Here is a 273,088-nt window from a genome sequence, read left to right on the forward strand (position 1 = left end):
CAGATGGTCCTCTGGACAGTGGCTGCACTGACCACAGCTGAAATGAATGCAGCTGCATAAAACAGCATTCTCCTTTGATGTTCAGCATTCCAGTTGTCCAAAACAGTTTCTTCTCCATTTCAAAAAGCAATCAAATGTCCCTGCAATAGTGAACATTTATGGATGGCTACCATCTTTTTTTTCTTGTTTTTGTTTTTTGATTGCTGTTTTGGACCAGTGCAAACAAGAGGAGGGTGTAACATGGAAGAAGAACAAGAACAAGAAGCTAGACAGAACCATAGGATCTCGATGTGGACACTGGAGACACATAGTAATATCACGGGTATATATAATCACGTTAAATCATATCTTGACACAATGTGAACATGAAATGTCTTAATGGTGTAAAGGGGATATCAATAAACACAAGTGAACAGTTTCAGTTCTGATCAGTTCACAAAGCATTCTGTACACTTCTCAAAGTTGTCTTGACCTAGCTAAACAGGTTGTATCACCGTTATACTGACAAATTCAGACAATTAGCCAGCTGATGGTGGACTTATGAATCAGTTGTGCTTAAAATCACGACCAGTTTTCAGCTTACTTAGCTGTCCAGCCCACAACTTGTTTTGGTCCACTCTCACTGCTGCCACAGTGTTGATTTTGCTATAGGAGGCACGCTGCTGTTTTCTCAGGCAAATCCACTGTGCACTGCCCACTCAGGCAGACAGCAGGCTGACAAAGTTGGCAATCTAGCTGGTAAACATAGTCAGGAGTTGGTGGAGACCAAAAACAGAGCTAAAAGAGAGTGAATATTGGGGCTCCACTGACCAGGTGTACTCAAAAATGACTCCAAATAAGTGATGATGTCCGTAACAGCTGGCTGCAAATAAATTGTTCGCTAACCCGCCGACCATATCAGCTATATAAAGTGATAATATGTCATTGTTATCTTTATGATTGTTGTGCTGTCTCCATTTGTCCCCAAAACCAAAAGACCATTTAAATCTCCACCTTTCACTTTGTGTTTAAGATTAGGAAATATTATATAGCACACTCTTTGAAGTGCTTCCTCTTTGCTGAGAAATAACATTTTCGATTAACGAAACTCTGTAATTTGGAATAGACACAAATGAAGATAAATTATAGCATACGAGCAAGGCGAGGAGTATACACACAGATAAACACGTGAACACGTAAATAGATACAGAAATTTAAGTCATACATAAATAGTCATTTAATGCATCTGATACAGAGAGTTTTGAACACACACAAACACAAAGAAGACATACTCCGTTTATCTGTCGACACCGTTAGTCACTGGGTGAACACGCACACTCGCCGTCTGATTACAGTAACACAGTGTGTCATCGCTCTGATCGTACAGACATGTTGAACTCTGACAGCTTGATGAGTTTTGGGGCCTCAGAGTCACAAACGTACAATTATGCAGCCACTCAAATCAAAGCTTTCCTCTTCTGCCGACTCACTGAGGTATGTCGCACATGAAACGCAGCAGCAGCAGCAGCAGCAGCATCATGCTCAATCTTGAACGACCCTGAGGAACCTGTTGCTGTTTGCTAATTGAAGATTATAGATCTTAAATGTTTTTGGTTTAAAGATGTCTCTGCTGAAGAGTTGGTGTCTATTTGTCCTCCCTCCCCATTAAACTACAGTACCTTGTGACCTTGTCTTAAGGTAACTGACTGACTCCTTCTGTCTTTTTTTCCATATCATAAATGCTGTTCTTCCACATTTAGCTCATTCATGTTATTGTTGATATACTCTATGGTTTCTACTGTAGATGAAGAAGACAGCTGCATTAGCCAAAGATGTGGTGTTGATTTACTCAGGACACTGGGTGGTTGGTGTGTGCGCATGTGTACATGAATGAGTGTACTGTATGTGTGTGTGTGCATGCGTGTGCATGTGTGTGTGACCCTGAGTGATTTGGTGTTTTGTGGATTAAAGGACGAATAAAGCAGCATGAGACATGTCTGGGATGAATGTGTCAGGACATGCTGGATAGTTTTCTCTCTCTATTTTCATCCAGTGACAGAATCTTCTGTTTATCTGGTGTCTGAGATCGTTTCTCGTCTTGTGCTTATGTTTCTGACTCCTAATGTTTTATGTCCCTTGTTACAGATGGGATTATTTAAAATGCATTGTCTATATAGCATACTAATACTACAAAGTATGCACTGTGTACTAAAATAGTTGATACACCACATAGCATCATGTATACAGTATTTATTCATTCAAATTGTCATCAATTGAAATGATACCAGTTGTGCACCAAATCAAGTGATGAAGCACAAAGTGTGTTAATATTTTAAAACAATTAAGTATATCAGTACACCAAAATAACACATTGCCTGTGTAGTCAAAGTCTGATAGCTCTGATTAGTCTCCGCCAGAGACCTGCATTGATGTCCAAAAACAAAAACATCAGTGAGCCACACTGCTGCATTGGGTGACTATGAACACACACACACACACACACACACACACACACACACACACACACACACACACACACACACACACACACACACTGCAGTGTATTTTGACTCAATTATCCCACACACACATTATCCTGCTGCCATAAATACTCACTAGAGAACTTATTTAATTTTAATTTATTCTTTATTAATCCGCCGCTGGAAATAACAAATGCACGATTGTTTGAGTAACATTTGTGGAAAAACTGTGCCCAGCTGTTTTCAGAAACTACTGAACATTTTTAAAAGAAGAAATTTTATATTTTTGAGCAATATTTTTAAAGAAACCAATGTGCTGTGGGCTGAATTCCACATTGTTGGCAATTGGTTCTGGCAGTTGTATACTGTCAGCACTGATTTATAGTAAATCTATTATAAATCTATTTATAGTATTTTTTTCTGTTTGTTTGTTTCATTTAATTTTAAAATCAAATAATTTTGGTCTGCAAGCTAGTCAGGCCAAACTGCTTCATCCTTCCAGTGTGAATGTTCCACATGCTAACAATACAGAATTAGGATGTGCGTCTTTTTGTGTGGATGTGCTTGTGTGTTGGGGTCATAAATCATCAGAATTCAGCCAAACTGTCCCAATGATGGGACAAAATGAAATGTCCCAGACTCTTGGCAGCATTCTTTATTTGTATATGATTTCTGTTGCCAGGTGTGGCTCAGGTTAGGTCGTGTGTGGACAGCTGAATAGGTGAGAATAGTGAACTGTGATGTGAACTACTGAAGAAATCATAAAGAACAAACCAGTGACACCAAATGGCCCGAGGAAGAAGAAAGTGTCAACTAAGACAAACCGCTGCAGCGACAATGTAAGAAAAAAAGCAGTAAAAACATCAAAGGTGATCACTGGAGGACGGACTGGTCTGGAACACTGAGTCTCCTGTAAGGCCTCCCACAGTTTCCAACGTCAGGAACAAAAACAAATGTGAGTGGTGTGAAACCGTTTATTTGGAAAAACACAAAAGTGTCGTTTCATAGTTCAATAAAATTGTCCCCAAAAAAGAACCAAAGAACTAAAAACAGATTGAGTGGACTAATATTTATGCTGAGGAGGTTTTTTTTAACCCACGTCTCATCCTCTGTGTGTGTGTGTGTGTGTGTGTGTGTGTGTGTGTGTGTGTGTGTGTGTGTGTGTGCGTGCATGCGTGTGTGTGTGTGCGCGTATGTCAAGTATGACTGTCTCAGTGTGTTACATGCATGTGTTCATTTGTGGGTTTATCTCAGTGTGTGTTTTCTCTTTTTTGTGCCTTTTTGTCTCCATGTGCTCATGTTAGTGCATTCTTCATATATGTGTGTGTATTTAAATAAATGATTTACACTCAGTCACCTTCTAGCGTTCACCTTCTAACCTTCTTCACGATATCGTATCGTGATGCGTATCGTATCGTGAGGTCCTTGTCTATACCCACCCCTACTGTAAATGGTAAAACACTGTTCATTAGTCATGCAAGTAAAGAATATTCTGTAATTTATGGCAAGGTGGTGGATTGAGCTTGTATCCATAAAATCATCATTCTAATAATAATTATTATTATTAAGTGGTATTGGTATTTAAATTAAAAAAATTATGACAATTTTGTCTGATACACCACACACACACATTAAATGCATGGTGTCAGGTAGACAATATACGATGAGCTGAGGAAAGTCATCCTGTGATCTCACAATAAATAGAATTGTTTTTTTTTTAGTATTGCCAGATGATATTAGCTTTTGCAAAACTACATGGCATGGGGGTGGGAAGGGAGGTGAAGAGCTCTGTCAACAAACAAATCTACATGACCAGTGGGACCAGTGGGACATGAATATTGTCCACTTGACATGCACGAAAGAGAGAGTAATGGGCTTCATCCTGAAATAAGTTTAGTCAAATGAACCCCCTTCTGTCTGTCTGTTTTTCTCCTCGCTGGTTTCTTAACTGATGCTTGAATGAAAAAGTTCTGAAGTTCTCTGTACACTACATGCTCAGCACCAAACAGCAGACAGACACAGGTAGAAACCATCTGGTAAACATAGTGGAGCATTCAGCTGATAAAGAGTCAGATAACTGAGGAGTTGGTGGAGACCAAAAATGAATACTGGACTTACATTCATCAGCTGGACACAAACAGCACTTCAAATGAATGATGATTGCTTTGGACCTGCTGGATGTGTAAATAAGCAACTGTTTCAGCAACTGTTTCTGCCAGCTTAACATAAAAGGCATGTCAGTGTTGAGTTGAGCAAAATCAGTTATTGCAGGTATCAGGATCAATTAGATAAGTCAGTCTAAAGATGGTTAAAACAGGTATGTTCTGGTCCTGGCAGTGGAGTTCTGTACAGTCAATGCATTTTTGGTTAAGATAAATGAAGATGCTGTTGCGACAATATAAGAAGTGATGTAGTGCGAGGCGATCAAAGAATATATAATGTTCCTGTGCGTTGAACAGCACTGGATAAGTTCCATAATGTGATGTTTAAAATCTGAACTACTAAGCAGATCATCCATATCCATTGAACATTGTGCATGTTTCTTTTTGCTTCCTTGTTAGGAAACAAACACACATTTTCAGGCTTCTCAATACTGCCTGACTTCAAACAATGTCTTTCTCAACTCACATGAAATTAACTGGGGAGACATAGATTGATTTAGTTCAGTTTTGAGGACAATACAGGGATGAATATTAAGTTCCTGGAGATTTAGCCAAACCCTAATCTTAACCTAACGTAACCCTAACACACTCACATGCATATATACTTACACACGATGAAGCTGATGTCATTGGTCATTTTCAACTTGCAGCCTTTTGTTGAATGCATCTGAGGGGCCTCGATCTCTCTGGTCGCCTCAGTGTGGAAATATTAATTTTTAATAGCGACCTCAGGATATTTGTGTGTTCATACAAATTGCTGCGTTAATCTTTAATAGAACATTAGTCCATCAAGTTCTGTTATCATAAAAAATATATATGAGTGTTAATGGATGCTGGGAGAGATCAGATGTGGTCTGGCTGCTTGTGGAGACGGAACAACGCGCTGTGGACTTTCCACACACTCATACATACACACACTCCAAGACATGTACATATACAATGCATGCAAGCACACAGACACATGCACACACTCTCCAGCCTATAAATGTGGTGGAACACTGGCTGGCAGACAGTGGAACAAGACATAAATGAGAAGAGTGTGAAACCCGCTATGATAAGGACTTTCCCAGACTGTGTATGTGGGCATGTGGTGCAATTATAAGCGCATGTTTTTGTATTTCTGTGAGGACAAAGCTAGAAAGATGAGATTCAATCTGACATCTTCTTGCTGCATTTTGCCGCTTTGACTTCTAGCTGTCACGCAGTCCGTTGCACTGCATTTTCTCAAGCATAGAGTGCACTGTATTACGCCACAGGATGAAGCACTCAGCAATTTGTGAAAGAGACAACAAATACAAGAACGTTAAAATGAGTGATTGTGAGAGCAACAACAACATACCATTCAATGTGGCAACGAGAGGGTACCTTTATGAATCACAACCAGAAGAACTTCTGCAGATGGAGGCTGAAACTGAGAGAGGAGGAACTTCGGTGGAAACTGAATTTCTTGACTAAATATAGAGTTCACCTAAACTGATTTTGATTATCTTATGTGGGCTTTGTTGGTGGATAAAATACATTTTGCTGCTAAAAAGCAGTTCATTGCTTATCTTCTGCAGCAGTATTTCCTGTCTGTTACTCCAAACTGACCCAGTTTACTGTAGGTAATACACTGACCATGCATAAGTACCTCACACAACCCCAATTCAAAAAACCCAAACTAGCCCTTTGCAGGATAGGTTCACATTTTGCAGGAGGACTGCACTAATAAGACCGTCTTGGCCTTACATTGCATAGTTGTCATGGGAATGACTGTGGTGATCACATGACTAAATTCATTTTTACCTTTTGATGATATAGCTGCAAACATGGATTACCACACTACCAGACAGAATACTGCATACAAAGATGGCATTGAGATTAGCTAATTAAAAATGGCCCATAAACTCCGATGAAAGTTGCTGCTGCTGCTCCTTTGTAATGATTGGGAAAATGCTTACTGTTGCAACACGAGTGTGGCTAAAATAACCTCACAGCCGAGCATTGTTCCTGAGAGCTTGGATGGTATGCCTAGCGGTGAGAGGAGGGCAGGTAGTGCACAGGTCAAAGCTGAAAAAAGCATCCCACTTTACCCACCTGGATTGTACATTAAGATTCGATCACAATGTGGGCACAACCGAAGTAACAAAAGTCCTGAGAAGGAAGGATAACGTAGCCAGATTTTAGGTTGAAATTAGGTATAAGTGAGGTCTGCATGATGTGTAACAGTAATAAAAGAGCAGACTGGAAAGAGACAAGCAGAAAGAGGAGAAGACAATGAGAGACAGAGAAACCAGCAGAAAGTGAAATCAAGAGAAAGTAAGAGAGAAAAGAAGCAGACCCACAGTAACAGTCCCACACAAGACACAAGCCTCCTCCTTCAGTTTTCACAGAACATAATCAAGTGAAAATCAAGCTCTCACAGATCTTTTCAGTCACAAAACGAGTGCTTTAAAACTAATTGGTTTCTGTTTTACTGACTGGGCTAAAGTGATGGTGAAACTGGCCACAGTTTGGATCTTTTCTGCTGGAATTTTGCATCTTCCATAAACAAAGTCTGGATAAGCCGCGGTTGTTGAGGCAGGAAATAAATAGATTGTGAAACAGAAAAGACTTTGGCTTTATGTGGCTGGGGTTGCCTATCCGCCGCGTATAACAGCCCACTGTTGGAGCTCTGCAACACAAACACGGGGCTCAGTAAGAATAATACAGTTAATCTGATGGAAAGCTCTTAAATAAAAACAGTCGCCGCTCTGAGACCGGCTCCAGAGCTGAGCAGGACGAGGACCAAACCTGGCAACCCAAGAAACAATTCATCTGCGATGTTGTTGCTCGTTTTACAGCAGACATTGTTTTCATGTTTTAAATGAAATATAAAATAACCAGTAAGAGTGAGAGAGGAACAGACAGCTTGAAGTCAAATGTGTTTTTGAAAAACAGAAAAATAAAATTGTTCTTTCAGACTTTTATCACTTCCTGATGTGATTCTTTTCTTGCAGACCACAGGTTCTCTCTCTCACACACACATGCGTGTACACAGGTTTGCAGTATTCTTAGCTTCCACCCCCAATTTCCACCATGACTGGGTGACCATTCACTTCCTGTATCTGGTTTGGCCGCAGTGTCTCACTTCCTGGAACCAGCAGCAAGTTTCCATGGAATGACATGGCTTTCATTGTGTGCGTGTGTGTGTGCGCGTGTTTTATGTACAGTACGTGTGCACGCACAGAAACACATTTTATGATGTCATGTCAACACATATTGTCACAAGATCATTTGAAAACACAGCATCTAAAGTTTTTCCAGATGTCCAAGAATAATAATTTATATATATCATTAATGATTCAAAACAGTTCTGCTTTTTCTAGCATTTTTTTTAATAGTTGTTGTTTTTGGCCACAATTAATTAGAACAGTCAAATGTTGAAATAGTGGTTCATGGCACGATTTATCAACTAGGTACTACTTTTAGTTGCATAGGTTTTTCATAAAGTAATTTTCACTTGAGTAACTTTTTATGGAAGTAACTGTACTTTTACTTGAGTATAGATTTTCTACCCACCATTGAGTACAGATGTCAATGAGGTGTAATCAGAGCAGCGCTGTACTGTGACAGTTAGATGTTAAAAACCATACTTCTAAAGCAAAGCAGTCCATGACTAATACGAGAGGCTGTTATGTAACATTCACTGAGATATGAGACATAATTATAGTCTAAAGTGGTGTTACACTGCCAGTTGTGATAACAGAAGACTGTAGACAGAGACCTTCAGAAAGACCCTGAGGCAGCCATCAAAGAGTTTTCTTGATTTTTGTAAATGAGAGCTTTTGTTGTCAGTGAGGTGAGATATTTCTTCTTATTTCCAGAGCAGGCGACATGATGGAAGTAGCTTTGTGAATTAATAAACACAGAGGACAAGGAAAGGACAATCGATGCAGCAAAAATGTTCCCTGGTTCACACACTGCTGTTTATGCCACAGTCAAGTCACACTGATCATATTCTCACACAATTGATTTGACCTCTGCTTTGGTTTCTTGAGCTGAGAATGATGACAAATTCTGATGAAAGACATCACTTTGATGGATAAAATGTGAGAGATGTGTGGTGGAAAAACTACAAGGAAAAACTTCACACAAGTGTTGGAGGAGCATGAGGTTGATATGCAACAGCTAACAAGCTAAATCTTCCCTGGAACAAAGACATTTAGAGTGATTCTTCAGAAATGATTCCAGGCAACACAGAGGCTTAAGTACAGAGAAACAGAGAGGTGGCAAAGTTTTCACGGAACAAACAGGCAGTCATACACAGGAGGCCAATCTGAATTAGGCAAACAAATCCAGGCAGGGAGCCAGCCAAACTCCAGCAACCAGTAAACAAAACTGAGCTTAAAAACCATAGGACCAAACACAAGGAAGAAGGGTGGAAAACAATGACCACGCAAGGATGAGCAGAGATGAACTTGCAGAGGAACAGGGCAATCAGAGGAGTTTATATACAGGACTGGCTGATGGCAAGAAGAGGGACAGGTGAGTAACTGTGAGCACGTGTGGATAATCACGGAGGTGGAACATACACGAGGGCAAAACAGTAGATGGTAGACTTTAAAAATAAAACAGGAAATATAGCACAGATTAGCTCAAATGCAACATGCTTAACCCAAATGATGTTACACAAAGTTGGATTCAGATTTGTTTTGGATGACATGTCACCCAACTATGTCCAATGAAGACTCTACTTGCGCATCATGTGACCTCGGTTTACAAGTGCTGGTTTGGTTGTAGATGGGCACTGTGAACCAAAACAGACTAACTATGGCAACAGTAATAAAGTCAACGTTGGTTCAGACCAAAGAAAATAAACTTTAGTGGTGACAAGCTTCGGCTAAATGGCAGTGGTTGTGCACATGCTGGTTTGGTGAGGGATGCTGTATTGTCCTTCAGTTTGTCAGCAGTGGTGCAGGCTGATTGTCATGTGAGGAAAGGCGACTGGTGTTTAACGGGTTTTTAATCAGAGGTAATTACAGGCTCTTGGTTTCCTCCCCGAGTTTACAGTTTAAAACTGCAGATCCTGATCAGAGAACACAATGACATGATTGAGATGGAGAGTCACGGTTAGTTTCATAATTTCATTCATTCACAACTTCATCTGAGACATTTTGTCTTTCATATTCCAGTGAAAATACCTGTGTTTACTACTGCTGTGGTGAGAAGCCGTCATGTCTTTTCACTATGACTCATTGATTTTACACAAACCACCAGAACCAAAAAAATAACACTTTTTTTGATTAAAGCCATATATATAGTATCAAAAATAAATAAAATAAATAACTATTTTGTATTTATGAAGGACTTAGAGTAGACCTTGTTTTAATTCAGGTACACCAAAGGAAAATAACAGAACAAGAATCCTACAGAGTAGCAGCAGAGCTAAGATAATATAGATGGTATTTTTACCAACCTGTGATCAATACAACCCAACTCAAGAGCAATCAAAATGTTACAGCTGGATTTAGAGTTGTGTGTTAAGGTGTTACAGCATTCCTTTGCAATGTGCTGCAATATGCCCAGAGTGTATGTGCATCTTCTTCAAAAATTTAACTACACCGATTATACTATGGTGATACCATATGGAGACTGCATGACCTGTGATTGGTCATCTTTGACCACTTTCTCTTGCTTCTATGTGCTTTTGGTAAGGACTGTTGATAAGAAAAGCACAGCCATGGTAGTGGCTCTGTGAGGCTGTCCTTAGGCACAACAGTGCTTAATGTGTTAATTGCTAACATCAGCATTGTAAAATGTTCACCATGACAATGCTGACATCAGTTTAGCAGGTATGATGTTCAACAAGTTCAAGATCTCAGTTGAACGTGTTAACATAATCACACTTGCTAATTAGCACTGAATAGTACAGCTGATGCTAATTCTGGTGTCAGTCATTTGCAGGTATTTGATCATGAAGTATTGCACAAATTAGAGTTTTGTCTTGATTATGGTTGAGATGAAAAGTCAGAGGATTATCAAAGGTATTACAATAATCCCAAGGAGGAAATAAACATTTCCGTGAAATCTCATGGCAATCAATGTAACAGTTGTCCAGAAATTTCCCTCAAAACTGTAAATGTGAATCTCAAGGTGGTGCTAAGTCCAGGTATCACCGAAGTCAGTAGGATTCAGTGACTGGGGACTATGAACAGCTCTACAAAACTCAGCGACAAACTATTCAAAAGTTGTTGTAGACCAAAATAGGAGGAGCAATGACAGTCCAACACTTCCCTCCGTGCCACATCACTAGCATGGCTGACAACATGGAGCAAGTTGAAGAAAGAGCCATCAGATATCAGACATACAGGTTCTTGTGATGAAGAACCTTCATTCCAAGACAGCTTAAAGAAGACCAGGTGTAGCTTATTTGAGACTTTAAGTGCAAGGCAAATCTGAAGGGACTTGATGGAGCAACGTAATGCACAAGATTTAGGTGATAATTTACATTTAGAACAATTGGAAACCAAGTAGTTACATTACTCCAAAATTCTAAAGCAAGAGGTCAAGGTCTGTTTTTCCAGTTCACTGTTGAGATAGAGAAATTCCTTTCCAGTTTTTTGTTTGTGTTTCTGTTGAGTAATTATATTATATAACTATATATATTATTTTTACATGCAGATTGAGCTATAGTTTGGTTCTCAACTGCTGTAACTACTGTATAATCACCTCAATCTTTGCTGTTCCAGAGTGTGGTTTTTCATCACTTTTAGATTCACTCTGACATTACGGCAGGTTGTCTGTCACTAATTACAGATGGTCTTTATTCTCCAGTAGTCTGGCACTGAAACCAGGCCACTGAGTCTCCAACCAATCCCAATTGTACAGTCTGTATATAGACCAGTACAGCTGTGTGCATGCTGTGTAAAGCGATGATACATTTCTGTGTTACGTGTTAATATGAGAGTCAGTCCTGCAGGCATTTATTCTCTTGCAGGATCGACACCTTGGGAGATGTTAAGGTCACATGTGAGTGACCAAGACAACGTGGGAATGAAAACATGTTGGTTTTGGTAATTCTCTACAGTCTGAAAAAGAAAAAGTTACTCCCTGTCTTCCATCTCAGACTCAAAACTCATCCCGTCATCACCTTATTGAATCATAACCAGTTTCAAATCTTCCAACAGCTCCAATTTCTTCCACTTCTCTTACATTTATTTCTCTGAGGAGAGTACTACCCCGACTTTTGTTGTCCTTTCTTAATGGTCAAATGGAATGACGGCTCTCTAAATATAGAAACTACTTTTTCTCCAGATGTCTGTGTAAAGAGCTTCAGCTAAATGCAGGATATTTCTCCAGCTCTGGTGAATCTTAGCCTAGCTAAAGAAAGCGGACCCCAGCAGAAGGTGCAAACTTGAAGGATTTATTTTGTGTGTTTTTGTACCAGGATGTATTTCAGTTCAACAGAGACACAGAGCAGAGTCAGACTTAAAAGCCTGAAATATACATTGAGCTTCCTGCCTGTGTGAGGAGCTCAGGGTTGTTCCCTTACAATTATGTTTGAGGAGAAAGTGTGTGTGTGTGTGTGTGTGTGTGTGTGTGTGTGTGTGTGTGTGTGTGTGTGTGTGTGTGTGTGTGTGTGTGTGTGTGTGTGTGTGTGTGTGTGTGCCGGTCTCCACAAAATTAATGTAAGTCAATGTTATGTCCTCTGTAGTGATGGAAACTCAACTGTTTTTGTACATGTCTGTTGGATGGGTGGTTCACAGGGATGGGCAAACAGTGTCGGCTGCCAACATGTAAAGCCTTACATTCCACTTGATGACTGAAACATTAGACTCATATGTCACAACCATTACCATCAACACAGAAAATCTCTGCACGGAGCTCTGTTTGGATTGGCCTGCATCTCAGACAAGATGCGTCTTTTGTTGACTTTGAAGTTTTATAGTATGCTGAATGTAGCTGGATTTAGGTTCTTTTCAAATCTCCATGTCAATATACAGTAAATACAGGCATTGCACATCACTAGTTTTTGACTAAATGCAACACTTGTTATGGTATATGAGATGTTTTTGCTTTAGAAGCATGATGGATGTCTATGGGGCTAAAATTAACTTCAGACTGAACTTAAAATACATGTGACCACCATTAATACAGTTTTCTGTTTTGCTCTGTTCATTTCATGCAGTGAGCCTCTGATGCGTGAGGCTCTTGCTCATACTATGCAACATCTGCATGTGCTTCACAATAACTGCATATTAATGGAGAGGCAGTAGTTGACCTTTACTGTGTCACCAGAAGCACTGACAGCGACATTCAGGGTTTGATAACGTTGCCAAAAATTCTTTTTATACTTTTCATGAAACCACTTTATGGTATTTCATGATTACTGTTTGGCAGTTCAAACAGACCCAAATGCAGGACACTCAGGCAGGCAGGTTGACAGAAAAAAGTAAGCTTTTAATAACACAAAAGCTGATTCCAGAGAGAGAGAGCAGACTGAGGAGTAATCCAAAAAGCACAGACTGATGGTAACACTAAGAAAACAGACAGGAAAGCTCACAAGAACCCATAACAATGAAGGCAGATCCGAGAGCTAAGGTGAACTACAAAGACGAAACTAAGAACAAACCAGAATAGCACACAGGCAGAAACACAGTTTCACTGTTTCAATACAAAATCATACCTTTTAACATTGAACTACAAATACACATTAAAAAACTTAAAGAGCTTATGGTATGTTTTGGTTATGTAGGCTGATTTAATTGAATTGCAACCATGCACTGTATCCAGCAGCATACTCTCCCAACACATGTCAGTATCCAATTAAATCGGAATTCAGTAAAATTACAACCTTCTTCAACCGTGCTACTGCCAACACTACAGCACTGTTTAAGCCACAGGACAACATGCTTTCAGGTAAGTCTGTTTTGATTGTTGTTGTTTGATTGTTTTGATATACTGGAGTGAATATATTTTAGAAATTTTATTTTTTATTATTTTATTTTTAATTTTAAAGTACTTTTCTCCATTAGTCAACCTGCTCGCTAGCTAACTGCCCACATGGCACTTTTCACACTGTATGCATTTGACAAATTAATGTTAAACAAGTCAACTATTTTAATCAAAGTTCATTTCAGCCAAGTTATTTTGCTGTTTAGGACTGGAAAAGTAGTGAGGAGTGGTTTTATCAGGGAATGTTTGCTGAACAGCTTCCTATTGCTTCTGGAATAGGACTGGTGGGAGCACTGACAATGAACCATCCAGTAAATGTGCTGTAAAACCAAAACTATCAGCTACAGTAGGCTAAAAAGCTCTGCAAAGTTGGTGAGAAGTCTCTGTTGGAGTGACGCCCTTAACACAACACGACACTACACTGCCATTTTATTCAATGTTAATGTCAAAAAATGGAATTTATGTGGCTTTAACACTATGTTCGCTCAAGCGTTTTTCTCTGTTCTGGCTCCCAGCACCATCTCATCTAATTACAAACCCAAACTTTTCTTATTCACTCCTTAAATCTACTCTCAGTTGTTAGCAAGGATCTGGACCATTGTGTGGTTTCTTTGGCTGCTATTTTATAAAGTTATGTCATCCATTAGAAAGCAGCGAGACCATTATTTTTAATGCATATTAGTCATTTTTAGAGTTTATTCCTCACTCATTAGCCAGCACCACAGCCATTATTTTTTAGACATTTAAGTCACTCCTGCTTCCTGACAGTTTGTGGTTTAAATTGCTGCAGGCTTACAGGATTAGATCAAAATGGGACAAGACCCAACAGCTAATCCTGCACTTGTGGATGGATATTAAGTTGGAGTCTTAATCAAAACAAACACATGGAACCAGATCACACTGAGGGTATGAGTGCTGATATCACTTCAGACTTTCTGTGTATGTGTGTCTCATTAAAATCTTATGAGGGTCTGTGTTTGTCTGCACAGTCTAATGACTATAAGTGTGAATGCTGTCTGACTCTACACAACCATAAGATTTTCTTGCAGCATCAAGTTTAGACTGAATGCGGGTCCTTCACCTGTTTGAGTAATGTCAATTTGAGCTTCTTTTTTTTTATTTTATTTTTTTTTATTCCAGTGCTGTAATCCAACACAGAAGTTTGGACCCAAATGCAGACACACAGGCCAAGTGTTTTAGGAATTACTGAGAAACATTATCAGAGTTTACACTGAAACAGAGAAGCAAACAGGAAATTATAATTAGATCATTGCTGTATCGAAACATTCAAATTGAAAAAAAAAAAAAAAATGAGCTAATGAGCCAAAAGGTTAAATGGAGCTCTTGTTGAGCTGCTCAAGACAGACCCAAAGACACCACTAAGATTTAATTGGACTAAGACTGCCATTATGATTCCACTGATTACAATTATTCAAGTGGGCAGAATTTGGTGTGAAATGTTTAGGCCATGATGTCATCGTGTGATTGGTCTGTTTTTCTGCAGCCATGGCCAACAAGTTCCTATTGACCTCTCTCGAGAGCAGGTTTAAGTACAACCATGAAAAGCAAATTTAGTCAGTAAATATGTTCACTTGCCTTCTCCCAAGATTCCTTGCGCAATGTAACCTCTTTCAAAGCCCACATTTGTGATGTTTGTCCAAGTCCTGGTTGACCAACCATTCAGATGTGGCAAGTGTCTTGGAAAGAAAGGGTTCATTAGAAGCTTCACTGTGAAGCTGAGAAGATGGTGAGCCAAACTTGTCCCATCAAACGTTGGCATTCTACTGAGTCAAGCAGTCAAATTGGGAATAATAAAGGAGCCCCAAAAGGAGACTACAAGCCAGGAGGACATAACAAGAACCATACATTTAGTCTAAGCTCTGCGGAGATAATATGATGTGAAGAACTGGACCACCAACAAGGACGAATTGATCCCAGACTGCTGGGTGGGCAAGTGTTTTTGTTCTGTGCCACTCAGATGTTTAGACCATTGAATGACTTCGAGTTGGGAGAATATCCTACACCCCCTTTATAGTTGACTCTCTGTTTGTTGTTTTTTTTATAAGGTTTTTTCATAAGGTCACTGGTGAGGAACTGGTGATATGTTGAGAGCAGAAGCATTAATGATGCCTTCAAATAGTGAATGGTTACTGTTGCATCTGCCACACACTCATGGTTTTTTTGTTTTTTGTTTTTTTTTGGTTTGTCTGTTCTGGGCCACTATAGAAACATAGAGGTGCAGTATGGTGGACTCTGTGGCAGAGGAACGGCTCCATCTGTAGATACAAAGAACTCATTCTAACAAAAACAACGATTCTGATTTAGAGGTGATTATACACTAATGAAAACATAATTATAAAGATTATAGTCCATTTCCTATCCCCCTAAATTCAACATACCTGGACCTTTAAATTAATGGCAGAATGAGTAAGAATTAGAGCTGCAACTAATGGTTACTGTCATTATCTATTGATCTGTCTGTTTTTAGCCATGCCTCTAAGGATGGCAATGTCAGTGTGTTGGCACACCACTTTGGTCCAGACTGAAATGTGTTGACCTTGGTGATCCCCTGACATTTTTCCTCTAGCACCACCAGTAGCTTGATATGGCTTTTTGAGAGATATCTTTAAAACTAACTGGATTGTTATGAAATTTAGTATAGACATCCATCCTCTCGATCGATTTGGTGATCCTTTGAGCTTTCCTCTAGCACCATCATCAGGTCAAAATTTCGATTTTTCCAATACTTTGTTTAATGACCAAATACCGTCAAAGCTAAGGCCTTCCATGGTGCTTTGTGTTTTTAGCTAACTAGCGCATTTTAGCATGCTAACACGCTAAATTAAGACAATGAACATGGTTAATATTATACCTTCTTAGCATTAGTAGATTAGCATCGTCTTTGTGAACATGTTGATGATATTAACATTTACCTCAAAGCAACACTTTCACAGAGTGTCAAAGAGCTGCAAGCAAGGCTGTAGATGTGTAGTATTGTTTTTGACTTAAGGGTTATTTTTTTGGTCAATAAAATGTTGGTCCATTGCATTACCATTTTATTTGTACCTGTACATCTTTTCCTTATCCCACACAAGATATTTAGATACGGGTTGTGAGATGATACCAGGTATATAAAAGGGGTCTTGGTGTCTGAAAGGTAGAAGGTAGGCCAAACAAGATTCAATTTTCAGAACTCTCCACAAAGATTTGAATTTTATCAAGTCCAAAGCCAAAGCCAGTGACTAAAGGGGGGATTCATATCTTTTGTGTTTATAAGTTTGATTGTTGCTCATGCTACTCACCACCTCCGCATTCAGCCTGAAGAGCTTACATCAGTGTTTGAATGCAGACTGGTAGGGTTCCATCAGTTCCTTCAGGGTGGTGTGTCTTTGTCACCACTGTGTGTATGAAAGTAATCTCGGGGGTTGCAGGGTGGAAAACTTGGGTTTGGTTGAGGACAGTTCAGTAGAGGCTGCTGTGGTGGGTGGCACTGGTTGCAGAAAGCACATTGACTGGTTGTACCGCCAGGAAAACTTCTTGTGAATGACATTCAGCTCATGCATTGCTATGTATTAGGCCAGTGTTTTCTGATCATGTTGGCTGCTGTCTTGTAGGGTGTTGTTCAGTGTTTTGGGGTGTTATGCTCACAATAATATTTAACAAGCAGCATGGTAAAACCAGCCATAAAGTTAAGCACTGACATTGTTCTGTTGCACTAGAACAGGGCCAAAAATGGTGTGGTGTCAATAAAACAAAGAAATATGTTGGTTAATAGGTTATTGGAACTCCTGTACCCGACCATTAAAATGTGTTGGTTGTGTAACTCTGTTTTTAGTGTTGTGAGTGAATCTTCATTCCAAGACTTAGAATGAGACTTGGGTTATAAATACTCACTTTCAGAGCAAGAAGAGGTTGGATCAAGTTCCATCTTTTGTCATTACATCTCTGAGAGGATTTAGATTTAGCTATATGGTAGCTCCATATATTTTTAAGAGCAGTCTGGTTCCCCATGAGTGGCTGTGTACACTCTACTATATTTGTGTAAGGGTGTGGCTGCAGAAGGGCTGCATGGGGTATTTTTGTCTGTGAAGATGGACGGCTGTGGTTGTGTTGTGGTCAGACTCTCAGATTGGGCCAGACAGTTACTCACTGGTGAGAAGAGAAAAAGAGGGAAGGGGAGATGACATGAGAAAAGAAGACATAAGAAGACAGAAAAATGAAAAAAGGTGGAAAACCGGGCAGAGCAAGACAAGAGAGAAAATTGTAAATATTGTTTTAATGGTTTTATGATGGTTTTTTTTCCCCCTTTATGGTCCCTTGATGCAAGTTTTTCCTTTTTAATCAGGTTGATAGTTGAAATTCTGACAAGATAGGAATACTTCCATTGATTGATGTCCAATTTCTACCTTGGCTATATGACAGCATGGTCATTAGCATCACAACATACCATAAAACACACTTTAAAGGAATACACAACTGAACACCTACAAAAATAACAGCCAACTGCTCTTGAGATTTAAAAAAAAAAATAAAAAATTGTATTTAGTCATATTTTGGAACTCCTTGTACATAATTAACCTACCCATAAGCGCTGATTTCGTGATTGACATTTGATTGACAACATGTTTAAAGTCTCTGTGAGCATGGTTATATTGAGTCTGCAGTTTGTTTTAGACAGGAAAGAAAGTTTAGTCCTTTCTAACAACAAGCCAGCTTCATGTCATCCACAGTCTCACTGTGGTGTGTGATACAGTATCATTGTGGCACACACTACGTTAGCCACAGGTTCCTATCTATTGTTCTCCAAACCTACAATATAAACTGTGGTAACTACTGTTGGAAAAACCCTTCTTTGTGTTTTCATCAGTTTGGTGTGTTATGGAAAATCAAGCAGTAAGACAATAGACCTGCAGCGAGCTGACTGTACAATGGCTCTGTATATACAGTATTGAGGTTAAAGTAGAATTACTGTCAGACGGATGAAGATTTAAAGATGCTGCATTTACAGTTTTTGTCTGCTGTATATTTTCGCCAGCCCCCAGGCTGAATTTGTCTATTTTTTCACCATCATTCAGCAGTTCCTGGGAGGTATAATAATACACTATAATACATTAGTATATTTATACATGTCACATACAGTCTATGATTTATTTACAGCATATATTACTATGTTACAGTCCTCAGGACCAGTAAGAAACAGCACAATTGTCAATAAACTGCTTTTGAAAATATATTAAGTATATGCACTCTGGATGAGGGTATTTCAATGTAAACAGAATTCGAACTTGGGGTATTGCCATATCATATTGTTAATGTTAATACTGGTATTAATAATAACATATTTTATTTTGTCATATCATCAAGAATATCACTACTGCAGAAATATTCTGAAATATTGTGATATTATTTTATGGCCATACAGCGCACCCCCAATTCATAAATATACATATACATTTTTCTCAGTTTTAACAACACTAGCTTTAAGATTCTAGAAACACCATCAGCAGGTCACATGCTTTACTTATCCTTTGCAATATCCTCAAATCTACTAGATGAATTGGCACAGACATTCATGGTCCCCAGATGATGGATCCTAAACGTGGTTTTAAGTGGTTTAATTGTCTGGGCAATTCATAAACTTGTTAAGAATGAATGACTTGTTCTAACTTTGGTGATCATCTGACTTTCCACAGAGCACATTCATCAGGTCTAAAGGCCTGAGCTGTACATTGCATTTAGCAGTAATTAGCAGATGTTAGGATTCCAGAAAAAGATGATGAACATGGTTAACATTATAGCTGCCAGCATGTCCACATATTGTCATTGTGAGCATGTCAGTATTTAGCTCAAAGTACAATCATACAGAGCTACTAGCGTGGCTGTAGACTTGTTTCTACTTATCTGTCTCTACCCACGTTTTGGTCTGTTTGTTGTGGTGTGTAATTATCAAGCTGAAGCTAAAAGAAAGATGGAACGCAAACACTGTTGTACTCTAATGATCTCTGACAGGAAAATCTTGTTTTCTCTGCCCATATTTAAGATGTTGTGGAAATTTCTGATTATGAAGATTCTCTGATATCTGCCAGCAGGTTGTTCTGTTTCTGTTTTAGTGTTGCCTTTGTCTGTGTGGGCTTTGACCCACATTCCAAAGACAAATTAAGGGGGCCTGAGAACTGAAACCTCCAAAGACTGGACAAAGCACATACTCTATAATGACTGATCCTAGTTTTTAGTCTTGACCGTGTGAAAGAGGAGATTAATAAATGACTGAGCAACTACCTACATCCCAAAAGAAGATTAATTCTCACATTTCTGTATCAAAAGAGAAACAGATCTTCACCAAAAAGAGTTTTACATGCCGATTTAAACAGGAATCCACGTTGCATTGGTCATTCTCAGAGCAGCGTGCATTCCATCAAATGTGGATATAAAAGCTAGCGTTGGATGAGCTGTGCGAGAGGCTACTTTTATTATGGCTGGCAACTCAAACAAAGCTCAAACAGCAAAAATGACGACGAGGACTATCTAGCACTGGTGTGACCCATCAAAGTTCCCACCATGCTATTGTTTGGACACGACAGCCTGGGATGAATTCAGAAGAGTTTTAAGAGTCCATGCATAAAATGTAATTTGTTTTCATTTTTTAATTGTTATCATTATAAATAAACTGTTACTGTTGGTTTAGCAAACAGACAGACTATTTTTTTTTGCACCTAAAACGATATTAGAGCCTATTGGGGCTGATCTGAAAGGTGTACAAGGTTAAGTCCACTCATGCAGTCGGACAAAAATGCTCCAAATGCAATAATTGTGCAGAAAATAAGACGAAGAACGAAGACAATACATGGACTGTGCCATTTTATTATTCTATGTTGGAATAGGCTGTGCTAGCACTTGTTTGGAACTAAGTCATTTTAATTCTGCAAATAAAACTTGATTCCAGTAAAGTGTTATTTAATTGTATTTTATTATGAAATACACTAATCCTTCCTCAGTGAGGCAGCCAGAGTAAGACAGCATTCCACCTTTGCCTAACGGCCAGCATATAATGGACAGTTAAACGGCGATAGACATAATGTTCCATAATGTAAAATCCTCATGATGAAAGCTTCACACAGTAGAGTATGTAGAGAAAAGATTCTGCAGACTCTCTGAGACTTTCTACCGAGGCTGCGTTTGTGTTTAGGGAGGTCCATCCCAGACTTAAAGCTCAGACTTGGCACATACAAACCGGAAGATTTGGATGAATTCAGGAAATCAGAAAGGCCATCAATAAGGCATAGAGTCAATACAATCCATTGCATTGAGCAATGGACAACCATTGAGGCAGTCTGTGTGCACTGTGCCTCTCACCCCAATGGGAACCAACTTCCAAGACCCTGCACAGAATAAACAGGTATGCATGATGGATAGACGGAAGATTCCCTGAGGCAGAAAAGGTGGTAAAGTAAGTCTGTTTTATATGTGCCAAAGGACAGTGCTGTATGTCAGTCATTTTTCAAGTGGAAAAAAGAAAAACATTCAGTGTTTTGCTGTAATGTACTCACACATAGACACGGCCTTTACCAAACCAGAAAAAGAAAACACTTCTTAGTTCCAAAACCTATGTGCTTCCCCTAATTTAAAAAGCTATGTATAGACTCTTGCCTCATGCACTCACTCTCTATAAACATTTGCTTCTCAGACGTTTACTTTCCATTCCAAAGTGACCCCAAACCTCTTTAATATTTACAGGAGATTTCCTACCAGCCCCTGACCCCACTAATTCATTAATTTCTAATAAACAGACTTTATGTGTAATATCTGCAGTAAAGCTGGCCACTGTGAGGTAGTAAATGTGAATTTTCACTGTGGCAAATGTGATGCTGAGCATTATAATGGCAAAAGCATCACAGCTGATACTGTGTGACTGTGAGATCAGAGTCCTGAAATCACCACTGTCTCAGTGTGGTAGCTTTCTAAGGCCTGCTTTGTGTTTTCATGGCCAACATTTCAATGAGTGGCAGGTCCTACCTACACATTGAAATGTATTCATTGAAAGGCTTTTTAAAAAATGGTCATATGTAATCTTGCCATCTACAAAACAGGTGACCAAATCAGTGTTTGCTAAGCAGGTGCAACAAGTTCAGGCCAACATTAAACACATCATCCAATGGTTTACCTGCTGTGTTTGGAAGAACTGTTGATTTCAGAGTGGGAAAAATGAATAAGCAGTGATTACTGCCATCTCAGGCAGTATCTCTGGAAATTGCTAATACTTCCTTCAACCATCTCCGTCAGCTGCAACCTGATCAGACAACTTTTAACAGTTTTGTATAAAACTTATCCAGACCTGTAAAGAAAGATTTTTTAGCTGCTTGGTGGAAGTGGAAACCAGCTTTAAACTCACATAATATCACCCCTTCAGGTTGATATAGTGAACTATATTATGCCATATACGCATCCAGCATATAATGTATTGAATGTAAGTGCAATATTCACTCCCCTTTTACCTCTGTTTAGGTCACCAACAACAGCATTTGGTTCTTTAGCTGCTAAGTGCTCCACAATGTTTACCAGCTAGTGGCTAACAGTGTCGTCTGCTGTCTGGTGCTGAGCAGGTAGTAAACAGTGGGTTTATCGCAGCCTTTTCACTGAAAACAACTGCCTGCTGTGGTTGAAAATGATGCTGATGAGAGTGGTGAGAGTGAACCAAAACACAACCAACAACATAAAATTCACCACTCAGTATCTTGCTCATATTATCTACTGTTCTTTAAAAGCTACCACTTTGTTAATTTTTCATGTTTTTATTCATTTCTTAAAGATTTTAAAGTGCACACTTTCACTCAGTTCTCATGAGGAGCCACAGTTTGGTGTTAAAGTGCATGGCCGCTTCACTCTACAGCAGCAGTTTCTCCATAAATCAAAGCAGTTATTAAACCTGGTACAGCAGTTAGCACGTGGCCACAGAAGCACACAGACAGAAAGGTGGAGAATTTAGAACAAAAGCACAACAGCAGCTGTGAGCCAGCCCTCAGAAACCAAAGTGAGTGGGCTGAGCTTCAGCGTGTTTACATCTTTCAGTCAGTTCCTAGAAGAAGAGGGTGAAAAAAGAGCAGGGCCTGCTTTTATATGATTACCAAGTAATTTGTTTTGATTTTTGTAATGTCTGAGCCGAAATGAAAGAGACTCAAACTCAGTTTTGAAAAATATGTTTAATGAGAGATGGTGTTTTTCAGAAACAACTTGCTCTCTTTGAATTCTCTGCCATCATTGAAAGCATACAGATTTTATAAACGAATCCACAATAGCAAATCAAACAATAAGGCTTTCATACATGCGTCACATGGCTGGCACGTTCGTCATCAGTGAAATAATATAGCTGATCATTACATAAGAGGAATCATCCATCCATTCATTTTCTATACCCCAACTATCCCTTTCAGAGTTTGGGGGGGGGGGGGGGCTGGAGCCTATCCCAGCTGTCAACGGGCGAGAGGCGGGGTACACCCTGGACCGGTCGCCAGCCGACTTGCATCGACAAACAACCATTCATGCTCACACTCACACCTAAGGACAATTTTAAGTCACCAATTAACCTAATGAGCATGTTTTTGGTCTGTGGGAGGAAGCCCGAGTGCCCGGAGAGAACCCACGCATGCACAGGAAGAACATGCAAACTTCACACAGAAGGCCCGACCCAGGGATCGAACCGGCAGTCTTCTTGCTGTGAGGCACGCGTACTACCTGCTGCGCCACCGTGCCACCCATAAGAGGAATCAATATTTTGTAAATGGTAGAAAAATATTCCAGTAAAATGTATTTGAATATTATTTTTACAGTTGTTTCCAGTTTCTTATTTGGCGTAATTCAAATGTCTTAAGGTTCCTTTTGTCATTTCCATTCATTGTTTTCAGTTTACTTAGTTTGGAATTCACATAAAAATGATTCAATGGAAACATGAATTATGATGACGGTTCATTCATAATTAATATTTACTGTCATCTAAAATGAACTGCTCTGTCATAGTTTTTCACTTTATGTGTTTTCCTCCTCAAGGTGGACCTTGCTGCTATGCTGTGACGTCGGTCTGGTCTATTGGCTAATCCACAGTCATATGAAACTTCAGAAGCTTCTTTCAGTCATTTACAGATTCATATGAGAAGACTGAAACGATTATCGTTCACAGCATTCAGTTAAGGTAATTTAATACCACAGTCTAAGTTACCAGAAACTTTTTTTAGTGAAAGTATAAGTTAGGAAAAGAGAGAGTTAGGTACAATATGCTTAAATCTAAATCGAGTTAGCTAATTCAAGTGCTTTTAATCCACTCCTACATATCTAAATTTTGTTACTATCTGTCCTAGGACTGTGATGTTCATATGAATAATATGCGCTCACAGTGAAACTACACCACCTGATGGAGGTATGTAATACAAGGTCAGTCAGTCAGACAGTGAAAGTGCTTTTCTGGAGACAAAGGACTGTGTTGAGGAAGACACAGCTGGTTTAATGATGTATCTAATATTACCACTCAGACACACACACACACACACACACACACACACACACACACACACACACACACACACACACACACACACACACCACAGCTTGAAATCTGTGCTGAGCCAGTGATTCTATTTACGTCTTTACAAGCTCCAAAAACCTTATTGCTTTCAGCCGCATCTTCATTTAATGCATCTGCTATTAAATCCCTACAGAGACATCACGTACGCAGATATACACACATGCTTTAAGGTGTTCAATGTAGACAACTGGTGGAACTTTCTTAAGTCATAAAAACATGGCCTGAAATAAACATCCTAATAGCAAGTAAACTGATGTCAGAGTTCCTGTAAACATATTTAAATGTATGCTCACAAAAAAAAAACAGCGGAACTGACACAATCTACTGACATTGCTTCAGTAAGATTTCAGCTATCATACTACAGTATATAAGGCTAATATGAGAGTCATATACTCTACAGAAGTGTCATGTGGAAGCCTCGAGTTACAGTAGAAATGAGGTAGGAGTTTACAAGTGTGTTGGCTACAATAAAAACCCAAACCAGATGTCTAATCACCTTTCCTGACCACACTGACTTCAGAACAGACAAGTGGTTAAACCAGCTGTTCTGGAAATGGAAGATCACTGTTTTTCTTATACTTCACTAATACACATTTAGGCTCATAGCGAAAGTCCTGACAGAGAAAGCACAGGTGTTACTGATAATGTTAATGGTGCTTCTGTTTCACTGTAGGCCAAACCATTTAGCCTACGTTTACATGTAGCAGGGTATTTTGGAAAGTGGATATTTTGGCCCCTCTGTTTTCAAAAATAACATCATGCACACAACATCGTTTTCAAAAATGTTGTTGTTTACATGAACCTGGATAAATATGCCGTCAAGCGCATCATAACTGTGCCAAACCTATGGGCGCGAGCGTATAGGTCTCTCACATGACGTTAAGTATTTTCAGTCGCATGTTGTGACGTTTTGGAACCTAAAACACTGTTTAACCCAGTTTACGCGCCAACACATAACCGCCGTTTTCAGAAATCTCCACTTTGGCCAGAGTTTTTAAAAATGATCGTTTTCCGTGAAAAAAAAAACGCATGAAAACATATGCATTATCCCTAAGTGTAAATGTAGGCAGAATGTCTACTGTGAAAAAGGCCTGTTAGCAGATGCTGATGCTGTTAGCATCAAACAAATTATGTCCAGCAGTTTTATGAATTAATTAGAGGACATTTTATAAAGTCATACACAAATTGTTCATCAAATTCTGTCAAAGTAAACCAATTAAATTGTATTTTACCGCATGAAAACATATGCGTAAACGTAGCCTTAGCCTTTATCAGTGTTATTAAGTAAATCTATGCTTTTCCTGGCCTACTTGTGAGGACAGTTGAGTGTCAGACAGAGACTGCAACATTAAACAGCCAATGACACTTTAACACTGATGCTGTTGGTTTAGGCAGCATTCTTTCCTGCATCTATGGGCTTCATTAGTGTTACAGCTACACACTGTTGAAATATACCAATTTTCATAACAATGTCCATGCATTTAGGCAGAAGCAGTAAGCAAAAACTCTTTCATCTGTATGTTTCAGACAAAAAAAAAAAAATCTCAAAATGCCAATAAAATGTTTTTCTCATAAAATTGCTACCTTGAGATGAGATTTCGCTAAGGAATGAAGTGCACAAACTCTGACCTCTAACCAAGCACCACATGCTTTTTGCCAAGGCTTGGTTACACTCAGAGATCCCTGACTGTTGTGATGATGTTGATGTTTTTTCCTGTGTTTCCTATGTTTTTCCCTCCCTTGTGTCTTGTGTGTTCTCTCTCTCTGTGTCTTGGTCGTGTGTATGCTGAGCTGGCCTGGTTACCTGCTTCCTCCCGCTGCCTATCCATCTGCACACCTGAGGCTCATCAAGTAATCACCACTGCAGTATACAAACCCCCAAATTTCCAGCTCAGAAGCATTCAAGTGTGGAAGTTACTGCAGGATATTTAATTCAGTTACTTTGCAAATATTGCAGATTCACAGCAAATGATCATTTTGAGCTGTTCAGGCTGAGAAAAGTGCAGAGTGTGATTTTGATATTAAAATAGCATGAATGTCGCTATTTTAGGTGAAGCTGTTTTTATGTTCGCTCCTCACTTCTTTGCCAGATTGTCTGTTAATTGTTATTTGAGGTGGTATCCAGACTTGGCTCCTGCTCTGTGCTTGTTTTTGTGAGATATTGCACCAGTGACTTTTTTTGTGCTCTGTGGATTTGACTCACCTGTTTTCCCTCTCCACCTCAGACTGCCTCAAGCCAAAACTCAGCCGGACCCACTGCTGTGAGCCAGCCAAACTCGCTCTCCGTCTCTCTACTCCTGTGATCCAACCTGCCACTCTCCAATTCCCACCCAGCTCAGCACGCAAACACTTAACAGTTTCTTCCTGTGTTTTCATAATAAACTGTCATACTCTGCATTCCCTGATTTCTGTGGTCTGCTTTTTTGTTTCATTCAGCACCCAACATGACAGTTGAGGGGTCTCACACATTGACTCTGACAGCTAAACCATCCCCGTCTAACTCTGCCCATAACACCGTTCACCTGATCCCAACATACAATTCAGCCCTGAAGAGCAGTAAACCCCCGTTTAAATGAATAACTCGGTCGACAGACAACAGCATAGAAACACTGAAAGGTTGCTGTCTATGCACAGAATGAAATACCTTCTCTTGAGAGCTGAACCTGGACAATGACTCACAAGTTCTGAACACTGAAACCAACATTAAAGCCACAATGCTGAAGATGAGCTGACTAAAGCTACTGTAATGAGCTGAATGTTTTTAAGAAGTGGCTCAACAATTATGACTTCTCTGCTGAATATAATGTGGTGCAAGATGGTATTGCCCCAATAATGCTGATGGACTAGAGGTTGACCCTAAATCTGTTAACAAGTTCCTCAAGCAAATCATTGTCAACAAGGGCAAAGGTCAAGAAGGTGTATCTGAGTTCCTATTTAAATGTGCAGATGAATTGACACCTGCCCGGTGCCCTGTTTTCCAGAGGTGTCTAGACTTTCAGAGTGTAGCAAGCCAATGGAAAAAGACAATCATCTCACCTGTTTACAAGAAACCCTAGCCACAGGAGAATAATGATATTAGACTGATTGCTCTAACCTCTGTTGTGAGGAAGTGTATGGAGAGGCTCAGGGTGAGCAAACTACCAAGGAAACGGTACACCCTGAATCCACTGGAGACCACTCACTGGTTATCCATGATCAGAATATAACCAGGCTGAACCTTAGAGATACCTGGGCACACACATTGACAACAAATGGACATTGAGTGTGCAGGTGGACGATGTCCGCAGTAGGGTCCAACAGTGGCTACTGAGGATCTATGATGTCACCCAAAAAGTGGAGCGACCTGCGGATGGCATCTCAGTCTGGTCTGGCAAGCTCAGTGTACGTCTTAAAGCCCAGATTACCCAATTCACACAAAGAGCTATGACGATAATTGGAGTCAGGCAGCATCCCACACTCAAGGTTGTCTTTGTAGAAACTATCATCAGACAGGACCAGAAAATTATTTCAGACCCCTCCCATGTCCTCCACCCTGAGCTTCTTCCCTGGGTGAATGCTCAGATTTTTCAGGAACTCCTTTGTCCCTGTCCATCAAAGCCTTAAATGGCCTAACCTGGCGTTAACCCTGGTCACCCTGCTTTTTATCATAAGTGCACACGAGTACATTTGATGATACTACTGTAGCGGGACGAGGCTGCTCTACTCCTACTGCACACATTATGCACACTATTATGATGAATACTGGTGTGGTGTACGATGGGCAGTGTGCAGTCTGTACATATACTGTAGTTACTGTGTGTCCATGTGGACGAGTGACAGTCTGTGTATGTACTGTATGTTTGCACAGTGTTATTTTGTATCTTTTAACAGCAGATACTTTACGCATTCAAGACATGGTCTGGCTCATGGTGGCTAATCTTAGCTATTTCTAATAAATTTTAGATCACCTTTAAGTTGTAACTGACATTATTGACTTTATGACTCTTGCTACCTGTAATACTGTGTACACATCATCATATGTGGTCACACTATTAAACAGTCTTGCTTTAAGTCTCTCTTCTATTCTCTCTCTCTATTAAGATGACTCATTGTGAATTCACTGCATTGTGAATACATGTCTATTTCTCATGCTAGTTACATGCCACCTTAGATCAAGGACCAAGTAGATTATTTATGCAGCATGTGCAGAAGTCATACCTTGTGTGAGAGAAAGCCACATGGGAGAAACTGTAATAGATGATATTGTCCTTGAGGTGACTGTGAGTTGTTATTTGATGTGTTTGGAAAGTTCAGGCAGTTCATGATGTTCCTCTGAATGTTAAACACATGTTCACACCTACATTTTCCCTTTGTTTTAAAAAGCGGAAAGCATTTTTCCTGCACTGTGTGACACTGATGTTCAGCATCAGCTTTTTCCAAAACTTTACTGAAGCTTTCCACTGAATGAAATAATTAAACCTAACATTCATTCCATCTAATGGAAATAGAGGTGCCATCATTTCAGCTACTTCCCCGAAAATTCAGCCTGACATGTTTGGTATCTTTGGACAGTTTGGGATCACCCACTAGAATTTCAAATAATATTCTTTGGAAATATTAGTGTTTAAGAGTCAAATGGCCACTTTCGCTTCTCTAATCTCCTGCATCTGCATGAATGTGTGTTTGCCTGTGCGTGTGTGGAGATATTTTAAACAGCATCACTGTCTCAAAACTCACCGCTTGTGGTAATAATACAAAAGGACTTTAAGTGTGTGTGTGTGTGTGTGTGTGTGTGTGTGTGTGTGTGTGTGTGTGTGTGTGTGTGTGTGTGTGTGGGCAGATGTGTGGTCAGTGACACATGACAGCAGACTCATCCTCTTTCATGAGTCTGTGCCCAAAAAAAATGCAGAACACTTTAAATGTCAAATTTATTTTTGTGAGCCATAAGATGTTTGTATTTATTATGCGTGCAAGCTCTCGTGCATTTTTAAGTGAGTGCGTGCAGGTATGTGGTTCTAGGTGTCACGTGCGTGTATTTGTGTATGTGGTGGCTTTAGTCTTTGTTCTTTGCCACGAGACATGACACATCTTGCATGACTGTGATTTTATGAGGGTTTTGTTTCGTAGTTGCTGAATTCATTTATTCAAGCTGAAGGACTGAATCTATTTAAAACTACAGTAATGTCGCATTTAGACATTTATGAATATATAAAACACTTGTACAGCCAACAAAATGTTAAAGTCTAAAGGACATTTTTCTAATTTTGGATGGAGGAAGGCCGTGTCCACATTCAGACAGTAGAACATTTTTTATGACTGTTGGAAGCTTGGACGAAGATCTTTACGATGATGTTACGCTCTTTATGTTTTCAGGTCTTACAAGGATCTGACTGTAGCCTGCAGGCTCCGAACGAAACGTTGACATTGGACAAACAAAAGCTCACACAGCTAAAGCTTTGGAAACATCAGGATGGTGGAAGGGCATGTTTTTCTGTGTCATATTGACTACGTGCTCCCTGGAAGCCTTTCCTCATTCAGTAAGCTGTGTGTGAGACGCTCATACACACACACACACACACACGCACACAGTGAACAGATAATTGTCTGTGTTTGCAACCTGCACTTATCCATAACCTACCAAAGCCATGTTTACTGGCACAATGCATTAACCGTATGTCTCATCTTTGAACTGACAGTCTGAAAGTGTGAAAAAAGAACACTGAGAGTCTACTTCATGGTCACAGTCGATCAGTATCAAAGCTGAGCTCCAGGCTCGTCTTTCTTCCCTTGACTTGTGCCTTTGAAGAGCATCTTTGAAGCTCACAAACTGACAAACAGTTTTGTTGTTAATGTGTGAGGACTTGTTGCTCTGACTGGCTTCATGACCTCATTCTAGCCGTATGGTGAAAAGGTGTGAATGAATGGGTCTCTCCAGGACACATTCATCATCTTGACTCCCTCCCATTGTGGGCTGTATGTGCTGGTGTCGCTCTGAGGTCATAAATACAATTCATTAGTGTTTGTGTTAGTTATGGATAGTTGTTAGCTAAACTCTGATTGTTGCCACTAAACTGCTGTAGTACAGCAGCTTAGTGCTTCTTCAGCTGCTTCAGCTCCCTCTGGAGTGGAGGGGCAACCCAGATCTGCATGTATTTGGCCAAACCAAGACGCATTGCAATCGGTTTTGTGCTCTGACCAAATGTGAGTGTAAATGAATGAGTCTTAAATCTCATCTTGGTTTTATCTTGATTCGAAGTGTAAATGGGACTTGTGTTGCCGACCAATCTACAGTGACATGTTTGAGCCACATTTCCAATTGTCTTTTAGACTGAATAGATACACTTACGATTGAGTTGATGCAGCTGTTACGGCTTGCACATCTGCCTTTTAAGCCTTGAGTTTGACTTAAGCTGGAGCCAGTATACAGAACTGTTAGAAAGGCCACCACACAAAGCATTACAGTCACAACAAGCGCTGCTATTCAAGCCAACAGACTGAAACAGAACATTATTAAAATACATGTTTACAGAATGCTATTTGGTAGATGTACCACTTTAGATCTAAAGATAAATGGGGTTTTCTTCATGCCTGCCATAGAGAACAATCTGTTCAGCTAATTTTTTTTTTTTTTTTTTAACAAACCTTTATTGAATTCTACAGATATTAGGTATCATAAACTCACTGAAAATGAACTTTATCCATAGCGGATATCCGGCTGTTATGTAACATCTATTTCCCAGTAGTCACAGCAGCTCGTGCAGACACAGCGTAACATTCAGTCTGACCCTTAAATCAGGATCTGGATATAAGAGTAACAATATGTTTTGTGGCTTAGCAGACTCCATACCATAGTATGGTTAGGCTGAGGGTAGGTATTTTTGTGTATTCCACTGAAAGTCAGAGGAAACACAGCAACCATAATCATAGAATCTCATGCAGACTCATAAGCACATCATATGTCCACTGCAGCTCAATGTGGTCTCAAGAATTTGTCTTGAGACCACATTGAGCTTCCGTACACTTGTATGTGTACGCATCATCCTAAAATAATGCAGGAAGTGAAGGAGCCATTGCCTCTGGACCTGCGAGTGTCCTCACATAAACCTCATGTTTTCAGTCACTTTCAGTCAGACTTGTCCAGCAAACTTCCTGTGCAGCTTTCAGGTTGGTGAAAATATGTACGGCTAACCACATCACACTGACGCGAACCAGCAGAAATAGAGGAAATCAGACAGGGTGTTACTTCTCAGAAAATTCACAGAGCAACTGCGGGATTAAATACATAAAATGTGAACTGATAAATCAATAGCCTTTGAGAATGAAGAGGCACAAAGAAGTAGACCAAAGGAACCAAAGAGCAGACAAAAGTACTGTAGATGTTAAGTGTGTGAACACACTTGGACCCAAAGGAGATCGCGCAGTGATGGGCTCAGAGAGAACACAGGAGAACAGGCAGGTCGAATCAATCAAAAGGTTTATTAACCAAGGGTGTCCACAAAAACGACAACAAAAGGCAAGAGCACAAAACGCTCTAGGCTGGTTGCAAACAAAATATGATTTAGCAGAGGATGTCCACAAAAACTGGAAACAAAAGGCGAGAGCATAAAACACTCTAGTAGGTTGCGAACAGACTCCTCTCACAGGCAAGGCTGGGCTGAGGGCTTAGCAACAGGTGGAAGCTCCAGAAAAAATGAAAAGAGTTCAAGTCAGAACCGACAGGAAATACAGGAGGGCAGAAGACTGGCAGAGGAACCACAGAGACAAGAAGACGATCGAACAAATACCAGTGCACTGAGCCGGGGTTAAATACAACTGCTGATCAGGTGTAGATGAGATGATGGCTTGCAGGTGTGAGAGGAGGCCGGGCTGGAGGAGCTGGGCAGGCAGGTGCAGCCCACAGCACGGACCTGAACAGACAGGGAAAGACAGACAAGACCACAAGGAGGGCAAGGAAACACAGGAGAAAGGAGGAAACCAAGCACTGTCTGACAGTAGAAGGAAAAATAATACATAGAGGAAGTTATATAGTAAGGACAGTGTATGAGCACTCCACTCTGTTTTAACAGGAAGTGTCTGACTGGTGCTCACTTAAAGGCAAACTGAAATATAACACCTTTTTTTTTTTTCTTTTCTTTTTTTGTCTGCAACAAAATATATATTGCACAGTTTTGCATTATTCAATCCATTCTGAAGGGATGAGAGGTAAGGAATGAAGAGACAAGGGTCAAGGGATGAAGGTTGAGGGATGAAGGAATGAGTGGATGAGAAGCATGGGATGAAGGGGTGAGGGATGACAGTAGAACGATAAAGGAGTAGGGGGAAGAAGGGTGAGGGATGAGAGGATGAAGGGAGAGAGGGAGCTGCCTCTTTAGATGTTCTTGGAGTTTGAGTTGAAGCCCCCCGTGGTTCCTCCATTCAAATGAGAGACAAGGGAGAGAGAAAAAGAAAAAGTGGTTTTGGGGGTAGGGGTGCAAAGACTGAGTTGAAAGGGAAATGAATGAATCAGGCGAGCTGAACGAAGAGCATGCATTATGGATGGAGCAGAGCACAGGTGATGAAGGATGATATATAAGGACGAGGGTCAAGGGATGAAGTGCAATGATGGACCAGTGTGAGCTGCGGCATGGAGATGGGATGGAACAGGGGGAGTTGAGACTCCAGGATTAAAACAGAGTTGAGGATGATGCAGAGAAATTCAAAGGATGTGCAGGGACCTTCCGTTCGTCTTTGTTTGAGAGGGAAACTCCATGGTGGCGTGACTGAGAAAGTAATTTATAGATGGATGACATACGAGAGTTTACAGTTGTTTGTCGGGATCCAGCAGAGTTTGGGGGTGATGGACAGCAGGGTAGCTCTGGGGGGAGGGTGCAGACGATGGCAGGGCTTTGTTTATTTGGGGCTGAGAAGCATGGCAGAGAAGCAGTGAGGGTGCATGCTGTGGCTGGATGGGATGGTGTGCAGCACAGGCCGGGAATCAGTGAAGAGGAAGCTGCAAAATATGACAATAGGGCTCATGATCTAGTGTTCCCCAGAAAGTTCCTTGGTTGAATTGCTGTGGGCATCCGGCAGCTTGGAATGCAAAGAGTGTTCCACACCCACTTAGGCCTGGTTCAGACTACATGATTTTGGATCGGTTCTAGCCTTATTTTATCATAGCCCACAATTGGTTGTCTGTACTCGTGTAGTGTGACTGTCAAGAACTCCCCTGAACATAGCAAATGTGAAGTTTGTGGGTAATGCAAGATAAATAGGCTATACAGAGCTATAAAAGTTTTACTTCATGACAAATGAGTTGAATATATGAAAATATGTTAGCACACTTACATTTGTATGTGGACAACGTGTTGGCATAATTAGAAAAACTCACCTTGCTCAGTTTGCTCATTTTAAAGCAACCAGTCTTACCAACATTACTGCAATCCAAACATGGATGTTGTGGAAATAATGTGTTACAAAGTGGTGGATTAAAGTAATTTGGCAGTTGCTAGAAATGCGACTATTATTATTATTTATTAATTACTGTAGCAAAGCTCGGTTACATGTTCATCCATCATCCCGTGGATGCTGAATGACAGCAGCCTTTGTCCAAGATGCGTACCGAGCAAGACACTACAGCTGTGAGTGTTCTCTGGTGGGCTAACTATGTAGTGGAGATACAACTGATAAAATACTTCAAATAAATCTTTGATATATTTGGACATCAATTTCTTGTGTGGTCACACTCATACATAGAGGCTGATATACCTGTAAAAAGCTAAAAATCAGCCTTCAAATCAAACTCTAATTCCAATTTTCTCTTTTTTTTCTTGTTTCCTTCAGGTCAGACTAAATAAAACTTTCCCTCAAACTCAGACTGACCTCACCTCTGTCTACTGTACAGCCATTTGTTCTGGGAAATGAGTGTAAAACCACTGATACAGCTGTGACTGTCTTAGCTGTAACCCCATTCACCCCAGTCTGGTCTCTGTACTGTCCCATGGTTTGGGAGATTACTACATTTTCAGACCTGCAGTAAATGCATCAGTGACATTCAGAAAAGACAGAGGAATACACATACATGCTCTGTCATTTACCGCTAACCGCTGTGACTGCACTGAACTATGCCCTCGATGACTAGGCAGCACATTTCTACCAAATTCTATTTATATTCTGTTAAAATCAGCAGTTTTGTTAAACATTATGAGCCATTTCTCATTCTTCAATGACAATGCACCAGAGAATTAAACTGTATATACTGTATGATATTGTATAAATAGTATATAGATATGAGCATTTATATACATGCTGTATTAATGTAGTATTTGTATTTCGAGATCTGGATCTAAGCCCTGTCATTTAAAAATCACCTTCATATGCATCATCAAATAAGTTTGGTAGTGTGGTATGTAAATGTAGATTTCATCAACATATTGTGGAAGTATTTATACCCTTAATCTGGTAAATAAAGCATTTATTGTAAAGTCACTGTACCAGTGTGCAGTTGTTGTTGGTTTTTATATGATCCTCTGAAGAGGCAGTTTAGCCGTGCAGCAGAGGTTACCACAGTGTTCTACCCCAATTTAAAGTCAGCCAGCTTGTTGACACAGGAAACCCCCAGGTAGACCCAAGGTGAGCTGGCCAATGCCAATCTCACTTCCTAGGGCAGACCCTCCCCTGCAGGTGCAACCAGGAAATCAGTTATAGGCTTTGACAGGACAAGCTGCACTTTCTCTTCACTAATATCTGTGTTTGTTCAAAACTTTGCATTGTGGAGGAGAGCAAGAACTTAAAGGGGAAAAGACATGCTGCATTCAGAGGTGAAGGCTGTGAATGACCGTAAATATGGAGTGAACGCCCTGATTGACAGTCTAAACAACCTCAGAGTTTGTAGTCTCCATTTCAAATCATAAGAAATTGCTGTTCCATGTCTCAGTTTGTGTGAGGACCCTGGACCTGCTTCTGCTCGACAGGTGGCAGTCAACATAGTGCAGTTCAAGAGTCAAAGAGCAGGCAAAGTACAATCTTATGTTCTGATGGCATTGTCAGGGCTAGCAGAGCCTACACAAACTGGCTTAGGCCATCCAGCTACAGCAACTTTGTCAGTGGCCTCCATCACTGCTGCAGCTATCATAGTGTTTTTAACTCAGCATGGTTATACAATGGTTATCTCATAAGAACATTAACACCACTGACGCACTTTAAACTGATAGTCGTTGCTTAACAGTAACAACACATACAGAGCCTACCTTTTGTTTGACTCTACTCACATATCTCAAATACATGAACCTTAAACTAGTTCCTGGATTTGGTTACAAGTCTGAACATGTAAAAGTGTACTTATGCTTTTTTGTACATGCACATTTACATGTACATGCCCACACCCATGTTCATGTATATGCACTATTACATGTGATTACATGTTTACACACGTGTGTTTCAGAGGAAGTTCCTCCACATCTGAACTAACACCGACGTGGCTCTCAAAGACTCCGGCCCTCATAGGACCAACTTACAATAATTACAGAGTACCAGGACGAGGAGCCTGGCACTCCCAGTCAGCGGGCCCAGCCAAGAGGCCCTGTTTATGGGGGAGGAAGTGACCTTACATGGGCACTCCTCTGGATCTGTGGCCTGAAGCCCACCACTGTGGTTCATTGGAGCTGCTGACCTACAAAAACCTTCCTGTAAGTCTGTGAACACACAGGCTGATGTTATTGTGTGGATTCTGGTTTGAAATTATTCTTTTCAGAAAACAGAGAAAGAGGAAAAATGAATGCAGGAGCAGAGGATGAGAGCAGTGCTCTCCTGGCTCTTGCAGGTTATCATCATAACCTAATGTATAAGTCAATAGACAAATGGCTGCTCACATTGAGCTGTTTTGGTACAAATATTCCAGACAGTCAATGACAGACAGACAGACAGACAGACAGACAGACAGACAGACAGACAGTAATCAAAATAATTTATTTGCATATAAACCATGATTTTAACCGATCATTTATCTGCAGCTGTACAGATTCTCCCTGCCTCCGTGCATCTTTCTCATTGGATGATTTTTGTTTTCCCTGCTCAGTGCATGTCATGGACACATTATGGGCAGAAAAACACAACCAGTTTGAAAAGACACCTGAAGAGACGAGGTAGGTAATTGTCAATTGTGTATGTTGATTGATTTAATAAAATGTATGTCAATAACTTTTTAGGACGAAATTCAGTGTTAGTGTAGCTTAAAGTTCTTTGGCTCCAGGGTGTGTTAGTGATTTGCTTGGCCTGCTCTTTTAACAAACTGCTACATTTAACAGAGCCACACTTATTGGTTGAGATAATATCACCTGAAGGAAGAAGTGAAGCCATACAGTCCATCACAGTGAATAAAGTCCATCTAAACTTCCAAAATGTCAAACTTGGCAGCAGGACTGGTGACCAAACTGGGCATTTATGGACATAAACAAACCAAATCCAAACAGAAAAGTCAACTTTCCCTCTGATTTGAAAAAGAGAATCAACAGTATGTGGAGAGAGGGAGGAGGAAAGGCGAAGAGGAGGTGCAAGAGAAACAAAGGACAAGTGAGAGAAAGGAAAACATGGAGACAAAGAACTGACAGTGGCAGCTCTATTTTCACCACAGTTTCCATGTTTTGGGCTGCACAGATGCTGAGATGTTTTCCATTAATTGGAATGGGCTCCTTGTTTTCACCTTTGTTTATGTGAGGGGGCGCTTCAGATCCTCTGTGTCGTCAGCAGAGACGTAGTCAGACTCGGGGGAAGAGGTTCCTGCCCAAAATACTCCACTATATAAACATTTTATTTAAAATCACTTAATGTTATTGCTTGTTATTTTTATAACATCACAGGTAATTACAGGATCATTATGTGAGTAAATGCACTTAAGTGCTGCTAAAATGACTTTCCCAGACAAGTCTATTTTAAACTCCACAGTTTCCTTTTGTGGACGTAGGTGGGAATCTTTGCAGGCAGCAAAAAAAAAGAGGAGGAAAAAGAGTACAGTAATAAGGAAGTGAACATTTAGAAATTAGTCTACTGGCAGAAATTAAATATAATAAAATAAGATTTGTAGTATTTTTGTTACTTTAGAATGGGCTCTTTATATCTACAGAGAGAGCAGGTCCGCCATGTTCATGTGTCTACAGTAGCCCAGACCATTAGCTAAAAAGAGCACTCAGGTTTTTAGCGTTGGTTGGTTGGTTGCAATCTGTAACCTCTATGCTCGATGCATACATTTGCAGTGTTAAGAACTGGGTATCTTCAGTGACATTCCTGGAAAAAATGTTGTATTGAGTTACTGTTTCTGCTGCATCTTCATATTAAAAGCATTGAACTTTAACTTAGACTTTTATAATGAAGTAGTCACAGGAAATTCAGTGTGTTTATCAGTGGGATTAGCTTAAATATCAATGTAAACCAATCAGAGGCAGAGTAGGGCAGGTTATGCTTTTGCCATCCAGCATGTTAGGTGCCATAAAACACAGAGAGTGTGCGTCTTTAATGATGCTCATAGCAGCCAATCAATGTAGCCCACTATATGATTTTCATTCATTTATTCAGAATGCTGTCCAGCATGCAGATGATTAATATTAAATGCACTGTGGCTGGTGTACAACAGTAGTTCAGCTTATATGATGAAAGTTAGCTTTAGCTCGGTAGCTAGCTGAAAATACTGCTTGTTTGGCCTCCAAAATTTTTGGTTAAGTCCCTTCAATTGCTCCATTGATGTGACACAGTGGATGCATTATAAGAGCTGGATAGGGCACCACTGCACAGCCTTGCCTCCATTTTTTCAAATTTTTGCAGTAGTAAAACAACAACAAAAAAAACCTGCAAAAAGAATTTCCCCATAGACCACCAATGTAAAAGAGGCATCTGTGAAGCTGTTGACAGGACACCTCCGGCTATAAATATTGTCAGAATAATGTCATAGCTGTATACAAGCACACCGCACATGTTCTTGTTGTGTCTCTGGATTGGTTCCCACAGCCCGGCTGGGCCAGAGGCTTGGAAGTGACCAGAAGTTTGAAACTTTTTTTGGTGTATTTGCATTCCAAGCAGTTTTCACAGGACTGAATAAATGCCATCTTATAATACTTCCATGTGTGCCATGCACAAAACCCAGCTCTGGATATACATGGATACACAAATTTCATTATATATGCATAGGAAACATTGGAAATGGAGAAAGGAAAAGGAAGTATCTATCAAAACAAACAAGAGATGCACAAAACACTATCAAGAAAGTAAAGGATAAATGCTCATGAAGGCAGTGATCTGTGTGTGTCAAGGTCCAGTGTGAAACCTTTCTCTTGAGGAAGCAGAGGTCCTTTGATGCTGCCTGCAGGGGTTGACATGAAGGTAATATACAGAGAGAGAGAGAGAGAGAGAGAGAGAGAGAGAGAGAGAGGCAGCTAAATATACACTCTTTAATGTCAGGTCTGAGTCTGGACCTGTGATCAGCCACAGGAGGGTCTGGGTGGATGCCACATCTACATCTGCTAGCTGCAGCTACTGTGTGTGGTAGCCTGGCGTTAGGGTTGAAACTTTACTTCATGCAAGATGAGGTGAAAATGTTTTCACATTTAAGATCTGGTCTTTAAAAGAGTTACATTTTTGCAAAGACTTATGCTTCCTGTTGATTAAAAAGTGTTATCGTGTGTTTCTTTTGTCGAGTGAAACAAGCGCTTGTGCAAAAACATTCATAAGACCAACAGTTATTCGTGATTCTTTCTCTACTGTGCTTCGCATCAATCTGTTAATTGATAATCATGCCGTTTATGCAGCACACAGAGAGAGCTTTTCAGGAATTAGGTGCTGCTTAGCACTAGACAGAGACATATTGTTTGGTCAAGCTGCAATGGTGTTTACAGAATAAACTCAGCATGTAAAAGTTTCATTAGAGGAAACACTGTCTTTTCTTGCTGGATTTTATTGGGCTTTCCCATTTTATTTGATGCTGTCCTGGCTCCATGAAGCTACTATTTTAATCACTGATGGCTTTCTTGCTGGGCTTTGTTCCATTTCCTGACAAGTTTTTGCAAAGCTTATAAAAATCTGTTTCTGACATGTTGAGGAGTGTGAGAAATGGAGGGAAGGAGACACGAAAAGGAGAGATGGATACATCTCATTAGATACATTTAAGGTGCTGAGCGGCTACAGCATGTTTGCATGCATTAAAAAATACAAAGACCCATAGATTACATCTTATTAATGTAATTCACTGGTTACCAACCTGGGGTCCTGACCTTCAGTAAGGGTCACCAAAGCTTCATGGGTCGTGAGGCCTTCTTGATTTGCAAAGCAATAAGAAAACCTTTTTTAAAAATATTCAGTACGTCAACATTTCATCCATTTCTGCAAGAAATTGAAATGAAATTGTTATTTAAACTTTAGATTATTTAAGATATAAACATTAAAACAAAAGGATAAGGTCACAGAGAAGATCAGCACACAAGCTGCACTTACAGAGCCTTCACTCTGTAAACAGCCCCATCCTGAGTTAGAAAAGTACACAATTAAAACAACCAAAGAGCTTATAGAACAATGGCCGATGCCAGGGAGAAGAATACACCAAATCTGTCAAAAAAGAAGAGATGACCGTCTCCTGCAATCATTGCTTTCACTATTTAGGTTAATAGTACAGTTCATCAGTTGTTCTGTGTTGTTATTGTTATATACTGAACATAATATGAAATATCCACTAAATCTGTCAGTCAGGGATCATCATTTACTATTGTCACACTGCAGCTGACTCCTGATGTGTTGCAGGTTTTTGATCAAACACTGAAGCACCTTTCTTCCCTATCCACCAAGAAAACATTCAAATGTTTTAAACCTACCAATAGATTTTTAAATTTTAAGCAGGACTAACCTTTGTGAGGGTGCTATGAGCTCAATCAATATCCCCATCTTACTTTAGCATGTTGACATGCTAACACTTGCTAATTAGCACAAAACACAAAGTACAGTTGAGGCTGATGTCACTTGTTATGCAGAGTTTAGGGGTCAAAGTGATTAAAATTCATCCAGAGGGGGACTTTAATGTCTCTTGCAAATTTTATATCAATTCATGGAAGAGTTGTTGAGACACTTCACTTAATATCACAAACATCATCTTCATGGTGGTGCGAGAGGAAACAGCAGGGACCACTAAAGTGGGTAAGATTCTTCCTCTGGGCACCACAGATCTCTGCACAACCAAAACTCATTTTACAAGTGATCTTCTAAGTGATTCTCTCATTGTGTTACTCTTATTGCTTTACTTGACTTTGTAGTGATATATTGTTGTTTTGATTCAACTAATATTTTACTTTTTCAATTTATATTCTTGTATCTGACTGCGGTCTTTTCATCTGCTTGGGTTTGTGTTTTGCACTTGGGTTTGTGTTTTGCACTCCACTCATATTCATATTTGTACAATAAGAGTTGTACATTTGGCAGCATGCTTATAGAGTTCTACCTGTAGCATTTGCAGAGTAGATTCACTTTTGTGTGTGGGCTTATGATGCATTCATCACAGCACATAATGCCCTGACTGTCTAACTTGCCTGAGTGAATCAATTGACAGAGCAGTCTGTTGTAGATGTGTGGATTCTCTGCAGTATGTGCAGGCAACCACTAGATGGGGGTGTTGGGATTTTAATATGTCATTCATTGCCCATCATGGGAAATCCTTATTGCTTTGGCCCTGTAATCAATTTGCCACTAGAGGTCAGCATTGTGCTCTTCCGTCAAAGCTCAGGCCCTCTCTCAGTAACCTGGTCAAACATTATGTAGGTTTACTCAGAATGTGTTGTTTAAACATAATATACAGCACACATTTGGTGGCACGGAGGCACAAGTGGTAACACTGTCGCCTCACAGCTAGAACATCCTGGTTCGAATCCAGTTGTGGGCGCTGGTGGCGTGTCCTCCACCATGCCTTTAGTGCCTGCTGCTCGAGGAAAAAGGGGCCTTTCTGTGTGGAGTTTGCATGTTCTCCCCATGTTCACCCGGGGTATCTTCCTTAAATAACCCCCACTAAAAACATACAAGAAGATCACCACCTGACCAATGGTGACGACAGAGAGTTGGGTCCCCTAGTCTGCCGCAGAGGAAGGACAGACGAAGGATGGGTCAAATGCGGGGAAATAATTTCACGAAGCATGGCGTGTGCATGTTTGTGTGTCCATGTAATGTGTGATCAATAAAGTACGTTTCTTCTTCTTCTTCTTCTTCTTCTTCTTCTTCTTCTTCTTCTTCTTCATAAAAGCGCTATTGTTTCCATCTAGAGATAATTACCTCACTAACCTCACTCATGTTGCCAGTGTAAACATGTTTTATAGTCAAAACAGAATTCAGTTCAAGAAGTATTCAGGGACTTTTGACTTATTGGAAAGTTTTTTCACTTTGGTGAATTTTTCTCTGTCAGTCTGATTTTCTCTCCTTGCTCTTGATCATCAGCTGAAAGTGAAGTTGAAAGAACACTGAGCAAGAACATTGAAGCATAAAATCAAAATCCCAGCTGAAGTGAATTCAGCTAATATACTAACAACAAGTAGGTGATGAAAAGTGTCCTTTCATGCAAGTAACAGCTGAAACAAACACTGACATGACAACCTTTTTTACATTTTTATCTGTAAATCTATAGAAAAATCTCTGCTGATTCGTAAAAAACATTTTCCCCCTGATGTCTGATTTAAGTGTTGATCATGTGTGCACACTCCATCTCCCCTTCCAGACTTGAATCTGATGGAACACTGACATTAAAGTTATGGACTCATGCAAGAAAAATGTAAGACTTTAGACTTCAGGTTTTTAAAGGACCCGCAGACACTCTGCCAACATCATAAATAATTCACTAGAAAGAGAGTTACCATCAGATGTGTTACATCTCATGAGAAAAAACAGAACAATCTACAAGTCCAATGCAATGCACAACCAAATGTTGAAATTATGTCCGTTATTATATATTATTAAGTTTCTATTCAAAATATGTTTAGGAAGAAACGTAAATATGTTCACTCGCAAAGCTTTTTCCAGTCCAGGAAATGTGACATACATATACAGCACAGACTGTGATGGTAAGTGAGGGAGCCAGCATGTATCAGGATGGCCATGGTGCGTCACAGAGAGAGCGAAAACAGAGCTAAAAGAGGGTGAAACCTGGAGTGAATTTCATGAGGTGGACAGAAACACGTCTCAAAAGAATGCTAATGTTGCTCTATGTCTGCTGGATGTGTAAGATAGAATCTGGTCGCTAACAAGTTTGCTATAACAACTTTATATGGTGCGAATATGGTAATGATGTGTTAGGCTTGTTTCTGCTGCACTCAAGTGGCCAAAAGCAGGTTTAACCAATACTAATATTTTTCAATAATAAATTGTCCTTAATTAGAACATGGAGTAAGCAGTGCATTGCTTCTGGAAACAGACATAGTTTTTTCTAGTATTTCAATTTTTAAATTAATTAATGAACTAAATTTTGAATGCTTTGACAAACAAACAAAAAGTGTCTGCATGGCAAGATACCACTAGAACTACGGCAGGTGAGGAAATCAGGGGATTTTGTGTGAAATGATCCTTTAATGTCAGGTACAGTAAAAGTCGCAAGACAAACAAAGTAAAACAGACAGGATGCATTGAAACCGATACCAAGAGAAGGGGGGAGAAAAAAACTTTCAGGAAACAGAAAGAAAGAAAGCTTAAAGAACAGAGCATCAGCCGAGCAGCGGAAAGGAAGAGATGAGTCAGAGACAGAGAGACAAAGGCAGTGAGTGAGAGTCGGCTCTGATCGCTGGTGTGGTTCAGCAGCTTCCTGTCAGTGATAATAATAGCCCTGTGTGTTCCTCTCTGTGAGAAGCGTGGGAGGAGGAGCAGCGACGTGACACGTGGGACGGCCGTTGTTACTGTCACTACAGGGGAAACGGCAACATCCCCTTTAACACACACACAAACACGCACATACACACACACACACACACACACACACACACACACTGGCGCTCCACTCTCACACACGCACAGGCAAATTTATTTTTGTGAAGCTTCTTTGGAATCCCAAAATGCTTTTTTTTTTTCCAAAACATAATGCAACTCAGTTGAAGGACCAATAAATATGAAATGAATGTCACATTAAAGCTGTAAATGTTTTGTGGGTTTAGAACAGGTTTTCATGGAGGAAGTGAGGGCCGCCGTGTTTAGACCATCCAACAATGTGGTCACCGCAGGAGAAGAGGAGCTTTACGTTCATTGACTGAAGATGCCACCGGTGGTTTACACTTGTAATATCTTTGCAGTGGCTGGCTAACAAGTCCAAAAGGTGAAGATTATGGTTATACCACAAGACACACAAGTCACGAGAAACAATTCAACCAAAAAAGACTAAAAGAGAAAACATAGGGAGGAGAGTGAATGCTGGTGCCACACTTTGATGACAGAAAACACTGAAGATGAAGAAAAAGAGCTTTAAAGTGACAATACTTTCAGTTGAAATAAATCATATTAGTGATTTTTATGCCATGAGGTGTGAAGGTATGCTCTGAGTTTTTGGCGTTTGATGCAGTTATCTCCTTTTTTTACATGAGGACAGATGGACCGATAGATAAAGGCCTCAGTGTTCAGAATGTGACGCAGCAACCATTTTTGCACTAGTTCTTCAAACAGGAAGCCGACAGTTTTGTGATTATTCTGGTGCTTTATGTCTTCTTGTGTACACGGAAACACACGCATATCAGCCTGTCTCCCCCCCACCCACAAAAATGACCTTCACACAGCTAAGTCAGCACTAAATATACCTTTCAAATTTGAAAACCACATGTGAAACTAATTCTGACGTCATCACTTCCAGCCATGTGAAAATGTTTTAAAGCTGGCTTCAGCCACTGAAGGTTATTTTAAAAACATCCTGTCCTACACTCCTACACTCCAACTTTTAATCTTTGTTCAACCTGCGTGCAAAGTGATGCTCACCAAAATAGCTTTAACTTTCCATTCAGTATTCTACTTGGCTTGTATTGGTAGCCAATGCAAAGACAGAAAAACGGGTGAAATATGATTGAGCTTCTTTAACTCGAAAGACGTTTAAGGACTGTGGCTACTGTATTTCAGACCAAATATACACCTCTTGTCATTGTCAAGTGTAAGCAATGCGATGCACAGAGAAAAGTGCATTGCAATAATCAATTTAGCATGTTATAAAAGCATGCACAAGGAGTTTGGTGTCTGCATTCAATAAAATGGGGCAGATATTAGCAATGCTACATAAACTGTTCCCAAATTCTTGACAATGTAGCTCAAACTAATTTGGGCAGCCATTGACAGAAATGGAAACATCCAGGAAACCTGTTCTATGTCTGGATTGTTACATATCTAATGACAGACTTCTGACTAGCTGCTCTCTTGTTGCAAAAGCCGGGGTGAGTCATTTACAGTTACAGGAGGATAAATATGGGTTATATATAATATGTTTAGCATAGTAACCATGTGGCAGCATGTACACACACCGAACAAAACTGGTCCAAGTGCGGATCCCTGTGGAACTCAACTCAAGCTTAGAGCTGTAAGCTGCATGTTATTGTATAGTAAATGTAGTGATGCAGGCTGTAGAAGCATGAGTGAAGCCAGCTTCTCTATGGGAAATTGAAATGAAGGGGGGGGGGGAGTATTAAAGCAGCATTTTTAAGCTATGGATGCACAGTGGGTTTAAATCAATACATGTGTATAGATGTGACAGCTCTTCAAACAGATGTTGGCACTTTAATCACACAGTCCTTCACATTTAATAATACTCCAGTCAAGTTCAATACTCTTAAAATATTAGTTGTCTAAGAAGTATGTATGCAGTATCCAACATAGACTTACGCAATTCATATCATATCCCATAAGAATTGAAAAAAAAAGTAAGGTTGAAAGAGTCAAGACAATATGAAAAGAATCACTCAGCTGAGCAAACAACTTAGCTCTATTACAGTACTGAATACACAGTTTGTACTAGGAAATGTAAAGTGTTCAAAGTGAATGAAAGGCAATCTGTCCCTACTGAATAAGTGTCTGTTAAATGCTTAAACGGTAAGTTTCATACATAGGCAGTCTCTAAATGTCAGTCTTCCCATCATTTGTTGAACAATGAGAAAGTTTCTATACCATCTGTCCTCCTACCTGTGATACCTCCACATATGACCCACCTCTCCACATACCCACCACATGTTTGCACATACACCTACACCTTTCTTAAATCTACCTCAGCACCCTTCAGAAGAAAACTGCAACATGCAAATCAAACACTGCCTTGTAACTCCCACACAGAAATTTAAGAAGAAAAAAAACTTTTCAACTAACATTTTATTTGCATAGTGTTTTGCAAATCTAAGAGACCTTCAACACAGCAGCAGCAGTGCCCCAAAACCCCCCAAAACAGGAAGTAAGTGGTCGTAGACAGACCTTTTTCCCATTGCAGGCAGACGATTCCCAGGTACGCTTACACAGCGTTACATAGCTGTTTTAACAGCCCAGGTGATATTGCAAGGAGCGTGAAACATGGACAAAAACATTCATACCACCAAATAAATAAATAAATAAAATGAAAAATGACACTCCATTCTGCAAAAATGAATGTGTCCCTGATGAGTGATGCTACAGTTGTAGCACATCAATAAGACTCCGGTGTGGGAATATTACCTTAAAAACAAACAGCACAAAGTAGGTAAAGCATATTTGGAATTTCCCTGGGTGAGAGCAAAAGTAGGCTCAAGTTTGCACTCTGTCTCGCTTTCCCATCAAGGTTCATTGCCACGGCAGTAAGAGCTCTGCACCAAAAATGGGGAAGCTAAATAAAGCTGAGCCCTCTGGGGTGCACTTTAACTCTGAGGCACTGACAGACCAGCAGAGCTGCAAGAATTCTAATGAATGGTTGTAGTTTCATGCGCTGGGTCTACTCTGGTTGTTGTGTGGCAGGGATGCTATTTTTGAGTTAAAATAAAACCAGTAATGCTGAATCATCAAAATTCTCCCACAAAGAAAACAAGATAACCCCAACCAAAGGACAGATAGATGCATCAAGACAGTGATATTATCAATACGATTTTGAGGTGTGCTTTGCTTTTACTTTTTCCATTTTTGTGCTTTTTTAATGCTCGAACATTTCTGAAACAGCTGTGGTCACCAGGCAGTAGGGGCGTGTGTATGGTTTTCTCTAAAATTCTCTGGCTTTCTGTTAAACCAAGCAGCTGCAGAAGGGCCGGAGCAAGCCGGCATCCCCTCGTTTGCTCATCCAACCAAAGGTATTTAAATCTCTAATTTTAGCTTCATAGTAGTTAGGAGTGTGTGTGTGTGTGTGTGTGTGTGTGTGTGTGTGTGTGTGTGTGTGTGTGTGTGTGTGTGTGTGTGTGTGTGTGTGTGTGTGTGTGTGTGTGCGTGTCCAGGCTCTCAAAGTTATTGGACTTAAATATGGGCTTGAGTCAAAATTAAAAGGGTTTGTTCTGCATGTACAGAACACTAGTAAACGACTCCAAAGGAGGATATTTTTTGTTTAAGTCTCACTACCAAAATGGAGTGTGTTAAATCCTGGTTTTAGAAAAGAAATTATTTATCTTGTGTCCCAAGTTCACCAAAGCACAAAAGCCAGACTACACAAACGCTGCAGGCAGACGAGCTGCGGTGGATGCGTTTCACTCAGTCTTCCTCCCATACAATCACAGAGACAGTGTGATTGCTCCCTGTGCACTGATGAAGACAAGCCACATTAAATACAGTATGTCTTGCTGTCAAATGACTGAGGATCACATTCTAGAGTGGCAAGAGGTTTGCCCGAAAATGCTACTGAGGGACATGCTGTCTGCCTTCGACACATACAAGAATCTGTGAACTACATATTTGAAACAGGATAGAGGATTTTACATCGCTTGTGTGAAATTGTCTGTGACAAGCTGGGGGTTGTGTGTCCTGAGTGTTACTTCAAATAGAAAAAAACTAAATCAGCAACATCAACACACACAATTTTTCATTATATATGCAGTGAAATAAATACAAGAAATGTTATTAAAAACATTTTAAGAAATTTGGACAGAAGCTGAAAAATGTCTTTCAATTGTGCATTGTCCTGTGCACCTGCAAAGATTAGAATCAGGACAGACCCAGCCCAGCCTGACACATTAATGTAGAACTCACAACCTGATCGGTTTAGATTAGGATTCACTTCATTAATCACACAACACAACACAACACAACACAACACAACACAACACAACACAACACAACATGCATATGCCATGCTTTGGTGAAATTATTTCTTCCGCATTTAACCCATCCTGGAAGTCCTCCCTCCACGGCAGACTTGGAGCAGTGGGCTGCCAGCCGACCGGCGCCCGGGGACCCAGTTCCTTTCGTCACCATTGGTCAGGTGGTGATCTTCTTGCATGTTTTTAGTGGGGGTTTTATATGGAGGATACCCCAGGTGAAAGGTCCCTTTCCTCGAGATAAGGGGCAGCAGGCACCGAAGACATAGTGGAGGACACGCCCCCAGCGTGTAATGCTGTAATGCAGCATGGCAGCATGACAGCTTGGCAGTACAGGTAAGCACTGTAGAGACTGACAGCAGGGAACAAAATAAACATTATAAAATAAGTAGGAAAGCAGAGGCATACTTAGTTAAAGTTAGGTATATTTTGCAGAATTACAGAATTACAGTTAAAGCCAGCATCCCTTTCAGCAGCTGAAGTACCATTACAGACTGTCACTTACCTTTTCTTCATTGCAACCAACCCTTCAAGATGTAAATATGAAAATAAATTCCATAGTATAGATAAATAAAAAATAGTAAGCTCAATTAGAAGACCCCTCCAAAATTTGATTTTGAGTCTTCAACCCAAGACCCTGTTTATTTCACAGACTGATTTTTCCAATTTGGTATTGATTGCATATCATATATATATATTTTAATCTGCTCTGCAAGGGATTAACTTCTTCATGTTGTTACAGGATGAGAAATAGTTTCTATTGGTGTTTGCTGTTTTCTCCCCTCCCTCACAGTTTGGTTGAATCAGAAACAGCAGTGGCACAGCTCGAGGCTGGATTACAGGTGCTTTGCCTCTGTGATACCAGCATCAAATTAAACACAATGATTGCTCAGTGATATGGAACACACAGATGTCCTGGGCTGGCTAACACCACAGACCCGGGACTGTAATAGACTTGGTTAGCACTGTACAAACAAAAAAGGTGAGGCTCATTAACATTCACTGTTCTTGTTCCTCTCATCCTGCCATTCGACTTGTTGGCCGAGCAAAAGCAGCACCCAGTTTCAAATCTCACCTTTGCGGCTACACAGACTCCTGCTTTCTTTCCTCTTCTTTCAGCAGTCTGGATTAGCTTCATAGATGTGAAGAAAAAGAGAGAAATAAGGTCTTGTTTTCTAATTGCATTTTGAATCTAGTTAACTCTGTCATGAAAAGAAAAAAGCACGTTTGCTGAGTTAACTTGCTGAATAGTGTTATATTGCAAATCAAAAGGTCCCGTCATCTTCATTTAGCTTGCTGCTAATACAAATGTCAGGAAGACAGAAAAAGAGAGAGAAAGCCCAGGCCGCACAGAGGAAGAGGAAAGAGTGAAGATTTTAACCTTAAAGGCCCTTTCAGACACAGCGCACCAACGGCACCACTGCCCTCTGAAACTCCTTATTTCCAGTGGTTTGTGCCACAAGACAAAAGCCCAGTGAGCTGCTCGGCAAGCTTGTGTCCAAAGTTCAATCCCATTGTCTCTGAAATGGCCTTAAACCTACGCCCCATCCACCTTCCAAATCAAACCTACACCCTTGTTCGTTACATGCTGTTTAATGTGTTGCAGCTGAGCAGCTAATTAGGTTTCTTGCCTCCAACTAACGTTAGCAGTGCATTACTCCTCAGGTGAATGATTGTTTGGTGACTCATTCGACAAGTTAAAGTAAAGGACAAGATGTGTGTTCTTAGACTTTGACAGCTTTTATTGTCATTCAGTAGACAGCAAGTGTACACCAGATGAAATTTCTTTTGCAACATGCTCAGCACAAATAAAAAATAAACAGCAGGTTTCATGGTATATACAGTATGTGAAATAGAACAGGTTGAAAATAGCAGCAGGAATATGCATTAAGTTTAATATATAGCAGCATAAATTTATACTAAGGTTAATATTAAAGTACAGTTGTGAAGAGTGACCTGAGGTGGTAACAATGGTGCAAAAATACTCATTTAGAGTTCAGCAGTCTGATGGCCTGGGGGGGAAAAGCTGTTGCAGAACCTGGTGGTCCTGCACCGGATGCTGCAGAACCTCTTTCCAGAGGCCAGCAGGGAGAACAGACCACGGTGGAGGTGTGAGGAGTCCCTGATGATGTTTTCGGCATGGGACATGCAGCATTTGGGTGCAATGTCCTGAATGGAGGGGAGAGAAGTCCCAGTGATTTTCTCCGCTGTCCTCACTACTCCCCTCACATTCTTTCAGTCAGCAGCACTGCAGCCTCCTCACCACGCAGGGGCAGGTGGGCTCCCCGCATCCTGCGCAGAAAGTGCAGGCGTTGCTGTGCCCTTTTCACCAGTGACGTGGTGTTCACAGACCAGGTGAGGTCGTCCGTGATGTGCACCCCCAGGAACTTGGTGCTGCTGATCTCCTCCACAGCCGTGTTGTTGAGCAGAAGTGGAGCATGGTGGGCTGGTGCTTCCTGAAGTCCACAACGATCTCTTTTGTTTTATCCACGTTCAGGATCAGGTTATTCTCTTTGCACCAGCCCACCAGCTGCTCCACCTCTTCTCTGTAGGCCAGGTTGTTGTCATCCTTGATGAAGCCCACCACTGTTGTGTCGTCATGTTTGGTAGTTAGATAAGGAGACTTCAGCAGGATGGAGGAGTTGTCATAGGTTTCACTTCTATGGAGTTGATTCGTTTATCTCCTGCATGAAGACACATGTGCACACTGGTCATGTGATACACATCCCTGCCAAGTAAACATTGATGTAAACAATGATGATCATTGCATGTGTTCATGAAGATCACCACATTTGTCAGAGCTTTAAGATGCATTTAATACTTTGAGGGTATCGTCCTTTAGTAGCACTAAATGTAAGCAGAACTTTTTTCACAAGGTACCTTTAATGTAAAAACAGGCTGAAGAACACAAGACATGTGAGTTATAGAGAAGATATGTACGCTGCAGCAGGCGAAAAATATGCTTTTTGTTGTCAGTTTGACTTTAGGAGTAGTTCCCATTCATCCGTTCAACCCAAATGTTATAGAATAGCAATACACCTACAACATGCTTGTCCTCTTCAACACTTTGAGACTTTGGGAGTTTACACAAACTTTTTTTTTTTTTTTTTTTTGGTCATCAGGGCTCCTTTGATTGTTGCAGGCTGCAGTTTGACTAGTGTGTGCGTATTTATGAAATAATTGCTGACCATTTGTTGGAAGGAGTGCCCTACACTGTAAAGGGGAAGTTAGTCATGATGTTCTGGCTGCAGTCGTAGCCGGTGAAACCTGATACATGCATACTGTGTACACAATGCTGTATACAATACTGTATACAAAATCCTGCGAAGTAAGATTAATGTAGTAATACTATACACCAGTTATGGCTGCTATAGTAACATTCAAAGGTTTCTGTTTCTTGATTTTATGTTGGCTTACTGGCTTTTATTCAGCCTGTCTGCGTTTCTATGAGCGCTGCAGCCAGTTTCTCTTGTGGTTGAAGGGAGGGTGTCATGACATGTCATACAGTAGCTCTGAAACGCCAAGCCAGGAAGTGAACTAGGCTGCAGCAGAGTTCTGACAGGGACAGAGGAGCAACACCACTGACACAGCACTCCATGGGTAAGTTTAATTTAACTTTGTAACAAGTTTATCCAGGCTGCGCACTTTTGTTTTCTATTGTAAAAGGATTGCTTCTCGGGTTGTTTGAGCAGAAAGGAATAGTGCCACACGCAGTGCAGCTGTTGACAGATACTGGAGCTTTTTCTGCTTTATATGTTGTTACAGTTCATACTCTGTTTTTACTGGTTTAACAGACCAAGTTAAGGGTCCAGAGATAGCTACAAAACGAATACAGCTCCTACACAATGAAAGGTGGGGCTGGGTGATGATTTCATAACACTCAGCAGATCTTCATCATGACAGTATGATTTTCAAATCATACTACAAATTTCTGTTTGTCAAATAAATGACTCAAGCTGTAATCGCAAACAATAATTCTTAAATATAATTCTCTTAAATATATGAAGAGTTTTGTCTCATAATGCATAACAGTGCAGCACAAGTCTTTGCTTATTTCTGTCTGCCTTGTTGCTGTTTAGTATTTGTCAGGCTCTCCAGTCATTCAGTCAAATCCATTTTATCTGTGTAGTCCAGAATCACACATCGCAATTTGGCTCAAGGGGATTTACGGTCTGTACAGCATACAACACCCTCTGTCCTTAGACCGCCAACAGAGGAGGGAATCTTCTCTCACGATGGACAGATGTGCAACAGATATCATATGTACACAATAGTTTGGCAAGATGGTTGGTGGAAGATGTATCACTCAAAATCCATTGTTCATTTCTAAAAAAAAAAAAAAAAAAAAAGTGGGTCCTTCAGACACAAGCAGATAAAAACAGGCTTTCAATTTAAGCCTGTAAATTTTGCTGACAGAAATAAAAATTGGCACTGGCAGACTTTGTTAGCTGTAGATAGTTACGTTAGCTCGGTTAGTTTGGATGGAAACTCATACTGTGACTCTGTATTGTTTCCAGCCAACTGTCTGCTATGTCTGTTATGCTAACCGAGGCTAGAGTTTACAGTAAAAAATTAGCATCCTCACCAGTTGATTCATGCAGAAAATATGCATATAAAGAAGAGGTATGTTCTTGTATTACCAGATAGAGAGAGTTAGCCCGAGTATGACATTCCGAAGAACATTTCAGCAGGCTGAGAAATCCAAAGGTCGACAAGCCTGCAGTGTCTAAGTCGAATGCTAATGACTCCCAAAATGATACGTATCACCACTAGAGAGTACCAGTGACAAAAGCGGACCTTAAAGGCGGACCTTCATCGTAACAGACCTCCGTCCTCGTGTCATTAATCTTGTGATACAGCTGCAGTTTGCTTTGGTTTAGGCACCAAAAGTACTTGGTTAGGTTTAGGAAAAGATTGTGGGTTTAAATCAGTGCTTACTGTCATGTATGTGATGTAACTTCAGCACGTTACAGAATTTAAAATACTTCAACGTTGACACACATGTTCAGCAGCCTTCTGGGTAAAGTCCAGTGTTTGTTTGACTTCATCCACCCACCTCCTCCATATGTGGATTACCTGCTCTTTGTGTCACAGCACCTGACTTTCTTATTTGCTCTTGTCATAATTTACTGCCACTAAAGGAGCTAACAATAGATATGGGCCATACTTGCACAGTCGACCTATACATTCATTTTTCTGGTGAGGACGGGCCCATTGATATAATTGGACACTGTCAGTGAGGTTTAGCTTCCTCACATTTGCCATAGTGTCATATACATCAATATCACAAAATATCTTTTTTGATATTTGATAACAGCTTCACTCAGCTGCTGAGGTGTCACTCAGAACAGCTTGTTTGTTGCAGTTGCTCTCATGTTGGCTTTCATTTGGAAATCTATGGTTTACAGTCACATCTTTTTGCCACCATGCTAAGCTAAGCTGCTGATAGCACTCTTCTGGGGTCACAGTTGCGCATTGATCTGTTTTTCACTCTTTCGTGGCTTTTTTTATTGAGCAGTTTGTGGTAAGAGGGTTCTAAATTCTGTTTGCTCTGTTTGAACACATGGCTTCGGGTTTATATGGAGCCATGTAAAGCCAGTTAGAGTGCAGTGATATGTGTTTTAGTGGCAATAATTCTGTTGTTGTCTCTTTTACAAATGGAGGCCAAATGTTTTGTGGCCTGCCAGCCTTTTTTCTACATGTGAACATGACGCTGTAAAATGCATGTGGAGTTAAGATTTAACTCATTAAACTCTGCTGTGGTAATATAAAAGAGTTGATTGAGTCAACACAAATACTGTTCTAAGTACAGTTCAAAGAAGTTTTCAGAATCTAAGTTTATGTTTGACCTTTGGGAACAGTCTGTGTAACATAAGACCTAAGCGTATGTTGCCATTTACTAGCTCTCTGAGCTTTCAGCTCTCCACCTCTCAGTCTTCAGTGACTGGAGCTGGTTCCTCTAAGTGTGAAGCGTCAGTCACATGATAAGTAGTTGTGTGCTGTAAAGGGGTGGGGATCATAACTCTCGTCTTTGTTTGAAGATGTTCGATGTGGATCTCTCTCCAGTCATCAGCTGACTCCTGGTGGATGAGTTCGACTCCTTCCAGTCTGTGCTGTTTGGTCTGGTTTTCACACACAGTCTGTACAACATGCTGAGCAAAACTTTTAGTGTCTTTTCATAGTTTTTAAAGTGATGTACCACCCGAGCTGGTCCTGCTGTTGATGTGTAGAATCTGTTCACAAGGAGGGGCTGATGCACCTCCACTTTTACCTTGTACTGAATTAAAGCTAATATAGTTTACTTTTGTCATTCCAACTATAAAATAGCTCAAATTAAAGATAAAGATAGATAAAGACAAGAACAGATTGTAAAAACACTCTGCTACCTATAACCCTTGAGCATCTATATCATGACAAATTGTAAACTGGTTGGGGTCCAACAAGTCATCTGCCATGTCTCACAGACAAGTCCCAACACAATTTATGACTCTATGATGGCATAATCTGATCTGATGCCTGTTTCAAAAGACAAACATCAGGTAGGAAAAAACAGAGAGAGCAGTCGAGTTGGAACAGAGAGAAAACAAAAGTGTCAAAAACAAAGAGAAAGTGAGTCCAGTTCAGTCAGCAGAGCTCACTTGCTGTCACATTCAACTGTCTGTGGTCTTGCTGAGGTTCATTGATGCGTTTACAACAATGCAGGTGTTAACACAACAAAGCACAATCAGATTTGACAGAGTTGCTAACTCGCTAACCAAGGCTAATGTTTTTAATCATGTATTAGTGATTTGAGATGAGTGAACTGTTTGTGACACCAGCAGTGATATTTATTTTTCTATACACCTGCAGCACCATTGCCTGCACTGCCAGTGCATCAAGCTGCTTGGTTTTGCTTTGACTCGTCTAGTCATGCTGCTTGCTGACAAACAAAGGGCTGGTGGTTTCAGACTGGGGAGGTGACTCACTGTAACAGGAACCAGTAGCCATCACTAATATGAATATCATATGTCACACCGCACACTTCACTGTGTCTCAGCTCAGAGCTCTGCAACTCTTCCTAATAAGATGCTGTGGTCTACAATCGACACACAACATGTTCATCTTTATTAGTTTGATCAGAGGTGGAGATGCAGCTGCTACAGCATTTGTGTTCCAGCATGCTCACCAGTTATTGTAGTAACACACTTATCTGTTATAGTTTGAAACAAATAAAGCCTAAAGTTCTTTTTGCATCATCGATATCCTGCAAAAATATGTTATGTTATATGTCAATTTTAAATCTGGTTTGCCTGTTACTCACATTATTTCCTTCTTTCAAAACAGTGGGGAAGAACACTGGGAACAAATGCTAAAAAATAGGACTGGTGTGTTAACTGCATGGCAAATTAAGCAGCGCACACAAGTTGGCTTTTGCAGCCAGTTGTATAGAAATGTGCAAAACAACCTATGAAACTGTGAGCAGTCATTTAAAAGGACTTTTTCCAGATGTTATGCAACCTTTTTTAGAACCAGGCATTAAAACTGTGAAAGAGTGTGTGACCTTTTCATCAGGGGATCTCGACCACCATGAGAAAAAAAAAAAAAAAAAAGTAAGCATAGCACATAACACAGACTTTCCTATTCTTCTTTAAAAGATTCGAGACACACACATCATGTTCATTACCCACCTGATGCATACAATCTCTCTTTGAAGACGTAGAAAAGAGAAATGATTTGTTAGTGATATTTGACGGGACATGAGGCTTCTAAGGTACCTCTGCTTGTCCATCAATACCCTCTTAACTAACATAATAAGCCTCAAAAGACTGACAACATGGCTGACTGAGATGTTTTTCTACTCAGTGTTTCTATTACATAGTGGTGTTCAGACAAATTGCTGAGCCAGACTCCAAAGATGCTAAAGTTTTTTTCTAAATTGTCAGTTTTCAGTGACCTCAAACTTTAAGTGTGTGTGTGTGTACAAAAGACCAAAACACATAGAAAAAGCTGTTTTGTTTTGGGGTTTGTTTTTGTTTTGTTTTTTTGTTTTTTTCGGAAAATACCTGTGTGCCTCTGAAATAAGCAGCAGTATTGCAAACTAGCTATGTTTCCAATAACCATCCCAAAATATGACATCCACCTGAAACATGGCAGGATTTCTCTTTAACCCTTAATCTTAAACCTGGAGATGCAGCAGCAGCAAGGGAAGCTGCTCTTTAGCTGGTTTCTGACTTCTAACTTTAGTGTTCCTGCTTTTAACACCTCATAGTTTTAGCCGCTGTGGACAGCAGTTAGAGGTCTTTCAACCAAAATAACACTTTGTGCTAGTGCGTTGTTCATTGTAATTTACAACAGAGGTCAGTTCTCATTGTGAAGAAAGCAGCAAGCAAACTGAGGTGTGATTATGATTTAAAGAAAAGTAAAACAGACAAACTGGACTTGCTGTTGGGCCTCAAAGAAAAGTGAAAAGTGTTTGTGTTGACACTGGCAGTCTGTCAGGGACTGGGTGTAGCACCACTGCTTTACCAAGTTTTATAGGCTGTATTTAAAGTAGCATTATGAAGCAAATGTTGACTGCACAGTCTAAACGCTGACGGTGTCATTATTCTATCGCCTAAAGACACCGTCAGTGTTTAGACTGGTTCCCCAGGGGAGCCCACTGGGTGTGATCTCCTGGGAAAATGAAGGATGATTTACAGAACAAAGTCAGGCTGACTGGATCCGTCTACTTGTTCATATGAAAATCAACTGATGGATTGTACCTTTGAAGCATCTTGTGATTTTTATGCAAAATCTTAATGTGAAAAGTGCACTAAAATGCATAAACAGTAAGCTAGAATAAAATCATGTTTTGGGAGCAGTAACTGTGCTCCCCTTTCTTAACTACGTGCCTCTGCAGGTTCAGCTGAAGGTGAACTGGTTCACACTCTGAGCAAGAAATAGTTTTTTGAAGTTCACATTTGGTTTATGGTTATTCCAAGAATAGATGCTTTCTTCTGTTTTCAGGCTCAGCGAAAGGCCAAAAGGTACAGCAGACATGTTCAAGTCATACGCTGAACCTGAAGCAGCTAAATGGAGTTCATTTTATTATTTAGACCTACAGTATGCTTTTCATACTGTGACATGTGGAAATGGCAGATCAGGTGCACATCATTCGAACACATTAAGCACTGTGGGAAATGTCCTTCTTGTATGTTTTATTTATAGTGGATCGTTCTGTTTCTTTACACTAGGGCGCTTGATTTGTTCTAAATATGCACACCTTACACCACTTACCTTTTAAGAGAGGCCAGAGACTGTGAAAATCACTCAGAGGAAGGCAGCGGCCTCAATGTGTGCTTGTTATTCTACTGTAGAATGATGGCACCAGAGTAACAGTACAGTAATGTAAGAAGGGAATATTGTGTATAAACCAGCCATAAGTAGTGTACAAGCTTTTAGCGCATGCATATATTCACAGACATCTAGACACATACACACACACACACACACACACACACACACACACACACACACACACACACACACTTTCCCTTTTCTCCCTTTTCTCTGACATCATTGTTGAATTGCATTATCCTTGATGCTTTGGCAACAATGTTCAACTGACATTCATGCCAATAAAGTTGAATTACACTCAATAAAAAAGGTGGCTGTTAAGTTGGTCCTTTCTTTCAAACTGTTCATTGTGACTCCAGCAATGCTATAGTGCAGTGCTAAATGAGTACAGTACTCTTTTAATGGGATCATTTTCACCATACATGGTGTGCAAAAGTCTACTACAACTCCCAAGAGGCATTTCAGTTCGAAACATCTGAACACCGGGCTTAAAAGTGTTCAGTTAAGGGCCAGCTGAACACTTGATAGTACATCAGTTCATTCTTCTGACTTAAGCATATTCATGAGCTTTTAAGTCATAATGTGGAAATAACATGAACACTGCAAGAAATATATGCAGTATTTAAACATTTCTAATTTAAGTCACTCTACATGGGCGGCAACTAATGGTTACAAGCTAATACCACATTACAATTACACCAATCACCATCACCAATTACACATTACATGTGAGCATAAACTTGCTATGCAATATGTGAATTAATGAGAAGTTTCTTACCACTGATCAAACATTTACTTTGGTCCAATATGTGTAAAAGTGGGCAAGTTCATTTGCAGCTCTGTAAATGATTGTAAAAAAAATATGGAAACGTAGAAATAATGTGTACTCCCTATACTCCCTCCCTATACTCCCTTTGCTGAATAATACACTTGAGAAGATAACCATCAATAAAATGCTAAATCATTTCAGTAAAAATGGGCTCCTTACAGCAGCATTGCATTCATATAGACCTGGGCGCTCTATGAGCACTGTAAAATTACACATTAGTACACATGGCTAATCAGTGGTTAACACATATGGATGACAGGACACTACTACGGGCTGTTCTCTTGGATTTACTATGGCTTTTGACATCATTGATGACCACAGTATGCTGTCAAGCTCAAATGTTGTGGTTTGTCACCATTAGCTCTTGCCTGGATGAAGAGAACACATTGTTCTTCAATGGCAGATTTCCTGACAGTAAAAACATATTGTGGTGTTCCACAAGGGATTTGCTTGGGACCACTTTTATTTTTTTGGGCCATGTGATTTAACATATTGTATTAAAACCTGATGGACTTATGTATACTGATGACACTCAACTATATTTTCAGATTAGTCCTGAACATTGTCAAAACTAAATGTATTGTATTTGGCAGTAGGAATATTACCGCTAATATCACTGTGGACGTGAGCATTGAGCAGGACAGTACAACCAAACTTACTGGGTGTTAAATCAGATAATTGACTGTCTTGGTCTGACCAAATTGACTGGAAAGGCCATCACTATTTCACTGCAATGTTCTGCATGCGCTGTTATAATTGATGCTGTTAAGTTATTTCTTCTGTGTGAGTACTGCCTAGTCTTCTGGTCGAGTCTTGCTGGAAACTTTAAAAAAAAAAAAAAAAAAACAGATTAGTTCTGCATTGTTCTTTCCATACTAACCAAACAACTATTGTGGCTAACTGTGGAGGCTAAAATGATGAAGCAAATGAAGCAGAATGTTAAGATGTGTAATTAGTCTATAAGATGGATGCAAGATTTATATTGGACATATATAGACATTTGTATAAGGAGCAGACAAGTATGTAGTGTGTATGTGAACATACAAGGAGGCAGGGAAGTTGTGAGAGACGTCACTATGTCACTTGCAGTTACACAGGAACAGTTATGTTTCAGGTAATACTTGTGGCTGTATGTAGATACATAAGCATGTGTGAATGTGTGTGTGTGTGTGCGTGCATGTGCGTGCGTGCCTGACCTCTGTATTGTTCCAGTCTTAGCGGTTGGAAAGTCCCTCTGCCCCTTTCTCAGGTCCTGCGTGTCCGAGCGTGTGAGGTATGTGTGTGTGTGGTGATGTGGATTGTATCTGGCAGCCAATCACATCGTAGTTCTGAGGAAGCAGGAAGGAACATGCTGCAGCTGGTTGACCAATGAGAAGCCGGGGCTGGAGGAGGAGGCCCCTTCAGGAAACAACTGGCGGAGTGTCAAGGGTTCAGACCTCCTGTAGACTTCCTAACCAACGCGACTGATTGTTCTATCTTCCCATCTATTCACTTCTTTAATTGTTTTTCTATTGTCTCATTACTCTCTTCATCTATTCTTCCATCTATTCTTTCACTGATCTGTATTCTTACTCTGTTCTTCCAAATCTAACCACTCTTTAATCTTGAATCTGTGTGTCTATCCAATCTGTACTCGGTCCATCCAACCGTGCATCCGTCCTCTGTCGCTCCACGCGGTTTAAAAATTATGCTGGTTTATTGCGCCTTGCTGCTGCCATCATGTCCACTGACATGTCCGCTCCATCCATGAGAAAGAAGTCATTTGCACGGAGCTCCAAGCCAAGCGTCAGGATGTGTATTCGGGAACAGAGGAGTGTCATGTAAGTTGTCTTCAGTCTTTGCGAGCCTGGCATACTTGTGTTGTTGACTCCATCTTTGACGCTTGATGTTTGGATGTATTCCAGCATAAAGTTGACTGGAAGCTGTCCCAATTCTCCACAGTTTGGTGGCCACTTGTTTTAAGGATTGAAGGTATTACTTATCGGTTGATTTTGAAATTTACCTGGGATCCCTTCTGGTTTCAGATATCGGTCTTTCAGTGTGTGTTTTTCAGATCAACTTTGATAGGCGGCTTTGCGACACCACTCAGCTGGAGGTTTCATCATCTTTATTGGTTATTGTTTGATTGATAAAGTTTACACCCCATTATCCAAGAGGTCAATGAGAAATTTCCTGTCATCTTTGATTTGTTTGTTTATTGGAGTGTGGAAACTGAATCACAGTTGGAGAATCTCCTCACTTTAAGTTGTTGTTCATTTGATAGCCGCTGTTTTGTAGCACCTTTCAGTCTGCAGCCTTGAGAACAAGTTAAGCCTGTTAGGAAATCTGAATTGAGCATGCTTGCATTTTTCACAACGCATCTGAAATAGTGGCATTTTGACAGCTTTCACTGGACGATCTTTAAACAGAAATGAGCGGTGTCCATTTCCAGCAGGCTGAAGAGCAACACTAACACAGCAGCAGTGACACACTGTGCTTTCTACACTCACTCCCTCTCTGTGTCGTCAAGCAGTATGACGCAATGTAAAGAAACAGCCAGCATGGCCAAGTAAAGTCAAGCTTATTTTAATCAACCTTTGACCAACGACCTAAAAGTCCTCAGAGGACAAAGCTTGATATTAAAGGCACCATGTGTGCAGGATCAAACATTACTACTGACAGAGTATCTGCTGTAGTAGTGCACACAACAGAATGAAGTAAGAATACAAACATAAAAAGGAGGTAAGAGAGCATTAAACCTGTATGAGGTTGTTATGCTAAATGAACTCTGATTACAGAAGCTGAATGTGATGTAAACGTATTGCAAAGTACGTTATTACAAATGCATGTAGGTTGTGCAAGTGAATCACGTCTTGCGTGCATGTGGCATTTTACTGCTGTAGCCGGTTGAGATGGAGCCAGTGTTACTTTATGTACAGTTATGTAGTCTCACAGTACCAGAGTCAGTGATGAATGATACACCAGACAGGAAAGTTAAGTAACAAACTCTTCTCTAATTCTAGCTTTTTTGTGAAATATTGAGTAAGTTGACCTTGTTGAAACTAGAATTGTGTGAGACCATCTGAGAAGTTTAGAGGGCGACAAGCAAACAGCATATAGATTTGGAAAATGTGACGAGGGACCCCAACCAGATAATGTTTTTTGTAACATGTCACAAGCAAAAAAGGTTGGGAACAAGTAAGCAAGTAACTTACGCTGTCAGATAAATGTAGTAAAATTTAAATGTGCAGTATTTCTCTCTTGTAAAGTAAAATGATCTCACAAATAAACTTAAGGTCAGTACACGAGTACTGATTGTTACGTTTCACCAACAGAGTAAATAACACAAATGCCTCCTGTAGAGGGAAAATCCCACTGAGGTGGCTTCACAGGTTTGTTTCCCACAAGAGGCAAACATTTAGTCATTTTGAGCAGACAGTTTGTGAGACCCCCAGGATACTTCTGAAGGTGCAACATTTCATTTTCCCCTGAGGTCTGAGGACAGAACACTGTGTGACCAAAACACTGAGACGAAAGTGCAGAAGCAAACAGTTAAACAAGGAGTTTTTAACTGGCTGTGAAACAGTCTCAGCTCAACACCTCCATATGACCTCCATAAGCAAACAAGACCATCAGCGAGAAGATTGGCTGTTTGTTCATGACTCTGTCCCCCAGGTCTGATTTATGACATGCAGTCTAAAAGAGCCTATGTGTATATTTTCCTGGCAGTTTTGCAGTGAGTTGTACATTACCAGTTAAAAGGAAGCAGCTTTGTTTCATCACCATCATATTACATTTATTAATCTGACACAGCCACCAACAGATACATTACAAAATGCACATGCACACATGTTAGCCAGATCAAGACTGCTTTCATCCATAGAGGCAACACAGAATGAAAGATCTTTGTAGTTGCATTGAGCGACACTTTGCTGCAGTGCAGGTCCAGTTTTCAGCAGTTTTTGATTATTTCTGTCTACACTTGAATGTCCAAACAAAACCTAACACAGATATCTGACTCAAATAATGTGTGTTTGGTGTCTTTTCTCCCCAGAGAAGGATACATTTTATTTTCTAGTGGGAAATCATGATGGTGATAATGATAGTGATGGTGCCTCAAAAGGGAGCATTTACAGGAAATGTGTTTCCTCATGTCGGGGGGAAGGAGGGTGGGCATGTAGACAGTGCAACATCTCAGTGCTGTCTCTCTCTCTTCCTGCCTTTTGTTGTCTCTCTTCTTCTGCCTCTCTCTGTGACTATAACTCATTTTTACTTCAGAGAGGAAACAAAGTAAATTTTGATCTTTGAGAAGTGACAATGGCAGGCCTGTAATGTGTACGTGTGTGTGTGCATGTGTGTGTGCATGTGTGTGTTAGTCGAAGAGGAATCCTTTAGCCACTGGGACTGTGATGGCTGTGCAGTTCCGGTGGACTAGCATGGTCATATTTGGATGCAGGAAGTGATCATGTCTATCTGTCTCAGTTGTGTATGAGCCCACTGCTGTAGGTGTGTGTGTGTGTGTGTGTGTGTGTGTGTGTGTGTGTGTGTGTGTGTGTGTGTGTGTGTGTGTGTGTGTGTGTTTGTGTAAAGTAAAAGTAGGCTTTCTGTTCTCTTTTTGTTCATTGAGAAGGAACTAAAGAATCCCACACACTGGTCAGTCACATTTATTCACTTTTTTTAATGGTCCTGTGACCCTCGTCAGGTAAACTCCCTCACTCACTTTGGCCCTGTGAAACACTTTAAAACATTATGGTCCTCCCTCAAACACAAAAGAAGAAGAAATTGAACATGGACTTCGAATCGATGTTCGTGCATATTTCACATTTTCAAATCAGAATTTCTGTTTGCACTTGATGTGGGGTGGTTTAAAGGTCACTGAACTCCCCATCTGTAAACAAATGTATGCTTGAAAAAATTACTGGATGGGCCAAGTTGATAATTATAGAATGGCTTGCTGAGCTATGAATTAGTGTGGGGAAGGGATGCAAGCAACTTATCAAAACAGTGAGATATAATCATATGACTGGAAAAAGGCCTCACCTACAACATGAGATTAAAAGAAAAACATTTCTAGGATGCCACAAAATAGCACCACAATGAAAGAAGGTGTGTTTCAGGTACATGGCCTGATCCCCTCTCCTATAGGTCGACCCCTTCAACACCATGAGAAGCCATTGTTTTCATTTTCTCACGGTTTCCCTTCCATGTCGTCAGCAGGCACACATTCTGTCACTGCCTTGCTAATCATTCATCTGGACAAATAAAGCAGAGTGGAAGAGGAAGCTCTCCAGTGTTCAGATAAACCTCTCTAGAAGTAGCAAGCCTCAGTTTCTATTCCTGTGTTCACACCTACGTATTAAAGTCACATAGAAAGTGTGAGGCTGAGCGAGTGGGGGAACCATGGTGGTCCGTCATTGGGGGGGACAGGAAGCGTGCTGTAAGTAAAGACTCCACTCTGTGTGACAGTGTGTGTTTCCTGGGCTGGACGGCCATTTCTCTGCGTCTGCTGCACCTGGGCCAGTGGTTTACCTTTAAACCTTCCATCCGCCTTCAGGTTGTGTGTTGGTGTGTGTGTTGCGGAGGCAGAGGGGGCTTAATAATCAGGTCTGAGCCTAGAGCACACACACTTTCCTCACTGCACATTCAGGCCACTGGTTAGCCACACACATTTTTGTAGCAGTCACCTGGCAGCTGTTGAAATCTATGCCACGCCATCACAGATGCTGAGGTGGAGGTAAATTTAAAATTATTATGGCCTATAAATAATCACCCATTAGACAGATAAGAATTTACTCCCAACGAAACAGCACAGTAGAACACAATACAGTCAGGAGATCGCATGCTGTCCACTTCTGAGCTTTCAGCCATACACCACACAGTCATGGAGATGGATCTCCTGATGGGTGGTTCTGCTCATGGATCAAACCCATGACCTCATGGCTGTCGAGAAGGCAACTCCAAGACAACAGGACAACTCTAATCAAAGCTTCTACACTATATTTTGAGGGCAAAATTAGATTTGAATTTTGAGCAGCAAAGGATCTGACTGACTCATATCATATGAAATTGGGGGACTGTGTATAACAACGTTCACCAAATATGGATGTAAACAAGCTTAAATTAAAGCTTGTTGTCAGAACTTCATCCAGTGTCATACAGTATAAAATCTACATCCTGCTTCTTATTCACTGCACTTCACTGAAATTTCTAGAGAAACATTACAGACTCAAGAACACGCCCTGTATTCCCCTGCCACTGTCACGTTGTCTTGAGGAAATTTTACAGGAATATTGTCCTGCGATGTCATTCACCAGGGGCTTTCCATCTCACAGCTGCAATAGTATCAGTTTCAGTTTCCCTTGTGAGACTCTGGTCAGTCTACTGTCGTCAGTCCTGTGCAGCTCTTCTTCTTCTTTGATAGAGATAAACGGTTCACAGGCTTCTCACAGATAAGAGGTTTACAAACTCAGATGAGACACATCCTCAAAAGACCTTTATTCATTATATAACCGCAGAGTGAAGTTAAAAAAAAAACAAACTTGGTTGTCGCGGGAGGTTTTTATGCCCCCTGCAAGATCTTGCAGGCTCTGTGACCTCTCAGGCTGACCTTTAGGGGTTGGGCATGTCGGCAAGTTAGGTGAGGATTTTTGTGCTCTAGCAGCCTCTTTTCTTTTCGTTTTCACTAAAGTCCACCATGAACACCATGTTTTAGTATTTTTAAAAGCCCAGATTATTATGCTCTCATGTTGGTAAGATCCCAAATCCAACACCTGTTGGTCATTACTGACCAGCTGTTTTGAGGTTGCATGGTAATTGGCATTGTTTAATCCTCCATGTGCAGTGAGGGAGCAGACAGTGAACTTCACCGTGCTTGCAGTGTGTTTTGTCTGCTGCAGATTGCAGCTTGCAGTTTCTCTGATCTTCTTGCATTTTACCAGAAGCTGATTTTCTGCTCTGCAGCCAAAACACTCACGTTTCCACGCAAAGGCTTCAACCTCACTGAAAAGGCCTGAAATTACAGCTACATTCTCAAAACTGAAAGCCACTTTGAATCGCTGTTGAATCCAGACATTGTTTTACATTGTGTGTGTGTTTGTGTGTGTCCAGGGAGGAAATATGTTTGAATGAGTCTGTTATGTGAGCAGCTCCTGTGCTTCCCTTCCTGACAAACAGCTGCTCTCTGATTAGCATCTCTGGCACACAAACGTCAGCAGAGTTCAGGATGGAGACCCTGGGGTGAGAGGGTTCAAAACCTCAACACACTTTTATTCCTTTTAGATAAAACATCAACAAACCAGACTGTGTTTTAAGAGAGCACCATATACTACAAGTGAATGCACAAACACTTAATGAGTCATTTCTTAACGCTGTTGTTTCCTCTGTGGAGTTTTTCAGCATGTTAACAGTATTCTCGTCACAGTAATGTAGCTGTACAGAGAAGTAACTGTGACCTGTGGAAAGTTTCAATTGGCTTCTTCTCATGTTAGTGGCTTCATGTTGCAGAGAGAGGAAATTGTTCGGGTGAGCGTCAATACGCAGAACTCCTGTAACCATGCCGGCAGAGCAAGATTACATTTCACTGTTTCATTCATCATTTCCTCTCAGAGGAGGGGGTGACCTCACCTGACACAAGAACGTATTCGGAAAAATGAATCTGCTGGGTCTCATTCATTGAGGACGGGGCTCCCTTTTCTGTTGCGTCTCCATTGTTTTTCAAGTATTTGCTAATGTTATTAACTTTTATTAATTAAGGACACTGTTTGGGGGGTAAAGAGATTTTGAAAATGAAGTAGTAATATTTCCACACAAAAAAATCTTTTAATATTGTATTTACGATATTTTCTTGTATAACACTCTTGTAGAATAACACTTTACCTTGTAGTAATAGAACATTTGCTTATAACTGAAACTTAATTTTCACAGTGTTGCCAGGTTCTTCAGAATAAATCTTCTTCATTATTTCAGATTTTTTCATACAAAACCAAAAAATGTCAGCTGCAGTGAAGGCAGTTTTTGTTGAAGCACTGAAATCAGTGACGTGTCGGTTGAAGTTGAAGCAGTGGACGAGTTTGAAGTGTCTTTTGGCACCATGCAGACAACTGTTCAGTTTGGACTGAACATAAGCACTGAATGCAGTTGAACTGTCATTTATAGAGTAAATGATGAAAGAAACTGAGATTTCAGTTGAAGTGCAACAGAAAGGTGCGCGTTGAAGCGTCAAGTGGTGCCAGCAGTTGAATTGTCATGTCGACACACCGTCCCTCCTCTGTCCATGTGATCTGTCTCCTGAGCAGATCTTCCTCCTCTGTTAGTAGGAAAGGGAATAACGCTGAAACCTAAACTGTCAGGCCTCTTCCTACGGGAAACATGAAAAAAGCAGCGGGTGCACGGTCAGAGTGGCGTCATGTTGTTTCAGGTTAGTCTGCTGGCTGTGAGTCTGCTCTGCTGTCGACCAACGGCGGCTTCAGGAAATCCTTGTATCGATGATAAGCAGCTGGGGAACTTTGACCTCACTCAGACTGAGATGAGGTTTAGTTAACGGCAGAGTGGATGCCATTTTTCTGTGTGTGTGTGTGTGTGTGTGTGTGTGCGTGTGTGTGTGTGTGTGTGCGTGTGTGTGTGTGTGTGTGTGTGTGTGTGTTGTGTCTGCTGGTTATCAGTAAGCGTTACATTGGACAGTCAGAAAAACAAACCACACGCTAGCCTTTGTAGGTCCTTTTGAAGTCATACACGCAAGCCCGTGCCTACACACACACACACACACACACACACACACACACACACACACACACACACAGAGTTGTGTGTAATCTTCCCTAATTTATGGGAACATTACATAGACTTACATTAAAGTCTTCACCCTAACATTTCATGATTTATATTAAGGAAGGAAGGTGGAGCCCCACAATGTGACCATGTAAACAGATCCCCACAACATAAGGAATATACTGTATGGCACACACACACACACACACACACACACACGCTCACCAGGGCACTCAAAGGTCAGAAACAAGCAGCAGCTCCACCCTGGTGACTGATTGTCTCAGGCAGGTTTTTTGCCTCCACTTTTTATCAGCTGTTTCTTTTCTCTTCCTCTGTCCAGACTCCCATGCTTCAAATGTTTTTTCTTTCTCCTCTTTAATTCTTGAAGCCTGACTCAACATTACACTTTTTTCCAACAGGGTTAAAGTAGGTACAACTCAACATGAGAGTGTTTGTTTGAATTCTTTGAGTAACTTTCATAACTTTCCGAACATCTGCTTTTAACCTTAGACGATCTAGTTCACATGAAACACACTGAGGCCTTAACCGTGCCAGTTAACTGACTTTGACATGATAAATCAGTGGAGTGCAATTTGTCTGATGTCCACCAGCCAGTCACTGTCTATTAAGGTCACTTCACACTTAAATCAGTTGTTGAAGGCAGATTTGTTTCTGGACTCTGAGTGGACACACCGCTGGGTTTTATCTCAGTGAAAGGGAGTAGATTTTGGCAAGAAATCCCAGTGAATATGGAGGCCTTCATTCCTGGGCTTCACACACACACACACACACACACACACACACACACACACACACACACACACACACAAACACCGTCCCGTCCTCTGAGGTCAGTAGATGTTGTAGATAGACTGGAAGTTACACATAAACACATACAGAGATGAAGAGCTTCACTTGATGTTTACTTTGATAACTGCCCACTTTCTTTCTCTCTCTCACATACACACTCACACACAGAGACACACACACACACACATACACACACGACATCCAAGCAAGCAAGAATCCAAGCAAAAGGACATTATGTGTTTCCTGTCTGCACTAAATGTGTGTGTTCACGTAGAAGTGTGTGTGAGTGTGTTTGCGTAAGTGCATCTCAGTTAAAGTGTGTTTATGTACAAGGGAGGGCGAGAGAGATAGAAATCAAAAAAGGCAGCCAGAGAGAGAGAGAGAGGGATCAGCAGAAACCAAGAGAGCATCAGAGAGGGAAACGAAGAGAGAGTGTGATGAGAGGAGGCAGAAAACCAGGCAGCAGTGAACCCACTGAGGAGAGAAAGAAAAGAACAAGTTGGAGTCCGGTCGGCTGTCTGTTCGACGTCTCTGTCATGGATCTATTGCCGGCATTAGCATCCACAGTGTTAGCCTCCACAGTCAGCCGGCTGAGGGAGAGCGCTGCTGTTCAGAGCATCAACAGGAAGCTCAGCAGGAGGTAGGCGACACCTGAGCAGTCACACCTGGATAATCCACAGACCTTTCTGAAGGAACGACTTTTGAGACTGAAAGAAATATCAAGGTTATCCTGCTTTTTGAGGAACTGTTTCGAGCTCTAGCCATGAGATCCATCTGTCCATTATCTCTCTCCATTAATAATGACACCTGCTGCGTCTGTGGAAATGTCGCTGTAACAGCTGGGATTATGACAAAGAGAGTGAATGCTCCGCCCACACAGGAGCAAACACCTGATGAGTGCCTCATGCATGCTGGAGTTCTGGCATTTACACCGGAGGCAGTTTTTTTGTGTTTCTTTTTTGAGAGAGAGGATGTGTGAGAACGGCTGCTGCAGCTGTGGCTTGTGGCAGGAGTCACCGTGACATTTTGGTCCTTAATTGTTGTGTTCGGTCTTGGCCGTCAGTGGCTGTGTCTCACTGTGTGATCTTAGATATATGACTGTGGGATGACAGCCAAAGATTTCAGCCAGGGTTCATTTCCATGTGGGAAAGCCCAAAATGACAGTGTGCAGCTGCACAGGAGCCTGTAGAGAACTATACAGGAGACAATGACATATCAGAGGTGTATTGATACCAGGGCCGGAAATGTAATATACATTGGGGGGCATATTCCCCAACATTCAAATATGCTCAAAATACCACCCCCGAATATATTTATATGAAAAACGAGTTTTAATCAAATATAATCAGAACCATAACTAAACATTACGGTGTACTGCAGTTCTGTGTGTGTGGTTTGTTCAAGTGCTGCTGCCGTACCCCCAGCAGAAGCCGTCGCTTCAATGTCAAACGCTTTTAAATGTATTAAAAAGTAGAAAACTAGAATGTAATGTGAGTGTCACACAGGCTGTATCACTGTTGAGTGTGAGTTCTTGGAAAGCGTTATGAAAATTATGACCAGTAAATGGTTATCGTCTCACATTAAGAGGCTAAATTCCTGTTAGAACATTAACTAACCACACACATTCCGCACATTAGCAAGCCAGCCATTACATTCTGAGCATTTCCATTCGCTAGCTTTGCATGAAGTTAGGATCTGGAAATGTTCCCATCAGTTGTTGATGGGACTTTAATTATTCTAACAACAATAAGGAGAGAAGAGCAGAGATCACTGGAGAGGAGGAGAGAGGGCTGGAGAGGAGTGTGCATAGATTACTGTTTAATCTTTAATCACTGCCATTACATACAGTGAAACAAGAAAAAGTAAAAAAGAAAAACAGTATAATGTAATACAGTACACCGTTACATATTATTGTAAGAAATAAATAAAAAGTTCATCCTAAATGATGTGGATTTTTAAATGTTTCCAAATCCGAGAGATTCACTAGTCTTGTGAAACATCTTTTTTTTGTCAACAAAAGGTGACAGTAGCACACTGGATTTGCGTTTCCCTTTATATGAACAGAAATGGTTATGGGAGAATGAGGAACAAGCTGATTTTTACTGCTGATCTGCTCCAAGTGCACACACATTTTAAGAGGACATTGTAAGAAGGAAGATATTCAAAGGTTTTTACTTATTTCTTTGAATAAAAGGTACCCCCCTGTTGTCTGTCACTGTGTATGTATTGATTTAGAGGACTAAGCAGCCTTTGGTAACAGAGAAATTGTGGATTTAAATCCTTCCTGGATCTTCATCCTGCACTCTCTCGTGACCTTGTGTAACTTCTAAGGTGATGGTCTTCACTGGTACATCTGTCACACAGTAATGCAATGCTAACACCACCCTCTCCTCTCCTCTCCTCTCCTCTCCTCTCCTCTCCTGACAGAACCATGTCGTCTCCAGAGGTGTGCTGGCCGGTGCCGATGCGAGCCATTGGGGCTCAGAACCTCCTCACCATGCCAGGAGGAGTTTCCACCTCGGGATATCTCCATAAGAAGGGAGGCAGCCAGTTCAGCCTCATGAAATGTGAGTCCAGAATAAAAAAGATTAAGTGTGGGAGGACGGAATACGACCAGTGTCTGACTAATGAATGAGTGAATTCTCCGTATTGAGTTCAAAATGTTAGCACGCAAATGGATGGAAACATGCTTAATATCTGTAATATCTGCCTTACAGGGCCTCTGAGGTACACCATCATCCACAAGGGCTGTGTGTACTACTTTAAAAGCAGTACCTCTCCTGCACCACAGGGGGCGTTTTCTCTCAATGGCTACAACAGGTGAGTGAAACGTCTTCAGCTGCTTGGAGCAATGCTGTTTTTTAGCATACTTCCAGACTCACAGCTCACGAGCCAACTCTTTGCAGCAGTGACTGCTGGAAACCTGAGCGATGGTCCGCTCTATCAATCAGTTATTTGTTATATGTGAGGTGTGTTCAGACACTTTGTTTGTGACTGTACATACATTAAATACATATTAAACTGTATTTGAGGAACTTGTCTGAAGCCTGTGGGGTGTGTTTGCATTTAAATGTGCTGCATTTATATAGAAGTACATTTAAATGTTGCATAATGGAGCTGCCAGTCATGCAATCAGCTCATGCTCAGCTGCACTCGGGTGGTTATTTTCTCATTTTAGCCCCATACTGGCACAATGAAATGGTTCATTTCAAGGCGATGTTTTATTGGTGAAGTCAAGCAGTTTGTTAAAGTAACAGCATATCAAGGAAAGTTGATCAGCTGTGATGATCAGCTGTCCCTCCGTTGTATTTAAAATTCTCTTACATAGTTGAATGGAGTAGAAAATAACTCAGTTAATCTTTTTACAAAGGAATCAAAGCCAGTGTGAGTGGTTGTTATCAGGCTGCACTCCTGTGAATCACAGGACATTTGAATAACGTTGAGCCTTTCTCAACTTCCCCACATCACACTGCTAGGCACCATCAGTCTTTGAGTAGTGGTGGTGGGCAACAGCAGGAAGCTTTTCAAGGTTGAATGCACAATGAATGGCATCATCTGTTTTGAGTCAGTATTAGTGAAAGTTAAAGAGCAGAACAATGAGACATTTCATTCAGCAGCACCATCTCGTACCAACTTGACTATAGTTGTAATCCTGTCGATGACACGTCACAGCAGCTGGACAGGATAGAAAGTCACCAGTAGAGGTTGTTCATTAGTTTAGTTTGAAATTCTTGTCTAATTATCACAAGAATGAATACAGGCTCAAACACAGAGCTCAAATCTGCATAGTTTCCTTCATGCATAGAAATATTTCATGACACGTCTTCTCCTCCGCAGAGTGATGAGAGCAGCAGAGGAGACAACGTCCAGTAATGTGTTTCCTTTCAAGATCGTCCACTTTAGTAAGAAACACAGGACGTGGTTTTTTTCTGCAGCCAGTGAGGACGAGAGGAGGGTGAGAACAACCACATACTCTATACATACTGTATGTGTGTGTGTGTGTGTGTGTGTGTGTGTGTGTGTGTGTGTGTGTGTGTGTGTGTGTGTGTGTGTGTGTGTGTGTGAACAAGTTCAACCAAAATACCTTTGATGTCTTTGTCCTACAATATTAATATTGTTAATTAATATAACTTTTTTTGTGTGAAAGCCCCCAAATATTGAAATACCAAAAATAAATCATTCAAATGACACTTGAAGCTCACACGCACTCACAAACAAGCACACACACAAATACCTACTATACATTGTTTTTGGTTTTGCAGAAATGGATGCGATACCTGCGCAGGGAGATAGATCACTATAACGACAGAAAAGACTCCCACATTTCAAGGTAACTTCAGCACATCACATATTTCACAACACAATGTGATGTCATATAATTCATGTTACAGAATACCTTTCATTTAGGTTGTGATTTAGGTTGTCTAGTTGTGTTGATGATATTAAAAAGTGAAACCTCAGGACTATATATGATAGAAAACCCAAAGCACAAATGAAACGTAAATAAAAATGCAATGGAATAATTTTACATAAGTGCTTCCAGAAAACACCTCGGCCACCTGAGGGTAGCAACAGCCCAGTGCTACTTTTTCCCAGCAGGCTAATGGCACTTAAAGCACTCCCTACAAAGAACTAATTCTGCAAGCTAATTTATGATGTCTGTAGGCAATTAGATAGCTTCTTGTTTTTGTTTAATAGTCTCCCAACCTGGAGTTTTTCTATTCAGAACACATGCTGTCATTGGGACTGGGGACAATAAAAGCTCATTTTATTATATTGAGTCTCTGTACTGCTCAGGCAACACAGATCTTGTAGGAAATATATTTACCTATATGAAAACAAAGTCAGGTTTCTTTCCCTAAACTTAACTAAATATTATTTTATATTAAAAGTTTTTGTCATTTCATAAAAATGCAAATTTGTTGTATTAGTGTGACAAAAACTTTGACAACATTTTTCTGTTTTGTAATAGCCAAACCAGCATTCATTGGCTCAATGGTTGAGTTGAGTTGAGACTTAAAGAAAAAATGTTTTTGGGCATGTTAGCTTTTGGCTAGCTGGTAAACTGGGATAATAGATGACAAAATGAATAACATTAGAGGAAATAAAAATGACAGCGTCCTTTTGTAAATGAACTCATGATGACAACCATCACAATGTTAGAAGTAACTAGCTAACTAAAGTAGCTAGCTAACTTGTAACTAGCTAGCTTGAAAACTTATAACAATAACAGCTAATGATAGATAGGCTAGTGGCTAAAAGTTTTCAGATTATAAGTTAGATATCGACTTCATTTCAACGATGTCATCTGCACATTCCTATCTATCTACAGTATGTAATCATGATAACATCTTCTTTGTTACCATAGCGACTCCGATTCAGATGCTGACAGTTTCTATGGCACGATTGAGAAGCCCATGGACATTAAACACCCCATTGATAACGCAGAAGACGGTAAGACCTTTTCCATGAACACATACGCTGAACGCACACATTACACTTATGTGTTATTAAACGGGGGTATCTCTGCTGTACGTGTGCAGATTATGGTGAGGATGATGATGATGACGACGAGGAAGACTATCTGAAGCCGGACAGTGACTGCTCGCCGACATCTTCAGGTGACATCTCAAATACACGCTCATTATTTCAGCTGACCTGTATACAGTCTGTTACATTAAAGGCAATGGCACAGTAATCCTCAACTTTACAGCATCAAAACTGAAAGTGATGAGGTCAAAGGTCACATCCAGAGACCCAGACCCCACAGTGTCAGTTGCATCAGTTATGCATGCTTAATGTATGTAGCATTTCCAATTTTAAACAGAAGCAAAAATTTTTTAAAAAATGTCGCCAAAACAATAAAATAGACACATTTATTTATTTATTTATTTATTTATTTGCCTCTGTAGGTCGACCCACAGGGCCACCCCCCTCCTACCCTCCTCCCCCAGTACCTGCAGTCTTCCAGCCACGTCAAGAATCCAGTGCAGGTTTCCACAAAGGTCCACCTCCTCCCATTCCACCGCAACACAGAATCTCAATCAGCACACTCCCCAAAAAACCCCCACCCTCTGTCCCTCCTCCCTCCATACTGAAGGACCCCTACAAAGGCCCACCTCCTCCTCTCCCTTTTGCCCCCCACCTGCACAAGTCCTTTTCTTCCACCCCGCCACCTCCTCCTCCCCCCAATGCCAAGAGAGGTCTGCAAAGCAGGGCCACATCCATGGGGGGGCCCAGCAACGACAAGAGAGACTGGAGGAATCTGCCGGCCATATCAATTCAATCCCCCGCCACTCTGCCCATCTGTGACCAATTAGAGACCAGGATGATCCTAAATGGTCCCATGCACTGCACCCTAAATGCTGCAGGGAGCCAATCACTGAGCAACAACTACCACGGGATGATGAGCAACCACCGCAGCAAGCCGAGCCTACCGCCGTCTCATTCTGCAAATATCGGGTCGCCCCTCAGATCTACGATGTCCCTATCGCTCAACCAGACGTCCCCCAGCCACCCACCGCTGCCTGGCCATCCTCCACTCTCTCCTCCACTTAAGACTGGCCTGCACAGTAAGCCAGGGGCACCCAAACCTCCTCCACCATCAGTCAAACCCCAGCTGCCTGCAGCCAAGTCCAAGCAGCCAGGAAACCCACTTCAGTAAGCTGGACTCAAGCACAGCAAACATTTAACACAGAATACTTTAAAAATAGCAGAACTGTGTCCTCTGAAAAGGACAAAAAGTCATTCTGATTGTAGTTACCTCAGTAACACGTGTTTTCCCCCCAGAAGAGCATCTCCAGACGGTCAGAGTTTCCGCTCACTGGGAGATGAGACGCCAGCAGAGTTCAGGAGGAAACGAGACAAGCACAGCAGAGGAGACGAGTCTGATGACGACTATGAGAATGTAAGAGAGACTGAAGTGAAGTGACAGCTGTCACTGAACTTCACCACAGGCCTCTTAAGTACTGTGCATAGATATTGCTTTAAACCTCATGCACACTGCAGGACTTTGATCGCCTCTGAGTTGCTGTGCTGCTCACACAACAGGATGTTATTTTTGTCTCTGGTGTTATGTTGACCGAAGGTGCACAAGTTACACAACTGTACCGTTTTCAAGATTCAAGTATTGAAGTTGAGGAAATAGTTTTGATGAAACATAAAAATGAAGTATAACACAAAAACATATTTTACAAAAACATAACAACTACTTTACTGGTCATCCTCTCCACTCCAGCTACCATGTTTGGCTTAAATCTGAGTTGCGTGGACTCAAATCAGTAAGATTTCGAGCTTGTGAAATGATGTTCAGAAGTCATTTCAAAGCAAATCAGCCTCAGGTCACGTGTGTATGTATGTGCGTGCATGCATGTGTGCGTGTGTTTCTGACATAAGCTACTTTCAGACCAGTTTAATTGGGGGCAGTTTATCCAAATGGGGACAAAAGCCGTGCCCCCAGTTTGGAAAAAAAAATGTTTTTGGGTCTGTGGTTAAGGTTAGGTTTAGGTTACGGTAATGGTCAGGGTTCGGCAAGTAGTGGTTATGGTTACGGTTATGGTAAGTCTCTGGGAAATTAAAGTCGAGGTAAAATCCCCAAAAGTGACCTATAACAGGTGTGTGTGCGTGTGTCGGTTTGTGTGTGCATGCATATGACTTTGCACATTTTATCTACAGTATTCCAGTCTTTTCTACAACTTCAAACTTGAATTTCTAAAACGTGTGTTTATTATTTCTGAGCATGTGATCAGTGTCAAGGTTGATTGAATTGTGCTTAACCAGGTGTTCCTCTCTGCAGGTGCAGCTGCCAGAGTCAGTGTTCATTGACACGACTGAAACCAGCTTCGTAGAAAAGTAAGACCATTTTATAATCCAGAGCGGTAAACTGAAATATTCCTTCAACCAGCCACAGCCATGCTGTGAACTGCCCTCTAGTGGCCAATAAGATAACTGCTTTTTCTTTCTGCTTTTAATCTTTCAGACAGTGTTTGTTATTTCCTTTATTCATGAGGTAGTTTCTCTTGTGTTTTATAACCATTTTAAATCTAAATTAAACCCACAAGGAAGAGATAAAACACATCTGCTGCATGTACAGTTCATATCAGTACGTAGCTTATCTGTGATAACGTGTCTCTCTGCCGATGACCTGTAACCTGTGATGATGTTTGTACCTGCAGGTTATTCAGAGAGAGCTCCGACCCTCCACTGGACGGCCTGTACGGTATCCGAAACTCAGGAACCAAAACCTCAAAGGTAAATAATAAAAAGCTACTATCATCAGTGACCTGCTAATAAATTATAATAAACATTTTAACACGTTAGTTATAACTGACTTCTGATCTTATTGATTCATAAATCTGAACAGACCCAAAAATTATACTTAGTGGGGCGCCGCCATAGTTCAGCTGGTAGGGTGTGCGGCCCATGCATTGAGGCTGTTGGCCCCCTGCGGCAGCCACAGGCTCGACTCCCACCCGTGGCTGTGTGTCATCCCCTCTCTCTCTGCCCCTTTTCCTATGGTATCTTCAGCTCTCTATCACAAAGGCTAGAAAAAAACAAACTATACTTAGTGTACACCGATGTCATGATCATTTCAGCCATGCTAGCCATGTGTCTCTGAGATGGCCATGCTGGTGTGTCTGACGCTCCACACTTTGCTCCACACTGACATAATGACTTGACCTCTAGCACCACCATGAGGTTCATTTTTTACCAATACTTTGGTTTATAACCAAAAATACCTGCTAACCTCAACTGTACTGTGCCTTTATCAAATGGTTGCATGTAAACATTTAGTGCATGCTAACTTTTAATAAATGTTAGCACCTACTGTAAGATAGACATGCAACATAATATGCTGACGTTAGCATTTAGCTCAAAGCACCACTGAGCCTGAGTACAGTCGCACATAGCAGCTAGCATGTCTGTAGACTTGACAGATGCTGGACGGTTAAACTCATTTAGAACAATATTGTGAAAAGTAAAAACCTTAATATCTTATCTTTATTTTCTTAATAACTGATGTTTGTGATACTGATGTAAGAGTGTCTGATCCTGACACATAAACATCTTTCTGGTGTGTTGTCCAGGTGCTGGTGGTGTGGGACGTCAGCATAGGCAAAGCCAGAAACTACCGACTGTTTGAAGAGGTGAGAAAACTGCTGCTCCCTGTTCCATTTTCACTCTACGTACACATTTAGACTCATTCCTGTTAAGAAATGAGGCATAGTGACAATGCAACATTAACGTCTCCTGTTCAACATGGGTGTTTTGACAGGAGGACAACATTTTTCTGGACAGTGAACTGACCTTCCCCAGTCTGCCCGCTCTGATCGAACACTACTACAACAATCCTCTTCCTCACCACGGCTCGCTCTGCCTGCAGAAGCCCTACACAAAGACAGGGAGCACCTGAGCGACACGCTCAGCTTACAAAGATGCGTCTGAGAGCAGGACGTAGGCTTAGAGATGTCTCTGGAACTGAAATCTGTCTCATCAAAGTCGTGGAGATGAACTCAATCACACAGATGAACTCACTGTCACAGTATATTAAAGCAGATCAGGGTGGAGAAGAAAACAGATCGTTTTTCACCTGCTGCTGCACCAGAACGCACCATAAACCAGCAAGGACAGTAACTTTTTAAACTTCTGACTGCTAGGACAGCAGGTGTTTTATGTACAACAACAACAATATCCATCATAATGACATAAAAATGCAGTAGTTATTTACATTTGATGGAATATTATTGAACATACTATTAGACAAACTATCTGAATGCAGCAAGCCATCCTAATCCTCTTTCATGCACTGAAAACATCAGTTACTGTAAATACATGTGAATTATTATTAATTTATGACAAAGACAAACCTTTTGTAAAAATCTAGCAAACTCTCTAATGCACCAGAAATCTGAATTAATCACACACCTGCTGTGTTTTTGCAAACTAAACCATCAGTGTGAACAGGAACGAGTGAAATGAGCACAATCCAAGGGCCAGGCTGGTCAGTCAGACAGATGGGATGCGTTTTGACCACAGAGGGGCGCTGTGACACCAAATAACAGCTAAAAAATGTGTTTACTGTGGGGCCTTTGTCCCAGTGTTCACACTCAGTATTGTGTGATGGATTTCAACTGCCAAGAAAAGTGCTTAAGACTACAAGCATGTTGATGTTAATTGGTGGTTTTGTTTTATTTTCACATAAAGGACAGTTAAGCAGAATCAGTCATACGGCATTACAGTTACATCGAGGTAACGCTTAAAAACAAACTCACATTCAGAAATCTCCTGTTGAAGCACACCAGCCTGCTATATGTCACACAGACACAACAATCTGTTCTTTTGAATGCTTTTTATTTAAGGAAAAACACACAATGTGCAGATTTGTCAGTCCTAAAAACTTACAGTGCATTACTGCCAACAACTGGAATGAAGTGAGACTGTGGTGCATTGTGGGATACACTTACCTCTGAATGCTCCTCTGGAGCCATACTAGGATAGTTGTGGGTTAAGTGAACTGTGTGTTGACATTTCTCAGACATGGGACACACTTGCCTACTACCTGGTAGTGCATGGCAAGCACTTTAGTGTTAAAGAGCAGTCGTGTGGGTACTGGAGCACACCTGTTGTCTCTTATCTTCTCATCATGTGACACAAAACCATTCGAATCTGGCCAGTTCAGGAGGATATGACACAAAAATGTGTCATGCCAAACAGATGTAGCAGTGTCTTTCTATGTTTCAAAAGCCCTCAGCCTCTGGTTCACTCTTCGTATCTCTATTATCTCTGTGCAATTAACATAGCAATTATTTAGACACAAACATCCTTCTTGTCCAGGTGCAGAGTCCAAAAAACTGGAATTGTGATTTATGCCTCTCAAAGACTTGCAACACTGTGGAACACTCCTCAAAAAAATTCTGTTTTATTACTTTAGAGCAAAATCCAACATTTTCAGCTGAAACTGGTTTTGAGCTGGAAATGTGGTACTTTTTCTAACGTGATGGTGTGATGGAGGGAAGAAAACATCTCACTTATTAACCAGAAATAAAATCAGACCATAAATGGTGCAACACGTCAGAGCGAACATGAACAAATCAGGTTCATTTTTGTTCTCAACTGCAAATACAGTTTGTACAGCACTGATTTAACTGTTGTAAATCACTCTATATTTATATGTAAATGCTGTATGTACTGTAAAAAAAAAGTCTGTAAAAATGTAAATCTATTGTTTCCTACAGAAATATATATTGAGTATGTATGAAGGGTTACTGAGCGCTTCCTGTTGTTTTGTTGTCTCTATCTAAACTCTGAGGCAGCTTCACAGACCACAGGACACCACTATCTAACTCAGCAATGGAAAAAAGATAGCTAATAATTATGATTAATAATTAATTATTTATTTATTTAGTCTATAAAGCATCAGAAAACATTTACAAATGTGCAATCCTCACATTTAAGAAGATGGAACAAACAGCTGATTATTTGTCAAAGTAGTTGGAAATATTTCCTGGTGGTCAGTTTATGAATTAACGGACAAATCGTTTCACTGCTGAAATGATGTGTGATTTCTGGTCAAAACACTCAAAGCCAGGAAGCAACAAAACATTAACAGAGATGCATAAATGAGTTGATTTGAGAATTTGGGTCAGATCCTGCATCGAAATGTTTGTTGTTCAGCAGCCAACTCTCAGATGCCAGATGCTGGAGCTTCATTAAGTTTTCAGTCTCTGCTTGCAGCTGCATGTCAATGACAGAGAAGCCTTGTACTGCACCATTTCCACTTTGTAACAGTATGTTTTTTTATATCACCTGCAAAACCAAATAGTATAATAAATCCTATATAGTATACAACATATACAATTAGTATGGAGCCTGCTGTGGTATGGCCTTGGGGCACAGAACTGTCCATGAAACAACAGTGAAGGCACACAGGAAGCAAACACGTCATCCTGGAGGCCTGTTCTCCTGCAAAACTGCAATTTAAAGTTAAAAGCACTGACGATAAAGCATAAATAGAATCAGTGTGGAAGTAGTTTGAAAGTGACTTTTTCTTCACTTCATTTGAGCGCACTAAGCCATGACTGGCTCCTTACTGTCCCCAGTGGTCAGACAGCAGAAAACAACTACAGATGTGTTGGTTGTTTTTACCCACATCGTCCATAAGGGGGTATCAATGAGCACGTTCCCAATTCGAAAACAAATTTGGACAAGCCACAAAACAATAGGATTTATACTTTATCAGCAGTGTTTTCAAATGATTTTTCCAAACGTTTTTGTTGCAAAAGAGATCAAACTCAAACGATGAGGGTGAACTAGCTTGTGTGGCAAATGCATGTTCAGTTCCATAAGCTTATCTACAGGAAGCATCGTGACCCGTCCATCTCCAGTGGCCAACCAGAGTACTGCAACTTAAAATAATCACTTTCCTTCTAAACATGCTTTATAAAAGAGATGTCTGTGAAACTATTGAATCACACGATGAGCGTGAGGTCAGTTTACTGCCTGGTATGGTAATCAGCCTTGCATACCACAGGTGGCACACTCCATGACCAGGACCAAGGTCTGCCGAATTATTAAAGGTTTAAGCCATCCCAAGATTGGCCTATTTAAGCTGTTGCAGTCTGGGAAGTGCAAGCAGTCAGTGGACCTGAACAGAGAGGCTCCAGGAGCTGCTCCCCTCAGGCCATCTGAATCCAGAACAAGGACACTGCCAGGCTGCCTAATAGACTGCACCGCTGATGCTGACCATGCACCACCACCCTTCACCTGCAACCTTTTAATAGCTATACCATATTCAGTATTTGCATATGTACATACACAGATTATATATATGTTATGATCCATCCATCCATTTTCTATACCGCCTATCCCTTTCGGGTTGCGGGGGGGGGGGGGGGGGGCTGGAGCCTATCCCAGCTGTCAACGGGCGAGAGGCGGGGTACACCCTGGACTGGTCGCCAGTCGATCGCAGGGCAACACACAAGACAAACAACAAACAACCATTCACGCTCACACTCACACCTAGGGGCAATTTTAGAGTCACCAATTAACCTAATGAGCAAGTTTTTGGTCTGTGGGAGGAAGCCGGAGTGCCCAGAGAGAACCCACGCATGCACGGGAAGAACATGCAAACTTCACACAGAAAGGCCCCGCCTGGGGATCGACCTGGCGACCTATATGATATGATATGATATGATATGATATGATATATAACACAGGGGGAATAAGCATTTCACAACACAGTGTAGAGACATGTGACCCATAGAAGCTTGAAATGCGAAGCTTATAACATGACTTTCTACCAAGCAGCACTTCATCTTTGCTTTTGCAGTTGCAATCTTGGAAGCAGGCCAAGTGCAAAAGAAGGATCCCAGCAATTTCAATAATGTGGAGTGGGATGTCCCAGTAAACAATCGATCAAAGTAAGCACTGTGTGTCAACAACAACAACCTGAGAGGTTCGTGTTTCCAGATGAGGATAACCAGCTTTGAGTGTCGCTGTCTGTGGTGCTGAACAGCACACAGAAATCACAGCATGTTCCAAACTCATCACTAAACAGAGTAATAAAACAAAGGACTGGATTTCAAGTTCATTGTGATCCATCCATTCATCAATCTTCATGGATTATTCTTCACAGCTCTGCTTTTTTTCTGGCATGTCCGTTATGTTTGTGTTGTATTCCAGAGTCACTGTGCCCTTTAACACAGACAGATGCCATTTGTGCTCAAAAAAATGGGAAATTCTGGTGTGGAAGGTCACACTTTACATCTGATTTTAGTCAACATGGAAGGAAGACACTTCAAGGGATGACAAATCTGTAGCTGCTTTCTCAATTTTTCAAGTGAAATGTATTACTTCAATATATCTCAGTGTTGTTCCAATGAGTGGAGTCATTTTGCGCTATGTTATAGCTCATTTTGGACAAGAAGAAGCATTCTGGTGTGCCATTAAATCACAGCCAACCCTCCTCTCCCTTCTCTGCCGCCTCCTCTAAAAGCTAAGTAGAGAAAATAAAGATCCAAAAGACAAGGCTAGCAGCTCTCCTTCACAGAGGGATAAAGGAGCTCCCCCTTTGGGTACGAGCATCTTCGTAAACCTGGCCCAGTTCTGGGCATGATTAAATATCTGCTTTCAGCCAGAGAGTCCCTGCAGCTTCCTGGTGAGATGAGGATAAAGCTGTTTGGTGTGGGGAAGTGTTGATATCTGTGGGCTGTGTGCACTTCTCTGCCTTGTAAATGTCACTTCTCGGCTGGATTTTAAGTCCTATTTTTCCATGATAAGATGAAAATGAAAAACTAAAACCTTACCGGGGGCTTGGTTTTGTGAACCATCTGTAGCTGAGTTCCTTGGTAAATCTCAGTTGTTGTTGTTTTTTGCCATAACCTACTGTAAAGCTGGAGTTTCACTGCACTGCTGGACTCTTATCTAAGGTGTCTCTCTGCTGTCTGTATGGACAAGCATCACAACATTCATTGTGTCCAAATGATTAGGTGTAAAGGCTTAAATCTAACAAGTGCTGCAGTGGTCCGTACATGATGCTACTGTATTTCTAAAGATAGCATCACCTTGGTAACAACATAACGCAGTCACACTATAAGAACACTGTTATCTAGTCAGTTTTTACCTGGAATCTGGTTGCTGTGGTTATCTTTTTTTGTCGGCAGGTTTCTGCAAATGTATAGAAATAAATAGCTTCTGGAAAACCGTCTTCTTCTTCCTCTTCTGTTCCCACAGGACGCATCATGTACAGGTTAACATGCATGTGGGGGAAAGTGGCTAACCATCTGGTACTGGCTGACACTCCGCAGTGACATCTGTCTGCCATGTTTGATTAGGGATTTTTGACAGCACACAAACTTATTAGCTTTTCAAAAGCAGCCACTGCAGACTGGTTAGTCACACAGTGACAGTGGCATGCACAGGGTTTTGAAAGCATTTTTAATCATGATATCTCTGCTCTAACAGGACATTTCTTTTGTCCACCGTTTCCCCACAGTGACAGGCCAGGTGTCTTTTTTTCAGCCTAAGTGCTCCTATGGTTATCTTTAGCCACTCTTGCTGATCTTGATGGAAAATAAATCTAAAACTTAAACATACACCGTAAACCTGTGTGTCCTTGCAAATCAGAGGTGTTTGAAAGCTTAGGCTCTCAGCACCTGCAAACACAGAATCACTGTACTGTAAGTGAGTTCAGAACAACTATGGCTTGACAAGCTTTGATCACAAGAAAGAAGGTTGTCCGGAGAGTCTTGACTCTCAAACTGTGCGTCCTGGGAATGTTTCTTTAAAAATCTGAGTTCACTGCATGAGAAGCCAGAGCCAGCAGATGATTAGCATAAAGACTGGAAACAGGGAGAAAAAGCTAGGCTGGTTATGTCCAAAGTTTGCATTCAAACACCAGGATGTGTTCACATTGACATGAACATGCATAAAAAAATGCAATGTCTTACTGAGTCCACTGTGTTGGTGCAGCAGCTCAGACCTTGCTTTGCTGCAGTATCATCCAGCAATGCACTGTGATGGCCTATTAGATATGTGCAAACACATATAAGAGGCTAGATTACGTCAGAATGATAGCTTTTCCACAGCAGAGGATAAAATGATTGTCGCTGTTGTAACTTTTCTGTCTATTACTGAACGGGAGAATTAACCTAATATACAGTACCTGCTTCTGATGATGGAGACCCACATAAGCACAGGGAAGGCCCTGGAATCGAACACAAAACTTTCTAGTGTGAAGCATCAGTGCTAATCACTGAGTCATCTGTTTTACTGTGTGGTACTGATCATCTGTATTGAGCTGCAAATATAGTGGGACTATTTTCTGCCATGGGAAAATAAAAACTCTTGTTGTTTCTTTTAAGCCCTAATTCTTTCTCTCAGCTATAGAGCTGATTATAGCAGTTGGTGAGCCTGTAAATAACAATTTTCCACAGTTGTATTTCACAAGAGAGTGGATTTTGAACTGTTAGATCTGCAGTTGGTATGTTGGTGTGTGTTTGGAGGTGACAGACAGAGACAGAGACACTTCCCCATACAGAAATTTACAGTGTTTTTTTTTTTTCTTTCTTTCTTTTTTTTTTCAGGGAATGTAAAAATCTGGGGCAGAATGAGCCTTGGGGTGTATCAGCAGCCATCAGCCATCACTGAAGATGAGGTTCAATCCTCTGATAAGAACTCTGAGAGCCTATGAAACCTGGCAGCACGCAGCCCTCTGGAAAATCCAAAGGCCTGCTGATCAAAATGGGGAGAAATAGCATCAGACAGACACAGGGACAAAAATGTAAGAGCTGAGTTCGGTTCCAAGATTTGGTATTCAATCTTTGAAACACGAGACATCTGCTCCTACAAAATGATTGGAAATGAAACCCAAACTGAAAAGCTGAAATATGATGCTTTTGAAGTGTTAGGCACTTTAAGCCTTTTGCTGCCAGAATGACAACACATTTAATCTTCTGTCATTTTGACACGCTGAATAAAGAGTCTGTTAATTGTGACTTTTTCTGTTTGTATAAGATACACAATACCTCTTGCTGTAGATATGTACTCAAGGACGTGCCCACAGGTCCTGCTGACAGTAAGTCAGAGAATCTTGGGAAATGTATGCAAATTTAATTTTCCATTATCCTGTAACTACCACTTGGGGTCACAGTGGCCACTGTTAAGCAAAAAACAGGCAGCTTTTAAGTGTTACTTATGTTCACTTGCAAATAATTGATATTTCAGTTTAGAGAGAAGCTGAAGTAATTAAAAAGTACAGTTTATGGTAATAGGAAACTATTTTTGTCCTGTGGAGCTTTAATATGCAATTTCTGTACAGTATATTGCTGCTGTTCTGGTGAAAGTTTACAGATTTTGCATTTGAAGCAGTCACCACACACTATTGATTACATTGATGAACTGTGGCTGAAGGTGAATGAGTGTTTCTGAAAACAGACTGCTAATTAACTAGAATGAACGGTGGACATTGTAATTGATGAGAAAAATGATCAGTGACACTTTTGATCATTGATTGTTTTCCAACAAAACCTTTCACTGATCACCCATCTATCTATCTATATAATTTATATTTCCTTTTACTGTCTGTAAATAAAATCTTCTTTATTATTTCATTATTTCATGCGGATAGGCAAGGGTTAACATGTGCCAAAGACGTACCGAAGGAGGAAAAAAAAAAATCCTCCTCAGCTGTGACGGGCTCTGTAGTACCACTAACAAACCGGTCACCGGGGCCGCTCGTTAGCGTCAATTTAAGGAAATGGATTTCAGCCCGAGAGGAGAGAACGTGAGCCTGAACGGCCCTCACGGCGCGTGGTTGTAGGACGAGATCAGAAGGCGCGTGGTCTGCGCGGCGGCCACCTCCGTTTTATTCTCACCACCACCCTCTCAGGGCACAGTTCTCTGCAACGCGTGCAGCTGGTCGGTCGGTGGCGTCGGCAGGAGCGGCCGTTCTCCTCTCCTCTCCTGTGTTTGTGTCTGCGTATGAGCTCGCGTATTTGTTGACGTGTGTATGTGTGGTTTGCGCGTGAACCGGCAAAATCAAAGAGCAAGCAGGCCAGCGCGAGCCAGAGAGAAACGCAGGCAGGCAGGCAGGGCAGAGAGGCAGCCCGCGAGCGCTCAGCTAGCAACCGCACGGTGCATTGCGAGAGATGGTCACGTCCATACAGGGGATCCTTCTGCTGCCGATGGTAATATGTCTCCAGTACTGCATTTACGTCAACGGTAAGTGTCGAAACCGCTGTGTATGCTTGTGTATTTGTTTGCTTATATGTCCTCGTGAGTGCGCTGGGAAACACGCACTGTGGTCGGTGATGTTAGCTAACATTACCGAGCGGTTACACATTACACCTGTCTTGACTGCTCCTTGAAGGAATGACCGTGCTTGGCTACACCTTGGGCTACTCAACCTTGCCCTTCTTCTTAAAAAAGAAACCCATGAATTAGCGGGGACTAAAACGAGACATTTGCAGCTTTGTGTGTGCTTTAAATGTATTTCAGGAGCGTGTGCGTATTTTTAAATTGATCATTAATTTAGCTTGGGTATTTTAGCTCAACATCTTTTTTTTTCTGGAAATGAAAGGCTAAAGGAAAAGGGGGCTGGAAAGGCCCGTGTAGTTTGTGTTGCCTGCTGTACAGCGTCTGCTTGTCGCTGCTCATTCATGGCCAATTAGCCCTGCGGTCAATTAATTTCACCCTGAAAACACGCAGCCCTTACGAATAAACCCCTGCTTCTTGTACTGCGTTGACGTCCATTCATGCCCTGATCTCATTCACTTCCATTGTGGGATTCTCCTCTGCCATCACTACCCCCAGCGAGGTCGGTAATTTATTTATTTATTCCCCAAGTAGAAGCCGACTGAGGGAGAGGGACGGCGGGGAGAAGAAAAGGGGTTACAGTGGATTGCTACGGAGCGATAAAATTGACAGCAGGGGGGAGTAAGCAGCACCGCAGTCCCTGGAGGGCAGCAGCAGCTGAGGGCATGGAGGAAGAGAAGGGACCGCGGCCAATTACCGACCACAGGTGCTCCCAATAAGAGCCTAATTATGAGCGAAGTGGTCAAGTTGTACTTCAGAGCAATTTGCACTCGTGCAGCTACTATGGAGAATTTCCACGATCTATTAATCATTTTTTAATTAATCGCTGTTCTATGAAATGATGGAAAATAGTGAGAATCTTCATAGGGCTTGTTTTGTCCAACCAACAATCTGAAACTCGTGTATTTAGTTAATGAGTCATTGTCAATCAGCAAGATTTGCTGATTTTCTCTGTCATATCATTGATACTTTAATTGGTTTTGGTCCATTGGTTGAAATGATGATAAGACTAAATGACTAACTGTAGTTGTGCCCCTGCAGAAATTCTTCACATTTGAAAATCTGGAACCAGCAAATGTTGGCATAGCTTGGTGGTTTGGTTACTTGAAGTCCTCAGTCCATCAAGAGGAAAAAATGAAAATGTATCGTTCAGTGATATTGCCAGCAGGTTTTGATGCAGGACTGTCACATAAAGTGAAAAGGTGGAAACATGGTTTGTATTGTGTGCAATTTAAAGAGGCCTTTCTTGGTCAGGTTAAATTGTGCTTTTTACTTACTTTGGTTACACAGTTTTTTTTGCCCATGTTTTGCAACAATCCAGTGAGTTTATTATGTGCTGTTCAGTGAATGAAATGTGTAAAATGAATTCAGTCCTGTGTCAGTGCCCATTGCTGACATTGTGGAGATTCGTTTCTGGTCCCAGGTACATAAAATATTTACACAACTTCGACATAATTTTATTAATGCAGTTCCTAATCACTTCAGCACTAGTTTGCATGTAGGCTAAATTATAAAACATCTCAAAAAGGCAGCATGAGCTGTGTTTGGCTGCCTGTGTGTTGCACAGATTTCAGTCTCTTGAATACCTACCATGGAAAATGGCCTTTAGGGGAAACAGTGAATCAAAACTAGTGCTTGTAATGTGCACACATTCCCTATACATACACCCACCGCTATCACCACCTCCTTGTCATTCTCGGCTCCAAACCGACCCCAGACATGCATGGTCTGCGCACACAGATTGAGATTGTGTGAGTCTGTTTGAACAAGACGTCACGCAAATTAGATAGCGGCAAGAGCAGCAGCAGCAGAAGCAACACTGGCCTGATTAAAATGGATGTATTTTTCCTCCACGGTTACTGTGATACCATGCGCTAGACCCAGATCCTCAGCTATATGAGGAGGGGCTGTGTGGGGGTGTGCTTGGTTCTTGAAGTGGGCGGGGTGGTGGACAGAGGGAGGAGGAGGAGTACACTGCAACCATTTCTGTTACTGGGGAAAATTGCATTAGCATGACCTCCAGTGTGACAGCATTTATATAGCCCACAATGATCTACTATTTTGGGAGGTAGACGGTTCATTGCAGCTCCATGCCTGTTGAATCTGCGGTTTCAAACCCCCAGGGAATTTAGCAGTTGAATGATTATGATGTGAAATAATCCGTAATTTCAGGCTTCTGCCTTCAGTTAATAGCTATATCAAGATAATTGGCTCTTTAAGTTAATATAGACCTTTTTAATCAAAACATCTACTTGCATGACAGTGATATAAATACAAGATGGTGTGATGTTCAAGGGCCACTCTCAGGAAAAAAGAAAAATATGTGATTTGAAGAATGAAGTAGAAAGTATTTTGAGGAAGTCATTTAGAGGACTCACACTGGCTTGCTGTTTGACAAACATTGGGAAATAAGAAAAATTGAGCAAGAGACCCAAACATCCTCCCATGTTTTCTATGTGGTATTGACTTCACAAAATCACTTTTAGTTCACATTAAATGTGAACTAAAAGTGAGGTCTTTCCAAATGGTATCCTGCAGCCACAGGGGGAATGCTGCTGCCCCTAGCTCTCCAAAATCCTTGTTTCTTATTTTGTCATCATGAACTCATCTTGTGCTAATATGCAAAACAACAGCAAAAAGGCACACAAAGAATTTTGAAGGGATGGAAGCATCGACATTTTTCATAATTTTTGACAAGACAAAGTGGTGAAAGCTTCCTCGGTCCAAAGTATGTAGCAGCAGTGTACAGTTTGAGGAGTTCAGACTTAAAACGTCAGCTAAAATTTCTGACACTGCAGGGAGAAGGAGAACGCTCTCAGACAGGTTTGTATACTTCAGGTTGCAATTGAATTCTGTTATTGTGCTGATTGGATCAAAGTGCGGGGTGGGCAGTTTTCCAGACAGCAAGTCAATGGGTTTCTGTAAAGACCCTGGAATAGTACCCAAGAGAATACACCCTTGAAGAAACCAAACACCAGAATGTATAATTCCCTGCAATGTGGGGTTTCAGTGAATTTGCATGTTGCACTCCATTTACTACATTTTACATTGCTCTACAGCAACCCATTATGCAAATCATGCTGTTTTAGATTTCAATATGTATTTACCTATTGTTCCAGGCATGTTAGATCCTGTTCAGTTCAGTACACCCCCCAGGATATTGGTTAGCAGAGGTGGTAAGTGCTTTCGAAGAGCGAAAGTTACATCATTAGGTAATGCTGAACAAACTTTTCAAATGAGTCTGCATTTAATCTGCATTATCCAACAATTGTGTAACTTAAAAGGTGTAATATCCAACAATGTGAAGCAATCTGTATGTATATAGGATAACTTCAAATAGAGCCCCCCCCCCAAGTCTCTGAGTTTCCTTTAACTGCCTGTTGTTTGATCTCAATGGAATGGACTCTGGGTGGTTTCTCTATGAAAATCCAAAGAATGTGCCATGATTGTGAGCTCCCGAGCGCCTGGCTTGTCTTTCTTCCCCTCCCCTACAGATCCAATGTTGTCCAGCATTACCTAACGCTAGGTTAACATTGGACTCGGCTACCGTCAACAAACGACTGGCATCCATAAAGTCAAAGCTAACATTGGTTTTAATGGGTAACTTTAGCTTGCCTACTAGCCAACTTGGACAAATTACCAACAAGCCAATATAGCTAAATAACTGTCTTCAGTGGATAATATCACCTAATTCATCCAGATACTCTAGTCTGATCTGGCTTTTGAATTGGTCAACTAGCTGTTTACAAGTTACTTATCAGCTAGTGTTACAAAGCTTTGCAAGATCCTTGCCACGAAGCTATATTACAGCTATCTGCCTAACCTTATGTAGCTTGCTTGTTCGCTAATGTCATTGCAAGCAAAATATTATCAGAACGGATACATTTCACTTTCAGTCAATGAAAGTGATGTTGTTTGCAGAGTAGTCATAGTTTTCCTACCAAAACATTTCAATATCCTGTGATAGAAATTCAAGGGCATTGCACACAGTTATTACATGTTACCATGTTTGTTACACACTGGCTAACAGCTAGCTTAGAAAAAAAATGCTAAGAACTAATGTACATGCATGGGCTAATTCAGCTGTTGAGACTGACCAGAAAAGTCATTTGTGAATTGCAGATGAGATGACATTATGGAAAGGATAAAAATATCCTTTTTGTTTATCTAGAAACAGTCGACATATCACTTTGCCAAAGCCACCAGACTGTATTTACAGAAACAGTAATTTTATCATCATAAAACAGAAACAAGATTAAACTCATCAAAACCTTCCTGGTTTGTCTTTCACTGTTCAACAACCACCAGCCCTGGATTGGTCAACATAAACTCTTAATTCACGGAGTCTGAAGAGGAGCGAAAGAGAGGGTGGACATTAGGGAAGCAGTGACAACAGTATTTTCACATCTAACTTAAGAATTACTTTCACCAGACATTGTGACCAGAGAGATTTCAATATGTCAGACTCAATTGTCCTGGTAAAAACTGTAAAAACTGGATAATGGAAACTAATGTAGCACATTCACAGCAATGGCCAAAGCCCTTGCAAGTTGCTGTGGTACGCTGCTTTTTTTTTTCTTCCTCAATTGAATATTAATTTTCACAGTCAGGTGGGTTTTATTTTGAAATGTAGTTAAATATTCAAATGTAGAATACTCCTTGATAGCCATATTCCAAATATGATTTTGATTTATGGCATTGAATGCAGGATCTTGATTGCAGTTCACTTAATGGCCACCAATGTCATTAGTGACAAGGATTTTCTGGGAGTTCCGAGTAGTACTTTTCATGTACTGTAGGGCCCAGTGATTTCCACGACGCAGAATTTGATAATAATCCTTGACATTATAAGTGTTATTTCCACAGTGCCTAAGCCCAATAAACAGGAAAAAACCAGCAAGAGCTCATCATTTCAACAAGCTCTTAGAAGTGCAAACACATTGGCAGAATGAATGTTGAATGTTATGGATTATGCTACCATATACTACCGATACCAGGACCCCAGTGTCTTATCAGCACAGCTCTGTAGCTGTTCCTGTAAATTACTAAAACATGGGGTGGCCATTGATGGATGGATTGGGGAGTCAGCAAAATGTACTGCTAGAAGAGCTGACTGATATTTGCTCCATCTGAAAGCCCTGTTGCCCCTAAATGATACTTGTCTGGTTCGCATGGTGATTTGTTTTGATCAACACTAAACTCTGTTTCTGTCTATGCCAGCATTAAATGTACGTCAGCATTGAGCAGTAGGTCAGGCTGACCGGATGAGTCAGGACTTTAATGTTGATGTGAACCATTTTCTTCATCTCAACAACTCATGATGATGACTGGTGTGTGTGCTTCTAACCTTTCTAATTTATTTTAGAATTTAGAAACTGGGGTGTGTAGTGGAAAGATACTAAATACAGTGAAAGGTCACACCATTGGAATGGGTCATTTTTCTTATGAAATCATATGAATTTGTCAAATACAAGCTTATTATGGAATGATGTTTTTATGCCGGTTATGGCATTAGTGTGGAAGTAATAGTGCAGATAATAAACATTTAAAGTGTGGGAAATCTGATTCTCCACTGGATCCCAGTGATAGTTTGGGCCAAAAAGACAATTCAGTTGTTTTTTTTTTTTCTTTTTTTCCCCCAAGATGTTGTTTTTCAGAGCTTTTTGATTGATGTTTTCAAGTAAAGTGGATGGGTTGACATGGGCAACACTGTATGGTAATTGGACACAAGCTTTCTCTCATGGCACATGTAATAGTTACTTTTTATAGGCACATAAATTCAGTATATCTGTATATCAGTGGAATGCGATCCAATACAAAAGCTGTTTCGAGAGGTGTTAATTAAACTTTATAATAGGTTAGAATTGGAGATGATGACGGTTCCATTCTGCCCCCCTTGTGTATTGAAATGGGGTGGCATGACATGACAAATGTCTTACAGCCACCACTAACCGTCTTGCTTGCTGCCAAGAGATTTGTCCCTGACAAGAACCAGTTTGTATGAATTTCATTTTTAAGCCTGACAAATTATTGAATGTTGTTCTTCCAACAGAATGTTAGCCAGACCTTGATTTGGTGGTTTTAGTGTGATTTTAACCATGTATCTTTCCACATATTCCATTTTCTTATTTTTTCTATTTCTTTGACTTTGGAAAGCAGTAGCTTAATTTTCCCCCCAGGACTAGTGTTTTTCCTCAGTGCAGTTTTATAGCTGGTTTAAAAAATATTTTAGCCATTCATCTTATTTCAGTTTGCCAGCAGTTGGCAGTCCAAAAAGTACATTCTGGATCCCACCTACGACATGGGTTTAGATTTATAGTTAAGCATTGAATCTCATCCATTGACAGCACCGCATGTAATGCCAGATGGTTGTATTGCACATGGTCAGGCTGTATCTTGCTGTGATTATACTTTTCAAGGTAACTGTGTTCACATTCTTTCATTTATGTTGTGATAAACACAAAGTGATGGTGTGCTACAATATACTGGTATAACTAGAGTTCACTTTAGATAACTTCATTGTCCTCCTGTCTCATCACTGAATAGAAGACTCTGGCTGTACTAATGCTGTGTTCGTGTTCTTTCATTCACTGTGGTAGTAGGTCTTCAGAGTTGTTCTTCAGATTCCTCTTCACTCACTCACTTCATGCAAGTGGCCTAAGATGACTAATCATAGTTCTTGTGCTACCCATGTGGTAGGATTATCTGGGTTTATCCATTTTAGATAACTGTAATTTGGATATATTTGAGTTTTGGACCTTTTGTCAGGCTAAAAAAAAAACAACTTAGTTAGCGAAGTAGTTGTGCCCTGAGTGGGGATGGACATGAAATCCATCCATCCATGAAGTAATATTACTGTAGCACAAATACAAGATGTTCTCGCTTCTGGTGGGAATGTCCACTCCTGATGAAATGGTGGTAGAACATTGTTGAGTCTTCAACTGTTATAATCCCCCAAGATAAAGACTGGAGCTCTGGAATACTAAGCCAACATACCATTAGCATTCTTAGCTACAAGCTGCATTGCTGCTTTGGTGTTAGTATAGTAGTGTGATGTTGTTGACCAGACTCACCACATTATTGCCGGGGAGATGTAAGCGCAGCTGACAGCAACAGTAGGAATTACCCGGAGGAGATAGTAGGGATGCAGAGACACGATCAGCATCCCCAAGATAGGCATGCATGTGTTCTATCATTAGCAACAGCCCACATTTCCCATTTTGCATGCCTAGTGCAAGACTGACGAGCTAAAGTTTGTTATATTATGATCCAAAATGTAAACGTTACTCTATGTTAGTGTTTTTAATGTGTCTGTTCAAAACATTTATGTTGGTAACCATAGTTTTTGTGCTGGTTTATAGTTTTAACACTTACTGACATGTCTGTTGCATTTCTGAACCACTTTGCCTTTAGCAAAATACTACTGGCGCTCTTCTCATGCATGGCATAGTATGTGCACATGGACGTAAACATAGGATCGAAATGAATAGATTGGTCCATAAATCGTTCCCGTTGCCATCAATATCATATCCATATGTCATATTGGTGACAACGGGAATTTCTCTGCCACCCGATTAATCTATTTGGATCAGTGTCAGACTAATTGCAGTATCAATATCTGATTGGTGCGTCCTACTTTTAGCCCTGTAACCTTGGCATGTAGTTACAATATATTTTGAAGAGGCACATGATATATGCCATATCTATGTCATAACCACTTAACACATTATGAATACAGCTTTAGTCTATGAAATTTAAAAAAAATAGTTTAAACAAACAAAATTTGACGATAAATTGATGAGGTCTCTCTTTACATCAAAGTTTTTGTCTTCAGTTTGCATTGAAGGATAATGGGTTTCTTTTTATGTTCCCCAAGTTTTACAGGATCAGTTGTGGCAAGTAAGTAAAATGTAGATTTTCTGTAGATCACTGGTTCTCAGTGTTTTTGGCACCATGGCAAACCTCAGAGCCAAACCAGACTTTTAAATTGGCCCAGTGTGTCTGCAAACTCTAGATCACTGAACAATTATGACAAGATACTGGACAAGGCCCATCTTACAGTAACAGTAGGATACTCTATTCAGAAGTGTACAAAACTGTACTTCAACTCAATTAATGTAACATTTAATGTAACAGTTTGGCAATGATTTTTAAACTTTTAAGTGAATTACCAACTGCATACATGACTGTGAGCCTCTCAAATAACTTTGTTTAATGAGTTTGGTCTTTTTTTGTTTCTGGTATTCAGAGTCATCTAAAATAAGATAAGTTTGACGCCATTACTTGACTCATATGTTTCCTCTTTTCCCAGGAAATTATGAAATGAAATGTTTTTTTCCCCCCTCCACTGATCTAAAGCATCATCTTGATATACATCAGGTTTAGGAGCTGCTGTAGGTGGAGTAATCTGTATTTTTGTCTTATTTTGTAACCAGCGTAATCCTATCAGCAGATTATGACTGCTGATACTTTAACTCATGGAGTGATGTGCAGCTGCAGTATGCTCCTGTCTCTGAAATGTGTGAAGAATCAGCCAGTTTCTCATATTTAAAGCCAAGCTGTGTGTATATGTTACCATGGGATCTAGCGAAGTGTGCTGTGTGAAAGAGGTTTTAATACTACTGCCCAAAAAGTGTTAACAACTCTGTTTTCCTGCTTTGTTTCCTTAGATTACAAGGAAACGAAACCAGTTTAGAAAACATTGCATTATACTATGCCCTCTCTGCATCTATATTTAAAACTTGTTTGTCCCTGTAATTCCACATCTAACCCTCTTTGCCCCAATGCCATGACCTTTGGTAATGACTGACTGTTCATTGTTTTGTGGAAACCAGGCTTTTACATAGTTAGTTATTCCCAAATCTTCTTGTTGCTCATTGCAGCGAATGTACCGAAATTTGTCGCCCAGTTGAAGTGTTTATTTTGCACTAAGGCTGCAACAAACAGTTGTTTTCCCTGTAGATTAATCTGTCGATTATTTTCTTTAATTAATCAATTAGTTGTTTTCTCTGTACACATGTCAGAAAATGGTGAAAGGACCAAGATGATGTCCCCAAAATGCCTTGTTTTGTCCACAGCCCATAGATGATTGGTTTACTGTTATAAGAGGAGTAAAGACACTGGAATGAGAATTTGGTGTACTTGCAGGTACTTGAAGAAATGTTTTGTGTTCTTCTCCCTATTATCAGTCTTTATGTCAGTGGTTATTTGTTAGATGGGTTGATGTTCACCGTTTGTTCTGATTAGAATGCAGGTCGGTACGCTGTGATCCCTTTTGCTTTGATTGAGGTGATTGAAATGGTAATGTGGAAGAAAGGTCAGCACATGCCCTATTCTGTAACGTGACAGTGGTGGAATTGCTCTGGTGTCGTCTGGTTAAATGTAAGTCAGCAGGCTGTGTATTTACTTGGTCTGTGTGAGGTGGAGCCAAAAATGAAAATACTTAACAAGATTTCTCTTGTGCGGATTGTTCAAGCATTTGCTGTCTTTTACCTCATTGTGTTTGTTTAATGAAGTAGCATTGGTGTATATTTTGAAATGTAGATCACATGACCTCGCAGAATAACAGTTCTCAGTCTCTTTACTAGGAGGTGATCATGTACTATTTCAACTATGTGAAAGCATCTTAGAATGAGAGGAATAATATTTTCTTACGTGAACATTGCTGCACTTTTCCGATAGTTTTCAATTGCTGCAGGGTTTCCCGTGGTGTTTTTCTATAGTGGAGGTGTGCCACCTTGCCTGAAGCAAAGATCACCTTCACTAACACATGAAAAATGTACTTTCAAGAAATAAAAACCTTTCAGGGAGAGAGAGCCGAGGTTATTCCATGCAGCAAATGTCAGAAATATAATGGTTGTGACTCTTTGAGGCCATTCTAAATCTAAACTAGTCACAAAACAAGATGTGTGTAGATCAGGGCTGCTTTCCACCTCAGCTTAACAACTTGTACTCTTCATGTTCAGATGGTGTTTTGTTTTTGATCAGCACAGGACTAAGAAGTAAGGTGCTCAAGGTTCTTTGACTCAAAAAATCAGCAAATCCTCACATTTGAGAAACTAGAGACTGCTGACACTCTAGCTCGTTCACTTAACTAAATCATTAAGATTATTGACATTGTTGATTGCTTTTGCCAGTTGACTACCAAATATACAGCATCATCACCCTTATGCTGAATATCAGATAAACCAGTCATGTTGTTAATATGATGGAGGATCCTGACTGGCCAACAGTGACATCGTAAGTCTGTAGAGCCATAGATTTAATAACCTGGGCACAGTTCCATTCTTGCAGGCATTCAGCTATGTGTTGCCGCTTCAGTTAAAGGCCTGCAGCTCTTCAGGTTGAGATCAAATCAGCAGTGGGTGTTTCTGTCCCTAAAGGAGCTGCTGACCCACTTAAAACCGTTTCCTTCATTATGGCATTTGTGACTCGCAGTTCTTCAAGACTTTTTCAATCCTGACAAAAATAAAATTCTGGTGTAAGTACTTGCAGTCATTTTGGCCCAACAGAAGTTTTTTTTTTTTTTTTTTTTTTTTTTTTACCACCTAACTTTCATTACCACTGTGTGCTCCATTTTACCCACCTGGACAGACACAGTCCAGACTAAAGCGAGCATCAAGGTCAGACGGTGTTATTTTTAGACCTGGAGTCGTCAAGTCTTAAAATCCTGTACGACCACAGCACTGCGAAAACAGCTTTGTAGTACAGAGTCTAGAAATCCAGTTTTTCTTGGGTTGAAGGGGAAATGAATCATGGCACAGTTTCATTTCTATTATAGTTTCACTTCTGTCAACAGCAGCTGTTTCAGTGCTGACCAAACTGACAGTTGAATTCAGATAAAATTCAATGCCATGACGCTGTCAACACTTCCCATGACAGACTTTGCGATTTCTGAATTAACCTGCTTCAACAGTTACACTGCCATTCTCTTGGAAATTTGACTTGCTACATTTTGGTATTAAGGGATAGCCCTCTTGGCCCAGAGCTAATTAACATTTTCTGTCTTTCTCAGCAAACAACTATGTCCGCTCTACTCACGGAGACTTTGCCCTGCTTTGCCTGCTGCTTTTACTAGATAGATAAAGACGTGAGTGACGGCTAATGTTAGCTTGGTATTGTTTTTGGTCAGCCAAGCAAGGTCAAATCCTGTCCTCCTGTTTCCTTGCAGAAACCACTATTGCTATAATATTAAGCTGAAACTATGTTAACTGTATGCCCCTGCCAACAGCTAGTAATACAACACATTAATCTATATGGGTTAGATCATTTCACGGACTCCTTTTTTCACATGCAAAATTACATCAAGAGCAACAGATGTGGATGGTCACTAGTACTGCATATTGTGTGTGTCACTCCATTATACACACATGCACACAGAGATGGAGGGGAGAGAGCGAGCATGGACAACAGGTGGATCTGAGTGAAAATACAATAGATACAGTTGGTAATGAAGCCAATATATCATTGAGACCAGGGTGGGCCAAGCCACACAGACAGAACATCCAAAAAACACACATTTTTCTGAGTTGGTTAGTTAGTCTAATGTAAATGTAGTAGTACAATGTTGGGAATCATCATTCTGAAAGTTTATTGTAGCACGTCAAGCTTTTTTTTTTTTTTTTTTTTTTTTTTTTTTTCTTCCATGTCCTGCCCCATCCAGGCTGTGATTGAAGTAGCCAACCAGCCGAGCCCGAACTTTACGTTCTCCTTTTTGTTGAACTGGCATCATCCATTCAGTGAGTTGGTGTTTACTAGTGCTTGAAGTAACGTTAATGCTATCGATACTTGGCTGTTCTTGTTCTAACGGTGTTAATGAGGACAGGCTGCTTAGGTTGCTATTGACTGATTAGTCTGCCAAATACTTAGCCTACCAATCAGTTAACTGTTTGGTATACAACAGCAGGAAATGGTGAAAACTCCCAATTGAAAGGTCAAACAGCCTGATTGGACACTTTCAAATAAGGGCTTTCACTTTTTCCAGAAATCAATTTCAAACAAATTTGAAATGACATGCAGTTTGTTTGAATGTGTGTCAGTGCTGTTGAGAACAATATTTTCATTCTTATATTAATTTTGTTATACCTGTCTAATGTTACGTCCTACCAATAGCTGTATTAACACATCAGGAAATGTGCACATTTAATTTGCACTGAATGCAGGCAGTCAGATGAGGTTATACACCTGACGTTGATCCACTCATCTGTGGTGCTTCTGCTGCCTCATTTGGAGGGCAAGCTGACAGGTGAGTCCGCAGAAAGTCGGAAAACTATCAGCCAAATAAATTCATCAAATCAGAATAAAGAAATACGGTTGACATGGCTTTGGACAAGACAGGAAAAATGTCCACTAGCTTCCTTCTTTTTTCTCTGCTTCTTGTACATGTGATGTCCTTCAGACAACAGTTGAACAGATGGTACCCAGAAGACATTTTCAGGACACTGAGGTTTAGTTCCCCACTAAAATATTAATGTCACCTCATCTTCAGCAAATGGAAACACAGAGATGTGAGGTCAGACGTCAGCAGTGTGTCTGTGTGTTTCTAAGTGCTTGAACACAAAATTGTTTGAGGACATTTTTTCTCACCTGTTGATTGATGAGCCAGTATGTGTAGTGGTGAGGTCAGTAGTGGGTGTGGTGTATAGTTGGGAAAATGTTAAATAAGTTGAACAAGATGCAAGAAGAAATCATCTCTCTATGGAAATCCATCCAGTTTGGGTCTGTCACTGGATCCAGAGTGAATGTCTCTGCGAGACTCTGTGAATTTCTGCTCTCTAAAATGATCTATTTAGCCCTCGCATTACTGACCACATATAACACAGCAACCTCTAGTGTGACGGTTGGAACTGCTTCTTTGTTGAGGCATCTGGTGTCAAATGGTAGCAATAATGGTGGTACTCGCAGCTGGTTTTCCAAGTTTGGGTCAGTCAGTCTTGAGCAAGTCTTTGCAGAGCCAATTTTGAAAAGAGCAGTAGTAGGTTTTCCCAAACAGAGATGCAAACTGCTTTGAACTGTACGTTGCTTTGCAGCTCTGTCATTTTTGTGTTGCAGGTTGTTCAGGCACATCAGCTGATTCCACATTAAAAGATGTAAAAGACGTAGCAAATATGCTCAGTTCGTTTTTGTTTACTTTTCATGTCCTGAAACCTCTCACTAAATGCCTGAAGGAGTTTTCACACTCAGCAGAATAATCAGATGTCGCAGCAACTTTTGTTCCTGCAGAGTAGGAACATACAGTGTTTCCTCTTTCCAGTTGTCACAACTTTAATTTCACTTCAAATGATTTCACATGTGAAAGCAGAGAGCCAAGAAGCTGCTGGAGCTTGAGCTTCAGCTGTGAGAGCTTCTTGGTAATGTTCACCCTGAAGGCCAAATCAGACATTTGCTTTCACTAAGTTACATGGCAGGTTTTCTCTTGGTGGCTGACATAACACTGTCTCTGTCAGAAAGTGGTCTTGTGAAAACTGCTTGTAGGGCGCCCACTTAGAGCATTCACTTTTATTATCTAAATTCATTTGACTTTGCAAGTCATCCAGTTGAGCATGTTTTGACCTGCCTGTCATCGCTGCAGGTGCATCCTCACATACTTAGACAAGCTACCTTGTCTTTTACTTCAACAATATTAGAATTGTTTGTCCATTTCTCTTGCAAAGCGTGACACTCTGCGTCTGCCTTTCTTTTGTTGGCAATGATGCATGTCATCAATGACAAGTCCCACCGTAACCACCACATGCCTGTTGTGTTCAGGGAACACACTGAAGGATGTGATGTTTGCTAGTTCATGTTATTTTTGTTTATCACAGGCAAAAAGTGATGGCTGTCCAGGGAATTTTTTTTGCGTCTAAGTTGCTGTTTTTGTACTGATGAATTGCCTCATGGGCCGGATCAAAAGGTCTCACAGGCCGCATACAGTATGACCTGAGGTCTGATTCAGAACAACTTCCTTTGAAATAATAGCACTGCAAAAAAAAATAATAATAATAATCTAAACAGAAAATGGTAATTATGAAAACAACTATAATCACTTTTCCTTTTACCTCCTCTGTCTGTCTTGCTCTGTAGGTACAAAGACAGAATGTGAAGCCAGCCAGTTTCAGTGTGGAAACGGTCGTTGCATCCCATCCGTCTGGCAGTGTGATGGAGACGAAGACTGCACTGATGGCAGTGACGAGAACTCCTGTGGTGAGACACTAAACACACACTGCTGTCACACAACACACACATCCTCTGAGCACAGGGAACTGCATCACTGACATACCCTCCCTGACATGCCTCATAGAACATGAATGCCAGTATGGAAGACCAGTCGACATACACATACACAGAAATGATAACAAAAAAAAACTAAAACTAAATATTGGGAGAGGGACCAAAACGTTGTTGGTTTTGGATATTTCATAGGATTTTTTGACAATGAGGAAACAACACTTGTCCTTTAACACTCATCCTAAATGCCTTTTCTCTCTTGTTAACCTCCCAAAAGTTGTGACAGTCCATGTTTGCGAGGATGTTACTGTTCTTTCTCTGTGAATCAGCTGCCATTTCCATCGCTCATGTGCTGCGTGTGGGCTGGAGATGGATTTACACTGTTAATGTGGCCTTTGATGGAGTGTGGGTGAGAGGATGACAGTCCATCTTGGATACAATTAAGCATGTTTTCCTGACAAAGTGAACAATATGTAAATGGAGTTGGTATGAGTCTAACTCCTATTTTGAAAGGTAGCCGCACAGGGTGGCAGGTTAACTTTCTACATTGGCAAGGCTGGTGCTGTTGGTTTGTTTTTCTCTCTAGTTACTAGCTCTGGCACTACATTTGGTTACACCCAAGCATTTAATGGAGTACCACAGAATAGAGTATTTAACTCTGAAAGCCCCCTTCCCTTAACATCAGCTTTGTTTTTATGCAACGTGGATGCAAGTAAAGCAGCAGCAAATTTGAGTGAACAGTTAAAGCATTTTAATGAAATAATCTGCTTCTTGCCTTCATCCAAATTCAGCTTGATGTCAGTATTTATTCATACATCTTTGGTGACTGTCAGAAACATTAAGACACTGCAGTGGTTGGTTGTGACTGCTCTGTACCTCTGGCCTGTAATCATTTTCTTGACTTGTTGTAGGCCTGCAAATGGCAATGATTTTATTTGGTAGCTGGTCTATTGATTTCTTTTTCCTGGTTCATTTTGTCTGTGAATTGTCAGAAATAACAATTGCTAGTTACTGTTTCAGTAACAGGAAAATGATATATTTGTCTGACCAGATGTCCAGACATTGCGCACATTGAGTTTAGTCACTAATGCAAATAATAACCATCTAACTGTACCATCTACTGTGTAGCTTTGCTACATTTTAGCAGCACTGAATATAATCTTTAGACTTTCAGTATGGCTCCCAGTGTATTGCATCACTTACAAACTTTATTAAAACTTTTAAAAGTACCTCGCTTGTTCTCACACATTCGAGTTCAGTTGTGACACAGACTAGAAGATCCAGTATGTTGTGTTGAACTATATTTAATGCAGTATGAAAAGCCCACAGATGGTATAGAATAGATGTTCTCACCTCTTCACATTTACACACATGGATGTCACATGACATTCACAACCCACTATGTTCACTTGGCCCCGTCAGGAGCCTTCCCAGCGTCCCTTGGGACAGACTGACCTGGTGACGGGAAGGTAGCAGATAGAGCAGAGCTAAATATGGATACGACAGATGTGTGCATGTGTGCCCAATACATTTCAGATCTTTCTCCATTTTCTTTTGTCCCTCATCTATCTGGGTCATGTGAGTCTGGGTGGGAGGGAGGAAAGAAACAAGTGTAGGAAATGAGAGAGGAAAAGGAAGAAGGCAAGGAGTAGAAAAAGAACATGATTGTACTGCAGGCCAATATAGAGGGGAAAAAAATACTGATAACCAGAAGACCCTCTTCAGACATATGCAGGATTTCCTGTCAAAAAGTAATTGGTGAAGGTGCTAAAAGATTAATTTCCTGTATTGTTATGGCAGGCTTTGTACTGTGGAAATTCCATTATAATTTATTCGGACAAGAAGTAAACATGTAGGATGGCGAGTTACATCATCAGCCAATCCAAACAGGAGCAGATCAGTGACTTGGTGACAATGAAGAGATGATGGACTAAATCAGATTGTGGCCTTCTGCAGCTATGATCAGTTTCACTCCTTTCGCCTCTCTCACGCCTGCTGACATTTTGTTGCATTTGAGTCTCTGCCTGTTATTCACTCATAGGGAGATTAGAGCTGGTTTGACTTTCAACCCAGACAGAACTGAGGGACACGGGTGTGTAAAAGATCAGAATCCAAAATGAATTCATTAAAAAAATAACAGAGGTTGATAATGAGGCCCAGTGCGACTTGCTGCTGTCGTGGCTCAAATTGGAGTTGACTGTCTCGGGTGCATATTTATATTCTGGTCAGAGAGACTGAGGAAAGACAGAGGAAAGGCCTCAAGGAGACACTCGAGCCCTGTGTAGACATGGAGGCGCTGAGAGTAGAGGTTTGTGTTGTGGTCACAGTTTTGAAATTCTTCAAACATCTTGAAACATGGGTATCAAGTTTGAAATAACCATTTATTTCTTTCAACATAGTCAGCTTCATCTGCCCATCTCCTTTTGACTTCTTTGTGCTGCCTAGATTTGCACCAGGCCAATATAACCTGAAGATGCGGCTGAATAATCAATCGTTTTCTTTTACATTCATAGTTTCAAGTTAAAATTCCAATAGCACGAGCCTCAATTCTGATTAGATCTTGCATAATTAAGTGTCTTAATAAGCTGTAGGAGGTTTAGTTGAAGACCGTTAGATGCAGTTACTCAGCTGCAGTTAATTTTGAAAATTGGCTGACAAACATTAAAGAAACCCTGGGCTCAAAGAGTCACCACTCACACTTTGATTTTCTTTTTTTTTTTTCTTTGTTTTTTACTAATCTAGCAGATTGTCTCACATCAAATTCAGACAGGAAGGCAGTCGGTATCTTAATGGTTGAGTAGAAATGACTGACAGCTGGTGAAAGTTGGTGGAATCTCACATTAAAGCTCTAGATCTTAACGTCTGGCATTCATAGCTGTGAGTCAGCTCATCCCGTCAGTCTGCAAAGCTTAATTCAATGTTTGCTTAAGCATCGACAGTGCAAACGTGTCAATAGTGTCATTAGGCCAGAAGTTTGATTTGCTAAGAAAAATCTCAAGGGTCACCCCTTAACAGGATAGACGAACAGAAAAAAACTCTCTACAATATCAAATAGATTTATTTCTAGATTTTGGCCCAATCTTTGTCTGTAATCTCTGTAGATTTAATGGAACAGTGCTATCAATGTGAGGGAGAACTCTTTGGGTAACTGGTCCCAGCTCGTTCACGTCTTTGACTTGTGAAATGGACTACGTAACACAGCTGTTTTCAGTACATGAAATGCCATTATTTCAGTATATTTGAACATTATTATAAAGATATATTAACATTTAGTATAGCATCAGTGTAATTGCTGAATTGGTCACTTTGTCTTTAATTTACTTTGAAATATACTATTATGTTACTGTGTCAAAATCTGGGAGGAGCTCAACAACCAGCCACTGCCTTATTTTTAATTCTCAGTCATCCAGGTCATGGTTGTCCAAGGAGTGTGAATCTAGGGCAACAGGACTTGAAAATGTTTTGTCTCTCTCCCAAGGGACTTCTTCAGTTCTAACTAGCTGGTGGGGAGTCCCAGGTATTTAACACCTGTGGGGTTGTTATCAAGGTCATTGAATGCCACCTGGTTCATTCATGCTCCTGGCTGTGTAATGGCAGTTATCCCAGTCACTGGAGTCTCCTGATGCCAAGTGTAAATGACAGTTATGAGACCAAATGTGAATAGTTGTAAAATTTCCTGGGAAGGGATGAAGGTACGGCATTGTTGGCAGGGGATAAATGGTATTGTAGACATCCTGCTCTGTTGAGGGATTGTTTCTCTACTTTGATGTGAATAGCCTGCATCACTCCGCTTTCAAACCATCTGTCCTCCCTGCCCAAAAGATTTATGTTGTTGTCCTACCTCCTACCTCATTATCAAGACTTGGAGTTTTACTTCATCTTTTAGATGCATTCTTTATGCAAATGTAGGAGTTTAGGCTTTGCTTAATCAAAAGGCAACAAATTGTAAACATGTGACCTTTTCACCTGATAAAGAAAGAGGCTGGGATGTTGGGTATTCGGCAGTTCACAATCATGAGGACTCAGAGTATGGCTTTGGTCTTTTTCCCCTTCCTATTGATGCATTTCTATATTTTTAATGTGAGATGTTAGATTAAAGAACATGAAGCCTGTCTCTCCTCTCCTCTTTCTTTAATGAATCCATTTTTATTTTCTCTCCCACTCCAGTTAAAAAGACTTGTGCGGAGGTGGACTTTGTGTGTCACAATGGCCAATGTGTCCCAAAGCGATGGCACTGTGATGGGGAGCCGGACTGCGAGGACGGATCAGATGAGAGCATAGAAATCTGTCGTGAGTAGATTTTTTATTTTTTTTCTCTGATGGACCTCACACAGGTTTGTCAGATTTTGTTCAGAGTTGATTAATAATAGAAACTTTTTGACCTCAACAGACTTCAAGTTTATTTTATTGCTTGGATATATTTGGAGAAACATACTTCTGTTACAGTTCTTGTGAAACTTGGGTTTCACATTGATTTCTGACTGTTCAGGGAATCACTGAGTATTAATAATGTCAGTACACTGTAAAAATCCACTTTTAGACACTTGAAACTTGCTTCAGAGAGGTCATTCCAGGACATTTTATGTTTATACAATGAATCTTGGTTGAAGTTATTGCTCCACAGTGGCACAGGTGTGGTAAGATACTTTGTTACTACATACTGCAGAGAGGACCCTTATTAATGTATGAAGCTATCACATTCGTATTATCATTTTTAGCGAGGCCATAATAGTAGATTTATCTTCCAACTTTGGAATGCAGTTCTTTTCAGCAGCCAGCATCTTGACATTTTTGTCAAAATGTTGAAAAAGAAAATGTAACACTTTATTTGAAGGTCTGTGCATAAGACACACAGAAAGCTGCACAGGTCCAGTGTTTCAAATCCAGCTTCAAATCTTAGTACTGGAACCAACTTGAAACCCACAGTTAGATCCAATTCCAGTCACTTTAGATTAAGTCCTACAACCCAACCAGTTATTCAACACTCAGGCAATGCAGTCACTCACTTTAAGGTGCTTTATTGGAACTGGTTTATTGATGCACAATTGGAACATGTAGAAACATGAATTCAAATCATAATTGACAGCATATTTGGAAGAATCAATTGCCAGCTATGTTGCTACTCACAATGTTGACATTTAGTTTAAGCTGGGTTTTACGCTCTTAAATCACAAACCACTAGCAGTATTTGCCTTTTGTCATCCATTTTGATGTACTGCAGTACACAATTGGGGAAAATAAGTGTTCAACATGTCATTTTTTTTTAATTAAACATATTTCCAATGCAGCTATTTACGTGAAATTGAGACCAGGCATTGGTATGAACTCAATAAAACTACACAGATAAAGAGGTCATTACAATCCATAAAAAAGTAATGTGCAATAAAGTGGAGTGACAGGAAAGAAGTCTTGAACTGAATAAGAAAAAGCACAAAATCAGCTGATTCCACTAACTAGTTCCCCTACCTGTGTTAATTACAATCAGCTGGGTTAGTGCATGTACATCCACTCTCTAAAAAAAGGTCACCCACCCACATAATGCAAATAACAAATCATTTCCAAGCTGTCACATAAGAAAGTTTTTATGATGGGTCGAGGCAAAGAGCATACCATAAGAGAATTTAGCAGCAGCACTGGTAAACGACACTGCAATGACATCCAGTTATCCACAAGTGGACAGTACATCACTCCATCAGCTGACCACGCACAGGAGCTCCTCGCAAGGTTTCTAACCGAGTAATCAGAAAGTTAGTCAGAGTGGCCCAGGAGCCAAGCAGCACTGGAAAAGAGCTCCAGAAAGACCTGGAAGCAGCAGGTCCAAGTTGTCAGAGAAAACAAAAGGCAATACACTTCACTGCCACGGTCTGAATCACCCCACAAGACTCCATTTCTTACAAAGAGCCATGTCGAAGCTTATTTACTGGGATAATGTAGTGTGGTCAGATGAGGCATAATTTGAACTTGAGCAACAACATGATGCGTCACATTTGGAGAAATGGCTCTGCATATGACCCTGAAAATACCGTACCTGTAGTAAAGTTCACAGGTGGAACCATTGTGGTATGGGCCTGTTTCTCTTCTGGTGGTACTGGCAGAATCCAAATTATTGAAGAGAAAATGAATGGAGCCATGTACTGGGAAAATTCTTGAAGAACCTGCTTGCATCCACCAGGACAATAAAGATGAGACCTTTTAGCAGAACCACAGTCCAAAAACATACTGCAAAGAAGACTGTCACTTGGTTCCAGAGGAAGAAAATAAAGGTTTTGGAGAATGAAACCCAATGAAATGTCTTATGGAAGGAACTGAAGATTCACCAGCAGGCCCCCAGAAGTATTAAGATTTAATGACTGTCTGTGTGAGAATCGGAGGCTGAATACTGAGAGATTAGAGTCTTTGTACACAATGCATCTTAAAATTGTCATCTCAAACAAAGAGATCATTTGTCATTGCAAACATATCGCATATCAACAATTGTAAAATTTTATTCAAATAATCTCAAGAATCTGTGCACGGACGGCTGTGCATGTAGAGATGTTTCTGGTGGAGTGACATATCCATCTGCAGAGCTCTGTTAATCCAAATGACTGTCTGTGATGACAAACCAGTCTGTTTTCCATGGATCTGACGCCCCACATCTCCATTCTGCATATGCCTGCCCACCAAAGCTTTACACTCCATAATATCTAATGTTATAGATATGATTTGGATCGTGATATCAAAGATCCGATAACAAAGGGAACATGATGCTGTGATTTTGACACGAGGACTCTGACATAGCTTGCAGATAGGCTGTGTAATATCCTTAGGTTCACCTTTGGCCTCTGGGTAAAACCCATGTCTAGACTGCAGGCGTATCTCATTTTGATGCAGCTGTATGTACTTCCTCCACCACTGAGATAATACACTGTGAAAACTTTCCTTGAGGCCTAATAACCTTGTAAGACATATGACTGATTACTCTTTGAGTTGGCCAAGCAACCAGCAGCAGAGTTGTCCAAACATTTTTGACTATCAGAGTGCATAGTAGAGACTTCTTGTTGAATCTCGCTTTTGTAGTAATGCAGTTAGGCGGTTAAAAGCAGTGAGGGGGAGTCCCCTGTGAGCAGCCCTGTCAAATAAATAAGTTGTTTAAATGGAACTAAGGAGAGCTGCTGAGCTTTAAGTGGTATAACTGTGATGTGAGGTTTAGCTGAGGTGCTCATTGTAGATAAGTAATGATGGAAAGTGTTTTATACTAAGTCGCCCTTTAATGAGAATCTCTCGTCTGCGCTGTCTTCACTGTGCCGCTGTAAAGATGGATGCCATCTCCTCAGGTACAGAGATAAACATCGGAGGAAAGATGAAGGCACTTCATCAAACACCTGTTGGTTTGATATTCACTGTGCTTCCTGAATGCTTCAAGCATTTTTTGTAAGTCAACTAAAGAAAATAAAGACTGAACCTCAGGTCTATTCCCAACTGAAAGCTGTATCAGTAGAGGACAGAGAAGAAAGGCTTGCAGGAGGGTTGAGGAGACTTTTAGCACCTTTCTTTCATATCTTCACAGTCGAAAAGACTAAACTGTCAGCAGCTGTTTTTCAAACCCATTTCATTAAAGAAAAGTGTTTTTTCCTTTGGTGCTAAAGCTTTACTGTGCCAATCCAGCATATAAATATATCATCAGAATGAGCTGAAGGGCACTTCGGTACAAAACAACGAATACTGTTTGTACAAAATATCAAAGAAAAGTAGTCTTTGCACACCTGCTTACAGAAAGGGGAAGGAGGGAGGGGGTTTCATTTGAGAGAAAAATCCAGCACACGGTCATTCCTCCTAGTGAATGTATAAACAGCTTCAGTATTACCACCTCCACCAGGTATTTCATTTCACAAGTGACAGAGAGCACATAGATACATACTTCAAAAGGAGATCAGCTGGTGACTATGATCATCATACCCAGTGAAAGATAAAGGATAAATATCTATGGGCAACTGCTAAATGGACAGTGTAGGCTGATTGAGTGTATACAGTATCTCTAGACAAAATATAAAAGGGTCAGCAAAACATTAAAAGCCTCTCCAATATAAAATGGAAAAACCCAGAAAACTAGAAATCGCTCTACACCACAAAATTCCTCTAAATACTGACAAGGGATGAGCAGAGGGCCTGATCACAGTAAACGAATAAAGCAATAGAGAAGGTTACGCAATAGATCTATTCAGAGCATAACACTTAATTGTGGGTCATGGAGATCCTTTTATTTATTGCCACAAATGATCAAATGTATCTGACAGTTTGACTTCAGACTGGGCAGACTTTTAGACCGCCTCTGTCCAAACATAATGGTGTGGAGTATTTTATATTGAAGGTCGGGTTTCTTTTTGAGAAAGCTCCAGCTGGAGTTCTGTTGTGTGAAATCTAGCATGACTTTTCAGTGAACAAATACAACAAATTCTTAATCCAGACACTGAACATAAAGTCGAACCTGCAAGTGATCCAGGCTTCATCTCGGTGTTTGTGAGGTGATACTTGCCGGGTCAGCAGAGGGTTTCAGGTGTACGTGACAGGTTTCTGCTGCAGTGTGTCAACACGGCAGGTTGAGTGCACAATCCAGAAAACAATGCAAAAATAAATTCTTTACCCCAGGCAGAAAAGAAAACAACACTGCATCTTAGTTTGGGCAAATCCCTCCTGCACTCTTGGATGGGGATCTGTGCTGCATTGCTGCCAAAATGAGAGCGATGCTGTTTAGGGAGTCGTTAGAGCACCGGAGTTATTCAAAGCTATTGGCTGTGTGATGTTGCCAAGTCGTTCCCAAGTTTCTGCAGTGTTAGAAAGACAAAATAAAGTAGGTATGGTGCCCAAAAAAGTAGCTGCTGGATAAGCCTCGACAATGGAATCGGAAAACAGATGTTAAGTATTCCTCTTGTAATGTCACATTAATATCCAGACGATGGATGGAGCTTTGGTTCAGCCCAGTACCTTGAATTCCTATAACCTCCCTCCTGTGCCTGTCCTGTCTTCTGTCATCTTGATTTCAATGCGTTTTTTTTTTGTTTTGTTTTTTTTGTTAATGTCACCCTGTGTTTTGTACGATCCACCCTTTGTCTCATTAACTGTTTTTGCCATGCAATATGGATTTAAGATCCCTTGTTGCATGTTAAATAGTAAATGCTTTTAAAAGGTTATAATGTTAAAAAAAAAAAAAATCTTTTCAACAAAACTCGATCTAGTTTAAATAGACAGTTTTAGTTTTTTCAACCACTGATCAGTAAAAACATGCATTTTTGGGATGTATTGTTATCGGCTGCTCAAAAAAAATATATATAAACTTACAAAAGTACTGTAAGCCAAATCCATTCTGTGCTGCATGAAGTCATTTTCATTTTACTTCACCACCATTAAATCCTTTCTTTCCATTTGATCTGGTGTGAAACTGCACTGTCAAGGTTATAGTTTTCCATTTTCAATTCCACTTCTCAGTGCTTTGCTTAAATTCTATATTCTCTGAGACAGTAGGGTCACACATCTGCAGAGGTAAACACAGCGTTGGTTTCTGCTGTGGTCTGACTCTGCAGTGAGAGGCTGCTGGAACACTGTGGGCTGAAGGATCGCCTTCCAGTCAGTTTCATTCACTAATTGACACATTCGGTAGACGCCATCGTAAAGTTTTGAAGTGTTTCCCGACATCAGTTGCACAATTCTGACACAAAAACTCCAGTTCTGGTCTTTCATTTGTGTTCACCATTTGGATGGCAGTGATACTACCTGAGCTTGACTAACCCGGTTAAGCGGGCTAAGCTGACTGCAGCTGATGGACAGCTGGTGTGCTCCTGCTACAATTCCAGAATTTCTGTCTGCAAAAATGAAGATATAACCTGTTTTGACAGTAATTGTTTGCTGCATTTATGATATTTTTCAGAACTGATTAACTGTTTTGGTCCTGTATGATCACACTTTCTGGTTATAGCAAAAAATAAATAATAAAAACAGCTGTCTCCAAAGGTATCAAAAAAGACACTGCAGACCTTTCACTTAATTATGGCCGCTCCTGAGGACATTTCTTCACAGCCGTTGTAGTTTATTTAGTTTCCCTTTTTACATTTATTTCTGATTAAATTCATCCTCCATACCTTTTTAGTCCACATTTAGAAATTGTACACTAAAAAATTGCCTGCTACGAACTTATATGAACTTAAAGCGTCCTGCTCTGCCATTTGATCTTTCCCTCTTTAGACTCTCTGACGATTAAATGCTACAACCTGTGTGTGCGTGTTCCCACTTACACTTAGAACAGTGTGTCGGTCAGCTGAAGGTCTTGAACAGCATTCCAGTTTGTAGTTGTGTGTGGGCCTGTGTGTGTGTATGTGCGTGTGTGTCTTCTCAGAGGTTACGTTCCACTCATAGCCACAGTGGTGTACGTGCAGGTCAACTCCGCTATTAGAGCTGTTACATCACTGTACTGTTTGACCAGCTGTTGCACATGACTTGGCAACAGGGATTGGAATCTAAAGTGTGTGTGTGTGTGTGTGTGTGTGTGTGTGTGTGTGTGTGTGTGTGTGTGTGTGTGTGTGTGTGTGTGTGTGTGTGTGTGTGTGTGTGTGTGTGTGTGTGTGTGTGTGTGTGTGTGTGTGTGTGTGTGTGTGTGTGTGTGTGTGTGCGTGTGCGTGTGCGTGTGTGTGTACTCTCTGTGTAAAGATGCAGTGGTGGTGTTCACGTCAGGTTTCTTCCATCAGTGTTGAATTAAGGAAGTGAGCTGCAGTTTAGTCACTGATTAAATGACAACTAGGATGTGAGAGCTCTGCATTAACACTGTTACAGCCCGGGTTTTAGTTGGCCATCTGTGTTTTGTTTTCACACAGTTGATGTTAGGTGAAAATCTTAGTGTCAGCTTTCATGGGACTGAAAAAGCAGCTGTGGTTTTTAAATATACCACACTGTATAATTAGTCAGATTGAAGGGTTCAGACAAGTATCTTTTAAGCCTAACAAGTGTGTTGAATGAATCTGTTGGTATAAAAAATGTCATATTAGATTTCTGTTTTGATATATTATGTTGAAACTTGAATTGTTTACATCCAGGTTCACTGTTGAACAAAACAATGTGTCCATGGCATCAATCGAGAAACTGAAAGTTGGCATTGAATGCTGGTTAATTATCATTGCTGCATTGAGCGGGTATGCCAAGGTGTTGGTTGTATTTGTACCAATACTCCCATGTCATAGTAGCACCATATGGGCAGCAGATGATTCCCAGCCATTAGTCATTGAATTGGCAAATTTCTGTGTGACCTCAAGGGGCATGTACTGTATGGAGGACAGGTGAAGTTGGAGACAAGATAAGTCTTAAGCACTTAAAGCAGTGTGTATTTTCATACATTGAGTTGATTTGTAATGCTGTTGTTGAGATAGCTGGCATGAGATTTTATGGCAGCATCATGTCACCTGGCTCAACAAAACTACATACTCATAGTCAGTAATTTACGCATCTGTAGGAGCCACTTTCATTTCACTTTCATCTGCTGCCCTGCCGAGCAGCTCTGATAAGAGTGCAGTCCATTTTACACACAACACTGCTTATCACCTTCCACAATAGAAGATCACTGGGATAAGAGGCAAATCAGATCTTGAAGCTGGAAACAAGTACCGTGTGTCAGTATACGCTGAGTGGTTACTAAAGATGCAAGAATCACTTGTAATGCACCCACAGTTTAATCTCCAGGTGACTGACACTGGAAATTGATGTGTTCCTTATCTGGACAGAAAATCAAAAAATTATCTTTTTAATTAATAAATGAGAGAATGGAAAAAATATGCTTGTTGGAATGATAATCTAAATCTTCACAAAGAAAACAAAACAAAAAATGGTACAAAATATCAGAAAAATCCAAATCACATAGAGAAAGTTGATTTTCAGGAATAATTAATATCAGGAGAAGAATGTGTGCTGTTTACTTGAAAGAAACCACAGCATCATTACATAAATATGGTTTTCCAGACCTCAGCTGTTGATGTGTCAGCAAACTGGGTTATGTAACAGCTTTTTTTTTTCTTGTCTGAGCATTGAGTTAACAGGAGTGAGCACACTTTGTTCACACCTCAGCAAAACGTTCTCACTATTTCCAACACAAGATGTCGGTTAGGCTCTAACCATATTCTGTTTACTTATTTATTTATTTAGGCCCTGTCATGGGGAAAATGCCCTCAAAAGGCAACAAGTGCAGCTTATGTAGCTGTGTGATGACACCACACTGAAGTACATTGTACTTCTGCGTAAGCATCACATATTTAACCTCTTAGGTATGTTTCTGAAGCACAAGTGAGCAGAAAATCCCAAGCTCGATGCAGGCAAGAAATCACAATCACAGAGAGACTGAAAGGCTTGAATGTGTCCCTGAAGTCCTAAATATGCCAATACAGACCTTTTTTAAACTGTTCGATACAGATGCAGTCAGAATCTTATTTGCATTTTTTTTTCTGATTGACAGAAGTTTGTACTTTAAACTTAAGCTCAGAGTAAAGTGGTTTCTCAGCAGCAGATGTCTGACATAAAATGATGTGGGGAGGACAGTAAAGTCCACTTCTGTAATAGTACATAAAATAAATCTCTGTCTCTCTTAAATGTGTTTCCTTTTGTCCAAAGCATGAGTGACAAGTTAGTAATATTTGTATGAATCAGAGAAAATGGAACACAAATGACATGCGACCTTGCTGACGGTGCACTGTGTCTGTTTGTCCATGCAGACATGAGGACGTGTCGTATGAACGAGTTCAGCTGCGGAGCGGGCTCCACTCAGTGTATACCCGTGTTCTGGAAATGCGATGGAGAGAAGGACTGTGACAACGGAGAGGACGAGGTCAACTGTGGTAGGTGGACATATGCACACTAACATGGGCGAGACATTTGCCCACATGTCAGCATTTAAAGTGATCTTTTTCAGTTACAGCACACAACATGGTAGAATTAACTTTGAAATGGCTTCACTCAATTCCTGGATTACAACTTTTTGGAGTCATGTAGCACATTGAGTGGGCAATATTAAATACTGTACATTAAAGTGAGTTTCAGAGGATCTGGAGGCCAGGCTGAAACTTTGCCATTTCCCTTTCAAGTTGATGAGGACCGAAGTGCCAGTCACAGTATTTACAGTAAGGGTTGTGTGACTTAGTTTATAGCCATCTGACTTTGATTTACCTGGAATGCTCTGTGATTAACATGTCACAGCTGCTGTCAAGAAGAACCAGTGTAGTCTCTAGTCTGTAGTCTGTAGAAGGCGTGTCTCCCATTATTCACATCCTGCTGTAGCTTTTTCTTTTCACGTCATGCATCTGTCGCCGATTGATGAGCACTTGAAAGAAAAGACCTGAGATGTGGTCACAAGATGCTTTTTGAGCTTGAGTTTACAGATTGCCTGAACACACCAGTAAACAACTGACCTGTTTATTAGCACCATGAATGATGGGATACAGAGTGCTGCGAAAATTCTCTTGACTACAACAAGGCCATGTTTCGTGGCTGAATTGGGGAGGACTTTGCCTGTGATGACATATTTGTTCCTAAAATGCATGCATAGTTGTAGCAGCAACCTAACTTCCCGGTAGCATCGGATTCACTGAATTAATTTCAGATGAAATCATTCTGGGCTCCCAGCTATCGCCTCCTTACAGCTGCAGCTGTGCTGTGGACCCTTCTGCCTGATTAATGTGATTAATGAGCACTTTTTGCAGAATACACAAGACTATTACGGCTTTGAGATGATACAATTTTTCTGGAGTAATCCAAGCACTGCTTATTAAGTGTAACAGCTTGTACTTATTCAAGCACTGAGACATTTTCATGGGTGTGTGTTTCAGTTACTTCTGCTCTGTACTGTGCAGCATAAAGGCACTAGCAGCCTTTTGTGCAGAGCATGAAGCTCTGCCTGGACAAACCTTAAATTAAAATAATGTGAACTGACAGAACACACTGAAGCAACCTGTATCGTGCTGGTAAACTTTACCCATTTTCTGCTGCTTATCCAGGGTTGAGTTGCTGAAGCAGCAGGGTTAGCAAGGTAGTCCAGATGGCCCTCTCCCAGCAGTGTTTTCCAGCTCCTCCTGGCTGATCCCAAGACATTCCCAAGCCAGATGAGATACATTTTAAATGAAGGAAAAATGTGTGATTCAAGTGTGTATCAGCTGATAATAGTGCTGTAGCAGTAGTAGATCTGTGCCCCTTTTGCCCTTGAACTCCGTGGAGCACAATGTTTTACTGCAGTACAATATGGCGCGTCTTCATGCAGTGACTTTAAACCCCAGATACCCCTGAAAGTGAGCTGCCACAGGCTCACATAAATCAAAATCTTACGACCAGCCTCATGCATTCTCTCATGCCTCAGTCACAAGACTTCCTCTCCCTCCTACCAACACTACTGTTGTTTATTATAGAAATTACAATTACTCAATTCCTGTGTAGCCTGTGACCATGTTCATGTAGCCAAAAGTATGTGGACAGCCAAAAACCATGAGCACATTTCTCCTGCTTCACTGTCCATCTTTATTTAGGGTTTGGAATTGTGCGTCAAGCTTCTGCTGAAAGGTTCGTGTTTGCTCTCAGGCTGTTTGGAGCTCTGTAGTTAGCGTTGCAACCGAGACAAGTGATTGTTACTCGCTTCAGCATTCAACAGTCCCATTTTGTGAACTTTGGCCAGCCTGCTGCTTCACGGCTGAGCTGTTGACATATCTGCTTCACACTGACAGCATCTATACTTGTACCACAAACCCAGTGTCAGCAGAACTGTGATGAACTAACTTATTTTAAAAATGGCTTCCTATGACAGCATCCCATCACTGAGCTAGAGCACAGCCCATTCTACTGCAAATGTTTGTCATTGAAGATTGTGTGGCTTGATTTTATGCAAATGCTTAGGAGTGGCTGAGTCATCTGAACCCGGTAATTAGAAGGGGTGTCCATATACTATACCGCAGAGTGATGCCAGCCTTATGTCCCCTGATTATTGCAGCTGCAAAAAGCTCTAATTTTTATGTTGTGCTGTGTTCTTCAGTCGGACACAGGGACATCATCGAGATAATCAGATGAGCAGCAGCAGTTGAAAGCCTGTGCTGTAGATGCAGTTCAATGCCTCAGTCCTCATCATAAGAATGAAGCGCACGTAGCTCAGGGATGTAATAATGGCAGATGAATTACGATGTGTGGTGTAAATTGTAACCTGTGCACAGGATGAATGCTCTAGATAAGCATCAGTTCTAGAAACTCCTAATACGGTTAGATAAGAAATCAAATTATTAATCTTGTCGAATGCCTTGTGTGATCTTGTGCTTGTTGTAGATAAATCATGTTTTGTTTTTGTTTTTAGCTACTGAGCTGTTAGCCCTCTCACAGCGCTCTCACATTCTCTTCCTCTCCTGTTAACTGCCTCCAGGCAACATCACCTGCGCTCCAAATGAGTTCACGTGCGCCAGCGGCCGCTGCATCTCCCGGAACTTTGTGTGTAACAGCGAGGACGACTGTGGCGACGGCTCCGATGAGCTGGAGTGTGCGCCATCCTCCTGTGGTCCCAGTGAGTTCCAGTGTGGAAACTCATCATGCATACCAGCCAGCTGGGTGTGCGACGACGACGTCGACTGCCAGGTAAGAGAGAAACACAATAAAACGCCACACAGACACACACTTCACTTCACCTGCCTTTCTTCTGCTCCACCTCCTAAATCTGTACAGTAATACAGGACAAGCTAGCTAGGTGACCCAGTTAGCTCAACACTTAACACTGCTAATTTCTAAACAGGCTAAAAACACGCCATCTTATACATGTTCTGTACATTGAAGATGTTGGTTTCACAGTCTCTTTCTGGTTGGGATTTATCCAACTTGGCAGCGCACGCAACCCACAAACACACTCCCTCTCATTTTCAGAGTAGATTTTGCCTCACTGTAATGAAGTGTCTAGTATGAGCTCCCCAGGGCACGCACACGCGCGCACACACACACACACACACACACACACACACACACACACACACACACACACACACACACACACACACACACACTGGTTCTGCAAGTTCAATTTTCACAACACCCTGTGGTTATTGACCTGCCTCATACACAAACACTCAATCTCTGTCTCATGTGCACACACACACACACTCACTTTGACACTCCTAACACGTTTTTCACACACGGCAGAACAAGTTCCACTGACTCGGCGATTTGCTGCGTACCTGTTAATTGGCTGTGTGGTTATCACTGTGACGGCCTCCCAGGAAAATGAAAAAACTGATGCAAGCGCTCACGCCCACAAATATTTAAAATGCTGTGTGCATTTGGGAAGGTCATTTTTATTCCCTCTCTCACACCCAGCCTGTCCTGCGTCATCATTAACAGATATGGAGCTTCAGACACACACATTCTCACACTCCATTAATCTGCTCTCGCATGACTCAGTGACTTTCTGAGATGATGAAAGTGTGAGAAACACTTCCTGCTGCTCCTGTTGATCCCATTCTGTCTGATTGCCCAGTTTTAATTTGAACTAAAGCGGTAATCATCCACAAGATCTGAGCCCTGAAAGCTCTCTGCATGTCATCACTGCCCTGCACGTCCCTCCGAGCACATGTCAATCAAACAGCAATGTTTGGAACCTCCATCGACTGCTGATGTCCTGTATGGGGAGTATCCCATGAAAAGTAATTGCATTATTTGATTTGAAAAGTTAATTATACTTCTATTACATTCAATTCAAACTCCAGTAACACATTACTGCAATTCTACTTGGCAGTAACTAGACATGAGAGATGAACTCCAAAACACAGTAGTAAATAAAGCTTTGTAGTATAGCTGGGGTCAAGAATTTTAAGTCATGTCACTAATGAATAAAACTACAAACCATCAAAAAAAGGACAATTCTGACCATAAACCTGCATAATCTGCATTTTGCCCTCACTGTCCCACAAATGTTCCTCCAGTCAGAGAGCCATACCAGATCAAGATGTCACACCCTTCAGAATTGTTCTTATTTTTCCTTCTAAGTGGATCTTTAAAAGTCTTAAATTCAATTTCAGGCTCCCTGCCAGGAAACAGCTACAAGAGAGTAAGTGCTGATGACAGCGAGTGAACAGAAAGGAAAAGCTTTCACAAACTCAATGTTGGCTCGAACCCAGCGGAGCAAAACTGGCATTTACGTTTGAATATGTTTGAAAATACAAGCAGCATCCACAACCCCATCAAAAGCAAGAAAACTTAAATGTAGTTTTTCTGGTGAGAGTATGATCATCTGTTCTCTGTCCCCTGAAGGACCAGTCAGATGAGTCTCCGTCTCGCTGTGGCCGTCACCCAACGCCCCCGGCCAAGTGTTCGACCAGTGAGATGCAGTGCCGCTCAGGAGAGTGTATTCACAAGAAGTGGAGGTGTGATGGGGACCCTGACTGCAAGGACGGCAGCGACGAGGCCAACTGTCGTATGTACAGACCAGCTGTCATTAGCACATTAAAAATCAAGCATTTTGAGATGATAACCACATATATATATATTTTCCATTTACACTGCACACTGGAATAATTTCACCTTAAGAAATTTAGCAGTCAGTGTTTGGAAGTGATCCATTGTGTGCTGCCCTCTCATTCCATTCATTTGACATTAGTTACTTGATAATGTATCTTCCATTATCCACTTGTCCACTAACCTCTGAATTAATCCATGCCATGATGAGGAAACGGCCATCAATGTCATCACAATTGCAAGAGTCCAGGGTGGCGTTTTCAATTCGATCATGGCCGACCAACAGTCCAAAACACAAACATGTTCTATATACAGTGACAGAAAACCGAGGAAAGCAGCAAATCCTTACATGCAGGAAGCTGGAAGCAGAACACTTTATAAATGATGTAAATGATTAATCAAATATTAAAATTAATGATTGATTTTCTGGCATTGATCAACTGATTGATAAATTGTTTCAGCACTACTTTGCTGTGTGACTCAGTGTGTGTGTGTGCGCGCGCGTGTGTGTGTGCATGTGTGTGTGTGTGTGCATGTGTGTGTGTGTTCTTGGCAGCTGTACGCACCTGTGGACCGGATCAGTTCAAATGTGAAGATGGAAGCTGTATCCTGGGCAGCAGACAGTGTAATGGCCTCAGAGACTGCAGCGACGGATCAGACGAAGTCAACTGCAAAAACAGTATGTGCTGTCTGTCTGTCTGTGTGTGCAGTTTTATAAATAACTATTTCTAATTATCTTGAGGGCATCATCACATTATTTTTCTTGTTTGTTTTTTTTGTCTTTGATGTGTGTTTCTGTTTTGACACTCCACCTCAGGCTGTTCTGAGGTTCAGAAGCTGTGTGTGTGTGTCTTCACATTCTTCCCTAACGATCTGTTTCTTCGTAACAATATCTTGATTTCCCACATTTAAGCCAGTCACTAGTCTGCTGTTCCTATTCTTTCATGTTTCAACTTTAAATATGGAGATAGATTCAGAAAGTGCTTCACTTAGAATAAAAACTGGAAGCAGAGGGAAACAGTACTTCTTGATTGGGTTTTCAAAGAACGGTATGTTTTGTGTAATTATTAAAGAACATTGTGTGTAAGCAGCGGCTGCTGTTGACACGTAAAATTCTTTGTCTCTCCACAGTGACTCAGTGTAATGGCCCAGAGAAGTTCAAGTGTCGCAGTGGAGAGTGCATTGAGATGACCAAAGTGTGCAACAAGGCCCGAGACTGTCCCGACTGGAGTGACGAACCCATTAAGGAATGCAGTGAGTGAAAGATTTGAGTCACCAGTTATCTCTATTTAATTAAAGGCCTTTAGGCTTAACTAAAGGCAGAAACACTCATTTGTTCATTCATCCAAACTTTTCACCAACATCACTGAGCTGCAGCCCACTAGTGATAGATTCAAACCAAAGATTGTCCTCCAGGGGGACGTATCCCGCTCTGGGGCCATTTTCTGACCACAGTTGTGTTCTGCTTCCTGGAGTACCATTGTGTCTGACAGGACAATTGGTGATGATTGTGTTCGCACAGTTAATTGATCAGGATATTTTACTGGAGCTCACACAAAAGAGGAAAGAGCTGAAGAGATGTGGAGCAGTGTGCCTTCGCAGGGAGGCTTTGTTTGAAGACAAACAGATACAGATGACACGACAGAGGATTCCTGCAGTCATCATTTATAATTGATAATTATCGAGTTATTTTTGTGCTTAAGATTCTCTTTCTTCTGTGTTTTTTGGAGGATCTGCTCACACATCATCCCAGTTTTCACATGTAAAGTATAGGTAGTGTGTCTCATGGTGACTATTCCTATACATTTAATATTTATGTATACGGTTGTCTATGTGAGTGTCCATATATTGATATATCTCTGTGTGATATATCTATATCTGTATCTATATGTGCTAAGCTAATCACATCCAGTAAACAGGTGCTCCCTGGCAATGTCTTCAGCATATTAACGCTCCTATTGAACAGCGTCACCATGTGGTCAGTTGATAAGCATTTTTTGTTTTGGCTAGTAGCTTTTGAGCCATGAGATGACTTATTTTTGTACAGTATGTCCCGTGGATTGAGCTGATTCAACCAATATGGACCATGCCCATTTGCACCTATACAATCTTTCCGCCATCGCACTTCTTAAGCAAACACAGTCTTTGCTTCTTTTGGCACATATTTCATCCAGTCTTCACTAAACCTGGTACATAGCATATTAACATGGTTTTTAACCAAACATATGAGCTCTTTCTTGGATATTGCTTATTGTTTGTTATTGGTTACTAAAATTTTGTCTTGAACAGGCCATAATTCTTCAAAGTCAGATTTGATACCAAATTTGGGAGCATTATAGATACACATTGTACCTAATGTTTGTTATAGTCCTATCCCCAGGGGGCGCTACAGTAACGATTTGATGTAAGATGGGCATGACTTATTGAGACATTGTACCAACAGCCCCACCTTGTGGCTATTAAATAACTCAACTATCGCTTTCACACATGATTAAATTACCAAAAATTTCGGGTGGTATCTTCAATTCTAAACCACCAACACTGCTGTGAAATGAGATGTTCATTCACCTGCAGGTGGCCCGACAGATCAACTTCGACTATGTTAGCGAAGCTTTATTAGCACAGAATTGACTGTTTACACATCAATTGTACACATCAATCACCAGACTCAACAGCAGCAGATCTAGCAATCACATGCATTTTTTTAATTGTAGTCCTGCGTTGAGTGGTACAACATGAGGACTGAACATATTTGATTTTTGTATATTCATGTTCTGTGTGAATATTTACACCATGATCTGTTTACATATGAGTGATGTTTTGGCGAATATCATTTGTTAAAGTCTTGTTGGGTTTCCCCAGCTGGCAGCTCTGAATGTCAGCGACATTAAACAGTTTGATATATTTATCATATTCTGTACATTGATGCTGTTCACCAAATCAAACCACAGGGAAGAAAGCAGCTCTCTGGACAGGTCACTCAGTCGCTGTTCAGGAGACAAATTGCTCGTCTTTTCTGTGCACAGGGCACGTCCATGACGTGACATTCTCTCTGCTGCACATCGATTCAATCTGATAATGTGAGGACTTTTGCATAAATCACACATCATGCAGCTTTAATACATCTGCAGTTCAGCCTGAGAGAGCGAGTAGTGCTTCTAAATAATTCTCTTTCATGGATCAAAGACCTCAGCCAAAAGTGATTACGCTTCACACAATCAGAATACTAAACGTCTGAGTCGCACTACAGCTCAGTCAGAGGAAATGATTGGCATGTTATATTGTCAGTCAACTGGATCAAAGAACTCCAAAAACCTGAGCATCTTTTTTTCTTTTCAAGTGTAGTGTTGTACATTACTAAACTTTGGATTTGTATCTCATCATATTTAACATATTGGGGCTGCCTCAGCTACAATATTTAGTGTCCCCCAAACCAATATTTTTTTTTTTTTTTACATTCATACCTGGGCCAGATTTAGATGATACGAGACACGCAGTATTCTACGGTAATGAGATAATGAGATGACTAATTCAAGTGTCTAAGAGGAGTTTACGTTCACAGGGTGTTACGGTGAGGATCTCAAATATCTGGAAGCCCTCTTTGTTATCACAAAATGGAGTAAACTAGCAAGTCATGCTCCACACTCTGCCGTTGGGACATGTTAAATCAGGATTATCAAGTTGCACCTGTCCTGGTTTCCTGTGCTGTCTTAACTGCACAAACGCAACGTGCGCTTTAGTCTTTGCTGTGTAGCTTTAGAATACATGTGATCAGGATTGCTAACACCTGCCAACAGCTCGTTAACCTTATAGACTCAATTAGACACAAAATAAGACTGTGATCTTTGTATCATCCCTCTCTTGTGTTGCTTATTGTCTAAACTGTCTGGATGAAACCAAAAATCTCAGACGTTGCATTTTATAGCTTTCAGCTGACTTTGAGTGCAACAGAATTATTATTTAAATCGCATCTGCAGCGCATCTGACTTACTTGCATGAACTGTCCTTTTCGTTAATATAGCTTTAACAAAGTCATGTCCTTTGTGTGCTTCAGATCTAAATGAGTGTCTCCTGAACAACGGCGGCTGCTCTCATATCTGCAAAGACATGGTGATCGGCTTCGAGTGTGACTGCACACCTGGACTTCAGCTCATAGACCACAAGACCTGCGGGGGTAGGTGGCCTTTACATTAGACCCATATTAGATGGTTGATGGTTGCAAATATTTGCACGGGCAATTTGTTGAAATTACAGTTACAATTGGCCATTTGGCAAACACTTTTATCCAAAGCGACATACATATGAATTCACACACCGATGCCCAAGGATACTTCAGCATGTGGACTGCCAAAGAAGATGAAGAAATTGTATCTCTATCACCCTGAAAATCTTAAAGGAAGGAAACATGAGTAAAAAAATGCAACTCTAGCATCAGATGGTGAAAAATGTTCTAAGGTCAGTCATACTTCCCTGTCTGCTCAGATGCTTTGGAAGTTACTGACTTGGGTAACAAATTGAATGATTCCATTGTTGTAGCACGGTTCAGTTCAGTTTTTACTGTTGCAGGGTGTCAGGTTATTGGACTATTGCCATGTGGTTTAGTGAACCCAGTTTTGACAGTTTAGTGGAAGTTTAACATTTCAACAGTATTTTCAGCTTTACAGTATATAGAAGACACTGATGCCATTCAACGTTTTGCCAGAAAACACTGCCACTCGTTGCTGTCCCCTGACATGCTTCTGTTTCTTGGCAGCAGTAAACCTCAGTTGTTTGAAAAGTAGATCAGACAGACTGACAGCAGTCACAATCAATCCAAAATCAGAACGTCCTTGGCACATTCTTTTTTTCTGCATGGTTTGAAAAGAAAACTTCAAGACTGGAGAGAGTGTCAGGCTGAAGAAGTTTTGCTTTTTTTGTCTTAAAGATGTCTAACCCGACATGCTGGGTCACACATACTGTACACTGATGTTCTGACTTGGGCTGGTGCATGTTGTTGCTCTGCACGCTTGGCCTCTGCAGGGCTCTGTGATGTGATTGGCTGTGTTGTAATTTCTTGCCTATGTTCAGCTGTAGATATTGGGAAATGTGTATAATCCCATCTGGAATGAACCCAACAGGCTGCACAGAGGTGCTTCATCTACTCCCAAGTGTAAAATATCCACTAAACTCCTGAAAACATTTGTATATTTACATTTAATTCTGATGAGAGCAGCTTGTTGCCGTGCGTTCTGGCAAAACATCAACAGCAATTATAATTAGGTTTCATTTTCATTTTGTGCATCCCAGGCTCACATCGGTGTTCAACCTCACACAATGGGAATCATGGGAATGTTGCAGAAATGTAATTGTTTTCAAAAAAGATAAATATAATTTCATTAAAGAAACCTTGGCTCTAGACAGGATTTCAGTCGTTTCTGTAGCAGAGCCCTGTGCAAACATCTGATTACCCCAACTGAAGCACTCAGCAGGCTTGATTAATTAAACATGTCAGATAGCAGCTGTATTCCCTCTGTTTTCTCTTCCTCATCCCTCCCTCTCCTCTCGGTCGCTCTCTCTCTGCGCAGACATCAATGAGTGCCTGAACCCCGGCATCTGCAGTCAAATCTGCATCAACCTGAAGGGAGGATACAAGTGTGAATGCCACAACGGCTACCAGATGGACCCGACCACCGGAGTCTGCAAGGCTGTTGGTGAGTCAACAGCTGGGTGGGAATTAGGGCTGTCAATGAATATTCTGACTTCTGATTTCTATTTGAATTGTAAATAAATCTGTACATTTGAATGTGAAAATTAATATTCCAGTGTGGGAGTGAAAAAAAGCAGCGACTGCATGCACTGCATGACGGACAGGAGTCATGAAAACAGTTTCTGCTATCCAATAGTAGCGTTTTGGTTCATTTGTTTATTTTTTAACTGTGAAATTCGGTTGAAGTCCGACATATTTAAATCTTTCTGGTTATAATCTCCCGGAAAAATTCCTGAGTAAGATGTGAAAATATTCCGGCTGCACACGCTGGTTCCCTCGCTGCTTCTCTGATGTCCGCCCTCTTCCTCGCCCTCTCCCAAACCGGTCAAAGAAGAGTTTATTTCAGCCAAACCAGAGTTAGTGATGATTGTTTGAACAGTGAAAGATGAACCAAGAAGGTTTTGTAGAGTTTTACTTTGTTTTAGTCCTGTTTTTAAACGAAGTGTGGTTTTTACAGTGATAAAATGTTTCTGTAAATGGTCTTTGACTCTGGTGAGAGCGATATAAGAGCTGTTTCTGGTTAAACAAAACAGATCTTACTCTTTAACAAGAAGGTATCTCTGCAGGGATCCTTTCTGTAATGTCAACACACACTTATTCTAACAATCTAAGCCTCTCCGTGGCAAAAACAAACACTATGAGTGGACGTATGTTGACGGTGCACAAACACCTGGAGGGATTCATGGCTGCTGTTCTCTTGTTCAATACTGAAAACACTTCAAAAAATGTTGTCTTTGTTAGTCACTTGGATGCAAAAAACATGGGACAATAAGGTCCATATTACGTAACATTCGACCAGAATTTCTCCCGTTTGTCTGAGACACTGAAGTGTTGGCTGGACCTGCTCATCACGTCACTTTCATTGATTGAAAATGAATGTAGGTCAAGCTGAAACGAGCACAGAATTCAACAACAGAGTACAGAACATCATTTTCTATATTTATTTTTTAATGTGTGGGTTTGTAGCTCTTTTCGAAGACATTCAGACAACAAAAGACTTACTGCTTAATTATCTTAATCAAACAGTATGTCTTTCATTGTACTGGTTTCAATCTCATGGACATTATGCACAAAAATAGGTTTGAACACAACATAAAATGGGTTCAAACAAGCACAGAAGTTTAGCCTTTCATAAAGGGAGCATTTATCACTGGCCTGTTGTATTTCATTGAGATAAGTGAAGTTACTAAACTGGCAACTTTCTAAAGCTTTCCAGTCATGAACAAATCCTGTGTCCTTGAAAATGATTGGCTGTCAGAGTAGTTTTCAGTGTGCATTAATGTGTCTAGTCATAGAGTTTACAAGCTCTGTGTTTTTCTGCTTTAAGGTTACACTACAGCTCCAATCATCAACATTTGAAGTTGTGTGGTGGATCGTATTTTCAGCTCAACAATACAGTCTTCTCTGAGCCGACTGTGGTTTTCATTGGAGGCTCTCCACCTTTCTTAAATATCCCATTGCTTTCATTGTGAGCATAGACTGACCTCATTTATGACTCTTTTAAACTTAAATAACGCTAAAGTAACACTCACAAAAATGGGCAAAATGGTTTCATTCAGACATTTAAGACTCTGGCAATCAATTTAGGGAGACCCTCATTTTCAGTCAGGCCGATGGAGAATGGTTATTGAGGAATATTTTCAAGCGTTCAAGCGATGAGAGAATTCAGTTTTAGGTCATGTTCATTTCAGACGGCTGCAATAGTGCTAAAACCAGTCTTTACACAAGGTACCTGAAGAGCCAGCCAGTCACAAGTGTGAGTTCAAAGTGGTGATAAATGATGACAAAAAAAGTGGTTTTATTATCATTTTATTAAAAGGAAGAGAAAAATGTAAGTAATGGAGAAACCTACAAATCATTCAATGCTATGGTAGAAATAACCTTTTTTTTAAAACTAAAAAAAAACAAACAAACCCTGTGACAGGCTGGGGTCACGCACACTGAAATCATTGTTTAACCTGATGATTAAAAAAAAATCTAAATGTTTTCCTTTAATTCTAAACGCTGGCAGGTTAGTGTGAGGTGAACAAAAGCTGAGCATGTTGGAAATCTGAAGCTGTAGAAATGAACCTCAAATATCTTGGAGTGGTTATCATTCGGTGATAAGTCAGATATCAGAGAAGCTGTGGAGTTGTTGTCCAGATGGAGATGATGTCATCTTCTAGCCTGGTGATCACATGCTGTTTGAGAGTTTCTGCAGAGAAAAGACTTTTTGTGTTGCCAGATGACAAAGACCATCACTGTATCTGTCAATCTGACGGTGTTTTGTTCTACAAGTGATTTGTCATCAGAGCCTATAAACCCTTATTCATAAATAAATATTTAACCATGACTTTCCTGCTCTAGGTAAGGAGCCATGCCTGATCTTCACAAACCGCCGTGACATCCGTCGCCTGGGTCTGGAGAGGAAGGAGTACACTCAGATTGTGGAGCAGCAGAGGAACACGGTGGCTCTGGATGCAGACTTTAACCAGCAGATGATCTTCTGGGCTGACCTGGGCCAGAAGGCCATTTATAGGTAGCTTACACACCCTAACAGCCATGCAGAAATATCTGACGTAATGCAACAAAAGTTGTCATGAGGCACCCATCATTGAAATTGTCAATGACTTGTGGACAAGCTGATGTATCGGAGTATCAGACTGTGTGAGTCAGGACTGGTTGTTCTAGAAAATCACCAGGAGGAATTTAAAGAGTGTGGCAGCTGAATGATGTTTGACTGAACTTTATTACGTGATTTGAATCTGATATGTCTATTGGTTTGTTCCTGGCAGCACTGTGCTGGACAAGCGAGGTGAAGTCGGCACACACAACAAAGTGATAGACAATGTTCAGACTCCCGTGGGAATCGCTGTGGACTGGATCTATAAGAACTTGTACTGGTCTGATCTTGGCACCAAAACCATTTCTGTGGCAAACTTCAATGGAACCAAGCAGAAGGTTCTGTTTAACAGAGGCCTCAAAGAACCGGCATCCATCGCCGTGGATCCACTGTCCGGGTGAGCGGGAAGCTCTTCTTTTCTAGTATGCATATATCCACTGAATGCATCTGGCTGGATGAGATATTTTCAGATGTGGATTATGGGGAAGTCATACATAGAAATGTAGAAACTGTTCTTGGTCATATCTCCAGTATTCACCACTGAATCATCTTTGATAATGTGGGCTGGTCTTCTAAACATTGTATTTATTTATCAATTATTATTGGAAAACTACCACCCTATGTATTGGAACTCGCTTAAATGACTGTCTTATGCTTATGTCCTGAATTTGGAAAGAATTATCTTCAACACACACCACAAATCAATACTCTACTGAACCCATGGACAATTTAAACCATGAGCACAAACCTCCTTGCTTTAACTGAATTCATCTTCATTCTGTGTTTTCCCCTCTTAATTTTAACTTGTCTGTCACTTGACATCGTAAATGAGGACAACCTCAATGCTTCTTCAAGTTTAAAATGAAATCCTATCAGCTGAAGACTTTTTATCGAATTAATAATTCTCTATCCAATTATATATTGACAGATCTGTTTTTTGTGTGTGTGTGTGTGTGTGTGTGTGTGTGTGTGTGTGTGTGTGTGTGTGTGTGTGTGTGTGTGTGTGTGTGTGTGTGTGTGTGTGTGTGTGTGTGTGTGTGTGTGTGTGTGTGTGTGTGTGTGTGTGTGTGTGTGTGTGTGTGTGTGTGTGTGTGTGTGTGCTGTAGATTTCTGTACTGGTCTGACTGGGGTGAGCCGGCCAAGATTGAGAAATCTGGTATGAACGGAGTGGACAGACAGGTTCTGGTAGCGTCGGACATCCAGTGGCCTAATGGAATCACCCTGGGTAGGAACACACATGCATGCGCACACACTCGTGTTTCCATCATTTCTGGGGACATTACATAGACTTACGTTACCTTACCATAACCACCACATGCTTAATCCTTAACCCCTTCATCCTAAAATCTAATGATTTACATTATGCGGACCTGCATTTTGTCCCCATGAGGAAGGCGAGGCCCCACAATGTGACTGTGTGAACAGATTTATGTCCCCAATACATGAGGAAAACATAGCCACACACACAGACACACTCTCAGACACACACGATTAACTGACACTGCCTCAGCTGACGCTTCCACTGCTTGAAGCTCCTTTTCTTCAGCTTGACAGTTCAGCTCCTTTCAGTGCTTAGATTTAGTCTGCCACTCCTGTTTTGTTCAGTGCTTTGCTTTTCACAGCCACCAAATGAACTTCTCTCAGTGCTTTACCTTCATTTATTACTCCTGTTCAATCCAGTTTTTCAAGGGAAATGTAGCCGTTTCTAGTTTCTCCTGTTTACATCTTGTAGCCTTTTTATGTCCACTTCATTGGATGCATTTAAAAATGACTCACACATTCTAACAAGTGAACAGTGCAGCCTCAACACTTAGTGATTAACTTCCTTAATCATTGTGAATTCCCCCTTTATGTTAAAAGAATTCCACTCCTGGAGCACATTGAAGAGTGCATCCATGCTGTCTGACACCTGACCAGACCATACAATCAGCTGTTCTCCTTTGTTCAGTGTCTTTCTGGACTTGCATTCTCAACGTTGTGACAAAGCTATCGATTTTTCGTTGCTAATGAAATGTGTTGATTGGATTTTCTCTCTCCCTCCTCTCCTTATCTCTGCCATACCATGCCTCATCATCTTTCTGCCCTCTGTATTATTTCATCCCTCTGTTCTTCTGCTCCCTGGTCTCTTTTCCTCTGTCAACACACTTTTATTAAATGTTCATCTGGGCTTTTCCCTTGCATCGCTCCTTTCTTTCACTGCTCACATAATTATTCCTTCCTCCCATCTTCTTATGCTCGCTGTCATCTTTCCACTCGTCTTTTCCCTGTTTATTATCCATTCTTTTACTTCCTCTATGATTTCTCTCCCTCTCATCTCTCACCTCTTCTCACCCTCTCCTGTTTGTTTGTGCGCCTCATCTTGCTTCCAGATCTGATCAAAGGCAGGTTGTACTGGGTCGACTCTAAGCTACATATGCTCTGTAGCGTCGACTTGAACGGAGACAACAGGAAGAAAGTGCTCCAGTCTCCAGACTACCTGGCTCATCCCTTCGCCCTCACTGTTTTTGAGGTACTGCTGCTGTCTTTCATACACTCTCTTTCATACAGTCTTCATCCTCTCTCTGTTGTTCATTGTGTTGTCTGCTACATTACTCAGTTGTCCTATATGTGCTCCTTTTGTGGCTGTCAAGACCAACCATGTCTGTGGTGTGTAGCACGTTTCAGTAACCTTAAAGTTTCAACTGAAGGAGACCATCACTCGTGGATCATGAAAGCTAGTGCATAGTCATAGTCAAATACTAATACTATCTATCTGCTGTTTCAAACCCACGCTCTTCATATGTATCAATACTGTGTCTTGACATCTTTCTGAATCATAGAATCATGGACATGTGGCTCTTGCTGTCTCTCTCACCTCCACCCACTCATACAACTCACTCTCACTCAGACAGATGACACATTTATTCAAATGCAGACACTGTGTTCAAGATACAGCTCATGTCTGAACACTGTGGTGCACAATTTCAATAAAAAGTGATTTCAACTAAACAGCTCTAACACAGGGGTGCACAACTGGTGTATATGAGTGACAAAAATCAGAAATGTGTAAATGTGTAGTGCCTTTGCATACGAGTCAGCAACTGAACTGGGTCTGGGTTATAGAATGGACACCGTGATGGATAGGATCACTTTGGTTGGACAGTGTAAATAGTTTCGCAGTGTGAAGGTATTACAACGCAGCAGATGGTGGTAATTAGAAAACAGCAACTCATAGGTTGCCACCGAAATGTGGTGCAAGATCCAGATATGTCATTCCAGTCACATCTAGCAGTCAGAACAGCTGTGCTTTTTGGACTCAAAGACCCTCAATAAGCCATTATTTGATGAACACAAAGAGTAAAGAGCACATGAATGTGGCACACACTATTGCTAACAAACAATCAAGTCAAGCTGAAAAATCACTTTCTAAACATTTCATAAGGCTAAACATGCACGTCCTCAGTCTTTCTGTTCTGTTGCTTCATTGAAGTAGCTCAGAGTGAATGTCAGAGGTGCATATTAATGTGAAGGGGGACACAGATAATGCAGAGCATTGCACAAACTGTCAGTGGGGGGTTAAGAGCAAAGTTGCAGTGGGCTGAGTTTTGGGGGCTGCTCTTTGATGGATTGAAGGACATCACAAAATGCACCCTGCAACTACACAGAGACTCCACTGTGAGAGGATGGACGCACTTAAAGCGAGCAGGAAAACACTCTGCAGCGTCCTCTGTGTGTGACTTGATCCAAACAGTAAATCCAAGCGATCCAGACTGTTACTGCAGCATCAACAAGGTGGTTAAACTGTCTCTTCCACTGCCTTTGAGCAGTGCAGCATGTGAGAGGGGATTCTCACATCTCAGCACAATAAAAACCAAGTCCAGATCTCGTCTGTCACACACTCGTCTCTCAGCCCTGATGCACATTCACCTGTCAGAGACGACCCAGAGACATTTGACTCAAAGCCAGCTGTTGGCCTGAGGATGGAGACAGCTAATCTGAGGCTCAGGCAGCAGACAGCAAGTGAGCCAGCGAGGAAGATTGCGTATATTAAGACGATGCTATGTATGGGCTGAGAACCAAACACCATCTCCTGGTACTCACTTGAGTACCAGACTTAAAAAAGTTATGTGGACCCCTGCTTACAGTAACAATTAGCCACAGCTTACATTTTGCCTCTGCTGCACAGAAAGTGAAGACCAAATTAGTACGTTAACAAAAGCAGGTGAAACCACCAAGGCTGAACAGAACAAAACAGAGAGCAACGAGAAACCCGAGGAGAGGGCTGGATTTGATTGACAGCTGGTGCCTGCAGAGCGCTGTTCAGGAACAGCACACAGATGGTCTTAGAGCACAGATGGTTGAATTTGTGATGTAGAATCTCTCCATCCACATTTTGCACACTGTTTATATTGAACAAGCCCCTCACACCCATTCATTTGTGAGGGGAAATCATCCAAACGTCTGCCTCTGAAGAAAAGAATGAAATACCTTTTTTTTTTTTTTTTTTTTTTTTTTTTTTTTTTTTTTTTGAAAGGCTTTTTGCAAAAAAGGCAACCTCTGCTCAGTCTCCATTGGGTGTTGCTTGTAGAAATCACTTGTTTCTTCAAGTAGGAAAATAAGCTTTGCAGGGATCAGGCTGCCTTGTACAGAATTAGTTTTTCCCCTTTAAGACAAAAGTAGTCAGCCATGACCTAAACGTGTAAAAACTGACATGAATTGTTTGTGGTAATGAGTGATTGAACTACATATGTACACATTCAAAACAAAAACAATGCAGAAGTCCATAGCAATCCAGTTAGAAAATAAAAATAATGGAAACGAAACGAAACGAGTTGTGGCTGTGTGTTACTGAGCTGTACTCTGCGTCTTTGAGGCAAAAACAATCCAGTTTCTGTCAGGAGGACAGAGTAGAATCCAGCTTTACCAGCAAAATAACCATGCAGCATCGTGGTAGAGATGTTTTTAAGTGCAAAATTCAATATTGTTTCATTCCTAATGAATATTAATACCATGGCCACTGAAACTTTTGTTTCTGATTAGCTGGCAGCTTTCTATCAAAACTGTGTGTCACGATACGTGATAGTGTTGTAAGCTACTATGGCTACAATACTGATGATTTCTGGGTAAACTAACTTTGGTTGGTTAATTGAACAGTGTGTCACCTCTTCTCATATTCTGTCAAGATGGCGTCAGCGTTAAGGTTTCTAAAGCTTTTAGCTATTAATAAAAAAATGAGCTGTTTTTCCGTCCTCTCTCCAGGACCGAGTTTTCTGGACAGATGGCGAAAGTGAAGCCATCTACGGTGCAAACAAGTTCACCGGCTCTGACGTGGTGACTCTGGCCAGCAACCTCAATGACCCCCAGGACATCATAGTGTACCACGAGCTGATCCAGCTGTCGGGTAAGAACTTGCTGGGAGGGGATGAAGGAAAGGGAAATAAGAGGCAGGAGGAACAGACAAATTTCTAGCTGGAATCCATAGTCCTGCTGGATCAGTGACATCACAGCAACCTCAAGTTCAGGGCTGATGTTGAAGACTTTTTTTCATGCAGGAGCTGAGGCTGTGACTTAATAAAGGTTAATGAAAAGAAAGTTAATCAGAAATGACTAATTACACATGATTCAGGTACAGGGGAGCACTAATGATAATTTCTACTTTAGCTGTAATCTGGCAGTCATAATTGACAGAGTTCTGCAAGCCCCTGACAAAGTTTAGCCGAGATTTATGGAAGGAAGGAGCCAATAAGTGACACCATCATCATCACCACCACTTACCAACCTACACATGTGTATTTGACTAACAGCAGAAGAGGTTGATGAAGATGTTTCATGCTTTGACATATGGGATATCAGCCTCTTCCCAGCACTGTCTTGATCATGCGTGATGAATGGTGCATGTACCACAACATGATGGATTCTCAGCAGGGTCAGCAGCTCTAGAGCCAAATTCACATTGTAATAATTCAATTGATTCGATACAAATATGAGAAATATTGGCAAGTGTGGTTTTAATTTACAGATTTTCCATATGTTTGTCAAAGTAATCACAACTGTGGACTCCTGTGTGCAGGTACTAACTGGTGTGCAGAGAAAGGTGAAAATGGAGGCTGTAGCTACATGTGTCTGCCTGCACCGCAGATCAACAAACACTCCCCCAAGTACACCTGTGTGTGTCCGGAGGGCCAGGAGCTGGCTGCTGACGGCTTACGCTGCAGGCCCGGTGAGTCAAACAGCCACAGTGGTGATACAGATTTTGTATTTATTTATTTGGCATTTCATTGATTCGTGTTTACCTACAGTACAAATTCACATTGCATGCAAGGTGCAATTTTCAAAAGAAGATATTTGCATCAAAGGTAGGGTAGGGTCTCCTTCACAATGCGATTACATGTTCGTATGTCAGATTTACTGTCTCGCACAAATTCATGTGCAGTTTGCGAGCAATTGTCATTCGTGAAACGGGACACTGCCATTTGTGAGCTGCGTGCAAGCACGGCTCACAAATTGCTTTTGTGAAATTGATCCCAGGGCTTGTAAAGATGTCACACATGACACTTTTGGAATCCTGCATGACTGTAAGGCTGCACGATTAATCATTTTAATATTGATTCATACTTGCATGCTGTCTTGTGACAATTCTGCCACACTAGTGTGTGAGCACTCCTGCTCCTAATGTCTCCACAAGTTGTATCATCAAATGAGAATACTGGATTCAATGAGTGATGAAATGTGCAAAGACATGTTCTCAGACGGCGGAGCAACATGGTGAAAGAAAAAGCCTCAGATTACATAAGATTTGCATAAACAGGAACAAAATTATTCACCCTGCCAGTGGTGGTGAAGGGGGAGAAAGACGTTTTGTTTTAAATGAAGACTGGTTTCCTGAAGACTAAGAAAATTCTCATAACACGTCCAATTAAGATGATCCGTTCAGTCGTACATGCCCAGCAATGTGGGTGAAATGAGACTTTTTTTAGATTATTATTATTTATTTTTTTCTATAAGTGAAATTTAAAGGAACCCTTGGGTGAACGTTACCACTCGTCCAGCTTAATGATTTTAATTTGCCTCTTGATGCCTTCAGGCCACAGAGGATGGCATCATGGGAAAACACTGGTAATTGTATGGCTGGGAGAGGACACACACCACACTGATGTACAAAATGGCGTGGGTTAAACCACCAAACGGATGGTAAACCTGTCGCTGCTCATTGTGCCAGTGTGCATTTCAATTACTGTACACACAGAGGCGATCCTGTGTGTTCCCCTCTGCTTCATCTTCCCATGTCGCGCTGCTTGTCTCATGCGCCTGCTGATTAAAAGGAAAAGGCTAAAGGCAGCTGAGCTTTCACCACAGATCCCCCCGAATCACAGTATCAATTGTAAGAAACCAAATTAATTCAGTCTGATTCTTTGGGTTAAATTGGCTTTGATGCGAAAAGAAGACTTTGGCCACTCCCTCCCTTCGCAGCCACTCAGGCGTGTTTCCTTGGTGTGAATGTCTTCCCCTGTGAGTCTTGACTTTTATCTGTATCACTGCCAGCCACAAACCCAGCTGTCTGTTTGTGTTAGTAGTCTGACAGCTGAACAGTAGCTGAGTCAGTTGGTGTTGTGATCCAGTTTTTCAGTGTCTCTGGCAAGTCCCAACACCGTCCTCCTTCACATCTCAGCGTCAGCTCCGTCTCCTCCCTCTCCTGTTTGAAAATGTCTTCGTCGCCTCATCCTGACAGCTGAATTGTGTGGGTTCCAGAGGTTCATTCTTCTTCCAGTTGTTGTGGGGCTCTGCTTAGCGCTGCTTCATTTTTGCCTGTTGGGTTCACTCCTGGTCTGAGCTGGCCTCATTTCTCTGGACTCATGGGTAGGATGTGTGGGAGCCATGACAGCTGAAGTTTATATGGTGCAAACACCCATACGTGATTGCTGACCATATCCTTCCACAACCATGGGAAGTAATCTACTGCTGTGACAGCCGTCACTATACTGGGAAGGCTTTCCACAATTTGGAACCTGGCTGCAGGGATTTGCTCTCTGTAGCTGGTCTGGCTCACAGTTGGTGTTCCAGTTCATCCCGAAGCTGTTGGAGGGAGTTGAGGTCAGGGCTCTGTGCAGGCCAATACTTCCATCTCCAAACTGGAAAACCATTGCTTTATGCACGTAGCTTTGTGTGCAGTGATATTGTCATGTTGAAAGAAGAAGGGCCTTCTCGAAACCACATGCTTTCATTTAATTGAAACTGAGGGGTTGAGGACAAACCTCAACAAACTGTGAGGACCGAGGTGTGAGTGAACATTTAATTAAGTTATTTAAATTTTATCCTGATTAACTAGATAAAATTTAGTTGTAATCGATGCATTTGTTTCTGCTTTGTTTCTGATTGTATGGGTCACTTGATGTTATGCAAATTTTGTATCATCTGCATAATTAAAGTCAAATATATTATTTCTATACAATCTGAATTAGTGGGAGCATGTACACTCTGATCAGAAGAGACCCGAGAAAGGACCCTGAGGGAACTCCATGTCATATTTATTACTTTAAAGAGTTGGACAGAAATGTCTTTGCCTCCTTTCACAGCATGAATTTGCATCTGTTTGCATCCAGTCACATCTTTCCAATGGACTTCATATAAAGAGGATTTCTTATTATTACTTAATACTAAATGTTTTACTTACTGTATGTAGTTGGTAACAAGGAAGGACTTGAGTGTTCAGGTGAAAATTGACAAAAGTACTGTCTTGATCATATTACTAGATTAGATGCAGTATCATCGAGTTCATGCTTTTTAAAAATTGAACTGCGGCACTGTCCTCCTTCAGTCTTTTTCTTTGCTGTAAAAGGTTTCTGGGAAACACTGTCTTCTCTCTGATCTACATTGCTCTGGTTGTTTTTGTCTGTGCTGTCCAGCTCCTCTCTGCTCTCCCAGAGATTAGCCTTTTCATCCTGAAGCAGCGTCAGATAGGAACCTGACAGCTGAATTCACTGCACATACTCTGCTAATTGGACTCAAACTGTAGTCTTAGACACTGGTGCACACAAAATGCTGGAACATCTCCCTGACAACTCTGCACCAGTGTCCTCCTGCCCTCCTGAATGAAGGTCTGTCTAGTTGGCCTGTTTAAAGCTTTCTGTACTTTCCTCTGTTTCCAAGTGAGAACTAAGGCTGTTTCCAGTCTGCCCTCCTTTGTGATGTCTTTTTCTGCAGTACTACTCCATTTCTGTCCACCACTTCTGCCAAATTAGTCAAATTTTTAGGTGTCTCTCTTTATTAAATGAATTCAGACCTGCCTCATATGCAGAAAGAATCTTAGTGCTGACATTAGTTATTTTAAAAAACATTCCAACTGTTTACAGCAACAGCAAAAATATTCTAGTTTTTACCATTACAGGAATTTCTTGCATTCAAAGTATTATAAGTAACTTTGATGAAAAAATTTTCCCAAATGTTGAATCCAAAAAGTGATTTAAACCACATGTTGTGGTCATGCAGAAGCTGTAGTATCCACGGTTTTACTTGAAAAACAAAAAAACAAAACTCCCCTTGTTGACCTGAATTAGAAGCAGAGCTGCAGATTTCACTGATACGCTAATTTGACCTGATTTATCCTAATCAAATTCACACAAGAGGTAACATACTGTTCAGCAAGCACTTTGGCTGAAGCATGCTGACACCTTTAGTCTATGGCTGAATGGAAAAATCCAGAGTCTCCACACTAACACACACCTGCCAGCTCTGTAGCAGCCTGCCTGCTCTGCAGAAATGTGTAACGGCCTTCATGAAGCGAACGTCCCTGCAGCCTGACTCACCTCCTCATGGGCGGTTTGTGAACCTGGAGCTGCCTCCAGGCTCCTCACAGCTGCTGTGGTGGCTGAATGTACCACCATGACTGCCAAAATGTGTGTGAGGTCTTTTATTGTTTGTTTTTTTTGTCTTCTCCGCAAAATTTAATGCAAATTTAGTTTGTGAGTTGATGCTTGCTGTTCCAGGGTGTGTTTCTGAATGCACACAGTCTTCATCCGGTTGTGTGAATCTTGCGTGTGTCTGACAGTGAGTTCTGCAAGTTGTCGTGCATGCGCTTGTTGCTACATCTGTGTTTACATGCCTGTTTCTGTTTCTGGTTCTATTTAAAAGCACGAATAGTGTGGGAGGGGTTAAAGAGAGATGCCTGTCACTTCCTGAATGCTCCTCCACCTTCCTCCCAGTTGGGCTGTAGCCAAAGGCCTGGTCGCTCTTTACTAAACCTCCAGCTAACATATTTATCCCATTTTACAGCCGTTGCAGCTGAAACGAATAGGAACGAATAGAGCGTTGTGTGGTTCCAGCTTTGGCTGCCTCTAATCTTGTTAGCCAAAGAAAGTAGTAAGCAATGCTCTTCACATCAGAGCTGAACCTGAAACTACCACTGAGGGATTCATATAACAGCCTTTAGAGGCAACTGGGGAGTGTTTTCCTTCAAAGGAAACAGAGGATGTTTCAGAGCTTTTCTGACTCCACTGAGCTCCGCAGTTTGTTCCCAAAGATATTTGTCATCATTAGTCCAACCTGTCTATAAAACATTCAGTTTCAGATTGAACCTTTTACAGTTAGGGTTGGGCTCTGTCAATATTTTATCCACGCTCAATCCCAAGTCAAATATGTTAATTAAATACAAACCCTCTCTAGTCCCTTATTAGATTTACCTTTCAGCAGTCTAGTGAAGATACCTTGTGAAGTTTTTATTGTCAGTAGCTTTGTTTACATTCAGGGTTTTACCGAAAAGTGTATGACAGTCAAAGACAGGGCAGAAAGCCTGCCATCATAACCTCCTCCAGGCTGCTTCTCACTGCCTGAAGAAGTCTGTCTGTTTTTGAGTGTTGACGTAGTCTCAATGTGATGAATTGTTCACATTCTGCTAACAGTGCACATGTTATAAAGGCAGCTGCCAAACAACGACAAGCACTTTGGGCACAATAGAATACATGTCGAATTTTTATTTGCCATTTTGGAAACAGCCCCAAATGTGTGATATTTCTGGTTCTGCTGTCCGTCGTGAGTTCAACAATGTTATCGCAGTCCAGTGATACATTGGTGGATTACTCCTTTAATGCTATTTTGATTAAGTTACTTAAATAATTGATTAGCAAAATGGTCTTAATTTCCTGTCCACAGTAATACACCAGTTAGTACAAGTGTAATCTGTCTGCTGTGGATAAAAGCTCTGCAAACTGCTTTAGTCTCGGTTTGACTGTGCTTAATGTCGTATTGTTTGTCAGTAAGCATGAAATGCATCCAACTCCTACACAGCAGACCAAATAGCCCTGTGATTTTACAGTAAACACTGCATCACTCTGCTGCCACTGCTAATCAAGGCTGGATTGGTGAGCCTGCAAGCATTTCGTTGTGGCTGCAGCTGCCCGTCCTGGTTGTAGCGATGCTGGTTGGGGCTTCCTGATCAATGTACAAAACCTAGACTAGCTTTAAACTTTGCCTCTGGAATGTCGCAGCTCACTCTGCTAGCTTTTTTGTGCGTCTCACTTCAATATTCTGTGTTGGATCAAAGCAGGAACACTGTAAGAGCTGTCTTTGTGCAAAGCTGTACTGCTGCTGCTGTTTCTGGATGTTGTAGATGGTGTCATGACTGTTTTATCTTAGCTTGTATGAGCTTGGCTTCTTTCTCTCTGAAGAAAAGTGAATCTCGCTTTCATCTATTAGCATTTATTTACTAGTGTAGTCTCCTGAGAGCTGGTCTATATTCAAAGAAGGCCTACATAAGTGCAGTTTAAAAATAGGTCAACTTTTTGAAAACATTTGGTTTTCACTGTCATGTATCAAAAGCGTGACTCTTGGCTCTCTCTGTGACAGACCCTTCTACCAAAGGTCCCTCAAAGGATGATGGGAAAGCTGTCATACAGCCACCCTCAGGTAAAACCATCAGCTGTTGCCTGCTCTGCTGCCCGTCTCTGGGATGGTGACTCACCTTTACGCATGTTTGTTCAGGCTTTACTGAGGTTAAATGTTAAATGTTCTCCTCCCTTACTGTGGATGATGGAGGTGTATTTCCATTTTGGTTTGACTGCAGTTTGTTTGACTTTTTCTTTGCCCCGTGATCATGAAATGGTAAAATCTCTTCTTGTGTCCACGGTGGCCTGTGGACATTCTTAACATCCTGGGTTGAATGTCTTAATGCTGTCTAGCTGGGTGTGTAATCATGGCTTCTCTCTGGGCTTTGGTGTTCCAGGCCTCTGTGCCTTTTAGATAACTGATTTAAGTCTGTGTATACTTCATTTGTAACGCATGGTGAAGTAGCCAAGGGGTAATTCCATCCCAGCTGTCTCCTTGTCTACACACTCAACTTGATCTTGAAGACTTTTTATTAATAAATCATTTTCTTCAGCATTGCTTCTGACTTTGAAAATGTATGCCTTGCTCCACTGGTGTGCTGTTTACATTTCCAACAGCAGATGATGCTTTCTTTATGTTTCGTCATTAATGTCATTTCACGTTTAATCCATTCACAGATAACATGAACATAGGCTTTGTGCTGTGATCAGAGCACAGCTCATTCTCTGTCTAGAGCTGTGAATGCAGTGCATTTATATCTCTTTTTCTGTTTGCTACTGAAGTGAGACCTGAATCTGATCAGGGAGTCTGCTGCCAGTTTAGTTATGAAGGGTCCAACCAGCAGAGCTGCTGGAACCCTGTTGAACCCTTTGTCTTTGTCCTGAAACTACATATAATGGTCTCAGAAACCGCCAAACAGCTCAGTTCCTGATCACTGCTCCTGCCTGCTGTGTTTATCAGTAGAGTTTGCTCGTGGTATTTGCTGTAGTTTGGGCCTGACTTATGTATGTGCTTTGTGTCTGTCTTAGGTCAGATTTCTGCCTTGACTTGAGCTGTATGTGGATTTGGCCACATTATTCAGTCGTGTAAACATTCGCTCACTCGATTCAAAATGTGATTGGTAGACTTTTGCTAGGATACAGTGTTTGCTCACTAACCTCGTCCTAATCCTCTGAAAAATGCAGCTGGGCAATGAGTTTAACGTAGAAACAGGGACCCTAATCAACAACACAAGGAGCACAGACACAGTTTGCTAATGAGTTCCTGTTTGTTTCTAATTACAGCATTTCAGCACTGTTCTCGTGACTTTCACTCACTTAGTTTGACCCTTGATTTTCTATTTAAGCCATAATAATGCTGTCCACTCACTTCCCCATCTAGACTGTGACTGTGATGCAGTTCTTTGGATGCATCTGCACCAGGTGTTGAGTGTTTTACATGATCCGCTCCTGTGTCGCTGTAGAGTTGGCTGGTGAGGAAGATAATCTGTATATTAAACCACAGTTCATTGAACTCTTCTCGAGCAGATGTTCATCTGCAAGCACAGCCCAGGAGCAGCACCTAGTGGCAGAAACAAGGAAGTGTCCCAAAACCACCAAATCACTCAAACCATTGAGAATCCATGCAAATTCCTGCTATGGTTAAAATTAAATTTAAAGTGCGATTGTTGAATTTCTGCTCACACACGGATTCTAACTCAAATCCTTCAAACATCCTCAGGAAACTGTTGTGCAACAAGTGAAGCAGACTTCAGCAAATCTGGCTCATTTTCTTTTGCATCAGTAAAGAGTAAAGAGTGTATGTGTACACCAGGGGTCAAAAAAGTCCTGCAGACTTGAATGGGAGTGTGACTGTGTCTGCAGAGTATTATACTGTGTATGCAAGCTGTTTTTTAAAGATTTACATTTTAAAGCAGTCAACAACAGGCTGAGAGCCACAGATGGAGTAGGGAAGTCAAAGCTTTCAGTGATGGGCTAACACATCATGGGTTTGATCTTTTCATGGGAGTTGTTAACAGTACAGAAACCAGAGTAACAACAGCCTTACTTTTTGAAATATGTTATACAGAAGTGCTGCATTTTAAAATAGTTTTTGTAATAATGAAAAAAAACCTCGCGTTAACAAACCTCATGTTTTTTATCCTGAAGTCTCCATCGCTGCCTCAGCCGAGCCGTTTGCTCACGTCACTCGGCCTGCTGCATCAGCACCTGAGGCTGGATAATGTTGACCCAGAGAGAAACATGAAACAAGGCTTTACACAGTGCTGTAACCAGGTTTAACATTTGTCTTTAGAGACATTTACAGCTGCTGTAGTTTAAATTTCAAGTTTTAACAACTTTTCATGGTGAATCCTAAAAAAGGGTTTTCAAACATCAGCTGGAGACCTTCTGATCACTGTGTTTCATGTGGATCAATATAGACGTCTCCTCCTTTGAGGTGTTTAAGGTCAGGTCTTCTAGTAATCCTCAAGCACACACACACACACAAACACACACACACACACACACACACACACACACACACACCAGCCGTCGCCTTGACCCTCCCAACCCCACTCCATTTCCAGGCCTTAATTAAAAGACCTGTATCAGTTCAATATGTCAATCATCTGATTTAACGTCTTTCCTTCCAGCCTGTTGAAATGTGGTCATTTTGTTTAACAAAATGTCTTGACAAGGACACCAGTTATGTGTTGTTTTATTCAAGGTAATGTTACATTTCATGTGGTTGCCTGTCAATGGGATCGTTTCCTCATGACCCCTTCCAGCTGCTGTAACTTTCGTGAAACACCAGATGATACTTCAGTGTTGAGCAAGGAAGTTGACCACTATGTTGTTTTCTATCGTTTGTTTTGCTCACATATGATGGAGGGCCGTTATTAATGTTCATCAGTAATGCTTACATGCTGTGCGTTTAAAGTGTTGACCTGTGGTTCCTTTTGCTTTTCAGAAGCCAACGTGAGCACATCGATCCAGGTGGACTCCACAGCCAGAGGGTCTGCTGCTGCCTGGGCCATACTGCCTGTCTGTGAGTAGAAATCTCACACACACACACACACACACACACACACACACACACACACGGAATCTGAGGCCACAGCTTGATGTATGTCTGTCTGTAATGAATCACAGTAAACACTCATTTGTGCACTGAATATACTTAAGTTCACCTAAACATGCAGCAATGAATGTCCTACTTAAAACAGTACTTTGTGCTGCATGAGGTATTTTGAGGAACCCAGGGATTTTAGCATGTGTGTGTTTGTGTGCTCACATCACAAGATGATCATACAAACACAGCTGCCTCCTAAATGTTGTGATTGAATGCCATCGTCCAAGCTTGACATGCAGTTATGATAATATAACCGTACCCACTTTTAGCTGCAGCTGCTTCCTCTCCTTATTCCCCCTGCTCAAAAAACAGCTTACTGTCCAGCTGTGTGACAAAATATTGCAGAACATCTGAGGTCCATGTCTACAAGCACCCCCTGACCCATCAGCCCTCATACTTAATCAGTATCTGACTGTGATTGTGTCACTGTGCTCAGTGCTGCTGGCGATGGCGGCGGCCGGCGGCTACCTGATGTGGAGAAACTGGCAGCTGAAGAACCAGAAGAGCATGAACTTTGACAACCCCGTCTACCTGAAGACCACAGAAGAAGACCTCAACATTGACATCACCCGGCACGGCGCCAATGTGGGACACACCTACCCTGCGGTGAGTAGACAACTAAACAGCCTTTGAGCGTAAGGTGTCATCATCAGAGGCTGGATGTGCTGATCCCAGAATACACTCACCTCCAATCAGTTCATTATAACAGAATATGTGAAGTAAAACAAAATGCTACACACTGCACCTCTTAAATAGTAATTATATAAATAGTAATAGTCTGGTGTTGAAGAGTAATTTCATCCTGACAGAGGATGCAGGCTGCATGTTAATGAACTCTACTCTCTCCCTGACCTTGTGGCCTTTTGTAATCCTTAGTGCATTGTTGGCAGTCCACAGAGCACATCTCTGTACACAGATTAAACAGATTAACCTAAGCCCAGCCTGAGCCACAAGATGGACACAGACCTCTGCGGGCGTCCTCACAGCTGCAGCAGACGTCTCTGTTCATGCAGACAGGGAGACGGTAAAGAGAGCAGAACAGTTAGAGCGTGCAGCCCCCACAAAATTGACACTTTTTTTTGCTTAAGGAAGTACGTGAACATGTCAGTCATTGAACCTTGGTGTTGTTTGTTAGTGTGTCTTCACTCTGGACAGAGCTGTTAACATCTGCTACCACTCTTAACTCAACTCAACAAACAAATCCGACATTTAATGAAGCCATTTCTTCCCCTCTCCTCCCCCCCTCCCTCTCTGTCTCCAGATTTCTATAGTGAGCACAGATGACGATTTATCATGATCGTCTCGATCTTTCTGTTTTTTACGGCAACACACAGCGTCGCGTGGAGCCTCCTCGTTTCCACACCGATGGTTGTCCGTAGCAGCAGCAGCCCTTACAGTACGACCACATGCCTTCTGAAGTGCATTATGTCATTACCTGTGGAGATGATGGCCGCAAGAAATGTTATTTATTATGTGAATACTACAATGAATTTTGTGTCATAACTGTTTCCACTCAGTGTTGAGGATTTTTTTTCCTTCCGTTCCCCATTATTTTGGACCTCAGACAGCTTCCTGTCCCTCTTAAAGGAGTCTGACGTCATCTTTTCACAGCATATGAGAGAAACACGGCAAGCGTCCACAGTTTGATCATCTCTTCTGGGGCTTTCTGACACGAGGACAGTGTTTCTCTTTCCAAACAGATCGACTCTGCTGGACAGGATTTAAAAAGCGGATCTGAGCTGTCTCCTGTTTTTGACCGTAGTCAGAGTGGCGAGGGGGTCAAGGGTCTTTCGGAGGGAGGCATTCATGGGGGATCTTGGTCCAACATTCAACAGGCTCAGATGTGTGAATATTTATGTGCCATCATGGTTGAAGCAGTAATATCCAAGATGTAAGTTTTCTTTAATTTGTTGATTTTATTTTTTTATTATGTTTTCTTTCCAACAGTACTTCCTGGACTGCATTCTTACAAGCTGTTTTTTCAATCAGTATTCAATATTATTATTATTATTATTATTATTAAGGCTGTGTAAGGATCACCATGGTTACAGCATTTGTAAACATTGTATATATTTACCCATCATCCCTCAAAGACATGACGGTCAATCAGGACTCTCTTCAATGCACTTTGATCAAATGTTCCTTGTGTAAATAAGATTGTATACATTTGACTTGAAATCAATTTTTTGCTATGGTTGGGCATCGTACCAGGGTTAGAGCTCAGAAGTATTTAACAAGAAAGAAAATGCTGAAAATGGGGGGGGAAAAAACAATACAACTGAATTTGGTAAAACTATTTTGTATGTTTGTGTGCTGTTGCTGTGAACTTTTTCTAGCCTTGTACAGTGAGGGGGAACACTATTAAAACTTATGAAAGCTCTGTATCTGTGAAGAAACTGATTTGCAAATCACTTGAGAATTAAAACCTAATCCACAACGTTGTTCAAAACATGGCCTCCTGTCTTTTCTCTTTTGTGGAAGATGCAGAAGGTGTCCTCAGACTGGTGTGGCGCTTTAGTTCCAATGAGGGCAAATAATACAGGGGAACACTGATTTTTTTTTTTTTTTTTTTTTTTTTGGATAGCTTTGTGCTTCTAACTGGAGCACGACAGTGCCCCCAGTGGTTGTAGAAATGCTCAGATCCTTTATGCAAGTAAAAGTACCAATATAAAAAAAATGTAAAAACACATAACATAAAAGTGGACTGGAGCACTGACTGTGAGTCAGACCTGATCAAACATCAGTGTTGGACCTCACTGCTTTTGGCTCAGAATCAGGCAAATCCCTGGAGCCAGCTTCTCAGACCTGGAAGAGACCAGAAGAGAGGAAGCTGCAGAATATTACTGATGTTCAGGTGTCCATCTTTTGGCCATGTAGCATCATCTGTTTGGCTGTTCTTTGACATTTTGATTAGTGCTGCTTCAAGGGAATCTGGTGACTTGACAAAACTCGAGTTTGACTCCAGTGACTCATGGCTTAACTTGGATTTTAGCCTTTTTGTCTTGAAATAACATCCTTCCAAGCCCAGCGACTAAAAAAATGTTATTAAGTAGGTTGATTGAGGAATATTTACTCCTGCTCCAAGGTCGAGGAGGAATGTTCACAACAAACTGCTTATTTCAATTCTGAAGTGAGGATCAGAGAAGGGTGAGTCAAGACTTTTAAGATCTGTTCCATATGAAACCCTGCCTCACCTCCTCTGTGCCTCCAGCACACAGTTGCATCTCTGCAAACACTCTCTGCTCCTGACTGCTCATGGCCAGATCACAGCAGCTGAGGGACGAACAGGAGTGTGAACAGGAGTTCCTGAGGTTAAGGAAGCAGGTAGAGAGGGTGGGAGAGCCGTTAAGTCGTTTTATTTGGAACGAGTCTGGCTCCATCCGCTCATTATCCCTGTTTAACTACAGCAAGGTCTAATCTCCACCTATCTGACTGCCTGATGGGACAATCTAGTCAACACTTGGGTGAAGGCAGTGATGTCAGATGTGAAGATCCAAGTGATGTGTGGTGTTCAGCATGTTCCCACAACGACAACATGAAAACTGGCCAAATCAGATGAACCCAACTTTCACTAGCAGATGCTAGCATGCTAATTTGCTCAGCTAAGATGGGTACCATGATAAAAACTACCTGCTAAACACCAGCATGTTAGCATGGCCTATGATAGCATTTAGCTCAAAGCACACAAACACAGCCTCATGTCAGTCCCTTGGCTGGAGACTCTGAGTCTGGTTCCTTCACTTTGCCACCTGTCTGCCAGGCCCTGAAGGGAAAACATTAAACCTAATTTTGATATATTCATTTGCAGTCAACTGAAACTGTCCTGTCCAGTCCTTCATGTGCAGATTTGTAAAGTTATCAGATGTTGGAGTAAGTGGGAGGAGTGAGAGAGAGAGATCAAGAGATGGATAAAAGAGGATAATAGCACCCAGATCATCTCAGTCAGCTGCATTAGATGACCAGAGTCACTTCTACCTCCCTGCTCTGTGTGTGTGTGTGTGTGTGTGTGTGTGTGTGTGTGTGTGTGTGTGTGTGTGTGTGTGTGTGTGTGTGTGGGTAGGCTGAATGTATGTTGACCTGATTTGTCTGAATTTGTGTGAAAATTATTCCCGTCCTTGCACATGTGATTTATACTATTGTGTGTGTGTGTTTGAGGGGTAGATGGTGTTAGAGTTGTCAGGATGTCTCTCCATGCTGGTTAATTGATTTGAAGTTTGTGAACACACACACTCTGAGCAGTGACCATGTTGACCCACCTCAGAGCCCGCAGCAGGAGTTTGTTCCACAGCTTCAGCCGGACTCAAGCCGTCAAAGAACCCGCTGACTATCTGGACTTCCCCAGCAGCTGTGTTAAGCCATGGAGCTCCATGCAGGTCAGACCCTCTTCATTCATGTTACAGGTGTTTTTTTTGTTTGTTCTAGCTGTTCTCTGAGTTCCTTTGCAGGAATTTGCCCTTTTAGGAGTCTCTTTGTTCATTTTTTTCTTTTTTCTCTCGTTTTCTCTCTTCTTTAATTATTATATTCCTCATGATTTTTCCACTTCATACCAACTATTTCATCTTTGTCTTTAGTTTTTCCTACTTCAGCTTAGTTTGATCATGTCTTTATATTGTCTTATTCATCTTGAATACAAACTTTAAATGCTAAATACTCAACATTGTTGTTTGTTTGTTTGTTTGTTTGTTTGTCAAGGATCTGGCCAGGGACATCTATGATATCTATGCTGAGTATGAGGATGAGCAGGAGGATAGATTCCCGGTGTCTCCCTCCCACCTGCTGCTCTCTCCAACCAAACACCTCACCCTCAACATCAACGTTGGAGGAACGGTAACTTTACTCATCTGCTACAGAAACACTGAAAACCAGGCTGATATCGCCTTTTTAGCATTGGATGTTGTTCAGTCATGACAGTCCTACGCCTGCCAACCAGCAAAGAAAATTAACAGCAGCTGCAGTTTAGGTCTGTGGATGTCGCCCCCTACAGGCAAGGAAAGAAACACCTGCAGTGATTGTATTTCTTGCGCCACCTGCCGGCAATGCATGTTACGTCTGCAGGTTCTTCTCTCTCTAGCTTTCCTTTGGAATCTGTCAAGCTAATATATGACCTATTTCTGGTTCTAGCCTCTCAAATGTAACAGCTGTAATCTACAGGTCACTTATTAAACTTGCATGTTGTCACCCTCGATCTGCGTTTTAAAAGCCTTGTGGTGTGCTCCCAGCTTCATTTGAATTATCTTTCCGCTCTTCTTTTTCAGCTCTATGAGCTCTATGAGCTCACTGTCTCCTCTTCTGTTCTCCTCTCCTGCAGATGTACCACTTGCCCTACAGGTTAGCTGCCAGGTATCCAAAGACCAGGATCGGCCGGTTGGCCACATACAGAGACCACAGCAGGAAGCTGGACCTGTGTGACGACTACATCGTCCAGAGCAACGAGTTCTTCTTTGACCGTGACCCTAAAATCTTCCACAACATCTTCAACTTCTACAGGTGAAATACATACTGTGTACACACATATAATACAAATAGGAGAAAATGCATGCATTGAGATACATTCTGAAGCCTGTTCCCTCTCTGCCCCCCCCCCCCCCCCATCAGAACTGGAGTGTTGTGCATCAAAGACGAACTGTGTCCCCGCAACTTCCTGGAGGAGATCAACTACTGGGGCGTCAGAATCAAGAACAGTCAACGCTGCTGCCGCATCTCCTTTGAAGAGAGGCAGGACGAGCTGAACGAGCAGCTGAAAATACAGAGGCAGCTGATAGCAGAGGTAGAGCGCTGTGTGCATTTCATATTAGAAAGTGATGCAAGTGAGAGAACCCACAGCTCTGAAGACTCGCTGAACATAGCCTGGGTCCACATCTCTAAGTCACTAACAACGTGTCCAGGTTTGTCTTCAGAACCTCCAGAGGTGTCCAGGTGAAGGACAGATTCCCCAGCCTTTGTGTGAGGGACTAAAGTTTGACATTATCAAGCTGTGTCAGAGGCAGAGTCTTCATCTTCTTCAGTGTTTGTTACAGTCAACAGTTCATAACATTAACTCTGTGACACTGATCGTGATACATGAACTAAACCATAGGACATGCGGAGAAGATGAATAGAAATCATGGAGACCCCCCCTTACTTTTCATCTAACACCACCAGCATGTCAAAATTTTGACATGTCGGGCACTTTTGTTTCCTGCAAAATGAATTCCCATCAGCCTCAGCTGTAGGCTGCCTGTGTCCCCTACTGTGTTTAGTGCGAGTTAGCTATTAACACACTAAGACGTTGCACATAGTAGACATACCTGCAAAACATCAGTGTTACCATGTCATTGTGACCTCGTTAGCATGCTGATGTTAGCAATTAGCTCAGAGCACCATGATGGAGGTGAAGGGAAATTCATTTGTGGCGCTCGCTGAAAAATGACATTTATAAATGACATTTTAAAGTCAGCAGCAGTTCCTCTTTGCAAAAACAGTGTCCTAGTTATGATGAAGAGGCAGGGCACGCTGCAGGCAGCTTGCATTGGAACTAAAGAGTCCCTAAGAACTGTGTAATGGATTAGTATCTCCTAACTTTTTACCCCCTCCAGGCTCCATATGTTTGAAAGTGACGCAAATGAAAATGTCAAGAAGTCGTCACCTACTGGCGCCGCTCATTCAGCACTTTGTTATTTTTACCTGTGACACTTTGTCAGTAATCTTGTGGCTGACTCGGAGTCTGTCTGACCTACATTGTAAATCAGCGCTCCACTCCGCTGCCTTGACAGATGGAGAGAGGAGAATAAGCTTTTTCTTGGCACAGATTTACACAGATGTTTCCATCACAGAGGTCCCACTCTCATGTTCATTGTGCCAGTTTTTTCCCTGTTGTGTTTTCTTGATACTTGATACATTTTGAAGCAAAGTGTTTTATTGTTTGTTAAAGTTTCTAGAAAAAAAAAAACCCTCTACATTTGGCCTCCAGGTGGAGATGGAGGAGAACGAGGAGTTATTTCACGGCATGGCTTTCGGGCCGACCCGAAGGACAATCTGGAACCTGATGGAGAAGCCGTTCTCCTCTGTCACTGCCAAGCTGATGGGGGTCGCCTCCTCCATGTTTGTGCTGGTCTCACTAGTCGCCATGACGCTCAACACTGTGGAGGAGATGCAGTACAAGGTGTGTGTTTTACTGTGTGTGTGAGTGTGAGAGAGAGGGGTAAGAGGGTAAATGTTGTGTTCTGAGCAGGATGTACAGCGGCATGCAAACGTTTGGTCAAGTGAGTCAAAGATGACCTGATTTCCAGTCATGGAGTTAAAGATGACACATTTCTTTAATATTTTAAGCAAGATTACTTTTTCATTTCCATCTTTTACAGTTTCAAAATAACAAAACAACTGAAAAGGTCTGAGGCAGTTTGGGCACTCTGCATGGTGCAGGGTTTTTTTCTATCTTTTACCGGTGCTGCTGTAAATTGGAATTTCCCTTTGCAGGAAAAATAAAGGTATATTAAATTAAATTAAATTAAATTAAATTAAATTAAATTAAATTAAATTAAATTAAATTAAATTAAATTAAATTAAATTAAATTAAATTAAATTAAGTTGTCAGTCCTTAGAAACTCCTTTGACAACTGTCACAGCTTGTAAAGGCTTTTTGGAGTCTTTCAGTGCTTGTTTGGGTTTATTTTGCCTATTCTTCCTTTCAAAAGGCTTCAAAGTCTTCTAGTTCTGTGAGATTCTTGGCTCGTCTTGCATGCACTGCTCTTTTGAGGTCTATCCACAGATTTTCAATGATGTTCAGGTTGGAGGACTGTGAGGGCCATGGCAAAACCTTCAGCTTGGTCCTCTCGAGGTCGTCCATTGTGGATTTCGAGGTGTATTGAGGATCATTATCCAGTTGTTGAAACTATCCTCTTTTCATCCTCAGCAGTTTTAAAGATGGTAAAAAATGTTCATCTTTAACTTTATGCCTTTTGGAGATCCAGTTTCTTTTCAGTTAACTATTCACAATAACAGAGTTTTGCCCAGGGGTGCCCAGACCTCAGCATGCCACTGTAGCTCAGCTTGTTGCTTGCAGGGACTGGACAGAAATCTCCTCCCTGCTGGTGTGTGTCACTGTCAAAAAGACCAAACAGTGGCTACACACTCGTTTTCACTGCCTGTCTTATTCTACACAGAGATGACAATGTTGCTCACACATATGATCTTGCTGAGGTGTCCCAGTTAAATCTGGATGTTCCAAAAACAGTCCCTGCTTCACCACACAGCAAAAAGCAAAACTGACACAGAACAGCAGCAGCAAGTCTCTGTCAGTGGAAGCACTGTTTACAAAGCTGGTTATAAATAGTCAGGAACAGGCAAAAAGGGTGCTGCAGTCATTAGAAAAGAAACAGACGACAGAGATCTCAGTAAAACAAGATTTCTCCTAACCTCTTACCATCCAGATGAATATGGAGAACTAGCCCATCAGGCACACAGTCAAAACCTCCATTATTTCCTCCTCCAGACGGCGTCGGGCCAGCCCAGCGGCAGATTCTACGGCGAGTACGTGGAGACGTTCTGCATCACCTTCTTCACCCTGGAGTACCTGCTGCGCCTGGTGTCCACCCCTGACCTCAAGTGTTTTGGACGCAGCGTGCTGAACACCGTCGACCTGGTCGCCATCCTGCCGCACTACTTGCAGATGGGCCTGGAGCACTTCGAGGACAAGGACATCCACCTGCACTCAGGGGACATCGAGGCCGTGGCACGCGTGGGAAAGGTAAAGGGGGACGAATAGGAGGCGCGATGACGAGATGATTAGATTCATTTGTCTCACCCATATTTGTTGGGTCTTCTGTGTTTGATCTCGTGGGCAGATGGGACAGGTTCTGAGGATCATGCGTCTGATGAGGATCTTCAGGATCTTGAAGCTGGCTCGTCACTCGACGGGCCTCAGAGCCTTTGGCTTCACACTGAGGCAGTGCTACCAGCAGGTATGACCAATTCTAGGAATATATAAGGAGGAAGAGTTTTAGCATGACCTTTGTGGACAGATTGATGTTGAACATAAAGTAAAGAAGAGAAAATCCAAACTAGGATGTGTTTGTGTGTGCAGGTGGGCTGTTTGCTGCTCTTCATCGGTATGGGCATCTTCATGTTTTCGGCCATGGTGTACACTGTGGAGCACGACGTTTACAACACCAACTTCACCTCCATGCCACACGCATGGTGGTGGGCTGCTGTGAGTGGACAAACATGTACAAACTAACATCAGTCGTCCTGCTGTCTGCCTGTTCTCTGTGACCCACATGTTAAAATCCTCTGATGCCACTGCACCCGTCACTCTCTGGCAGTGTTTAGACAAAGGAAAAAATTGGAGTTACGATGAAAGCAGCTAAAAACTTGGCCGCAGAAAGGTGTGTTGCCCTCAGCCAGTGAGCTTCTCCAAAAAAAACAGCAGCCAGCGTGCTGCGAGGTGAGCAGCATCGGCCACATATTAACCTACATACTTTGTGTTTTCCTGCAGGATTAAAAAGTGAATCCACTGAGAGGCAGATTAGGGTCAAATCATGCCAAGATCTTCCTTGAGAATGTAGGATTTTTACACATAAAAATACCCAAGAATGGAAAGAGCAGAAGAGGTCACTTTACTGTTAATGTTGAGATCACAGCATGTGGCTAATTGTGATTAAGATCCACATAAGCTCAGTTAGAAGATATGACAGACAGAAACGATGGGGTCCTGAGATCAGTCTGTAGATTTGGTATATTCTGCTTTTCTCTGTCATCCTCCAGGTGAGTATTTCCACTGTGGGCTACGGCGACATGTACCCTGAGACCAACCTGGGCCGTATCCTCGCCTTTGCCTGCATCTCCTTTGGCATCATCCTCAACGGCATGCCCATCTCCGTTCTCTACAACAAGTTCTCAGACTATTACACCAAGCTCAAGTCCCACGAGTACACCGCCGTCGCCAAGGCCAGAGGGAAGGTGCACTTTGCCAAAAGGGCAGCGAAGAGGTTGGCCGAGTGCTGCGAGGACGTCATGCAGCCGAGGGCGTCGCGGCTGCACTGAGCCAGGCTGTAGATTTCCAGGTCTACAGTGAGATTTCACAGGATGTTATGCCATTCAGAGCCTGTGACAGGAAGAGAGCGCAAGAGTCGCCAATCACCTGCAGAGGAATCTCCAATGTCAACACACACTTTTCCAGTCCAGGGTCAGGAACGGGCTAGCCCTGAAGGGACATTTAATTATGCATTTCATCCATCCATCCGGCCTCTTTACATGTTTATTTCTGTAAAGCCTTTCCCAGCACGCACTGGGACAAAGGTGAAATACCCTCTGAATCAGGTGTGGAGTAGACTGAAAAACAAACAAATGTTTGTCCATTTTTTAAATTTACTCGCCAAAATGCTGCACACTCATCCTTATGCTGTTTTCAGTCCACATATATCTCTGCTAAAGCTATCTGGACCACAGTCATCACCGACCTCTACTCTTCCTACATCCACACTTATCCTCCATTAGTCTCTAAAGCTCACAAGTAATCCAGGATTCAGGAGCGGACGACAACAGGACTGCAATAAATCATAAGTTGAAGACCCGACATCTGGACGATGGATATGAGACATGTTTATCTGCCCCATGCATCCCTCTCTACTAATAAACCTATGGCTCTTTGAGTGTGTGTGTGTGTGTATAAACTGAACTGATCAGAGGTGGAAGAAGTACTTAAGTATCTTGTACTTAAGTAAAAAAGTAGCAATAGCACAGTGTAGAAATACTTTGTTACAAGTGAAAGTTTTGCATTTAAATTTGTAATTAAGCGCAAAAGAATTAGAATTAAAATATAAAGTACCAACAGTAAAAGTACTCATTATGCAGAATAGCCCCTTCCAGAACAGTGTGGATTATTGCATTACAATTATTGAGGCATAAAAGTGTTCCTGCTGGTAAAGATGATCTCATTTCTATATTGTTGATCTGCTTTTTATTGCTTCTCAAAGTAAATCTGCAAAGAAACCAGTAACAAAAATCCAATGTAGCAGAATAAAAAGCACAATTCTGATGAAGTAGCAGAAAACAGAGATAACATTTACTCTTCTCACTGTTGTCAGCTGTTGCGACAGCTACATAAAGCCGCTCATCGTCATATTCAAGGCTTTGATTTATTCACCATCTGCTTACAAAGGATGAGATACCATTAAGTAATCATAGTAATCTTTATTTTGCAAACAAATGGTCTTTTTAGCGGACACAATTCTCACTCACAAGGTACAAATCTTACAAAACAATGTGAAACAGGATGGCACAAACGTTTCGGACTCGTGGACAGTAAGGACTGTGCTGCTGTTTGTGCAGCAGCCCATTAAAGGACCAGTTCACTGAAACGAGGTGTAGCCATGCAGATGGTTTGGAGCTGTCTGTTTCTGTTTTGTACTGAGGGACACTGTTCCTGTAAAAACAGAAACTGCCTTTAAAAAAAATCTGATTTTTCAGTACTGTGAGCACCAAAATAAAATTCACCTCAGGAGAAAACCTAAAAGACGGATATCTCAGACAAATAAAACCAAAACTATCTGCATGGATAGAGATCGCACTGGGGCGTCGGAGTTTTCTGTGATGAGGGCAAGAGGACAATGTCAAGCTCCTTCTTCCGCTTCCACTGCACTAAACCCTGCAGTACAACAGAGTCATATTCACCAGCTGGCTGCTCAGTTTGCAGTCAGTGTTAGCGCTGCTCAAGAAAACTCAACACTTCCTGCAGGTTTCACTTTAGAGACAAAGATCTTTGCAGCCAAGTACGATGAGACTGCGTCATTGTACTGATGGAATTAGTGCAGAATTATTTGAGGATTTACATTTTGTGTTCTCTTGATGTAAAAGTGTCAAATGACTCAACACGTTCACACACTCGTGTCCATTTTTCCATCAGGGACTGAACTGACACCGCAGCGTTCCAGGTTCACTTCCTGAAAACCTGAAGAGAGGCGTGCTGCACAGGAAGTGATGCGTTCAACATCCCCAGTTTGATAGAAATTAGAAAGTCTCTACTTGTTCAGATTCTCCAGCAGGATTTCAGCTCCTTTGTTGTTGCTGATGCTGCTGAGCTCTGATTTGATGGACTCCAGCGCCGCCTTCACCTCGGCGGCCACAGACTTGTCGCAGCTGTTCAGGAGGCTGCACACAAAAACACAGGCAGTGAGCGCGCATCCCAAGGTTTGTTTCCTGCATGCTTCAACTACTGAAAAAGTCACGGCTTTAAAGGTTGATTGGGCTGTTAGAGGGTCAGTTCACCCACACGCTGGGCTTCTCTCCGTGTTGGCATACACCAACAGAAAATGTGTTTTTGTGATTCGTGTGAAATCAGAAACACTGACCTGCAGAGCACCATGGCTCCTCTGTTGACTTTGACCCAGCTCTTCAGTTTGTCTGCTCCCACTGTGTCCACCAGTATCCTGCCAAAGCGCTCTGAGTGGGCGAGCGAGGCAGACATCAACAGAGAAGGAGAGAGAGAGAGAGAGAGAGAGAGAGAGAGAGAGAGAGAGAGAGAGAGAGAGAGAGGTACAGACAGAGAGGTTAAGTTATGATTTTGTCATCGTAAAGACGTCACTGACTTCAATGTCATTTGGTGGGAAGTTGAGCCATGATCAACAGTTTGTGGTGCAGTTGGTGCCCTCTTGTGGCCTTTTTTTTTTTTACTCAAAGAACATCAAGGGCTCTATTTTCGACTCCGCCACCAGCACGGCGCAGGCGCGGCGCAAAGTCAGGTCCGCTGCGCTGATGGGGTGTGGCGGCGCAGACTTTGGTATTTTCGTGAGCTGCGCCGCCGGCGCATCTCCTCCTCCTTCTCATTTCAGTCCCACCCAGCGGCGCAACTCGGAAAGAGGGAGGGGAGAAGGCGTGGAGTGGGTTTGGCACAGCCGAGTCAAATCTTCACCAATCACAGCAGCTCCTTGCCTCACCTTTAAGAACGCCACTGGCGAGGCGCATGGCAAGTTTCCAGGAGACTGACGTCACTCATGTCTCCTGACATCCGTTTGTATTACTTTGCACACCCGTCTGTATATACTGTTTATTTTTTCTCAGTATATATATATATATTGTTTTATATGATGTTCTATATTTTGTGGTATATTTTGTTTATATATATATTTTTTGTTTTTATATTTGCTTTTTATATATATAGTTCTCTCTATTTTCTTTCTTTTCTAATTTTTTCTAATTCTATTCTTTTAAGGAGCACTGCAACAAAAACAATTTCCCTTCGGGAATAAATAAAGGATTTCTGATTCTGATTCTGATGTCTAAATATGAGGTCCTTAGATGGTAAATCCTCCTCATCATCATCATCATCATCATCCTCAAAGCAATGATGTACTCCATCTTTGTAGATAACGTTAAGCATTACAATGATAACATTTGTATTTGGAATGAAATGACGTGGGTAATAGCGGACAACGATCATCACTTACGTTTTTTCATGTGTCTGTCTCTCTCTGTCTCTCAGTGCTCTGAGATAGATGCAGTATATATGCTCTGTAGGATGTCACGGCTGTTTCTGGTTGGCACAGCGACGTTAACCGATTAGTTCTCATTCCTGTGTCACCTGTGTACATTCAGTCAGGTTGAGTAACCATTACGCGTGCCGAACACGCTTTCAATGTCGTCAGATGAGATACTGATCAAAATATATAAATTTAGGTCTGACTGTATGTGCTGACAGACAGTTGCATTGAATTGTGGCTGTTGCTAAATATTGATCGCAGTGTGCGTTCGATGACTGACCGAGCACTGCTGAAAACACCGTTAAAACCACGCTGCCGTCTTGTTGACAGTGTGATATATGGCGTCATCATCGTTTTCAGTGGATAGCCGTTATCACCTAGCAGCCACCCATGCAGAGGGGTGTCCCCCTGAAAGACTGTAGGGATGCTAGAATTCGCCGGATGAACGAGTCATGTGCCGACCCGGGGAAAGTGGCATACACGTTTGTCACCAGGCAATTTGAGTCACAGATCACCAGACATCCCTGTTTCACCTGTGTACATTCAGTCAGGGAGAGTGACCATTACGCGTGCCGAACGCGCTTTCGATGTGGTCAGATGAGATACTGATCAATATATACAAATTTAGGTCTGACTGTATTTGCTGATTCAGATAGTTGCATTGAATTGTGGCTGTTGCTAATAATTGATCGCAGTGAAATGCCAGACACTGTGGAAACCTGCCTGTGAGGTATCGGTGACGTGAGCGCACAACTCCGCCGGCTTACGAAAATCCACTTGCGCCGCCGGCGCACAGAGTTGACCAGGTCTGAGGTGGCGAGCTTTCAGCGCACTTTTATGCCGCCGGCGCAGACCAAAATGGTCGAAAATTCCAATGCGCCGGCTCATTATGCCGACACCTCCCCCCTACTGCGCCGCAACGCCCATCCTGGCGCACCTCTGTACGCCTCGGTCTACCAAAATACCAAATGCGCCGTGCGCCTGCCTGCGCCGCTCGAAAATACCACTGCGCCGGCGGCGCGGCGGCGAAGTCAAAAATAGAGCCCCATGATTTTATTTTTCAGGACACAGATGCTGAGCTCTGACTCAACTGAAATGACAATGAGAGGCACCAGCTGGGCTCACTGGCATTCTGCACAAAGCCATGAAGAGATGCAGAGATCTGAAGCTGTCCTGACGGTCCTTTAACGCACAGACTGACTGACCGCGACATCAGCCAGCAGTTTAGAGCCCAGCTACACACAGTCCTGTTGGTGTGTGTCCGCTCACCTTCCTTGCCAGCCTCTGCCAGCGTCAGGTCCTGCTCTATGAGCCATTTCAGCACCAGGTGTCCTGCCGGATGCTCGGCCATGTGAAGCTGCAGCAAGAATACAATTTTAAAAAAGATATTTCAACTAAGAAACAAACTGCAATGAATTCATTTTCACAGTGACGTGAATAAAAGCAAATCTACCGGCAAATGGTTAAATTTGATAAATAACTCCACACACTCGAGGTGCTTTAAGCTAACATGTTCACAACGACAATGCTAACAAACACTTAAGCAGGTAATGTTCTCCATGTTAGCTTAGCCTGATAGCATGCTGTCATTTGCTAATTAGTATTAAAACCTACCTGTCCGCTGGTCCCTCCTGGTACTAACTCCTGATTGGCCAGCTGAGCCACGGCCGTCATGGCGGGCCGCAAGTCCCCGCAGGCTGACGCCAGGATGTCACTGATGGTGACGCTGGTCGCCTTGTCCATCACCATGGTGTCAGCGTTGGCGCGGAGATGCTCCAGCAGCGGTGGGGAGATGACTTCCAGCAGCTCCTTCCTCCGAATCCCCGTGTCCTTTTTACTGGTGAGAGGAAGACAGACGTGATGTCACTGTGGTTCATTCTGGCTGCTTTCTCACCAGTTCGTCACTTCCTCTGTGACTAAACTGTAACACAGCTGTTACCTGTGTGCGTTTCCGTCTCCTTGCTCCAGCACCTTGATGATCTCTGGCAGCAGGTGAGCAGGGTCTCTGGGGCTCAGCAGGTACAACAGAACCTTCTTTCCGTATTTATTACTGATGACTTCATCCAGAGACGACAAGATCTCCTGAACAGGTGGAGAAACAGGAGACGAGAGTTTTACACAGTAACTCCAACACATCTGACTGACAACATCTGTTTTTCACTCTTTTTTAGGAATGAGTCTCACTGAACATGTTCAAACTACAGGACATCAGACTCACTGAGAGGACGGCCTGTTTGACCAGCTTGGTGTCGTCCACGCAGTCGAACATGGCCAGCAGCACCAGGTGACCAAACTCTCCCTGTGGACAAACATCAGTGAGTCACACGTGATTGACAGGAGTTCAGAGGAGACTCAAAGGTCTGAAAAGCAGGACTCAGGTTCACTAATGAAGTGTGCACTGATGATCGACTTTAGATATTTCAACAGCTAATAAAGTACTGACAGCTTGAATGAATGAATGAATGGAGCAGCACTGAGAACTCACCGTGGCAAACTTCACCATGTACGTCTTCATAGTTTTGATTATGACTTTTCTGTCCTGAAACATGAAATAAACAGACGCTGAGCACCACATATGCATTTTGCCTCAACACTGTATGTCTTGTCATTCAAAGACTTGTCATGTCATGTAATACACAGACGTGAATCTGACGTGTGTAATGTCTGATCACTGCCACACTGTGTGGAACTCAGAGTGAAGTAAAGTCTGTTTACAGCTCTTAGGGAGAACTGCTGCATATGTGAATACATGTTTTTCGAGAGTTTTGTGATTGACTGCACATAACTTTTTTTATGGATTGTAATTTTAGGATTTCTTTATCTGTGTAGTTTTATTGAGTTCATACCAACATCTGATCTTGATTTCACATGAATAGCTGCATTGTAAATGTGTTTAATGAAAAAAATATCGACGTGTTGAACACACACAACTGCTGTGTGTGTGTGTGTGTGTGTGTGTGTGTGTGTGTGTGTGTGTGTGTGTGTGTGTGTGCGTGCGTGAGGACGCACCTTGGCCGACCCGTGCCACAGACAGTGCATTGCCACTCGTGCTCCGTCATGTGTGTGAGCCATGTAGACGACCGACTCTCTGATGGACTCGATCATCTCCTGCTCACATCAGAACGAACACAAAGCAACAAGAAACGTGTGAGTGGCACATAGATACAGTCAGGACTGAGGACACACATCGACTGTCTTTTCTTTTTTTTTTTTTGCTGTCTTTGTCATAGCTCAAAGTTCTGCTGATGTTTCTACTTTCTTCCCTCAGATCTTCTCCTCTTGGATTTTGTTTTCTGTCACACCACACTGTACCTTTGCTAAGAGCATGAATGGAGACGTGCACTGCTACATACTGATTAGGAAACATTATGTGAGACGTCAAAGAGCTCCTCACCGTTCTCTGTTTGTCGGGGGCGAACAGGAAGAAGTCCAGAAAGACTTTGTGGACCAGAGAGTGTTTTATCACTTGTTCTCTGAAACACAACAACAACCACAAGAACAACAACATGAGAAATTCAAATTACATTAAATTAGATAAAAAGCAAATCAAAAATCTAATTTCTGAGCTGCTTATTTTCTTTAACTCCAAGAAATCAGTAACTTTGTAGCTCAGACAACAGAGGAAATTCATGTAACTCCACTAAATGACTTCTGACCATCAATGTGGGCCACCAGCTTTTAAATTTGTTCTGATCTTACAGCAAATGTTCATTTTTCTACTAAATTATCAGGAATCACATTCATCTAAGCCTCATCTGTGAGGATTTCTCTTCCAGATCAGTGCTATTATACTTGATAGCTATACCTATCATACCTTTCACCTCGTGTGTGTGTGTGTGTGTGTGTGTGTGTGTGTGTGTGTGAGTGAGTGTGTTTTATGTTTGTTTCCTCATCTTACTTCTGGGCCATTGGCGTGAGAATCTGCTTCATCTCATCGATGATGCTGTTCAGCTTGTCCGGGTTCCCCTCTACAACTTTCTCGATGGTGTTACACACTGATGACTGAACACACAGGCACATATTCACAGTCAGTCAGTCAGTCAGTCAGTCAGTCAGTCAGTCAGTCAGTCAGTCAGCAGATATTTCACACACATCACACATGCAGAACCATAATTAATTCAACACCATCATAGAGTCCAAAAGTAATGCAGAGGCACTGTGATGTCATCAACACGGTCAAATACTGTGTATAATCATGTCTGGAAGCAGCCACTATTGTGTGCAGGTGCAGGTGTGTGTGTGTGTGTGTGTGTGTGTGTGTGTGTGTGTGTGTGTGTACCTTGCAGACAGTGAAGGTGTTCCCGTACAGCTCCTCAGTGAGCATGAGTCTCTGTGCGAGCACGGCTTTGTCGTTGTAGGCGTACTCGATGATGGACGAGGCGGCGGCGTGGCGAAGCATCGGCCGCACGTGACCTTTAAATGTTTGCATCAGAGCCGCGATCAGCTCCTTGTTACTGTGGAGGAAACACACGCACACAAATCACACACGTCCACACACACACTACCGGGAAACATCAACATAAAATAACTAGACCGAACTGATGATCAGCAAGTTCTGAGAGTTTGATTAAAATCTGGTTTTATTTTCAGTGTGATCCCTGACCTGACCTGAGATCTGCCACAACTGTCTCCATATTCAAAAGCGATAGCCTTTCTACTTCCTCTGGCTGATAGTTACTGTGTGCATGCGTGTGGCTGACTCACCCGTACATCAGCAGTTTTTTCACCACGTGTCTGCCATACTGTGACTTACACAAACCGATGATGTCATCTGTGAGAGACAACAAAGCACTGACAGTTACTTCCTGTTAATTAGCTGCTCTGCCCATCAACCCTCAGTTACTGTTCCAATAAAGAGAACACCTGCAAGTGGTAAACACGGGAGTCGCAGACACGACCTTGTCCACTCACCTTTGAGCTCCTCAAACACTTCCTGTCTCTGCTCGTGGCTGCCGAACTGGATGAAACACTGCAGCACTCGAACTGAGTCGTGAGCAAACGCCATCTGGAGACAGGAGGGCAGTCAGACACCACAGTCTTCCACATGATCTCAGAACAGAACCCCAAAATAAGACACTTCTTTTCCACAAAAGGGATTCTGTTGTTCTTGCAGTAAACCAGAAGAACGGGCAGAGAGACTCACCTGTTTGATCTTCCCGTGGATCAGATCCTGAAGCTCCTTCATCAGTTTCTTCTTCAAGTCGTTGTCGCAGTTCTTCCTGTTTACACACATACATCACTATCATCTGTCGCTGAGCAGGCAGCAGCACCCGCAGCCTTCATCTTACAAAGTCATCCACCAGGAATGAGGGCTTGCACACATCTCATTGGTCAGTGCAATGCATGTTTTTGCCACAGCCCTCTTCGTCAGCACTGGGGCTTTGGGGCTCGGCCTATGATCTACAGCTCAACTACAGAGCTTCAACTTCTTTTTTTGTTGTGTGCATGCGCACGCATGTGTGTGTGTGTGTGTGTACCTCCTGAGGTTTCCCCACACTTGTTTCGCCTGGCAGATGATTTCGAACATGTCCTTCCTCTCCGCTAGCTGCCTGTTCTTCTTCAGGTCCTTCTTCCTCTGCTGCCTGTTCTTCTTCAGCTCCTCCTTTGTCAGCTCCTTTGACTTTGGCTTAAATTCACCTTTCTTCATCCTCTTAGCCGCTGGACCTGACCACACATGTACGCGAACACAAACACACACAAATCAACTACGATGTATTGACAGTTCACTGATAATCATCAAGAAAAGACTGAGGCTGAATCCAGGCAACGGAGGAACATGAGTCAGAGTTCACACTTTGAGCAGAGCAGCATAAGTCCATGTGATACAGAGTTATTGCTACCCTGGGGAGGTAGAATGATAAATACATGTACCTTAAGAAGCAAAAGACTGAAAAATGCATTTTAATGAGACAGATGTTTTCTCACCTTCACCTTGCTCTTCTTCCTTTTTCTTTTGAAATGGCAGCTTCCTCTTCTGCGGCCCCTTGGCGCCTTTGGAGAAAGCAAATTTGTGTTGTTTCTTGCCGCCATCTCCGCCTCTGCCCGGCCTGCTCTTCTTCTCTGTGTTGTTGTACGGTTTGGAGGGCTTTTTACTTCCCGGCTTACCGCCTGGTTTTCCACCAAGTTTGGTCCCGATGGAATCTGGAAAGAGCGAGACGTGTTGATGACCAGTGGTGGAAAGCAATTTACTTAAATGTACAAGATCTGAGTACTTCCTCCACCTCTGCCAATGACAAACCTGTGATGGTGCATGTGTCTGTTTAATGTTAAATACAACTCACCTTTTCCTTTCTGTGTGAACTTCTTTCCACCTTTAGGAGAAAAGGCTTTTTTGGGTTTAGGCTCCATCCTAATGTGCGTCCCAGAGAGTGACAGAGAAAAGGACAATAACAGAAAAAGAGACACACATCAGAAATCTGAGCTCCACAAATGTTTATATCCCAAACGTATTTCTAGGCCTACTTTGTGACTGATGGCTCAGTGGCTGAGCAGTAAGTCTACCTCAGAAACATGATAACACATTTCAACATTAAGTGTCCTACACTTTAAACGCTGTCAGTTTCTGAAACTCCAATATTGTTTATCAGTCTATCTTATACTCAGATATGAAGTCACAGGAACAGAAATCTTGACCTGTGGTCCTAACGTGTATCATTTTATGACATTTAGACAATGCAAAGGGAAATAGTATTCTTTTAATCCACTACACCTGGTTAGCTGGTCTTCATTGTTTATGTACTATGTACGCAAATAATACCATTTCTTGCAATATGAGGCAATATTGCAGAGTCACACCACAAACAAGAAAAGACAAGAAAATAGGCTACCTCCGTCTGTTAGCTGGCGACACAGGAAAAAGTACGTTTACACCCTGAAGGAAGTATTTGTCTTTATTACTTACTTTTCATATACTTCGCCACAATTACTGGTAATTGACATTTTAATGCTGCACATTTACCTACTTCAACTGGATTAGCTTGTTTAGATTGTGTTATAGCAATTTTACAGGATAGAGGGTTCTGGTAGGGTTTCAGCAGCTACTTAGCTCATAGCATTTTAAAAAGGATGTCAACAAACATCATTATATCATTATATCATCGATAATGTCACGCGCTGTTGAGGATTTTCTGTACGCAAACAATTACAAGATATTTCAGGTGTTGCTTACATTTCAGATCCACACACACGTTATCCCTGGTCTGTCCCATGCGTTCTGTAACCAACACCGTTTACGGCAGAAAACGACCAATCAAACTGAACCGTCACTGCCGTAAAATGTAAGGTGTTGCGACAACTCTTTTATCGTTGAGATGTGGTAGAATACAAACTTTTCCCGATTCTATATTACCTTATTTACAATGTCTGTTCAGGCTTCACAGTCTTCCAGTGTAGCGGCAATAGCGTATGTGGTTTTATATCTGTGAGTCGTCTTTGGCGTTGAAGCAAACGAGTAGCGGCCATGTTTGTTTACAAATTGCACTTAAAGGGATAGACCTATAGTTGCTATCAACTTTTGAAAAATTTCAAATATGAACTTAATTTTTTATTGTATCCCTCTGAGGGGTCCTAAGTAGACATAACGTAATCATATTAGAATTTTACAATTTACTTAACGTTATAATTATTATTATTTTTTTATCCTACTGAAGGGTCATAAGTAGACGTAACTTTATTATCTTATGATATAATCTGTTAATTATGATTCCACAATTTTCTTAAAATGTGCAGCTTTTTTTTTTTAATCCTAAAATGAATTATAACAACTGCAATGTAGCGAAAACGATTAAGAACTACATTAACCAGCAGGCTTTGCAACAGAGCGACTTCTTCCGTTGCCTGGCAACACCTACAAACTAACACGGGCTTGGACAGTTGGGAAATTGCAGAGCCAAATAAAGAAGGTAGCAGTTAAAGTTCAAATAAGCGTTTTGGTGCTAGTTTGATACGGACTAACTGAAATTATAGCTGCTAACGCAGTATTTTCACATTCAGAGTTTGGTCGTTTGAAATGCTTTTGAGTAATAAGTACCTCTATTTATTTTACAGATAAAAACAAAAACAGAGCAGCAGATAATTTCACAGCGATAATGTTGGAAGGAGTCGCAGAACAGGCGGAGAGCACACAGATAGGCTCACAGGAAAACACTGAAGGTAACGTCAGAAAGCTCAGTCATATAATCACACCAAGTTAACCTAAAGCCCTTCACATCACATTTATATTCACACAAGTTGATTTGTTGGTGTGTGAAAGCTGTTGTCAAATGTTTCCTCTCTTACAGGATGTGATCGTGAAAACTCAGTGACACAGCAGGAGGAATCAAGCAAGCAGCACTCTGCAGACAGACACTACAAGTATGAGGAACTTCAATCCAGACCGGCCATCACACCTGACTCTGATATCCCCGAGAACCTCCTGCATCTCTCGTATCCTTCTTTGAGAACTGGTTTTATGAAAAACACACAGTTCTTCTCACTTTCTCTAATCATACATAGCAAATAGAGACATAATTTTCAGTTCTGTCTCTTTGTCTGTTGCTTAGTAGGTTCATTACTAGAAAAACTATAATAAGATAATATTTTATTAATTGTTATGAATTTCATTTAGGAAGCTATTTGAATGAAATAAACACCATAAGAAATTAAAAGGGATGACAATAAAATGCTATATAAAGTACTGTATAGAGATTACATTACCTCAGAATTATGCAAGTATTTGCAGCCATTATATGTACTTTTTCTAATATTGCTATAAGATGTATAGCGTAGTATATGCATTACACACACTAGACAGTGACAATAATATATATAGCCATTATTATTATTATTATTGTGTTGTTGTTGTTGTTGTTGTTATAGAACCTTATCATTAATTTGTTCTGCATTCAGTCACTCCTTTGGTTATGACAGCAGGCACAGGGGGAACCTGCAGCTGCTGGATGACAGAACTCTGATCTTTATAGCAGGAAACCTGCTCGTTCTGCTGGACATTTCCACCAAGGAGCAGCGATACCTCCGCTCCTGCAGCGGAGGTGGAATCGGCTCCATCGCGGTAAGATGAATCATAAACTGCATGTCATGTACAATCCTGATTCTAAAATAGTTGGGATGCAGTGTAAGACATGAATAAAAACAGAATGATTTGCTAATCCTTTTAGATCTATATTCAATCATATCCAGTATGAAGACACAATACTTAATGTTCAGACTGATGAACTTCACTAGTTTTTGTACACTCGTTCTGAATTTGATGCCTGTTCCAAAGAAGTTGGTTCAGGCTCATGTTTACCACCGTGTTACGTCACCTTTTCTTTGAACAACATTCAGTAAGCATTTGGGAACTGAGGACTCTAATGTTGAAGTTTTGAAAATGAAATTCTTTCACATTCTTGCTTGATATATGACTTCAGGCACTCAACAGTCTCAGGTCTTTGTTGTCATATGTTGCACTGTGTGTTTGAGTCAGTTTGGGTCTCTACATTATTTCCATGTTTTGCTTAAACACTATAGCAGCGGTTTTACATGTTTAAGCCTGTTTGCTAAAAGTCATATGTACTTTACATCACAGCTACACTACATTGTATCTCATGCTATAGTGGTTTTAGCTTTTTGGATGTATTCTTTTGTATCTGTACTCTGACAAAATAATGTGCAGCTTTGGTAAAAATGTATGCAGACTTCACTGTGATTACATGTAAGTGAATGGAAATCAATGGCTGACAATACACGATTCACTGTTCAGGAGCTAAATCTGATGCTGCTGTAAATTGGAATTTCCCCTCACAGGACTAATAAAGGACTATTGAATTGAATTGAATCATGGAAAAACACTGGTGTGGCTCCTTAAGTGAATGTTCTTTTTTAAATCATCCTTTGGACCTTTATTATTCTAGCTTTATGTAAAGGATATTGACAAATAGCATTAATTCATAAGTTTGTGAGTCAGTCTAAAAGTGAATCTTTAACTTAAGGGCAAAATCTAACTTTTACCAGACTGATAAATACAAGTGCAGATCTGCAGATTTGATATTACAGGTGCATGTGTGAATATGCCCAAGCGTACAGTATGCTCTGTGAATATTGTATTATTATCATCATATTATTATATGATGAGATAAAATACTAAAATGATCAAAGTAAAGACTTATAAGTATGGATGAGATAATTAATTGACTTAAAACCAATTTCTCAGAAAAACCTACATACAGGAATGTTTTATTCTTATGTCTTTAAAGAACATTGAAGAGATATTCTGTATCCACATGGATGTGTAGCAAAAGTGCATTGCTGATGTTGCTGTAAAATGTATTCATTCCTTTGTGTGTGTGTGTGTGTGTGTGTGTGTGTGTGTGTGTGTGTGTGTGTGTGTGTGTGTGTGTGTGTGTGTGTGTGTGTGTGTGTGTGTGTGTGTCAAGGTTCACCCTAGCAAAGAGTACTTTGTTGTAGCAGAGAAGGGAAACCAGCCCAACATCATTGTCTATGAATATCCCTCGTTACAACCGTACAGCATCCTCAGAGGTAAATGGACCCAGACACATTGAGTGGAGAGTTTTTTCAAATGTTATTTTTCTGTTTCATTGATGACCGTGTCTTAACCTTCATTTCTGTAGGTGGTACAGAGCAGGCATACAGCTTTGTGGATTTTAACCATGATGGGAGCCTGCTGGCCAGTGTGGGGAGTGCGCCTGACTTCATGCTGACACTGTGGAAATGGAGGCGGGAGGAGGTGATGCTGAGCTGCAAAGCCATTTCTCAGGAGGTCTACCGAGTCAGCTTCTCCCCGTACAACCCAGGACTGCTCACATCATCAGGATCTGGACACATCAAGTAAAGGACAGACTGAATCCTCCTAAAACCCTGTGATCCTATTAAAACACTACAGCAAATTGAATTACATGAAGTTTATTAAGACTATTTGTTAGCCAGTACCAGTGACTTCCTGGAGTCTCGTCATCATGTAGCTGCCTGCCAACCAATGGGGACTCCATGAAGTCACTGCTCCCAGCCAAGAAATAGTCCTGTACATAACCTCCAGTAAAAACCACAACTTCTGACTTCAGAGTTGAATTATTCCTTTATATCCATATTGAATATGCTTATGTTTTCAATTAGGGTGGACTTACCTTCTCTCCCTCTCTCTGTCAGGTTCTGGAAAATGGCCAGCACATTCACAGGGCTTAAATTGCAAGGTCTTATGGGACATTTTGGGAAGACTGCAGCAACTGATATTAACGGCTATGTCGAACTTCCTGATGGAAAGGTCTGTGCCCAGCTGTTCTTACAGGCTGGGTTTGTATGCCAGTGGGGAAGGTCTGGAAATGTATTGAACACGACAGCCATGCTAGTGGCTCTGTGAGGCTATAGTCAGGCACAGCAGTGCTTTGAGCTAAATACTAATACCGCATGCTAACATTTGCAAATTAGCACAAAAAAAACAAAGTAATGTGATTAGTTTTGCAGATATTTGGTCGTAAACCAGACTTAAAATTAAATGAAATTCTTGAACCAAAAGTTACCATGATTCATCCTGTGGGGATAATGAATGTCTGTACAGAATTTGAGGTGTTTTATCCAGTGAGTACCAAAAGTGGCATTGATAAAGATTGTGTGATACGATTGAAAGCTCCAGAAAAGCTACTAGGTGGAGTTTGTACGTACATTGTTTTGTCATTTGCTGTTTGCAAAGTAAAACTTTCAATCTCAAGTTTGGTGTCACAAAGTCTTATCTCATCTTAAAGATCCTCTGTAAGACTCAAGAGAATGAATAGTTCCTTTTGACCCTCATCACCATTCGTCTCCTCCTGTCAGGTGGTGTCTGGCTCAGACTGGGGCAACTTGCTGCTGTGGGATGGGAATGCCATTAAGGTGGAGATTTGCCGTAAGGAGGGGCGGAACTGCCATGCTGGGATGGTCCAGCCATTTGCCCTGGAAGATGGACAGCTGATGACAATTGGTTCTGATGGAGTGGTCCGGGTCAGACATTTGCAGTAACATAAGCTCAAAATATTTCACTTTTCAGATCGAATATTAAGGGATTAAAGGATAAACCTGGCATTATTCTGAGCTTTTGTTATTGTTAACAAACTCCATGAAAGCACCCAAACTAACAATGTTACTGTAGATAAAGTCCAAACACAACACAGAAACTGATGGAGGGTGACGTGTAAGAGAACACAATAAAGCTAATCCAGCAGGTTGATCATCCTTGTCTGTAATCAATTTTAATGCATTCAGTATCACTTTGTAACCCCCCTCTGGCCTCTGCAGGGCTGGGACTTTGAGAGCATCGACACTGCCGACAGTAACGGCGACAGCAGCATGTTTGAGGTGGAGCCCATGAATGAGATGGTGGTCGGACACAACGTCTGCCTGTCGTCTGTGGTGAAGAGCTCCCTGCCTGACTCCTTCATCTGGTTTGCTCAGGTCAGAGAACAAAACACTAGTTGAAATAATTTGTAGTACATGGTGCAGCGTCAATAAAAATCCAAGCCTGATTTCTGTGTGTGTTTGTAGGATTCCAGTGGAGCCATCTGGAAACTGGATCTTTCATTCACCTACACGGTGAGTTTCCCACACTGACATTTTGGTTTTCATAGACGTTATGTGTAAGTTATACTTTGTACTATATGATGCAAAGTACTCAATCTCTATCACTTCTACCAATCTGGTGTATAATCAAGCAGTTCCTTTGGGTTGTTCTCTGTATTTTTTCTCTTCATTTTGTCTAATTGGAAGATTTTCTGTGATCAGTGCAAGGAGTTTATTGTAAAGTTACAGTTAACACAACAATGTTTGGGTGTGTGAGGAGAAAAAATCCAGTCAAAAAGAATTTAAACTGATATACACCTTTAAAAAAGTCAGGGTGTTTTTCAGTGAAAACAGAAACAATGAGTCCAATTTGTCCTCTGGCTCAGTCCAAACATGTTTGGCTGCCCTTCCTTTGTGCTCTGAATCAAACATGTGTATAAAACACAAAGGAAAGCAGGGCTATAGTAAACCTAATTTACTGAATCTCTTACCAACAGATGTCTCTTTAATTTGACAGACTGTAATTAATTATAATGGACATCGGGTGAGTCAAGGTATAAAGTTAACATATTTATTTTCATCAAGGTTATGGTGGTTGATGGGTAATAATGTCTAATGGAAAACAATATTGCAAACCATATGTTGTATCATCTTGTTCCAATATATTGTGTGTGTGCAGACTCCTGATCCAGAGTGCCTGTTTTCCTTCCACGCTGGGCTGATCCAGGGCCTGGATGTGTCGAGGAAATCTCACCTGATGGCTACGACCACTCTAGACCGTCAGTCACACACATTTCCACACCTGCAGACATACTGCACATGTTCACACACAGACACACTAAAGCAGGCCGAACTCTGTCCGTCCCTGCTCTCCAGGTTCAGTCAAAGTGTTTGACTTCCTGGCAAAAAGAGAACTGACCACCAGTCGCTTTAATCAGGGTGGAACTGCTGTCAGCTGGGCGCCACCTTTGGTAAGTGTGCCAGTGTGAAAATATCATTCTACCATTCATGATATGAACTGACAGAAAACTAATGGTGTTTGTCTTCAGGTGAACCAGAGTGGAGGTTTGCTGGTGACGGGCTTTGAGGACGGGGTGGTCCGGTTACTGGAGCTGTACGACCCTCAGAGGCTGCATGTGGTCACTGGGCGCAGCCCGAAAGGAGATGCCAAGCTGCGTCTCAAACAGGCCTTCAAACCCCATAATGCCCCTGTGACTGCTGTTGCATATGAGCGAAATGGAGAGGTGTTAGCCACAGGAGTAAGAGGCTTTGTAGGAAAATTATGTTTTTCTCTGTGAGAGGCAGAAGAAACAGCTGTTTGTCAAAGTCTCGTTTACTTAAAAAAAACACACTATTGTGATTGTGATCAGACTTAGCATGGAAAGACTTAAACCTATTGTGTGATCTGGTGTCATGTTTAGCACTGATCAGTGTTTCGATAAGCACTTATTAGTCCATAGTTTTGTTTTCCTCTTTTCATTACTGCCATCTTTCCACTCAGAGCTCAGACGGAACTGTGTTCTTCTTCGCTGTCGGGGAAAAGTACAGCCCTATCGGCTTTGTCCGCGTTCCCGGGCCAGTGCAGGTGCTGGAGTGGTCACCTCATTCCCACGTAAGTCTGGTCTCTGATCCGCTTGCATTCAAATGTCTCTGTATGTGTGATGGAACATTATTGATTCAGCTGATTTCTTTTATGATGTTGCCCAGAGTGAAAACAGGCTGCTCATCCTGTGCCAGAGTGGTCATGTGGTGGAAGTGCAGAGTCCTGATCCAGAGGCCCAGAAGCCAGCCAAAACCTTCGAGCTGCCTGAGCTGCCCAGCAGATCCTTCAGGTTCAGGAGCATCAAATCTCAAATCAAGGTTTGGGCTCAGTCTGTCTTAGCTTCTTAGCCTTTTTATAGCTGTGTTACATCATACAGTGTAGTTTGGAGTCTGCATCATAAATACTCCTGATGTCTTCTCTGTTGCTGTGTGTCTTTCAAGTATTTATTGAAGTAAAACCTCATTTTCAGCTGTTTAAGGTGATCAAAAGAAATGCTGCTGATTTTAGTGGGAATAACTACCGTAACTCCATTTTAGCTTCAGACCATTCGTGTGTTTGTGTATTTCAGAGAGAGGAGGAAATTGCAAGACAACAAGCTGTAAAGGAGAAGAAGAAGAAAGAGAGGGAAGAGAGGTTGAAAGAATCACAGCAGCCGGATGCAGAGCATGAGGAAGAGAAGGAGGAAGGAGAAGAGAAGGAAGAGGAAGGGTTGCCACCTATCCACATCCCCGACCCTCCAAGCCCTCTTTACTGTGGCTTCTACTCACAGCCTGGACAGTTCTGGCTCTCCATGGTATACACACACACACACACACACACACACACACACGCACACACACACGCACACACACACGCACACGCACACACACACACACACACACACACACACACACACACACACACACACACACACACACACTAACCACTGTCAGGTATCACATACTAATCTCATTTCCCTCATTGTTGTCTGACTTGATCTGTGTTGATATTAAATCCCTTATTAAACCCTAAATTGAAGAATGATATAGATCACTGCTCCCTCCTGTTTGTCTCCCTCTGGGGTAAGGTCAAGGCCTCCCAATGAAGATCCTCTTCTAATATTTTAAGCAGTTTGATAGGTTATACAATAAATTCCTATTAATGTTAAATGCCCTAGATTAAACTAAAGACAGTTACAGAGGCAGGCAGATCAAGGTGGACTGGGAGTCCCAAACATAATTTCAATTTCAATGCCCACCCTCACACTTTTCTTTTTTTTTAAAGACTGAATCCCTTTCTCTCTCCTCTATCTCCTGCAGGGAGGCTTTGACTCAGGTTTCTTGTATCACTGTAAGTTCTCTGAGAAGCAGGACCAGGATCCAGACCAGCGACAGGACGAGCCCTTTGACTTTCTACCTGTCCACAACACAGATGACGACCCCATTCGCTCCATCACCTTCAGGTAGCCAGAAGGCAAACTAACAAATCAGTATTTATATCAACAGTTAATCAAAAGACTGAATGTAATGAGAAGCTGTTACTTGTAGCGCTGAATGATGGTGAGAATTATCACCAACTCTGCAGCTCCACTGACTTTTTGCCTCTCTTTATAATTCTGGTTCAGTTTCGTATCAACCAAACAAGCTCTGATAAACCCACTGAACAAGTACCTGTCCAGCACCAAATCACAAATAGGCATAGTTAGCAGCTTTTTAGGAGGTTAACTTTAGAGCATCCTTTATGTTGGAACCACACTACTACTGTCTGTATAAAGTTTTCATCCTGGTCTTCTGTTGTTTGGGTGTTTTGTAGCTCCAACAGGCAGCTGCTGTTCTGTGGCATGCACTCAGGATCAATCAGGGTTTACCCCCTGCAACCTGGCGACCACAGCCTCACCTCCATGCAGGCCTACTGGGCTCTCAGTGTCCATGACAACCAATATGGACACCTGCGGCACATCCGCTGTAGTCATGATGACCACTTTGTGCTAACAGCGGGAGATGACGGAAACATCTTCTCCTTCAGCCTACTTTCTCCAGAGGAGCTCCAGAAAGGCCTGCAGAGAAAGATGGCCAAGGTTCCTTCACCCAGGGTCAGTCCACAAGTTATTAACGTTATTAAATGGTAAATTCAGCCACAGTCAGTCAACCACTTTAGTTCAAACCGAAGTACATCCCCAACTCAGTGTCACAAGAAGTTGTGACACTGAGTACAGGAGGACTGAGTGGTATGTGCCTCACTGCAGGACCTTGCAGACAGAATCAGGAACAAAGAGATGGTTAATGGGGCCATCACTTGGATCAAGCTCAGTCGGCTGGGCCTCCCTGACCAGTGACTCAATCTGTCAAACATGATGGAGGAAGGATTGTGTCTGGGTCGGAGGGCATCTCCTCAGAAGTGAAATGACGGCAGGGGCTGTCTGGTTTGAGGTTTGGTGAGCACGAAGGTGAAGGAGAAACAACTCAGGGACAACAACAGGGATCACCAGACCTGGTGGGAGTTTAGGCTCTTGGCCATTAGAATGTAAACTAGATTCTTTGGATATTAGCCCCCTTCCAAATGGTGGCTTCCTGGCTTCCTTTGAACCCCTCAAAGGCAGTTGATTGGGGGCAAAGGATGCTTATTTTTTATGGTTGTGACATTGAGGCCTCTGTAGTCAATGCAAGGGCAGAGAAAGCGAATCATTTTTGGACGCAAAGAAAAATCCTATTAACCATGATTATCTAAGAAAATGAGAGTCTTTGCATTCAGGGGGGCTGGCAATGGTTTGCTTGTCATATCAGCTGGTGCAGCCAGACATCCATAAAGTTTTTCTCTGCTCCAGAATCCACCAGAGCATGTAAGGGCAAAGACTGATGATTCCAGCACAAGATAGCTTGAAACTGCAGTCTGGGTCTGGTCTTTGGCTCCCCAGAACCCCTGCTGCTACTGGCAAGTACCACCTGACAGGTGGTGAGGAAGCATCCAATTTGGCCGCTATATGTGTGCCTAGGTCCTTTCCTACGCAGCTCACAAAGGCGATTATGTAGTCTAATAGCTCAGGAAATGAAAGTGTCCAGATTAACAGGGTCATCCCGCGTACTAACTCGACTTTCACCCAATCATTCAACCCACTTAATAATGTCTCTGGAAGAGTCTCATCGTTCCACCGTGAATCTGCAGCTACTGTCCTAAACTCATAGGAGTACTCAGCTACACAGTTGGAACCCTTTCAGAGCAAAATGAGGCATTGAGATGAGATTTGGCAGCTGTGGGGCCAGGGAGGATGATGGATGAGTCTGACTGGGCGTGAGCATGGAGGCAGCAAGGAAAGAAGCATGACTAGCAGGGATGGCATGGAGACTTGGAGATAGCCGGCAGATAGACAGATAAGCGGGATGACTGGCAGGAGAATAATCTGCCGTCATGCTGAATTAACAATCTGGAGAGTGGTTGAAGACCTGCTATAGATATAATGTGAGCTCATGAGCTGATGAGACGCAGACCATTAACTTTATCCAAACACATTTATACTTGCAACTGATGAACAGGATTGGCCTTTGATGATGCATGTCATCAGATACACAGAACTGCTACATTACCCTGACCTACAATCTAGCTGGAAGGGACCATGAGAAAGGGCATGTTAGTCTACTATTTGGTTATTTTCTTTCAGCACAAAAAAGGTGACAGCTGCCTAGACACTTTTTCTTGTATTTCTGAGGCCACAATGACAGTGAAAACAGCATGCTAAATATCTATCTTGGACCAGACAATGAGCTCTTTCAGCATGGGCCTGTAAGTGCAGTGACAAGTGCGATGTGTTCAATGTGAAAAACATTTTGCAATATTTTTCTCCAACGTATTTTATGTTTTAGGAGTTAAAAGGAATCTAAGAGTGCAGTTCGGGTGCTTACTGGTCTCAGACATTTGAATGAGGTCTAAACTGCCACACTGCCACATGTTCTTGCTTTTATTACGGTCATGTGGTTCAGAATTTTTGGGAGGCAAAAAAAAGAAGTTTATGGACGGTATAGTGCAGGTTGGCCAAAGGAGTGGCTTTAGATAAATAACAATGAAAGCCATGTGTACTCATTGTTCTTCTATTAACAGGTGGGTCTTGAGAATGAGCCATTAGTCCAAGACATTGAGGACCCAGCAGCCTACAGGTGAGTGAATAATCTGTTTAGGGATAATTTGATCCTCTGTCACTCTTTTTTAGTTATTTGTACAGCAGAGAGCTGTATTTTATTCCTTGTTTTTATTGGTCTCTCTTACATTTACATAGCTACATCTATAGGTGTCACTGTAACTCGAGAATATCATGAAAGATTTATCTCACCTAACTGTCTAACCCCTGACTCCCTCCAGCATAGAGACAGCGAAGCAGAAGCTGGAGAAGGACCGTCAGCGTCGGGAGGCTGAGCTGAAGATTGCTGCGAAGCGGAAGAAGCTGGCTGAGCTCCAGAAGAAGTTTAAACAGCTGCTGAACAACAACCAGAGTCTCCCGGAGCATGTTCGCCTGAAACCTGTGGTACAGAAATACACACATATGGGTTAGCGTTAGGCACGCTATCATAAAAGTTTGGATAAGTCTCCAGAGAATGAATATATGCCTTTGCAATGCCCTGCCTGTGTGTGTGTGTGTGTGTGTGTGTGTGTGTGTGTGTGTGTGTGTGTGTGTGTGTGTGTGTGTGTGTGTGTGTGTGTGTATGTGTGTGTGTGCATAGGAGCTGCAGCTGGACAGGCGTTTCAGCGATCAGGCAGAGAGGTTGAAGGCCCAGCGGGTGAGCGAGGTCAGAAAGCACATGGGCTGGGAGAAGGAGCGCTGTAGTATAGCACTCAGCAAACTACAGAACTGGTACTGACTAAACACACACGCAAACACACACACACGCATACACACATACACAGACATCTAATTCATTATTATGTTCTCGAGGAGGGCTGCACGGTGGCGCAGCAGGTAGTGCGCGTGCCTCACAGCAAGAAGGTCGCCAGTTCGATTCCCGGGTCAGGCCTTTCTGTGTGAAGTTTGCATGTTCTTCCCGTGCATGCGTGGGTTCTCCAGGCACTCCGGCTTCCTCCCACAGACCAAAAACATGCTCATTAGGTTAATTGGTGACTTTAAAATTGCCCCTAGGTGTGAGTGTGAATGGTTGTATGTCTGTATATGTTGCCCTGTGATCGACTGGCGACCAGTCCAGGGTGTACCCCGCCTCCCGCCCGTTGACAGCCGAGATAGGCTCCGGCCCCCCCGCGACCCCAAAAGGGATAAGCGGCATAGAAAATGGATGGATGGATGTTCTTGAGGAGATATAAAGAATGTTTTTAAATCATCATCCTTTCTTTGGAGTCACAGGTTGATAACAAAAGACTTACTGAAGATTTATGTATACAGCCAGCCTCCAGGGGGAAATCGTCCTTGGTCGTGTTTGTTTTCAGGTTCAGGGACTCTCTGGAGGCCAACGTAGTCACTGTGGTCGCCATCTGCACTGACCACAGACTGTCCACCTACCGTCTGCCGGTGCTCACTGAGCCTGTACCCCGGCTCAGACGGCAGAGCAGACCCAGCTGGGCCGAAGGAGACGGAGCTGCTGCATCTGAACGTAGAAAATCTAAAGCTGATCCTGCAAAGGACAGCAGCAAATTAGAAGGTAGGAAAGTGTGTTTGTTTGTGTGTGTTTGTTTCACCTGTCAGAGTCATGGCTGACCTATCACCTGTATGCGTTCTCCAGAGGAGGAGGTGCTGCGCCACCCGGTGGCTCGTCCAGCAGGGATAAAGCTGGCAGATCGGCAGGTCGAGAGGCTCAGAAAGGCTGCAGAGAAGGCTGAACAAGCTCGAGCCAAGATAGAGAGGAGGAAGCAGGAATGGGCCCAGCTGTGAGTGTCATGTCCAACGTGTTTTCTTTCATCATGTTTATGTTTCCTTTATTCTTAAAAAAAAAAAACAGAAAAAAATGCTATTCCAAATTAACCCACTAGAGGAATGAAATGAGCCTCTGCTGTAACTTTTGTGGTGCAAAGCTGTGATGGATTAATGGCGTTTCAGTTATGCGGAGAAGCCGGACGAGAACTGTGAGGATCCGCAGGATGTGCAGGCCATCCGCGAAGCCAAGGAGAACATCGGAGACTTAAAATTGAAGTCAGCTAAAGACTTCACCGTGCCAAAACACCTGAGGATGAACGCTGAGAAGAAGAGAGCACAGCTGAGAGGCCTAGAGGAAAATGTACACACACACACACATATCTTGATACAATTACAATTAGTCATTTGGCAGATGCTTATATCCAAAGCAACATACATATGAATTCATACACTGAAGGCACAGCATCAGGGGTTCAGTGTCTTGCCCATGGATACTTTGGCATGTGGACTGCCGAGGCCAGGGATTGAACCACCAACCCCATGATTGCTAGATGACTGCTCTACCACCTGAGCCACAGCCACCCCCCTAATACACACTGCAGCTCACTGAAAGCATAAACGTCTTCATTTTTATCCAGTCTTCAGAAAAAATCTATATGAACATACAGCATACAGCATGTAAACTGACTGTCTTTGGGCACTGGGCTGTTGCACAAAACTTGGAGAAAATCAAGAACCTTGGGGTCTGGGAACTTGATGATGGGCATTTCTCACTTTTTCTAAGCTTATAGAGAAAAATCTTTAAATTGCATGCATTACTTTTATAACTTTGTCCATCCCACCAGATCTGTGAGAAGCAGACTGAGATGAATAGACAGATCATGGCATTGCGGGACTCCAAGGTTCGCCTGGTGTCTCAGCTGCGCGCTCAGGCTCAGCAGGTCCAGAAGGTTCAGCAGCGTCTGGCAGCTCATCTCCACCGCCCTCTACCTGCTCTGCCCAATATGCTACCAGAGGAAACCCCAGAGAAGAAGCTGCAGTACAGTCACGCCACCCTAGAGCGATACCGGCTTCTGAGGCAACAGAGGTACAGAAGCCTGTTTTAGTTTAATCTAAGACCTGGGCCGTTTCTCAATACCAAGTACGCCAAGTTCGGACTTACGAAGTTAGCAGTTCGGACTTAGCAAGTTCGACTTGGAAGTACAGTCTCTCTAGGACGGGAGGACGCAGGACCGTCATTCTGCAATTGGGACAGCAGCGTACTTGATGACGTTAGCAGGACGACACATCTCTGAAAACTTTAGAGCAAATTTTAAACTACGCGCTATCGTGATGAATCGACCACAGATTTAAAGTTTTAACATCCATTTTCTCACATAAAATAAACTTAAAACCACATTCCGTACTACTAAAACAGCAGTATTTCCAAACTTGTAACTTATAGTTGTGAGTCCTCTCCTCCGCCATCGTTGCTACAAAATGCATTCTGGGATACGTGGTTGCCCCAAGTCCACACAAGTCGCCATCCGATGCATCCTCGATAAAATGGGAGGGGCAAGAACACATCCGGGTATTTGAGTGTACTTGTCGAGATGCGGACTTGAGAATTGGAACAGTACTTGGACTCAGAGTGATGACGTTTCTCAAGTACACAAGAACACAAGTACAGAGAAGAACGCATATTGAGAAACGGCGCTTGTCTAGATTCAGAGGGAAGTAGAGAGTTTACGTGATCATGTGACTTTGTCTCAGACAGAGCTGCTTTTTCATTTTCAAACAGGTTCCAGACCATGGAGCAGCAGGAGGAGGACGAGGAGGGAGCCACAAGTTTATTGGGGCAGCTAGAGAACGAGAAGGAAGAAGAGAAGGAGGAAGAAGAAGAGGAGAGAAGAGATGAAGTGACTCCCAGCCTGTCAGCTTCATCTGTAACCAGAGAAGAAGAAGAGACAGCAGTGGAGGAAGGAACAGAGCTGAGTGAGCTGGAGGAGGAGCTCCAGAGGGAGGAGGAGATCAGACTGCTGCACAAGCAGGACTCTTTGCTGGAGCAGGTCTGTTTTATTTATTACACGTTGAATCTTTCATCAAACAAATGAAATGCATGATCAGAAACAAAATACCTTCTAGAATGTACTGAACATCTCAGACTACTGATGTATATCACTGCGATATATAATCTGACGACGTATTTGAAATCATCAGATGGAGAGTTCGGTCTGTCAGTTTGACACAGAGCTCCAGCTGCTGCGTCACCAGAAGCTCCGTCTGGACTGGCAGCTGAAGCTGGCCGACCTCCGTCAGCTGACGCTCTACCAGGAGCTGCTGCTCCTCAAGGAGTTTGAGAGGAGGGAGGACAGCCTGCAGGAGAAGCTCAATGGACGCATTAAGGAGGAGAACAGCATGAAGGTGGGAGTTCATGTACCTGTGGACTGATTCACGTCGCTGATCTTTTCATTTGATGTGGACCAAAGATAGTTGTTTCCCTTCCTTCAGGCAGCCTTTTGTTTTAAATCTGTGCAGAATGAAAATCAATTCTACTTTCTTCTGTTTTTCATGCGTAACTTCAATGATTGTGTGTTTGTACCTGAACACATCCTGTGTAGACACAGACAGGGCACTGGGGCTGCTGCTGTGCAGACATGCTGAACGTGTGTGTGTGTATTAACACAGGTGATTTCCTTCCTAAGATCACTGTTCATAGATCCTTGTGTACTTCCTGATATCCTCCTTCCTCTCTCCTCACAGTATAAGCTGGAGGAGTGCAATGCACAGCTGGAGCTGAAGTATGGAGAAATAGCCAAGCTGCAGGAGAGAGAGAAGGCCCTGAGTGCTGCCTTCCAGGCCTCGCTGGGCAAGGAGAACAAGTTTGAAGAGTTTCTGACCAAAGTCTTCAAGAAGAAGATCAAACGTGTAAAGAAGAAGGAGCAGACGGGAAATGAAGGTGAGAGGAAGGAACACATTCGTACAGTGTCGCAAGCGTGCTTATGCATGTGTACCAATTCGTCCTTCGTGATCGAAATGTGTTTGCAGAAGAAGAGGAGGACAGTGATGAAGACTCTGATGAGGATGATGACTGGGATGATGGTGATTCTGACAGCGACACAGAGGAAGGAGAAGCTGCTCTGGACACTGTCTGCCCTCCAGGTCAGTATTCAAGTATTCAAATCCTTCACGTTTTCACAGTAAAGTATAACCTTTGAATTCTTTCCAGCTGCCGTTGGATTCTACATGTATTGTATTTTATTGAAGCATTGATGTTAAGACCCTTAAGAACTGCATGTATTGAAGAAAGGTTAAATAATAATTACCTATACCTCTATTTGTGTGATTATGTGTGTGTGTCAGGCTGTGAGCCAGACTTGTTTGAGAACACAGTGCAACTGCGTGAGCGTCGCCTGGACCTGGAGGAACTGCTGGCGGAGAAGAAGAGGAGTGCTGAAGCTCTGAAGAAGGAGTGTGACACCCTTGTTAAGAAGGTTGTACTTTTCATGTCTCTCTCTCGTCACTTTTTTGTTGCTTTTTTTTGTTCTTTTTGTCTCATATCCTAATGTTTTTTGGGTTTTTTTTGTTGCTCTGCAGGAGAAGTCACTGAAGAGCAGTCGGAAGGCAGCAGAGGATGACTTGGAGTTAGTCCACAGAGAGAAACAGCAGAAAATGAATGAACTGGATGTGGTCGTTCCTCTCAGACTGAGCCAGGTAAAGAGCCAAAACATGTAGAGGTTCAGTGAGTGAAGACAACTCAAATTCAAGCTCTAGTCTAGATTCTTTGGCAGAGTTTTAGATGGTGACCACTAGAAACAAGTAAAACCTCAATGTAATATCAAGCAATCTTTTGCTTTGTATTTTTACTCTCCTTGTCATTAAGGATGTTTAAAACCAGTCGCATAGTGCTGTGCATTTTAATTACAACTGCCTTTGTGCCATCACTATATTTCACTGGAGGTATTACGAGCTGTTCCAAGTGTTTCAAGCCCAAGGAAAGCATGGGCAGGTGAAAAAGAAGCCTAACTGGCAACCAGCCCGTACGTCCTATCTTTATTTTCAGGGATATCTCCAGTAAAACAAGCCCAAATTAGCCAGAAACCAGAGTAGTGGAATGGTCTTGGTCAAATACCCAAAATTTCAATGAAGAGGCCTGTTTAAATCCGTCATTATGAAAATGATGCTGAGAAAGGACATTTGGACATTTTACTTTCATTAGAAATGAGCTAAAAAAAAAAAAAAAAAAAAGATACAATAGAATCAAGAGAATTTGCATTATTTTAGATTGTGACAGTAGTTTTTTCAAACTTAATTTTTTTTTTTTAATTAAAATAATCTTAATTTTGTGCACACACAAATGAAAAAATTTAATCAGATTCAATTATTTTATTGTAATATTGGCAGCCCTGGACTTCCATACAAATTCTGCCTCTGTCTCTTTAGGTTTATTAGGTACTATAAAATGTTCACTTGTTAAATTTCCTCATTTCATCACTTCCTGCTCCTCTCTGCCCCTTTCTCTGCCATCCACCTACTCCATTCATCTACCAGATTGAGTTTGTCACTAACGGCATGATGCCATCTGACCTGAGCCCAGCGTTGGTGCTGGACAAGACGGAGCTGAGGCGACTGCAGGAGCGCATCAAGCAGCTGCAGGTGGAGAAGGGCCAGCAGAGGGATCTGTACTGTCAGGCCCGCCAGCAGCACGTCAGGCTCATTCATGACCGGAAGGACATGGACGCCAAGATCCAGGGTAAGATCCACACAGGCCAGCATCCAGTCCTGTTCCCCCGAGAAGTGCCAGAGCAAAATTCCTCAGCTGGTCGTCATGATTATTGCCAGTGACATTCTTGGATAATGATCTGGGTGCTGGTGTGTGTCTGCATGTGTTGGTGTAGTGCTGGAGAAGCAGTGCAACGAGCTGATGATGATGAAGTATGGGAGGCTGGTGGATCTGCAGGCTCTGCAGATGCTGTCAGGGAACAGAACGCTGGAGGAGCTCAAGCAAGAAAAACTCCTCCGAGAAGCTGCATACGCCAAGGAAATCAAACAGTGGGATGTATGCTGTGTGTGTGTGTGTGTGTGTGTGTGTGTGTGTGTGTGCATTCTTTGGCAAGTGTGGACAATCTGTACCTCTGCCTTGTTTCATTCTGATCCTCTTTAAACTCAAAGCGTCATTTTTAAAAAGAACTTAGATTTCCAAATTTGTGTGTGTGTTTGTGTGTGTGTGATATTCAGGCAAAGGTAGAAGAGGCGCGTCACGCACTGATGGAGGTGACCAGGTGTAACACAGAGCGTCTCCTCACCATGACCAGCCTCTTCAACCAGAAGAAAGACCTGGAGCACAAACTCAATGCGAGGCAGAAGAAAATGGTAATTTCTGTGCATTAAGCTCTGTTTATGTCACATGAATCAAAGCTGGGATTAAGTTGTTATTGCTAACATTTCAGCAAACACATTTTAACATCCAGTAGACACACAGCAACATTATCGTCCACTTTGGTCGTTTTTGTGTCCAAGTGATGAACGTAAGTCCGACATTCACTCACATTTTAGCTCTGGTTTGGTCTCCACCATTTTAGGAGAAAACTATCTGACTCTTTAACTGCTAAATGTTACATTTTCCTCACTAGCTAGTTCATAACTTTGTCTGTCTGCAGATGAATTGAGCGATTAATTGGTGAGCATTGTAGCACATTCAGTAGCTAAAAACCCAGATATTTGTTTAGCCGTTTTAGCGTATATGTTTGCCAAGGTGATAATGTGTGATATATTTGTTTCTAGACTTTTATGCTGCCCCCTAGTGATGAAGAAAATATACTTAATGCTGCTGTTTTTCTTAATCTTAATGACTGTTGAAAAAGGTCACAGATATCATGTCATCACTTCAGCCTCCTTTCCTCTGTACATAAAAATGAAGCTGCATTTGTGACCGCTAAGGTGCGTGATTGAGACTACACGTCTTCATAAAAATCTGTTTTTGTGTATATGCAGGGGAGACAGTTCCAGGATTACAGGAGACGTGTGGACCAGGAGGCGATTCGGAGGCTTCGAGAGCTGGTGAAAACACAATCGCAGCAGGCGGAGGCCCTCAGGAGAGAGATTGGTCTCCTCTCCCGTAAAGGTGGCCACGTCCTGCCCCCCGGCCAGGCCCCGCTGCCACCGCTCGCCCCTGTGTCCACCCCCACACGCCGCACCCACGCAAGCAGACAAGGACCAGGTCATCCTTCCAAACAGCTCAAAGCACAGTACTCACCCAGCAGACAGGAAGCTAATTAAGTGAAGGCAGAGGCCAGAAAAACATGCAGTTACTGTACAGTGAGAGAACTCTGCTCACTAATAGCACTTTCCTATGAATTACTGCTATTCTTAAGATTAAAATATACTTCACTTTGTTGTTTATTCATAATTCATAAGATTTTCTATCTTTAGAGAGTTCTAAGGGTTTTATTTATTGGTATTGTTATTTTGAGTCATTTTGTGTCTTTCAATCCTTCTTAATCCTAATTTCCTGAAATTGCTATCCAGTTATTGAAACAGAAATTTCCTACAGTGAGCATTATTGATCTCACTGTTTCTGAACTGAAGTGAAACTGACAGTGAAGTCTGTTCACCCTCCCAGTATAGTAACAAAAAAGATTTTTATTTGACAGCTCTGGATGTGAATAGAAAAGCACCACTTGAGTCAAATCTGAATAATGCTCCTTTAAGATAAAATATCAGGCTTTACAAATGTGGGATAAGACAAGGCAGAAGAAAAAGATGAGGCGTAGACAGTTAACAGGGTGAAAAGAAGTCCATCCATTCCATTACAATCAACAGTCACAGTCCAACAGGTGTTAAACAGCAGCCTCCCACATCCTTTACATCCAAAAAGCTTCTTTACACTATACAGCATCTACAGTTCATCAGTCCAAAGGCACATTCACTGTGTCGCGTGGCCCTCAGTGGGCTCAGCTGGCTCTCATTCAGAGTGATTCTGACCAGGGGAGGAGGCTCCTCATGAACCCAACTGTAATTCTGCTTGTTTTTGCCCATTTACCATAAATATTTTACAGCATCAGTATCTTGTTTTTTGGCAGAATGAAATACCTGACAAATCAAGGTAGAATATGTAGCCAAAAGTATATGGACAACCAAACATGACATCCTTATGTGACAGTGGAACATGTAAGGCTGTTAATCTGCTGCTATAAGCACCTCCACTATCACAGGAAGGCTTTCTACAAGATGATGGAACTCGGCTGCAGAGATTTGCTCCCATTAAGACACAAGAGCATTGACATAGACACTCACAGTTGGTGTTCCAGTTCATCCCAAAGGTGTTGGATGGGGTTAAGATCAGGGCTCTGTGCAGGCCAGTCAAGTTCTTCAACACCAAAGTGGACAGTGTTCCTTTGCTTTCGTGCGAGGGAGCATTGTCAGGTGGAAACAAAGCTACGCTATGTAGGTAGACTGGGCTGACCATATACTTTTGGCCAGGTAGGGCATTTCATCACAATGATGCAAAAATCCTGCAAATCTAACATCAGCACATATCATTAAGCCCTGCTTAATCATTTACAGCACTGCCCACAATGTGCTGATCCAGCCACAGACACCGCACTGAAGAGTAACCAAGTATAAATCTCTTCTCATCCTCATTTGGTTCTGTACACTATAAAAATCTCTTTGAAGAGACTTTCAACGTTATATAGACAGAAGTAATCAATCAACTATTCCTGTGTGCTTACATAATATATATGCATGTGTGGGTGCACATCCCACATTAATACCAAACTGATTAGTTGATTAATTGACAGCAATAACTGATTAACTTCAGTCATTTGTAAAGCAAAAACGTCAAATGTTGCTGTTTACAGGACCTCAAATGTGAGAATTTGCTGTTTTTCTGTATTATATATTAAAGTAAACATCAACAAACTGTGACAGAACTAAACTTTTAGTCATTTAATTTGAAAAATAATCAACATTTGAATCAATAATGAAAATAAGTCCACATCCCATAAGTATTCAAGGAGCATAGCAGCAAATCTTACTGTGACCAGCTAGAACCAAACACTGTTTGACATTTGTTTTACAAGAGTACTTTAAAGGTTGTTTTGGATAAATATATAGATTGATTGATTGTTTTTAAGCTACATTCCACAAAATAATGCTCATGTTCACTGGAGTGAGGCAGCGGTCTCCAGTCTCTGCAAACTGATTTGACACTGTACTGAAGTGATGGAAAGCAGAGGCAGTCAGGAAGAGGATCTGTGTGTCCTCTGAGACGGTTCTACTGTTCAGAACTGCTGCCTAAACATTATGGAGCCCCGAAAAGCCCAAAACTAACTGGTGCCAAACAGATTCATATCTTATGTACACAAATTATTAATCAATAAAGTCATGTAACTTTCTCGTAGGCTACAAGAAAAGTCTAACACCCAGTCCTGCCCGGAAGGTAAGACAAGAGTAAACAAACTAAAACAAGCGAAAACAGAAGGTCCTTTTCCTCTGTCCATAACAGAGACCTAGTGGTCTCCAGACGGTCCTCCGGGCTCACAGAGCAGCCAGCTCCTGCTGCAGCCTCTCCTTCTCCCGCTGCAGCTCCACGACGCTCTGCTTGTTCTGCTCCAGCCGGTCCTCCAGCCACTGCAGCAGCGGCCCGCTCACCGCCGACATCTGGCTGCACAGGTTCTTAGTGAACACCGAGCCGTTGTGGATCTTGGTGACAGGGTCCAGATGTGCCAGGCTGTGGATCTTGCGGTAGGTGTCCTGCTCCTCCTGGCACAGGATCCGCGGCAGCTCCACGGCCGACTCCAGGCACACCTTCCCGATAGCTTCGCGGGGTACGACGTGGATGGGGATCTCCACCCGCTCGTACTCGGAGCCCTTCTGCGCCTGCACGGACTGGAAGCAGGTGTACAGCATCCGGCCTGTCTTGGTGTTCTTGTCCTCGATGAAGCAGGAGAAAATGAGGCCCATGAAGCACTGGTCCAGCATCTGGTACATGGCCTGGGTCCTCACGTCAACGTGGGAGGGCCACACGGTGATGTGCGGGTGGGAGTGGTACCAACCGACCACCCGCATCGGCCTGCCGGTGATGTCGGCCAGCCTCTCCGCCTCCGTGGAGGCCGCTGACAGCTGCTCCGGGGAGATCTCTACCCGGTCTTTCCTCTTGTCTGATCGGCGGAGGATGATGACGGAGTGGATCTGGACGATCCGGGTGATTTCCACCTCTCCGATGCACAAACCCATCACCTCTTCCTTTTCTGTGCTCAGGGCGTGATTCATACACACCAGAAAGGCGTCTGACTCCAGGTGGACGGCGCTCACTGCCATATTTCTTCACAAATAAGGATTTCTATCCAGTGCGAGAACGAAAACAGACAAGGAACCAGGGAGAAGTGCCTCACTTCCGTATTTCGTGGTGCTGCACCAAAACATTCCCGGGCGCTTACATCGGCCAAACGTTCCGCTTATTTTTCGAGCGCCGTAAAGAAGTTGCTAAACATTTTTAATCACTGTGAGTGGACTTTGGCCTGTCTTTTCCATGTCAGGTTTATTTAAACACACTTATCACGAGGTTGTCTTGGTGAAATAGTTTTTTCACTGCGGCCCCATTATAATACTAAATACATCAATCGTCAAACAAAAGAATGCGTCATAAAAGCACAAGTGTCATTCATTGCAAACTGCAAAATGTCCTGTAAAGGAGGCAGCAAATTACTGTCAGTGTCAGATCATTGTTTTATGTTTTAATAATGAAGCGTCAATTTTAACTACTCTTGCGGAGTATAACAATGCGTCATTTTCAGTGAAGATGCACAATGTCACTGACAGTTAACTGAATTCATCCCAGTCAAAATGAAAAGTTGCATTAGAGCTAGAAATTGACTCCTCTCAGCAAAGTGTTTGTTGCAGTCGTGTTACATGAATCGGTCCCAGTTCACTGAGTTTGCCTCATCACCCCAGACAGAACCTTTTCATGTCAGCCTTCAGTGACATTTCAATCACATACTGACATATGTTGTGCTCATTCATACTTTTCCTAATCATGAAGTGTGTAGACATGCTCGAAAAGAAGAAACATTAAAAGATTTCAATAGGAAGCATGGATTCTACTGGTTATAACAGCATATGAGAAACGTATTGTTGTGTCTGCATTTCACCACGAGATGTCCTCATTTGCTTAATTTTCAAGGCCAGTTATTGTCCTCATCTGTTTGATTTCCTCAGTTTACCAAGTTCATTGGTTTGTCCTTACAGCTCAGGTTCTACCTTTATGTGGCGTGTTGCCCTGTTTGCTTAATTTAATTGCTCATTTATTTTAACAGAGTATTTTATTCCGATGTTACCTTCATATCCCAACAGGGTAAATTTCCATCATCAAAGTTCCATCATCAATATTATCTAACAGCTTTTAAGTAACAGCTGACAGCTTTCGCCTGTTGTTAACTTGACAAGATGGAGCAGAAGGTAGTGTAACTTCTTTGGGGCTGGTGCCTCAACCAAACTACTTCACGCTGATTGAAAGAGTAATATTAATATTTCTGAGTGTGTGTATTCACAGTGGATAAAGAAGGAGAGAGTATTGTGACATCTCATTCTTATTGGCTGCCTTACTTGAGGCTTGTGTTAGCATTGTCATTGAAAGCGTATTAACATGCTGACTTTAGCATTTAGGTTTAAGCGCGGCATGCCTGAGTACAGCCTCACAGGACAGCTAGCAGCTAAGCTGTTAGACTCTGACTGCAGGCTAAGACATGATGATTATGATTTGGGCGGCAGCCCACCCCTCCTGGCCTCCTGGTCTGCCGCAGAAGAAGGATGACCAGGAAGCGGAGAAATAATTTCACTTAAGCATGGCGTGTGCAGTTTCAGACTCTGTAACTCAGCATGTGGTGTGCAGTGATTAATAAAGGATGATTCTTCTTCTTCTATTCTTTCAGGACTGGCCCACAAATGCCTTCCATTAGCTATCCATGTGTGTAGACTCTTCAACTAAATCAAAATATATGTGCGATATAACACTTGAAGGCATTTTTTTTGCCAGATATGTACAGTATATAAGATAATTGCATGTAGAATATCAACAAAAAATGGGTAAATAGCATCACGGTACTGAGACAGACACTCCTTTTAGAATTGGCCATGACTGGTTGAAAAACATGGCCGCCATCAACCAAACAGCTTTAAGGGCAGGACTGAGCAGGAAAATAGCCATAACTCATTAACAATTTGTCCAGTCATCATAAATGTCGGTACATATCTTCAGACCGTGACTGGGAATAGGTCCACAGAACCTCTTTTCTTCAGTATTGTTCAGTACTTTCTTATTCAGATTTCCTAACGTGAGTAACCGATATGACAGACGTCTCTGGTTCCTGAGTACTTAGACTAAAGAAATATAACATGTGAATCCACTATCGTGTCTCCATGGCAACAGGTTGTGATGGTAAAACTTTGATCCTGAACGTAGCTTGACATCAGCACATATATGATCAGATGTAAATCCACTGAAGCGTATGCCTTCATAACACAGAGACACGTACACACACTCAAGCACAGCACAGACCAACACATATATGTCGACTATGGTTACTATAAGCTTCCTAGAAATGTGTGTGTGTGTGTGTGTGTGTGTGTGTGTGTGTGTGTGTGTGTGTGTCCAGCAGTTAATAAAGCTTTTGCTTTGACACCTCACGTGTTTGCAGAGGCGCCTGGTATCCATGACGACTAAGATGCAGCCAGTAAGATTTGAATGAAAGATTAACTGGAGCCCACAAAATAAAAGTAGAAGACATTTGTAAAAGAAAATGGTGTATTCCACATTATGTCAGACTCTACATTTTAGAAACAGACCGAGACGAATGCAACAGTCTTTTGTCTTTCAATAATGTTTGATTTTTCTTCTTGTGGTGCTCAGTTCCAAGCTCATTGTCTACAGATGAAGACAAAAATCTTCCAAAATGTGTCTCAAATATATACTATTTTTTTTTGTGATTTTTAGCAAATGCTACTCAAATAGGAGGAAACAGTGTGTTCATTGGAGACTATTTTGAGGTCTGGATGAAGACACATTTGGTGCTTTAGTGAGTAGCACAGCATGAATGTGTCACCCAAATTAATTTTTTATGAAATAGACTTTCTAGAATATAATTAATCAGTTTCATCAACATAAATACACATAGGCAGCAGGCTAATCCAATAATGAAAAAATAATCACGCCAATAAGCCTATTATTGCTGCTGGACCGCCCTGTTAACGCAGGGGCGTGCCTCCCTTTGTGTGAGGTGAGCTGGAGAGCAAACAGATTTTTGACTGCAGTGAAAATGTTGTTCCTGAAAGTCTAAACGCCAGCAAATATGGACCAAAGCAGAATACGTCTGTGAAGATTCTCATTCATCCAGGTCAAGATATTTCTATGTGCTTCCAAAGGCAACTGGTTAGAACTGAAGAAGCCTCTTGGATGAGAGACAAAACGTCTTCGAGAACCACAGACAAGTCCAGCTACCTTTGAAAGCACTTAGAAAAACTGAAGCAGAATATTTCATTGCATGAAAACCTGTTATGAATTTTAGAAGTACATTACATCTATCTTTTTTCAACAGATTTTGACTTTTGGACTTTTTTGGACCACACAAGTCACCAACAATCCACATCCACCACTGCAATCAAATTCTACAAAGAGTAACTCGTGTCTTTTTAAATTTTAATGAAAATAAAACGGAGGTGTTGATGTTTGGACCCAGTGGCCCCTGTGAAACCCCCCCTGTTGATTTGGGCCCCTTGGCTCTATATGTGAAGCCAACAGTCTCAAACCTGGGTTTTAAGATGGACGGTGATTTTAAATTGGACCGTCAGATAAGTGCAGTGGTCAAATCGAGCTTCTTCCATCTCAGGCAATTGGCAAAGGTGAAGCCTATTCTCCAAAGTCAGCACTTTGAAACAGTGATTCATGCCTTTATTACTTCTCGGCTGGATTACTGTAACGCCCTTTATTTTGGAGTCAGCCAGTCTTCCCTCTCACGTCTCCAGTTGGTCCAGAACGCTGCTGCTCGTCTCCTGACTGGAACACGTAAGAGGGAACACATAACGCCCGTCCTGGCCTCCCTCCACTGGCTGCCTGTGCATTTTAGAGTTCACTTTAAGATTCTTTTATTCGTTTTTAAATCTTTAAATGGTCTTGCCCCGCCTTACCTCTCTGAGCTGCTTCATCTTTACGCTCCTGCTCGGTGCCTCAGGTCGGCTGATCAGCTGCTCCTGGAGGTACCGAGGTCAAAGTTGAAGCTCAGAGGGGATTGTGCCTTTTCTGTCGCTGCCCCAAGATTATGGAACGACCTACCTTTGTGCATCAGACAGGCCCCCTCATTGTCCATTTTTAAAACTCGTCTTAAAACACATTTTTATTCCTTGGCTTTCGACCAAGCTTGAGACCTTGCTCCTGTTTTATTGTGTCTATTGTTTTTATTGTTTGTCTTATATTTTTAGGTTTATTCATTTTATCTATTTATTTATGTTCCTATGTGCAGCACTTTGTCACAGCTGTGGTTGTTTTTTAAAGTGCTTTACAAATAAAGTTGAGTTGAGTTGAGTTGAGTAGAGCCTAATCTTTATCACTAACTGTGCAGAAATACAGTTTTTCAGAGTGCAAAACTACAAAAAGAAACTTGAGGACTTTACAGGTGTGGAGGAAGTGCTGAGCTGGTCAGTAAGCACCTGATGTGAAGAACCATAATTATAGTAGTTTGTCTTTGTGAGACAATTGATGAGAGATAATTAATTGAGTCAACTCATCACTGTGTTGTGCAAAATACAACCTGTCAAAATGGGTCCAAGGTTATTTCTTGTCACAGTGTTTGTTAATATCAAGCAGAGACAGGAAATGAACTTGTTCCCTAGCAACCTATTTCCAGTAAAGGTGTCTTTGGAGATTTGTGTTTGGATCATGTTCCACAAACTTGATTTTTTTAATTTGTCCTTTTTTTTTTCTTCTTTTTTTTTCTTTTTTTTCTTTTTTACTTTTACTTTGTTTCTGTAAACTTGCTGCATCCATTTCACGGCTGAGTTGCATGCAAACCTCAGTTTATATTTCATGACAATAAGAAAACATATTTACTAAAGACCTTCGATAATTTCACAGTTTGTACTGAATCCATAGACACATCACAAATCAGTATACTTGACCATCTAATTCACATTATTGATTTCCTTTTACAGTTAAAAAGTCAAGGCTTTGACTTAGAAAAATTTGAATCTGTATGTTTTTGAAAGATGGTCAGATTTGCTGTAAAAATAACTCACTGTGGGATTTACTGCAAACAGCACTAAGCATCAGAGTGCGCCTTTCATCTGCTGCAGCATCTAATAACACTGTATTTGATTTTATTTGAACTCCTCTTCTATTCTTTTGTATTTAGTCATATAAAATATCAGTACAAGAATTGTTTGTGTTTCAACCTGTTGAACATTTAGGCCAGAGTAAATGAGGAAGTAATCTGCAGGTGCTAGGACCCTGTGGGCTCACATCTCTTCAGGTTTGATGCCAAACGTGTAGCCTCCATACACACGATGCTGCCTTCACATGGTGCAAGAATTATTAGCTTCCATTTCATATGTGTGGTGAGTTTTGGTGAAGGATGAGTTTTAAATAATCAATCAATAATTTAGGTTTGTATCCCATTTGTGGATCTCTAAATAACATTCACATATAATGTTTTAAAGGTTTCTCAGTTAGAGCTATAAACAAGAATAGAAGTATAGTTTTACATTTCTCAAACCAAAATAGGGAAAAAAATGTTTATTGCAAAAGTATTTTGATGTTTTAATATAAATTTTGCCATTTGAGGATTAAAACAAATTAGATAAAATTAATTCAAGACAAACTGTCCAAAAATGAAAAAAATATAGCATTGGCAGTTCCAAAATGTGCAACTTTCTCTCTACAAATCACACAAGCAGAATCTCACTCACTAATTTTGTAAGAGAATGACATGGAGCAAACTTTTCCAGCAAATACTGAAAATGAAGATATTCTTGTAGAAAGTGGCATACAGAAAAATACATGCACAACTCTGTTCTTCTTTTCATTAAAAGACATGAAAAACAATGGTTTGATATTGTGAGAATGATTATCTTTCACTTTCTCGGTGAGTGCTGGATGAAAAGATTGATACCACTATTATATTTGTTCATTCAATTGAAGCTACAGCCAAGACACAGTTAGCTTAGCTTAGCATAAGGACTGCAAGGTAGAAAACAGCTAGCCTGGCAAAAAGGTTAAAAAAATTCTAGCTGTCATTAGACAACAGCTAATGTAAGAATTCAACAACTTCCTAGTTAACATTGACATTTGATGGTGTTACAGGACACAGTAGAAAAGGCGTAAATTAATTCTGAAATATCAAAGCACATGTTAGATGCGTTTATGTTGTTTTCCCTTGAAATATGGCCTAAAGTCCCTCCAAATCTTCACTATGATTGCCTCCACACCCTGAGCCTGACATCCAAGAAAAATGGCCGCCAAGTGAATGGGATCTGTTGCTTAATGGATTGTTCCAAACATTTGTTGTGTGAAAAGATGTGCTTGTAAACTCACACTCAGGATACAGTTGTTTGTGAAAAACTTCCTCTAACAGCATGCAGTCATCAGAAGCGCACGAATTACTCTACTACTGATACTATCAGTAGAGTAAACTAACCTGGCTCATGACGGTCCAAGCACAGCTCAAGTTCCATAGCAAAACGGGAAAATTCCGAGTTTCCGCGGAGCCCCTGAATGCGGCAAAGCGTCAACCCTCCACCCCTCGAGGAAGCCGAGCGACATCCATCAGGCTCGCTGGACTCTCAGACGCACGCTGGAGCACTCCTCCGCCTGCACCCTCACCAAACAGTCCGCCGGGCCGTCACACCGCATCTCCGGCCAGGTGTGCTGACCTCTGCGCGGACCTTCCTCTCCATTAGGACCGTGGGAGAGATGCGACGTCTCGGAGGAGGAGGAGGAGACGAACTGGCCAGGCAGCATCAACAGCAGCAGCAGCAAGAGCAAGAGCAGCAGCAGCAGCAGACACCTGAGAGGAGGATCTGAGTTTGTTTCTGTAACGTCAAAGAAAGGTAAGTGCGTAAGAGAAAAGAAAGAAACGCGCATCCTTCACGCTCGGCTCGTGCCTGGTTGCAGATGGTTGTTTGGTCGTTGTTTATTGGTGCGTTTCCGTGTTACTTGTCGTTTCCAGCATCAGTAGAAGGCAGGCGGTATGAGTCATAGCCCGGCGCAGGGCTGCTGGAGGATCTGCTGAGGAGCAAAGTGTCTGCAGCCTCCAAAGCCACAGTCCTTTATCAGCCGCTGCACGCGCCAAGCGCGGCACCTTTGTGCTGCACAGTCAAATGACCTCGTGTGTGTGTGTGTGTGTGTGTGTGTGTGTGTGTGTGTGTGTGTGTGTGTGTGTGTGTGTGTGATCTGTCATGCATGTTGCTCCCTTGAGTTGTATGTATCTGGAGTCTGTGTGGGTGTGCATGCAGGTGTGTGACATGATACTTCGCTTGATTGGAGAGTATGTCCTGAAATCCATCAGAAGAATTTAATTATAATAAGGGGACACTGGTGTCTGCTTCTGGTGTGGAGCTGTTCTGATTGGCCCCTTAGTTCCAGTGAAGGTGAATCTTAATGCTGCAACATATTGTATTTCAGGCAGCAGTACAACTTTGTATCAGCAGTTTGTGTTGGACCCTCTGATGTTTCCTCTGTGCACGATGCTCCTTAATGGGGTGGTTTCCCCAGTTTGGTGTGGAGGAACTTGACAGGCCTGAAGAGCCTTGACCCCCACCCATCCAGCTCCTTGATGAACTGGAACACCAACTGTGAGCCTGATCACCCAACACCAGTGTTGGACCTCACTAATCATTTTGTGTCTGAATGGGAGCAGGTCTTTGCAGCCAGGTTCCAACATGTGGTGGAAAAGCTGAAACTGATGACCGATGCAGCTGAATCCCATTCAGCTGTTACATGTAGGCAACGTTTAAAGGTCCTGAGATGCTATTTCCTCTATTGGTGTCTTACTCTGAGGGATCAGTTGAAACATGAAAACATGAAAACTCTATATTCTGCCCAAGTTAGAAAAGTTTTGGTTTTCTTTGACTCACAAAACACACACACACACACACACACACACACACACACACACACACACACACACACACACACACACACACACTCAATCCCGATGAAGCAGGTATTCTTAGTGTTTGGGTTAAACTCTCAAAATAATTATACCTAAATGTGTTTTTTTTTTATTTTGATTGTTGCTTATTTAGTCAGATGAGTTTTAGATAGTGTTCTCCATCATAACACTCAGGAGTCTTCCGTATTATTTAATAGTTCTGTGTCAGGGCCGTCAGCCTGTATCCTTTCAGCAGAGAAATCACGCGCTGATCCACTGAACAGTTTGATGTCATGGATGGCTCTAAATACTACGATACCCACGAGACTTAACCGCCGTTGCCATGGAGAAGAAGCCAGTCGGTGGCACATATCTGAAGCGTTTTCTTTAAACTGCTGAATACCTCTCCTTCAGTTTTTATGTCCACAGCTTTTACCTTTGACCTTTGATCAAACGGCCTGTTTTCTAAAAGCAGTTGTTCATAGACAAAAATATCTAGACTGGAAGTTGGTAGGCTGTTGATTTTCTACATTGAATTGTTGTCCATACTTCCATTCATACAAAATATATCAATATATTTGCATGCCAACAAAATCAGAAATAAAACAGAATTCGTACTTGTCAAAATTAAAGCAAAGTAAGATGTAATGGTTTGGGTGGACAACAATGTCTGTCTGTGATGAAAAGCTGTTGGCATATAAGGGACCATACACATTTCTATTTATACTTTTTTTTGCATGCATGGGGTGGAAGATCCAGATGAAAACAAACTAACTTCTGCTAATCACTTCCTGTCTTCTGTCAAGTTGTGCAGAGTGTCAGGCTTCAGTATTGTGTCATGAGGTAAGAATACCACCTATGGAACAAGCATTGAGGACGAACACCACTAAATGCAGTGGAGTACTGAACGTTTTTAAGCTCAAGCCCTTTTCGGCATCAGGAAAGTCCTTTGGCTCACTGCAGTTCCTGTTGGCGCTGCACAGACATCAGTCACCTGGATTCCTCTGATGCTGAAGAAGACGATTATGAGACAAGGTCCTTCCTCCTTTTTAACATGGCGTTTTGTCCTCGCTGGACATTGGACAGAGGGAACTTCACTGATTGCGTGTGTGAGATGTGAGTGTGTTTTAGTGATGACTCTGATGGTAGATTGTGTCAGTGATGTTTTCAGGATGAGTGCATTATCTGTGCATGTCTGATGAATTCATGTTTGGTTGCACCTCTAGAGTTTACACTAAATATGATAGAAATCTTTGCAATGTGTAGAAGACTTTTCAGCGTCTGCTACAAATCTGATACCACCACTCTCTACATCCTTCTCATTTTAAATGCACCGTAAACTGCTCCGCCAGGTGTTTTCCTGAATGACGGATAATATTTCAGACAGACGCACACGAGCAGCTCCCCTGCCACTGTGACAGTAATGAGTATCTCTCTCCATCCCATAGGCAGACTCAAGGTATTTGTTGACTCATAAATCAGTTTGTAAACAAAGGTGGAAGGAGCTGAGGTAATTAGTGGAAGCAGCCTTTATTGGTTTGATAATGCACTCGGCATCCCCTGAGCTGCTGGCAGCTTTATTGTTCCATGTCTCCAGTATCAATCCAAGTTGATTCCTCGCTGATGGACTCATAATGGAAATTGCAGATTATGTTTGGCTTGTGGGTTTGTCATATTGGCTGGTGTTATTGTACACTGAAGGCCACAGCTTCCTCAGAATCGCTATTCATTTGTGAGGATTTCACAAGAAGATGAATTAATCAGCAAAAGCAGAGCAAAACAGCAGAGCGGTGGCTGCAGGAGAGTTGTCAGTTTTTAGACCCTGACAGCACTCCACGGCAGCTCTGCCTGGTGCTGCATTCAGGTGCAGTCAGATTTCTGGTAAATATAACCTGCTGACATGGGCGAGCTGTTAGTGCTCTGCTCCTCAAACTTTTTGACCTCTTTCCCTCTTTGTCACAGGTTGCATACATCTGTGAAGTCTTGAGCAGTTGACCTAAAGATGTTTTAGAGACGGCTCTTAGAGTAAAAGTCTGTCACTTGACTATTTGTGCAAAAAAAAACCAAAAAAAAACCCCACTTCTGGCAACAGCTGATGCAGAGAAAAGCCTACAGGCGGACTCTGCAGGGAGGCACTCTGGGGACTGACACTTGCCATCATATCATTAATTGAAACTCCTGTGGCTGCTGCTTCATTTGCATTTTCATTTGCACACACCACTGTGTAAAAATGATCTATGAATAACCAAGTTAGTTTTCATACAAACACCGCACATGGATGAGAGTTATAACAGAGACACATCAGCCTGCGCAGGGGCGTCCTCAACACCCGTCATGTAGTCAGCGAGTTAAACAACACATATGATGACAGACAGTGAGCCACCCTCTAAAATTAGTATGAAAGTCACTCATGTCTGGAACATCGAGGCCGGGATCAATACGTGCTGGAAAAAATCCAGATGTTTCCTCCTGGAATTTCAGCTGTCAGAAATGCTCACTGCCCACTGTGCTTTGTTGTCGCTTTGAAGCGAGCGAGTGGCCGTGGAGTGAATCTAAAAAAAAAAACAGTTTCAGTTAATTCTATGACGGCGAGCACCGGTGAATGATAGTGTGTGAGCTCATCATGTTGAACGTCACTTTGTGTCTGTTTCTGGGACATTTTACAGCAGCACTCAAAACTTGTGGAAATGCTGAGGTTGAAGAGCATCTGTCTGAATCCCATCCAGACCTTCCTGTGAAAGACCCACCGTGACATTCTCTCTCGGATACTGTTATAAGATGCTGTATAAAAAATCTAATAATACCATCAAATCTGAAAGGAGACCTGGATGATGCTGGGACCATACATCGCTCCCTCGCTCCTGCTCTGTCTGCCACCTCGTCTTCCCACACAGGGCTCCTGTCTGACTGAGATAACCATAATCTGGAGTTACAGTCAAACTATTTGAATGTGTCCGGGCCTGTAGACCTTTCATGCCATTACCATTTAGTTTCCATGAGGCGTATAAACGTTTTCCATGGTGATGTTTGAAAACCCAGTCCATCTGGAGAGAATTACAGCCTGCGAGAGTCCAGGTTTGGTGTTTTGCTTTGGTGATTCTCTGTGACCTTTTAACTCTGGGACGGCTCTCCCTACCCAGGATGCCCTTTTCCTCTCGCCCTCTGTCTTTGTCGGTCTCTCCCTCTCTCTCCTCCTCCTGCCACCCACCTGCAGTGTATTGACCAGAAGCAGCAGGATTCAGCCTTCCTAAGATGATTAATGCATAAATAAGATTTCCACCTGATAGCAAGAGCACTGGTGTGTGTGTGTGTGTGTGTGTGTGTGTGTGTGTGTGTGTGTGTGTGTGTGTGTGTGTGTGTGTGTGTGGTGTGTGTGTGTGTGTGTGTGTGTGTGTGTGCTGCTCTGATTGGCAGTCAGCAGAATGAAGTTTTAGTGATAGTAAATGTTTCTTGGCAGCAGTAAGTGAGCTGAAGCTCAATTGCAGTTTGGAGCCAAACTCCTGTTTCCTTTTTTCTGCAGGGCTAATGAGCTAAATGACAAACCAGAGCTGCCATGAAGAAATGCTAGTCAGTACAAACTCAGTGACCTGATGGAGGTTTTCAGTCAGAAACAGTCTATTATTTAGATGGTGTTTCCTTTCAGACAGTGTCATTCATGATCCATTACATGCTATAATAATAGATGACTGTTTACAAAATGCTATGAAAATGCAAACAAAAATATTATATCATATTAGCTCCTGAGTGCTAACGCTGTTACACTCGAGACAGTACTGCTCAAAAGCAATACATTATAATTGGCACTTCAGCTCATACTGAAGCGACTATAATCAATATTTTTTATAGCTTATTAATAATGGATCATATGAGTACATCAATGTGAACGAGGTGGCTTACAGTGATGAACCCACAGAGAGTTCAGCAGTGCTGCCATACCCCTCAATGCTATGGAGCTTTTCCACTCATCCAGTGGACACAGATCGCAGGCTGTTGTTGCTCTATATCTGCTGAAGTGTTGGCTGATGGCAAATTTGTTTTTATATGTTTGTCTTCTGCCCCCAAGAGACCAAAAAAGTGATAAGCAGGTTTAAAATCAAGCTGACACAATCATTTGGTCATTGACACATCATTTGGTTTTGGACTGTTGGTTGGAAAAGCCATGAGTTTAGTCAATATTTTTCACAATTTTTTTTAAACATTTTCTTGACTGTATGATTCATCAATTACCGTATTGGTGGCTTCTCATGGGAAATCGTTTTGTAACCCCATGCTACTTTGTAGAAGTATTCCATTAGCAACATGTCTTCCCACAAAAAAGAAAAATCCTTCTGGGTTCTTACTCTATAAACATGAGTGGGACATACTGTGCCTTCTGCACAACTGCATTGCAGTGTTTTCTGTTGTGCAGTGGACAGATGATCACATATTATGGCCAGATGGCACGTCCATCCACAGGCAGGGAGTTTTTAGGATCCATGAAATTCAAAATATTTGGATTTTGACTCACTGTCATTTTTTTTGACAGCCATTTCACAAGATTTTGATTGGTTAAAGTCCAAAGCGCTGTGCTGTTGTTTTAAGCTCGCTGTAGTGTTTGTAGTCTTCTGGTGTCAGGATGGAGACGCTGTGACACATTCAGGTTAACGACTTGATCTCAAGTGTGTCCCTCAGTCCAGCCAGTCAGTCTGGATAATTTACAGCCGGATAAACAGGCATGGGTGTGAAGCACGGAGGATTTAAAAGACTTAGGATGATAAACACTGACAGCCATAGAGACGCAGAATAACAGATTCAGGGAGTTACACACGGTATTCAACTGTTGAGCAAATTTTGGGCAAAACTGCTGCAGTAGATAAAGTCGCATTTACTGTATATGTGGTGAGAATAAATCAAATAAATAGCTTATTGTAGCAGTAGGAGAATAGAGGTGTCACAATTTCAAATCTAAATCGTAAATCGATTGAAATGAGCTTTCAGTTTTGATAATTGAAATCAAAGGCAGGATCTGCCATTCTTCCAGTACTTTTCTTTAGCTTAGATATCAGCTCAGAAAAGCTGTGATGTGGAAGACCAAAAGATGTGTGATCTGCCATTAGGTGCCCACACTGTCTCTGACATTTGTCCAGTTCTCTTTCTCACTACTGCTGTATGTAGTTTGTTGAGTTGTCCCCAATAAATAAAGTCCCCAATAAACTACCCGGTGGGTTCAGAGTGGTGTACTTACATAAACATCTGTGTGACACCAGAGGGTTCTTCCTCACTTGGTCCCTTCACCTCTGTTACATAATAATGTAGCGCTTGCAAATATCTATGAAAGTCCCATTTCTCTAAATCAAATTTTTCGGACATAGATACCATGCCTTATCTGTTGTCTGTGTCTTAAATTTTGGGATGCTGGTTTAAAATTTGAGTCATATGCTAGGTACCTAAGTAGTTTTATCTCCTTCTGGATCTGAAGCTTCTTCTCCAAGTTGAACCACACACCTGAAGAAAAACAAACCCACTGACTCTGGATATCAGATGGACCGCCCAACAAAGGTTGCGGATCTACCTGATATTGATAGTGATTATAATAATGTTTTGGCACCATACTCAGAACTACACCAAAGAATCAAAGGTCTTCTTTGTGCTGCTACATAATAACCCCTCAGGTGAGGTAGAACCACCCCCCTCCTCCTTTGTTAGCTGCAGTGTAGTATATCTTATTCATGGTTCATGGTATACTTGCTGCTCTTTCAAAGTTATAAAAGCATCGTCTGCATACAGACATATCTTATGTTCCGTTCCTCTTATTATTATACCCTCAAGGGCTTTCTCCTGTCTTATTAATTGAGCCAATGGTTCAATATATAATTTGAGGAGTTCTCAACTAGCCAGGCACCCCTGGCAGCATCCTCGTTGGAGATGCATAGTCTTCGATAGATCACCACCATCTTTATTGTAGCAGTTGGGGACATGTTGAGTTTTAATACACTGGATGAGTTTCTTCCAGAAGCTGAATTTCTTTGTGACTTGACAAAGATACTTCCACCCCACTGACTAAAATGCTTGTCAGTATTTGCTTGATTTCTGTTTGGAAAACTTGGAAAAAAAGCGATATTGTGACATTATAACACCTAAAACCTGTTAGGTAGGAGGTCATGGCGAGTGTTTGGTTTAAGAACGAGTCGGACTTTGACTCAGGGGACTGATGTTCACATCATGTCTTCCATCAGCACTCAGTGTTGGTTTGAACACAATCTTTCTCTCACCTTGAACAAGCTGTTTTTCTGTCTAAACCAAACCAAACCTTACCCAGAAGTTTGGTTATGGTTGAAGGCAGCTGATCAGAAAACACCCTTTTGAATAAACATATACATTTTGGGAGAGCTTGACAAATGATATTGTGCTGATAGATTTAGAAAACTATGTACAAAACTGTTTCAACAATGACAAATAAACACTTTTTCTTTGGATTGTAAGAGTGTTGTAGCAGAAATGTTTATAAAAGCACCTAAGAAACTGACTGTAGACTGTGTTGATACTGATATTGTGTACGATATAGTTTTTCCTACTTTCTTACTGTGCTGGAGGTGTCATGGACACATTGACATTTTAGATTAGCTCAAATATATCCGACATTTCTGTATTCCAATTACTTTAGTTACTTATTGGCTGACATGTCTGCTGATGCTGATTTATTGGCGAGAAGCTGAATTAGCTAATGTCAGCCCAAGTATTTTAGCAGTTTATCTCTATTCCTGAGACAATTTGGTAAAAAATACATTCCTGAAAGTTTGCTACGCCGCAGAGACTGTCCAGACTGTGACTGAGAAACGGACCTCTTGACAGAATGAGAGCAGAAATCTGGACAGAACTGCAGGATCAATAATGAAGACTGTTCTTCTAGACGGTAAATCAGCTCGGCAGCACATTCTCTCCCCTCAGCTGCCACTTTTATCTTCACTTATAAATACCAGGATTACTTCTTGTCATGACAGGGAACTTCTTGCCATGTAGTGCTGTTTTAATGATGGAGGCTAATGTCGATTTATACACAGCAGAGGCACACTGCTCTCTGAGGGATCTGTCTGATAGATAGTCTCTCCATCATTGTACAGCGGTCACCAAACATGAAATCAGACAGGAGGACACATTAGTGACTGAAAAACATCAAACTGCTCTCCTCCTTATTGATGGTAACTGACAATACTTACTAAACACTCTACACTTCCTGTATTCTGGGTCAACACAGTGGGGAAAACAACAAATTCATAAGGCTTGAGGAAATTGTGGTGGACATTTCTAGACCAAACAATTCATTGACGAATTAATCTGCATGTTAATTTATACTGTGAATAATTATTAGTTGCGGCCTTAATGAAAAAAGCTTGACTTCTGTTTGTCTGTAACAGGTTACATGTTTGTGATGTTGGTGAATAATCCTTCTAACTAAGATGAAAGCGTCTTATCAACCAGCAAACCGGAGAGCTGAGATCTTTTTTTTTTTAGATAAACTGACCATGAATTAATAAACTGAAAAGCAATGAAATTTATATGTCACTGCCAAGAATGCACCATGGGACTGAACTCAATCTGTGCTTGTTTGTCTCGTTCTCTCATCTTTTCATTCATTCCCTCGTTGCTGCTTTCTGTAGTCCATGAGGCAGACTTCTTTTATTTGCTTCCAGAAAGTCACAGGATAAATGATTTCACCCCGCTTTTCCCTGTCCTGTCTTCACTGCTGCCGGTACACCTCCATCTTTCACAGGAGAGAGATGAAAATGATTCACCCTCTCTTCTTTCTTTTGGTTGCTTTGACAGATTTTGATGCGGAGGTGTGGGCACCTGGAGGCGGAACCTCGGTACAGCATTTATAATGTCCTCTGCTTCTGGGGGGAAACCTTGACATTTTGATTCTTCTGCACAATATATTTTTTAATATTTCATCCCCACTCTCTCCACTTTGACAGGCAGGCGCCAGGCAAGGGCTCTATTAAACTGCTGCCTCACATTTTCTTTTACTTTTTCTATTCCATGCTAAACTGAAGGGGGTTTGTTTCTGCATTTCAGGAGGACATTTCTGCAGAATTGGATTCATATTTTCTTTTGCCACGGAGCCAAATGAGGCTGCATGATGGAAAAAAATGGGCATGAGATGTAAAATATCACTTTATCCAAGAATTGACTTGGAGTGGTAACTGAACCTTCTTTTTAGCCAACAACTCAAACTTAGAGAAATTGGCTGCTTGTGCATAAGAGATTTTCTGTGATGTGTGGCTTGGTTGGAGCACAGGAGATTCAGCACAACACTGAATATATTATCCCAGCCAGGGTTGAAGGTTTTATTCCCTAGAGCAAGACCCTACTTTTGCTGCAGTTTAGCAGCATGGTTCTTTAAAGCAGAGACTGCCAGGGTTAGATGTTCAGATGTTCACAGCAAGGCACCAACACTGCCAAGTGTGGAAGTTCAGCTGTCTAAAGCCAAGCACAGAACACCACCAGGTTTGGAGTACAGCTTGCACTAAAGGCCTGATCGCACCAGTATTTAACCCTCTGCACTGCAGGGTCCGTCACTTCTATGGAAACAACACAGTCATGGCTCGAAGCAAGAACTCAAATGCTAAAAAGACTAGTTGGTTGGTTAATAAACTAGTAGACTGACAGAAAATCAGTCCACCAGGCAAAAAACAGGTTAAGATATCACTTTGTGCTTTGGGAACTTTTGATGGGCATCTTATCAGTCCTTTGGTGGATCAGTGTGCTGACCAAAATTGTGCACAGTATGCTCGCACACCGAGCATATTTTATTAATATATTAATGTTTTTAGGACATTGTTATTTGTCTAGTAATCAGACTGTGTCTGTGCTGTAAAAGGAAGCAGCAGATTAGAAACTAATTGCAACTCATTAATAATAAATGTAAACAGCAGCAGTGGAGGTGCAGCATTCACAGAAATGCCTCACTGGGGAGTGCATTGTGTGTGTGTGTGTGTGTGTGTGTGTGTGTGTGTGTGTGTAGGTGTGTGTGTAGGTGTGTGTGTGTGTGTGTGTGTGTGTGTGTGTGTGTGTGTGTGTGTGTGTGTGTGTGTGTGTGTGTGTGTGTACAGAGACACAGATACAGAGGTTTTGAACTGTCACAAAGACACTGAAAACACTGCTAACTTCATGGCCAGATTAAACCGATTAGAAAAATGGGCAAAAATTTGCCGCTGGGCGCCTGTTGTGGTCGTTTCATTTAAAACCACTTTATCTAAGACTAAGACAAATGGTTTGAAAGAGGAGTGAAAGATGCATCTACATCAAACTGGAGCAACCATCACTGAACAGAGGAGGTAGTCTACAACACCACTTACCAGCCACTTGCAATGCAGTCCTGAGAGCCCTCCACAAGCAGCTTAACACCCATTCACACCATGACTCGTGTGACCCTAACAAATCGTACGATGGCTGGGTGTGACCTCAACAACTCTCAAGGTGTGAACAATCCTGCAAGAGGTTAAATGCCTGAGACCCCCCCCCTTTGTCTTTACAGCCTCCGTAGCCTCTGGTATCTTTACAGCCTCAGTATGCTGCAGTTTTTTGACGGCATCGTCAATCAACTGGGAGACAAGTATTTCTGCTGCCTGAGTGTTGGCTGTGTAGGTTGGGGAAGAAGTCCTGACTCACACATCTCAGAGGTGATCTTTGGTCTCTCAGAGGAGAGTTCAAAGATGTGGAATACATTGACTGATATGCCATCCTCGCCATCTAAAATACCATCACACTGCGTCAGCTCATCAGGGTTGATGATCCCTGAGATAGAGATGTTAGTAATCTCAGTGCTCACTGAGTTTATGGAGAAAACATTAGAGCTGTCCGTGTTCTTTGCTTGTTTGTCCATGTTGCTTGTTAAATAGCTGTTTTAGTCGAAGTGTTATCCCTTAAAAAGGAACATGTGAAGCATACCACACAGCACATTTCATGTGTGATAAATTTACATGTGGACACATGAGCTTTATCATGCTGTCACTTTAAACAGGAGATGGGATCACATTATAAGCATATGTAATCTTTGGACACATTAAACACATTTCTCATGTGCTTCCAGCTGCATGCATTTTAATATGTGCACAAATGTATTTACTTGTAATAAAAGTTACATAGATCAAATTTAAGAAGCTGGATGTATTAAAAAAAAAAAAAACTCAATCAGTTGAAAATATTCAGGTTACCGCATGATACAACATGTAGTTTTACTCTTGTTCTTTATATGAAATATGTCTCACATCAACACAAGTGATCTGTCTCTTCAAATATCATGGCTGTAAAGTTTTCATCTTGTCTCTGTGTAAAGCTGGAGACATGGACAGACACTACCTGTCCTCCAGCTCACACTGAAACTCACTCACTGCTGCTGATTCACAGCCTTTCCTTCACTGAAAACAGCGCTTAAGAGTCCTCTCTAGTGCATTTACTTACCCGTCTCTGTTCAGATGGTTTACTTGTTTAGTTTTTGTTGTTCATTCTTTCCTCTCTTTCCAAGCTTTCTGTATTCACGTTTTCTCTCTTGGAGCTTTGTGTTTTGTGCTAAAATGTTTGTAGTTCACTGCAGAAATATCTTTGTGTGTCTTCACTTATACAGGAGAGAACACTGATACACTGTGAGGCCATAGAGCACTATTGGCGCATTTCCATTACACAGTTCCAGCTCTACTCAACTCAGTTCTACTCTACTCTACTTGGTTTGGTTGAGTTTCCATCACAACCTCCTCAATGTAGGCGGGGTCGTCATACCACGGCTGCGCGAAACTGCCATGACGTCAATTTGTACGCGATGCATCCAGAGCCAACAAACAATGGAGGACATCGAGGCGATGTTGTATTTGCTGCTCGGTTTGTGGCTTTTTGTCACACACCACGGACCACGGTGATATTTTACGAGCAGCCATTTCCCTCGAGTGAGAATAAAGAATAAAGTCAGCGGTTGCTGTTGCCCGGCGTTACAATGGAGGGGGCGGGATTGTTTTTCCGGTGTTGGACGTCGCAGACCAGTGAAGACACTCTCCGGCCAATCAGTGGCCGACAGGCTGTTGACGTCACACATATAGTATCGCTTCTACTCGCTTGGAACCTCGCCAGAGCAGGTACTAAAAATAGTATCGGGTACCAGGTAGTATCCCTAATGGAAACACAAAACAACCGGGTAGAGTAGAGTCGAGTCGAGCCGCGCTAGTGGAAATGTGGCATATGTGTGTCTAATGGAACCGTCTTAACAGCCCAACAGCTTCAGAACTAACAGTAGTTAGGCTGAATGTGTCAGTAATTTAATCTGAATTTGTATTTTCATTCAAATGCGAAACTCACTCAGAGCCTTTTTTAGATTTTGTTTGAGATCAGCCGTATCTGACTTCTTTTCCTTTTAAGTTCTAAGGGCTGCGAGGGGTTTATATTGCTTGTGTTGATCCCTCATCTCCACTCTCTTGCTGTGAGGAGTTTGCTTGATGTGCGTCAGAAGTCTCTGAATGGCTCATTGTGGGGACGGCTTCAAGGAAAAACTGTGCTAGTTTGAATACGAGTGAACGCGGAGAGAGCGGAGTGAGAGAGGGCTAGAAAGAGATGCAGCAGGAGAGAAGAGCCAGGGAGGAGCGGGAATCAAAGAGAAAGAGAGGAGAGGAAGGGAATGGGGCCAGAGAGAGACTGATAAGTTGAAAGAAAGGATGAGAGGAGCACATTAAGTTTTTGAGGTTGAAACATTTTGCAAACCAAGTCATAGAGTCTGAAAGAACAAGTGCTACTACTTAAACATCCAGCCACATCCAGGCAGATCTTAAATACTACTTAGTCACAAATGAAGTGACTTCAGTTTTATGTCACAATAAAATTGTGATATGTTTTCTTGAAATTCTGTTGACAGAGTAATATGGTTATGTTTTTGCCTAATCTTTTTTTGATAGCAAACATGTTGATTTGTCATAGGAAAAGCACAGGTTTCCCCAACAACGTGAACGATGGCTCTGTTCTGTTCAAGCACGCCAGTCAGCCATGACAGTGTGACAGTGAGCCAGCACGCAGCACCAGCACCCTGAAGCTGAAGCAGCTAAATGGAATTCAGCCGTTATTAATGTTAGTCATTACATTGTTTCTTTTCCGTCTGTAACATGTCAACATGTCTGCTGTGGAAAAAGGCTTGTTGCTTATAATAGTCTTATGCAACAGAGATATTAAAAAGCGATACCTGCTTAAGTGGAGCTGAATCACTCCCCCAAAATTGTTCAGTCTCCCCCCGCCATGTAGCCAATCGTACGCACATCATAGACTGTATGAAGTAAAGTAACAGTGGCTCTGGCCGTTGCCATGTAGGCAGTGCCTGACTCCCACTAATCCAAAAATGGGCAAAGAGGTGGAGTGTGGGTGGAGTTGAGGACGGCCGAATGAAGCCTGGTTGCTGAAACCGAGTGACCAGCTGTTATTCAAAGCGGCCATGCCCATAATAATGCTTAACTTTAAGCCCCAGAGATTGCCGCTTGATGCAGATATGAGGCTACTGTCAAGAGAAATAAATGAATTAGTGAGCGGACTTTGAGTTTCTGTCTGTGTTGAAAGTGATTATTAAAGAGGATGTCCTGTATACTAACTGGCTTTGATGTATATGCTCAGGACTTGGGGACCAGATACCGTGGTTCTTGTACTGCTTGTGTTTGGGCTACTTGGTTAAGGTTAATGAATGATGTTGAGTTTGGTTAAATATTCGGCTGTGGCTCAGGAGGTAGAGGGGTCGTCCACCGATCAGGAAGTTGGTGGTTTGAACCCTGGTCTCAGCAGTCCACATGCTGAGTGTCCTTGGGCAAGATACTGAACCCCAAAACTGCCCCCGATGCTGCACCATTCATATGTATGTCGCTTTGGATAAAAGCGTCTGCCAAATGAATAATTGTAATTGTATTCCATTATAATGCTTTCAGTCACTGTTTACTTTTCCAATATTTAACTAAAATCACATCTTTTCCAACCTTAACCAAGTGCATTAAGGGTTTTTGCTGTGTAGCAGAGGCTCCTCGTTTCACCAGAAAAAGTGTCCTTGCTAACATCAGAGGTTATTACATTCTTATCAAACGTAATGAGTGACAGTCACAGATGAAGCCAGTGGTGTTATACATGTCATGTCTGAAAAGATTTTAAGCACCAAAATTGCTGGTGTTTCCGGGACATATCTCAAATGTCAAATCCATCACAACTTCAGATGCAATCACTCGACTCCGCACGTGCTGACAATTTAGAAAGCAATGGGATGAAAGTGAAATGTGATGTCCGCATGAGCTGAGTTATGAGTGTAAATCCGACATTAAATGCACGGCCAGGGAAGGGAGGAGGTTTAATGCATGAGGAAATAGGGAGTGACAAAGATGAGAGAGAGAAAGAGAAAAAGCAGAGAGAGGGAGGAAAGGCTAGTTGCCTGGTGACGGAGGCAGAAGGAGAGACGGGAGAGAGAGGGTGAAGAAAGGAGAGAAAAGGAGGAGGAGGAGGAGGAGGAGGAGGAGGAGGAGGAGGAGGAGGAGTAGAGGTGTAGAGTTGTTTTTCAAGTGCAAAGAGTTACTGGTCACGATGCTACATCTGCTAGTGCCATCCCTCCCACTGTGCTCTCTCTGGCTGAAGACGACGTGTTAGCTCTCACTTTCTATGTGTTGTGTCTTATTAAATGATTTATGGTTTTCATTGTTGTCATGAGGTTGTGTTTTCAAACTGGCAGCCCAAATCAGACTTTTGGCATCTTCAGACTGCAGTCGCTCATGAGGGCTGGCTCAGGCTCAGGTATCCAACTTTATACAACTAAAACTCACTGTAAAGCTCTCCAAAGCTGAGATAAGCTGCAGATTCAGGTTCATCACTGTGAACAACCCATTTCACTTTGTCACGTTGTTTGGACGTTGTCATTTTATACATTGTTGTTGGAGAATTATTGATCATAGCTGCTTTAGATATGGATTTAGCTTCCATTCCAGGGGTAGAGAAGCTTTCAAGTGCCATTTAATTTTTATAACATCCTTTGAGGTTCATACTAAATCACTGACCTCATATATCACACTAACCTTGAATGCGATGGTTGGAACTGCTTCTCTTTGGCGAGGCGCCTGGTAGTAATGACGATGCTACTCACAGCTGGTTTTCCAGCTTTGGATCAGTCAGTCTTGAGTGTTTCTGAGTCTTTGTGAGAGTCAGTTTTGAAAAGAACTGCTCGCAGAGATGCAAACTTAAGTGCATGTCTCCTCAGAATGGGAAAATCCCCACAGGTCCCCACAAACTGACTTAGGCACTCCGGCTTTACTTTTATCCTTTTGTCCATTTCTCCTGGAAAGCACAACATCCCACATGTACTTTTCTTGACCTCTGCCATAGTGCATGTCATTGATGACATAACCACATAACCTTCACGCGGGTGTTGCGTTCAGGGACCGCTACTCAGAAGGACGTTCTACTATAGTGCAGACACAGTGGATCTCTTGACATCTGCACCTTTTTCAGTCCACAGTGTACTCACAGTTGCAGAGTAACAAGGAAATTGTTAATGCTGGAAATATGCAGGAAGGAGGCATCACACAAGACCAATGCTGAGTGGCTGGTGAACCTAAGAGCAGACCACAGCAATATCCCAGAACAAGAACAACTTACCACCACAGTGGCAGACATCCAACGATGAGTCTCAGGCATGAAGAGCTGGTCCTAACATGAATCACACCAACTGGCTAACGAAGCTATGAACTACATTAACACTTGGTGACACAATGAATAGCTGCTAACATCAGGGTCTCGTCCTGACTGGCTAACATGGGAGGGACCAATGCTGATGAGGAATGATCCCCACCAGGGTAAAACACCTTCAGATTACAGGCTAATAATGTGCCTCTCCAAAACATGGTCCTGTCAGGCATCATAGCAGCTAAGCTGAGTAAATTTAAGACCAGACAGACCGACCTGAGCACAGCCTGGACTGACTGAAGGAAAGCCTATGATTCAGTGTCCCCACACACGGTTACTAGAATGCTTGGCACTACACAAAGCCACTAATAGCCTTCATCAAAATCAGTGTGGCAGTGGAGAACAACACTAAAGGCCAACTCAAAGACAATTACACAGATACTGCATATACCAAGGTGATGCACTGTTGTTGCTGCTGTTCTGCAATGGCCTAAAACCCCTCAGATGATCACAAAGAGTGGATATAGATACAGGTTCAGAAGTAGTTCATTTGGACTGAGTGGTCAAATGATAAAAAGCAGGATAGCTGGTGAGGACTGAAGGGGTTGAATTACCAGATAAAAGGATGACAGACACACAGGACAGTGACAAGTACCTGAGTATATGGGTATCATAGGCAAATGGAAGCACAAAGAGGCAGTGAGCCTCAGGAGCAACAGGAAGATCCTAGTCATCAGCATGTAAGTCCTATCAGCCATCAGATACCCAGGAGGAGGAATAAGATGGCCAAAGGAGGAGATAAGAGGCACAGAGAGTTGGACAATGAAACTCCTCACAGACCAGCAACCCATGATAAGTGAGAAGAAGATGTATGATGAGTGTATGAGAAGTGAAAAGAAGTGAGTACTTCAGGTAACAGAGTAGTGAGGAAGAAGAGGACGTATCAGGGAAGACTAAGCCCCTCCATTGCATCTACCACTGATAGAAGACATGGCTGATATTGAGAAACCCTACCAGTGACTAGAAAAGGCTAGACTGAAGGACAATGCAAAGACTGTGATCATAGCAGCACAAGCACAGGCATCCATACTGTTCTGGCTGAGACAGTGACCTACTAGACCAGACCAGACCCATGATACAGGCAGCCCAAAGATGCCTGATGCAGTCCAGCACTTGGTCGCAGGATGTGCTGAATACAAACTTGGAAGTCCAAATGGAAGCAAGCGCCAGCAGGGTTGAGAATGGCAGAGCTAAATCCTATGAGACTTCAAGTTCCAGCCTGAAAACAGGTGCAGGCTAACCAACCAGACATGGTGGTGGTTGACAGGGAACAGATGACAGCAGTAGTGATCGATGCAGCGATCCTGAGGGACGGCGACATCAGTAAGAGAAATACCAAAGGCAAGGTGAAGGAAGAGCTAGGCGGGATGTGGAAGGCGAAATCCACAGTCCCAGTGGTAATGATATGAAAAAACAACCAAATTCCTTACGATTTAGCTGATTCTGGCTCTGATTTTCATCTCCCTATGCTGCACTGAACTGTACAGTCTGCTTTTTCAACGAGTGGCTTCCATTTTTTGATACTGCATCTCTCCCGTTCCCTCAGCTTCCTCTTCCACTGTCGTTGTTTGTCATCCTTTTCTTTCTGCTCCTGGTCTTCCATCAAGTCTTGTCCACAGCAGGCAGTTTCAATTCTATTGAACTGCCCCAAGAAGCCACAGCAGTGTGACAGTGAGCCAGCATGTGCAACCCCAGCACCCTGACACCGAAGCAGCTAAATGCAATGAAGCCGTTGTTCATTTTATTATTTAGATCTGTGCTTTTCATACTGTGGCATCGGGTAAGCTTATAACAATGATATGATGTGCTTTAAAGGCGATTCCAACATGTATGTCCTCCAGGTTCCTGTCCTCTCCCCAATGGACGAAAGCTGACCTGAGTTGAGCTCTTTTATTTAGGAAAGACCCATCACTCCTCCCTGTATTTTTCAAAATAAAACTTTATTGATTGTTTTGTAAATCGTCCCAAATCTTTGCTTTTTTCATGTCTCATGTTTAAGACGGCTTTATCTTTTTAAACCAAACTTATTCCACTTAACTTATTTACAAGGAGTCGCAAGAAGCAGCAGCTTAAATTTCTTAATCGTAAGACAATAATGTTGGGATCCACTTAAAAGTAATGTTTCAAATTGAGATTTTGATGTAGAAACTGCCTTATTTAGTTTTGTCCTGCTCTTCTGTCATCTTCCTCTTGTCCTGTTCATTCTTTTTTTAGTAAGTCTTCCTCAATGCACATTATCATTCCCTCTTTTTATCAAATACATCCAAACTTTATTTAAAATCTAAGTATACACAGAAATAATTAATGAGAAGGCAAACAAACAGCAGCAGAGCACAGAAACAGTTACATCGTGATCCTTTCCCTCCTTCATCACACACTCCACAGGCAGCAGGAGGAGTTCACTATTTATGGTTTAGGTTGTTTGGAGCTGAATCCACTGGGAGTCACTGCAGTTTCCAGCTGTACATCCACACTTTGCTATTTATCCGTTGTCCAGAACATGGTCAGATATGTTTTAATACACTTTGAATATCAAGGCTGAAAACAAGTTGACAAGCCTCATACTGTATATTCCATGTAAATAGAGAAATCGCTTTCATTTCTTGAAAATGCTGAGAAACATTTCATACATCATTCACCCAAATTAGCCATTTGTGTCTTCAAATTAAGAACAGTGTGTATTTTATTACCTCAGTTTAGTCGTTTGTACCCATATTCAATTTGTTCCCTCACATTATTAAACTGTGTAAATACCTTGCTCAGTCGAATGTGACGGTGCTGAAGGTAGTGGCTGGGGCTGAAATTTGTGTTTCACTTGGTAAATCAACCCCTTAAAATCTCGTTTTATCTGGCTTGTATTGTTTTACATTTTACTAAATTATTGCTAATGTGAATGTGGTTTTGGTACCTAATTTATACTTTTTCGATGCTTACATTTTTGGATGCGGAGACTAGAACCTTGTGCATGCATGCATGAGTTCTACACGTAGCAGAGTGACTAGAAAAGTACAAGAGTGCCTGTTTTTCCAGCTGAAACAGAACACGAGCCCGTCACTGTGCCAACATGACTCCATGTCTTCATATTTAATGGACAGACATGAGAGTGGTATCACTCTTCTCATTGATCTTGGCAAGAAAGCAAATAAGTGTCTTACTCAGAATGTCAGCCTGCTTAAGTTTTTGTGTATGTCTTCGCCTGCTTTCCATTGCTCATGAGGGAGGAGGAGAGAGGCTGGAGCTGAAGAATAGACTGACTGAAGTCTGCTGAGTTGTGAGATCAGTCAGTCTGAGCTTCACACAAACACAGTCGCAGACGTGGTCACTGTGCATTCCCGTCTAATCCTGTCTTCGCATTGACTTTGTGTTTGAACTTTGTCTTTTGTTCTGCCTGAACACACAGTCCTCCTGTCTTTCCTTTCCTCCTCCTCCTCATTTCCTTTCACCTGGTCTACTTGTCATCTTGGTTCGGGCTGGGTCCTTGAATTTACTGAATTGCTTCACATTTTTTTTCCTCTGATTTTGATACCGGGCAGCGTCCTCCTGCGATGAGAGGAACTGTACCGTAACGTGTAATGTATTTTTCTGCTCTCTTCTGCATCCTTCTCTTCATTTATCCCTTCATTAATTTTCTTCTGTTCTTTCCTTTGTTCCCTAATCAACCCGCCTCTTTATTCTCCTAGTAGTTCTCCTCCTCTTCCTCTTTCTTTTATTCATCTAATGCTCCCCCCTCGCCTCTTCTTTGCACCCTCCCCTTGTCCCCCTGTTACATCTTTCTGCTCTTTCATTCCTCTGACTCCTTTCCCTCATTCCTCCTTGGTCTTCTCCTCTAACACATCTCTTTTCCCCTCCTTGGCTTTGTTGTTTTCTCTTACTCCTCCTCATTTATGGGGCTGTTGCGCTGAGCTTCCGTAGTGCGTGACGAATACAAGTCAAACAGAGGCATCTCTTCCTCTCTCACATACATGAACATCATCGGCAGAGAGTGAGTGAGAAACAATAAAATCCTCTGGTAACCAATTAAATCACACACACACACACACACACACACACACACACACACACACACACACACACACACACACACACACACACACACACACACACACACACAGCAGAAACTCTCAGTCCTTAAGCAGCTGAATAAAACTAAAATAATGGCGTTTACCTTGTCCTAAACTGTCCCCTCTTCATGCGTTCCTCAGTCTGACTGTTAAATGCTAACACCACAGTGCTCCACACACACACACACACATCAGGCAATCTGCTGGCGGCTGGAGACTCATACATTTTTAAAATGCAGTGTTGTCGTCAGCCTCTGTCTCTTCTCTTGCCTTATCTTCTCTTTCCTTCTGTATTTCTAACTAAGGGGTCGCATGTTAATGCTGATGAATCGATGCCGTTGAATGAAGGAGACTGCCCTATCAAGGAAACCAAGCGAGAAAAAATGACCTCTGCATGCGTTTACCAGACAGGCAGAAGTAGCATGAGATTGAGGCGGAGGCTCAGAGTAGGTGTAGGGGGGAGGTCAGGGCGGGAGGATTGGTTTGACAAGTCGTCGTTTCCCATTTCCTGTCAACACTCACTGCTGCTTTGTTTCAGCCATGGTCAAAGTCATTCCCTAATATTAGCCAAATTGTGTTTGTGCTGGAGCCTAACCAAACATGAACTAAAGTGGTGTGAAGTTGGGGAAAAACATCGCTGTCATTTGTGTTTTTGAGGCCTCTGACTTTGCTCTGGTCTGCTTGTGACGCTGGCAACATTTCCTGTGTGCGGCAGGAAGGGTATGAAAATATGTAATCCGAAAAGTAACCAGTAACTAAAGCTGCCAGACACACTAGAGCAGAGAGTACAATATTTGCCTGGCCTTGTGGAGTCGAGTGCGGTCGTATTTTGCATAGCTGCCGTCTTGCTTTGGAGTGAAGCTCTTCAAACGCACCTAATGTGAAGAATTTGAGTCCAGTTCTATGAATGTAGCGTCTGCTGCTGACTAATTCTCACACACTAATCAGTAAATACAAATTCTTTTGTATTGATTTGCTGTGATGTTATTCATGACATCAGCCGTGGCCATTTGTGCTGACTCGTCAGCATAAGCCTGTGAAGAACGAGACATTATGACATGATGATCAGCCGTCGGACCACAATAGTCTCCGTTATGCTGGCAGGAAACAGCGATGCGAGCGCTCGCTCGTCACATTTCGCCACAGTGCATAGAAACACTCAATACCTGTTCTCAGTCTGAGAGGCTGTTGTGTTGGTCAGAATGTTGGTCTCATGCAGGACATCTCATGTCAGAGGTGATGTAACCAAGCTTTTTTTACGTAAACACAAACTTCTTTATTTTGTGATCACACATTTTTAAAATTTCACATCATGGAAAAAAAAACTCAGATGTCTCCCATCTTGTCAAAATCCAGTTTTAAGCCTGTTATTAGTATTAGTTATTAATTTTGCAGAAATTAAGTCAGAAATCAAAGTGTTGGACAGAAAATGCTTTGACCTCATGGTGGCACGAAACGAAAAGCCAGCAGTTCACTAAAGTCATGCATGTTTGGAAAAAGATTCATATCCGTAATGTTGGAGGGTTTGTGGATTTTGAATGTTTTCTAACTACAACTGGTGAAAGAGGAACTATCCCTCCTGTTCCTGCTGTTCCTCAGCAGCAGCATTGTCTTCGTACTGGGATTTGAACTGGTGACCTTTCACTTACAAGCTCTCGACTTCTCTGCTCTCGGTTGTGTGTTGTGTTCAGGGTCTGTCCCTGCGTAAACAGTTTTAAATAGGAGAGGACATTCCTTCAGTCCTCTTAACAGGGCTGTAATAGGAAATGCATGACTGGCTGTTTTCCACTTTCAGCTCAGCTAAGACCTTACTGGTGATACTGCAGATGAGTTCAGTTGAATCAAAAAGACATCCTTACATTTAGAAATTCAGATTCAGTTTCCGTTATAGAGACGATATTTCCATTTTTACTACAAAGTGCACACAGTTGGTAGTCGGCTTCTTCATTCAGCCCTGGGTAGTGTCTGCAGGTATTTATTCCAGGCTGTCCACAGCCCCAACAGTCTCCAGCAATAAGCAGATAAAGACCTCCGTGGTCATGATTTAGCTGTGATTTACACTCATCATAATAATGGATTTTGTAAATAAAATCTCTAGAGGTGAAAAGAAGCTTCAGCACCTTTTGGGAAAAGGTTTTAGAGGTTTACTGTGAAGGTGTAGATTTGATTTGCGGTTGCCTGATTTTAGAAGTGGACATTTTCTCATAGCTCCAAGTTCCTGAGTCATGATGTCTTTAAAAATGTATTGCCTAGGCAGTGTACATTTTGGTTTGAACTGACAGTGTTGGTACTAGAAGTCTGAACAACAACGGAAAAAGCAAAATGTGATGTTTGTCCATGGCCTCTGGAAAGACACATAGAGGCCTTTTCTGATCTGAGACCTCTGTCAGCTGGACATCATTCTGCTGTGCCTTCCAGAAGTGAAATCTGTTTCATCTGTGTGTTGGACAGCAAAGGGCGTTTTTCAACATTTTGATGGTGGAAGAGTCACTAATGTGTGTGTTAAGTTTGTATTACGCTAATTAAGTATAAGTAGCACTGTGAACTCATTTCCATCTCCATGTCAGTGGTGCATCTTTGTCTGTACCACAGACGCCCATCCAGCATATCAACACAATTGAAGGGCTTCTCCCTGCTTCACTGGGAATTGTAGGAATTGCTCTCCTCAACTCAGAGCATGTCAGAGTCTCAGCAGATTGATCTGGACCCCATTGCCCTTTCCACATTCAGCCAATGAGGGATGAGGGATCCTAAATGTTTCTGAGCGTGTGTGCTGCTGTCAGGGCAGAGTTGGTGTTTGGGTACATGCATGTATGATGCCTCTATAATGACTTTAGAGATGAGTGAAATATTCAAAGTCAGTGATGTGGCTGCTTGTGTTGTCTCAGTCGATCCATTGTTTGGTCCAGTGGCCACGTTTCTGCCTGCCCTCACTGCATTTTCCTATTAAACAAATCATGTGGAACAGAATGAAAGAGTGAACTATCCATGACACGGAGGGTTGTCACTGTCCTTCTGACTCCGCCATGTTGGCCACAACAATATTCACTCAGTGACAGACTGAACTGCAGATACACTTGGCTTTTAGACATTTTTGCTCCTCTTATTACTGACACGGCTGCCGTCACCACTGGGCTTCTCTGCAGATTCTTCTTCCCTTATTCAGTTAGTCCAGTCCACTAATTCTGCCATCATATAGCCACATAATGCATCAGTTAGTATATTTGTTCACTGAAAGTTCAGGTTTAGGTTCAGGTTCAACAGTATTCTTTAATTTAACAGATGCATCATGTGTTACTAGAAATGTAATTTGGTGACTTTGTAATGGCTATAAAATTTCACAAATTTTGAGAGCCAAAGGTGACATTGTCAAATTTCTTGCTATCTTTCATGTATATATTCATTTATTCCTCCACAGTTATGCTGCCTGACATCATCGGCTGCAGGGGTTGTGCAGTATGTCTTCAGAGGGATGAACATGTGATGAAACCCAAGACTAGTTACCCCCATGGGGGCAGTATAAAATAAAATATTTGTGTTATCGATACAAGGGTGATATGTTCTGGTACTTTGAGCCCCAACTTCATTCAACTTCTTCCTGTTCAAATCCAGCCATAGTATGATAACCTCATAGGACGCGCCACATATATTCATTACCGCAGTATTATGCACTGTCAGCTGCACTGATCCAGTCCATCACTGGTGACAACACAACAAAAAAGGGGCATTCAATAACAAGATGGATTGGTATGTACACCAAGCAAGAAAACACAGTGTGCAAGCAGAAGCTCTCTTCACTTGTAGCCCCACTCAGGTAAACCCTCAGCAGCCACCTCTGGACAGTATAAAGGCAAAATATATAACCAGTACAGAATAGATGGAGGTTTGTCGATAATGGGAGACATTTTCTGGAGCCTGATATCATCTTAAAGAAAAGAAAAGAACAGAGATGAATCCAGTGTGACGTAAGAGAATGTTGTCTCCTGCTATCAGCGTTCGCAGAGCTGGCGATAGATCTTGTTTTGTCGTGGGTACTGTCGGTGTTAGGCGGCCTTTAACATCGCCTAAAGGTCACCAGCATGAGCTGCATGATGCTTCACCGTCTGGACACACAGAGACTCCAAAACAGCAGAGAGAGGGCATGAGGTATTTACTTTTTATTTATTTAAGCTTTTGCACCCATATCTCTGCAGTCACACATGTTTAGAGTTCCTCGTAGAACATCCAGAAAGTCAGCGGTGTCTGAGATGGCTCAGGTGAAATGAACGTGTGGGAGACATCGTGTACGGTTAGCTACATTAAGATAAAGGCGACTCACTTGATGTCTAGATCTGCTTCGGGACACACAAACACTCAAGTTTCCCTGTTGTATCAGTGGCAGGAGGGGAAAAAAATGGGCACAAACAAATCTGAGGCCGCTGTCCAGTACAGGAAGAATAGGAAGAAGCTTGGCGAGGTACTGTGCAGGGCTTCAAACTCATGCACTGACCCTGAGACTCACACAGTTGACACTTTTCACACCATCTGACGCTACTCGTCTGTTTTCTCATTCAGTGAAAAACAAATGTATAACCAATAACGTCATGATGACAGACAAGACAGAGCAGCACAAGGCAACAGCAGCACCGAGCAGCAGCCGGGGTACAGTCAGGTGGACACTGAGAAATGTACACAGCTGGATTATAGTATATACATTTATTCCTAAACATTCTGCTCAGAACAGCCAGCAGCTCTTCTGGCAGCAGCGTCTCTCTCCCTCCACTATCAGGCAGGATTGACAGTGGGTTCCTATAGTTACAGGGTGTCTCTTGTCACTCTGGCTTTCTCATGATTCCTATTAACAAGTTTTTAAGTTAATGTAATGCAAAATCATGAATATAAATGGACCTTAATGTTGAAATCTAGACTTATAACAAGATTTGACATTTGGTGAACATTATACAGGTTTGCCAACACGCTGTCATGCAAATCTGCAAGGTTATGAAGCCAAAAGGGTCCAAAAGACTTCTTTATTTTGAAACTGTAAATGATGCAAGTAAAAAAGCAATCCTCCTTAAAATATTTTAAAAAATAAGTTACATTTCTATCCTTGGTCCAGACTAAATGAACCAAACTACAGTCAGAAAACTACCAATTTTTCAAGTATCAATTTGCAGCTGTTATTGTGTGAAGTGTCAAGAGGAGATGAAAGAAAGAGTGAGAAGCGGCGTCTCCTTTTATCCTCCCTCTCTCTGCTTCTCTGGTGTCTCCTCGTGTTATCATCACTTTGGATGATTGATGTTTATAATGAAGCTGTGATGGCGGCTGGCCCAGCCGAAAACACACAGCTGCTCCGATTTCGCTCATGGTGGACTGACAGAAGTTCAGGACTGAGACATTTGTTTCTGTTTGAAACACCAAATTATGAGTGGGGAACTGCTGTGGAAGTAGAGTTATTCTGATTGGCTGTTTAAAATTCCAGTGGGTGGAGCCAGAGAACTACAATTTCCTTCAGCTTCTGTAGCTGATTTTATCAGCAGATGAAGAGATCCTCTCCTCTACTGTCCTCTCAAATATTACATGCCGTTAAAACACAAGCAGCCATACAAAAAGTTGAACGACATACAGTCTAAAACTGGCCAGACCAAGGTTTAAATGCAGAAGCATCAGACCCTATAGCAAATTCTAATTATTTAGTGAAAGTGAACAGTTAAATCATCCAGGAGACTTCTGTTTCTCATGAGTCTCAACATGAAAACTGAACTTGAAATCGAATACTACAGCAGGAAAAACAGCAGCTCTACCCACTGCTCTACTGAGAAAACATTAATTAATTAGTAATATTTGCCTTAGTCTGTTCACAGTCCATTATGGAGTTGTTGGTTTTCTAGCAGGTAGCAGGCTTGGTTTTGTTTCGCCTGTGGGTCGCAGACACTGAATGCATTTCCTCCATCAGGAATTTACCTGGGACTGTCCTGTATTATTACTTAACTACTTCCTGTTTTACCAGCAGCAACACACACACACACACACACACACACACACACACACACACACACACACACACACACACACACACACACATGTTCCTCCTCCAGCATGACCTGAGGCTGCCCTGCATATACCAACTGATAAGGCTTTTGTGTGTGTGTGTGTGTGTGTGTGTGTGTGTGTGTGTGTGTGTGTGTGTGTGTGTCAGAGCTAGCTTACTGTAGCTCGGCCCCACCCTCTCTACACACAGACAGAGAGAAGCAAAAATTAGTGGAGAAGGAAACGGGAACAGCAGAAAGAGAGAAACCTAAAAACGGCATCTGCTCCTCAGCCGGTAACTAACCAGCCAGTCAGTTAACCAGGCAACCAAAGGCTCAGCTAGTCAGGCAGCCAGTCTGCTACCACATCTACGCTTCATTTGGATAGTCAGTCAGTTGGTTAGTTGGTTATAGAGTGTTGCTTTTGGTCAGTTAGTCTGACAGTTTATTAGTCAATGAAGTCATTAAATGAGATAGTTAATCATTTATTTGATGAGTGATGTTTAGTCTGTCAGTTGGTCAGTTAGTGTTAAGTTAGTTTGTTCGTTCGTTAGTCAGCCAGTCATCTAGTCGGTCGGCCAGTTGGTCGGTCATCAATTAGTTGTTCATTAGTGAGTCGGTCAGTTTATTAGTTGGATTTAGTGTTCAGTTGGTCGGTCTTTCATTCAGATATTCAGGCAGGAATTCAGTCAGCAATTCAGCATCGAGACAGTCAGCAAGGCAGAGCTATTAAACTAGTCATCCATCCGACCCTCCAGTCAGGCAGCCAGTCAGCTGGTCACTGAGGGGAGTGGCTTTCTGTTCTGCTGCCTCCAGCTGAATGGTAGTCAGTCATCCAGCCTCCCACTCAGTGCGTCAGTCAGTCAGTCAGTCAGTCAGTCAGTCAGTCAGTCAGTCAGTCAGTCCGTCAGTCCGTCAGTCAGTCAGTCAGTCAGTCAGTCAGTCAGTCAGTCGGTGGGTGTAGATGCAGGGCTGCTGGTCAGCTGTTCTGGACGGCTCGTATCTCCCTCAGGATCTCACACTGTTGAATCAGCTGAGGAGCCACTGAGAGGTAAGGAGCTCAGACGCTCACCAGGATGTGTGTTTGGCTAGTTTGTCAAGAACAAAGATAGAGCTTTACAGATGTAGAGACAGCAACACAAAAAAGAGGGGTTTAACAGGGTTAGAGAGATTCGTGCATCCGCGGCTGTGGAATGTGATCACACCCTTTTCTACAAGTTGATAACTGTTGCTGTGTTGATGCACTCAGCTGCATCATCCTCATGTTATCAGTGCTCTGAGCGACCGAGCAGCGAGGACGTGCGCTGGTCTTGATTTGTCTCTCATGCTCGGTCTCATGATAGTGGTGCTGCTCTGAGGGAAAGCAGGAGGCTCACTGTTGGCTGTTGCTTTCTGTTAAAACTTGTTTTATTAATGGATGAATTTGATTTATTTAGTGTTGTTATCAAAGAGCATGGCACCAGTTTGACTCCGAGGTGTCTGTTTTTTTTTTGTTTTTTTTTAGCCGTAGTAAACATGAACTTAAGATTCACATCGGCAAAGTAATAATTTGATGGTTGAATATTTTGTCAGGCTTTTTTGGAGTTAAAGTGAAAGACCGGCTTCAGCCTTTGGCAGACAGCATGATGACACCATACTGGGTCCTCTTGTTACAAAGCATGTTTTATAATGTTACAGAAATAAGCTTTTAATACAGTGAAAGAGATGCAGACCAAAGTAAAAAGACCACAATGTCAGACAAGATGAAAACCTCAAGAATGACATTTCAACAAAACTTCACGAAACCTTCACTGGAAAGAGAAAAAGATTTGAGAGGCAAATGTTTGATGAGCGTAAACTTGTGTGTTCTGTAAGCTCCTAAAAATGTTAAAAAACAAAACAAAAAAAACATTATGTCAGTCACACCTGTATTTACCTGCCTGCAAGCGTGTAGTTATGAGAGAGGAGTCAATGGTACAAATGCGTCTCCTGAAAACTGTGTAGGAATCTACTCTATTGTTCTGTGACTGACTGAGCTGGCTGCCCCGTGACGTTAGTCAGCAGGCGAGGTAGCTTGGAGAGCTGTTGTGACTGACTAGCACGAGCACGTTCTCGGCTGGCCAGCACAGTAGATCTGCGAGCAGTAATTATGTATGTTAACAACCTTCTAGAACTAAATATTTTGCCAGGACAGAGATCGATTGAGAGACAACAGTTGTTTTCATCGCATTTGCTGACAGTGAGAGAAATACTGAATAACATCAGTTACATCCTATGGAAACTAATGTGATGTATTTTTTCATTCAGTCCTTTCCTTTCTCAAAAAACAGACATAAAATATAACAGGCTGAATTTGTCTAAAACCAGTACAGCTAAATTTGTGCTCCAGGCATGTCAGCTTTCTTTGATGTCTGGTGTATTTAATTATAACCCAGGGCATACGTTCATTTCACTGAACACTTTTCGAATGTGTCATGTGATACTGGACTGGAAATGGAATACTTTGTGATAGGAGCCTGTCCTGCTGTGCAGAAGGAAAAACAAAACCCACTGGCTTTGTTTGAACAGTATTATCTTCAAACTGGTTTGACTGCAGAGGGGAAATGCTGTCACTTAAACTGTGTCATGTAAAGCCAAGACGTTGGAAAGGTGCATTCAGCTGCAGGGTTCAATGGATGTGACTGAGTGTGTTGATGAGAGATTTCTGCGTGGTGTTAAATGTCTCTCCTGCTTACCTATGAGAGGCATTTCCTCTTTGATGATTTGTAACAGAGGACACTGAGGTAAATATTTGACTCCATGCATAATGATGAGGCTTTAAATATGCCATGTTTAGTTACCCTATCAGTACTTATGCTGTAAAACAACCTCCCTACTACTTACCTAAAACACCAGCTTCACTCATTTTCTGAAAAATTGTCTCTTAGAAAAGACCAGCTTTGGTTTATTCTAATTCTAATTCTAATTCTAATTCAAATTCTAATTCTAATTCTAATTCTAATTCTAATTCTAATTCTAATTCTAATTCATTCTAATCCTACTCTCAATAATGAGGTTTTATAACAGCAAATTGTTAAAATTCCAAATATCTTAAATCATCACTGGCAGGGCCGTATCCCAATGAACACAAAAATGTATATTAACAAACATGCAATAGATTACTAAAACAGGAAGCAGCAACAAACCAGTAGCCATAAAAGCCAAGCATCGGACTAAATGGGTATAAAATTGTGGTCAGGTTTTAGTCTGCGCTGATCTCTGACAATGATTAACAAGTTCAATTTGCACTGTTTTCCTCTTAAAGAAGTAAATTGATAAGTTATAATTCTCTACATTGTCAGTATTCGGACTGTGACCAGGCCTGTGGTTTGCTTTCACTGATGTTGCACTGTGTAAATCATTTTCTGTGGGTGGAAAGTATAGTATAGTATAGTATAGTATAGTATAGTATAGTATAGTATAGTATAGTAAGAGAGGCCAAAGAGCAGGACCCCCTCATCATCAGCAGAACTATCACTGATTATGTTTTATGGAGGCAATTGATAGCTGTAATAAAAAATAGCGATTGATTACCTTATTGTGAAGTACAGTCACAACTGAATGCATAAGTCAAGTTGCTGAAACTCTGATCTGAAGATCTGATGATTTTGAACGTAAGGGGTACCCAAGGATACTTTTGTGTTTGGATGGGTCAAACACAGGACTTTCACCCAGAGATTGGGTTTTGTGTCCCATGTGAAATCAAAAGGGAACAATGACCTGACTGCAGACCTGTGCAAAACTGACACTAGACATGAAAGTGAAACAGATTATTAGTTTAATCCTTGCAAATTCTGCCAGATTTCAAGATGAGCATTAACCTTTAATTTAAATTGGTGATTCATAGTGTTTGATTTGAGTATTCCACTCAATGTGAATATCATATAGTTTCAAGATGCCTGAGCTCTTGAAAACAGACGTAACTTAAAGATGACATTAAATCTCTTAACAGCAAGGATTATGAGAACTTTGGAACCTGAAATCGAGTCAGAAAAGGTCACACAAGGAAACCCTTAATCAGATTGAGAAGCAGCAAACGAGAATTGAAGTGATTATAAGACATGCTTATACTTGGTATACAGACTTCAGTTGTTTTATACAGTATGCTGTTAAAAAAATTAACTGATAACACATAACAATGTGTCTCGCATATTGTAACTCCAGATTCTATGAGTGTAGGTGTAGCGCTCTAAGAGCTGTGGCTATTGGGTTCAGGGTGAAGCTGATGTAGTCTGTGCCCACTGTGACACCAAGGTCCACAAGAGAACAAGGACACACACAACCCTGTAAATGTGAAGCATATTAAAACAGGAAGGCACTGTTTGTGCCATGGATAACATCATGTCTGCCCTGTGTGGAAAAGAAAGGGGCTAAATGATATTACACTCCCTCCACACAGATAGAAGCAGATGACAGGGCACAGACATGAGGCTGCTGTTTGCTGTTCGTAAAACATACTGAGACAAAGCGCACACGAGGCAGTCGGTGAGACACTTCTTTTGCCTCTTTTCTGTGAGGCAGGTGGAAGAACTCCTTGAGGGAAATAATTCTGGACTGAAATTAGTTTGTTAGGACTTCAGGTGTAACTGAGGGATTTGTCTGTAAAGTTGCTGCACTCTCATCTTCTCTAATAGAGAGGCAGGCCAGTGAGACAGACAATGCACATAGGTCACTCACTCAGCGGATGTCAGTGCTAGGAAGCGCACTGTTTTAACGGATAAGATCTTGATGGGAGATTTCGGATATCAGCTCGAAAGAGGAACCCCAGAGCAGCACAGGGAGTAAATCCCAGTGTGGTGCTAGATGGTGCACAACAGGTGTCTGTCATCTGACTCCCTTTAAAAGTGCTTGACCAGGGGATGCACAAAAAGCGATCCCTCTCAATAGCCTTTGTGGCAGGATGAAATGGCTGCAGTTTAGTCAAATGAAGATAAACTGTTTTCTACCAATGTCTGAAGGCAGGTTAACACTAGTGGCAGAAGACACATCATGGGATCTCAGCCTCTCTCTGTACAGCAGTGCTGAAAAGCAGACCATGTAGCCTGTGACATGCTGCAGTAGAAGGGGCTCTCATGCCATGGAAAGTGCATATCACTGCAGGGGGGGATTACTAACCTTTCCAAGTGCCCCTGTTCAGTGACCACAGCCATTGGCCTATCACAGGGAGGTGGAAGTTCTCACCTTGGGAACTGCCACGGATCTCATGGTGGTCTGGAACCAAGATGCACTTGTGCATTGTGGTACCACCACCATGAGCACATCAGACCAGCTAGATTCTCCTCCTGAATGAATCAGGGGAACTGCGTAAAAGAGAGCTCTGGGCCATGGCTGGTGAGAGAAGGCATGCACTTTCAGTCGAGTGTCGTCTCGTGCTTTCACCACAGTGCACGTTGCACACTCTCTCATGAGGCAAACAGATCCGCACCTGGTCCACAGCATCTGAATCACTGGAACTCAGCTTCCATTCAGTGCGGGAGGGACCTGCGGACATCAAGTCTGCAGCACGCTTCTGTGCCCCTGGGATTTGTGTGACCACAACAGGAGGCTCCTGTTTTTTTTCCAGCAACGTCGCTGCTGTCATGATGTGTGTCCTTGCTATGACGTGTCTGTTTATCAGCATACTTTTTTAACTTTCAAGGTCAGTAATGCGCATTTTAAGTGAGTGTTTATTACTCAAATGTGAGGAAGCTTGCCAGACTTTGTTTGTGTGTGATGGAGAGCCTCTGTAGGAAGATGTAAAATGCTCAGTATGAGCATAAACAGCTGAGAGGAAATTGCTCTTTAAGGAAAAGTGGTTGGCCCTGAAAAGAGGTTCCTTTGCTAAGATGGATTGAGATGCATGTTCCCTGCATCCTGCAACAATAATTCTCCAAGTAGCCACCATTGCTGTGATGGGAGTCAGGACAGCCATCATAGCCTTCCTGATGTCTGTTGCTAAGAGCCTCGGCCTCATTGGCCATAGTGTGGACAGCAGCACTATGTTGGTCTGAGGTGCAGCAATCTGGCAAATGATCAGAGAGGTGAATGTTTTCCAGAGGGTCAGCAGTAATGGCTTGTGCTTGCTGACGAATGTTGCCTTGGTAAAAAGTATGGTAGCTAGCCTCTGCTCTCGTAGTGGGACAGGGGGAAAACCGTTTTCCATGTGTTTGCGGCCTGTAGTGAATGGTTCATACCTAGACTCATGCTTTCCATTTCCTGGGCTTGAAGTATGTTTGAATAGTCATAAACACAGGTTCTGGTTGCTATGCTGGTATTGCAATACCCCTCAGATTTGCCGGTGCCTTCCTGGCGATGCCCAGCAGTTCTGGAAGAGCCCTCTGGCAGCCGGTATGCAGCTGTCAACTGATGTAGTGATAGGAGAGAGCTGCTCCTGGTCATGGTGGGCACAGGACAAGCTGTAGATGCAGAGTGCCGTCCAGTTCTCCAAATTCCCTGTTGGATGGATAGCCTGAAACGGTGTGAGCTAAGCCATCTGACTTGCACGTTCCCTGTGGGTCTGAGAAGTCACCACTGAAGATTAGCTTGTCTGTCTTGTCCTCTGAAGGGATGCCACCATAGACAGCTCAGCTTCCATCACTGTGGCCCTCCACTCGGAGTGCCATGAAGGTGTCCACTCACCGCTGGAGCTCCTCCAGGTGTGCACAGTACTGTGGCAAGCCTCACAGCAGGGGTGAAGGTCTGTAGCAGGATATAGCCAGGTTGACAGGCGGGTAGCTTCAGAGCAGCTGAACTTTGTCATCATATTGGTATTCACAGGTTGACTGCTTGAAACTGAAGAAATATTGGAAGCAGAGCTCAGGTCCTGACGATGTATAATACTGTACATGAGCACCTGAGAGAGGCAATTGTACTGTGGCGGGAAAGAAAGTCTTCATGACTGCAGATATGTGCAGGGATGAACGTAATCATGACAGAGCAGGAAGCCTGTACGAAATAGAACAGGCTCTTACTGCTGGTACAAAATAATGTCAAAACATTTTAAAAAGGCAATGAACAAACTGACTTAAGCCCTCAAATGTAATATAAGATGAACCACTAAACACAGTAACAATACATCCACTTTCAATGCTAAAAACATTGAAAGTGGATGTATTGTTACTGTTATTGTAGCAGTGAAGCAGTCAGGCCAAACAATTTTGCTTTGAGATGCAGGAGACACCGGGCAGGACAGGCCCTCCAGCCAGTCATGATGCTGTGTGTTTTACTGTCCAGGGGCGATCATGAATTCAGTCAGCTGATTGGTCACATGCCCTCCATCTCAATAAGTAATGAAACAGACTAGATTTAAGGAAGAGATGAGTAGAGTACCAGAGAAAAGAGTCAAATAAGAGTCAAATACAGCCAAAATGTGCTGTATAGAACAGAACTGACAAGAATGGAGATTGGTAGGTCACAAAGGAGCTGAGTAAGGCAGAAGCATAGAATAGAGCAGATGATAAACGTTTCTCAAAGAAGACATTTTGCTATTTCGCCACATTTGTCAGGTGTAACTCATATAGTTAATGACTGCCTTCTGTTACACTGTGCCAGTTCCAGGACCCGGGTACCGTGCCCACTGCCTCACTGTTATGACTTAATGACTGAGCCATTGTAATTAGTTAAGCTTGTGCTATCTTTACTGTTACAAGATATACCTTTGGTACCATTACTTACAGCTGTGCTTTAACTGTTATTAGTTTCACCTGTGCTATTATTAAATTAGTAATAACACTTGTGATTTTGTCATTTTGTCATTTAGCTTGTGCTATTACTGATGTTATAAGTTACATCTGTGTTATCAGTGACAACATTAATGACACCTGTACTGTCATTACTGTCATCAATGCCATTAGACCACTCTCTGACAATGAGTGGATGTGTGAGTTTGTACTTCAATGAGAGTAGTAATACCAATAGTCAGAAACTAAAGACAGTCTTGCACTCTCTCTCCCTCTCATATAAATATGTTCAGTAAGTGTTCGTGTTATTACGGTAGCCATAATGCACTCTGAGGTTTACTGCAGACTGGGAAGGCTGAAGAAAAAAGCTCCTCACCTCCACATTACAGCTATCCCACACATGCTTGTTTGTTCTTCAGCATTTTGTTGTGCACAAGTCCAACGCTGTGAAATGTCAGCATGCTTATGTCATGAGATGTGCAGGTTGCAGCACAATGTTCACTGGTGTCTCTCCACATTAGTTTGAATTCCCAATAACAGTGTCCTGCTCTGATAGCATTTGATGCTTCCAATCAACAAACTGTGACATCTTTGCATTTTTTGTGGTGCAGTTTGAATTTCTGTAGGTGGATGAGGACTTATTCTGAGGAGTTATTCTGTATTACAAAGAAACCCATTAAATGCTCCAAACCTTCTTGTACGGCAGCAAAGAAGTAGCAGTCTGTGAACAAATGGAGAATCTTTCTTGAACTGGATATGTTGTAAGCTGGATCGCTGCTGTGTAAAAGCAACCACAGACAGAGAATAGCAAAACATATTGGTTTCGATGGAAATGTCACGGGTTTTTACTACAGCACTGTAAACACAATCTGTTCAGTCACTGGTCCTTATGTGTAGCTGTTCAGAGTGGAGATAAAGAAAGGAGGCATGAGTAGGCCATTTTATTATTAGGCATTTAGCTCAAAACAGCACTGTGCCTAAGTACAGCCTCACAGCGCAGCTAGCATGGCTGTAGACTTGGAGGTTTTAGGCCTGATTAGGGCGCTAGAGGACAGGTGAGGTAGACCTTAAAATCATTAGAATTCATCCTCTGGAGACTGAGAATATCCACATGCAGTACCGGCCCATCCCTTGCTCCTTGATCTCCTCATCCCTCCTCTTCTTCCTCCCAGCATTCCTCTATCCATGCTGACCTTTCAGATCCAGCTGCGTGTGCTGTCTGTAAAGATGTTAGCCCACCTCGTGCTGTGGGATTAGGGAGGGATAGAGGAAGCCCTGGTGGGACTCACAGATGAATAAATAAATAAATACAGTACACCTGAGTCCAGTGTGTCATATTTTATCTGATCCGCTTCCAGAAGCCGCTGGACTCATGATTATAGTTGTCTTTAAAACCAGTTTTGACCGAGCTCACACTGCACATGCCACCTAGCTGCCGTTTAGATTCACTTGTCTTAAATGTACATCACTGCTGTGCTAAGTGGGTCTGAAATGCTAAAAGGTTTTAGACAATCTGAGGGGGGTAAACTCGGAGGACGTCAGGACAAATTGGATAATCAAGGGTCAATTTTCAGCCATGTTAGCGGTTATTGATCGTTGACTGTGGAGAATAGATTGGTTAACAACAAAGGCCCCCAGCAGAATGTGCACAACAGATGGAAAACGAATCAGTTGTCTGATCTGTTTAAGATGATTCAGAGGCCACAGCAGTCAAACACAAAGGTCTCTGACAAATGTCTGCTGACCTTTTATGTTTAACAGATTATTGGGAGACAAAAGGTTTTAAACCCCAGTTTAAGAGGATGTATCTGAAATACATAGAAGCAATGCTTTTTTGGTACTGAAAGCAGTGTGTCTGTCATTGTGTATCTGTCATGGCTTAAACTGAAATGTCTGGTCAGATTTACACATTCTTTGTGTAGGTAGCTTGTTATTTTTATCATAATTTTGCAAAGTTTAGACTATTTTATCCAGGTTCTTGTTCAGCTGCTTACCTTCAGCACTTGAAAAGTTTAGATTTGGGCCTGATCTTTAGGTGTAGGTACTGTTTTCACAGGAGTCAGATGGTTGCTTTTACTTACATTCAAATGTCTCTGCCCGCTATCTAAAGTCAAATGACTTCCTCTTTGTCACGGCTCATATAATCCTTAAACAGTCTTCTCTCTTTTTCTTCTCATTATTTATGATATGCAGCAATTTGAGTGTTAAAAGTATTTGACTTCTCTTTTGGGGATCACTTAAAACCACAGTGTGCATTTTCAGCGAGACGAGACAAATGAATCCGCTAGCTGCTGATCAATAATTAACAAAGCAAAGGCCAAGCTGCCATCACCTCCCTGTTGCTTTCAGGAGTAGAACGGAAATCTTTAACAAACATCTGTCCATTGCTTTTTCTGGGATGTTTCTCTGTTCTGATTAGTGTCATTAGATTTTAAATCTCAACTGAAAGACATTTTACTGATTATGCCAAAACCTTTATCTGATGTCTTGTTGATGGAATCACCTCAGAATCCTCCAAAATCTGTTTACCTCCTGTCATTTACGCTGTGATAGTAGCATGATGTTGGGTAGCTACGAACTCTGCTGTAAGTCATTTTTTTGGCTTGTTGTTTTTGCTCGGAGCCATCCGGTCTCATGAGAGTAAATTTAATTTGGAACTCTAACTTGGATTCGGATGAAAATGTGTGAAACCGGTGTTAATTATTTATTGATTTCATTAAAGGATCAAAGTTGCATTATGTATAAAGACCTAATGAACCCCAAAGATACAACACCCTCTTTTCTCATCTGCTGTAATTTTTGTATCTAATGAGGAATAAAGGCTAAAACGGTGAGTAGAGACTGTTGTTTCTGTCTTTCTCTCCCAAGTATAGAATATTCAATATTGGATTACGAAACAAGCAATGAACAATCATCTTTTTTCACTCTGCTACTACTTCCACTCTTTTTTCCAACCTGAATTATTAAGAGCTGAGAACCTCTCTTGAAACCAGATTGCTGTTAATTCATAATAATTATGATAATAGTTCATTTATTAAGTACATTTTTAATGCATGAAGCACAGTCAGAAGACTAATAGGACACAAGCAGCACTAAAACACTGCATGTGGTAAAAAGCAGTAAACTACATAGTAAAATACAGAAGACGTGTACTCTCATTAAAAGAAGTAAAACAGATAAATACAGAAATTAGCCTTGCAAGTATCATCTCACAGTAAAGGATAAAATGTTTTCAAGATGAGGTTTAAAAGAACAGTGTTAGCTGACCTGATGCTACTTATTACTCATGATGAGTAAACTGACCTTCATTTGTAAACAAGGCATTACAGTAATCAAGATGAAAAGATATGAAATCATGCAAAGCCCCTTCTGTGTTAATTAATGGGAGAAATGATTTGGTTTTGGAGATTCTCCTCAGTTAACATGTAAAACATGACTGTTCTAAATTCGTTACAGGTGCCAGGCTTAAGCCTCAGTCACACATAACTCCCAGACTTGAGTGTTCAGGACTCATAATCAGGTCAAAATTGAATTCAAGGATGTACAGAAGTTACAGAAGGACATCCACTCTCTCACTTTCTCAGCAGCTTTGCAGTGAAACCAGCTTGCTAAAGTCAGTGAGCTTGAATTCTCCACTCAATCTGTGCTTCTTGTTTGTCTCAGATTGAATACACAGTGTGTAATAAATCTGTGTGTGTTTAGAGCAGTGCAGCACTGAGTGGGGGGAATTACTCTCAGGGTCTGGTTGGAGGTGGATTTATGCTTCTCTCTGGGTGTTACGCTGCTACACTCACCTAGGCTCAGGATGAATATTAAAGGGATGGTTTTGTAGTTAGGCAGAAGTCACGCAATATACTACTATGGACAGGGTAAGCAGCACAATGTATTTTATCCACCCAACAAAAAAACAAACAAACCACCAGACCACCACCAAAGAAGCCAGATAGACACTTGATGAAGTGCATTGCTGTACTCAACCATCAGGTAATATAGTGTTAAAAACCTACAAATAAATGAAATGGCTGATCAAACAAACAGGAAAGAAACTCAGTTTCCACACAAGTGTGGGGATATGGAAGTTCTACGGGTGAGAAAATGTTTATCAGACCGCTATCAGACATGTGACTGAGGACCAGTTTTCCCAGAACAGGAAGTCGATATTTTGACGTGTCCTCAGTCGCTGTTGTGAAGCTGTGAGGGCAGTCAGTTACGGTCTTGCTTTAGTTATGAAAGCAGAATTTCTTTACTTCTCTGTGATATATATATATAAAAAAACAACAAATGGTGCTGATCATGCACTTAAAAACCATGAGTGCAAATAAAGTGGTAACTAAGATTTTACTTGACTGATAATGTGGAAGTACTGTGGTTGTGTCACGCTTTATGAACTTATAATAAGATAAAATTAACTGCCAGTATTCAATACAAAAGAGCAACAAACTGAAGGGTCTGCTGTGAGTGTACAAGAGTATGTCTCACTCTAGCCATATTGCTGTTTTTATTTTTTTCCACTTTCTCCTATTGTGGTTGATGGCTCATACATTTTTAATGTCTCTGTGTGTTTTATAGTTTTGTTCTGGCCTGTGAAGGTTTAGCAGACACCAGAGAAAACCTTTCCTCAACAGCCAGAATGTTGAGAGTTACGAACCAGTGTTTGTGCTCGTTGGTGTATGTTTCTCTTCTTAGGTAAGCACGCAGTTGCCACTTCATTAGGTACATGCTGCCAAAAGAAATGCAGTCTAATTAATCAGCCCTGCAATAAATCCCATGCATTTATATCAATGAGGGAGCTGAATATTCACAGCACTCTGCAGTCTATGGCAGTCCAGTTCAGCAGCATCACAAACTGCAGCCTCCAAAATGACCATCAACAGCTTTAAAACAGCTGGAATAAAAACATTCTAGCCATCACAAATGAAGGATTCATTGCTGGGTTGTTATATTAGACTGCATTAGATTTAACTAGGTTTACCTAATAAATAAATAGCAAATGGGTGAATATTAAGTCAGTAGATATTTCTGTTGGTGAAAATATTCCTTTGAGGGGCCAACAGAATATTGATTTTTCCGTGCATATTAAGTGAATGCAAATTTGCCCTGAGCAGCACAAATTACTGAAGACGTGTCTGTGTTGGTGCTTATGTTGCTAGCAAGTTTTAAGCTGTGCCTTATTCACCCTTTCATAAAAGAGGCATTTCATTTCCATTGCGTCTCTCATAGAGCTGGATCTAATCCTATGTTACACCCACGTTTTTGCTGTATTTTGCAGCATAAACATAGCAGAGATTTTGTCGTTTTCCATATTTTTCATATAGCCAGAACCTGATACTAGATGAATTGATTTTACTGAACCGATCATTATAATGCTGTAGAGGATGCAGTATGATACGTCTGCAGTAATTGCTGGGTGATCCAAGGAGAACAAACTAGTGCTGTCAATCGATTAAAATATTTAATCGCGATTAATCTCATGAATGTCGTTGTTAACTCACACATTTTTATCTATACTAAATGTCCCTTGAATTATCATTTTAATACTGTTATCAACATGGAAAAGTGGATAGGCTTGCTTTGTGCAAATGTTTTTTATTGAAAACGTGTGGTGTTATATTTCACACTAACATTCTCACTTTGAACGGTCATTCACATCTGAATGAATCAAATCTCACACAATTTAACACTGTCAATAAACAGATGACAAAAAAATAAATACTTGGTTACAAAAAAGCCCCTTCAACAACCCTTTCTAAGGGACCAAACAGGGTGATACAAGATAAAGTTACAAAGTGCACATCATTGTAAACTAGGACTCAGGCTATAGTGCAGTTAAACCATGGCTTAAACTTTCCTTTCTTAAGTTTCCTTTGAACAGCATCCATATGCCTCTGTTGAAAGCCATCCTTTGTCGCCTGGTTTTGACAAAGAGGCGGTGGAGAATTCGCATTCGCCGTGTGTTTGGCCATCAAGTGGTATTTCAGACTGGATGTGCTACATTGATAACTCAGTTCACACTGACAATACACACAGATAACTTTGGTCTTGTCAGTCGACCCATCTGGCAACTTTTTGAAACTAAACTTTCCATTCAGAATCTTTTTCGCATCCATTTTGGCGTTTCGCGCTTGGCATCCACACAAACTGGTAGCCTACACTTCTACAGCGAGCGAGCAGGCAAGACCAAACATGCGCGTGGGGCGTTCCTATTGTTTTGTTTCTGGTTTACAATCGGATCCTGTAGTTTTTCTTACGTTACTAGCAGTGGCCACAGCTTCTAAAAAACTACAAGTTCACTAGGTCACAAAGAGCGTTAATCTCGCGATTAAAAAAATGACGCCGCTAAAATTGATTCGCGTTAACGTGTTAATAACGTGATATTTTTGACAGCACTAGAACAAACACATGTGTAAATGATGAGTATAAAACTTGCATTAAAAGTCAAAGGAGTTGGTGACCAGACTTGACATGGGTATTGTTGGCATTTCAAAATAAGTTTCTTCCTCCCTCACAATCAAAATGAACATACATGAAATGAAATAAATCCCTCCTTTTTTCTGTTTTGTTCTGTTGTTTGTTCTGTTATGACTGTGAGTCGTGCTGTTCTCTGCTGTCAGCTGACCGAGCTGCTGTTGTCTGTTGAACCCTCAGGGAATCATGAATGACTGATTAAACTACAAACATTCCTGGTTTTCCACCAGTGACGACAGATCAATAAGCCCCTCCCTCCTGTCTCACCCCCAGCTTCGCACCGCCAGAAGGCTTCATCAGTGTCAGGGCTGATGGATGCTAAATGTGTGAGGGCAAGAGCAGGGGGAGAAAATAACATCTATCAGCTTACTGTCATGTGGCACCAAAGAGTCTCCACCTAACTGAGTTACAAGGACTGTTCTCTAGACCTTATTAAAAGACCCTTTTTCCCCTCATACTGAACAGTACACTGGACCATTTCTACAGCAAACCATGCACTTTTAGATTTTTGTTTGTCTTACACTGAAAGCTACAGGTGTGTTGTCAATGTGTGGCAATGTTGGTTATTTAGTGATTTGAAAGGTCTGCTGTGTTTTACGGCATCACTGTGCAATTTATTTGGTCCTCCTTTCCACATGTTAAAGTGTTCTTGAGCAAAACACTGAATTGAGTGTATTTAGAGGTAAGTCAGTCCAGTTTTTATAAGTGTACTGTAATTGTGATGAGTGTTATGACAAGGATTGACTGCTCTCTTTGCCTCAGTCTGGCTGTTGAATAGTGTCACCCTAATTCTCACCATGCTGTCTGCTGTACAGGGAGGTTATTGTGATCAGATCAGAGCTGCTGGTTAATCACTGTCCTCACTGTAATAAAGCACAGCGTTATATGTGCTTCCTCTCAGCTGAGTGAATTAGAGTCTTATGATCTCCTCTCTAAATATACCACATTTAGCCATGAGGCAAACAGAGCCCACACTTGATTCAAGAATTTCACCTAAAAACTGCATTCCTTTCCTTTAGATACCATCTGAACTACTGATTCTTAGGAGAACTTTTTTTTATCAAATAAGTGCATGCTGTTGATAATGCACTTCCTCTGATCTTATGTTCATCATCTTGGACTTGCTGTTTGTGCCTATGTGGTGGGTCAAAGAGTGAAAGTATCACTCTGTCAATAACTAGAGGCTAGATTTCCTGTGGCTACTCATGACCCCCCAAAGAGGGGCCCGGCCGACTTTGGTGACCCCCCCAACCTTTCCTCTAGCACCATCCTCAGGATATTTCAAGTTCTACTACCAGGATGTCTCTAAGAGTAACCTAGTCCTCAGCTTGTTGTTTGTCCTGTTGAACTCTTTCATACTGCAGTTGTGCTTGACGCTGCAGCCTCTAGGTGACGCTCGGTAGACTTCAGGCATCTACAAGAGTAAATGTGCTTTGCTATGTTCCATCGCTAGATTTGAGTCTTGTGATTTTTACTAATTTAATTTTCAGAATAAACACTAATTCCTAGATTTCTGTTGTGAATAATAAGGATGACCCTTTGACAACAGTCCCGTAACTCTCACAGTCCCATGTACAGACAAATATCTTTTTTCTGTCATTGGTACATTTTCTGTTTATCGACTTGTTTAACTTCTATTTTGTTCCTGTCACATGCTGTTGTAAACACACACACACACACACACACACACACACACACACACACACACACACACACACACACACACACACACAGAAAGCCTATGGACACTTCAGCTATGTTAACGTGACTCTATCTGTTTTCCACAGGTTTATTGCAGTCATCACTATGACTGATGGGGATTATGACTACCTTATAAAACTCCTTGCCCTGGGGGACTCCGGCGTTGGGAAGACCACCTTCCTGTACCGATACACAGACAACAAGTTCAACCCCAAGTTCATTACCACAGTTGGCATCGACTTCAGGGAAAAGAGAGTGGTGAGCTCTAATCCCTTTATATCAGTGCCTTTTAGAAACAAAAGCAGGAATGCATGGGAAATTCACGTGTCTGCTAGGATTTAGATATTTCTGTTGGCCTTTTTGGTTTTCAGTCATGCCTAATTTATCTAAAGCTTCATCGCAATTTAGGAAGTGAAAGCATCCATTATTTCACAAGAATAAAAGCAAAAGTTAGAGGAGAGGAAGCTGTGTGAATTCTGATAAACTGCTTCAAGTGCGGTTGAGTATGAACACAACTAAAAATTAAAAGATGTGGGGGTGTTGAGTCTAGTCGCCAGAATGTCCTTATCCAGGGAGTTCATGTTGTAACATAGCTGTTCTTCTGAATAGTTGAGTGCATTGGAACTGAAATATCAAAACTGCATATTGACATGAGCACCTGTTGGCATAAGTGGCAAGAAATAGTCAGCATTTAACTCACCATAAAAGCAGAAACTATCATGATCTTACAGAATTAAACAAACTGGATGGGGCACAATGATTAATGTGTTTTAGAGGTGATAGGATGCAGATTTTTAACTTTGAACAGAGCCAGGCTAGCTGCTTCCCTGTGCTAAGCTAAGCATTTAACAAACTGATGCAAGAACGTTGTCATTCCTCTCACTGTCTCCAAGAAAGCTATGTCATATTATTCCTTGAAGAGGCTTTGGTTGATGTTGTTTTCCACTGTGAGAACTTGTCAGTGTTCCTCTGTACAGCTTACAAACAGAGCTGCAGTTCTCTGTGAAGGAACTAATGTTTTATAGCCACCTTTCAAGCCCATTGGGGGTTTCTCAATCAGAAGATTGATTTTGAGTGAAGTACCTCTTTAAACTATCACTGAGACCTGTTGAAAACATTTACTCCTATTGCTGAAGTCTCGTTAGGATAAATACATGCAGACGTATGAGTGTGAGATGCAGTTATGTGAGTCAGACTCATCTGGCTGAGGCTTGCTTCGGTCAGTGGTTTGGTCACCTTGGTGCTGTTCTGCCTGCACACGTTGGATGATATTGTACTGATGATGCTGCGTTAATCCCTCTGCTTCGGATGACTCATAGGATTGATTATTGTTCCTCACCTTCTGTGTGTGTGTGTGTGTGTGTGTGTGTGTGTGTGTGTGTGTGTGTGTGTGTGTGTGTGTGTGTGTGTGTGTGTGTGTGTGAAGATCACACCCCATTTTCAAGAGTCAAGAGTCAAACAGAAGCAGACGCGTGTGAACACAGCTCAGTTCAGTGGTGTCAGTGGCTCCTCCTCGGGGTCTTTATGGAACACCAAGCTGAATGCTGAATGTGGATCAGTTTGTTTAGTGTTTGAGCCAGAAATTGTAGATAAAAGTCGAAAGACTCTCAACCAGGCTGTTTACTGGACAGTTTTGGTAAGTGAACATGGCGTTGATTTAAAACCTTTACTGGTAATGATTTAAGTATCTCAGCCCTCTCATTTAATTTCAGTGGAGCCAATTTGGTGACACAATGGGATGCCAATGCAGGGTGCTCTGGCAAAACACTGCAATCCATCAAGAAGTTGAATATCATCTGGCAGAGCACTATAACCTTATTTCTCAAATTCCTGTATCCCATAGTAATATGGGAGTGGAATAACGTGCAGTTGTGGCATTTGTGTCCTGAGCCTCAATAACGAACTGCACCTCTGGCCTCACTAAAGAGGACTGTCAGATGTACAGCTTAAACCAAATTGAACAAAAAATAAGTTCAAATGAACTGCTCTGAACATGATCGTGGTGAACGCAGCCTTAACAGAGTCACAGAAAGTGACAGGGTGTCTCATCTGGGAGCAGTCAGAGGTGAGAATGACGCTGGAGGCTTCCTGCAGAGACAGACACAACCAGCTGCAGCCCACGAGAGGTTATCATTACAGAGCCGGTCTCGCTGTCCACATTACCGTTAATGTCATGGACCTGCCGAGGTTTTCAGACTCAGAAAACAGCACTGTTAAAAATCACAAGGGGCTGCGTTGGTTGCTTCAGGTACCAGCGAGATGATGAAATATGATCCTGGAGGTTTGTGTCACTCACAGATCTGACAGTTGGAAGGCTTAGCAGATGCTAAAACACTGCAAAGCAGTTTATAATACTACGAAGGAAGGGTTTTACAACTGTGCAAATGTATCACACTAACAATCTTCTCTCTCCACAGTCGCCAGGGAAACAGCAGAATAACACCATACACCTTACAAAGTGATCTGTTAGGAATGTGTGAACGCCCGGGCAGTATGGCCAAAAATAAAATGCTGGGGTTTTTAAGCATTGCATATGCAGAGTCCTTCCAGCTCTTCATGCTTGTATTTTATTGTGTCGCCTAATGTCATGCATTGCTGTGAAAGTTGAGTGAGGTTCAACTTTTTTGATGGGAAACGCTGGATTTTCCCTGCATCTGCAACATGCTGTGTCAACACAGGAGTCATTGGGATGAAAATGCGGTTTAGTCATTTATTTGCATTTCAATATATTGATGGAATGCTGTCTACAGCGCAAAGGCAGGGACCATGTGAAAGACTATAGCTGCCCCTTAAAAGGGATCAAAAGCCTAGAACTGCAACAAATCCTGCCTGTATGGAGGTCATGGTGTTCAGTTTTTTTCTCCTTTCACCCCTTTATTAGTGCATGTTTATTGTATCTGATGGATAAAAACTAGCGCTGTCAAAAATATTGCGTTATAAACGCGTTAACGCAAATCAATTTTAACAGTGTAATTTTTAATCGCGAGATTAACGCTCTTTGTGACCCAGTGAACTTGTAGTTTTTTAGAAGCTGTGGCCACTGCTAGTAACGTAAGAAAAACTACAGGATCCGATTGTAAACTGGAAACAAAACAATAGACACACCCCACGCACGTGTTTGGTCTTGCCTGCTCGCTAGCTATAAAAGAGTAGGCTACCAGTTTGAGTGGATGCCAAGCGCGAAACGCAGAAATGGATGCAAACAAGATTCTGAATGGAAAGTTTAGTTTCAAAAAGTTGCCAGATGGGTTGACTGACAAGACCAAAGTTATCTGTGTGTATTGTCGGTGTGAACTGAATTATCAACGTAGCACATCCAGTCTGAAATACCATTTGATGGCCAAACACACGGCGAATGCGAATTTTCCGCCGCCTCCTTGTCAAAACCAGGCGACAATGGATGGCTTTTGACAGAGACATATGGATGCTATTATGTTCAAAGGAAACTTGATAAAGGAAAGTTTCAGCCATGGTTTAACTGCACTATAGCCTGAATCCTAGTTTACAATGATGTGCACTTTGTAACTTTATTTTGGATCACCCTGTTTTGAGGTTTGTTGAAGGGGCTTTTTTGTAACCAAGTAGTTATTTTTTTGTCATCTGTTTATTGACAGTGTTAAATTGTGTGAGATTTGATTCATTCAAATGTGAATGACCGTTCAAAGTGAGAATGTTAGTGTGAAATAAAACACTACACATAGTTGTTTTCAATAAAAAACATTTGCACAAAGCAAGCCTATCCACTTTTCCATGTTGATAACAGTATTAAAATGATAATTAATGGGACATTTAGAATAGATAAAAATGTGTGATTAATTTGCAATTAATCGCGAGTTAACTGACATTCATGAGATTAATCACGATTAAATATTTTAATCGATTGGCAGCACTAATAAAAACTAAGCTAGTTTTCTTTCTCTCTCCTCAGGTATACACAGCAACCAATGGGCAAACCACAGGGAAAACCTTCAAGGTTCACCTTCAGCTCTGGGACACAGCTGGACAGGAGAGGTGGGCTGCTCCTCACACTGGGACTGGCTCTTTTTTTTCTCATCACAATTATAGTTTTCTAATGTCCGCTGTTTGAAAAGCCTGCATACAAAGCTGGAGCGTGCTCAGCTGCAGATCCTCTAACGGCCAGTAGATGCTGCTCCAAGAAATCTGACTGACTGAATTGATATTAATGGGAAAACCCTGAGTCAGTAAGTTTTTACCCTCCTCAGTAGCTGACCTCTTTCAAATTGGGTCTCACTGGAAAGAAAATATTCAGACTTAAGAAGAATTTCTTGCTTGATTGACAGACATTCATGCATCTCTTTTCTCCATTCTGGCTTTAAAATATATTAAATTGTGGTTATACTGTAACCCATCTTGACTCGCTGGATTTTGCTTTAAACTTGCAGTGATGGCTAATCCCGTTTAGACAGAGATTATAACGAGTGAAAGCTCCTTGCTGACATCGAGCATGAGGGGGAAACAACAGATCAGTGCCTGTGATTGTTTATGTGTGTACTATATAAGCATATACATGTGCAGAGTCTATGTGTGTCCTTGTCAATCATGTCCGTGAGTGTGTGTGCGGCCTTTAATTGGAACTGGCCTCGATCTGTTGAATCTGTTTACAAAGGCCTGATGACTCATTGCTGGATGAGTCAGTGTCAGTTACATAATGTTAACTTCGTTTCTTCAGCTCGGTGTAACGGAACAAATTCAGATGTTTATAAACTGATCTTCACGATAATTTAATCGAGCACCTTGGCACTATTCCACCTGCATGATCGATTCATCAGAATGAATCTGTCGCTTTATCCCGTTTCTTTGCATGTTATATATTTGCTGATAAAGCTTCATAAAGCATGTTTACACAGGGTTATGCTCCTTGCTGGTCACACCCAGAAGCCCAACATGCCACAGAACATACAGATCAGCTGGAGAAGTCCCATCACTAGCTGTAGCTAAGCATCACAGCTATCATCTCTGGTTGGAAGATTGAATTTTACTTGCCATACAAAAAGCATGATAATCTTTTTTAATTGTGATTTGTGCATTTAAGTCTGCGTTAACAATTTTTATGGCTGTGGAAATAAGCTGTAAACACCATACCAACAGTTTTTGAGTTCATATGTTGAACTTGTTATACAAGCTCTATTATATTTGCCCATCAACCAAATATTGAGTAATTTATCATCAGTGAGTTGTGTTCTTGTCAACCTGATGAATGTAAGACAATATGCGCTCTCCTTTAGCTCAGTTTTGGTCTCCACCAACTTCTGAGTAAACATATCCAGCTCTTAAGATGCTAAATGCTTTTTGTTTGTCACTTTTCAGAGATGCAGGGGACATTTTTTGAGGAGAAGCTACATCACACAAAATTATTATTCAAAGCAAAGTATTTTTATATGTCACAAAAACATGTCTGGAGGGAATGTTTAAACAAAAATAGTCAATCATACTGGCAATAGTATTCTCACACCCTTGTATATGATTTATATATGCAGTAGATGGTTTTATTCTGTATAGTTTTTTATTGTCTTTTTTTTCTATGTCTGTCTTTTACTCCTTGCTGTCTGTAACAATGTAATTTCCTCCACGTGGGATTAATAAAGTTTTATCTTTTCTTGTACATGCCACAAACGTACCACTAAGACAAACGTTAGAGGAATGACATGAGCTACTGCCCCCTCAGCCTGTCATGGAAGTAATGAACTGCTTTCATATTTTGAGAGAAATTGTTCTCCTGTACGTTTCAGGTTCCGCAGCCTGACAACGGCGTTCTTCAGGGATGCCATGGGGTTCCTGCTGATGTTTGATCTCACCAGCCAGCAGAGCTTCCTCAACGTCAGAAATTGGATGAGTATGTCAACGTCTCACTGTCTTTATGTGTTTAGAAATCTGCATTGTTTTAGCTTGGGGTCTGCGTCTGATTTTGCTATCAAAACATTACAGAGCCACTAGTGGTCAAAAACTCTACAGGGGACATCAGAATCTTCATTATATTCTCACATAAATTAAGGTCTTATGAAGGAAACATAAAATGAAACAGCAGTAAGTGAAACTATTTAATATGTTACTATGTGAAAAAACAGTTTTTCTGTGTTACACTTGTACATCTTATCTGTTTTCTGTTGTTGTTTGTTTGCATCATTTCCAGGCCAGCTACAGGCCAATGCCTACTGTGAGAATCCAGATATTGTGTTGGTCGGAAACAAGGCGGACCTGGCCGACCAGCGGGAGGTTCAGGAGAAACAGGCCAAGGAGCTGGCTGATAAATACGGGTGGGTTTGGATTTCATGTACTGTATTTGGTGTGTGTATTTGATTTGGAGTAAGGATGACTGGAATATTAAGAATATTGGAGGGAGTGAGCATAACGTTCCTCAACTTTGTATACAACTTTATATGTGTGCAAAATAAAACCAGTTCATCAGGGAGCTTAGATTTTCACTTTCACTCAAGACTGTGTTCGCCCAGGATTGGCCTCTCCATATCACCTGTGGTATTTAGAATTAAACATCAAAATTTACTCATGACCTCTCAGGCTCTATGTGGTCTACCCATATCCAATGCATATAGCAATTTAAAATCTTTCAGGTCAGGTACCCAATGTCTGTTGGATGTTCTGCTTGGCTTAAAATGAAGAGAGACTAATGATTAACTCAAATTTTACTCTTCAATTAGATTAGACACTCTCAATTAATTTATCCTATGTTTCCTCACACGTGGTTATTGCATAATACCGTATGTTTGCCGGCTCCTTGTTCTTGTAAAACATCCCACGCTGGCAAACGAGGACAAACTTTGCATCATCTGCTGACGAGGCTATGCTAGTGCCATTGTCAACAATGCTAGTGCCATTGTTAAAAATGGTTAACAAGCCTGGTGCTAAAGCTATCTGGAGTGCCTGTGACATTTATAGTAGCGTTAGCAGAGATGAGCTGTTGTGACTGATGGACAGGTCTCTCTAGTGGAGGTGGAACAGTTAACACAAATCTTTCTAACATAGTTAGCGGCGCTGCATTAACCGTGGGTGACCAGAGGCTAAGCTAGGAGGCTAAGCTTGAAGTTAAGCTAACAGGGGAGCAATAAAGGCCTGTTACTATTATTATTGTTGTTGTTGTTATTATTATTTATTATATCACACAGCACAGGGCTAATTGTAAGATAAGCAGTGAGAGAAAACACATTACACTGTACACACAGAACATGGCTCATGCAGCACTGACAGCTCACAATTACTCAACAAATTACTTCCTGTTAGACATGTTCAGTCGTTTCCTGGTGTTCTTCCAGCCAACCAAGACATTGGTCTGATGTTGCCTGGCAACAGAATTGTGTTCCAGGAAGTAATAAACTCTGTCTTAAACTCTTACACACATTTGAATTGACAGATTCAGTCTCATTTCCACATTCATAGTACTGCACATGTCAAACAGAGGAGGTCAAATATTGATTCATTATTTATGGTGTTTTAAACAGTGATTTAAAAGAAAAAAGAATCCTTCTAGAGCTTTTACCACCAATTGTTATTATCAGTAGTTTAATTTATTAATCAATTGGTTGTTCAGTCTGTTCCTAATCTGTTCCTGTTCATGTCTAGTTTTCTAACTGGTTACTCTGCTAATTGTTTTAGGTCTAAGTGGTAGCATTGTAAAGGATCCTGTGGTAGTTTTGCTAGTTGTAGCACATGAACAACAAACCTTGGACTGAATTCATTATTGCTGATCATTTTCCAAACCATCCATCAGATTACTGACTGTTTTCCTGACTCCTCAGCAGCTGACTCACAAAGAGTTCATTATCAAAGTCATGTTAACATCATGTGTTGTTATCTCACTGACAAGTTTCGAGATTTCAATGTCACTAACAGCAAACTTTGTAATAGAAGAATTAAAAAAAATATCTTAAGTATTCAGTTAACAGTAAGAGCAAATATTGATGTGGAAATCATCACGTGCAGATGTATTGCTAAAATGATTAATGGGTAATTAAGCAAAGGATCGGCATGGGGAAACTGGAGCAATGTTAAGATGCTCATAGTGAAAGATAAGACAACTAAACTGGCATCAGGCAAGTTCTTTGTTTTAATTCATCATTATGAAGTAATGTAATCTATTATCTGAAATTAATCTGATAACGATTGGATGTTTTAGAAAATGATCATGACATACTGGGCTGAAACCTTCTACTGTTGTGGAGCTCTCAAACAGATATTTCTGTCCTTGCTCCTCATAGAATCCCATACTTTGAGACGAGTGCAGCAACGGGAGCGGAGGTGGACAAGGCGGTGATAACGCTGTTGGATCTGGTCATGAAGAGGATGGAGCAGTGCGTCGACAAGCCGCCCGCCGAGCCAGCCAATGGAAACGGGGCCACAAAACTCGATGATGGGCAGACCAGTGAGAAAAAATGTGCATGCTAGACGAAGAGGCGATTCAGGAAACTACCAGTCAGCGCTCCTCTGTCGTCTGTCCTTCTTTGTACCCACCACGCTCCCTCCTTGTTTTGCATGCTTGTTCATCTTGTCCTATTCACTCCTCTCTTTAAAGCTAACCTGAATCATCTTCTGCTCTTCTTTTCCCTCCCCCTCTTTTATTTTTCCTTCTCCTTTCCCAACTGTCTGCCAGTCTGGCAATGAAACAACCATGCCCCCCTCTAGTGGATCTTGAAGTTAATACAATCTCTGCCTGTCTGCCTTTAATGCGGTCCAGGAGGAAATTAAAACAGGAGGGGACAGTTTCATCACTGTCAGATACATAATGTGCCTCAGTTAAAACATGCAGCCTGGGAACTAAGCTCTGCACGCTCCCAATTTATGTTTTTAATGATTTAAATGGATCTGAACAGGCAAACAGAGATTTAAAAATTTGTCTCTTTAAAAGCCTGCTCTGATCACTTCATAACAGATCTTGCTTCCTGTTGATGCTGTTATCCAGTGAGAACCTAATCTGGGCCATAAAGAGTTGAACATCAGTCTGTGTAAATGAGTCATGGTCCACTCCTGAAACCTTTTCCTCCAGAGCAACCAGGCCGAGCAGCTGTGTGAGCAACGTGTTTTTATGTAAATTTTCCTCCCTGTTTCACACTGCACATTTCCCAGTGCTGTACCCATATTATCCACACAGTCATTTTTCAGTGTTTCAAGGTGTTCGCTAAAATTGTATTTTGTATAATTGGCTATGGTGTCATGTTGGAAGCCTGTGACACCTGAGTGAGTGGCTGCCCACAGCAACATCCGACCTGTCTGCCAACTGTGATGTCCGCTCTGATTCAGATTGATCAGTGATTGTTTTCCTGTGAGGCTAAAGTCAGCCTGCTAGCTTCCATTGCTAACTTTAGAATACAGCATGTAATCTGAATCCACGATGAGCTATGTCGATTACTATTAGGCCTGTATTAAATTATGTTTTAGTAAGTAAATAAAGATAAATTATTTGGCTGCCAGCAGTTGGCTGATTGCAGATTTGCAGACCTTCATAATACAGGACAGATATGGGTATAGCATGACACGTGAAAAAAAGCCTCCATTGTATATCATGAATCAAGTGTCCTGGACCAGGATAAACGTATGTTTCCAAACTGATATGTATACTGCCTTGGCTTGTAAAGCGTTATTCCACTGTGGCGCAACAGACTTTCATCTCTGAGAGTTTGAGAGAAGTCAGCTAAAGATCAGCTGCTCTGTGGATGCAGTGTAAGAGAAAATGAAATCATTGTAAGATAATGGCTGTTTTAGAGACATAACATGACATGTACTGTAAATCAGTATGTATGCATTGTTAAAGAAAAGTTCAATTAATTTATCAGAGGAGAGGAAAAGTGTATCTCCTGAGCATCATCATGAAAAAAGAGCTTTATGAGGATGGAGAAAAGGCCCAATGTCAGTCGGGAGACGTCGGCTTTTCAGAGCAGCTGATGTTAGATGTTGATCTCTCGCGTCTTTATAGTCAGACAAAGTGAAATATCGCTTTAAGGCCCCATACACGACCAATGTTGAATATAAAGTGACCAATTATTTATATTAAAAGAAATGTAAAACATAGATTTTTATTTGTGTCATCATAATTTTGTTATATTCTTTGGATCTCATGCTCCCATTTCCCTTTCTTTTTTTTTACATCCGTTATTACTGTAGTGCTCTTAAGCTCAATTGTCAAATTAACCTGAAAATTGCAATTTATCAATAAAATGTGTCTCTAACATGAACAAAATACACTATTCTAAACTCTTGTAGAGTAGACTAGAACTTGACTTTTTGGATACTGTGGACCAACTTTTTACTTTCTCAAAACTTTTTGTTGCTTAACACTATATTGTTTTTTTAATGCATACTAGACCATTTAACAGTTGCTGTGCAGAAAACCTAATCACATGATTACAGTTTAAAAGGCTGCATGTTTTGCACCAAGACACCATGCTTGAGCACAGCAAAAACCATCTTCAGAAGCATTTTAGAATTTAATTTACCATCAAAAATGATCTTAGAGCCCAAGATAATCTCTTCTGTTTCAAGTGCAACTCAACCGTTTTCTTAATATCAAGCAACACCTTGATCTGCCTTATTTCATGAAAAATGTTGAGCTCAGTTGAGGTGCACCAGAAACAAGGGGAATTATCATTTTGCTTGCCACCTGCTGGCAGCTTATTTTGTCCATCAGTGAGCTGAGGGAAGGGTTTACCAGACTCGCAGCTGCATAATATTAGGATAGCAGCAGGTTGGTTTTCAAAGTGTACTGAATCCATTGGCTGCTAAATGGGTACAGTGATATTCAGTATACTGTATGTGGGGCTTGTTAATGGCAAAAGTCTGCTTTGATCATTTTAAAGGCTTTAAAAATGTGATATTTTTTCAGTAATATTTTCAGTATTGTTCTCTCTCGACCTTGTCTGAAAGCACCATAGAGCTTTGGCTTCACCTCCTTTTCACCTACATTTAATCAGCCAGTGTGCCACATAAAAAAAAAGAAACAACACAAACCCAAACCTCATTCTGCTGTTCACTCAGAGAAAAACTGCCTGCACGCTTCCAAAAATGTGTTTTTATTTTCTTTTTTGCCAAGCAGAGTTGTCTGCCAACAGCTAATCTCAGTCCATATTAAACACTGATTGCTGTTAATTTGCTAATTACATAAGGAGATGGCTCACGTGAGGAGACGAACATAAGGAGATGGCTCACACTGTCACGTTCTACTTAGCAGCATTATTGGGATAATGTTCCCAGGAAATACTGTATCTCTGGGTTTGGTTGCATTGTTTCAGCTCATCACACTTAGCTTTTATTTTGATCTAAAGTGATTTAATCATAATGTACAAGTTACATATTTGTAAATACTTACATCAGCAGCATGGTGAAATCCTCTTAGCATAGGTTTTATTTTTGTTTTATTTGCTCAAACATTGACATGTTAACCCCTTATAAAGTTATTACGGCTAAGGTGTTAGCAAACAGCTGCAGACAGAGTAATATTTTCTTTTTATTGGTACAGAGTTTGATCACCTGATCAATTAAATTCCAATATTTACTCTCCTGTTTGCTCTGTTTTGGTCTCCACCAACTCCTGAGAAGATATGTGGCTGGTGGCTAACTGTCTGCTGTTGGTGCTGGACAGGTTTATGAAAACAGCTGCTGCTGGGAAGAGGGTTGATGAAACTGAACTGTATGCTCAATATGCCGTAAACCAAAACAGTGAGCTGAAAGAGGCTAAAAAGCTCTGTATCGTGCTGCGTAACTCTGTAGGTTCATTATGAGTTTCACCTTTCACATTACGCAGTCCATTATTACTGTAAGAATATTGTTCATTACAGCCACAAATCAGGCATCTAACTTCTTCAAACGTTTCCATGTTTTTGGTAAAAGTTTTCTCTGCCAGTTAAATTGTGACAAAAAAAATGGCTGGCTGTCCATAAATATAATACAGCCATATTTACAAATTGTGGTTTAATTGCAGAATAAAAAAAAAAGTATTGCTTTAATTTTTTCCCCTTTATTTTACTAAATGAAAATGAATCAGCTCAGATCAAATAAAACACAGGGAGAAAATTCACTCAAATAAAAAGTGTCATCATGTTAAAGGTGGCGTTTGAGACTCGGTCCAGACTTCCAGTGCGCCTCACCTCGATGGACAACCATTTTCCTGAACATCTTGAACCCAATGCCTTTTAATTGTGACAATCCTCTGAAGCAGTTTATGTTGCTCATTATATTTCCTCAAATTTGTTTGAAATTCCAAGAAAACATTTGTCCTCCGATGCCTTTTCTGCTTAACTTCAGTATTCAGTTGTGCCACAGGTGTATCTGACTTCTGCTGACGTCACGTTTCTGTTCCCTGTATTGAATCTGGTTTTCTCTTTCAAAAGTCTTACACTGTTTTTTGGTAGTTTTTGAATTCACTATGAAAGTTTACACTGTTTGAAGAGTCATGTTGTGCCTGTTATGAACTCTTCTGTCTGATCCTCTGTAAAGTTTGTGAGCTACTAAATATTTTAATGCATTATTGATTCTAGATTACAAGCAGAAGAAACCAGGAGTCATCATGTTGTTTTTGTGCCCGATATATCAAAACAACTAATCAATCTAAGTACCTCTCAGAGCTTTTATTTTTGGAATTCCTCTGTGTGAATCCTCTCTGATGCCTGCGGTTTGGACACGTCTCTTCAGTTTTCACTGCGTGTATCGATGCCTGTGTGTTTGTTGCACCGTCAGCATGTTTGACACAATGAGAATGAACTGACCTGTGATGCGTTTAATGTTTCTGATGTCAGAGCTGCAAATAAATGTTTGTTTTATTCTGTGAGGGTTTTTTTTATTTTTTTCCGGAAGAGTTTGCTTTGGTTTTGGTTTGATGCAGATATTAATCGCCGAGTTGTCATGAGAAAAGTTACGAAATTTTAAAAGCATCTCTTTGATTATCAAAACTCTCTCGGAGTCTGATAGCAGTGACAGCGTGGCGTTTCTTCATTAGGCGTTCAAAGAGACTCCGTCCCAAACAAAGTAGTTCATTTGTTTTTGTTTTCAGCATACAAATCTTGAATCTTTTGCACACAAGACACAGATCTTGTATTCACAAGATAATTACACGACATGTACATGTATTGATGCTTTAAGTGATCTGGAAGGAAAGGTGTAGATTTAGAGGCACTGCAACAAAATCAGGGAGTCTTCATGTGTTAATATCACAATGAGCCCACATTTAGATATTTTAAGTAAGTAAATGGCAAAAAAAAATGTAACAAAAAATACAGCAGCACTTCTGAAGGGTTGTGAGTTACCTGTAACAGCTGTATGATCTGTCTGATTTCTGTGGAAATGGTTACAATGAATGCAAAAAAAATGGATGTATTCAATTTTTACTACTTTTCTGTGGAGCCAGCTAATTAAAAAATAGATTTGCTGCTTTTTGAATAAACTGAGCCAGTTGCTGTTGTTAAGTAAATGATTTCAATATGTACATTAGTAAATTTATTTTCCAGTGTTTCCCCTTTTAGCATGCCCGCAGTTTGTACTGATATTTAACACTAGCATCAGCATATTTGTTGGCACACATTTAAACAAACAGACAGCTACTGTTTCATAGAAATCATCACAGAGGTAATTCACATAGGATAGTCTCTCAAAACTGGACCCATAATAGTAAAAAAACCAAACACAATCAAGTCCCCATGCTTCAGGTCAGGAGCGCCACGCTGTGGTGAATCAGACTATCAGACGGTCAGCAAAAATCTTCCGTCAGCAAAGCCCAGCTCGCCTGGCACCTGCTGAAGGTGCCATCAAATAAACCAGACTAAGTTTTATTTGGGAAAAATACTTGTAAGTAAAATATTTGCAGTGACTTAAAACATTGTTTCAGTGCTTTTGGCACATTTTGTGAAGTATGAGTTTAATACTTCTGTTTTGACATAGCTGAAGTGCTCAAGTGTCCACTTTAAGTCAAAATATGAAGATACATATGCTCACGACAGCTGTAAAATGCAAAAAAAACAACAACAACAAAAAAAAAAACTAAACAGATGGCTTTTTGGTTGTGAAAGTGTCATAAACTGGAACTGAACATGTGTGTTTTGTATCTTTGTAGAGTCAGTTGTTTGCATTTTCTCTAGCTGAAGCATTTGTTATAGATGACGATTGATCGACTTTGCAGTAAATTTATCCAGACATTGTGAGATCTCACAGCTGATTAAAGATGACTTAGTACTATAATGACTTTGCAGTCTTTTGTGTTCGTTGTTGTTCTCGTCACTGCTTCACTGCTTGTGTGGACACAGCCGGTTCGTCACATCAGGCTCACTGATTCAAAGTTTGGTTTTAATGACGTGTTCAGAAACAGCTGCCTGTTCCTTTCACAGTCAGAAACTGGAAGTCAGCAACCTGGTGAACGTGTTTAATACTGGGTGTACTGACAAACATGACACCATGATTTAATCAATTTCAGTCACTGCTAACTCCTCTAATGCAGATGTTTGCTTGCATTGAAACATAGTTATATAGCAATGTTGTTATAGCAAAGTAACAGGATTTCAGAGCATGTCTGATTTTTGGTCAGGGTCAAAGAACGGCATTGTTGATCCATCACTGCCTGAGGAAAACACTTCCTGACCTCTCCTTTGGTATCACCATCACCATCTCCACTTGTACCCAAGACCATGCTGACAAGGTGTCACATTGTGCTCCTATGACCTAAAGTTCTTCGTGGCTCAGTCCCTGGACCCACTTCACTCCCCCTCCACGTGCTCTGTAACAGCTTTTTGTGTTGCATATCATAGCTATGCAGATGATATTCCCACTCTGGAGACTTGAAGAAGTCAGTGACTCGCAGTTTCCTACAGTGATACCACAACATCTCTGTAGCTTCACTCAAACTTAGATCTACATGTCAAATCCTTGAAATTACCTGGCTCCATCATATTATTGAATTGATGATCCTTCAGGTCAATAAACTCTGTAAACTGTTGAGTATATAACCATTTTGTGGAGTATTATGTTATTTAACTAACAGAACTAATCAACAAGTAATCTTGAAGTCATTTTTCATGCTTAAAGCCCAAACATTACCCAGTTCCACCCTCTCACTGACCTGGTGTGCTGCTCTTCATTGACTGATGTCATAGTGAACTCAACATTATTGGGCTTTGGACTGTTAGTTTGACAAACTTCATTTTAAAGCTATCACCTTTAGCTTTGGGAAACTCTGACGGCCATTTCTCACCAATTTCTAACATTTCTTAGAAAGAAAGGTTATCTTCAAATCTTTTCTTGATTCTCTTGCCTGCCTTGATTTGCTCTATAAGCTTGTATTTAACACACAAACATCTGTGTTTCATAGGTTGAATTTTCTGTCTTGTAATGTGAAATTTAAAAGATCACACCAGTGCATCTGTAAGTACTGAGTAGTGAGTAGCTGTAATGTTCCTTTTTCCGACATGCTGCCTCATCTGTGATTTCAAGCAGGGATGTTGTGCAATTGCTCGGATGATTTTAGACAATCCCCTGAAAAGTGGGCAGAAGAAGTGAGCCAAACAGTGGCTCTTACAGTAAAATAGGCCTTTTATGTGATGATAAAAGAGAAGAAAAAAAAAATCCAAAATGCACTCAGGAAGGCAAAATAGTGGATCATTAGCAGCTGTTTCAAATACTGACTTTGGTAAAACAGATTTTGCCTCAGAAGAAAAACAAAAACAGGAATGACATCCAGAATTCACAGTGGTGAAGAATTTATTTGTATTTTGTACTAAGAAACTTCTCACCAAAAGAGAGAACGTGAAAAACAAAAAATAAATACCCAAGAACAACAGAACCAGCAGAATGTGGAGTGTAATTACAAAAATAAGTCAGTGTATTCTGTTTCTTTTTACATATCTGTCGACACGATCACCTTCTGTTGTCATGAGAAAAAATAAACTAAAAACACTGCGGAGCGATTACCTTCCCAACAGCGGAAAATATTAAACGTCCTCATGGACAGAAACTGTGATTCATGCTCCTGTTTCCAAAACAGCAGAATCCATCAGCAAATGTAAACATATCAAAATCCAAACTGTGTCTGAATATTAGCTTCAGGCTATGTGTTCATGACAGACATCCTTCAGCAGGCGTACAGTTCAGTCCAGTTTACTCTCAACTCAGTCACAAGGAGGAAGTGAGTTTTCTTTCAAATTAAAGCACTGATGAACCTTTTGGCCATAGTTGATATTTGAGAATGAAAGCAGTGAATTTGTCTCCATCTGAGCACTTAGTTTCCTTTTGGAAAATAAAAAGCTCTTTCCTGCAAAGTTAAAGCGTCAAACAGATGGTGCACAGAATCAAATAGCATATAAACTGTTACTAACACAATTATCCGTTTGTTTGTTTTTCTGTTTTCACCTCTTCCACACATTGCATTTACACACATCTTGGACCTAAACTGTACTTGCATATATTTTACTTCAGAGAACTAAAATGTCTCAGCTGTTTCTCTTTTCCTTGTCTGGAGTGAGTGAATCTGGATAAAACTCGATGAGATACTCTTTGTCTTCTTCGCAGATCTTATCCCGTCATTCTCAGTCTCGACTGAATGCTCCATGAATACAGCAAGCCCCCTAAAAAACTGATTTCATAGAAAATTTCATTCTCTAAAATAACTTTCAGCCCTGTCCGCACTCACAAATACAGAAAATTGGCTAATCTTCAAATAAAAAAAACCAACATAAACACAAAAAGCGTTCAATATAAATAATCTGGGAATTGTTTGGGTGTGAGAATCAAAAACGGCTACAGTCACATCCAAAGAGCCCTCCTCCACAGTTACACCATGTTGTGTGTCATTACCCTGTAATATGTCAGCAGTCAGTGTAGAATATGCTCAAATACTGCAGATGAATGCCTTACACATGTTAAACCAAAAGCCTGGAACATGGAAAACCCCTCCTTATGAAAGACCTCTCAGTAAAGCTCCACTAAATAAAAACAAACGCTGCAAAATCAGAGAAGTTTGTCAAATGTACAGGGAGCCAGCGAGTCTTTGAATTTGCACTTTGCTTTCTAAAATTTGACAGAAACGATTAAAATAAGTCCCGCTCCAAATGTCATCAGACTGAAGTCCAGCAGAGTTAAAAATGGCTGCTCAGACTTCAAGGCCACAAAGCCACGCTGTGCAACTGGATGACGTCTAAAATTCACATTCCAAAATGTACTTCTAGCTGTTCAAAGCTCATTTGAACAGACTCCGGCTGTCCGTTACAGCAACTACAAGAACAGACTCAAAACTACAAGGCACATCTATCAGATCCTTATGTCGTCGTCATCATCATCATCATCATCATCATCATCATCAGCACTACGTTTCCCTGTGTGTCAACGGTCCTCTGCACCAAGCGCCTGTACCGTTATTATCTTTGGCAAACAAGCAGAACATGATTCTATTGAATATTCTATGGAAGAGGAAAGGAGAAAGGATGATGGTGAACATGTAAAAAGAGGCATCTGCCTTGCTGAAAGGTGGATGGATGTGTCCGTATGGGTTACTGTTGTAATGCCTTCTGGTCAGCAAGAGAGAAAGATAACTATGTAATGTCTGTAATTTCCCAACCATCTCTGGAGAAATTCCCTGGAAAGAACTTTGTAGGTTGATGCTAATTATAGAGAAAATACCACAGGCACAGAGTCAACTGGAGCACTTCCAGTTAATTTCAATTGCAAGTTTAAGCTCTGGGGTATTTTTAGTCATGTACACAGCAGGTCAGCTAACAACATGCACACCTTTCAAATACTTCTACTACTAGAAGAACTGCTTTCAAAGATAATTCATAGTTTTGTCTCTGTTTTTCCTATAATTAGCAGCAGGTGACACAGTTCTTCCCAGGACACTTTCTAAGAGATGGTTTGGAAAAAGCAAAAACAGTGATAGAGAAAAAGATCCTGGAGGATTTTGCAGATGCCTCCTGTAATAAAGGTTTGCTGGCAGGATTAAAGAAATGTCCCGTGTCGACACACCCCGCTGCTAGCCTGCTTTATGTGTTGTGATGACAGAGTGAGGAGTGTGAGTTCACACTTTCACACTTTGGTGACGGCTGATTCTGTTTCTTGCTGCGGCTGCTGATCCTCGTCTTCGTCGTCGACACTCAGGTCCAGCCTCAGGTTGTCCAGAGTCTGACGGATCGTCAGAGTGTCCTTACGTCTGTTGGAGAGACAGTGAGACAGATGAGTTGTTTGGATAACCCAGCTGTGACAGACAGTACATGTACGTGTGCTTCAATGAGGGGGGAAACTGCCACAGCTATGAATTTCAGCTCGGCTGGCAGGTGTCTGTCTGGACTACAGGTTAAACATTGGTAACCATAGTAACCATATTGATGCTTCATGCCATGGTACCAGATGATGAGTCACTAAAATCCACAAAAAAGCGAACGTCCAACACTACAGATGTGTGTTTTTACATCTGTAGTGTTGGATATTTATGACTTCTGATCTGTCCGTTTATGTGTGTGTGTGTGTGTGTGTGTGTGTGTGTGTGTGTGTGTCTATTAGAGTATGTACTTTGTCTGCAAGTGCTGGTCAAGCAGCTGTCTCTGCAGCCGGCCGTTGGTCTCCCTCTCCTCGGCCAGCTCTCTCTGGGTGTGGCGGTACTGCGCCTCCCGCCTGCTCGTCTCCTCCTCCGCCTCATTCAGCTGACGCTTCAGAGAGCGGATCCTCTGAGTCATCTGGTGGACCAATCACAGAGCAGCGGTTAGCTTGGTCGCACAGGACTGGACGAACATATTAGCAGCGACATTTGAGACTATAAAGCCACCTTGCTGACTAATGAACATCAACTTGTACAAAAACAAAGTGAATGTATGCTGAGACTATTATGTAATACTGCCTTTGTTTGTGTGTGCGTGCGTGCATGTTACCAGGTCTTTCTGTTCATTAGATATCCTGTGTTCCTCTTCCATCTGGTCGCTCAGCTCGCTGATCCTCCTCTCCAGTTTGTTGATGGCGTTTGTCAGAACAGATTTGTTCCTGCACAAACACAGACACATTAGCCGACAGCTCGATGGAGCGACAGCAGGACTGCGTCGTACCTGTGGATGTGCGCTTTTCTGTATGTGCTAAACGCTTCTATCACAGCTGACCGTTTTGCAGACCACACTGCATATCTGTGCTTTTTCTACCTCGTAAAACAGACACTCAGTCTATTCTGAAATTAAAATTGATAAACAAAATCAATTAGAAATCCACTTGAGGTCAGTAATCCATCACACTCAACAATGTCACATTACAGTGCGTGTGGTGTTTGATGAGGCACTTTAAGAGCAGACTGATGTTGGCTGTGATGGATTCCAACTTTCAATAGTGTGTTTATTCATTTTCATGTCCGACACAGCACAAGGAAAGCTACAGTCCAAAAATGCCAAATCTACTCTTCAACTTGAGTGAGAAGCAATCGTTCAGAAATGATTTGTACTCATGGAGCTAAAACCTTCATCATCATCATCGTCCTGCTCTCACAAACATGTGGATGTCTTTTATCCTGCGGTTAAAAGATCATATCAGTTTCTTAATAATTCAAGAGATGTGTGGTTTTATCAGGAATTCATAAAATAAATTATCAAAGGTCCAGCTTATAGCATTTAGTGGAATCTAGTGATGAGGTTCCAGGTTGCAACCCACTGAATACACCTCGCCTCATCCTCCCAGAACCCACTATAGAAACACGGTGGTGCAGCACTGAGGATGCTATGACAGAGGACCTGCTCCCTCTGTAGATATAAAGAGCTCATTCTATGGTAATGAAAATACAATGATTCTCATTTTCTGGCGCTTCTACACCAACGAAAACATAATTATGAGTATTATATCCCATTTCTGCAAATAGATCCCTCTAAATCCTACACACAATACTCCTTTTAATCCATCATCTGATTGCCAACTGTCAAACAAGCAATCTGTAACAACTGGACCAGAACTAAATTAGTCCAGAACTAAATCATTTTTTGTCCAAATGACTTGAACTGCAGATGTGATTGTGAGCTTATATTTGATATAGACAGAAAACCACAGGAACGTGTCTTTCAGAAACACTGGGACGGAGCACACTGATGGTGTTCTAACAGAGGCTTGTTTCTAAGGTCATGTGACTGACCTCTCTTCGACCCTCAGAGTGTTCTCCAGCTCTTTGACTTTGCTCTCCGCCCTGGAGATGACGTCCTCCTGAACTCTGGAGCTCTGAAGCTCCTCCACCTCCAGACGCAGCTCACGCAGCTACACACAGACAGACAGACAGATCTGTATTAGAGGTTAGGCCTAACAAGCACTTTGCTCATTTTCCGTTTGTTCCTCTATTGTTAATCATTTACACACTTAAACGTAGATTTTTAAGTAAGTTCCTGTCAGCGTTCAAAGAGTGATTTGGCACTGCTGTATCCTCATACGATCATTAGAGCCTGTCTGGGATACATGAATCATAGCATTGGCCTACATTGGCCAAGAGTTTGTCCACCAGGGGGCACTGACAACTTGATTTTTACACTGTAACATATCCCACTCAGTATCTGAGTCACAGTTCCTCAGTGATCAAATTTCAGGGATCCTCATGAAAATTGTTCAAATATCTTTTTCAGATTTTCTAAAAACTCTTAAATATCAGTATCAGCCTCAAGAATCCAGTTCAGGTCTAGTGAATTTGAATAATTTGAATTAGAGAGATGGATAGAGGTCTTGACAAAGAAGGTCTAACTGCGCAAAACAAACTCAAAGAAGAAGTGAAAACACACACACACACACACACACACACACACACACACACACACACACACACACACACACACACACACACACACACACACACAAAGAGTACCTGTCTCTCCATGACGGTCTTGTCAGTTTCCAGCTGGTCGTTCAGATCTTTCTCCTGAATCAGCTTCAGCTGCAGCTGCTCAGTCTGACAGCAAACACAGAACATTTTAATAACTCACCAAATATAATCTGTTTAATTGATGTCATGGTTGTCTGTCAGCCTCTTACAAATCCTGTAAATGACAGAATAGTCTCACTTAAGTCACTTCCTGTGTCCAGTGCATTTACCTGTTCGATAGCTCTCTTGTGCTTGGCGGCCCATCGCTGCTCGCTCTCATGCAGCTCCTCCAGGTCGCTCTCCAGGTCGATCATCTTCTCCTGAGAGAGGAAGAGTTCAGACAGAATAAGTCATCGAAACCAAACAATTACACCAAGCTTTTCTCAGACAGATCCGAGGTCACTCTTCATGACGATGACAGGCTGTTGTCTCGTCAGCAGAGCACATTCAGGTTATTCAGAAATGGGTCAGATTAAGTATCTTCAGAAATAGCGACATGATGAATATTTGGGATTATGGAATTAACACGCTGATTGCTAAACAGGATTAGCATAATTAATGCCTCATTAACCCTGAACTCTGATGGTTTGCATGACTGATTAATTGAAGCGGACATCTCTGTTTGAATCATGAGGTCACGCATGCGAACACACTGTGGATACAGTCTGATCTACAGCTGCAAATAGGAAGAGGTCACTTCAAGGATGAAACACTCTGGAAAAAAAAAAATTGCATTTTTTTTTGTCTGTCAACATGAGCTATTTAAAGCACGAGTCTGGTGACGCTTCAGAATTTTTCGGAGTTGAGAAATCAACTCTGTGCCATAAAGCTCCATTGGAAAAAATGTTACTTCATTATTAATGAATTGACATCGGTAACACTCTGTTGTACTGGCTGACATGTTCCTTCATTACCATGAACACACACTGTAGTTTATTTTGACTCAGTCACGCGTACACTGTTCTGCTGCCCTGCATACATACTGCAATCTGCAGCTGAAAATAGTCGGCAACAAATGCACTATTTCCTCCTAAATAAAAAAAGTACAGTGCCCAGTTGTTTTAAGAAAATATTGAGCCGTTTTAATAAAAATGAAACTATATATTTGTAAGCAGTTTCTGATTTACACCTTTAGGAGGAATCAATGGGCTGACAGCCACAGACAGGGTAGAGAAGTATGGAGAGACATGTTGATTTTAGTCTTTTCATTATTTGCTAATAAGAAAATAAATCACACCACCTTATCTTTTATATCTGATGCTAGTTTTATATAAAATAAGTGTTGCCCACAGAAATATTATTATTCTGCAAAAACATCTGAAATAGCATTTGAACCATTATTTAAACTCTCCATTTACTTTTTAATTGTCTAATAATTCATTTTAAGAGAAAATCCTCTGATTTTCATTCTTTTACAGCCTTTTCTTGTCTGTAAAGCACTTTGAAACTGCATATGAAACACATTACATTCATGCAATTAATACCTTGGCAGTCAAAGTTTGACTATCAACTGATCTGAGCCAGTACCTGAGCCTGTTTGACTTGTTTGACCAGGTCATCTCTGGTCTGGTTGGTGCTCTGCAGCTCCATCTGGAGGTCCTCCACCATCCTCTCAGCCTGCTTACACTGCAGCTGTATCCTCTCTCTCAGCTGGATCTCCTCCTCCAGAGTTTGCTCCTTATCAATCAGCTTACCAGAGACCTACACACACACAGACATATTATTATTATTATTAAAAATCAGCAGCTTTTTATCTTTTTGAGTTTAATTTATCCCACAGCATAAAAATCCATGTGACACTAAATAACAAAGATGCAATTGAGGCTGATGGGAATTCACTCTATTATGAACTTAAGCACTGGACGAGTGGGACTACCTCTCCCTGCAGTCTGTTGACGAGCAACTGCATTCTGTCCAACTCCTGCTCTTTCTCCAGCAGGGACTCCTCCATCTCCTCCACCCTCAGCTCGCTGTCCTCGCGCAGCTTCTGCTGCAGGCTCAGCTCTGCTGCAGCCTGCGAGGACGCCTGCAGGGCCTCACTCAGCTGGAACACACAAACACACACAAAGTTATTGTAGACATACTCTACACACATCTGTGCTTACCTGGGTTCACAGGGACAGCTCTGTATAAGGTCTGCGTGTATAGATTGAAAACAAATGTCTCTGTCTCTGTACCTCTGTCTCCAGTCTGAGGATGGTGCTGTTGAGTTCTGATGTCTTCTTGTGTTTTGTGTCTTTGTCGACCTCCAGCTCCTCCAGCTGTCTCTCTGCCAGCCACAACTTCTCCGACAGAGCCTGGGCGTGCTGCGTCTGTTTGTCCAGGCTCTCCTGAACACAACACACAACCACGCACACAGTTAAGAGCTCTGCTTCCACCAGACAACTGTTATGTGTCAACACATGAACACAGCAGCATTGAAGCTTTTTGAAAAGACTCATTTCCATGCAGACCAATAAAAGCAGGCATCATGTTGACTGCAGTGGATTATCTGTTATCTATGGATTATCAGTGCCTACATGCTGCTTGATTTTATAGAAATTAAAAGATTGAAAAGGCCTCCTGGAAGAAAAGAAACAGCAGTCTTTGGAAAATGGATGGTAGGCACGTAGGTTTTACATTTTTTGGTGGTTTATGGACTAAAGCTAATTCTTTTCACTGTCACTTTTCCTTCTTTTTCAAGAAGTCTTTTTGCTCTCTTGTCAATGCAGCAGGTACAGAATTGGTCTCTGCAGGCGTTCCTACTACCAACAGCTTCATATGGTCCTTAAAGTCTTCAGCTTGTCTGGAATTTAAAATTTCTGCTTTGTGAAAAATAATAAAGTTGACTTGTGAAGTTCTACATTTTTTAAGTGTTATTCAGTCAATTATGTCATTTCAAATGCAAAGTTGACACTGTTTGATATGTCTTTGTTATGATAACTTGACATTAACCAAGACAACATGACAGGTGTCATGCCAGTCTTACACACACCCCTTCAGATTGAATGTTACCATGGTCTCTAAGACAGGAATCAAAATCGGCTTTTTACACATTCATCCATCCTGGTTGTTGACTTTAGTCACTGCTGTGTAACTCAGTGTACCTCTGCATCCTGGATCCTGTTTTTGAGAGACTGCTGGAGAAAATTGAAGGCGTACTCCTGAGTGTTGGCCTCCACCATCACGTCCCGGGCTTCCTTCACCTCAATCTGCACAGTACAAGAATAACATTAATCATGCAAACACATAGATAACTCCATCCATCCATCCATCCATCGGCTCACACCTCCATCTCTCTGTATCTCTCGGCCATGGACTGCTTCTCTCTCTCCAACTCCAGCATCTGATCTCTCATCCTCTTCATCTCATTGGTCAGCTGAGTGTTGGTCCTCAGCAGGTCCTCGTTGTTCACCAGCAGGCCACGCATCTCAAACCTTCACAGGGAGATATTCATCAGACTGTGTCAAACTCGGGGTTTACACTGAAGCCATGTTCACACATGTACTGCCACCCTGATCTTTTCTGGACATTACCCGGATGAGTGGATGACTGTGAATGCAAATATGTGAATCAGATGAACCGCACATTAAGTGAAATTTACCCGTCGTCTGATACAAACAATCTCCTGTTGTGCTATGTGTGTGAAAGGAAATGTCTGCTCCTGATTCTCTGGACATTGTCCACAGTTCATATGTTCATATGGCGTTAGATGAAAGAGAGGAGTTGAAGAGTAACTTAAATTCAGAATTCAGTTTCTGTTGATTTCCAGAGGCTGAAGATCTCACCCTGCTGCAGTGAAGTGGGAGTGTACTGAGGGTGAGGTCAGTCCACTGTGACATCACTTGGTTGGTTACAGGTGCAACAAGGCTTCAAATTCCAATAAGATGAGGCCAGTCAAACAAAGCGTTCCAGCTATGTGTTTAATGTGCAATATGTAAGAATGTGAAGGATTCATAACTTTGTTTTGGAAAGTGTGAACGGATGGTAACATGTCATAAAAAATGAGACCATCCGACTTTATTGACATTTTTGCATGTGAAGGAAAGAATGTGTACACAGTGTACTGACCACACTTATTCAATAACAGGGGAGTCACAAACCAGAAAGACAGCAAATTATTATTATTATTATTTTAAAATCAGAAAAAGGAAGTAAGCAAATGGGAAAACACGGAGAAAGAAAGAAAAATAAGATCATGTCTGACCTGATCTGGTTCCTCTCCTTCTCCATCTCTACACTCTCTGCCTCCAGAAACTGGTTACGCTAGAGAAATACACAAAACACACACACACCATCAAAATGTGTTTGTTTTCCTTTAAGGAAAGAAAGCTGTGAAAACATGGGTTCAAATGGCAAAACCTCTTAATGTCTAGCAGACGTTCTAACTTTAGACCTCTGCTACAGTCGATCAGCCAAAACGATCTCCTTCATATCGCAGACATCTCCACAGTTTAAGCATGGGCTCTAGTCCTAACTTTACTTCTCTGTCATCCATCTATGTGTGGATCCTTACCTGTGGGAACAAACCCCATTCTTAGAGCAGAACAAACTGAATCAGATGAAGCCTACCTTCCGGCAGACGTCCAGCTGTTTGGTCAACTCCTCTATGTAGTCTTTTTTACTGGGGGCCCCAAGGGTAGCAGAGCGCATGCTGTAGTGGGTGGGCACCACCTGTAGCAAGATATATACATTATATACTGTGGACGTGATGATGAGGTGTGTTATCTGAGCGTGCGTGTATGAGTAAACTTACAGTGTTCGTGATCTCGGTCCTCCTCTTCACCAGACTGTCATAGGCGGAGAATCGGGGGCGTGGAGAGCTGAGGGTGGGTGTGGGCAGGCCCACTGGACTTGTGCTGCGACTGTTGAAGCTGTACAGGTTCATCTCTGAGGTGGCAGGAGACAGTCCACCCTGAACCAGGAGATGGGGGGGGGGGGGGGGGGGGGGGGGAGGAGAAGATGAGGGTCAGCGGAAAAAGTGTAACTATGCAAACCTTCCTCTGTTTTTTCACTGATTCTCTAAGACTGGCTGGTGCTGAAAATGTACTTCAAGTACTTGAAGGGTTTAGTATAAGCTCCAGATTTTGCTGACTGTTTAAATATGAATTTATTCTCTTTACGTAACATTAAGAGCATTTGTAGGCCTGAAAAAGTGAAGAAATACAACAAACAAAACAATCTATATGTGACACAGAAATAAGAAACAGCTCTTTTTATCCACCAAATTACAAACCTTGAACTCAGATATTCGGTGCATGGGGTTGTAATCCATGGAGGTGGCCGTGCTGTACGGACTGTTAAACACCCTGGGTGGGCTGTCAATAACACCCAGCTGCAAACAAACAAACAGTTTTTATTATTCAATCAATAATAAAAAGGAGTGAGAGACACACAGAAAGAGCAGACTGAAGGCAAAGTGTAGCTCGAGCCACGATTGTCATTTTGCATGAAAACGTTTGCTTTTACTTTAATATCTTTTAGTTTACTATCAAATAGGAATAAAAAGAATTTCTTTAATGTGGGCAACAACCCTGTTAACGTAATCTATTTAACACTGATTTAGTGTCCTTTCTAAACTGATATTCAAATACAATTTAAAACAAATCAAGAACTTAATATGCATTCATAAAATACACCTAAAAGCTCCTTAAGGTGATTATTACTAAAACAGGGAAGACAAAAAAAATGACACAAACAGGTAATGACAAGGAAATGATATAATTATCAATTACATTACATTAATGATTAGGTGTGGGAAATTACTGCAGTGAATTAAGTAGAGAACATATACTGAAAATACTTGAAAGGTGTCTTTATTGATTAAATTCAATTTGATGCAGGATAAAAGTCTTCTGTCACTGTATAATTCTCAACCATAATTTAATTAGAAGAATCTCTTATTGTTGGGGGGGATTATAGAATTTAGTGAAGGGTAAAAAGTCAGAGGAAGTTGTTGTGGAAACACTCAGGTAACATAGACGTAGCCAGTAAGAAACCTTAAATCTGTAGTATTTCCAGGAGATGGCGCTGTTCAATAACTGGAAAGGAAAAATGGATATTATACAAATGCTGCATTAGACAGCTATCACTTTGACAGGATTCTGATATTAAAACCAGTGAATTAAAGATTTTCATGTGTTACATTCCTGCAGAATGAGTCAGTTTAGTTACTTGGAGTATTTGGATGTACATGGCAGATGCACTAATACAGGATAAACTTCGTCATTCTGTGCTGTATTAGTGTTTGTCAACCAGGTCAAGAGGTATGTAGGTTTCATGTAACATATATTAACATGAAACCTCAAAAGTTAATTGTTGGGGGTCTTGAGAATATTGAGATCTAAAAACAAGTGAAAGAAAACAGTGAGAAACTGAGGGATGGACAAAAATTGCATTCAGAAACAAAACAGAATAAAATTGCTGCAGTAGAATAAAGAAAAATGACATTATTGACAGAACCGGCAGATAAAATGAGAAGTTTGGTTTTCAGTGATAAGATGGAGCTTTTAGCAGTGCATGGACAATAAGAGAGCGTAAAGCTGCGTTTTGTCCAGGAGAGGGCACTGTTTAATAACTGTCTGCGTGTTACTGCTACTCAGCAGTGAAACAACATCTGATTATCATAAAGACTGTCTCCTGTCTCCCTGATCTGAATCACACATAAACAGGGTCCACGGTCTGCCTCACCCACCCTGTCAGACACAGGTTCCATGTCCCGCGAGGACAGAGACTCCAGGGACCCTCGGAAGTGGTTCGTCCCTGGTCGGGTGGTCTCCCATCGGGACATTCTGGGACCGTTCTCCCCCAGCGAGCCGCCGCCTCCCGGACTGTCTGCATCCCTGCTGCTCACCCCATTGGTCTTCAGCTCATTGCTGAGGAACAGCTGATACTTGGGGTTCTGGCTGGTGGACACGGGCCGGGGTGTGGAGGGCTCCTCCTCTGAAGGGCTTTCTGGCTGCTTGATGGAGAAGGACAGAAAGTGGAGAAGGAAAATAAACCTGTATGAAATCTAAAAATACATCTGATGGAGGGGTGAAAACACTCATCACATGCAGGAAAAAATGTGATAAGGTTGAATTCACTGAGCATGTGCTGGTGTTGGCAGTGATTGACAGCAGAGAGGAAATGAAGATACAACTTCAGAAATAAAAAATCCTTCTGGAAGAAGAGATAGAGAGAAAACAGACACGCTGATTTGAGTTTGTCAGGAGAAAATCTGTATGGAAAGAAATTAAAACCATTTTTCGATTGCTCAACTTTATTACCTTTTTGTCCCAAAGCTATGTATTCCCAAATGTTTCCAGCTATAGTTGCTTCATCAAGGTGCTAATTGGGGTTTCTTTAGAGCTGCTTTTTCTGGCCACTAGGGAGCACAACTTCATCTCATGAAGGTATGATGGCTAACATGTTAGCAAAACAGACACAGAGCATCTTCATCAACCCAACAGTGTCATGTTTGTGTCAACCAGATCACATAAGTCGAGTTTTCACTCTTTTTAACTCTTGTTTGGCCACCAGCTGAGAGGAAAATCTGAATGAGCGTTCTACTTTCATCAGCATTTCTGAAAAATCATGTTTCGTTCATCAATTTGACATGGCGGACGGCTCCGAATCCTGCAATACCCATGAGTCTCAGCAGATGTTGCTGCGAAGAACAAGCCTGTCAGGCAAAAATCAAGAGCGGTAGTGAATTCAAAATGCTGCAGTTTGTGTTTTCTGTTTCAACACTGTGATGTTGATGCGACATATAAGAGATTTTATGACCATAGCCTCATAACTTTTTTTTTTTTTTTTTTTTTTTTTTTTTTACACGTCTTAATCTTTTGTACTGATGACTCTGCCAGGAGAGTTTCATGCTGATCCAAGTTCCCACTGTGAGTCACTATGACTCACGGAACAGGGCTGGATGACTACTTCTGGAAACCAAGGGTGATGGAAATATTCCGTCCTATTTTGCAACTCTGATAACCTTTAGAACGATTACAAAGAAGGGACCTTAGCTAAAAGCATTTGCGAACGCACACAGAAAATGGAACAGTTGATTTTTAGAATTAAGTGTAGAGGTGTAGACTCAAATCACATGACGAGACTTATGAAGTCTAATGATGAAATACAAGAAGACCAGCAACTTAAACGTCCAGCACCCGTGACTATCTTACACAGGAGCATTATTGAAGCCAAATTAAATCTAAAAAAGAAACTATGCCTCCCTAGAACATGTTGCATGGTCCACTCAGGTCATCATTCTAGAAACAGCGGGTCAGTCTGTTGAGTCTGGATCAGAGGACAGACTGTTTCTCCTGACAGACCAGCCTTATCAGGACAGCTGCACTGTCCCTTCATCCTTTGGAAACAGAGTTTGTTATATTACATTTTTAGGCTTTAAGGAGGAAAATTCCTTCACAACTTGGACTTTAGTTGTTTGACTTGGAATGAGTTGATTCTCTCCCTAAACCCAAAGTCTAAAAGTTACATCCTAAAAAGTGTGCAGAGAATCTGTCTGAGTTTGAATCAGTTGGACAGCAGTGAATCACATTGTGTGAGCAGGAGTTGTGTTTGGAAGTGAAGAGCGAGACAGACACTTATTTAAGACTGGAAACACAATGTTTAGCTTGTCAGTCTTGACTCTGGAATCGACTTTGGACTTCAGAGCCTTCATTTGGCTGTGACAGTTTAATCTGTCCCAGTCTCTTTCATGCAGCAAAAATCAACACAGTCATAGGGTGACTGTTGTCATTATTTTAGACCAAAGACAGAAATGGCAACGTGAAGCTTGTTCACAGGAAAAGAATCAAAGAGTGACAGTGAAACCTGTCAGAGAATTTAAGGCCATTTTGATTAGTACAACTGAATTGGAAGTGCTTTAGAATCGTGCCATGGTTTCATGGCTTTTGAGTCATCATGGGGAATGAGAACGGTGCTTTAATCATGCATTTGAAAAACCTGCAGTGCCATGCTGTTGTTCCGTCCTCATGCAGAGAAGACGCAGAGCTTTTCGTTTCATGCAAGGATGAAGTGGTCGCTCAGAAGTTTTTCCTTTTGCTTACCAATCCCGTGCCGGAGTCAGCCACTGAGTCTCTACCAGAGTCTGCAGTCTGCGTTTTGTTCACTGGTTTTGAATCTGTCTTCTCAGTGCTGCCTCCTACTGGAGAATCTATTCTTGCAGTGATCTGAGTAGTTCTGGTGGAACTCTGAGCAGATTGATTGTCGTTCTGATTGGTGCCCCTGACAGGAGAGGTCACAATGACGCTGGAAGTTGAACTCTCGCCTGGTCCGACACTGCTTGATGTGGATGGACTGGACTTAGACTTTGGGGAGTCATGAACCTCTACAGAAACAGACTTTTGGAGTCGTGCTAAGCCAGAAGAGGGACCACGTAGTAATCCAAAGGAAGAGATGTGTTCCAGACTAGAGAATTTACTGATCAGGTCTTTCATGCTGCTGGCTCGCTGCAGGTTTAAACAGGACAGGCCTGTAGATGCTTTCTTATGACTGGCTCTCAAGGGCTCTGCCTCTTCCATGTTGGTGGTCTTGTAAGGACTAAGTGGTGATTGGGAAGAAGTGGACTCAGGCGAGTGCTGAAAGAAGTGAACACAATCATACATCCCCAAAACACTATTAAGCAGGAATCTAATCAGCAGATGTATGAAGTTAGTGGTGGGTGATTTGACACACAATATCAATTTACCATACAGTTTAGACCATGGTATAACTACCGTGGTCTGAACTTGCTGCAGATCAATGAACAGGGCTGCTAAATACAATGTTGGATTTCAAAATAAAGTAACAAAAGAAAGGTTTACTTAAAATTAAGGCAAGTTACTATGTAACTTTACTTAATTAAGTTTTATCTTTTCTATCTTATTCTACTTTACACATCAAAGTCTGTTAACAGGTTTTGGGTGGTGTGACTGCATATGAGAAAAAGGTTGTGTGAAGCCTTTTGTGACTTGAGGGGGAGCTGTGCAAAAACTGCTGAATTGCCTCAAGTGATGTCACTCTTCAGGTTTACTTAAGGCTAACAGCTCAAGGCTATGTTAGCCGCTACCACAATAAAACTACCTGAGTCTTCAATCAAACTGTCGGTAGCACCAGATTTTGACACTGAAACAGAATGCATGGAATAAACAAGCTGGTTCTACTTCCTCTTTCTTAAACTGTTAGGAGTACAGTATTCTTTTAAGCGACTTGATGGAATGGGACCACAAACACAACACAGCTATTGTTTCCTGGTGCGGTGTGATGTGTTTACCACCTGTTTTGTGGTAAAAACATGAATGTGTTTATCTGTAACATGGTCAAACACGGCGGGATAAGCACAGGCAGAAAAGAGTCACCCAGTCAGCATGCTGCTGCTATGGAGCCGTATCTACCTCAGTTTTTAGGATATTAAGCTAACAAAAGAAGAAGGTTCAGGAAGAAAACCGTTCATTTACATAAAGACATAAAGACGTGCAAAGACATCATTCCACCATTTTCATTTGAACTTTAAATGATCCCTTCAAAGCAGCATGTTAACAGTGTGTGTTTCTCTTTGTCTCCTGTCTTCACTGTGTGTGTGTGTGTGTGTGTGTGTGTGTGTGTTTGTATCCTGACATAAATCCCTCTTGAGAAAGTGCAACATCTGCTCGCTCATCTGAAAAATCACCACCCTACCCATGAAACACAACATCCTACTTTCTCACACAGATATGAAAGGACAGATATATATAAACAGACTCAAAAATTCTAAAAACTCACACATTTCTGCCAAAAAGCCACTTGATTAAATTCAACTTTAATTAACAATCATGACAAGGAGGTCGATGCCACTTAGAGAAATGAAGTGGCGAGCGTCCAGGGGTTTAACTTTCGGGGCTCGAGGGTCCAAAGCACTGAGTGGCCTTAATCCTGGGACTCGCCTGGCCGCCTCCCCTGGGGACAGTGAGCCAAGACTGGGGTGGGAGAGGAGCACTGGCCTGGGAGGACGGAGAGGGAGGGTGGGTGTCTGGGGTTTAGGATCACTGCTAATCACCATGGTATTAAAATGTTTACAGGCTGTGGTGGGATTAGCTCTGAGCTGATGACTTTTAATGTTATTATTTTTTGCCCCCTGAGCTCAGTTTGGACTCCGAGTGTCATGGAATGAGGAGACGGGGACTCAGCAGTGATGAAATGTACGTGTTCTATTTCTGGCCTGCTGTACAGTACAGTACAATGTGCTGAACAACATTCAGATGAAGATCCTGCATCACCTGATAAGCAGACAGTGTCACAGGAGCCGTCTTGAATTAATATTTGTTCATATTTTTTAAATAAATTCTTAAATGTGTTTGAAATAATTCATAATGTCTAATCCATTTTGATGCAGCACCTAACCGCAAATGTCACGACTTTGCCTTCAATACCACTGACAGCTGTCTACCCATGACATGTAGACCCCTTTTATTCCCTCAAATAAAAAAATAAACTAGACAGAATACAAGACCAAGACGGAAGACAATATTCCTTTTCATACCAGCTTCTATTCTGATGAATGATTGAGCTCAGGGCCTAAATGTGTGGTATTTTCTAACACTTCCCGTACAGCATCTCTAGGCCACAAGAGCTATTTGAAGGCTGTTATATTGGTTGCATTATATTGTCAAAGTGTTTCTATTTTTCTGGTAATGCACAGCTAACTAAACCTCAAACCAGGCAAATCATTTCCCATTGTTCTCCTTTTAACCTGCAGAAATCTGAATTTAAATGAATGTTTGTCAGTTTTTAGGAAATGAAGACTCAAAAGTTCAACAAATCATTGCAATGACACAGTCAGGCACAGCGAGCTCCATTCACGGAAACCACGTCCATATTCCCCAAAGTCCTGGACACACAAACACATTGGCCCTCCATTCCCTGTGGTCTCACGACAGTACGGGCATATGGCGTAGAGCTGCACGCCATCTGACCCAGATATATGACAGCAATGCATCCTGGGGAATACAGTGATGTTTGGTGCAGAAGTGCTCGGGATTTTTCTCCTCTCCCAAATGATCTAAATAATTTGACTTTTAAGCAAGAAAAATCTGTATTTTTGAATTATTAGCTGATGAACAGCAATCCACCGCGAAAATCTGGACATTTTAAAATGAGACATTTATCTATAACATCTACTAAAAGAGCACTCCACTGATTTAATATAGCACTTCCATAAAGTTGAGTGAAAAGTTGACTTGTGTGAGACACAATAAAAAAAGATGAAGCAGCAGAAGCCTGAGGCCTGATGACATCACTATGACATCATCAGGATCAAGTTCTCAGACATGGCAAAGCTCCTCCAGAGCCACAGAAGACATTACAGCCCTGTTTTCACAGGCTGAGTAGCTCTCATCTTGTCCCGTACATTAATCTTGACGTGTAAAATCAGTGGAGTGGCCCTTTAAATGCGCACTCCGCCGCTTCTTCTCCTGGATATTATGCTAAGACAAATCCAATTTGGTGTGGAAGGTGCTGGAAATGTTTGTGGGAGTTTACACGGCTTTTTTTGATCGACAGGCGGGTTTACTCAGAGATCACACATAGACTCAGCTCTTGGCCATCTGCACACCAAACAATAGAGAACACAAGAAATTTTCAAGTTGGAAACAATAAATTTGATCAACTGTCAGGACCTGCCTCATCCATTTTTAGCAGAAAGAATTTCAAACATTTCATTATTTCTGTGTTTGTCAGCATGTATGGTGACAGCTTTGAGGATGACAGCGAAGACAAACTTCTTTTGGTCAATTTTAGCACTATAAACATCTCACAGTGGCTGCAGAAACTCAGTGAAAAGGGACGGGTGCTTTCTAATGAAATGAGAAAATGTTGCTCTCTGGCTTCTGTTGGTCATCTTCAAACTTCCTTGTTTGCTTTCTAGGTTGTCCTGGTTGTTTTTTGGCTCATTTGAAATGTTTTCTACTTTTCTTTGGCTGTGTTCCAGCTCTCTCTGGTTGTATTTCTACTTCATTGCGTAGTTTTTAGCTTGTGGTTGTTTTCCAGCTTCTTGTGGTTGATCTTTAGCTTCTTTAAGTTGCCTTGTTGCTTTGTGTGGATGTAGGCTGTTTTTCTAGCCTCTCCTGGTTGTTCCTTAGCATTTCCTGGTTGTTTCCTCATTTTAGGTGTTTTCTGATGAGTCATGGTTGTTACGTGACGTCTCTTGGTTGTCCTTAAGTTTCTTGGACTATGCTGTAGCTGTCCTTGACCTTCTTCTGTCGATGTTTTGGCTTCTTCTGCTTGTTCTTTAGCGTCGTCCTTGGAGTGTTATCTAGCTTCTTTACATTGTCTTCTTTGTTCTGCTTGCTGTCTAGCTTCTTAACGTTGTGTTTCTAGTTTCTCTTGGTTCTTTGTTAGCATCTCCTTATGGTTTCATCCTTGTTTATTTACTAGCATTTTGAGGTTGTTGTGTTGATTCTTTGACTCGTTTTTAGCTTCTTTAGATGTTCTACCTCTTCATAGTTTTTAGGGTTGTTGTCTGGCTTCATCAGTTTGTTTTCTCCTTTCTTAAGATTGTCTTTTAGCTTCTCTCAGATGTTTTCTGGTTTTCTGTTGGCTGTTTTTAGTTTCTGTTGTTTTCTAGTTTGTCTTGAAGCATACTTCTATAGAAAGCTTCACACAGTGAAGAGATGATAATTACTGTGTTAAGATGTTAGCGTGCCTGCCACTGTAACATGTTGTCTGTGTATGCATACATGTTATTCTACTTCTCACTATCTTCTGCTCAGAGAGTCTCACAAACCTGACTTTTATCCTCAGTGCTCACCTTTCTCACTTCACTTTTCTTCATTCTCTGCTTCCACACACTCAGAGTTGAGACGCTCCACATCAAACACTTAGGAGAAAATAAGTGCTGTCCCAGCGTTTGATGACACATATGTAAACCAGCAGATGCACATGAACGGTACACCAAAGTAAAACTGTCACCATAGCAGAGAGAGAGAGAGAGAGAGAGAGAGAGAGAGAGAGAGAGAGAGAGAGAGAGAGAGAGAGAGAGAACAATAGCACAATAAAAAATGAAATAAATAAGCAATTAGTGGCAGCAGTCTTGTGTTGGACACGTACATCTTGAGCAAAACCTCAAGCTAAGTTTGGCCTGAGGCAATCTGCTTGGCAATATGTTCCTGTGTTGTTGTTGTTGTTGTTGTTGTTGTTGCCCCCCTCCCCCGACTCGTCTCCTCTCCATGGCTGTAAATAACAGAGATTAATCAACCAACCGCCGCCCTGTCCTCGTCTTAAGGCCTGCCTGTTTTCACACCTTGCTTAGCCTACAATTATCCCTTCAACAGGAATATCTGTTACAAATCAGGCTGAAATCTGGTCAGACTAATCCGAGATGCCTCTTTATTTAATGTGGGAATGACAAAAATGAGCTTAGGCCGGGTTCATTTTATTTGAGTAAGCCTATCAAATCTGAAAAATCTATTTGTCATATGCTAAATATGGAAAATTAAAAACAGCTTGGTGAAGGTCCTCACATACTACATGCTGTCAGGAGAGGGTATAAAGCACAAAACAACAATGGAAACCCACGCTTTGTCAAATACTGTGTATCCTTTTTAAAAGCTATACACAGCAACACATAAACAATATATCTTGCAGAGCTGAAAAAGTTCATTGATTACAGTTGATTGATAGTAAAAGAATTGGCAAATATTCTGACTGACTGCTTCTCACTCTCTGTCTCTGTCTTATGTGATGGTATATTATTGAGGTTTGCTCTGTTGGCCAGACATAAAGAGGATGAGGATGTCATCCTGGGCTTTGTGAAGCTGTGAGGGAATTTTTCTACTATTAAATGTATTTTGTAGACCAAACAATTAATCGAACCTAAGGTTATTATGCCTTGCAGCTGAGGCCTTAACCTCTAACTGTGGGTGTCTTTTGAGGATATTTCAGTTTAATAAATGCAGTGATAAATATTTATGAAATGTTTTGATGGTGTCATATAAATGAGAGAAAACACAGGAGATTCAGAGCTCACATTCAATGCACTAAGTTCATTTCACAGTCATTGTCACTGCGGCTCTGTGTGCACTGCAAAAGTCACAAATCCAGGATGCTTCACTGATTCTACAAAAACCTTTTTATTGAATCTAATCTCATCTATTAGATTTCTATCTAATCAAAATGATGTGTGATTATACAAATCCTGTCTTATTTTCTGACAGATTAACCACAAATAATCTGATAAAAAGGTTAGCGAGCCTCTCGTAGGGCAGAGTGGCTCATCTAGATTAGCAGGACGAAGCATGTGACCACGGGCTGAGGTAATGTAATGTAAACCACGGAGAACAATATGCTTCTGTTCAGCTTTCAGAAACAGAAAGGACAAGAGTCTAACCTTAACCTTTAACAAATAAGTAAACAATAATTTAGTATATTTTAAAAACATAACAACACCAGAAGAAAATCAAGACCGTCTGTAAGTCTATGTAGTTTGTGTGTTTTTTTTCTTTCAACCATGAACGTGATCCTTCCTTCACCTAAACTCAACAAAGATTAGGGCAGAAGTCTGTCATATGGATCAGTTTTGGCCCTCAACATAAAAACAGCTGGATAGGTATCAAAAGAGGTGATAAAGTGTAAATAGTAAGAAGGTCTACATGTGGACGAAGGTGGAATAATGGGTCAAACGGACAGACAAAAAAGACTGCTGTTTGTGTCCTGTGTGAAAGTCAATGTTGACTTATTTTAACTGTTATAACGTACTTAAGTTACAAAACATATGTAATGTACATAACATGGATAACAGTACAGCTTTTAACCCATACCATGATCTTTTCCTAAATGTAACCAAGCAGTTCTGGTGCCTAAAACTAAGCACTGCACCAACTGTCAAGTATCCGGTATGTCTATTGCTGGTACCCTCCGACTCAACAATATGTCGTTTTGGGAGTCAATGGCAAGCAACTTATTCAGTCGTTCAGGTATGAGGTTGTGCTGATTTTGGAAGGCAATGCCATACAACAGGTTTTGTCCTTTTATGTATGAGCATGTGGGATTTTTGGTTCCTTCTGAATTAACAGATTTTTCTGTCATTAAGGGTTTTAAGGTGTAAGACGTTTGTTGAAGACAGGGAAAGTGACATTTACTGTAAAGTGTTGTTTTCCTGAAAGCACAGATCATATGATTGATAACAGAAGAGAACTGGATTATACTGGTAGGGAGAGGTTTAAGAAGTTTCTAGGGATGTGCTGATTCTTAATTATCCTTTGAGATCCACTGGAATTAATCCTTACTGACACTCTATGAATTAAGCTTTTAAATGTGAAGATGCAAATTAGGACTGCCACCTTTTAAAATTTCCTCTATCTCACTCGAATGATGGATTTCCACTTTTACTTCCTACTGAAAAACCTGGTGTTTTTCCATTTCAATTCTGTCCACAGTGTAAAGATGAGCTGAATGCATGTTGTATTTCTGAGCAGGAGATGCAGCTTGTTGGCAGCCGGTCTGCCTGCTGTTTGTGTTTAAGCTTCACAAGTTAAACTGTGATGACACTTTGACAGGTTTCCTGTTATAATAAGACTCCAAACCAGGTTTCTTCCCTCATCGTTTCCTGTCACAACCGTGTCAGTCTATTATGAGGAGGTTTTTTTTGTTTGTTTTAGGGAAAAGATGCTAAAAGAGTGAGTGTGTGTGGGGGGGGGGTTGCATCTGTGTGTGTGACAGACAGAGCCAGATGAGCAGGCAGATGTTTCCTCTGTCTCCACTCTGACTGTCTGAGAAAGACTGACAACAGCTGGACCAATGCCAGACGTACACACACACACACGTACACACACACACACACACACACACACACACACACACACACACACACACACACACACAGTGACAACGTTCTACCTCAACGAAATTGCAATAAGAGGTTTCTTTTTGTGTTTTATTTGTGCCCCGTGGCGAAGGTAATAAAAACTCCTCTTGTAGAAATAAAGTGAAGCATGATTCTGTAGTTTGTTTGCCCAGTCGTTACTTCAAATTATGAAGTCAGAGACATTAGATGTCAATCCTCCCTCGGAGGTTCTGATTGGTCACAATTCTATCAGAATGATCTGAGGCTGCAACTCATGATTATTTCTTCATGGACTTGTTTTGGGGATGCTAGCGAGCCATGAAGAGTTGAATTTGTAGTGTGTGAAAGTCCCACAACATTGTAAAAAATATTTAATGTCACTTATGTGATCACGAGGCAAGGAAGAGTTTTGTAGGACATGAGGAATGTCAAGCTCAAAAGCTGCACAAAAGAGCAAAAGTGTGACTTTCAGCCATGCTGCAGTGCAATCGACTCCTGCACTGAACTTTTATCAGACCTAAAGACCTCAGCTAGCTGGAGTCCGCATTCAGACCAGTCCCAACAGACACAGTGAGGCTATACAAACTTTGGAACTTGGGGCGAGTGAAACATTGGCTATCATTGCCTCACTGAACACAAAAATGTGACATCTCAGCAGGACACAAATAACACACTCATAATTGGACTGCCTGAAGGGAAAGAGGGCCTGAACCCCACTACTTTTGTACCACTACATGAACAGGCCACAGAGTGTTACAGCCTTGGCATCAGACCAACAGTTGGCCCTGATCTCTCCTTGTTGGATGTCAATGCTACCATAAAAATGCTACGCCTTCCCAGAGGAAGAAGTTGTATATATGGAACCCATTTTTCTCAGATCAGATATGAGACGTCTGTTATATCCGGGGTGGCATATGAATTTCAGGTAAGAATAACTTTCCAGAGAAAAGCAGGATAGAATGTCCATTTTAGAGGTTTGATGGTGCTATGAAGACGAAAGAAGAATAAAACTGTAAAAAGAAGCTAAAGTGAGAAGAGACAACAGATTAGAGAGGAGTGACAGAAGCTGTGAGTTTAGTGTTGAACTGTACCATATTATTGTTTTGCTCGGTCTCGTTCTTTCCCTGCATGCTGTGGTCACTCTGTGTGCTGGTGAACGTTTCCTTTCTGTCCGACCTGAAGGAAAAATATAAAGTGAAAGGTTTCTATTAGTGCTGTCAATCGATTAAAATATTTCATTGCGATTAATCTCATGAATGTCATAGTTAACTCCATATTAATTGCACATTTTCATCTATTCTAAAAGTCCCATTAATTATCATTTTAATACTGTTATCAACATGGAAAAGTGGATAGGCTTGCTTTGTGCAAATGTTTTTTTTATTGGAAACAACAACGTGTAGTGTTATATTTCACACTAACATTCTCACTTTGAACGGTCATTCACATTTGAATGAATCGAATCTCACACAATTTAACACTGTCAATAAACAGATGACAAAAAAATAAATACTTGGTTACAAAAAAGCCCCTTCAACAGCCCTTTCTAAGGGATCAAAACAGGGTGATACAAGATAAAGTTACAAAGTGCACATTATCGCTATTATCGATAAACTAGGACTCAGCCTATAGTGCAGTCAAACCATGGCTTAAACTTTCCTTTATTAAGTTTCCTTTGAACATAACAGCATCCATATGCTATAAGACAAGGAGGCGGCAGAGAATTCGCATTCGCCGTGTGTTTGGCCATCAAGTGGTATTTCAGACTGGATGTGCTACGTTGATAATTCAGTTCACACCGACAATACACACAGATAACTTTGGTTTTGTCAGTCGACCCATCTGGCAACTTTTTGAAACTAAACTTTCCATTCAGAATCTTTTTCGCATCCATTTCGGCGTTTGACATCCACACAAACCGGTAGCCTACTCTTTTATAGCTAGCGAGCAGGCAAGACCAAACACGTGCGTGGGGTGTGCCTATTGTTTTGTTTCCGGTTTACAACCGGATCCTGTAGTTTTTCTAACGTTCCTGTCAGTGGCCACAGCTTATTAAAAACTACAAGTTCACTGGGTCACAAAGAGTGTTAATCTCGCGATAAAAAAATGACGCTGTTAAAATTGATTTGCGTTAATGCGTTAATAACGTGATATTTTTGACAGCACCAGTTTCAATAATCAATACCTTTAAATGAGCAAGTCAAGCTTCAGCTTCAGCGGTCTCTGTCTAAAACTGACTGATCTCAACAAAACAGAGTGTTTCACAGCATTAAGCAAAACTAAACTACACTCAACCAGACACTTCAGTAATACACAGTGAATGTACCTGTGGGGTTGTTTGAGTATTTTCTGTGTGAACCTGCTCAGCCTCTGTGTCTCTTCCTGGTACCTCTGCAGGTCTTGGGTCAGCAGGTTATGGAGCGCGCTCAGTGCCTCCTCCTGGAAGACTAGCTTCTCTGATTGGAGCAAACGCTCAGTGATGGAGGTCTGAAGTTCTCTGCAAGCACACAGCTGAAACTGGGGAGGAAAATAATGGATGATGGTTTTACTAATAGGCTTAATAAAAGCTCTATCTCCCTCTAACCCTCCTGCCATGTTCTGATTCCTCCACAGGGGTCAGTTTCTTCTTGTGTCTTATCTCGTCTTGTCCTCTCTTCTACTACCAATGTTAACATTGACCTGAGGCTCAGTGTGTGTGAGTGCGTCTCATCATCAGCTCATAATGACTACAAGAGGCTGCTGAAAGCTCTGAAAAATAAAACTTGTGGTTCACATTACTCTAAACTGTAACAATCAATCAATATACTGACAAGGCAATGACATTACTGTGATCTGTGTCGGAATAAACACAGACTGAGGACAGATTTTGCACTTGGCCATATGACACATTTCAGGTGGAAGAATGAAGTCAACTGAAGGACCAGGGAAGCACCAGAAGTCATTTTTTGTAGTAGCAGTAGTAGTAGTAGTAGTAGTAGTAGTAGTAGTAGTAGAAGTAGTAATGGTGTCTCAGCCCCCTTTTTTAATATTGGTCATATTGATTATATACCATCATATTGCAGTGCATCTCACTCACATTTGCAATATATATCACCAGCTGTCATATTTTGGCAAAGCCTAAAGCTTAGTTGCCCGTTTCTGTTTCAGACACCGTAACCAGCGTGTATGTAATCAGTTGCCTGCTGTGGTCACTTACATTGGACGACTGAAGGCTGGAGTTTCTCCTCAGCTCTTGCTCAGTGAGATTCTTCTTCTCCTGAAGATTAGAAAGCTCAGTGGTCAGCAGCTGCTGGCGGCCCTCAATCTGCGAGAGTCTGACAACACACAAACACAAACACAGTTAGTTTTAAAAATGCACCTGAGCTCTTCAATTACAATTCACCCTGTGGCAGGTTTGCAATCTATATTACAAGTGTCAATAACTATAATCATGACATCTTTTGTTTGTCTTAGGGCAATGATTTCCCACTTGACCTTGGCTCATTAATTATAGTATGACAAATGTGGACTGGATTGGTTTGCTGATTAGCTGGTTTGATAACACTGACCTTTGAAGCTATCATCAGCCTAATTATATGGGGTTAAGACAGTTTAATCATTGAAAACTACAATATAAAAGAACTCTCTAATGATCATTAAGAGTTTTAATTCAATAAATTTGGTCAATTTCCAGGACAGCGTTTACTTTACTATCCAATTTTGGGACAAACTCCCTGCAAATACAGTTTATTTTACTCAGTATAAATTTCAAAAAGGATTGTTAATGCACGCAGCTTTTCTTTGGTCCATCAGTACACACCAAGCGAACGTGAAGCATACGCTTGAGAAGAAATTGCATGTTGATGAGCAACAGTTCTTAAAAAAAAATCATGCAAATGTGCAGGATCGTCTTCCATATTTGAGATACAGTAATTACAACAGGTGATTTCCTTTGTCAATACACATAATGGGAGCTTTCACCCCTCAGGTGCTGCTGTTTTAGACATTTTCCCTGAGCAAACAACCTGAGCAGCTCCTGCATTCAGTGAGAAGAACAGGGCAGGACAGACCTTTCTCAGAGAATTGCCTGTAAAAACATGACAGATCCAGCATATGCAAATGAATCAGCTTTGATATTTGCCTTTTCTAAAGAAGATGTTTAGAGATAAAACATAAATCGTGGTCTTCAGATTTGAACCATCTGCAGTAATAGTATGTAGTAAGTACAGAGCAGCTTCAGTGAGAGTGACAGGAACACTAGTGGCAGCAGCAGTGTAATGGTAGTCCTATTAGTGTTGGTGTTACTACTAAGTGGTACTACTTATGGCAATGGTGGCAGTCTACAAGTACTACTGATATTACTGGGAGCATCAGTGCAGTAGTCGAGGCAATAGTTGCAGTTGTTTTACTTGTCAGTGTAGTGGTAGTACCAACACAAGTTGCAGTGGTAAAAACTAAAGTATTACTTGTAGTAGTACAAACTCTTCTACTCTTCTGATGCTATTTGTAGTAGCTGTAGCAGTATTGCAGTTGTAGTGCTAGTGTCAGTACCAGTACTATTAAAGATGCATTAATAGTAATACTACTAGTAAGCACTTTAGTAGTACATATGGTACTACTGCGATAATACTAATACTAGCAGTACCACTTACTTCTAAGAAAGTATTCCTTTGAACAATTGTGCATTAGTAACAGT

The 273,088-nt window shown here is 41.5% G+C and overlaps 9 protein-coding genes across 14 annotated transcripts in view; 5 read left to right on the plus strand and 4 right to left on the minus strand.

Moving 5' to 3' along the window:
* The first annotated feature begins 58,893 nt into the window (after positions 1-58,893).
* Positions 58,894-76,628, plus strand: sh3bp2 (SH3-domain binding protein 2). Its single transcript, XM_070988307.1, has 13 exons — positions 58,894-59,254; positions 69,417-69,556; positions 69,707-69,809; positions 70,827-70,944; positions 71,252-71,319; positions 72,358-72,443; positions 72,533-72,610; positions 72,902-73,649; positions 73,779-73,896; positions 74,785-74,840; positions 75,164-75,239; positions 76,076-76,135; positions 76,264-76,628. Exons 1-13 carry the CDS (start codon positions 59,154-59,156, stop codon positions 76,399-76,401), a joined length of 1,890 nt encoding a protein of 629 aa, XP_070844408.1. The 5' UTR covers positions 58,894-59,153; the 3' UTR covers positions 76,402-76,628.
* Positions 76,629-84,177: 7,549 nt separating this feature from the next.
* vldlr (very low density lipoprotein receptor) lies at positions 84,178-201,348 on the plus strand. Of its 3 annotated transcripts, XR_011603403.1 has the most exons (21): positions 84,178-84,707; positions 98,862-98,981; positions 103,173-103,295; positions 111,731-111,853; positions 114,409-114,617; positions 116,280-116,442; positions 117,040-117,162; positions 117,615-117,737; positions 120,538-120,657; positions 122,048-122,173; positions 124,576-124,747; positions 125,004-125,228; positions 125,938-126,056; positions 127,201-127,340; positions 130,070-130,211; positions 130,881-131,030; positions 136,649-136,708; positions 139,577-139,654; positions 140,175-140,344; positions 141,000-141,479; positions 201,339-201,348. XR_011603403.1 is itself a non-coding variant. In XM_070988557.1 (20 exons), the coding sequence occupies exons 1-20, from the start codon at positions 84,635-84,637 to the stop codon at positions 141,033-141,035; spliced, it is 2,595 nt and encodes an 864-aa protein (XP_070844658.1). In that variant the 5' UTR covers positions 84,620-84,634; the 3' UTR covers positions 141,036-142,187. The 3 variants fall into 3 exon arrangements, 2 of the variants coding, with proteins under 2 accessions (XP_070844659.1, XP_070844658.1); XM_070988557.1 differs by lacking the exon at positions 201,339-201,348 and having other exon boundaries at positions 84,620-84,707; positions 141,000-142,187; XM_070988558.1 differs by lacking the exons at positions 136,649-136,708; positions 201,339-201,348 and having other exon boundaries at positions 141,000-142,187.
* kcnv2a (potassium channel, subfamily V, member 2a) lies at positions 143,922-150,360 on the plus strand. 2 transcript variants are annotated; one of them, XM_070989047.1, is made up of 10 exons: positions 143,922-143,935; positions 144,000-144,111; positions 144,431-144,565; positions 145,047-145,225; positions 145,334-145,505; positions 146,688-146,879; positions 148,209-148,463; positions 148,561-148,677; positions 148,800-148,925; positions 149,480-150,360. In XM_070989047.1, exons 2-10 carry the CDS (start codon positions 144,106-144,108, stop codon positions 149,756-149,758), a joined length of 1,461 nt encoding a protein of 486 aa, XP_070845148.1. In that variant the 5' UTR covers positions 143,922-143,935; positions 144,000-144,105; the 3' UTR covers positions 149,759-150,360. The 2 variants fall into 2 exon arrangements, with proteins under 2 accessions (XP_070845148.1, XP_070845147.1); XM_070989046.1 differs by having other exon boundaries at positions 143,928-144,111.
* Positions 150,665-160,423, minus strand: pum3 (pumilio RNA-binding family member 3). Its single transcript, XM_070988748.1, has 18 exons — positions 160,361-160,423; positions 159,474-159,541; positions 159,118-159,333; positions 158,670-158,856; positions 158,336-158,411; positions 158,104-158,197; positions 157,897-157,963; positions 157,472-157,646; positions 157,091-157,194; positions 156,587-156,665; positions 156,202-156,300; positions 155,678-155,731; positions 155,411-155,491; positions 155,132-155,274; positions 154,807-155,029; positions 154,462-154,549; positions 152,065-152,155; positions 150,665-151,864 (listed from the first exon to the last, which is right to left on the minus strand). Coding segments are annotated over exons 1-18 (1,977 nt in total). The 5' UTR covers positions 160,363-160,423; the 3' UTR covers positions 150,665-151,734.
* LOC139349018 (cilia- and flagella-associated protein 44) lies at positions 161,280-179,345 on the plus strand. Its single transcript, XM_070989461.1, has 34 exons — positions 161,280-161,343; positions 161,472-161,616; positions 162,079-162,241; positions 163,605-163,707; positions 163,800-164,016; positions 164,335-164,449; positions 164,998-165,162; positions 165,457-165,612; positions 165,703-165,750; positions 166,397-166,496; positions 166,594-166,688; positions 166,767-166,976; positions 167,219-167,329; positions 167,425-167,577; positions 167,829-168,053; positions 168,559-168,701; positions 169,052-169,331; positions 171,332-171,387; positions 171,590-171,752; positions 171,949-172,079; positions 172,664-172,875; positions 172,957-173,101; positions 173,271-173,448; positions 173,933-174,174; positions 174,868-175,135; positions 175,287-175,490; positions 175,830-176,041; positions 176,092-176,228; positions 176,430-176,560; positions 176,664-176,780; positions 177,618-177,819; positions 177,965-178,125; positions 178,305-178,439; positions 179,061-179,345. The coding sequence occupies exons 1-34, from the start codon at positions 161,280-161,282 to the stop codon at positions 179,343-179,345; spliced, it is 5,472 nt and encodes a 1,823-aa protein (XP_070845562.1).
* Positions 179,696-182,462, minus strand: brcc3 (BRCA1/BRCA2-containing complex, subunit 3). Its single transcript, XM_070988236.1, has one exon. It carries the CDS (start codon positions 182,388-182,390, stop codon positions 181,608-181,610), a length of 783 nt encoding a protein of 260 aa, XP_070844337.1. The 5' UTR covers positions 182,391-182,462; the 3' UTR covers positions 179,696-181,607.
* Positions 188,871-241,846, plus strand: rab27b (RAB27B, member RAS oncogene family). Of its 3 annotated transcripts, XR_011603404.1 has the most exons (7): positions 188,881-189,164; positions 230,920-231,091; positions 234,762-234,844; positions 236,584-236,687; positions 236,985-237,108; positions 239,065-240,558; positions 240,698-241,846. XR_011603404.1 is itself a non-coding variant. In XM_070988580.1 (6 exons), the coding sequence occupies exons 2-6, from the start codon at positions 230,939-230,941 to the stop codon at positions 239,249-239,251; spliced, it is 651 nt and encodes a 216-aa protein (XP_070844681.1). In that variant the 5' UTR covers positions 188,871-189,164; positions 230,920-230,938; the 3' UTR covers positions 239,252-241,846. The 3 variants fall into 3 exon arrangements, 2 of the variants coding, with proteins under 2 accessions (XP_070844681.1, XP_070844682.1); XM_070988580.1 differs by having other exon boundaries at positions 188,871-189,164; positions 239,065-241,846; XM_070988581.1 differs by lacking the exon at positions 188,881-189,164 and adding an exon at positions 215,946-216,042 and having other exon boundaries at positions 239,065-241,846.
* A 6,881-nt stretch (positions 241,847-248,727) lies between these two features.
* On the minus strand, positions 248,728-256,521 carry LOC139348866 (cingulin-like protein 1). Its single transcript, XM_070989253.1, has 14 exons — positions 256,372-256,521; positions 256,188-256,289; positions 255,823-255,881; positions 254,905-255,052; positions 254,723-254,827; positions 253,814-253,966; positions 253,513-253,680; positions 253,164-253,337; positions 251,867-251,956; positions 251,640-251,723; positions 250,926-251,044; positions 249,694-249,802; positions 249,338-249,501; positions 248,728-248,978 (listed from the first exon to the last, which is right to left on the minus strand). Exons 1-14 carry the CDS (start codon positions 256,501-256,503, stop codon positions 248,855-248,857), a joined length of 1,731 nt encoding a protein of 576 aa, XP_070845354.1. The 5' UTR covers positions 256,504-256,521; the 3' UTR covers positions 248,728-248,854.
* Positions 256,522-256,744: 223 nt separating this feature from the next.
* LOC139349019 (uncharacterized) overlaps positions 256,745-273,088 on the minus strand; it is a 49,001-nt gene continuing 32,657 nt past the window's right edge. Inside the window, exons 7-12 of the mRNA XM_070989463.1 lie at positions 271,610-271,727; positions 270,740-270,930; positions 269,505-269,589; positions 258,310-258,576; positions 256,852-256,950; positions 256,745-256,762 (exon numbers count right to left, since the gene is read on the minus strand). Coding sequence (XP_070845564.1) covers positions 256,745-256,762; positions 256,852-256,950; positions 258,310-258,576; positions 269,505-269,589; positions 270,740-270,930; positions 271,610-271,727 — 778 coding nt within the window. The remainder of the gene's footprint in view (positions 256,763-256,851; positions 256,951-258,309; positions 258,577-269,504; positions 269,590-270,739; positions 270,931-271,609; positions 271,728-273,088) is intronic.

Source organism: Chaetodon trifascialis, chromosome 20 (genome assembly GCF_039877785.1).
Source record: "Chaetodon trifascialis isolate fChaTrf1 chromosome 20, fChaTrf1.hap1, whole genome shotgun sequence".
Taxonomy (NCBI): domain Eukaryota; kingdom Metazoa; phylum Chordata; class Actinopteri; order Chaetodontiformes; family Chaetodontidae; genus Chaetodon; species Chaetodon trifascialis.

Coding starts and splice junctions, on each gene's coding strand:
- sh3bp2 (XM_070988307.1), top strand. CDS start 59,154: ATGTCCACTGACATGTCCGCTCCATCCATGAGAAAGAAGTCATTTGCA. Junction 72,444..72,532: donor CATTGATAACGCAGAAGACG/GTAAGACCTTTT, acceptor GTACGTGTGCAG/ATTATGGTGAGGATGATGAT. Junction 72,611..72,901: donor CTGCTCGCCGACATCTTCAG/GTGACATCTCAA, acceptor TTGCCTCTGTAG/GTCGACCCACAGGGCCACCC.
- vldlr (XM_070988557.1), top strand. CDS start 84,635: ATGGTCACGTCCATACAGGGGATCCTTCTGCTGCCGATGGTAATATGT. Junction 111,854..114,408: donor AGAGGACGAGGTCAACTGTG/GTAGGTGGACAT, acceptor AACTGCCTCCAG/GCAACATCACCTGCGCTCCA. Junction 122,174..124,575: donor CGGAGTCTGCAAGGCTGTTG/GTGAGTCAACAG, acceptor TTCCTGCTCTAG/GTAAGGAGCCATGCCTGATC.
- kcnv2a (XM_070989046.1), top strand. CDS start 143,983: ATGTTGACCCACCTCAGAGCCCGCAGCAGGAGTTTGTTCCACAGCTTC. Junction 145,226..145,333: donor AACATCTTCAACTTCTACAG/GTGAAATACATA, acceptor CCCCCCCATCAG/AACTGGAGTGTTGTGCATCA. Junction 145,506..146,687: donor AGAGGCAGCTGATAGCAGAG/GTAGAGCGCTGT, acceptor TTTGGCCTCCAG/GTGGAGATGGAGGAGAACGA.
- pum3 (XM_070988748.1), bottom strand. Junction 158,412..158,669: donor GTGTGGGGAAACCTCAGGAG/GTACACACACAC, acceptor GTGTGTAAACAG/GAAGAACTGCGACAACGACT. Junction 157,195..157,471: donor ACACCTTCACTGTCTGCAAG/GTACACACACAC, acceptor CTGTGTGTTCAG/TCATCAGTGTGTAACACCAT.
- LOC139349018 (XM_070989461.1), top strand. CDS start 161,280: ATGTTGGAAGGAGTCGCAGAACAGGCGGAGAGCACACAGATAGGCTCA. Junction 168,702..169,051: donor ATTCGCTCCATCACCTTCAG/GTAGCCAGAAGG, acceptor GGTGTTTTGTAG/CTCCAACAGGCAGCTGCTGT. Junction 172,080..172,663: donor CTCAGCAAACTACAGAACTG/GTACTGACTAAA, acceptor GTTTGTTTTCAG/GTTCAGGGACTCTCTGGAGG.
- brcc3 (XM_070988236.1), bottom strand. CDS start 182,390: ATGGCAGTGAGCGCCGTCCACCTGGAGTCAGACGCCTTTCTGGTGTGT.
- rab27b (XM_070988580.1), top strand. CDS start 230,939: ATGACTGATGGGGATTATGACTACCTTATAAAACTCCTTGCCCTGGGG. Junction 236,688..236,984: donor CAACGTCAGAAATTGGATGA/GTATGTCAACGT, acceptor CATCATTTCCAG/GCCAGCTACAGGCCAATGCC. Junction 237,109..239,064: donor GAGCTGGCTGATAAATACGG/GTGGGTTTGGAT, acceptor TGCTCCTCATAG/AATCCCATACTTTGAGACGA.
- LOC139348866 (XM_070989253.1), bottom strand. CDS start 256,503: ATGAACCTGTACAGCTTCAACAGTCGCAGCACAAGTCCAGTGGGCCTG. Junction 256,290..256,371: donor GGACCGAGATCACGAACACT/GTAAGTTTACTC, acceptor ATCTTGCTACAG/GTGGTGCCCACCCACTACAG. Junction 251,045..251,639: donor AGACCGTCATGGAGAGACAG/GTACTCTTTGTG, acceptor GTCTGTGTGTAG/CTGCGTGAGCTGCGTCTGGA.